Raw genomic sequence first — 288,358 nt, 5'->3', positions numbered from 1 at the left:
AGACTTTGAAGTGAGGATTCATGTGAATATGATTAATACTAAGTTTTCCCAGAAAACAAACAAGAAACAATAGAGGAGTAGGGAAATGGAATTAGTAAGGTTAGGAGAGTAAGCAGGGATGTGTTATCAAGCAGTCAGGAAGGGTGACCCTGGCTTTGTCCACAAAGCCTTTCTGAAGATGGGGTAGGTCATGCTTCCAGTTCATCCTGACCAAGACAAGGTAGTTGGAATGTACATATCCCTACACCTGTCAATTACTGGCTAAGAACTGTGCCTGGGGAGATGTAAAAGCCCAAAAACTTCTACCTAAATGGAGCAAAGTGAGGTCTCACAGTCTGAGGCAAGCCGTCCAACAAAGAGACTCAGTACTGACCATTTAAGAGTGAGTCAACATGCGTGAGAATGTAAAAAGATCCAAGGAGGTTTTGGTGGTGCACAACTGACTCTGCTCCAATCTCCACACTGACTGTCCAACATTACTTTCCTGATACCTATCTGTACTCTTTAATAATTTATTTATGCATGCATTGTCTTCCCTTTCTTTCTCTTCAGGGGTGGGAGGTCTCAGTTGCTGACAGTGGAGTGCTTTATACATGGGCCAAGGCTGCACTTCCTTCAGCTCTGTCCCACAGCTCAATGGAAGGTCTATGGCTGTGCATTAGTGATCGGCTCCATATCTTAAAAACTCAAATATGAGTATATCTTCAGACGAGATATGTTTTCTCTAGTTCTCCAGAATCTCTAACAACATTAGTGAACGATATGAGTCAGCTACACATAACAAAATATTCAAAGTGATAGTGGTTCTCAAAGGATGGTGCCCAGACCAGCTGCACTGGCACCGCCTGAGGGAACATACACTGTAATGTGGTTCTCCCCTATCATCAAGGACCCAGTCTCCTCCCACCTTCTGGGGTAAGGGGGCCGCTTTAGCAACACCCTTCACCTCTCCTTGCCAAGCAGCCAGATGGAGGAAGATGCAAGAAAAAACTTGCAAGGGGCTTCTGCAAGATGTTTTAAAGGAGAGTGATGCAGTTTATATCTCATTGTCCTCGAAACAGTACTGTGTTGGTAAATGTTTGATAAATATCTCTTCAATTTCTATGTGTAAATACTCTCTGGCTGTGGCTAACTCCAAGCTACCGACCTGACATCACTGAACAGAGATGAGGAAAAGTGTGTGCAGCTGACTCTCCCCGGCCTGGCCCACTCCTGCCTGCTACTGTCTGAAATGCTAATGCAGAGCCACTCCTGGCTATAAGGAAGGCTTTGAAATAAAGGCATTATTCCAAGGAGTCATGCACCCAGATTAACATTTGAGGTTTTATTGTTAAGGATAAAAAGAATAATGGATTTTGTGCAGACATTGGCTTTCTCTGCCCAACCTTACTTATTTTGACCCACACTTGACCTGTTGTATACATTTACCTTACTTGCTTGAATTCTATAGAGATAATTCTCTGCCTTAGATGGTGCCCAAATTCTAGGTAGATGGCTTTCAAATACAAATAAGTGCTCACATGAAAAGACTAGAAATAATTATGGGTGCCCAAATAACTCAGAATACATTGCATAGGATCTTACATGAAGAGCAGCATAAATATTAGATAGAGCTCATTCGGTAACCAAAAGGGAGGAAAATGGAATATTAAATTGTTCATTTGGTGATGCTTTGAAAAGCCCCGTGGTACCCCAGAGAAACACAGGCTCTGCTGACAGACAAACCTAACTTATTTATTTATTTATTTATTTATTTATTTATTTATTTATTTATTTATTTATTTTTAAGTGGGAGGAGGGGAGATAGAGAGACAGACTCCCACATGTGCCCCTACAGGGATCCACCTGGCAACCCTGTCTGGGGCCAATTTTTATCACCTGAGGCAGATGCTCAGACCAACCAAGCTATCCTCAATGCCCAGGGTCATGCTCAAACCAATTAATCTACTGGCTATGGGAAGGGAAAAGGGAGAGAAAAGGATAGGGGGGAAGAGAAGCAGGTGGTCACTTCTCCTGTGTGCCCTGACAGGGAATCAAACTCGGGACGTCCATATGCCAGACTGACACTCTATCCACTGAGCCACCAATCAGGGCTACATACCTGAATTTAAACCATGACTCTTCCACTTAGATTTTGCAAAAGTTTGTTCATATTCTTGAAAACTATATTCTCATATGTAAGTAAAGAACTAATTAAATAAGAAACATTATATTTGGTACATAATTGTTCATATATATGCAAAAATCCCTGACATGAAGGAGCAACATTAATAAGGCATACTAGATACAGTTGCATAGCAACCTTCCATAAGAAAGGGTACTCCTGTTCTGTATATTCATGAGGTCAGATGATATTAATGCAAAGAGCCTTTAGTAGCTTACTCTTTAATTTAAGAATTTTCTTGTAGAAAATAAAGCGATTAAACTCTTCTGCCTCCTCCTCCCCATAAAACTTCTATTAGTCCACACTTAGTACAATTGTAGTCCTCTTTGCAACCCACCAATCTGACCCTCCTGCATCCTTATAATTACATTGCATCTACCTGGTTAATCCAGTATAATCTCCCTATCAGAATACCTTTAATTTATTCACATTTGCAAACTCCTTTCTGCCATGTAAGCTAACATTAGTAAATTCCAGGGATTAGGATGCGCACATTTTTATGGGGACCATGATCCAGCCTACCACAATCTGCCATCTGGTCCCCAAAGATTCGTGTACATTCAAAATATATTCACTCCATTCCAATAATCCCAGAAAGGCTCAGCCTATTATATTACAGCATCAACTCAAAGTTCCATATATTATCTAAATACCACCTTCTCAGATGTCCCAAATGTCATCATCTAAATTATCTAAATCAGGTATGATTAAGACGTTGGGTATTTGGGGGGCAAAATTCCTCTCTATCTCTGGTCTTGTGAATCTAAAATACAGTTATCTGCTTCCATAATGCATGGTAGAGCAGGTATAGGATAAAAGTTATTGACATATCCATTCAAAAACAGAGAAAATAAAAAAAAAGAAAGGAGTAACCCATGATGGAAGAAAGAAGTCACTAGTTCTAAACAGTTGAGATTGGTTTTTCCTCTAAGAATGTGCAACCAGGATTATGTGCACTACCTTCCCGACTCCCCAGGTTGATGGGGATCCCAGGAAGGCTTTTCATGGCTGTCTCTTTTCCTGTTCTGTCTATTAAACCACTGACTACTCTGCAATTTTGCTTGTTTTAAAACTTCCAGCCCCCTCTTGATCAATCTCCACCAAGATCTCTTGTTCATGGCAATACTGTTAAGTACAGAGTTCTCCTCTCTCTGTTCCAGACACAGTCGATCCATTCAGTTACAGCAGCAGAGGTCCTTCTTGTGGCCTGCTTTATGCCCTGGAAGGGACCCCTGTGCCACTGCACCAGAGCTGGGGATGGGGAGCTGCTTTTCCAGAAGCGATATTTCCATTCTATAAGTGTCATGAGGACAAGTGGTTGCTGCCCCCAGTCTTCTTGGCTTAACCTTTTCAACATAAAATTTCAACTCTATGAATGAAATGGAAGAACAGGGTACAGGGTTATAGTCAGGGCCTCAATATTCTTGGTCTGTTTTAACTGGTACAGAGCTTCTATCTTACAAATGATGGATGAGTGGGTAAGGAAGCCCTCTCAGCCATGCCATGGATTTGGAGGGAATAAGAACTTCTAGCAGCCTACTCCTCACAAGCAGATACTGGAGCCCCACACAAAGAGCTGGAGAGCAAGAGTGCTCCCTCTCAGATGCACTCACTGGGATTAAGTTTATTTAACACCAAGTAAATAATGGAGTGAATCATGGTTCAAATGCTACAGACTCTCATTGTTCTTACTGAGGTATAGTAGATTTCGTGAATTAATGCTTCCCCATTGCTGTATGCCCTTACAACAATTCCCCAAGGCTCACATAAAAAGGGTTTTTTTAAAAATAATTTCCAGCAGTTAATTATTTTGGCAGAGCAATATTTCTTATTATTATGGAAGTTCTACTCTCATACCTCTTATGCCTACTTTTCCTCATCTGTAACATGGAGATGAGGATAATGATTGTATAAGGAGATGATGTGTTTTCAGGGATTGGGAGATACTAAATACTCAAAGGTTGCCTGTAACTAGAAAAATAAGCAATTATGTTCTACTTCTATTTTAAACACTTATATATTGATAAGTTTCCTTAGTTAACACCAAAGAAGTAGCAATGTATCATAGATTAGGAAAAATAAGGGATTTAATGTTTAATTTAAATGTATTTCATAGTGTAAGTACTCAAGTTCTAATTTCTGTTCTGTCATGAACTGCTAGTGAAATTTTTGTTAGTTTAACACTCACTATATATCAAAAATTGCTTCACACTTAGTCTTGTTCTTTACCTTCAGAGTTTGCAAAACGGTCAGATACGGAACCTGCCCTAATGAAGAAATCGCTTTCACAGGGGACAGTACTGTTTTCTTCATGTGAAATGTAAATAGAGAAGGTCATCTTGAAACATTCTTGCCAGGTAAAAGCAGTTAGTAGAATATATGCCTCAATATTTGTGACACGAAGACAAAATGTTCTACAACAAGGAGGTAGTTCCATTTTTCTTCTTGGAATGTTGAAACTCTATTTGACCCTGGAAGAAACCTGAATAAAAAAAATCAGCTATTTCAAAAGAAAAAGATCAGCATTGTAGCTTCTGGTGACTCATTTAGCAGCTGGACATGCTCAAACTGGTTCTGGCTGTTGCAGTCAAAAGATTATCCAAAGTAAGGTGGTTTTGATTTTTAACATGGATTAAACCTGTTACTTTTTATAGTTATATAAATAAAGTTGTACTCATTTGTCTATATAATTTCTTCCAAGGACAAATTCTATACATTTTTAAGTCATAAAACCTGAACTGGGGTGAGTTAGAAACACTACCTTAAGACTTCATGACATCAGTTTTGCAATGCCATCTTTAAGTGAAAACAACATTCATGATGTGTCTGAGTACTTAAGAACCCTATACATTTGAAAATATTTTGCACATTTTACTATGTTTGATGTCTATAATTGCATTAAAATATAATTTATCTGAGTTATAACCAACTTAGCTTATTGTTTTATTCCAACAGCACAATTCTATGAGATAAGGCTTTGGTCAATGGAGGAAGAGCTTAAAAACAACAACAAAATTCTCTGAGAATGGCTGTCAATGGACTAGTCTCTCAACATTAGAAAAATGGAATCATGAAAGATTTTATAGACCCCAAAAGGATAAGTAGATTCTCCTGCACACACTTAGAAAAATCAATCCTCTCACAATTGTCTCTAGGCCCTTACAGAATCCTACCCAACATCAAAGTTGTATTTGAAGGTATATCAGAGAACAGCACAAATGTGTGTGTCCAAAAAATCCTCTGTGATTATTTGTCAGGGGCTCTGATGCAGTTCTGTTTAAAGAGAATCCGACAGTTCTTCATAGCTTCAAAAAAGCGTGAATCAAATGAACAACATAGAAGAATCTAGTATAAGATATAAGATTATTCTTCAACTGTAGCTTCACATAGACCAACAAAAATACATCATTAATTTATTTTAGTTAATCATCATTTTCCTTCTTAATATGGGTTATTTGTACTTGCTCTTTCTGTTTTCAAAAGTTTTATCTGTCTTAAATAATTTTTTAATTTTATTGATCTTCCTTGTTTATATTTTATATGTTCATTTGCTTATATATCTGGAGTATACCTAAGAAACTGGTAATAGTAGTTGACGCTGGAGATAGGAAACAGACCCATGTGAAATGAGTGGGAAAAAAAATACTTTTCACTGAATATATCCTCTGTAAATTTTGAATTTTGTATAGCCATATATTACATTTTCAAAATAGAGTAATAATTTAAAATAAGTTAACCAACACTTCTTCTCCCAAACAATGCAAGGAACTTAGGATGTTTTAAATCCAATGTTCCTACCATTTACATCTAAGATGTCAGTTAGTAGCTAATATACCAGGTATTTCTACTTAACTGTTAACTACAAAATCCCAAGAACACTCATCAATAAAAATCATTTCTCAGTTGTGTGTCTGGCCACCCAAGTATGGATGAGCTAGGATGGACTGAACGCTGGGTCCACACTGTGCATTGGATTTGTATCTGTTCTGGGTTCTCCCATCTTCTTCAAACCAGTGGCTACCTGAAAGAATACTCTTCACATTGCAAACAAAACAGGAGAGCAAGAGCAATGGGAATGAACATTTCAAACCCTTCTTTTTCATTATAACTGTTAGCTCTTCCTTGACCAAAGAAAGTTTCAAGTCCAAGCCCAACATTGGTTTGGTGGAGAAGTACATTCTCCCTATGCACGTGAAAGGCTGAGAGCAGTAAGTCAATATTCATTGAATAAATCATCAAATCTGTCACATCTAGTAGTTTAGTTCATTCTTGCTTTGAAGTTTCTCAAATTAGTCCTCTTTTTTAACACTATTTAATTTGATTTGCTTAAGCCTTCACCAATTTCTTTGTCCAACATCCAACATAATCCTTTGTATTTCATTCTTTAGTTTGATTACTATCTTGGTACATAGTCCTCTCAGCAAGGTTCTTAAATAATAAACTTTCATTGTTTTTGTTGAATAATAAATTAACCAGTTATAGAGCAGAACTGGCTGGAATTTAGACTCAACAATTGAGTGTTTTACAGTATTAAAACATAACTTGAATTCGCAGCCCTGCCAAATTTTTTATATGAAAGTCAGAATTTAATTGAACCAAATGAACCTTAAAGCATGGACTAAGCACATCTGAGTGTATTCAGACAAATGTAAGACCCTAGAGCTGTCATATCTCCCTGAACTTCCCTTGCCAGCAGAAGACCTTATTTCTCTATTATCTCAGAAGACAACTCTTACCTCACATGAGGACCCTGAAACAAACAACTTTACTAACACAATTACCTTGGAAAGTAAAGCTTATTCTTCTAAACACCCTCCAAAAGTCTTCATCGATTCTAGACCTATCACCAGAGTCAAATGCAAGCATCTCTTCAGGGTAGTATACAAAGTTGGATTGTACCTAAAGAACTGTGAGATTTTGCTAATGTGTATTGACATATTTCAAATAATATGACTTCTAACAATGTTAGGTCAAGTGGATGGAATAGACTTTGGATCAGAACAAAATTATCAATGTGATGTACTCATCAAAATTTTTGAATTCTATCTATAAGCTCTAATAACTAAATCTAAGTTTGTCTGTCTGCTTAATTAAAATGGATTCACTGATACATTATGACTAATAAAGATAAGATTCCAGAATTTCTCTTGTATAATGTAGAGGAAATAATCCAAAAGCTTAGGAAGACAGAAATGTCAAATAGTGTGTATTATATATGCCTTTTTGATCATGTCTCACAAGAGGGGTCAGGTAGACTCCTTTCTTTAAAATATTGAGAAATGCATGAGAAGAGGTGACTAGCATCCTTGAATAGCACTGTAAAATCTGACTCATTTAGGCCAGGGAAGTGGATAAGAATTGCTATCACTGAAATGTACTTTCTGATTTCAAAAAAATATGATGATGGAATCTTGAAGTGCTAAAGTTAAGTAGGTAAAATTACCTAGAAGACAGCTTTAATTTTAACTGTATCCTCTCTTATTGATTATATAAACAGAAAACACAGGAGAAGTGAACTACTGTGATTTTTATTTACCCTACCTCCTGGCCTACCATGGGTGGAAGAAGACAGTGGGATGGGAGCGATACTTCCCTTACCAAAGACCAACAAGAGAGGAACTTCAAGAAAATTTCTCAGTTAAAAAGAGAAAATATAAGTGCTTGCTAGAAGTGGAGAGTGACATTATCCAGATCAGCCAATGGATTTTTTTGTAACTTGAGCCTACCAGAGTCAAGAAAAATATATACTTGGAAAATGACAACAGGACAAAGACCAAAAGGTAATGTATCAGCCAAGAACTCTACCATTTATCATTGCAAGACTGCCTATATTTCCTATGAGCCAAGAAACACAAATGAAAGGTTTAATCCATCTTGCCAGTACCTACGGAGAAAGCCTGCCAGGTGATGAGATGATCCACAGGGAAGGGTAACCACAGGCGATGAAGAGCTCTGGAAGAGGAGAAACCTGACCAGTGATGGCACAGGAGCTCTAGGAGCCTGGGATCTTCTCCAAATGTCATTAAGGGATGGTACAGTTTTGATTATTAATTGAAAGAAGTCATTCAAGAAAAATAAAAGTTTTCTGTGTGTGTGTTTGCATCCTACTGAGTTCAAAAGGTTCAATACATAGGTAATAAATCTGTAGGATAGTAAGAGTGGGATAAGACAAGATGAAATAGAGAAGACTGTGAGGTTTCAACTTTGGGCAGCTTGGAAAATAATGATTCTCCTGACTAAAGGGAAGAGAAGGAGAAAACTTCTAAGCTGGGAGAGAGAGAGAGAGAGAGAGAAATTGATGGGTTGAGTTTTAGACATCTAAGTTAAGTTTGGACTTTGGGGTGCTGGGATTTCTTAATGGAAACATCCATAAGTTAACTGGAAATACATGAAGGAAGGTAAAAATGAGGTCCAGAGCTACATATAGGGTAGTTGTCCAGAAAGAGATGATCACCATCTAGATGAAAGTGAATGAATATTCCATGGTAGAGTGCTCATTAAGGACATCTCTCTAAGTCACAATGAGGAGCTCTTTCTTGTCTACTTCAGGACACAAGCAGAGAAATTTAAATATTTAAACACTGCATTAAAGTAATGATGGAAAAATCAAAACTGAATGGCCTGTGCCTATTAACTATTCTTATTACTTTATTGATGAAACCTTAAGCTCTTACATTTGATCATATTGTATTTCTAATAAAGTCCCTTCTTTTTCTTTTTTTTTCCAAGGGCATACCTTTCTTTTAAAGAAAGCCAAGCTTTTTTGAAAGATCCTGTCACTTAACAACTCCAGCTTTGCTGTTTAAACAGCCTGGATTTGTCCTTAATGACCAGACAAGTGTCTTCCACTGTAAAATTAGGCAAGTCAAACTTTTAACTTTTGGAAAGTTAAAGTTAACTTTCTAGAACCACTCTTCACAGGAATCAGCAAACAAAGGTACTAAGGCCCTAGTTTCCTAGATAGATAATCATTCTTAACCAAAAATAAATGTTATAGTTATTTTCTTTTAGTATTTTGGCTTATAGCCCTTGAATTTCATTCATAAAAACTCAAGAAAAGATTAGGCTGTTTATTTCAAACAGCAGAAGTGTATGTATCTGGATGTTTGTGGTGTTTAATAAAGCATACTCTAAAAGGAATAAAGAAAAAAAACGCATCTTTAGTCTGAAAGCAAGGGTGTCCCCCAACCATGGCACTTTATGACACTTGGCAGCTCATTAGCACACTTCACAGAGTCTCGTGTCAGCATGTCAGATTTCTCTAAATTTTGACAGAATTAAAGTAGTGCCATTTGCTATAATTGATATAGTACAGTTAATCAGGCAGCAGGTCCATAACAGAGTAACATTCTCAAAAGGCTTAATTACTAACTGTGAAGATTTACTGCCATCTGGAAGTTCCTTCCCAAAGTTCTGTCCCTGAATTTTATGTAGGGTTCACAAAAATAACTTGGTCCATTTAGAAATCATGCCCTCGATTTGAAAATTAAAATTGTTATTTTTGGAATCTCATTTGGCCTAGAGATCATAGAAACCTTATAAAAAATAAAGGCGCAATGGTAAATGAGATGAAAGGAAATCAAAGTGGAAGCTCTGGAAATTATTCTCTTTACATAATGTTGAAGAGTGCAGACTCGGGAGCCAGATGGCTGGATTTCAAATCCCAGCTCCACCACTTACTAACTGTGTGACCTTGGACAAGTTATTTAAACTTTGTGTGCCTCAGTTTCCTCATCTGTAAGGTGAGGATACTAATAGCATTTATATTATCGAATTAGAGTGAGGATTAAATGTGTTAACATGTGAAAAGGGCTTTAAACTAAGCATGGCACACTATAAGAATAATATACCGGTAAACACTCAATATTATTTTTAGTGTTAAGATCTTAAATTTAATTTGTCCTCAGGATTGTTCTCATCCTGAGACAAATACACCATTTGAAAAGTATCTTCTGGGCTATCAAATCTTCTATACCTAATGGACTAGTCAAGTTAAGCCTAATGTACCCCATCGTTTACCAGAAATTTTATAGTCAGGATCTCTACTTTTGAGTAAAGGGTTGAATAAAATTCCTTTTAGATTTCACTCTTATAGTCTCAGAGTCTATAATTCTATAAAATCAGTTATAACAGCTGCTATAGACTGAACCGTGTCTCTCCAAAATTTATATGTTGATATGATGGTATTTGGAGGGAGGGCCTTTGAGAGGTCATTAGGTTCAGGATTAGTGTCCTTATAAGGAGACACCAGAGAGCTTGCTTCCTCGATGTCTCTCCACCATTGGAGGACACGGCAAGAAAGAGTCCATCTGCAAGCCAGGAAGACCTCCTTAGGAAAGCTAATGAAATGATACCTTAATCTTGAACTTCCCAACCTCCAAAATTATTAGAAATAAATTTTTATTGTTTAAACCACTCAGACTATGGTATTTTGTTATGGCAGCCCAAGCTGACTAGTATAGTGGGTAAAGTAACCAAAAAGAAATTTTAGAAAAATAAACTTTTGCATGAAAAACATATTAATTCATTATTTTTTATCCTACTATTACAATATCTGTGAAGAAAGACAAGAAGAATGAGGAGAAGCAGAGGGAAGAGGAGAATTATTTGATTATTATTATTATTATTATTACTACTACTGGAATTCTTTATTGGTAAAAAGTTAGAAATAATTTCTAGTAAGGAAGTAAAGTCTGTTGTAGCCTGAGTAGAGCCCTAGGGGTATATAGCAAGCTACACAGAAAAAAAAAAATGATAAACATACATAAAACTTAGCCATTCTCCACAATGGTGGAAATTAGACAAAACAGAATTGATTTTATTAAATCAGGCTATAGATGGCTAATAAAACCAGATTTTCTGATGTAAAATTTATTGTGACTATTTTCATATCATCACATATATTTCTGTTATTGTGTTTCCTGGTAGGGACTCAGAGTGTTTCATTAAATTAACATGCTGCCATTTATTTAAGAAAGCTTGTAATGATGGGAATTTACATTGGGTCCATTTCTCTCTTTTTTATTTTTTATTTTTTGTATTTTTCCGAAGCTGAAAACGGGGAGAGACAGACAGACTCCCGCATGCGCCCAACCGGGATCCACCCGGCACGCCCACCAGGGGGCGATGCTCTGCCCCTCCAGGGCGTCGCTCTGTCATGACCAGAGCCACTCTAGAGCCTGGGGCAGAGGCCAAGGAGCCATCCCCAGCACCCGGGCCATTCTTGCTCCAATGGAGCCTCACTGCGGGAGGGGAAGAGAGAGACAGAGAGGAAGGAGAGGGGGAGAGGTGGAGAAGCAGATGGGCGCTTCTCCTGTGTGCCCTGGCCAGGAATCGAACCTGGGACTTCTGCACGCCAGGCCGACGCTCTACCACTGAGCCAACCGGCCAGGGCTGGGTCCATTTATTTAACGAGCTGATGACTGTTCTTCTGACTGTAGCATTGGACTCCTCAGGCACTCCTACAGATCCTCTCATTCTTACTCGTCTTCATTCCAGATCTTCCTGTGGCAGCCAGCACTGCACAGGCTCTGCTCAGCTACACACAGATGTAACCAGAAAGCGTTTTGCCTCAGGTACCTGGGAGGAGTCTCGCTTTTTATCCCAGGAGTTCTTCACTGGCTCTGAGGCATGAGATTCCAGGGAACCCCTTGGTATCCACAGTTCATGAGATGAAATTTTGACCAATAGGAATGAATATTGGAGAATACATATATATCACCTTTTTCTCCCATGATGAACTGACCTAATAAATATTTTATGAGGTTCCTCTGATGGCCCTACAAGAATTAGCAAACATAATGATATCTTTTTTTTTTTTTTTTGCTTCCCTTGACCAAGATTCTCCAAATAGAGCACATATACATTAGCCTTTGTTTCAGGCTATGCTCTCTGGGGAACAAATCAAGAAAGATGAGATGAGGAATAACCTTAGGAATCATATTCTCCAAATAAGATCTTGGAGCCGGATTACTCAATGGTCAATCATTAATGAGCTCCCTTTCCCTCCCATCCCACCCCTCAACACACAAAGGGTAAAAAACTCTTTTATGCTATGGCTTCACAATTGCTTAGACTTCCTCCTTTGGTGGACTGAGATGAGGTAAAAATAGAAGAGGGTAATTATGAGGATTGTAGCATAAGCTACCTGTTGTTAACTGTGTTTGAAACTTTGAAAAAACAAATAGAAGCCTCTTAAGAGTCAGTCGTCAACACCAGCGACCTGTGAAATTCAGCCTCCACGACCGCTTTACCAAAGAATCTCCTTTCCTCCCTCCACAGGAGCCAACTGGCTAACAGCAGGCTCAAGATACAAGGGTGCGGGTGGCAGAGCTTAAATCAGAGCATGAGGCAGCATCCAGACAGAGCTTTCATATCAGAGTCAGAGTCCGCGTACGTGAAGAATTGGGCCTAAGAACTGAAATTAGAACATTTGGATGAAATAGTTTGAGAGGCACACACCTTCACCTTCTCTTGAACATGTTATTTTACTGAGGCAACCCCTTTGCCAGAGCGGAAGTCTCCTCCCTTGTATGAAGAAACTGCAAGGATCTCACCTGAGGCTGGTGTCTTGCAAGGTCATGTAAGTCCTGCCCTTGAAATGTGTCCTTGCCTGCAGGCCCATAATCAGAGTCAAACCTCTATGTAGCTACCATGTATAGTCCCTACATTTGAGAGAATTAGTTCAAACACCAAGAAATTGCAGGATACAGATTTATGTATATGCAGAATTCAAGAGAACATGGAGGAAGGGCTCGTAGGCATGAATAACCGAGGCGCTGGAATAAAAGTCTGGATCAGGGAGAATTTCTTGGCATGGAGATATTCATCCATAACTTAGAATCCATTATCTTGTCAGGGATATCTAGAGTTGGTTCTAATAGTCTCCTGGGATGTCTTCTTATAACTTGTCCTAAAGCAAATGAGATGACTGCAGATGCTAGAATTTCCTTGGAATGATATTAAGAAAGTGGTTAAAAGATTCATGGAAATGGGAATGGAAAAATGGATTATGTGAGTCCAGAGAATGCATTTGACAGGTTATATTTTCAAACAATGACCACAGTATTTCTTATCCCACATATTATTCTAGAAACTTACTAATCTCTTATCAAGAGGTGGGAGTTTGGATCTGGGCAGCATTGTGACTGCTTTTATGGACAGAATGCAACAGAGCTGACCTAACAAGATTTCCAAGATTAGGCTACTAGTTGCTCTACTATATAAATAATATCACACTATTGGATTTGGTTAGTAGCTGATTCCCTAGAAAGATCCATGGCTGTCAAAGTTTAGATGATAAAACACACAGAAAGTCAAGAGACTGTCACATATGTAAAGTTTGTAGGGACTCATTGATCTTGGACATGCTAGGGCAGGGGTCCCCAAACTACGACCCGCGGGCCGCATGCGGTCCCCTGAGGCCATTTATCTGGCCCCAGCCGCACTTCTGGAAGGGGCACCTCTTTCATTGGTGGTCAGTGAGAGGAGCATAGTTCCCATTGAAATACTGGTCAGTTTGTTGATTTAAATTTACTTGTTCTTTATTTTAAATATTGTATTTGTTCCCGTTTTGTTTTTTTACTTTAAAATAAGATATGTGCAGTGTGCATAGGGATTTGTTCATAGTTTTTTTAATAGTCCGGCCCTCCAACGGTCTGAGGGACAGTGAACTGGCCCCCTGTGTAAAAAGTTTGGGGACCCCTGTGCTAGGGTATCTTCCTTGAGTAAAGTAAAAACATGTGGCCAAGTGCTCCATGTCCACCACTCTGTGGCAACAGGACCTCCTTTCACTTTACACCTATGGCTTCAAGTTGGTGGAGGGTCTTCTCCACAGGCCTGTCAATGGAGGAAGAAAGTAATTGTGTCTGGTTCATAGATGGGTCAATACAATATTTGGTATGATGCTGCATTATAACACCTCTCAAAAATGACCCTAATGACACTGGTAAAGAGAAATTCTCCCATTGGAAAGGTGGTGAGCGGTACACTTGTTTGTTCAATTCATGTGGAAGGAAAAGTGACCTAGGGCCCTGGTCAGCAAACCATGGCTCACGAGCCACATGCAGCTCTTTGGCCCCTTGAGTGTGGCTCTTCCACAAAATAACACATGCGGGCGCTACCTTGATAAAGAATGTACCTACCTACATAGTTTAAGTTTAAAAAATTTGGCTCTTGAAAGACATTTCAATCATTGCACTGTTGATATTTGGCTCTGCTGACTAATGAGTTTGCCGACCACTGACCTAGGGTAAAGATATTTAGAGAGTTCTACACAGTGGCAAATAGTTAGGATGGTTTTTCAGTGATCTAAAAAGAATAAGTATAATAAGTGTAACAAGAACATAGATGCCAAGTGTAACAGAGGCATGTAACTGGACCTGTCTCACTGGCACAAAGCATGAGGACTTGTACCCAACTTCAGTGTCCACTAGAACACATCCACCACACATAATGGGATGACTTATCCTCAGCTAACAGCTTGACTCTCTCCTTCATCGGACCTGTGCTAGAAATACAGTGGCTATTGTGGCAGTGATGGAGATGATGCATGAACTCAATAATATTGCCTCTCTCTCATCAAGAATGACGTAACTTCTGTGCTGCTGAATGACCAAATTACTATGAGCAGAGAGCAATGGATGATACAGAACCACTCCTTAAGGAGATAAGTCAGCCAGGTTGAGGCAGATTGATTATATTGGACCCCTTTCCATTCTGAAGGCCAAGTGCTGGCTGCTGGTGAGGGAAAAGTTTTAATATCTTATAATGTAAGTCTCCTATATTTTAAATTAATTTTGAAAGCTTTCTTGGCTATTCTTACAAAGTGATTCTTTTTTAAAATTTTGTGGGTAATGTTGCACTTGACAAGCAACTCTGGACATCCAAACCAGGTATTTGCATGTCTTTTTTATTTGACTTTTACATTGTGAATTATAGAAATATATTCCTCAATTAAGCAATTGTTCAATGTGGCAAATTTTAACCTTTTTCATCTCATGGCACACATTAAAGCTAACATTATTAAAATTCTGTGACACACCAAAAAATATATTTTTTGCAAATTTGACAAAAAAATAAATATAATTTTGACTCATTTAGACTAGACAGTTTTTGTAGTGATGGTTATTGTCTTTTTTCTTTTCTTTTTTTTTTAATTTTGAATTTAATTTTTTTTTTTTTTGTATTTTTCTGAAGTTGGAAACAAGGAGGCAGTCAGACAGACTCCCGCATGTGCCCGACCGGGATCCACCCAGCATGCCCACCAGGGGGCGATGTTCTGCCCATCTAGGGCATTGCTCTGTTGCAACCAGAGCCATTCTAGTGTCTGAGGCAGAGGCCACAGAGCCATCCCCAGCGCCCGGGCCAACTTTGCTCCAATGGAGCCTTGGCTACAGGAGGGGAAGAGAGAGACAGAGAGGAAGGAGAGGGGGAGGGGTAGAGAAGCACATGGGCGCTTCTCATGTGTGCCCTGGCCGGGAATCGAATCTTGGACTCCTGCACACCAGGCCAACGCTCTACCACTGAGCCAACCGGCCAGGGCCTCTTTTTTTTTTTTTTTTTTTACAATCCAAGGGAATAGAGGTCAATGCCCCTGACTAAATAGTCAGGAATTGCATGTTTTAAAAATTCTCACAATACATTGGTTGAAAATCACAGGTTTAGTGCTTTAAATAAACTTAACATGGTCTATTTCTTTCTATCCCCATTATTGCTACCTTAATTTGGATCTTTATCATTTTTTATCTGGCTTTTACATTTGTCTTCCCCAAAGATTCACCATCCTGTCATCCGGCCCCTCCCCAAACTATCAGCTTTTCTTCAAAAAATCAAATCAGATGAGTTTAACTTGTTCTCCATACTCTTCAGTAAGAAGTCCATTTAACATCGTGTGCAAAGACCATCGTAATCTAACCTTGGCTGTCTCTCCTCTCCTCTCCTTCACTACTTGCTCTCCTCTCTCACCTAATTCAATTGCGTTCTCTCCCATTTCAACCTAAATGGGCCTCTGGGGTTTTCTAGTTATTCCCAGAATGGGCAATGTACTCTGTCCTTGGTACCTCTAACCAGGCTGCTGTTTTGGGGGGAAAACAAGGAGATGTATATGTATATGTATATATATATACATATACACATATATATATGTGTGTATATATATATATACACACACACTCACATATATCTCCTTTCACTGCACACTTTTGTCTTTCTAATAACTCATCTTCTCTAAGATACCTTTCTTGATCTAATCTTGAATTTATTTTCTTTCCTAAGCATTCCCAGCATAGCCCACATATGCTGCTTGCTATCTCTACAATGCTTATACTCTGTGGTCATGATTGCTAAGCCTTTGGAGTCAAGGATGATGTCTAGTTACTTTTACATCCCCAGAGTCTAGCACAGTGTCTGGCGTTTAAGAGTCAGTTAATATATGATGGTTGATAGAATAAATAACCCTTAGTTTCCATACCTCAATGGAAAAGATGGTATTTCAACTAAACAACATTATATAATAGTAAAATTATGTAAGTACAGGACAGGACTTTGAACATTGTTAATTAGTATACAAATACAATGTGAGAGTCAAAGATAAAAGTAATATTCTCAAAGGCTCAGAGTGAGAATATTGTTGTTTCCTAGATTAAAGGAGAAATGTAACTCTACATATTGAATTTTGTTTAAAACTTATTGCGTTCTCAGGAGTAATTTTGAGTTTATAAACATTTTATTAGGGTTCTTTTCATTTTTACTTAAAATGTGTTTATGATGCGTAATTTGTTCTCCATACTCTTCAGTAAGAAGTCCATTTAACCATATTACAGTTATTTCTATCTAATCTTTATATTTTGTGAGGGTATCATTTGGAAACTTTCCTTTCTAAAAATGTATTTTATGAAATTTTTTTACAAAGCAGTTTTATCAATTACCTCAAAAGAATAAATTTATATTTTTTACAATCTGGAAACCATGAATATCTATATTCATTTGGAAATGTTTTCAAATGGCAAGTATGCATTCTAAATAACAAGATTTGTATATTAAAGAAGCATAGTAAAAGTAAAAAAGACTGATCATAAATGTCTAAAGTTGCTGACATCTTTACCACATTAAAGTAGAGAGCATATAGTGGAAAGTTTTTAAAGATACATGTTAAAAAGCAGTTTATAAATGAATTGAAAAAATGTGATCTCCTAAAACTTACAGAAAAAAAATTAAAGACAAGTTTTCATATTAAAAACTTTACCAAACTCGTCGGCCTAGCGTGCGGAGGACCCGGGTTCGATTCCCGGCCAGGGCACATAGGAGAAGCGCCCATTTGCTTCTCCACCCCTCCGCCGCGCTTTCCTCTCTGTCTCTCTCTTCCCCTCCCGCAGCCAAGGCTCCACTGGAGCAAAGATGGCCCGGGCACTGGGGATGGCTCTGTGGCCTCTGCCCCAGGCGCTAGAGTGGCTCTGGTCGCAACATGGCGACGCCCAGGATGGGCAGAGCATCGCCCCCTGGTGGGCAGAGCGTCGCCCCATGGTGGGCGTGCCGGGTGGATCCCGGTCGGGCGCATGCGGGAGTCTGTCTGACTGTCTCTCCCTGTTTCCAGCTTCAGAAAAACGCAAAAAAAAAAAAAAAAAAAAAAAAAAAACTTTACCAAACTGATTTATATACATTAGTTAATTTTGCTGAATGCTTTTAAATATTTTTCATTAATAATATATGTAGATATGCTTATTTTAACATAAATTTTGTTTTGTAATTTTTTTTTTTTTTTTTTTTTTTACAGGGACAGAGAGAGAGTCAGAGAGAGGGATAGACAGGGACAGACAGACAGGAACGGAGAGAGATGAGAAGCATCAATCATCAGTTTTTCGTTGCCACACCTTAGTTGTTCATTGATTGCTTTCTCATATGTGCCTTGACCATGGCCTTCAGCAGACTGAGTAACCACTTGCTCAAGCCAGCGACCTTGGGTTCAAGCTGGTGAGCTTTTTGCTCAAGCCAGATGAGCCTGCACTCAAGCTGGCGACCTCAGGGTCTCGAACCTGGGTCCTCGGCATCCCAGTCCAACGCTCTATCCACTGTGCCACCGCCTGGTCAGGCCTGTTTTGTAATTCTTTACCAGTTATTTTATGCAACTTTTTTATGATAAGTTTGTCAAGGACAAGATTTCTTTTTCTTTTTTTTTTTTTAGTGATAGACAGGGAGAGTCATGAGAAGCATCAATTCTTCATTGCAGCACCTTAGTTGTTCATTGATTGCTTTCTCATATGTGCCTTGACCGGGGGACTCTAGCCAAGCCAGTGATGCTTTGCTCAAGCCAGTGACCTTGGGCTTCAAGCCAGTGACCTTTTGGCTCAAGCCAGCGACTACAGGGTCATGTCTATGATCCCACGCTCAAGCCAACAACTCTGCACTCAAACTGGTGAGCCTGTGCTCAAGTTAGTGATCTTGAGATTTTGAACCTGGGTCCTCTGTGTCCCAGACCAACACTCTATCCACTGCACCACCACCTGGTCAGGCAGAACAAGATAGATATATATATATATCTATCTATATATATATCTATCTATATATTATATATATATGTTGTATTTTTCCGAAGCCAGAAACTGGGAGGCAGTCAGACAGACTCCCGCATGCACCCGACCGGGATCCACCTGGCATGCCCATCAGGGGGCGATGCTCTGCCCATCTTGGGGCGTTGCTCTGCCACAACCAGAGCCATTCTAGTGCCTGAGGCAGAGGCCACAGAGCCATTCCCAGCGCCTGGGCAAACTTTGCTCCAATGGAGGGGAAGAGAGAGACAGAGAGGAAGGAGAGGAGGAGGGGTGGAGAAGTAGATGGGTGCTTCCCCTGTGTGCCCTGGCCGTGAATTGAACCCGGGACTTCTGCACGCCAGGCCGACACTCTACCACTGAGCCAACTGGCCAGGGCCAGGACAAGATATCTTTAACTACAATATATAACTTAAGAAACAAGAGGTGCAATCTGAATTTTGTACCCATTTAACACAATTTATTGACTAACTATCTAAGACATTCAGAAATTTTTCATAAGAGCTCACTCTGAGTTTCTTCAGTTATAGTATTCCAAACCCACATTAAATTTTACTTTTTGGATGTTTTAAATTACTCACATTTCTGCTTCTTTTTAAGTATCTTAATATCTTAAGAAAATGACATTACACTAATCTATCTTTTGCAACTCTTTGCTAATGTCAAAGGTATAGATAGTCTATTTGAAGGAACAATTTCTACCTTTCTGAAATGTGATACATATATAATGGAAATTTTCAGTGCAACACTTGGACTCAAAATTTCATGAGTTAAAACAATACATCCATTGGGAAAAAGCGATACATTTCTGTTGGATATGTGCTAAGGGGAAAGGAGAGACAGGATGATAGTTAAGAACTAAATAATCAACTTCCCTGGCACTTACCAAACCTTATCCTTCAACCTTCTCTATTTGTCTGTACTTCCCTTCCTGGCTTCCTTCCAGGATTTTAATTTCACCTTCCACAGGGCCAGATTTCCTGATACACTTCATTCCCTCTGGAGCGTTCCCTCTCTTACAAAGTTCTCAGCCCCTTGTTGCTGCTTCCTTACTGCCCCAACACTTCATCAAACATATATAAAAGCAATCTGGAAAAAGTGGCTGCAAATCTGTGTATATCTTTTTTTTTTTTAAAGTAAAAACAAAAATGAATTGTGGAGAGTTTGATGGGAAATTAAAACCTAGTAGTCATTGTTTCTTGTTGATTTTCTCATTGATACTAAATGCAAAAGTCTTACACATTGTTACTTAAATGGACACATGATAAATAAAAATATTGTTTTAGCATTTGGCACTGGGCTTGCTGTTTCACTCCCATTCGAAATACCAACATGGACATTTTAGCATCGTGGATATGTCAAAGGATAAATAATTACAACAGACTGAGTATTAAGTCTGTGAAAAGTAAATTTTGCATGTTTTAAAAAATACTTTTTATCTATTAAATGGAAAGAAAATGTTACAGTTGGCAAAAGTCATATAATTTAATATAGATTACCAACAAAGAACTTTTTATACCACATATAAATATGGACATGTCTGATCTTTTAAAATCAGATACACTCCTTGTAAAGAAAAAAATCCAAAAGCTTGCTTCATGAGCAATACTCCATGTAGCAGGTAAACAATACTTTATGTAGTAAGAAAGAAAAATGAAAAGTTTCTTTAATCTTAAGAACTGATGTTGACAATTCTAAAATCCTGTTGCACATCTCTCCGCATGGGGAATAAACCTTCACTCTAAGAGATACACGGTGGGGGCAAATGTGTTTGGTGGCAGCGTGTCTCTTTTCCACCATCCGACTGTATTTCTCAAACTCACTGTCATCAGCGTAGGGGCCCTTCTCAGTTACCACATTCCACCTATAGACAGCATAAAACTTTGACAGGAAAACTCTAAGTCATGTTCCCCAATTGTTTAGACCCATAAACCTGATTTTCTGAGCCTTTTCCTTTATCTGTTTTTAGCTCTGTCATTTAAACAATATGTCTTTATATATTTGAAATATATTTGCAGAATATTAAATATGCTTTTTATTTCTACAAATTTTCTTAAAAGTAAAAATAGCTTTCTTTTCTGATTAGCAAAATATTGTATGTTCAATGTAAACAATTCAGACTGTGTATACCACTTTCAACATTATGTTCTATTATTTCTATTTTTTAGAAAAATGCAAACATAATATATACTGATTTTTTACTTAGTGTTGCATCTTAGTCTAGATTCACATCCAGAGAACTGATCCGGTATATATTTCTTAACGATGGAAGAGAATTCCATTATATAACCGGCATCTTGATTGGTTCATCCGGTTCTCTATTTGCTAACATCAAATTTGTTTTCTATTTTCATTACCTGAGACAATCTTACCTTCCTGTACACACACTTTTGCTCACCAATTAGACTATTTCTTTTGGATTAAGTTCAAGGCATGGAGAAGCACGTACTTTATTTTCATGCTACAAGTCATCAAATTGCCCTGCACAGTATTTGTATCAGGTGATTCTCCCACCAACACTGTGTAAGTCTGATTCTACAGTAGTTATATCCCCATACTCTCACCAATGCTGGGACTTAGCAATTTTTTTTTTAATTTTTATTTATTTTTTTTTTATTTTTTATTTTTTACAGAGACAGAGAGAGAGAGTCAGATAGAGGGATAGATAGGGACAGACAGACAGGAACGAAGAGAGATGAGAAGCATCAATCATCAGTTTTTCGCCCGACACCGTAGTTGTTCACTGATTGCTTTCTCATATGTGCCATGACCGCGGGCCTTCAGCAGACTGAGTAACACGCTCTATCCTCTGTGCCACCGCCTGGGTCAGGCGGACTTTGCAATTTTTAAAAACAAATCATATCAATGAAAGGTGAGATTTTATTATTTTAATTCTAGTGAAATTAATGATTGTTTTCTGCCTTTGAAGTCATACTTAGAAAGTATTTTCTGATTCCTCAGATGGCTTTTCTCTGTGCACATGCATTTCCGGTGTCTCTTTCTCTTCTTATAAGGGCACCATATTGGATAAGAGTCCCACCTTCATGTCCTCAACTTAAATATCTCTGCAGATCTTGTCTTCAAATCTAGTCACATTGAGAGTTGGGGCTTCAACTTGTGAGTTTTGAGGATGCAGAGAAAAGGGGGCCATCTTCCAGCCAAGAAGCCTCAGAAGGAAGAAACCCTGAAGACACCTTGATCTTGGAGTTCCAGCCTCCAGAACTGTGAGAAATACATGTCTGTGGTTTAAGCCACACAGTCTGTGGTATTGTGTTATAGTAGCTGAAATGACTCACAAACTTTCCCACCTCAAAATTATAACATCAGTAATCCACATTTTCTTCTCATAAATTATCATCTTTTTTTTTTTTTTTAATTTAAATCCTTAACTTTAGATCTCAAAATAAAGAGGATTTATTTTGGTGTCCATGAGAGGTGGAGTTCCAACTTTATATTTTTGCAAAAGTTAAGCCATTTATTTGTTCCAAAATTTTTTTTGAAAACCCATTCAGTGCAGTGATTTGAAATGTCACCTAGAGTGCTTGTTAAATTCCCACTTGTGTCTACTCCTGATCCCGTTCATTAATCTGCCTGTTTATTCCTGTGCTGGTATCACACGGTATTACACTGTTTCAATTGTCATACCTTAACAATATGGTATAATATGTTTTTGGTAAATTCCCACTCTTACTTTTCTTTCTCAAAATTTTTATAAATATTCCTATATATGTAGCTTTCCAAATAAAAGAGTATTATATTGTAATGTCAAAAAAAAGGCGGACCTCTGTTTTATATTTACAAATACATATGTAAATAACCTCATAACTTCATACTACCTGTCCTCCCAACAAGAACAAACAACAGCTCTCCATTCATTCTGACGTCCTTTCACGTCCTCCATTTGGTTGATTGGTTTGTGTCTTTTCGTCATATAGGTTGTAAATATTTCTTGTTAAGTTTATTTATTCTTGGCGTTCTTTGTCCTGGGCCTGCACTTTGCATGGGAAGATAAGATGCCCAGCTGTGTCCGTTTGAGTCTGAAATGTATCCCTCCTCCTGGGAGGACTGGCTTATGTCTAAAAATACCATTATGAAAAACTTTGATAGGCTTTCAATCTATTTTGTTCTCGAGAACAAAATACAGAGCGAAATTTTGAAATGAGAGGCTTCTCCCTGCATTGCTACATCACCTTGTCACTGAATCTCAATAGCTGCGAACGTGACCCGAGAATGCGGCCTGTAAAGCTTTGGTTGCTTAGCAACAAATGGGACTAGCTCCTCCTCTCCCCATTCTTCTAGAAAGAAAGGCTTAAGCCTCAGGGCCCTGAAGGGAAACATCAGATCGATGTCATAGTGAAGGGGCTTTTTTCCTTAATCTGCCTTCTTTTACATCCAAAAACCCATCCTGCATTCCACGCTTTGGACACGAGAAAAATTTATAAAAGGAAGTCTCATCACACCTGGGAGGCGACCGAAACTAGAAAGTACGTGAGACAGGCCAGGGTGCCAGAAACTTCCAGCTTCCCCCCTTCTCCAGGATAACATTATTTCCTGTCACTGGCCCAATCTTAGCCAAAGAAACACAGTGTGATAGAGGATTCTGCCGCAGTCACTTACTGGTGACAGAGCCGGAAGCAGGGGCAGAAACCACTTCCTGCGACAGCGATGCACTATCCGTGTTTTTCCCTCTTTGTTCCCCACTGGACAAGCTACCTTCCCCATGCCCCTTTTCCTGCTGGGCTTCATCTAAGGCCACAAAGATTTACCAAGGGACTCCAACAGTACCCTTCCCCTCAGCGACTTTAATTCCCCCAATTTGGGGAAAGAATCTAATTCTCTCCATTGCCTTTTCAGCCTAGACACAAAGCACAGGCCACTAGCCAGACAGTGGCGTGGTCACCCTTCTTCATCCAAGATACTGTAGCCAGGTGTGGAGGCCCAGAGTCAAGGGATGGAAAGTATGGCCTCTATCCTGCGGCCCACAGAGCGAATGTGACTGGGTAACAGCAGTTAACTTTTCTGTCCTACTGTCTTTTTACTTTTCACTTTGAGTCACTTTGTTTCACTTGTCTCTCCTTTAAACACCCCAGAGACTGTTTTTAGCCTAATTTGAGGAATCATCTTTTAAATGAATGAGTTGTTTCAGCCCATTTTCATTTAGATTTACTAATAGCAATATTTAATTTAATAATTTAAACTAAATGTATTAAATAATTGCATTTGATACAAGCAATCAGCATTTATGGGCATTTAGTAAGTGCTAGGTGCTGTCCTAGACCCTGTATATGTAAGTGATGTATTACCACTTAATCCTTACACGTGGAGTGTTTATTCTTCTCATGTGCTAGATGAGGAAACTAAGACACAAACAGGCTAAGAAACTTGCTCAACAGCACACACCTAGTAGAAACAGTGATTCAGGATTGGAACACAGTAACTGACAACAGAGCAAGCTTTTCGTTTTGTCATCTTAGTTTCTGTTTTCTGTGGTTTATGCTGCTTCCTCTTTTCTAAAAAAAAAAACAAAACACATTTTTTTTTGTCCTGTGATTGATACTTTCTTCTCCACTTCCACTGATCCTATTCCTGTCCTTCCCCATCTCAAGAAGGACCTATCCCTTCACAAGAGCGATAATCCCCTCCTTCTTCTGAGGGAACTCAAGACCCTACCAATAAGCCAGATCAGAAAAACAACTGAGGAGGGGCTGGAGGCTCACTTTGCATTCCAGGGATGCCAACCTGGCCTAAGAATATTGTTGAGCTGTGGTGGGAAAGAGGCTCTAGGTCCCCAGCCTTCCGCAAAGTTGGCCTGGGTCTCCTAGATATTAGCAGGGCTTGACAGAACTGCCTCCACTTCCCATAAGCCACTCTCTAAAAAAATGGCTTCTTCCTTTCATTGGCTTCTCAACTGTACTCTATTTGGAAGAAAGTCTTTGACATCTGTGGTCTGTGTTTGGTATTTCCAAATTAAGTATCACTCCCATTCCACTCCACCTTACCCCTGTGGTTGCTTTACTTTGATCACAGAGGTATTTTGATTGGGGTAGAATGGATGTCCTTATGACGCCACTGTACTGAGATCATTAACTTCCTTTTGATTTATCCCACTTGATGTAATCTTTAATTCATTTCCATCTACATGAGGAACATTTTCAACTACCCAGTATTACCATTAAAATTATGCCTAAATATTTTAGGAATGAACAGTCAGCAAGAACTTATTGTTTCTGTACCCAGACTTAATTTACCTAGGGTGCCTAGAAACTAATGTTAAAAAATAACAATAATGATCTTAATAAATGCTAATGTTAATATTTTATATAATATAATCATTAAGTATATGCAGATATTATAAATTAATGCTTATCTACCAGGAATCTAGATGTCATTATAAATGCTATGTATTTATCAAAAATCCCATTGAGACCAGGAAAAACATTAAAGGAACATTAACCTGCTATATGGCACAAAGTTCACCCGTTTCTCGTTTGTAGTTCGTATTCTGGGATGTAGCAACGAATTAAATTCTGGATGTCTGACAGAATTTCACTGACTCCAGTAAAAGTCATTGTAAGTTTTGCATGAGTCAGATCATGTTCCTTAAGTTGTTTAAAAACTAAATATGAACTTGGACTAACAGACGGAAAAGAAATCAGTTGAGGTCAATCAGTTTATAATTAATGTATAGACAAATAAGCACATCAAAAACTCTAATTCCAAAGATTATTCTCAAGTAGAACAAAAATGATTTAAAAACTAACTGGGAGATCCATTATTAAATCTTACATTTTGTTGAAAACTGTAAACAGAATAGCGTAATAATGTCTTCTTTTAAAAGTATTGTAAAGTACTAACTGAAAAATTCTCGTGCGCCATGTCGACTCCTCTGCTACAAAAATACATTCCTGGTATTCTGCTAATAAAAATAGGAATTCACACACACACACACACACACACACACACACAAATATACGTGTGTTCCATTAGGGTTTCACACACGGGTAGAAGAAAATAAACGTCTTAAGTTGTTCTCCTATAAAAACACAGCAGTAAAAATCTCTAAATATAACACTGCTAAAACTCATAAAGCACAGAATTATTTCTTACCACTAAAGTCCTAAAAGGGGGACGCAACATGGTCAGAATTATTTCTGGTTTTGAAAACATCATTATGAAACCCATTAAGATTGTGTTTTTACCAGCAACTGCTTACCACATATCTGGGAATTGTATGATTTTCACAAATGAGGTAGCTAATGCAGTTTTATGGTATAACTTAGAATAAAATAGTACCTACCATACCACTCGAGGAGCATCCTAGGTCTCATAGATATTGAGTACCATACAGGAAATTATATCTGTGCTCTGCAGGACAAAGAAAAACATCACAATGCATGTAAACCCATGGAAGTAAGTGGACAGGTAAGTGGAGAAGAGAGAACAAAGAGACAGAAAGAGGGATAAAAATGTGAAAAGAGAAAATTATGGCCTCTATTTGACTATAAAGTAATGGATCTGGTTTTAATGTGAAATATTTTCTATTGCTTTTTAGTTATATTTCATGCATCTTCCAGACATGGAAAAATCACTTAAAAATGACAGCAGATGGCTGAAAGCTAACCTTATGCCCTGAGTGAGAGTGCAGTTAATTCGGGCAGGGTTTAGCATCCAACTGTAACCCTGTGATCCTTTCATTTGCCTACTGACAAATCCGGTTTATGACGATTTAGAATATAATTTTCTACCCTGAATCATTTCCATAATAAATTACCTTTGTGGCTCTTTTTATTATATGTGAAATGATTTCTTTACTTAAAAAATTGAGGCAAAATGAGTCTTCTCTACCATATTGTAAAAAAGAGTTTTAGATATCTTTTTCAACTTGTTGGTCTCAACTTTGAGAATTTATTAAAACTAATGTGTTAGTATTCTTTATAAACCAACATTGCCCTCCCAAAAACATAATTCAAAACATGTATATTATTATTCAAGGCATTCTGGTAATTTCTCTTGAAAACCCAACTCCTTAGCCACCCACACTCCAGCAGCTACATATAGTGAACCAACTTCAAGTTTAACATGAAGAAATTGAAGAATTTCAAGGCAATGAAAATTTATCTTTACATGCATTGAAAAACATATTAGAAAGAAGAATATTTCTAGCTTCTCTTTTGGCTACTACACCTGACACTGGTCTGGACCCGTGGTGGGATTCAAATAATTTAATACCCTCTGCCCTAATGACTGTTTTAAGTATAAAAAATGATGTATCAAAAAGTAGTTTATTATTTCATGCATTTAATACTTAAATAAAAGAGCTACACAAAACTAGATTATGTTATAGGAAAGAATTTTTAAATATTAATGAAAAAATGTTAAATAATATCTGACAAAAACAATAAAATTGTTATTTAAGATATTTCCATATTGCTTCTTGACTGGTGTCCTCACTTGCAATTTTCTTCACTTTTATTTGAGCGTCATTGGCTGTGTGACTTATCCTTAACCATCTTTTTACTGTAGGAATAAGATCCCATTCCTTTAGAGCAGGGGTCAGGAACCTATGTCTCTCGAGCCAGATGTGGCTCTTTTGATGGCTGCATCTGGCTCACAGACAAATTTTTAGTAAAAAAAAATAATAATATTAAAAATATAAAACATTCTCATGTATTATAATCCATTCATTTCCTACCATTCATGTTCATGGTTGCGGGTGGCTGGAGCCAATCACAGCTATCTTCTGGGACAACACCAAATTTTTATTGGATAATGTGTAATGTACACAGGTCGTATGGCTCTCATGGAATTACATTTTAAAATATGTGGCGTTCATTGTTCTCTCAGCCAAAAAGGTTCCCAACCCTGCTTTAGAGGTAGGCCGATTAGACTAATTAGTCATTGTGTTTGCTATATTAGAAACAGACGACTTCCCCTCTCTGAACATATTATGTTCATCTTTGAAAAACCCCTTTCTACTTCTGCTGAACTTATATCAATTGTTCTGACATTTTTAGCTCTTTGAATACTTTCAAGAATTGCATCATTCTGGGAATTTTTTAAATGTTTTCCACAAAATCTCAATAATCATTAATATCAATTTGGTAGTTAAAAATGTCATTAAACATGAGCAATTGTTCTTCAGCTACTTTCCATGGAACTAGTACTTCTTCAATACTCCAGTAATCTGACTCCCAAAAAAATAAGAAATTGTAATTTATTCTTATCTTGCAATTGGTTACAACTTGCTTTTAAATGTTCACAATCCATTAGTCTATGGGCGCTTACAATACACTGTTGTACAGATGAACATTAAAAAAGAGTAAGGAATGTAAATTTGTCATTTCCACATTGGGCGGCTGCCTAGGCACCCACCTTAGAGAGAATCCTGCTTACAAGTGCCATTTTAATGACTGGTTCTCTGAACCAAACAAAAAATTAAGTATTGGTTCTGCTGAACTGCTGCAAACCAGCTGAATCCCACCCCTGGTTTGGACCTAAGGAAACTGGGACCAACAACACGATTTCACAAGCAAAGTGACATTTAAAACAAATAGCATGTAATACAGCATGGAGCAAATAAACAAAATGAAAAAGACCCAGAAAGAAAGACTACTCATGTTTAGCAAACTCCAATGTCAAGAGACAGACAGATACAATACAAGAGACAGACAGATACAATACAAGAGACAGACAGACAGATACAGGAGTGAATAGGACCTAAATAGTACATATGCATAGCCAATTGGGTAGTGGGGATTGTGGCACATTAGAAAGAATACGTGCTGTCTAAAGGGGTAAACTAAACTGCAGGTATACATAGTTTTTTTTCATGCAGGGCCATTAATTATACATTTTTTTTTTAGCACAATCCTGATAAATACTCATTCCCCCATATCCTCATTCAGTTTCATGGCTTTAAACCCACATATGTAAGTGACAGCGAATTTTTTCTTCGAGTTCAAACTACCCGCCTGAACTCCACATTGTCATGTCCAGCTGCTTATTTAACATCTCCACTTGGACATGTAGCAGGCATGTGAAATTCTTGGTCCTTGATTTTCTCCTCTGAAATAAGATCTTTCTTATTCTTTTCCATCTCTATGAATGGCTCCACTACTTGTAGTTTCTCAAGTCAAAACCTTCAAGTAATCCTTGATGTTATTCTCACTTCCCCTTAAATCCAATCTATCAATTCCTGTGGGCTTTACCTTAGAAATATGCTTAGAATCAGACCACTCATTATGTCCATCATGGCGACTCTAACTTTCTGTGTCCTTAACCATTTCCCTGTTTCCACTCTCTTTTTCCTTCTTATAAATTATTCACAATGCAGCAGCTAGAGATTCATTTAGTTACTAAAATAAATAAAATTTTAATTGTCCTGGAAACATTTAGCCCCAAGACAAGTTTTTGTTGGGAAAAAAAAGTCTACAGTCATGTACTACATAATATTTTAGTCAATGACAAACTGCATATATGATGGTGATCACATAATATTATAAAGAAATGAAAAATCTCTGACACCTAGTGACATCATAAGTGTTGTAATGTCACATGTAATGACATAAAAAATGCATTACTCTGATGTACTGATGGGTTTGTACTGATGTTGATATAAAGAAACCTATTGCATGCCAGTCATATAAAAATATAGAACATACACTTATGTATAATATATAATACTTGATAATGATAATAAACAACGTTACTGCCGGATATATTTGCTACACTATATTTTAAATTTCTATTTGATAGTGTACTCTTGTTACTTATAAAAAATATTTGTGGGCCTGGCTGTTGGCTCAGTGGTACAGCGTCAACCTGGTGTGCGGGAGTCTCATGTTCGATTCCCAGCCAGAGCACACAGGAGAAATACCCATTCGCTTCTCCACTCCTCCCCCTCTCCTTCCTCTCTCTCTCTCTCTTCCCTCCCGCAGCCAAGGCTCCATTGGAGCAAAGTTGTCCCGGGCACTGAGGATGGCTCTGGTTGCAACAGAGCAATGCCCCAGATGGGCAGAACATTGCCCCCTGGTGGGCATGCCGGGTGGATCCCGGTCGGGTGCATGTGGGAGTCTGTCTGACTGCCTCCCCGTTTCCAACTTCAGAAAAAAAAAAAATATATATATATATTTGCTGTAAAATTATGTTGTTTATCATGATAGCAGCTCATGCTTGACTTAATTTTATGTTGTTTTGCACAGTAACATGTTATAAAAGCTTGTAACTCAGGAGCAGTGGGCTATACCCCATAACCATGGTGTGTGTAGGCTATACCATCTAGATTATCTAGGTTTCTGTAAGTGCACTCAATGATGTCCATAAAATGACAGAATCACCTAACAAAACATTTCTCAGAATGTATTGTTGTTAAGAGGCACGTGACTGCCTGACCAGGTGGTGGCACAGTGGATAGAGCATTGGACTGGGATGCAGAGGACCCAGGTTCAAGACCTCAAGGTTGCCAGCTTGAGCGTGGGCTCATCTGGTTTGAGCAAAGCTCACCAGCTTGGACCCAAAGTCGCTGGCTCAAGCAAGGGGTTACTCGATCTTCTGTTATCCCACGGTTAAGGCACATATGAGAAGGCAATCAATGAATAACTAAGTTGTTGCAATGAAAAACTAATGATTGATGCTTCTCATCTCTCTCACTTCCTGTCTGTCTGTCCCTATCTATCCCTCTCTCTGTCTCTCTCTGTCTCTGTTAAAAAAAAAAAAAGAGGCACATGACTGTCTATATTTACTATTCCTCTACCTTGGAGATTTACCTTCTTTTTTTTTTCTTTTTTAACCTCTGAAAGCCACTAAATATGTACATCAATTTTATTACAATCACTGCTCTTGTGTACTGGCACACTAGCATTTGTCGCTAGAATAAAAACTCAATAAGGGCAGGTATTTTCTGTTTTTTGTTTGTTTGTTTGTTTATTCATTTGTTTGTTTTTTACTGTATTATTCATAGAGGCAATAATTGTGGTAGGCACACTATGGTTAGGTTCCTCAATGATGGATGGATAGATGGATGGATGGGTGGATGGATAAGTGAATAGTTAAGATGCAAATCCAAGCATGTGATATCAAAGCTTATGCTTTTATCATTAAATATCTTGACTCTTGGGTGTGCCAGATCATGAAGAGCCTTAGGAGTCAAAAAAGAGTTTTAAATCTATTCTGAGAGCAAAAAGTTATTGAAGCATTTAAAATGGAGGAGTGACACCATTAGATTCACTCTCAAAACAGATTACTTTGACAGCATCTCTGGAGAATATTTTTAGTGGAGGGAAATCATCTGGGAAGATTTGCAATAATATCAACAAGGAATGCTGGTGACATGGAATAGGATGGTAGCAATAGAGATGGAGAGAAAAGGACTAATTAGACAGTTTTTATAAGATGAATTTATCAGGGTCTAGTGACTGGCTGTAGGAGTTCAGTGACGTGAGGACCTAAGGATAACTTACATGTTTGTGTCATTTTCTGTAATATGGTTTGGGGAATAATTGGTTCAGTGTGGTCATGCTAAATTTAAATGTCTGTAGGATATCCATATGGAGTTAACATAAGGCCAGAAATATCAATAAATGGTACTGGGAAATTGGAAAGTCACATGCAAAAGAATGAAACTTGACTACAACTTGTCTTCATGCACAAAAATTAAATTCAAAATCAATCAAAGAGCTAAATATAAGTTCTGAAACAATAAATTACATAAAAGAAAACATAGGTACTGAATTTATGGACCTTGGCCATAGAGAACACTTTATGAATTTGACCCTAAAGGGAAGGGAAGTAAAGGCAAAAATAAATTAATGGGATTATATCAAACTAAAAAGCTTTTGCACAGCAAAAGAAACTGACAACATAAAAAAAAAGACAGCCAACCAAATTAGAGATAATATTTACAAACAACAGCTCTTTTAGGGGGTTAATATTAAAAATATATAATGAGCTCACAAAGCTCAACAACAAACAAGCAAACAATTTAATTAAAAAATGGGGAGAATACCTGAACAGATACTTCTCCCATAAACATACAAACAACAAATAGATATATAAAAAGATCTTCATCTTCACTAACTTTTAGAGAAATGCAAATTAAAACTACAATGAGATACTACCTCACACCTGTTAGATTGGCTGTTATCAATAAGACAGGTAATAACAAGTATTGGAGACCCTGTGGAGGAAAAGGAACCCTCATTCACTGGTGTTGGGAATGTAGACTGGGACAGCCATTATGGAAGAAAATATGGTGGTTTCTCAAAAAATTAAGAATAGAACTACCACATGACCCACCAATCCCTCTCCTGGGCATCTACCCAAAGAACTTGAAAGCATTGGAACAGAAAGACATATGCACCCTCATTTTCATCACAGCATTGTTAACAGCGGCCAAGACATGACATGGAAATAACCAAAGTGTCCCTCAATAGAGAACTGGATATAGATATGGTACATATATATTTTGGAATAGTCCTCAGCCATAAGAAATGATGACGTTGCCATTCACAACAACATGGATGGACGTTGAGATCATTATATTAAGTGAAATAAGTAAAACAGAAAAAGCTAAAAACTATATTGTTTCAGACCCAGGTAGGATATAAAAATAAGAATCATAGACATAGATAAGAATGGAGTAGTTACCAGGGAGAGGGAGGTTGGGGAGAGGGAAGTAAAGAGGGACAAATATACGGTGACAAAAAATGATTTGACTTTGGATGACGGGCACACAACACAATCAACAGTTCAAATGCTATAAAAATGTTTACCTGAACCCTATATACTCTTATTGATTAATATCACCCCATTAAATTTAATTTCTAAATTTAAAAAATTGTAAAAATAAATAAGGCCAGTTATAGAGAGGACTAGCTTAATGGTTTTGATTTTGGAGTCATTTACCATGAAGATTATAATAGGAGCTGTTGAAGATGAGATCATCCAATTAGACCATAAATATTAGGATTTGAAGAGACTCTAGAATAAAACCACAAAAACATAGAAAATGCAGACAGAGATAGGATAGCTTGCAAAGGAGAATAAGTAGTGATTAACAGGTAAAAGGAAAACCTACTGTTGTTTGCTCAGAGAGAACTTACTGAGCAAGCAGCTTACTGACGTGCCTGATATATTCTCAAGAAGTCGTATACACCAAGAGACTTTGAATCAGATTTCATCATCATTCAAAAAAGCCAGTGTGTAAAACCATCAGAACAGAGTAGATGGACAGACTAGAAAGACATAATGGGTTGATCAATACAATGCCATGCTTAGTCTTAAATACGGTATATGATAAATAAGCAATAACAGTTAGCAAGGTGCTGGGAAATGTCTAGCAGAGAAATGGCAGAGGGAATAAAAGTAAGAGAAATGAAATACCGTACCAAGGCTGCCAGCCTACAGAGCCATCCGACCTCAGTGTGCACACCGCACTCGCTGTTTACTTGTAAAACTTTGCAGTACTATTAGATCTCCGGAGATTGCTCCCTCTCAACACACACGGGAGAGTTAGCAAACTGGGAGAGTTTCAGTGTAATTCTATGGTAGATAGACTTGTGTTGCTTATTGTTTATTCTGATAATAAAATAGTCATTCTAACAGCAAACTCAGTTAATGCTCCGTGATTCTTTCAGGGTATTACTGCAAGATCTCTGAGACTGCTCTCTGAACAATATTAAACACCATTTTTGCAGTATGATGTTGCATAATTAAGAAACTCAGTGGTGATGGGCACACAATGCAATGAACCCCTCAAAGGCTTATTAAGATGTTTACCTGAAAACTATGTGTTCCTATGGACCAATGTCACCCCATTAAATATACTTTTTAAATAAGTAAATTGAAAATAAAAAGAGACTCAGGATAAAATCTGGGAATACTTTTAAAAACATGCCTTGTTTAATCACAGTTCATTTGTTGAGTGAGTAATACATACTTGCGGATCTTTTAAGTGCTAAACATGTATCAACTAATTGAACCCACACAACTCTTAATGTCGATATCATTATTATTATTAATGCCATTTTACAAATGGAGACGTGGAGACTCTGAGAGTTTGAGCGCTTTGCTTGCTCTGCGGCGGTCGGTCAGGAGCCCTGACGGCCCGACGAGGCCTCGTGCTGGCTGGCTTCCCTGCCAGTTACTCTGCTTCCCGGATTTCGGATTTCATCGTGGCTACTGTTCCCTTACCAACAGTCATGTTCCGGTGAGAGCTCAATCTCAACCTCTGTCCCTCACAATATGGCACCGAGTGTAATCTCTGTAATTTTACATGAGTCAGTATTAATATTTTTTATGATGGTGGTAGAAGAAATTTCTTTTGTGTTGCTTTTTGAACCGAACAATCAGAAAGACACTGAACACAATAATGAAGCAATTACATATAGATTTTGATATGAAATAAATATAAAATTGTGATCAATATTTAATCTCTTACAAATAATAAACTTATTTCCATTTCCTGTTTTTAAAAAAAAAAAAAAAAAAAAAAAAACCTCAAGAGATTGCCTCCGCTGACAGAACTGATGACTGGGAAGGGACACGGGAGGCAGGCATTCTGCAAAGGAGTTCCTGAATGCTTAGTGTCTCCCCTGAAATCATTTCTAGGGCTCACACCACACCGTCTGCGTTCATCTTCCTGTATTTCCTTATTGCTGCCATAAATTTCAAGCATCCTATAATTTCTCACACCTGATCCATGTATTTATTGGCCTGTAGGTATTTCTGACTATAATTTTACTCTTAAAGGCTATTAGATCATCTAGTTATAACATCTTTTTAATATTTTATGTTAAAAATACATTCAATATCTTTTTTCTATTTAAAATACAAATCAAATATAGTATGAATTTGTATTTTGATATTTTCCTTAAATGGACTTTAATGTCATGTACACTTGATAAATATGGATAAAGTGCTGTGTATAAAAAGTAAAATAAGAGTTTGGGATGATTAAGCCAGTTAGCAAACTCAGTGGTTTGATTTCAATAATATTGAATAAATACCTGTGGTTCAAATAAAGGACAATTGAGTGTGGAGTAAATAAATGAATGAGTTCTTGTAATCTCAACTCTGTTTTAGACAAAGAAGTAAAAATGTACATTCACAAAAATAAAGAATCAAATATGTCTGTTTCTGAGTGTTATTCAGGGAAATTTCCATGAGAAGCACATGTCCATTTGCAAATATTTATACGTATAAATGTGGCCCCTTGTAATCCAGCAGTAGCATTTGGGGTACTTGACTCAAAAATTTAGTTGGCTTATTCATTCATTCATTTTTTAAAATGATTATTAACTTATTTTTAGTTAAAAAAGTAAGTATAGAAAAGACTGCAAGAATATGTGGTGTTGAAACTGTTCAGGATCTTGACTGTCACTGTGAATACAAGAAGGAACACAGGTGAGAAAGCTGCGAAGAATTCCACCAGTGCACTCACATATACATACACTCACAGATGAGGATAAGTGACACTGGGAACCTGACTAAGACTGCCGGATTGAGCCAATGTCAATATCTTGGCTGTGATATAATATAACAGTTTTTAAAAAGTTATCATTGGGAGAAATGGAACAAAGTGTGTAAGGGAGCTCTCTGTATTATTTCTTACAACCGCATGTGTGTATATAATTATCTCAGTGAAAACTTCAATGAAAGGTAATTGCATAATTTCAAATTAACTTTATTAAACAGGAAAGTAACAAATATCAAATTAAATTTTAAAAATTTACTTTTTATGAATTAAATATATTTTATTGTTAAATTCCTTTTTAAAGCTACTGTTACTGTATTGAAAAATTACCTTACATTTTTATAATTATTTGCTTTTTAACAACTTTGGTATTCTCTTCTAGGTCATATCTCATATATTAACTTTCTCACATGTAGACTTACTTGTTGTATTGGCATATGACTGAAAAAGAGTCCAGCTGGATTTTATCTACAGAGTACATGGAAAGATTATTTTTTTTACTATGAAGCAGCAAATATAATGTTTTATAACACCTGAAAATAGAAATACTGGTTTTTACATGGGAAAAAATGCAGTTATTTCCCAACTTGGATGGTAATAAAAATATTAGAACAATATTTTAGAACAGGCCCTGGACGGTTGCCTCAGTGGTAGAGCGTCGGCCTGGCGTCCAGAAGTCCCGGGTTCGATTCCCGGCCAGGGCACACAGAAGAAGTGCCCATCTGCTTCTCCACCCCTCCCCCTCTCGTTCTTCTCTGTCTCTCTCTTCCCCTCCCGCAGCCAAGGCTCCATTGGAGCAAAGATGGCCCGGGCGCTGGGGATGGCTCCTTGGCCTCTGCCCCAGGCGCTCGAGTGGCTCTGGTAGCGACAGAGCGACACCCCCCCCCCCCCGAGGGGCAGAGCATCGCCCCCTGGTGGGCAGAGCGTGGCCCCCTGGTGGGCGTGCCGGGTGGATCCCGGTCGGGCGCATGCGGGAGTCTGTCTGACTGTCTCTCCCCGTTTCCAGCTTCAGAAAAATACAAAAAAAAAAAAAAAAATTTAGAACAATAGAAGGAAGCAAGGGGAGATGGAGAAGAAAAAACATAGTACTTATTATTTATTATAACTGAAACTAATCTATGTGCTTTACTTTTATTATTTTATTTGACCATTATCACAATACTATAAGGTTGATAGCATAATAACCTCCATTTCATAGATGAGAAAACTGAGAACAGTAAAATGATTCTGCCAAGGTCAAATACCTAGTTAAGAGTCAAGGTTGAATTAAAAGCAAGGCAGATTTCTTCTGGCCTTAGGCTATCTTCAGTGTATCCAAATCCTAATGTAAATCTCCTCTTTATCCAAGATAAGGCTGCTTTAGCTAACTAGTATGTCAAGAATCTCAGCTTTTGGCTAGAATTGCATCAATAGAAAACTGATAACAATGATTATTTCTTGCTAATCTTTAGAACTTTAAATGAACTGTCATGACATTTGAGGAATTTTTTGTGGCCCATGGGGAAGAAAGTAAAAAACAATTCATTGTTAAGGGCATATACCATAGAAAGGAAGAGATACAAGCAAATAAAATATCAAACAATAAACAATGATGATTTCATAGTCAATTTATTCAACAGTTGTAAAATTATTAATACATTGTAACTACAGTATGATACTAATAAGATCAAAGGCACAAGTTTGATTTATCCATGTTACAATTATTTATTGAGCACTATGTATCGATATGTAAGCAGTATTCTGAAAGCTAGTCAGAAACAGGGTAAATAGGTAAATTGTAGTCCTTGCCCTCAAGGAGCTCAATATCTGTGCAGACAGATAAGAAATGTAGGTGAATTCAGTGGAAGACAGCATGTGCTGAGATTTGAATAATTGGAAAAAATAAAATATTTTAGTAGAGCAGTATAATTGTAATTCAAAAGGTATCTGTAAAGCCAGTAGTCACGGCCACCATCACAGTCGCCTGGCCCATGCAGGTTTGCATTTGATTCGGACAGACGGTAATGAAACAACAAAGCCAAGAACTGGTGGGCCAGGCCATCATTTTTATCCTAGCTTGCACCCGGTGGGCAAGAAATACACACAGTGGGAAAACACTTCCGTTTTCATTCAGTGCTCCCAAAGACACTGACTTATCCACGTTTCCTAGAATCAAAGTTTCTAGCTCACCAGCCTTATTCACCTCTGTTTCCCATCTCCTTCTCTCTGCACGAACTCTGCACTTTAATAAACAGGAAAGTAACAAATATCAAATTAAATTTTAAAAATTTACTTTTATCCCAAGCAATCACTTGGACGACGGGCTTCCATGTGGGCAGTGCCATCTTTATCAAAGTGAGCATAATATATTTTATCTGCCCCACAGTGTTGGGCACGTGGAAGCCCGTCACCCAGGTGATAATTGCCCTTCTTGCTTGGAATGGGCGTGATTATGTTAATGTGTGTTGGGGGAGGGCTTTCGTGCCAACAGGTTTTAAAAGGAAGAGAGATCACGTTGTTCTGGGAGAAGAGTGATTACGTTCTAGGAAGAGCCCATGCTAGGAAGAGAGCAGAGAAAGGCCACGTGGAGGAGAACCAGCCAAGATGGCAGAATGCTGAAGGAGAAGCCAGTTTGTGCAGAGTTTGTGCAAAGAGAAGGTGATGGGGAACAGAGGTGACTAAGTCTGATGAGCTAGAAACCTTTGATTCTAGGAAACTAGGATAGGTCAGTAGCTTTGTGAGCACTAAATGAGTGGGTTTTGGAGCCCAGTGTGTGTTTTACTTGCTCGCCAGGTGCAAGCTAGAATTAAAGGTAATGGCCCACCAGTTCTTGGCTCCATTGTTTCATTACCGTCTGTCCGAATCTAATGCAAAACTGCATGGGCCAGGCTGCTGTGATGGTGGCCACAGCTACTGTATTTACAGATACTTAGGTAGCCTTGATAATAAGGGTAATTTATTGATTGACTAACTCAAAATTTTACTAGTAATAAAGAAGTTGCAGGTAAAACTTGGACAGCAGCTCTGTGGCCAAGTAACAGTCTGGTTTTACTCCTCAGTTTTCTTCATGTGGCAAATGTTTTCCAAAGCTTGTTAACCTTATGGTTATAAAATGGATCAATAACCACAATAAGAGGGTGAGTGGGAGAAAGAGGGAAGGAGAGATGGATGAATTCATTTTTTACTTCAAACACCAACTAAAGTTTTGGACTTCCTTCTAATTGAACCAAGCACCTACATCCTTTCCTGATCCTTGGACAATCTTTCTGACTAGGAGAATTGTATGTATTTAGTAGACTTAGGTCTTGATTTGTTAGTGTAGGCTAGTAGCTAGGTATTAGTAGGGAAAAAAGAGCAAAGGGAGTCGGACATTATATTTATTAAAACTTGGAAAGCCTGCTTCATTAAGAAACTGCAACATCGCATTTAGCATAAATTGCTAGATGGCTAAAAGTATTCATTGACCCCATGGCACATCTCAGGAATGCATTTGTCCTCAGAGTTCATTGTGCCTCAGGACTCAAGTTTAGAAGGAGTCTCTCAGCTCCCAGGGCACAGCCAGTCCCAGTTCTGGGGAGGGTAGGTGGGGAGAGATGTTTCTAGGCTTGTACTTTGAGTCATATGCAGTAGAAGACAGAATGGTGACCACAGAGGCTTGTCAGTCTAGCTTAGAAAAAGGATCTGATGGAGTAGCAGGAGGAATTAATGCAAGCCCGTGGAATTGTAAAGAAACTGATTAGTTAACTTAATGAAAGCTAGTCCTTCCCAGCCCAAAAATAGAAACAGGGACTTAACAGAGATCCAGCCCCTTTTGCCTTTTTTGTCCTTCTTTCTGCCTTCCTGCAGAGGAAATGCACTATCTCCATTTGCAGCCATGCTGCTTGGACTGACAGCCAGATGATGTCCTGTTGGGCAGATAAAATATATTATGCTCACTTTGTTAAAGATGGCGCTGCCCACGTGGAGGCCATTGCCCAGGTGATATTAATGTGTGTCTCTGAGGGCTGTGGGCAAGCAGGATTCTTGTAGTCTGGGGCTTGGTTTTAGGACTAAGCCTCTCCCACCCTTTTTGATGTGGGGTGGTACAATCCCATCATGCCTCAGAGAAGTGACTTTGTATTGGAAACTTCCCTATTTTGTATATTGGATTACAGGTTTTGATTTCTACACTATAAAATGGGGGCAGAACTGGAGCTTGCGCTCTTGGTTCCTGAGATTAGCATTAGAGCAGAGAGCAGAGAAAGGCCACGTGGAAGAGGCCAGGAGAAGCAGCCAAGATGGCGGAGTGTTGAGTGAGAAGCCAGTTTGTGCAGAGTTTGTGCAGGGAGAAGGAAGGAGATGGGGAACAGAGGTGAATAAGTCTGGTGAACTAGAAACCTTTGATTCTAGGAAACTCGGATAAGTCAGTAGCTTTGTGAGCACTGAATGTGAGTGGGTTTTGGAGCCCAGTGTGTGTTTTTACTTGCCCGCCGGGTGCAAGCTAGGATTAAAAATGATGGCTCATCAGTTTTTGGCTCCATTGTTTCTTTACCGACTGTCTGAATCCAATGCGAACCTGCATGGGCCAGGCTGCTGTGATGGTGGCCCTGGCTACTGGGTTTACATGTCCCAAGTACAGGTCTTGAGTAGCACCTGGACTGGACTAAGCTTTGATATGGACTAAACCATGGTGCAGAGTATCTAGACTTTGATCCTTATACTGGGCTTATTGAAGGCTAGATTGAACCTTTTCCTTGGCTAGACAGAGAGAGATAAGATATTGGGAACCTGTGAACATCCTTCTATTTCAACCTCAAATACATCTTACTGCAAAAGCCTAAGTTTCTCCAAGTGCATTTTTATAAAATGCTTTTTATATGACACTATGCACAAACCCTACCAGAACTGATGTCAAATTCACATGACCCATTATTCATGAACCAGTCTCAACTCTGAAGGGATCATGGCATTAGAGTCCAATTTTAGAAGAGCTGAACTGGCTTAATTTCACTCAAAACATGTGGTTTCTAGATAAATAAGGGTAGTGTGGAAAAAAAATACGAGGCAGCGACCAAGTATGACCGCTACCATGAACTCCATGCTGTGATACAGAATCTCATTTTGATATAAGAAGTGGTGTTTGAGGTGACTACTGAAGAACAAGAAATAAATACACATCAATTCATTCTTTCCTTGATGATATCAGAGGGCACTTCAAAATCTTTTAGCAAGTTAATATCACCATTATACTTAATTTGATGTAGGGAAGACACAATGAAATGAAAGTTTTTCAAGTACCCCAGATAATCTTCAGTTTCAGGCAGAAAAAGCTGTTCCTAAAGGTAGAGAGTTGTTTTGATTCTTACATCTTTTCAAAATTTTCCTTTTCTCTCCCCACTTCCCCAAGTAAGATCCCAAAGTCAAGGTCTTCAAAACTGAAACCTGATCAGTTAAAGTGGGTGCTTAATGTACTACGAGGCATTTTATTCTGGATATGGAAACTGATCCATATGTGCCCATGTTTGTGAAGAGGCTTAACTCTCCAATGGAGAGTGCCTGAAAATGTATGTATTTTATGTTTCCCAGAGGCCTCTGAACTAACACTTTCTCCCAACTCCTGTTACTCATGCTGGCTATCTGAGGTTCAAAACTCCCCTCCAACCATTTCTCAGCACTCAAATTTGATTCTAACTTCTTTGTTTCCACTTCCCACATTGAGTCTATTTTTTTTTCCACTACGTGTTATAATACTGTCCTTCAGTGATATAAACTCTCCTTGTAAGGTTCTGTATTTATAATTGACTTCAGGGATGAGGGGGAGGCAGGCCCCATGTGCGTGGACTGATTCCTGGACTACGACCAGAGTGGGCATCAGCTCCTTTGTTGGATGGACTTACAGATTTTGGACAATGTGAAAAACCCTGATGAGGAGGGCAGGGCTGGTAGAGGCTCCCCTCTATGAGGAAACTTTTCATCCAGTTGGAGAGAAGCTCCGAGGACATTTTGCACTTTGGGCAAAGTGCTCAGAGGGACCCTGATGGGGGAGGGCAGCTCCGGTGAAGGGCATCTTTATAATTGTTGAAATTGTATGATTTGTGCTATTGCTGTAATTTGTGTAATCTGCCTCATTTGCTTGCAAAGGAATGCCTGTGGTGCAGATTGTGAATTGGAAAGTGAGAAAAAGGTGTGGAATGTTGGTCAATTAAGTTTGTAAAATCTGTCTTTTCTTGTTTTCTCACTTTTATTGTTAAAGATGGCTGCTGCCCACGTGGGGCAGCTGATTACCTTCCTGCTTGGGAAGGGGCTTGGTTATGCTAATGTGTGCTAGAGGAGGGCTTTATCACCAAAAAGTTTTAAAAGGAGGAACTAGGAGGCCATTTTGGCAGAGAGGAGACCATGTTGTTGCAGGAAAGAGAGGCCATGTGATGGTGGCCGTGATTACTGGCTTTACAACATCCTTAACCCATCATTATTATTTCATTATTTTCCTTCAATGTTTAGAACACCTAATACCACCTTTTAACCTTCCTACATTTCCTTTTTTCTTTTCAGTATCTACTTCTCTTCCACCCCAAGAAATACTGACACTTCTTTGTTAGTTTCAGGGTTTTAGAATCTGGCTTATATTTGTTCTAGCTATTTAAAACTAGAGTCATCATCAACAGTTCCAAACTCTGCTGAATGCTCACATTATATAAAGAATTTAAAATTCTTTGCTTTTTTTCAGATCCATTAAATTGTGTGTCTTCTCTATAATGGCTCTCCAATAACATGACCAATCTTTGTAGATGGCATTCTCACAGGGGTCAGATTCTCCAAGATTTCAGTCTTGATCCTATACCTCTTTGACCATAAATTACCTACCATCTGCTCCATTGTCACTGTACCTACTCTTTCCCTCCACCCAAAGCTTAGTCATTTGATTCCTTCCACTTTATCCAGTCCAGTTGACCCTTCTTGCTACAACCTTCTAAGCCCCAGCTCCCTTCTCCTGCCCTGCAACGGTAAAACTTTTGGCCGGTCCTTCAAGATTTTCCTTCCATGTTTTTAATTTTCAGTTTCCTTCACTGTTCTTCAGTCCAAATTATACATTCTAGTCAAACTGGTTTAATTACTACCCCATGGACACATCAGTGATCATTATTACCTTGTAATCTTTTTCACTCTCTTCCTGTTGGAAGAAGGATTATTCATTCTCTAAGCAGCAATTTTCATCCTTTTTTATCTCTGGCACACATAAGCTAAATTTCTAGAATTCTGCAGCACAACAAAAAGTGTATTTTATTTTTTGCTAATCTGACAAAAAATATAATTTTGATTCACTCACACTGGACAGCTATTGTTCTGTTGATTATTGTCATATTTTTTATTTGGTAATCTAAGAGAAAAGAGGTCAGTGCCCCTGACAAAGTAATCAGGTAGTGCATGTTTTAAAAATTCTTGCAGCACACCTGTTGAAAATCACTGCTCAAAGAAATCACTCAATTTCTGCCTCCAGAGGAGTTTCCCTCCCCATTCAACCAGAATGACTCTCTTTCTTCTGGACTGTACGGCACTTTTCTTGCCCACTATACTGATACTTTATCATAAATATTATGATTATTTAATTTGTCATATGTATGTATGGGCTCTTGTTCTTAAGTATATAAGATTCTTAAGGGAAGAATCTATGTTTTTTATATTTATTTGTATCCTCTACACATAAGAAGAACATAGTATAGAACTGTTGAATGAACTAAATGAAGAAAGACTTGGTTCTGTGGTCGGCAATCTGCGGCTCGCGAGCCATATGTGCTCTTTGGCCCCTTGAGTGTGGCTCTTTGGCTAGCTTAGGAGTACCCTAATTAAGTTAATAACAATGTACCTACCTATATAGTTTAAGTTTAAAAAATTAGGCTCTCAAAAGAAAAGAAATTTCAATTGTACTGTTGATATTTGGCTGTGTTGACTAATGAGTTTGCTGACCACGGTTTAAAAGGCAACAGACACCAACTGAGATCTCTTATTATATGGCTATACTACACTTTATTTAAACTACATTGTTTAGTGACAGCAGAATGACACAATGTAAAAAGAAAGCACCCAGGTTAATTTTAAGATTTTTATGAAGGTAACTTAGTGCTCAAGCTTGCAGGCTCTAGTGTCGTGGTCCAGCCTCGATGAGTCTATTACGGGGTCTTCAAATGGGAAAAGATATGGAATTAAAATAAATGATAGACAAGGACTTAAAGATATATACAGATACATAGATATCTATATATATATATCTATATATATATAGATATAGATATATATACACACAGAGATGGGTTCAGGAGGACACCACGGCAAACAGTCTCTACTGTTCCTCAGCCATTACGCCCCTTCTCCCAGAAACACATCCATTTTTATTCATAGAAAAAAATGTGGTCCATCAGCAATTCAATTAAGTTTCCAAGGCAACTCAAAGACAACCCCCACCATATCATCTAAATCTACTTTACACTAATAAGAAACTAGCTTCCAGCCTCCTCCGGAGAACATGGGTGAGACAAATGAGAATCAGGAGTAGCTCTTTGTTAACTAGGCAATGAGGTGGGGTTTGGGCCCAGCACCTCTGTCCAGGTTGCAAAAATACCCTGTTTATTTATTCAGTCCCCAACACTCTTGAATCAACAAAATCTGATTTCACTCCAGATTATTAGATTTGTAAAGATGGACAAATTTCTTAATTTTTCTCCATGACTTCATTCTGCATCTTTAAAATCGAGATTGTAATGCTATTAACCACAGGGAGTTGTTTTAAAAATTAGAGGAAAATGTTTAGCACTCTGCTGAGCACTTAGTAAGTGCTCAAGAAATATTAAATATTATTATTATCTAATCTCCATAACATAAAGAGAACCTACTAGTCTAAGGCATTATTATGTGACTAACTGGCTACCTAGAAACTGCAAAATACTGTACACTGACCCCAAAGCATGTCAACTATTATTACACTAAATATTAATATATATGTTTTGCAACAAGCAGCTTGCAAAGACCTAAAGTCTCATAATGTAAAAAAAAAAAAAAAAATGAGGATTCTCCAAATAGAACCAACATTTTTTATACCAAATTCCAGTCCTTAATAAAGGTAGCTTGAAAGCCATCCTAGGTAATGAGCATCCTCTGTGGGGGTGATCGCTCACTGCTATGTCCACATTCAATCAGTGCCATTGGGTTATACTGACAAGCCATTTTTATGTGGAATTCCCCCTTAGCCAGTGACCATCCTCAACTAATTATACAATTCACTCCATCATTTGGGTTGTCAACGGTTTCCCATATTCCATGCAGGGGCCGTTGACTTTTGTTTGCTTCTTGAGCCATTATGTATTTTTTTCCTGCAGAATACACAAATTTAAAAACAGGAAGCAAAATCATGAAGTTCCTTCTCCTAAGGCATCTCTTTCCTGTAGACAATCCAGCAGCCTCTTCCTACTCTTCAAGCAGAGTAGGATTCACTAAGGTTTTTTGTTTTGTTTTGTTTTCTGTTTTGTTTTTTGGTTTTGTGCGTGCCAATTGTGTGCCGGGCATAATTTCTACATGGGAATTAGAACTTCTGCCCCAAGGAGCTTATGTCCTAAAGGCACAAGGGTTGAATGGCAAAGGGCCAATTACACTCTCTCATTTTGAGATAATTCATTCTCATCTTTGGTTTATTGGCCATCAAGCTTTTAATCTGTAAACTTATCTAAAAACTGGTGACTTTTCTAACCTTTCAAAGATTGGTCTTTTCCTCAAGATGTATCTCCTTTCTTGTTCTGAGGCTGACAAGGAACTCTAGTAGACTCTAGGTTCACTTGCATTAAGCAATAAATAGAAATTATCAGTCTCTGGGGTATACTGATGACAACCTGTAATTTAAATGAAGCTGAATGCTCATCATCTTTAAAATATTTGCCCAGAGGGGCAGTTTTAAGCTGTCCTAAATGTGGTTAAGAAGGCCGGAGGCCATAGCTTTGATTAATAGCTTATTCAAATTAAGCAGAATTCATATTCTAACTAAATTCATAGAATATAGCCATGCTATTGTTTTATACAAATCTTAAAATTATTGTCCTGAGCTGTTAAAAGAACATTAAATGCACATTATTAAAAAAAAAAAACAGCAAACTAATCCAACCAAGTAAATAAACAAAATATTTTTAAAATGAGTTTGGAACTGAGTACAAATTCTGTATTCCTCTCATACTAGCTTTACAACTATTTATCATAAATCTAAAATTATTCTAAAATTTAAAAGTCTATTTTTAAAATGGTTTCTGGCAAAAAGAAAAAAGGTAGAAGAGTGTGTAGATGTCATTTGTTTTCCTTTCTGTTTTTCTGTTGTTTCAGATCCTCTTTTTGCTATGAAGCCATTGGCTACAAATATAAAATCCTATTCATCATATAAACTACATTATAAATTTTTTTATTTCTTTTTATATTCTCTTGCTTGACTTGTTGAGAGTTAAAAGATAAAAATAAATAAATAAAAGTCACTCTAATCTTCATACCACATAAAGTAAAGACCTTAAGTGCATTGACATAATGCGTTAGCCTTCATATATAATAACTATAAGGCTGACATACTGTCAATACCACTGAGCTTAGAGCTGAGCAGCGGTGACAGATAGATGCTGAACTATCCGCAAAGTCCCAGAGAATATGTTCAGGGGGAGATGGGCCTATGCTTGGTTGGGAGGTCTGGGTTAAGCAAATTCTGATGAACCTTGAAGACAGTCAAGGAAAACTAAGCACAAGCTATAAAATTCTCCCTGCCTTTGGCCAGTATGTGCACCAGGAACCAAGCTAGGACAGTCTTTGCCAGCTAGGTCCAGTAGTCTAATAGTGTTCCACTAGTGCACTTTTTATTCCACTGAAGTCACAAGTAATATACTTTATGTACCCTAATATGTCTACAGAAAACCTTCTTGGATTTAAAGTAAAAAAAATTAGAACTTGTGCTTACATGTATTTTTATCTAAAAAGAAATGCATTAAAATTGACTGCTATTTAATATATAGGTTAACCCTGGCATCCACACCAAAACTATTTGTTAAATATCTTTTTGGTAAAAGAGAACATTGTTTTCTCACACTTAGTTTTTTTGTTTGTTTGTTTGTTTGTTTGTTTTTTATATTTTTCTGAAGTGGAAACGGGGAGGCAGTCAGACAGACTCCCGTATACGCCCGACCAGGATCCACCAGGCACGCCCACCAGGGGGCGATGCTCTGCCCATCGGAGCATTGCTCTGTTGCAACCAGAGCCATCCTAGCGCCTGAGGCAGAGGCCACAGAGCCATCCTCAGCGCCCAGGCCAAGTTTGCTCCAATGGAGCCTCCTCTGCGAGAGGGGAAGAGAGAGACAGAGAGGAAGGAGAGGGGGAGGAGTGGTGAAGCAGATGGGTGCTTCTCCTGTGTGCCCTGGCCGGTAATCGAACCCAGGACTCCTGCACGCCAGGCCGACACTCTACCACTGAGCCAACTGGCCAGGGCTCACACTTAGTTTTTATTAGAAGGGATTGTTCTTGTCAAACCCTTGGTCTCTCTAACCCTCTATCTAACCCAATGTTGTCAGTCTAATCCAGTCTAGCAATGCATAGACTGGGTAAGTCTGCTAATTCTGGGACCTCATTCGCAGGTCCATTTTGCTCTTACATTAAACTGCATTCTCTAAACTATATTTTTGTAATAAATATAATAATTTGTCTTTACTTGTTACTTCATTTTATTTTTTAGTTTGTTTAGAGAAGAGGACCTACCAGAAACTCCAATAGTCTTTTATCACCTAGGAGAATATAAAGTTTTCCGAGGAAAGCATAGGAGTTCCACAACTAGAGGGCTTGATGATAGCGCTGCCATTCATTCATTCATTCACTTTCAATCTGTGTATGAATAAGTGGCCTTATGGGTATGTCAAATATCTTTCTCTTAGTCTTTTAGATCTATTTTCCAACTCTATTTACTCTCCTCTGTATCTTGGGTGACTGATCTCAGTGGTCTATACCCAAGGGCTCCCTTGACTGTCACTGTCTGGTAGTTACATTTTCTGTGATAACCAATTGCTATTCAGCCTAACAGACACTAGCAAAAATAAAAACAATCAATCCCTTCATGGTAGTGGTGATATTTTTTTGTCTTTTTTTATTTCTTTTATTTTTTAAATTAATTTTAATGGTGTGACATTAATCAATCAGGGTACATAGATTCAAAGAAAACATCTCCAGGTTATTTTACATTTGATTATGTTGCATACGCATCACCCAAAGTTATATAGTCTTCTGTCACCTTATATCTGGTTTTCTTTGTGCCCCTCCTCTCCCCCCATGCCCTCCCTTCCCTCCCCATCCCCAGTAACCACCACACTCTTGTCCTTGTCCCTGAGTCTCATTTTTATGTCCCACCTATGTATGGAATAATATAGTTCTTAGTTTTTTCTGATCTACTTATTTCACTCAGTATAATGTTATCAAGGTCCATCCATGTTGTTGTAAATGATCCAATGTCATCATTTCTTACGGCTGAGTAGTACTCCATAGTATATATGTACCACATTTTCTTTATCCAATCATCTATTGAAGGGCTTTTTCATTGTTTCCATGTCTTGGCCACTGTGAACAATGCTGCAATGAACATGGGGCTGCATGTGTCTTTACATACCAGTGTGTTTAAGTTTTGGGGCTATATTCCCAGTAGAGGGATTGCTGGGTCATATGGTAGTTCTATTTTTAATTTTTTGAGGAACCATCATACTTTCTTCCATAGTGGTTGTACTACTTTACATTCCCACCAACAGTGGATGAGGGTTCTTCTTTCTCCGCAGCCTCTCCAACATTTGTTATTACCTGTCTTCTTGATAATAGCTAATCTAACAGGTGTGAGGTGGTATCTCATTGTAGTTTTGGTTTGCATTTCTCTAATAGCTAATGAAGATGAGCATCATTTCATATGTCTGTTGGCCATTTGTACTTCTTCCTGGGAGAAGTGTCTGTTCATATCCTCTTCCCATTTTTTTTATAGGATTGTTTGCTTGTTTGTCGTTGAGTTTTAAGAGTTCTTTGTATAGTTTGGATATTAAGCCCTTATCTGAGCTATTGTTTGAAAATATCATCTCCCATTTAGTTGGCTGTTTGTTTTGTTGTCAGTTTCTTTTGCTGTGCAAAAGCTTCTTAGTCTTATGTAGTCCTATTCATTTATCTTTACCCTCACTTCTCTTGCCTTTGGAGTCAAATTCATAAAGTGCTCTTTGTAATCAAGGTCCATGAGTTTAGTACCTATGTTTTCTTCTATTAATTTATTGTTTCATTTATATTTAAGTAATAATATGTAATTTATTGTATTTATTTATATTTAAGTCTTTGATCCATTTTGAATTAATTTTAGTACAAGGGGACAAACTGTAGTCGAGTTTCATTCTTTTGCATGTGGTTTTCCAATTTTCCCAGCACCATTTGTTGAAAAGGCTTTCTTTTCTCTACTGTGTGTTGTTGGCCCCTTTATCAAAAATTATTTGACCATATGCATGTGGTTTTATTTCTGGGCTTTTTATTCTGTTCCATTGGTCTGAGTGTCTATTTTTCTGCCAATACCATGCTGTTTTGATTATCATGGCTCTATAATATAATTTGAAGTCAGGTATTGTAATGCCCCAGCTTTGTTCTTTTTCCTTAGGATTGCTCTGACTATTCGAGGCTTTTTATAGTTTTATATAAACCTGATGATTTTTTGTTCCATTTCTTTAAAAAATGACATTGCATTAAATTTGTATATCGCTTTGGGTTATATAGTCATTTTGACTATATTTATTCTTCCTATCCAAGAGCAAGGAATATTTTTTCATTTCATTATATCTTTTTCTATTTCCCTTAACAATGCTTTGTAGTTTTCATTATATAGGTCCTTTACATTCTTTGTTAAGTTTATCCCTAGGTATTTTTTTGTTGTTGTTGCAACCATGAAGGGGATTTTTTTGTTTGTTTGTTTTGTTGTTTTTTTTACTTTTTTTTAGATCGTTTTTTGATGTTTCATTGTTGGCATACAGGAAGGCAATGGACTTTTGCATATTAATTTTGTATCCTGTGACCTTTCTGTATTGGCTTATTGTTTCTAGTAGTCTTTTTGTGGAGTCTTTGGGGTTTTCAATGTATAGGATCATATCATCTGCAAAAAGTGAAACCTTTACTTCTTCTTTCCCAATATGAATGCCTTTTATTTCTTTCTCTTGTCTGATTGCTCTGGCTAGAACTTCCAGCATTATGTTGAATAAGAGTGGAGAGAGAGTGGACAACTTTATCTTCTTCCTGATTTTAGGGGAAAAGTACTCAGTTTTATACCATTTAATATGATGTTAGCTGATGGTTTATCATAGATGGCCTTTATTATGTTGAGATGTTTTTCTTCTATACCTATTTTGTTAAGTGTTTTAAACATAAAATGATGTTGTATTTTATCGAATACCTTTTCTGAATCTATTGATAAGATCATATGGTTTTTGTTCTTTGTTTTGTTGATATGGTGCATTATGTTAACCATTTTACGTATGTTGAACCATCCTTGTGATTCTGGGATGAATCTCACTTGATCATGATAAATTATTTTTTAATGTGTTGTTGTATTTGATTTGCTAGTATTTTGGTTAGTATTTTAGCATCTTTATTCACTAGAGATATTGGTCTGTAGTTTTCTTTTTTTGTGTTGTACTTGCCAGGTTTTGGTATGAAGGTTATGTTGGCCTCATAAAATGTGTTTGACAGTATTGCTTCTTCTTCAATTTTTTTGGCAGACTGAGTAGAATAGAAACCAAGTCTGCTTTGAATGTTTGATAGAATTCATTAGTATAGCTGTCTGGCTCTGGATTTATTTTGGGGGTGGTTTTTAATAGTTGTTTCTATTTCCTCCCTGCTTATGGGTCTGTTTAGGCTTTTTGCTTCTTCATGGCTCAGTCTAGGAAGACTGTATTGTTCTAGGAATTTATCCATTTCTTCTATATTGTTAAATTTGGTGGCATATAGTTTTTCATAGTATTCTACAATAATTCTTTGTATCTCTATGATAACTGTGGTGATTTCTCCTCTTTCATTTTAGATTTTGTTTATATGAGTCCTTTCTCTTTTTTCCTTGGTGAGTCTTGCCAAGGGTTTGTCAATTTTGTAGATCTTTTCAAAGAACCAGCTCCTTGTTTTATTAATTTTTTTTATAGTTTTCTATAGTTTTTCTGTTGTCTATTTTATTTGTTTCTGCTCTGATTTTTAGTATTTCCTCTCTTCTGCTGGTTTTGGGTTGTCTTTGTTCTTCTTTTTCTAGTTCCTTAAGATGTGAGGTTAAGTAGTTTACTTGGGCTTGCTTTTGTTTGTTCATATAGGCCTGAAGTGATATGAACTTCCCTCTTATTACTGCTTTTGCTGCATGCCAGAGATTCTGTTATGTTGTATTGGTATTTTTGTTTGCCTGTATGTATCTTTTGATCTCTGCACTTATTTCTTCTTTGACCAACTCATTTTTTAAAAGTATGTTGTTTAGTTTCAACATTTTTGTGGGTTTGTTTACCTCTTTTTTTGCAGTTGAATTCTAGTTTCAAGGCTTTATGATCAGAAAATATGCTTGGTATAATTTCAATCTTTCTGAATTTGTTGATGTTATTTTTGTGACCCTATATATGTTATTATGACCCTACATATGTTATATGTGACCCTACATTCTTGAGAATGTTCCATGTACACTAGAGAAAAATGTATACTCTGGCACTTTGGGATGAAATGTCCTGTAGATGTCTATCATGTCCAATTGTTCTAGTATTTCATTTAAGGCCAATATTTCTTCATTGATTTTCTGTTTGGATAAACAATCTAGAGCTGTCAGCAGTCTATTGAGGTCTCCAAGTATGATTGTATTTTTGTCAGTTTTTGTTTTCATGTCAGTCTGTAGCCATCTTATATATTTTGGTGCTCCTTGGTTTGTTGCATATATATTACAAAGTGTTATGACTTCTTGATTCAATGTCCCCTTTATCATTATGAAATGATCGTTTTTGTCTCTGATTACTCTTGCTGTCTTGTAGTCAGATTGTTAGATATGAGTATTGCTACACCTGCTTTTTTTTTTTTTTGGATGTTATTTGCTTGGAGTATTGTTTTCAAACCTTTCACTTTGAATTTGTTTTTATTCTTGTAGTTTAGATATGTTTCTTGTAGGTAGCTTACAGTTGGATTTTCTTTTTTAATCCATTCTGCTACTCTGTGTCTTTTTATTGGTGAGTTCAATCCATTTACGTTTAGTGTAATTATTGACATTTGAGGGTTTTCTATTGCCATTTTATTATTGCTTTCTGATAGCTCTGTATCTTGTTTGGTTCTTCTCTTTTATTTTTCTATCATTTGTTTTTGTTTGGTTGTAATCTATACTTCTTTTCTCTGTTATTTCTTTTTTCAAGCCATGTACTTCTGTGTTGGTTTTTTCAGGGGTGATTATCATTAAGTAATGGAAAGCATACATATCATGTTCATTGTAGTACATTATCTCATGAGTGCTTCTGCACTCCATCCTCCTTTGCTACTGTTAATCTTTGTCCTCTCCCCTTTTTTGTTTTTTTGTCACAGATTAATCTTGTTTTTATTGCAATAATTGATGAAGCTTTTACTTGTAGTTTTGTTTTGTTCTTTGTGTCTGGTAGAAAAACCCCCTTTAGTATTTCCTGAAGTGGGGGTTTTCTGGTGATAAATTCCGTCATCTTTTCTGTATCTGTGAGTGTTTTTATTTCTCCTTCATATTTGAAGGACAGTTTTGATGGGTATATAGTATTCTTGGCTGGAAGTTCCTCTCTTTCAGAACTTTAAATATTGGGGTCCACTCTCTTCTAGCTTGTAGAGTTTCTTTTGAGAAATTTGTTGATAATCTAATGGGCCTTCCTTTATATGTTGTATTCTTTCTTCCCTGACTGCCTTGAGCATTTTTTCTTTGTCATTGGTTTGTGCCAATTTCATTATGATGTGCCTTGGAGTAGGATTGTTAGGATTAAGATAACTCGGTATTCTGTTTGCTTCTTGAATTTGAGGCTTTAGTTCTTTCCACAGGCTTGGGAAGATCTCATCTATTATTTGTTTGAATATGTTCTCCATTCCATTTTCTCTCTCTTCTCCTTCTGATATCCCTATTATTCTTATGTTACTCTTTCTAATGGAGTCAGGCAATTCCCATAGGGCTATCTCATTTTTTTTTTTAATTCATGAGCCTCTCTCCTCTTCTCTCTGTAGTACCTCTAGTTGCCTGTCTTCTATGTCACTGATTCTCTCCTCTATCTTGCCTGTTCTATTGGCTAAGTTTTTTACCTCTTTTTTTAGTTCATGAATTGAGTTTCTCATCTCTTTTTGATTCGTTTTCATAGTTTCAATTTTCTTGGTGAAGTATTCTTTCTGTTCATTGAACTGTTTTTTGAGCTCCCTATATTGCCTTTCTGTGCTTTCTTGTATATCCCTGAGTATTTTTAGGACTTTAATTTTAAATTCTCTGTCATTTAACTCCAAGGTTTCTAAGCTATTGAAGTTTTTTTCTATAGATTTTTTCCTCATCTATCGAAGCTACATCACTGTCTTTTGTATCCATGATATTCTATTTCTTTTCCTCTAATGGCTTTTGAGAGTGGTATCATTAATAACACTAATAAGAGTTGATAAAAAAAATTTTAAGAAAATGCAGTGAAAAACTGAAAATTCTATTGTGCTAAGTGGAACAAAAATACATAGAATGGAGGGCCTGGGTTGGGGAGGAGTGACAAAGAGGCAAAAAATGAGGCAAGAACCCACAAAATGCCACAAGAAAAAAATTTGGATCAAGAATAAAATAATTTGTTTATAAGTAATGGTTGAATGGGAGAAATAGTGTAAGAAAAAAGAAATAAAAAGAAATAGAGAAAAAATAAAAAAGATAGAGTGAAAAATAAAAATTCTATTGTATTAAGTGGCACAAAAACTATAGAATGGAGAGCCAGAGTTGGGGGAATTGCTAAAGAGATAGAAAGCAAAGTAAAGAGTAGACAAAGTTCCACAAAGAATACTTTGATTCCAGAATAAAATAATTTGTCTTTTGGGTGATATTCAAAAGAGAGAAAAAGTGAAAGAGAAAAGAAGAAACAAAAAGAAAGAGAGAAAGAAAACAGTTGTTTTTTGGAATGTAACACTCATAGAAAAATAAAAGAATGGAAAATATAACATCTATGGGTAATAATGTTCAAAATGAAAAGAAAAGAATAAAATGGAAAGAGGATAAAATGACCAAGGTGAAAGGAAAAAAAAGATAAAAAATACAAAAAAATTGAAAAAGTTATAAAGACTGTGAAGTTTTCCTGGTTTTGAGAAGTTATCTTCTTCCTTTTTCTTTCTTCTCTTTTTGGCCAGTGGCACTGAACCCAAGGTTCTGCCCCTGTGGCACTCTTAGGCAGAGATTTGCTGTTGTGTAGCTATGGTGATAACATAAAGTAGGCCTCAGTCCCGTTGGGAAGTGGGGCTTGTTAGCGTTTGCAAGCTCTGACAATGGGAGAGTCTGTTTTCCCGGATCCTCTCCCAAATCTCTTCTTCCTGAACCAGCAGCCTGGGGAACAAGCTGTAAAGTTGCCCCAGCCACTGCCTGGAGAACAAGAGGCTCTAAGAGCTGCCAAATGCCCCCTTTATCCCCACTCAATGCAGGGTTCTGGTAAGGTTTTGCCAGCCAGAGCCACCAGTGTAATCAAGGCAGGGCTGGGAGCCGATTGCCTTTCAGGTGTCTTTCTATGAGCCTCCAGGCATGACTAGTATGCCTCAGCATTCTGCAGGTCTGCTCTCCAGGGGCTGTCTGCAAGCTGCCTGCACACCCTTACCTCCACCACTTCTTCAGTTCTCTTTCCCAGGAGTGTGTTTTGTTAGCCTGTATGGCTGGTGGAGGTGCTGTGCCCAGACAGGTCTGGGTGTAGGGAAGCCAGCTCTGGTGCACTTTCCACATGCCATTGTTTGGGAAGCCAGGATTATTCAGAAACTCTGGTCACAGCCCACACAGAGGGTCACTACTGACAGTCTCCGACCCAGCCCTTCCATCCGGGAATGCAGGCACCCACACCTGAAGCGCCAAGTGGATCTACTTGCATACTGCCTATGCTCACCTACTGGGATACTGGGAGTAAACAAGGCAACTGCTCGCCCACCTCTGCTGGGGTCTGCCACTGGTGTTAACTCTGCATGGGCTGAGCCATGGGCACACTCTCTCCTTGGCTTGAATGTCTCTGCCCTAGCCCAGCTTTTTCTGTGCCACCAGCTCTCGCTTTCTCTCAGTTCCAAGTGAAAGCAGCCCTTGCTCAGGTCAGTGAGGAAAGTGGAATACTCCGTTCTCTGTCTTATTTCCTTTAGAGTGGGCTATATATTCAGCCACCTTTTTTGCCCAATCATACCTTTGTTTGATGTATGTGTATTTCAGATGCTCCTGAGATTGTTTTTCTGTCTCTAGTTGTTGAATTTGTTGAAGCTTCAGAGAGGTATCGGCAACACTCCTTATAATGCCATTTCTCTGACGTCACCTGCCATAGTGGTAATATTTTAACAATGAGTGAAATAATCATTGCATTTTAAAAAACCTCAAAGAGACCCACACCAAGGCACATCACAATTAAAATGGCAAAGGTTAAAGACAAAAAGAAAAACTTAAAAGCAGCAAGGGAGAAACAGTTAGTTTCTTACAAGGCAGCATCCACAAGGCTCTCAACTGGTTTCTCAACAGAAATACTTCAGGCCAGAAGTGATTGGCATAATATATTCAAAGTGAGGAAAAAGCAAGACCTACTTCCAAGACTACTCTATCCAGTAAAACTATCATGTAAAATTGAAGACAAAATAAAGAACTTTCTATAAGAAAAAAGTTAAAGGGGTTAATTACAACCAAACCAATTTGTATAACATGTTAAAGGGCTTGTTTTAAGAAGAAGAAAAAGAAAAAGGAAATATATATAGAGAGGGAAATAGGCATAAAGAATATAATGGTAATAAATCAGTACCTATCAATAATAACCTTAAACGTAAATGGATTAAATGCTCCAATCAAAATCCATAAAGTAGCTGAATGGATAAGAAAACATGACCCATATATATACTGTCTTCAAGAGACCCACTTCAAAACAAAAGCTACACATAGAATGAAAATGAAGGGATGAAAAAAAATTTCATAAATAGATTTTAAACAAAGGCCATAATGAGAAACAAAAAGATCACTACATAATACTAAGGGGATCAATCCAATAAGAAGATATAAACCTTGTAAATATATATGCACCCAACACAAGAGCACCTATATAAATAAGGAAAATTTTGGTGGGCATTAAGGGAGAGATCAACAGCAATACAATAATTATAGGGGATTTTAACACCATATTGACTGAAATAATTAGATCTTCCAGACAAAAACTCAACATTGCAACAGTGACCTTAAATGATATTCCTGATTGGAGGAATTTAATTGATGTTTAAAGAATATTTTATCTCAAAGCATCAGATTATACATTTTTTTAAAATGCACATGGAACATTCTCAAAGATATACCACGTCAGGACACAAAATAAGTCTTAATAAATTCAAAGAGACTCAAATCATATCAAGCATCTTCTCCCACAATGATATGAAATAGATATCAATTCCAATAAAACAACTGAAAAAGCCCTAAATGATTGGCTCTGCAGTAGAGCATCAGCCCACGTGTGGAAGTCCCAGGTTCAATTGCCAGTCAAGGAACATAGGAGAAGCAACCATCTGCTTCACCACCCTTCCTCCTTCCCCATCGCTCTCTCTCTCTTCTCCTCTCACAGCCAAGGCTCGACTGGTTCGAACAAGTTCGCTCCAGCGCTAAGGTTGACTTCCATGGCCTAGCCTCAGGCACTAAAATAGCTCAGTTGCCCAAGCAACGGGTCCGTAGCCCCTGATAGGCAGAGCATCACCCCGTAGGGGGCTTGCCAAGTGGATCTTGGTCAGGGTGCATGTGGGAATCTGTATGCCTTGCTGCCTCTCATTTAATAAAACAAAACAAAACAAAAAACTGATAATGTTCAAACACATGGAGGCTAAATAACATATTAAATAATGAATGGGTTAACAATGAGATCAAAGGAGAAATAAAATATTACCTGCAATCAAGTGAAAATGAATACACAAATAATCCAAAATCTATGGGACACAGTAAGAGCAGTCCTGAGAGAGAAGTTCATAGCATTACAGATCTATTTCCCAGTAAACAAAATTCCTGGATTGAATGGCTTTACAGGAAAATTTTATCAAACATTCAAGAAGAACTAACACCTATCCTTCTCAAACTATTACAAAAATTTCAAGAGAAGAGAAGACTTCCAATCTTTTTTTACAAAGCCAGAATTATCTTAATCCAAAATCAGATAAAGACACTACAAAAAAATTAATTATAGACCTATATCCCTAATGAACATAGATACTAAAATCCTCAACAAAATATTAGCAAACTAGATCCAGCAATACATTTAAAAGATCATACACTATGGCCAAGTGTGATGTATTCCAGTGATGCAAAGTTGGTACAATATTCACAAATCAATAAATGTGATACATCACAGAAAAAAGGATAAAAATCATGTGACCATATCAACATCTGCAAAAAACATATTTGATAAAATCCAGCACCCATTTATTCTAAAAGTGTTCAGCAAAGTGGAAATACAGAGATCATACCTGAACTAAATAAAGGCCATATATGGTCCTGGCCAGTTGGCTCAGGTGTAGAGCATCAGCCCAGTGTTTGGAAATCCCAGGTTCGACTCCCAGTCAGGGCACACAAGAGAAGCGCCCAGTTACTTCTCCACCCCTCCCTTCTCGCTTCTCTCTCTCTCTATCTCTCTCTCTTCTCCCCCTTTCCTGAAGCCAGGGCTCAATTAGAGCAAGTTGGCCCTGGGCACTGAGGATGACTTCATAGCCTCCTCCTCAGATGTTAAAAAAATGGCTCCAGTTTGCAATGGAACAAGGGCCCCAGATGGGCAGAACATCACTCCTTAGTGGGCTTGCCAAGTAGATCCCGGTTGGGCCACATGCAGGAGTCTATCTCTGCATTCAAACCTCTCACTAAAATTTAAAAAAATAAATAAATAAAGGCCATATATGACAAACCCACAACCAACATCATGCAAATGTGCAAGAACTAAAAATATTTTCCTTAAGATCAGGAACAAAACAAGGCTGTTTGCTTTTACCACTCTTATTCAACATAGTGCTGGAAGTCTTAGCTACAGCAATCAGACAAGAAGAAGAAATAAAAAACATCCAAATTGGAAACAAAAATGCAAAACTGTCATTATTCACAGATGACAAGAGATTGTACATAGAAAACCCTAAAGGCTCCACCAAAAAACTGTAAATCTAATGAATGAATTCTATAAAGTAGCAGGATGCAAAAGTAATATTCAGATATCAGTGGCATTTTTATACACCAATAATGAATTATCAGAAAGATAAATTAAGAAAATAATACTATTTATTATTGCAACAAAAAATAAGGTATGTAGGAATAAATTGAACCAAGAATATAAAAAACCTATATACTTGGGAAATTATAAGATGTTGAAGAAATAAATTGAAGAAGATAAAAATATGTAGAAGTACAAATCGTCTTCCTGGACAGGAAAAATTAACATCATTGCCCATACTGTTACTATGGACAATCAGTTGAAGGGACAGCTGTGTGGGGGCTGTGCAGAGGACGCAGGCCTGCTGGGATCCAGGAGTGCCCTGCTGATGCCAACCAACTCCCCTGGATGTGAGGGCACCATGCCCAGCTTGAGGAGGTAGGCTGAGGCCTGTGGCATCTCCAGGTTTCCTGACAGCAAGTCCTGGATCCCTCCCTTCCCCACTAACCCTGATACCATAGATGGTCTAGCAGCAGCAGTCTACCCATTAGCCAAGATGGCACAGCGGAGGACTTAACACAGAACATGACAAAAGCTATAAAAATGAATGGATGGGGCCTGAGCATGCTGAAAGCTAGCAAGATTATTGGATAGGGAATAAAGACCTTTCCTCCCTATCCCTATAAGAACAGAAGGCTTGAGAAAAAAGGCAAATGGTTTTAGAGACAGGAGTCACCATTCTCTCAGATTGCAGAACCTGAATAAACATCTTTCCTTTTGCACCAGCACTTGTCTCGTGAAACTGACGTTTGCTGTGGCAGGCAGCTGGGCCCGCGGTTTGATTACAATCTACAGAGTCAATACAACTCCTATTAAAATACCAAAGTTATATCTCACAGATCTAGAACAAATATTTCAAAAATATATACAGGACCACGAAAGACCCCAAATAGCCTCAGCAATCTTGAGAAAGAAGAACGAAGTTGGAGGTATCACACTACCTGATATTAAACTTATATTACAAGGCCACTGTAATCAAAACAACCTAGCACTGGCATAAGAACAGGCATACAGATCAATGAAACAAAACAGCAGCCTAGAAATAAACGCACACCTTTATGGTTAACTAATATTTAGCAAAGGAGGCAAGAGTATACAATGGAGTAACAATGGACAGTCTCTTCAATAAGTGGCTTTGGGAAAACTGAACAAACACATGCAAAAAAACCTGACACCACACATAAGGATAAACTCAAAGTGGATGAAAGAGCTAAATGTAAGTCACAAAACCACAAAAACTCTAGAAGGAAACATAAGCAGTAAAATCTCAGACATGTCTCATAGCATTATTTTTTCCAATGTTTCTCTTCGGGCAAGGGAAACAAAAGAAAAATAAACAAATGGGACCACATAAAACTAAACATCTTTTACACAGCAAAATAAGCTATCAATAAAATGCAAAAAACAAAACCCAAAACAAACAAACCCCACTGAATGGGAGAACATATTTGCCAGAGATACATCTAATAAAGAGTTAATTTCCAAAATATAAAAAACTTATACCACTCAACATCACGAACGAACAACCCAATTAAAACATGAGCAAAGGACCTGAAGAGAACATACATATGGCCAACAAACATATGAAAAGAGACCCTTTCCAAAGAGAACATACATATGGCCAACAAACATATGAAAAATGTTTATCACTAATCACTGGAGAGATGCAAATTAAAACCACAATGAGATATCACCTCATTCCTATTGTTGACAATCCTTAATAAATTAACAGAGAAGTGCTGACAAGGATACGGAGAAAAGGGAACCCTCATGCATGGTTGGTGGGAATGCAGACTGGTGCAGCCACTGTGAAAACAGTATGGAGTTACCTCAAAAAATTAAAAAAGGAACTACTTAATGATCCAGCAATCCCACTTCTGGGAATATATTTGAAGAAACCTGAAACACTATTTCAAAAGAATATATGCAGCCTTATGTTCATTGCAACATTATTTACTATAGCCAAGATTTGGAAATAGCCCAAGTGCCCATCAGTAGATGAGTGGATAAAAAAAAGCTGTGGTATATTTACACAACACAATAATGTAAAAAAAAAAAAAAGAAAGAAAGGAAACCTTACCTTTTGTGATAGCATGGTTGGACCTGGATATTATTATCTCAGTAAAATAAGTCAGTCAGAGAAAGACAAATACCATATTACCTCACTTATACGTGGGATCTAATGACCAAAATAAACCGATGAGCAAACAGAAACAGAGACATGGATACAAAGAACCGATTGTCAGCTGTCAGAGCAGAAGAGGCTTTGGGACTGGATGAAAGAAGGCGAAGAAATTAAGCAAATGTATGTATATACATATAAATATATAACACAGAAGCAGTGAGATGATTGCCAAAAGGAGAGTTGAGGGCTAGGTGGAGGTGGGTAAAGTGAGGGAAATGGAGATGGAAAAACACCTTGTGTTTGGGTGATGGGTGAGTGATGCAGAGTACAGATGGTGTTTTATTGAGTTGTACACTTGAAGTCTGTATGGTTTGGTGAACCAATGTCATCCTAACAAATTTGATTATTAAAAAAATAAATAATAAATAAGCTCTCATTTTGTGGAAAGCACATTTTTGAAAAGAATTTTTGGAATGATTTTTATAAAATATTTTTGTAACTAAAATAGTTCAAATAGCTGTCATTTTAAAAAACACCTCTTATGCTAATATCTAGAAAATTTTAAAACAGAATTTTCTGATATGCTTAATAATAACAGTGAGTTTAAAGTGCATTTGTCAAAAATAAAATAGTCAATATTTTGATTACTTTGAAAGAACTACGAATTGACATCAGGGAAAATGAAACTTTAAATTTAAAAATAAAACTTCAACTACATTTTTGTGTAACTTTGTGAACAAGTTTGAAAATTGAATATCATTATTTAGTGCAGGCAAATAATATTTCTTCCATTTAATTCTACGTGTGGTTGTGAGGAGCCTTTTCCAACTGTGACAGCTACTAAATGCAAGTATTAGAATAAACCAAACTTCTAATCAGATTTTTTAATTGTTTAAATGAAAAAATTTAAACCTAAATTTTCACAAATATGTTTGGTTGTACAAATTAAAATAATTTAAAATGAAAGGAACCTGGTTGTTTCTCTTAATCACTGAGTGGTATGTCACTCATCATAAACCCACAGTAATATACTATGTAAATAAAAGTAAGCCTTAGTATATTAAAGCACTGAGGTTTTAGCTATCCTATCTTGATAAGTACAAAGATGGGTACTTTGACATGTGCTACTGTTGTAACAAAACCCAGAAGAAGTGGCATTGGGTTAGTGTCTGGCCAGCAGAAGGTGAAGTATAGGATATCCAAGGGATGACAGGTGACATTGTCAGCCAATCTCTACGTGGGAGTCAGGACATGCCCTGCAATTCTGAAGGGATCCCCTGGGGGGGGGGGGGGAGAAAGTACATTACGGCAGGCTGGACATCTGGAGAGTTCCGCCATACCTCAGCACATTTCCAGGAGCGTTGCCGTGGAGATCCTGGAAGGCAGGCCACACATCCACCGAGTCTGCAGGTCCGGGGGAAGCAGCTGGAACTGACAAGTGCAATCGTGGGTTGGCCACTACTTAAGCAAGAAAGGCACTTAGGTGAGTTTGGGCAGATTTTCAAGTAGAAACTGGCAACAGTAGAAAGTTCAGGGATCAAGGGCTTCCCACGGTTGAAAAGTTGATAGCTTTGGGACCTGAAATAAAAATAGCCCTGAATGACAAAAGGGGCAGTGAGATTTCTCAACTCAGCCCTTCAGTAAACTTCAGGTTAAGAGAGGTACTTTCCCACCTTAACCTGTTTCATATTGCCTCGAGGGAACTGCTATTAAATTGAAGGAAAAACGTGGGGACCAGGAAACAAAGAATAAGGCAAGTTTAATAACTATTTAAAAACCTTGGCACATGGAACTAACTGAAAGCAAACAGATAAGGAACTGACTGAAAAAAATTTTTTAAAGAAATAGCAGTGCCACAAAACCAGCGCTAAAATAACAAGGCTGTATAACTAACTACCCACAGGCAGGGAGATATGAATTCTGCACAATCCACAAGGAGAGGATACTCCTTAAAAGTCATTCTATATTTCCACGGAAGATAACGGTTAAGGAAGAAACTCGGAGAAAGGAGTCAAGAACCAGAATCAGCGACAGAGCTGGAAACTGTCTACATTTTGAATAGTCACCCTTCAGATTGTCCACCCAGAAGGACTTAATGGTTTGTGTGGGTCATTGACTGCTATGCGTATTTTACCCTTTCTTTCTCTGATAGGAAGCTTTTATTGCAGTGATACTTAGGGAAACGATAGAGAGTGCTGGACCTGGGGAAGGCTACATAATTTGTGGATACCAGTACAAAATGAAAACATAGGGCCCCTTGTTAAAAATGTAAAGAAAACTTGCCATTAAAGACACTAAAATATGAAACATTAGCCTTTCTTTTTCATTATGTTTGACTTATCTGATATTTTATATTTGCTACTTACTGTCATTCTAAATATATATTTAATTTTACTACTCATGTTTTTCATTGTACATTGCCAAATTTTAAAAGCGAATACAACAGCATTTAACTCAAATGTGGAACTACTAAAGTTACACAATTCTTATTCTGTCATTTGAACAATCATTTGTTCTCACCATAACAGTGGAAATGTAGCATACGACTAATTCAACTGCTCTTATTTTGCTTCTTGATGTGTGCACATTTTTTCAATACTCTGGTTTACAGTTGAGTAAGGAAGGAATAAGAGAAGAAACTGTGTTTGCTCTGTTTTTCCCTTTCCTTCTATGGCATTATTTCCCTGTAAGTGGTTGGCTGATCCAGGGAATGATACCACAAGAAAAAAGGGTATAATAGAGCAAGTGTTTGGTTCAAATAGGAAGCACAGGCTCTCCAGGGCTGTCAACACACTGCTCACTCAATCATAGATATAACATGCTTACCTTGTACTCACACTGAGTCTTGCTGAGCTCTCAAGCATCATAAGTCCACCGAATTCTATGCTCATAGGTTAACACAAACTCTGCTTGCAAACTGGGAAGCAAAGAATGGAGGACACACTTGTTGTACATACCTGCTCTGCGTGTGTGCGTGCTCCATGATCCCATTGGGTTTCACTTACAAATATAAGTTTAAAGATACAGTGATCAGTAATTTCATGACAGTGAGAAAACCAATAACAGGGGTCCATCTGAGTATGGGGACCTGAGAAGGCCACAATAGACATGAGCCTGGGAAGCCTGGACTTTTTTTTTTTTTGCAAGGGAGACAGACAGACAGACAGATAGGGACAGACAGACAGGAAGGGAGAGGGATGAGAAACATCAAGTCTTTGTTGCGGCACCTTAGCTGTTCATTGATTGCTTTCTCATATGTGCCTTGACCAGAGGGCTTCAGCAGAGTGAGTGACCTCTTGCTCAAGCCAGTGACCTTGGACTTAAACCAGTGACCTTTGGGCTCAAGCCAGCAACTATTAGGTTATGTCTATGATCCCACACTCAAGCTGCCAATCCCACGATCAAGCCAGTGAGCCTGTGCTCAAGCTGGTGACCTCGGGTTTCAAACCTGCATTCTCAGCATCCCAGGCTGATGCTCTATCTACTGCACCACTGTCTGGTCAAGTGAGACTGGACTTTGAGCTAGATTCTGTGATAGGTATGGGACCTTGGTTAATCTCACTTGAGGAGAGGATATGTTCTTTATGAGGGGAAAAGAGTGAAATGGAGTTATGAGTGAATAAAAAGATATATTACTATACTCACCAAAATCTATTATTTCTTTTTTCAGGGAAAAAATAAGTTAGACTATATTCCCCTAGTCTTCCTCATAGTTTGATATGTCATGTGACTGAGTTCTGTCCAATGGAATGTGGGCAGAGGGATCTAGAGCACTTCCACACCTAGCTAATAAGAACTTCCCCCATGATCCTCTGCTTCTTCCTTCCCTTGTCTGCCAGGCAGATGTAGAAAAGCCAGCAGAGGACTCCCGTCTCCCAAAAAGATGACTGAGCTAGTTCAGACAGATCCTGAATCTCACCAAAAGTTTGGAACAACAAACTTCTAACACGATGTTTGGGCTTGTTTATTACATGTGTTAGCCTCTTCTGAATAGAAGAAACTTCTACCCTCAGAATAAGTTACTTTTAACTCAAGGATTTATCATCATGGTGTGGACATGGCAACAAGACAAATCAAGTTAAGGGTGTCAGCTGACCTTGAGACTAGACAGACATGGATGGAAGGAGGTTTTGTTGGCGGGAATCATTGGGTGCAGGGAGACCACTGGCTGATTACAAAACCTGGGAATAAGGCTAACTGTGGTGTGTACGTTAAATAGCTGCAGTTTTAAAGTCGGTGGGCCACAGTGGTTGGCAGTGAAGGATGGAGTAAAAAAGATTACAAATAAATCAATGTTATATTTTCTGAGAGGCCTTAAGTAATACCCAAGGAGCACTCTTCCATCCCTACTCCTTTATTCCTTATCATCATCCCTTGTTCATTTCACTTATGACACATAATATGCACTTTAATTACACATTTATTTGCAGAAGTATTCTTCATTTGTTTACCCAGTGTAATGTGTTTCTGAAGGTCACATTAGTTTTATTAACCCTTCAGTTTCATTGAACCCTTGTGTTTAGCATTAAATGACTGAATACATGAATACACACATGAATATATGCATAAACTACACTCAATCATGGGACATTAAACCCTTTGGACTCTCACTGTGTGCTCCTGCCTTGTTCCCTGATACTGCATGAATGACCATCCTATATCAAGGTTCAGTCTTGTTTAACTGGGTCCCCGATTCATGTCGTTGGACCTCTATAACAGTGACCACCCCCCTGATTAGACATCTACCACTTGCCTGCCGTTCTGACCTTAACCCAACACCTTCCGCACCTCTACTTGGATAGATCCCCTAAGCGGTCTTCCCTTAATTTTGGTGCTTTGTCCTTAGTATTTTGCCTATCTTTTTATTTCTGATCTATCTTCAAACACAATTTTGTGTGTGTATTACCAGTATAACTCACACTTGCTTCACACCCAAGTTTAAGATCATGTATGTTATCACTGATTGTGAATGCAAGTGTGCCCAGACAACAGCTGGCCCTGAGCCTTCTTCCTCTAAATTTCCTTACTATTCAACATAGAAAAGCTTATTCAGGCTCAGCTCACCAACAATCCTGAACTAACATGGTCATATCAAACATGCACACATTTTTAAATAAAGTAAAACTGTTTAAATACAAAAGGAAATGATTTAAATAAAAATATTTTAGTGTCAAAGAAAAGGTGATACCAATTATTAAGCATTAATGTCAAAGAAGGGTGTGGGAAGTCAGGGATTGTGGGTGTACTACCTTAAATCACGCACAGTCCCTAGTACCATGCTCTGCATATCAAGTACTCAGTACATATTCCTTTATGGGATGACTTAAAATTCATAATTTTGAAAAATACTGATGTATTAGAACATGCCACATAGTTAGTCTGTTCTTAGTTCCCGTTCTCTTGAGCAGCCTTGGCTCCCTATCCCAATGATGATGTTCTGAGGTCTCTCATCGCCACATTTCATCACAGTTGTGGCAGCATTGAAGTGGTTGAGTAAATGGAGTGCCTGTTCATGAAATCATTTCAAGTGAAGGCGCTTCTGAGTTCTTTCCGCTGTCATTCAAATCTATATCATTATTTACTGTAACCCATAAAACAACAAGGTCTCATATTTCTTCCCTCATTGAACCTATCCTACTAGGCAAGCTCAAGCTATCTGAGAGGGCACTGAAGTACAGTAACGTTGGTCACTCAGAATTTGTTTCCTCAAGGATAATTGAAATTGGTGGTCTTATGGATTTTAAGGTAATTAAATGCATTAACCTAAAGATTTGGTGCTTTGAAATGAACAGATCCCATGCAGTGGGTGCAGAAAACTGGGAAGTCATTATGTATCTGTTTTGAGATGAACACTTTGCCACTGCTGACATTCTGTAACTTTTTATTATATTAAAAAAAAATAAGCCAGACTGGTTGCCGTGGAAATGATTATGATGTCACAGTGGATGATGACTTATCACCATCTAAGAAACAAAGATCTTGTTTTCATAAAAATGTTCTAAAAAAAATACAAAGAAAGAAAAATACCCAGAGCACATAATATAAAGAAAAAATTTCCTTCTAAATAGAATGTTTTACAAAGTTTTCCATAAAGACTCAGCTGCTCCTCAAAGCACACCCAGCCTGACCATGGATAGCAGACGTGAAATTATAGTACTGACAAAATTAGTATTCAGCTTGCACAATCTCGCCTTTCAAAGGCTCTCAGCATACTTGATACACAATTACAGAAGCAGGTAATGAGAGAGATTCTGATTTTCCTCCTATTGTTGTTATTGTACTTAGCTAGATAAGGCTTGATAAAATTGCTTTGTTAAAAATAAATCTAAGCAATAATTTATTAATTCTATTGAAAAGGTCTTTTGGCTTTTATTATAAGATGCGTTAGATAATTTTTCTAAAACACATTATTCTGTCCAAGAAGATGGGTAGCAACCTATCAACTTTTAGTAAAGAATCAAAGCTCTGTAACAATTAATTTTCTGCAAGTTATAGTATTTCTTTTTACAACTTTATTATTTCACATCACAATTAATTTTATTTGATTTTTAAAATGGATATTCAAAGTTTATGACTATGACCTCCTGAAATGCATAGATAGGATAAAAAAATATATCAAACAAATGGGTTGTGTCAAAATATATTATAATGCTTTCATTACATCACTTTAAGTTTAATCCTATAATTTGATGGTCATTTGATGATACCCTCCTAAATTAATTCTTGAGATTCTTAAATATCACCTACCCAAACATCTAATATTTCTTAGAATTTTTCAAAGTGTAAATAATAAAATCAGTGATAATAAAGTTCTCATTCCCTAAAGTAAAAACAAAAGCAAAAAAACCTCGATTCAACTTGCAGCATAAATTTGTCAATAAAAATTTAGAATTCTTAGATAGCTAAATGAAAGATATGAACTGAATAGAAATGAGATAAACTAACAATTCTGATAATTCTTAAAATATACTGCTTCTAAAGAAATCTACTATTGAACAATCTTTTAAATAAAAACATAAAAGATAAGACTAAAATACATTGGGTTAGAATTCTGCATTACTATTAAGTAGTTATATATATGTATATATATGTATATATATATATATATATACATATATATACACACACATTTAATTTTACCTTTAAATTAATATCCAAACTAATTATTCATTTTTATTTAAAATTGAATGTCAGTTTCATTGAGAAATGCAAAATACTAGAATTACATAAAAGAAAAACTAAAAATAAAAGAGTAAAAATTAAAAGTTCACTAAGTTTCTAGCTTAAGTTAAAAAGATATTAAAAATAAGTAACAAGTATTTCTGACACCTAGACTTTAATCCTAGTTTTAGTTCTGTGATCATACTGACATTATACACTATTTAAGATATAAACTCACTTTTTAAAGTATATAATATGAATAATGTGAATACAGTACTCTAAATGGACACCAATGTTTGCGGTGCATAATGAGAACTGGAATACTATGACAATAAAACTTCTAAAAGAGAGAACTACAAACATTTAAGAGACAGGCTTTTTATAAACACTACAAAGATTTAGGAGAAGTCAAGGAAATGTTTGTTTAATAAGTGCAAAAGACAGTAACAGCTTACTTGATTCAGACAAAGTGTGAAGGCTTAAATTTAAAAAATAGCAGAGGTATTTGAAAATAGAAAAAGAGAAAGGAAAATGCATTAAAGGGCTTTTTAATGAATGGATGACTACTCAGCATTGGGGTATTTTATGCTATGTTGATGAAGGATTCCATCTCTATGATAGCTTTTATTAACAAAGATAGTACTAAATCTATGTAAATCACCATGTTAAGAAATAAGAATGTTATAGAAAATGATGACCCAGTCTTTCTCTAAAATTGCTTTAAAATTGTAAGGGAGATAAGATACACATGCCTGGAAAACTATATTTTACTGTGAGCTAATTGAAAACCTTATTGATATATATATTAGGTACTAAGTAAGTTAACTGAAATGAAATTACAAAGCATATATTTATAATCTATGGTGGCAACATAGTTCAGGGGCACAAATATCATATCATGTGGCTTAATGATTCAACAGAACTAAAGCTGCTTATAACAGTGATAGAATATGTTATCTTTTCATATACAAAGTTTTTTTTGTATATAATTAGGTTTTATTTGTATCTTTGATTTCATTAAAAAGTGCATAAGTCAAAATTTTTCATTTTAAAGACTCCCAATGAGCGTGAACAAACACAAACTGGGTAATTTCTAGTCTATGGGAGAGATATCTTAGTTTGCAAATTACTGTAAACCTTCCACCCCTACAGGAGAGTGGGTTAATTTAGCTGTTGCTATGAGGGGTTTTCTTCCCAATAACACAGTTGGCTGAGAGCTGTATAAAAATATCTGAATCTGACATATTGTATTAGAAGGATTACATTTTGAAGAGCAAGCATGAGAAATGGTATTCCAATCCATGTGGGAGAGAATATTTTTCTTTTTTAAAAAATAGAAAACATATTTTTTAAAATTAGGAAGAAAACCAATAGAAAAATAAGGTATGAAGCAGTGATCAGCTTTTTTTTTGCTTTTTTTTTCTTCTTCTTCTTCTTCTTTCAGGGACAGAGAGAGAGAGTCAGAGAGAAGGATAGATAGGGATAGACAGGAATGGAGAGAGATGAGAAACATCAATCATCAGCCCTTTGCTGCAACACCCTAGCCGTTCATTGATTGCCCTCTCATATGTGCCTTGACCGCGGGCCTTCAGTGGACTGAGTAACCCCTTGCTCAAGCCAGCGACCTTGGGTCTAAGCTGGTGAGCTTTTTGCTTAAGCCAGATGAGCCCGCGTTCAAGCTGGCGACCCCGGGGTCCCGAACCTGGGTCCTCCACATCCCAGATTGATGCTCTATCCACTGCGCCACCGCCTGGTCAGGCTGATCAGCTTTTATGACACTACAATAATTAACTGTACCACTGCAATCACACTAATTTAGAATGTCCTTTGTGAACCTGCCATTTAGAATATTTGCTTGCTTAATTTATTAAAGAAACACGATATAACCCTAACCCCAGGGTACAAGGCTATTCTTGACCTTGATCCGCTACAAATCTTAACTCATTTAATCCTTATTTAATTTTAAAGAAAAACTTGTGAGGTGAATTCTATTTTTACCATACACTTTTAACCGATAAGGAACCTGAGGGTTCAAGAAATTTGCCTAACTGTGAAGTAACAATTAAGTTGTGCAGCTGGATTTGACCCTGAGACCCTCTGAATTAAAGGGTTTTAGTCAGTGTGGCACCAATGACACTTTTGTGGGTATCACCGGGATCAAATTCCTTTTGGAGCACTGAGCTGAGAAATACTGTATCTATGTTTGGGCTGATGGTTTCACAGGCTCCTCGACAATCAGTTTAATTGATGTATTTTGACTATTGCTTGGTTGTTCTGAGTTCAGAATCAAGCTTTGTGTTCAATTTTGGCTTTTTCATAACCAGAATTTCTTGATGCTTTTTCTTTTCCCTTTGCTTCTTAGAGTCTTTTGTTATGTATCGGTTTTTATCTTATTGTTCTCTTAATTTACTGAGAGTGCAAATTTTTTTAGGAAGTATTGGGGAATCAATCAATAACCAACTTGTAACAGTAACCACAAATCAGTTTTGAAGAGAACAAACACCAGCCTGTTTTCTAATTTATAAATAAAAGAATTACAGGAGACCAGACACAGCTGCTATCGGTCATTTAAGATAAAGCATAGCTAAACTCAGCTTCAAGAATTCTGGAAACCAGTGGTCTTAACTTCTTTTAATATTTAACAATAAAAACATGCACAGATGTAATTAAATGTAGCCTTTTCAAAGCATTCCTTCCTTCCTTCAGTGGTACTAAAAGAGCCGTTGCTCACCAGGCCCACTTTACATAGTGACTATGAGGATAATAGTGACCGCTTAACTTGATCATCCAGGTTAAAATGATGCTATGTCCTTTTATCTTTCATCAAAGGCAGAGCTAAATGGTAGAGAATGAAAGACTGCGATTCTAGATGACTTGTTGCGATCTAGTCTGACTTCTACCACTAACTAGCTGGTTTACATTGAAAAATTATTTAAATTCTGTGGGTTGAATATTATGTGATCAAAACACATCTTCACTACACCATTCCACCTCTCTTTCTAGCTGGATCACTCTCTGACACTATCCTTTTATTTTGTATATGAAGAAATAAAAACCAAATAAATGAATTTAATCAGAGTAAAACGGTACCACAGTTTCCTGACTTCTAGAATTTGATTATTAAGGAATCAAACATTGCAAGTACATCCCAGCCTTCTCCCTTTCAACCCAGTGGTTACAGCTGTTCTATAAGTAGTATCTTTCTTTTCCATTTTATTATACTTTTATTATGTATATGTAAATATATATACATATGTAAGTAAATAATACATAATATTGTTTTCAATGATTTTAACAATTAATGTAAGAATCCTTTTACAACTGGCTTATTTCACCCAACATGAATATTTCAGATTTTATTCATGTTGATATATAGAGCAATATATCACTTTTGAATAATATTTGATATAAAGTGAAATAACATTTCAATAAAGTGATTCACTTCAATTTGTTTATCTATTTTCTTTTTTAAACAGTGGCTCTCAACCTTTTATTTTTTGACTCTGCAATCCAGAGGGAATAAAAATACATTTTCTGTGATGACGCAGTATATATGTGTATCTATAAAACCAAGTTTGCATTTTTATTTATTCCTTCTATATGTGATGTACTTTAATTTCATTTTTAAAAATATACCGGCCATGGCCAGTTGTCTCAGTGGTAGAGCATCAGCCTGGTGTATGTTGGTCTCAGGTTCAATTCCCAATCAAGGCACACAGGAGAAGCAACCGTCTGCTTTCTCTCTCCCTTCTCTCTCTTTCCCCCTCCTGCAGCCATGGCTTGATTGGTTTGAACGTGTTAGCCCCAGGTGCTGAGGATGGCTTCAAGGAGCCTCTACCTCAGGCATTAAAAATAGCTCGGTTGCAAGCATGGCCCCAAATTGGCAGAGTATTGGCCCCAGATGGGGGTTGCTAGGTGGATCCCGGTGGGAGTGTATGCAGGAGTCTGTCTCTCTATCTCCCCTCCTCTCAATTGGAAAAGAAGGAAAAAAAATACTGGTTATGAAAAACTAAACACATAGCCCACTAATGCATTACAACCTGACATTTGAAAACATAATTCTAGGAAATAATTATCAAGCTGTATAACACTTTTAATACTCATATTCCTCTAGAATGGAGTAGGAATCTAGGGGTAGGGGAATCAGTCTTGCTTAGAATATTTTTTAGTCAATGAAATATGTAACTAGATAGGAATATATTAAAAATGTGGATAACTTAGGTACAGCAAGCAAATTTGCAAACCATGGGCTTAGGCAGGGAGGATGATTTATCATGAAGTAGTTCTGAAAAATTGTGTATAGATTTTTAAATAAATGATTCATGTATTTAATTGATGCTGCAAGCTTACTACTTTCAGGGTTCCTGTGAACAGTCTGTTTGTAAATAAGATGCAGGGCGGTGGGGGTGTGTGTAGAGGAAGGTAAAGGGGGAGGGGATAAATGGTGATGGATGAAGACTTGACTTGGGGGAGGTGAACACATACAGAGTACAGAGATGTAGAATTGGGCACCAGAAACCTGTATAATTATGTTATCCAGTGTCACATCTATAAATTCAATTAAAAAAGAAATAAACATTTTTAGAACATGAATGAAAACAACTAATTTTAACATATATTTGTCATCTGATTGATGAATGTTCATAATTCAGAAAAATGGTTTTATCTGTATTTCCATAAACTACATCAATAAACTTTATGCCTCAGTTTTATTGCAATATTTGCAGACTTAAATACAAACACTTTATTGACATAAATGTCTCCTATGAAGATGCTATAATGGGAATTTCTGTGGTGAGTGGAAGTGGGACTATTTTCTTTTCAAAAAATGAATCTTCTTGAAGGTACACTTTAGCCTATGGGTGTGACTGGAGACAAGACTATCTTGCGTTTAGAAGGTTGTTAATTTCCATTTGCTTTTTTGCCGTTGCCATCATCTAGCTTACCTATTCCTTTCATCATCAGCTCTCACTGTACAATGCTTGGCAATATCTAGAGACTTCGATGAACAAAACAGTCCTCACAGGATCGAGAGGCTTTCGGCTGCCTTGTCTTCCTTCCCTGACTTGGAAGGAAGTAGTGGAGTTGAGTTGGCAGAGACAAAGCCGGATCTGCCAAAGCTCAGAAGAAAGAGCACTCCAACTACGAGTGCAAGGGGGAGCAGGTGTTACGAGGCTATCGTCCCAATTAGGAGCTGTTTAATGGCAATGGATCTGCAGGAGCTGGACTCTGTGAAACATTTATGAAGGTCTCCTCCTTGAATCTTTCACCTTGTAAAAGAGTACCTGCTGCAATCTCTGGCCACAATGTAAAGATATAAATAATAATAGGCATATCTGACCCCTGAAGGTGTGACTGTCTGATTCCAGATTAAAGGAGGCAGCAGGCTGATAAGAAGATGGAATTGGTGGACAGGAGCTCCAGGTGAAGTCAACTCATTGCGTCCACACTCTGAATTCAAATGTGACTTGCTGTCTCTGCTCCTCTGATTCAGTATGCGCTGCTCCATCCTCTCCTACTTTTCTTGCTATAGTCCTTGAAACTCTTCCCTCAAGCAAAACAGATGAGCAAGCAAATCCATCCTATATCCTCTCGCTTACTTAGAAAAAAAAATATGTATTTCCTAAATGAAAGAGCTCTTCCTTGAGGCCACTATTCCCTTCTAAAGTGAGATGAACATGTAACTTAAACCAGGACACTTTTAAGAATAAAAGGGAGTACTAGTAATAATGTCAGGATTGTTATTACCAAACTAGATTATATGGTCACCCTTACTGATAGTCCTCTCAAGTGAAAGCCACGCATGTTCCTATGATTCACCTACCTCAGTGTTAGAAAATCGAATCAGCATCCCCCATACAATTCCAAACCAGTTTTCACAATATTTATACCTGTATGAAACTCCAGTTCCTCTGGTGCTCCCTGTTTTCTGCTACTTGTTACTACTCTTCCTCCCTGCTGAATTCATCAGTTCATTAGGGACTCATTCTTCAAAGACTTCAGCACCTAGTTCAGAATCTTTCTTGATTCTCCAAGACCCAAGACAATTCCCTGATTAATTTATCACTTTTCTGATAATACAACTCCTCGAAGACATGATTTCTCACCCTATTCTGGATCCAGGCATCATTCACTCCATCGAAAATATGTTTATTTATAGTCCTCTATGTTTTCATCTCTCATTCAGTATTTTTTCTTAGACAAGGTTTTTTGTTTGTTTGTTTGTTTGTTTGTTTGTTTTTATAGCATGCATGAGAAAGAGACAGAGAGGAGAGAGACAGAGAGAGGGACAGACAGGGACAGACAGACAGGAAAAGAGAGAGATGAGAAGCATCAACTCAGTTGCGGCACTTTAGTTGTTCATTGATTGCTTCCTCATATGTGCCTTGACCGGGGGACTGCAGCTGAGCCAGTGACCCCTTGCTCAAGCCAGTGACCTTGGGTTCAAGCCAGCAACCAGAGGGTCATGTCTATGACCCCACACTCAAGCCAGCAACCCCATGCTCAAGCTGGTGAGCCCGCGCTCAAGCCAGTGACCTCAGGGCTTTGACTCTGGGTCTACCTCATCCCAGGACAACGCTTTACCCACTGAGTTAATGCCTTATCAGGCATTAAACAAGTTCTTCAGCCTCACTGGAATCCAAGGTCTCTCTATCCCTTTAATTTTCTCCATTCATTGGCACCCTACCTGTTAGTATCCTTCTTTATGGTTCATTACTGCAATTTACTTCTTTGAATTAAACCAAACTTTTTTTATCCCATATTTTCCAGCTCCCTACCTGGTGAAATTTTTATACTGGATCAATCCTTTCATATTTTCCAAGCCTACAGCTAGATTGGGAGTTTAGTTATAGCATCGAGAATATTGAGGATTTATTTGTGATCACCAGTCTCAAACGGTACCACTATTCTGCCCATCAATTTTCAATATATATATTTTTTGGTTTCTTGCACAATTTTTCTGGCAACTGTTTCAAGCCTATTCATTCTTCTTAAATGTTCAATCCAGTCATTTCCCCCTTTAGTCTCAGTAAATATCATTAACACCATCTTCGAACCTCAACTTCCCATCATATCAACTGACTTATCCGTGTTCTTCCCTGCTTCTCTCTACACTGTTATCCTCTCCCCTATCTGAAGCTAGTTACTTCACTTCTGCTCTAGATCCCTTTTCACCTTGTCCCCTCAGCGACCTCATTTTACCAATATCCTTCTGTCCTCAGTATCTAAATGGCAATTGACCCCTTCTCAGCAGCATGGAGACATGCTGAAGTTTTTTTTTTGGGGGGGGGGGTTGTATTTTTTTTTTTTTTCCTGAAGCTGGAAATGGGGAGAGACAGTCAGACAGACTCCCGCATGCGCCCGACTGGGATCCACCAGGGGCGACGCTCTGCCCACCAGGGGGCGATGCTCTGCCCCTCCGGGGCGTCGCTCTGCCGAGACCAGAGCCACTCTAGAGCCACTCTAGGGGCAGAGGCCAAGGAGCCATCCCCAGCGCCCAGGCCATCTTTGCTCCAATGGAGCCTTGGCTGCGGGAGGGGAAGAGAGAGACAGAGAGGAAGGAGAGGGGGAGGGGTGGAGAAGCAGATGGGCGCTTCTCCTATGTGCCCTGGCCGGGAATCGAACCCAGGTCCCCCACACGCCAGGCCGACGCTCTACCGCTGAGCCAACCGGCCAGGGCTGAAGTTTTACTTAACAAAAATTTACTCGATCCCATATCCTCCTGCAGCTGCTAGCTTCCTCCCTTCCTCTTATAGCTAAATAACATTGAAATAGGGTCTGTACCTACAGCCTTCACTCCCTCACTTCTCATTGCCTCCTCGTCAACTCTGATCTGTTTTCTGCTGTTAGCATTAGGGGCAGTGTTTGTCGCTGTTAGTCTCTTCCTTTCCCCTTCTTAGACTACCTGGTTTTCCTCTCAGACCTCCGAACGGTCCCATTTAGACAGCCTATCTAAATAACGCTGCTGTACCTCGTGAATCTTCTGAAGCAGGCTGGCTTGATCGAGGGTCGATGGTTCACTGACGTTTGAAAGCAGGCAGAAGAGTGAGTCATGATATTCTCAAGGGTCATGAGAGAAGTGTGGCCAGACGACAAGGGTCATGCACGCTATAGCAGGACCTTAGTGAGCTTCACTCTCTAGGGCCTGGCTTTTATCCCTGGGGTTCAAGAAACTCAAGTTCATAGGTCCACTATTGCCCTTAAAAAAGACAACTAATAAAAGTCTAAACTCATAAGAAATGGCTATATAAAAATTCCCAAATATCTTTTATTTATAAATAAAAGCATAATTGTCAAGTACATTGTCTCCACATAGGAAAATGACATGGAATGTGAAAATATCGTACAGTTGCTACTGTTGGAGTTGTAATTGGTCAAGGATCAATTTGGATATGATATGCTGCGTATGGTACCAGACCGTACAGACTGCAGTGCCCACCTCCGTATCAGGAAGGCAACAGTTCTCAAGATGTGGGGAAGGGGTACCCTCTTTCACCTGTGATAGGGTAAGAACAAAGGTGACTACTGTTTAAATAGTTTACTAGTCTTCTGTTAAACATTTATTCTCTAACAAAATATGGAGAAACGTTCAATTATTTTTAAGACTATATTATAAGCATAGCAGAACCAATATTCGTTCTGTCGACTATTTCCTAATCTTTGAGGAAGCTCCTCTCTGTTAGGAAAGAATATTCAAAATGACCTACAGTAAAGCAAAGTTCCCCCAAAGCCATCGATCAACTTCCTTCATAAATAGCACTTCTGGTATCAAATATAGTATTAATTATATTTGCTTTTAAAAACAAAATCCTGTACAAGAGAACAAATATGTAACTTCCATATCTACGCAAACTGGGACAGAAAAACACAAATTAAAACAGTACAGTTTAGCCTGACCAGGCGGAGGCGCAGTGGATAATGCATCGGACTGGGACACAGAGGACCCAGTTTTGAAACCCTGGTTTGAAACCCCAAGGTCATTGGCTTGAGCGTGGGCTCATCTGGTTTGAGAAAGGTTCACCAGCTTGAGGCCACGGTTGCTGTCTTGAGCAAGGGATCACTCAGGTTGCCGTATCCCCCCCCCCCCCCATCAAGGCACAAATGAAAAAGCAATCAATGAACAACTAAGGTGCCGCAACAAAGAATTGATGCTTCTCGTCTCTCTCCCTTCCTGTCTGTTCCTATCTGTCCCTCTCTCTGTCTCTGCCACACACACATACACAGAGAGAGAGAGAGAGAGAGAGAGAGAGAGAGAGAGAGAGAAACAGGACAGTTTATTTCTCTATTCCAGTATTCACTGTATTTATAAATTAAAACTGAGAGAAAAGTCCTAATCTCACAGGCTTCACTTAATGGATCCCAGGAAAATGGACAAATTGACCTTTACCACAAACTGAGAGCTGCTCTCCACTAGAAAGTCTATTTCTTGAAATCCAAATTTTCATTTAAGAATACCATAACCATTTAACTTGCAATGTTTACTACAGAAAATCAGTAATATATTCATTGCACATGTAGATCAAGTGTTTACAAAAGGGAGAAATAGGATGCATATGTTTCTGAGAGCAATGAATCAGAAATGATCCCCTTTGAACAAAATGTGCAGATATGTTTGGGTATCTAGAAAAATTTTTTTATTCAGTGAAAGGAGGGGAGGCAGAGAGATAGGCTCCCGTGCATGTGCCCTGACTGGGATTCACCCAGCAAGCCCACTATGGGTGATGCACTGCCCACCTGCGTCATTGCTCCGTTGCTCAGCAACCGAGCCCTTCTCAAAGCCTGAGGCAGAGGCCATGGAGCTATCTTCAGTGCCCAGGATCAACTCTCTCCAATAAAGCCATGGCTTCAGGAGAAGGAGAGAGGGGGAGGGGAGGAGAAGCAGACAGGCACTTCTTCTGTGTGCCCTGACCCTAACCCTAACCCTATTTGAACCTAGGACCTCTACATGCTGGGGTGATGCTCTCACTAAGCCAACCAGCCAGGGTCCAGAATTTTAAATTAAGTTCTTGTCCATATCTTTTTGTCACCATTAATTACTCAATTCTTTATAGGTTGGTTATCATTTAATTCTCTCAGTATTGCTCTCAAGTCATTTACTTGATGGAAGAGGTCAAGGTAAGTACAGAAAATATCTGATGCTAAAGTATTAGATGTCAAATAGGTCATATTCCATACACAGGCAAGCACTAAATTTGGTAGAGTTCTGTGTTGATTAACACATTCCAATTTTCCTTCTAAGAAGAGTGTGGACATTCAGTTTTCTTTTCAACTAATTCAGTGTTGGTATGCTACCCAACAGTTTGCTGCCCAAAGAGCTGGATTTAACAACAGCAACAGGTGTGTAGGATTAACAAATCTCTTTGGCTGTTTTGGAGACAGTTTAACATGGTAGGCGTTACATGGGCTTTCTAGCACTTAAAACGTGCCTTTGAGTCCAGCTCTGACATTGCGACATCCTGGACAAGATAAAAGTATTTCCAAGCTTCAAATTCTTCATGTGAAAATGGAGCTAATATTACCGCTTTTCAAAATGACTGCAAGGGCTAAACGAGATAATGTATGTAATGTGCGAACCATGATGATGATATATACGCTTTCCCAGTCGCACTGATGCTCCTACTTCACTGAAATCAGTTATATCATCAATCTAAAGTGCTATAGATACTGCATAGGATTTATTTCCCAATAATGGTATATTTCAAAAATAGTCTTCCAATGAAGCAGTTTCAGGAGTATAGTTTATAGGACTTCTGATGATATCCTGAGTCTACCATGTGGGACTTTCCCAGGTGTCTAGTACCTCACCATGACGTCAAGTTTTAAGTACCCTTTTGAACAAAACTGCTACGGGGAGAAATACTGATGGTGTTATTCTCATATTCACATATCTTGTCTTAAGACAGTTCAGAATGCCACACTAACTTCTATATTAAGTTAACCTTTCTCTAAACCACAAGTCATGAGAATTGGGGGAGGTGACATTTGACTCTACTACCTGTAAATGACCTTTCTTTGATTCATTTCCCTCTGCCACACCACAGACCCTCTTTCAGAGTTATCAAGCAGGAAATGGCTCATGGCTCTCCATTGCTATCCCTGTGTAGCTGTTAATTCCGAGGGTGCGCTTTTTCTTTGTAATATGTTCTTCTGTTTTCTTCAGGCTACTTAGCATTGTTTAAACATGCCATTCGACTTTGCTGTACTGTGAAAGGATTTTGGTCTATAAAGAGTGGAGGCTTCTCACAGACACTGGACATGTAATTCCATGAGTTTTTCACAGGATTAAAAAAAAGGATCATACTCTTACTGGTACTGGTTACTTGCCAAATATTCCCCTAAGATGCAACCTGTCGTCACCCTGCTTCAGACTATGGCTATCTCCATCAGAATCTAACCATTGATATCACAGATCTTTAGTCTAGTCTGACCTAATTTTAACTCCCAATGCCAAAGTCGAATAGCCATTTCTGGTTTTCCTTTACCTCATGGGTGGTAATTAGCTTGTGTCTAAATCAATGTGCACTAGACAATGTGTTCCCCTTTACTGTTGACTTCTTCTATTCAGAGCTGTGTCTTCATAAAGTTTACTCATCTTCTTCTTTCCTAAACTAACCCTTTATTGGAGGTTCCAATAACTTCATTATTCTTTTTATATTTAATAACGTTAGGGTTTCTTAGAAGAATGTTCTTCCCAATGCCTTTTAGAGTTGCTGGTTTTTTGAGCACCAGCTATTTACACTTGACCCAGCTCAAAGTGTCTTCATTTTGGCACTAATAAAACTTAATTCTTGAAATGCTGAACACATTTTCATTTTAAAGCAACTATGACAGCTTTTAGTGACATCTTTAAAAGTGTGTGCTTTCATTTTTATTCAGAAACCTAGCTAGTATTCACCCCCTTGGCCTAAGTTTAACTCCCACAATTTATAGTTCTCATTTGAGGTAAGAGACAGCTTATCATCTGTTCTACATCAAAATGTGCTCTCTAGAAGTCTGATATTATTCTATCAAAGTGTGAATTTAAGTCATAATATTACCTCTTGTAGGTACAAGAGTCTTATCTCTAATTGCAAAGTGATACTCTTAAGAACTGCTAAAAGACACTATTGTTCAAGATGAAGAGAATGAGAAGACCCTTACCCACAGGACTCTCATGCTACCCAGACAGACTCCAGACTATATCAACCTGGTCAGGGAGGCAAAGTTGTGAGGTATTAATATGCCTTATTTACGAACTGGATTTGGTATCTTAGAGGGTTTTCTTTAAAACCATGGCTCCAATTCTGGCCTCTTTGCTTCTTCACGGTACCAATATAGGTTAGCAGGAAAAAGTAAGACCATTGCCCCACATCACACTTAAAAAGAGAACACCAGTTCAAAGAGGAGACCACCACAACCTGACAAAAATAAAACAAGTAATCAGTTTTATAACACTGTGCCTACACATGCTTGTTCATCTCAACCTTTTCAGGGATTCAAGTTATTTTAGGGCACCTACTCTGAATGATTCTGTTTGTTAGCTAGATAAATAAAGCCATCTAAATAAGAAATATAGAATTAATATTAGTAAAGTACTGTGATGTTTTGAATTGCCCTCTCCTACCCTCTGCTATACACAAAACCCAAACTTAAAACATAGAATTAACTTCTTAAACAACCAAGAATGCACTTTTAGCCAAATTCCTTTACTGGGGCTTTTAAATCTAAAATAGATAAAATAATCCAAAGGTAAAAAAAAAATTAATACTTCATAATATACTTTTTAGCTACACTATCTTTTAAATTTTTTCTTTTGCTAATTGCACTTAGTAGTTATAGAATTCATTTAAATCTTTTGCATTCCTTGACAGTCAACTTGGTTCATGAATTATCAGGTATTAACATGAAATAATGTATAGATGAAACAGGGCACACATGTGTATTTTACTCAAAATTGTATTTGGAATACAATTTTAGCCATTTTAACTACTAATACTTTTAAAATTTATATCACATTCTTCACATGAACCATAATCAGAGCTAAGTATATTTGTCACATGATATATGATCCACAATTTGACCAAACTGTTTATGGAATGAGAATGTATCTTTGAATTTCTACCCATTTGGTCCACTGAAAACAGTTTAGGAGTGCCTACCATGTGCCAGGTTCTGTTCAGGTACTAAGGACAGAGCAGTAATTAATAAATAAATTAATAAATAATACTAATCTCTGCCCTCAGCAAGTTTACATTCTGGAACATTGACAAAATATGCTGTTAAAGATAGACTGAGACAGTGATCCATGCCAGTGAATAAAGCAGGGAAGCAGATTAGGGTGTATGTGTGTTTGGGGGGGTACAGAACCAGAGCTGTCAGAGACAGTCTCACTGAGGAGGAGACGTGAGTAAAGGCTTACAGGAGATGAGCGAGCGAGAATCTAGTATGTGGTTACCTCCATAGAGGCATTTGGTAAATTCCTACTGAGTAACAACTCATGTCAAACATTTTGCTAGTTCTAAGAAAATCATTGTTAGTGGGACACACATAATTCCTCCTCTTCAAAACATGACATTCTAGTGGAAAAAAAAGTTTATCTTTTAAAAATTTAACAAGTGAATAAAATATTTACAAATTGTACAGTGAAGGAAATGTGCAATGTGCTAAGACAGGGGTTGGTGCCTGGAAGGCCTAGTTTCAGTGGGATGGGACAGAAAGGATAAGAAGGAACCAGATACGTGAAAAACGAGAGGGGCCAGGTATGTTCTCTCCCACTTCCTTACCTCCCACCCCAAAGTGAAGATTTAACTCCCAACTCAATACAGTGGGGAAAGAGGATGGTACTGTCTATCCCTGGTAGTACATTTTTATGTGTAGACTAAATGTGTGTGTGTGTGTGTGTGCGCGCACACACACACACACACATATATTGATATATGTACTTTTAAAATGTGTGCAGTGTAGTTGTGGTATAAGGTGGGAATATATTCTTTAACTACTATAAAATACTGTTGAAAAAAATTGTGAACAAGGTGAACTACTACAGTTTATACAAAGGTTCTTTCCCACAAGAGGAACTGTGAGTTTCAGAGCCAGAGCTATTCAATAGCAGAGGATAAAACAGATTTCTTAGTTTTAGTATATAAATATAATGACTTCTTTCAGGTAAGGTGGATGTACCATGAGCTGCAAATGAGCAACGAATATAGGATGTTAAAAAGAGGGACAAGTTTCCCCACTTGGTCTAATTCTTAAAGGTGGTCATTTGCTATTCTAAAATCTGGGAGCCACTGCCTCCTGCCCAAATCCCCCAGTTTTGGGGACTTGGACACCAAATGCAAAGTGTCTAAACACAGCCACTAGAGGGAGAGAGTGTGCCTCTGGTGATTAGGAAGCCAATGAAATAAACTCAAGGATAGTCTTTCAAGGAGCTAAATTAAGCTCTATCAGCTAGTGGCGAGGACTTTATCAACTGTGGTAGCTTTGAGAAACTTTAGGATGATTCCTTAAGGCTGCACAATGATTCCTTTTCTATTAAAGAATTAATCCAGACATTTCATGATAATTTTCAATGTTTTAACTCATCTTTTTGGAGGATCTCCATAACTTTGTAGATACTTAAAACACTTAGGCTTAGTTTATAGGAGGGATTTATGGCAATTTAGAGAAGTTATGTTTCCCTTTATATACTAGGAATCAATGATGCACTTTCTTCTAAGGTAATTTAAGATTAAAATGTTAGCTATCTATTGGGATAATTAAAGTGATTTGTGGAATTCTATGTTGTCTTCCCCAAATATGATTTTAAGAAAATTACTTAGATAATTGACAGGTTAAAAAACAAAACAAAACCGGTTCGACCAACACATAACTTACAGGAACTGCAATTTTTCTTAAAATTGTCACAAAGTCATTGCTAGCCTGAGCCCAAAAGATTTGCTCTCCAATGAATAATGGTTAATCTTGTTTGCAGTATGGCACCATCATTTTTTGTAATTTAATAACCAGACTACTGGTTACGATTGTCTAATAAATACGATGTATGAAATATACTTTGATAAAGTAATTCCTTATAAAATGCTAGTATAGTATTATACAAGTTATGCATTACTTAGTGTGTGTCAATGTGAACGAATTCCTTCTCCATTGCAAAATTTAAAGGAAAGACGTTATCCAAAATTTCCCAGACAAACGGTGTAAAGATAATAGTGGATGATTTTATCTCCAGTGTATCATTTTTCTATCCTCAGCGGGGGGGGGGGGGGGGGGGGGGGGGGGGGACGACAACTCAGCAACTATTTCTGGGATCTTGAATGGAGGAATTCTGTGCCTGCTCCTCCTCTTTCAGCATTGATTTTCTTCACAATCTGTGTGATACGGCTTCTCAGAAATGCTGTTTGGCAGTCCTGATAGTTTTATGTGTTTTCAAACTCAAAGCCACCCAGTCTACACAGTTCGGTATTTTCAGCTCCTTTCATTTTCCTTTTCCCTTTAATTACAGAAGTCTCTATTCCCTCTTTTTATAAATGTGGACAAGCAAAAATGCTAAACGCTACTATTTGTAGCCAAAGATATGTATTTAACATGACGACCTATTTACGTTCTTCCCAAATAAGAAAGCTATGCGATAACTCACTGATGACACAGATGGGCAATACGGTACCCCTAACAACGTTTTGGACCCTCACCCGTTCTTTGGCTTTGGTGGATGGGGCAGTTGCCTGGGGCAGAAACTGCCAGCACACACTCTAATTTTAAACTTGCACTGGAGAGCACTTCCAAAATAGTAAGAGTTGAGCTTCATCTCAGACCCGAATTTCCTTCTCAAGCTTTTCCCGAGGACCCCCGGCTTCTAGTTCGTGTCCTGGTCCACCCGGCGCCGTTCACTGGAATCGCTGGGCAGAGTTTATTGCGAAGCCTGAGTGGGTGGGTCCCCGCGCACACCGCTCGGCCCAGGACGCCCGCCCGCAGCTGGGTGTCGGGCGCCCGGCTCGCCGTCCGCTCGCGTCGCCCGGCCTCGCCACGAATCCCAGCGGGAGAGAAAACTTCTCGCGGCCGAAATGAGCCTGCCCTCGCCGCCGCAACCCTTCCTTCCCGGCCGGCAGAAAACGTGAGCTCCATTCGACTCGGGGGAGTGGGTTGTGGTCGCGCTGGAACCCTCGGAAGCGGGTTACCTGGTCCCCCCCCCAGGGGGCGGGTCCGCCGTCCGGGGACCGCGGGCGGGGGGCGACGCCGCCGAGCGCGCGGGTGGGCGCGAGGCGGGCGCGAGGCGGTGCGCGCGTCGCCGAGCCGCCGGGGCCCCACTTGTTCTGTAATCGATTGCCGAGCGCGCCGAGCGGCCCAGCGCGCAGACACGCGCACACGCGCCCTCGCCAGCCCGCGCGCGCACACTCACACCCACTCACACCCACACACACTCACACCCACACGCGCGCCCCGGCCCCTGCCCCGCACACACGCACGCACGCGCGCGCGCACGCACGGCCGGCCGCCCGCGCCCCGGGCCCCGCTGCCCGCGGCCGCCGCCGCCGCCGCCTCCAGCCCGCCCTCCGCCCGCGGGTGTCTGCGCGAGCCCGGCCGGCGGGGGAGATGTGCTCCGGCTGCGGCGGATCGGTTTCTCGGGGTTTGACCAGCTGTCCCGGGCTAACCCTGCTCCTCGCTGAAGATGGAGGAAGTAAAAACAGGATTACCCTTAGCTACAGATCCACTGCCTTAGTTTCCACCACCAACTGCAGTGCACAAACACACGTTAGGCACAGGAAAGAAAGAAAGAGAGAGGACACACTAACAGTAAACACAAACAAAAGGGTGATGGGATTATTTTACTGCATGCACTGCTGAGGTAAATCTCCGTTTGGCTTTTGCGTGGTGAAGAACAGCTCTTGTTGTATTTGTCTTCTTATTCATAGATGATATCTAAATATGTGTGTCTGATTTGCAAAAGGGGGGGGAGTGTTTTCAAAGTTAAGTGTAATTATATAGCATCTCGTTTTGCACTGTGATGTGATCAAATGACTTGTTGCTGTTAACCAGTAATAACAATAATGTAGATATATTTTTCTCCGGGAGGGATGGCTTGTGGTTATGATGAGAGTAATAATTTCTGTAAAGGACGCTCAGGGAACCGGGATGAAGACGCTGTCCTCTTGCCTTAATTTATCGTCCCCTCCTTGTAATCTGTTTCTGGGATGTTAATCGATTAATCAGTTCTCATCTCTATAGCTGTCATGGATTTGACTTGTTTCGCTTTGTTTTAATTTGAATTCTAAGAAAGATTGGTTAGCTTGGCATCAATTGCAGCTGTCCAGATAGAAGGTAATATTCAGATCCTGTTGGAATTTTTAAAAAAGCAGGTATGACACATGTAAAAAGGCAGCAGTTAAATCACTTTGACAGGTTCTAGTATGGGCGAAAGAGATGGAATTAAGGTCTATTTATTTATTTATTTATTTGCCAAGGGCGAAAAACAGTCCTGTGAAGTTGGCCTAGGTTCCTTTGCTGGGTTCTGCCTGACTGTCCCTCCCCTCTACCCCCCCCCCCCCCACCTTTTCTTTCAGTTTTCTCGTCTTAGCTTTTGGTCGATTCTTAAAGAACCGGTGGATCAAGTTTTTTCTCTTCTTGTTAATCGCATTGCTGTAGCACTGACTGACCTCTCTCTCTCTCTCTTTTTTTTTTTTTCCTCTTTCCTGAAAGTACGTGGTGCCATTCCTGAGTGACTTTTCCTACTAGACCATCCCAAAGGGACGAGGGGGAGGGGTGAAAGAAGGAGGAGGAGGTGGAGGAGGAGAAGGGGGGTGTTCCTTCTCTCTCATTTCTTGGTTTTGTTTATCAGCCGATCTGTTTGCTGGATTTGGGCTCGGAATGACCCACCTGTAAAGTGCTTTTTCCTTCCTCCTCGCCTTGAACTCTGCAGGGGGCTTGGCTTGGAGGGGGCAAGGGAGGGAAAGAGAGAAGGGGGGAACACAAAAAACTTCTTTCTTTCTCTCTCCGTTTATCTTCAGCCCGACATTGTCACCTCCTCTTTGAGGGGTTAGAAGAAGCTGAGATCTCCCGACAGAGCTGGAAATGGTGATGAATCTTTTTTAATCAAAGGACAATTTCTTTTGTATGTACATTTCGTTTCTCTTTCTCCTTTTCTTTTTCTTTCTTTCCTTCTCTGAGGGTTAATAACCATTTCATTGATGGGGCAGACTTCTTTCGCTTCTCCCTGACGTTTCTTTCTTCTTAATATGTGTGTTAAAGGTGTACATTTTTAAAGAGATAAACTCATTTGTAAAATATACGAAGAAACTGCGCCCCTTTTAAACTTTACGGATGCCTTTCTTTAAAGCCTTATGTAATCATAATTTGAAAGAATTTGATAACAGACCAGCAGGTTGAAATTTAAGTGCTATGTAGTGGCTGAGTTGGGAATTTGATCTGATTATTCCATAAAGAAAGAAAGAAAAGTTTTTTTGGGGTAGGGAGGGTGGTGGTGAAGAAGGGGAGGGGAGGGAGAAGGGAAGTGGTTTTGGAGACAAGAAGTGAAGCTGCCTGTTTTCCAGTAAGTAATGGAGAAATTCCAGGAGCCAGGGCTAAATATACTTGGCGATCAATACAGAAATGGCTCATTGTGAATAATTTAGCTGCTGGTGCAGTGAGAGTTTTGAAACTAAAGGCAAAAAGGACCAGGGCCAAAGGAAAAAAAAATAAGTAAAAATCTCCTCAGGACATGTCAATTCTTTAAACTTTTTCCTTCAGAGAATACAGTTAGCTTATCGATCTTTTCATTATGTGAAATCAAAGCTAGGGGGTGTCATCTCATACAATTTACTTTTGTTTCTGAGAATTCAGTTCTTGTTTTGCCTCACTGGTGCCTGAGAATAATTCCTCAAACTTTAGAAAAGTGATTCCCTTCCCAACAGCAAAAAAAAAGATTATGAAATTTTCAAAATCAGAGCGTATTAAGTAAGCTTGGCATTTATATCCAACCATGGTCTGGCAGGAAATTAAGGTTACATTGAACAGGTGCTCACGCAGAACTGGGGGTAGGCTAAAATGTCAATACAAGTTTGGGAGTTGGAGAACTGCTGCAGAAATCTTAAGAGACACTCTTGGGCACTGAGTTTTTTGGTTTTGTTTTGTTTTGTTATGTTTGTTTGTCCTCCCCCCTCCCTCTTAGAACATGATGAACCAACTTGCAACAATTGTGAATAGAGCTATCTGTATACGAGGGAAGTCCTCAAACGGCAGTGTGATTGTGGGGAGTAGTGAGTGGGATAAAATACTTAAATCCCATTTAAAGCTGGCACTTTTAAGATGTGACCCCCCCCCCATTTTTTTTTCCTTTGAACCAAGTAAATTCTGATGAAGAGAGTCATTCCTTTCTTGCTGCAGCCCATCTCACAGGGCACTTATCTTTCCTGTCCTATCTCCAGCAGGAATCAGATCATTTGCAGAAAGAGTTCAGTGACTTGCAAATGAGCACATACAGTACACTGTAGTATGTTTCTTGGGCACGGGTTGCAGCAGCAGCAACATGGGCTAACTGCTGGGAGCTTCAAATAAGTTAAACATTTAATGGCAGAACTGAAGGGAATCATTGTGTTAAGGGTATATAATCTTTTGTATTGCAGCACTGCACTTTGACTATGGAAACAGAGGCTATTGATGGCTATATAACGTGTAAGTATTCCTTTTCATTAATTTTTTATTGGTAATAAAGTTATGCTTTTGTGTTACCTGTATTTTAACCTCTCAGTTGTAACTTGTTCTCATGGATTCTGTACTCTTCTGTTCACAATTTCACCTTTAAATGAATTTGATAAAATAGCAGCATACAGTGAGATAGAAGCAAATATAGAAATATACTTTTTAAGGAAAACATGAAATTAGTATTAGTTTAGCAGATTTACACTTTCCTACTTGATTACCTAAGTTTAGATTAGGTCAGGTTACATATATGTCTACTAATATGGCATGTACTATATATTTACTATTCTGTAGTCTAATTTTCAGACACATACTATGAATTAGCTTCCTTAAGTTGACAGGTTTTCAGCCAACTCTCCTTTTAAACATCCAACTCTCTGATAGCCAGCATTTTGGAAAATGCTCGTTGTAAATACTGTATGCTCAATGATTAAACTAGATCTTTAAAGAAACTTATTTATTTTCAACTAAAGGATACGTTAGAAACCAACTACTTCCAATTCCTCTTATTTTACAGTAAGATTGTCGTGATAATGAAATTTTGTAACTTTTCTTGATTATGGGCTTGTTGTGGCTTTTCATCATTTCATTCATTTACTGTGTATTTCTAAATTATATTTCCTTATAGTTTCTTTGAAGGAAAAACATATTACATTAAAATTTCAAGGCTATTCATGCCACTGCATGTATGGAACAAAATTGGTAATTAGATTTTATGTGACCATGAACAGAAACCGAGAGATTTTATTTTGTGAAAGCAGGTGACAATGAGCTTTCACCTGAAAGGGAGCACTCCAATATGGCAATTGACCTCACCTCAAGCACACCCAATGGACAGCATGCCTCACCAAGTCACATGACAAGCAGTAAGTCTTCTTTTTATGATATTTTTTCTATTTCTCTAGTGACAGCCTTGAATTTGTTAGGTCTGTGGGGTCCTCGCACGTTGTGGTGTAGCTGCTGCTATATAGATTTTGCTCAAGAAAGAACCACAGAGATTTATTCCTGTTCCTTTTTGTACCATAAAACATGAGCCTGCTTACTAGTCTGAACTATCCCAAGGTGGCATTTGGGAGCTGGTGCTTACCTGTATCAGGTAAGAAATGTTAGGCTTTTCTGGTTATTGTTTTGACTTGCCAAGTTTATGACTAGATTTGTTGTTGTTGTTGGATTAGAAAGAGAGAGATGGAAACACGTCACTTCCAAAGGACTCTTCACAATTAAAAAAAAATTGAAATAGTTTTATATCGCCTTGGTACAAACCTAATCCATCAGTGGTAGAATTGCAGCGTTAGTAGCTTTTTTGTTTTTTTAAACATGTGAAAGTGTTTTCTCCAAAGTGTTGGAAGTGAAGTTTAATTGAAAATTTGTGGAACTCACTTACATCTATTTCTCTAACAAAGTGAAAGCATTTTGTTCAGGACTGTCCAGGGAAGGAATGAGAAAATTTGGAAGGATGTTTTGAACTTAGGGGTATAGACAGTTTTGGCTACTATTTTTGATGAAGAGTCATTCATTGATGTAGTAAATGTTTTTGTGTAATAAAAGATCAACTTACATGCTGTCAGGGACAGAAGACAAAATACTTTATGAATATGGTTTGTTTTCTCTTATAATGTTTTATCAGTATAGTTATCAAGTACAAATGCTTCATTATTCCTACTCGAACATAATTTGTAGTGCTAGTATATGTTATATTCTTGTATAGAAAAGACGTCTGGATTATATTTAACTTTATTTAATCTAAAAGTTTTCTGTTTGGGTGCTATGTGAAGGAAAGGCATTTTCTTTCTTTTAAAATGAAGATTTATTAACTAAAAAAACCCCTGAATCATCTACTGAATTGTGAGCATATGCCTAAGTTAATTCTCATTATCTGGAGAGAACAAAATTTCCTTTCCAATTCCCTCATACAATTCTCAAAACTTAAGGTCATTATAAAGCTACTAGCTTTATAAGTAGTCAAGACTACTGAATTATAAGCAAAAGTATATAGAGTGGTATTGAATACATTTTGCAATTCATTAACTTTAAGTGATTCTAGTTATTGACTTGAAATTTTGATTAAACTATGTGAATTTACTTATTTAATAGTTTTCTTTTTATTAATGGGAAACACTTTCTAGGAAGATTTTATTCTAGAAGCAGTTGAAATTCCTTTATCATGTAGAAAGAAAAATTAAGAGTAAGCGAATGTATATTATATTGTTAATCTCTTATAATGGATCTTGTAGCATTAACTTATTATTTGCTAGTTGGCTTTTGATTTGATAAAAGTTACCCTATTACTGTAATGTAGGCAGTACAATTTTTACATTTTAACAATGTTCTTAGTTCCTCAGTAAAATAGATTTTTATTTCTCATATAATATTTGTATAATTTCTTAAAAAGTAAAGATAGATGAATATGCAATTTCTGTTAGCCAAATACTTAACTGTTGTTTTTGGTAACATTGAATAGAGGGGTAGATATTAATGTTAATTGTACATTTTTTACTATTATCTTTTAGTCACTACTAGAATATCAGTAGAAAAATGCTTTTTAATTGGTTCATTGCCTCCTTTAGTTGTGAATTTAATTCTGGTTTAGCAAGTGCTGGCTTCAGAAAGGTAGTTCACCCATTTATTTTAAATATCTAGTGAAGAGTGTAGGCACAAAGAGTTGGAACAAATAATAGCTGTGCTTTTTGACATTTGGGCTTTTCACACCCAATAGCAGTAACATTATACTTGGTAAAGAGGTTTTATTTTGTTTGTTTGTTTTGTTTTGTTTTTAAAACTTACTAGTCTGTGGCAATTTCATGTGAGTATGGTTTTGGGCTAAGCTGCATGTGTTTTCGTGTTCTTTTCCAAAGAGTTGCAGGTTAAATATTTTGGCTCTCGCTTCAGAGCTGTCTTGCATCCTTTATGTAGCCTCTATTTACAGTATCTAGGTTACCCACTTAAGTGTTAGATGGAGAAGATACCCATTTTTCCTTTCTGTTAGATCTAGGAGAATATCAGCATTTGAGATTGCCAAGGCAAAAAGTGGTAGAGAGAGACTCTCGTCTATTAACTTGAATAACAGACAGAGAATCAGTCACTCATGTTTGTCTGTGTCTTGAAATAGTTTTTTTTTGGTGTGCATGCAACCTGTCAAATCCCTTGTGTCTGAGATCACTGGCTTTCGTAAACTCCTTTCCGTGTATTAACTATATGAAAAGCACTTAATTTATATATATTTTTTTCATTTTTAAAAATATCTTCATACATGCTTCCTGAAGGGTTGTGGCTTCCAAAAACAGAATTGCCATTTTGATTGAAAATACTGGAGCCTAAAGTAAATGTGGAAATCTTTCTGATAGATAGCCTCCACTAGCAGCCGGGAGAGGACAGGTGTATATGTGCAAGAGGGAAAAGTTATTTTACAACAGTTTAGGAAGAAAAAATAAAAGAATTAAAACCTCTTATTTTTGTAAAATAACTAACATTCTGTTCAGTAAAGTCCTGATAAGATGTGATAGCCCACTTATTTTGGGTTGAGGAAAGTGGTCACTGTACTGTAAGGTCCTAGTCATTTGTTTATGTTATTTGATGACTATTCTAAGATGAAGAGTTGCCTGTACAACTTGCTTCCAGCTATTGTATAAAAAATAATGACAGCAGCTATCATTATTTGACAGGGCTAGAGGAGAGCAGTGGCGACTTGGGAGAGAACGAAAAATGTTACAATGCCTGACAGTTTTTGGTTTTAAAATTCAGCATGTAAAATAATCTTAAAAAGAAGTAAGCGGTATTAGTGATCTTAACATTTTATAGTGCCTTCTTCTTCCTGTGTTTTAGAATGAATTTTCTTAGAGAACTTTAGACATTTTCTTCTGGAATAAGGATCTCTTTGATAAGAAGATGAGCATTGTTGCCCGAGATCATTAGTGTACATGTTGAGTCTACTGACAATCTTCGGTGTCAGGGATGACAGTATATGCCTTGATGGCTACTGGAAATACACAGTGTTAAGTTATTTTAAAAATAGACTGTGGAAGTTAAGAATCTGAGACAGCCAACTCAGACAGAACAATATAAAAATAATCCATATTGTATTTCGGCCCATCAGATGAGACTTGCTTTGTGATTCCTTCTGTTTCTGGTTTAGCTCATTTCTAATTAATTCTTCCAAAGTTGCTTCAGTATCGGTTTCCTGCTGCTGCTATTTTGAAAAAAAAAAACAATAATAAGGCTCAAAAAATTGTAATTAATTTAATTTTTCTTACCCTCGACTTTTATAATGCCAATGAGTACATTTTATTTGGAGATAGTTGAATGGCATGAAAATACATCCTGATACCAACTTTGTTTCTGTTACTTTAAAATCTTTACATGGATCAAGTTCGCAGTCAATACTATTTATCAGTCAGTTTGATGGCCAGATGGCATGTATGGAATTGGAAGAAGTAGTTATTCTAGTTTTACAAGACTCTGACCAATAATCAGGTCAGGGAATCTAGTTTATCCTTTTCCGAGTGCTTCGCATTTATTATTATTTTTTTTTCTTAGCTGGTTTCTAGTTCTAGAACCTAGTGAAGCAGAAGTATATTATGATTTCCATTTTTCATATGTGGAAATGGAAGCTTAAAGAAATGAGGCGGCCTTTTAGGTCCCTTAGCAGAAGGAAGAAGTTGTCGGGATTGGGACATAAAACTGTGATATTACCTTGTAGGTTAGTTGAATTACTTAACTGTTATTTCTCTGTAGTGTCATTATCTCAGGATGTCCACCGTGTCCAACACTGACCATGTGTTCGGGACGAAAGCAGTATTACAGAAGTAGAAGAGGGTTATGGTGAGGGTGGGGTAATATCAGATGATCTTGCTCTAGTGCACTTTTGAAAAATAACTTATCTTAGGGGACCCACCAGCTTTCTGAGTTGTCTTCTGTAGCTTAGTCTGGCAGTCACCATTGGCTGGATGTCCAGAGGATACACCCTAAAATAATATCAGGTGGGCTTGGTGTAAAAACAGTGTTTTGCATTGTAGTCCTAAAGTTTGTGTAGCTCTTTGGGTAATAGACCTTAGTTTTTACTTGTTAGGAAATTTTGTAAAAGTTTGATGTCTTTATACCTTATCAGAGGTACGTGGCATGGCTATCTACCAAAAGAAAAAAAAAAAAGAAACAGAAAAAGGAACCACAGGAAGTATGTATGTGTAGGGAATTAACAGCAAAAGTGCTGTATCTTTTCTTTGTATCTCATATCACCCTTACTCCCATTTTAGGTACTTCAGAAGAAAAATAAAGGTCTAAAGTAACTTAATATAGAAGTATTATTCTTATTGCCTCTATCTTTTCCCAAATCTGTCTTCCCCACTGGAAGTACAGTTTTTAAAAAATATAACCAGATGAATTAGATTCTGTTGGGCATCTTTCATCAAGCCCTAGTGAATTGACCTCTCTGGGTCTCATGTTCTTCTCCCCTAACTTTGAATATTGATATATTTTGATCTTATGATATTCTGAATGATCAATAAATAATAGGGTCATGGTCCTAAACAAGTAGAATATATCGTTTTTCTTTGCTCTTTTCCTTTTTATCTGTTTATATCAAATATACTTATTGATCTGGTGGTCTTTTCCTTTTGTGAATTAATCAATACTGAGAATATTTCTACTTTGAGATAGGTAAGGAGCATTTAGGAACTATTTCCCTTATTATAAATGTTTAATCACTACTGGAATGAGATGAGGGAAGGGGGGCATAATTTCTGACTGAACATAGGGTGCCCCTAGCTCTGTGCTCTATGCGTCCATATTTTTTTCACTTAGTTTCCACAATAGCTCTGTGAGGTTAATATACAATAATGACTCTATTTTATAATACAGAAAACTGAGACTCAGTAGCAGTAGATTGTAAGTGGTTAAAGTATGGGCTTTGGGGTTCTATGGGTCTGTGATAGAATTCTTACTTTGCCCGTAACTTACTGTGCGACCTAGACATGTTACTTCCATCTCTGAGCTCCGATTTGCTTATTTGTAGAATGGGGATAAGCAACCCCCTAGCTCTGGACTTTTGTGAGGTTGGTATATGAGGAAATATATTTTAAATGCTTAGCGCAGGTTCTGGCTCATCCAATAAGTAATCATTGCTGCTGTCAGAGCTCTCAAGTTACTTTTTCATTGTCCCATGACTAATAAGGAAGAGGGCTTGTTGTCAAATCCAGACCTGTGACATTCACGTCTTTTGTTCTTTCATTTTTACTACATAGATCCATAGAACAGAGGCATGCATTCCTAATAAAATAGGGTAAAAAAATGAAGGAAAAAAATCCTCTGTTATTTAAAGCATCTACAAAGATTTTGGTTAAGAAAGAAGTAGACTTTGTCTATATATTAGAAATTCTTCTTACTGGGTTTCAATGTTCTTGAGTTGTAAATTTTTGGCTACATGTAGAGAAAAACCATTACTTACTCTTGGTTTTCCAAAGGCACTGGTCACTAAGAGTGGGAAAAAAAAAGTCCTCATAATAGAGAAACCTTATCCATATTTATGATCAATATAGATAGGTTCTTCTTAGAAAGTCTGCATCTAAAATTTCATGTTATTGATGATGCTGGTAGTGTCACAGATTCTCAGTTTGATAATACTAATCAAGTTGTAGGCCTGATTGTTACTGAATGTACATTTTGGGGGTACTGGTTTAGGTGTTTTAAATTTTAAGTAAGTTCATTTTGTTCATTAGAGTCCACATATGAGTGAAATCATATGGTACTTGTCTGTCTGTGACTGGCTTATTTCACTCAGCATAATGCTTTCAGCGCCCCCTCCTTTCCAGACAGATAGAGACCAGGCGGATAGCTGTGTGTGTGGGGGGGAGCTGGGGTAAGGGGTAGATAGATTAAGCAAAAAAGAACAAAAAGAGAAAAAACTGATGGACAAGGACAACAGTGTGGTGATTGCCAAGGGGAAGATTGGAGGGTATGGGGGGATACGTGGTGAGGATGGAGGCTTGACTTGGGGTGGTGAACACACAATACAGTGTACAGATATTGTGTTATAGGATTGGGCAACTGAAACTTGTATAATTTTGTTAACCAGTGTCAACCCAATAAAGTCAATTAAAAATAAATAAAAAAGTGAAAAAATGGTCTATAAAAACAAACAAATAAATTTGAGGTAATCTTAAAATATAATTATTACTTACAGGCATTTGACATGTTACTGTATTGTTCTAGTTGATTAATTCAACAGATAACTTTTATGTATCAGGCACTATAAGGCGAATCCAAAGGTGGATAGTACACAATACTTGCCTCTAAGAGCCCACCCTCTAGTTTGAAAGACAGACATCTAAACAAGGCATTATACTTTGGTAAGCTAAGTGTTCTAATTAATATGGGAATGGGGTAGGGGAGGGTACTAGTTGTGAAGACTTCCTGGAAGGAGAGGCAGCTTGATCTGAGACTTATTAAGTGAATAGAATTTAGGAGAGAAGAAGGCTTTTTCAATAAGCGCACCCACAGTGGTAGCTGAGAAATAACAGATATGTTATGGGAAATACCAGCAGATTGGTATTTCTAGATTTGTAAAGTTGGAGTCTAGGAATCCGAGACCAGAGATGACTCTGGAGAATTAATCAGGGCAAGATGATGGCATATCTTGTATAAAAGGAAACTGGGATTTCATTTTCAAGGGAGCCAAAGCAGATAGATGACTTGTCATTTGATTGACATGTATCACACCGGCTGCAATGTGGGAAAAGATTTGGAGGGAACTGGTTTGGAGGCAGGAACTTCTTTAACAGGCTGTTGCAATGATTGAGAAGTCATGATTAATAAGATTATAATTTTATTGACCAGAGTTACCCCAATCAAGTCAATAAAACAATAAAAAATAGAGAAATCATGAGAGCTAGTGGTAATGGGGATAGTAAGGAAGAGAAGAATTTGAGAAATATTATATATAATAGCTAAAGTAGACAGGACTTGGCTAGTAGGATAAAAGAGAGGAGGAAGTTAATGTTGATCCCTAAATTATTGGGTAAATGGCAGTAAGTTTCATCAAGGCAGAGATACAAAGTACTGGGGGTACTTTCCTGCAAGTTTCCAGGAAAATATTTAGTTCAGTTTAATTCTGGATACGGAGAACTTGAAGTACCTGTAGAATTTGGGAGAGGATAACAATCGGACATGTGGATAGATTAGACTCAAGTGTGACTTTTCCCAATTAGGGAAATGTAATATGTATCTTGTGGTTTGGTTTTTTTCCCTCCTGCGTTACTTTTACAATCGTTGAGTATTTCTTAAAAATTCTTTCCTAAGTAATTCTCAGCATTTGATCAGTGACCTTGCTCCCCTAACTGCCCCATTAAATCAAAATTCTATATTGAAATGTATGAGCACAGGTGTTAATGAACTCTCTTTGCTTAATGGAGTCCTTTTATGCTAGTCTCAGAAGTTGGATTAGTTGACGTGACTGACTCACTAATTTTTAAACAAAATATGCCAGCCCTTCTCCCTAGAATTTTGTGATATATTTAATATTATAACTTTTATGGTTATACATTTAAAAAATCATAAGACTCATGTTTGCCACATGCTGTATTGCCTCTACTGTAATGATTTGTCTTTATTTTGTAACTAATTTCTTTATAAATAAATATATAATTTTAAATATATAAGGAATGGTTTGTTAAATAAATAATGACCAGTTCTACCACAGCAATAGTCAAGGAATTTAACAGTTTTATCCAGAGCCTTTTTGAAAACTTTCAGATATATAGATATATATTTGAAAATGGTTTGTTATATAATTAATTTTTTTAAAAAGTTTATAATATAGTGCCCCCTGGGTAAAACTACCTAGAGGGGAAAAATAATATAAAAAACATCTTCACTAACATATTTATTGCCTCAAAAATATCTGTTACGGAACTTCATCTTAAAAATGTAAACTCTGATTACCCGAGACACCGTAGAATTCCAAATGAATGCTAATGATGGAAATACTTCATGTGAGATTTCCTGTATGTGCAGATCCAGAACTCTCCAGGGAGATATTTTTCATCTTTCAAACATTGATCCAGCCAACATTTATTAAGCACTTACTTTGTGTGATGCCCTGCTCATGCTGGGACACAAGAAATACGTTCGTGTTTCTGGTGGAGACTGATGTTATCTTTCAGGATCCAAATGAATTCATGTCTTGAGATTTTTTTTTAAGGTTATTTCTGAGATATTTATTTGAGCTAATCTTGTTGCATTTAGAAGCAAATAAGTGTGATGTGCTCATCATGATTTATTTCCATTATAGATGAATAAATTGCTTCCCACCTTTTACCATAAAGAGTTCTTCAACAATGTATAAAGTTGAAAATACACAATGAAGTGGACAAAAATACAACCAGCTTTTAAGATAGGTTCCCCCAGGATAACATTTCCCCAAGAAATTCTTTTAAATTTAAGATTTGGCTCTCAGCCTTATAAGTTCCAAAATTTGATTGGCAGCACATTTAGAATAAACCTGCATCTCAGCATTGGCTCACAATAAACAACTCTGTAAGATTGATCTTTAAAATCAGAATGCCAATTTATGTCTGTACTTTGACTAAAAAGAAAACAAGTAGCCCTCTCCCGCCCCAACCAACTAACATAATAGGATCATTCCAATTGGCTTGACCAGATCATTTTGTTATTGTGAACTGACCTATATGGGTAATCAAGGAAGATCATTTTTGGTTAGCAAGGAACCAGTACAAAGGGAGTTAGTTATATAATGCAAAATATGTGATGGCATCCGAGTAAGAGAGCCTGATATGTTCCGCATCACATTAGAGATACATTGCTATTTGGATCATCATGATTGAAGTTCTTTATCCAATTCCTTCTTCCCTGGTTGGACATGGATTTAGATATCCTAGATATAGGCTCAGCCAAAATACTTCATTTTTTTCTCCCGTTCGCTTATTTGGCTAAATCCTCCAAATTCAGTCTTTAATTTGTCTTACTATATATATAATCAGATTACAGCCAATTCTTGCAGATTTAAGGTTCATGTATTTTCTTTAATATAATTTCACATGTTTGAATGTTGATATTATGGCTTACATGTAGGAAAGCAATCTGACATTCCTATAAAGAATACCCCAAGTATAACTTCAGACTCCCATTCACAGAAATGTTGAGGGGTGATGCGGTTTCAGAGGTATTAATATCTCTGATGGATGAAGAGGGAAAATAGCACTGCCCCCTGAGAGAGACACCTCTAGTTAACTGGGGATTTAGAAGAGCTTCTAGTTTGTAGGGCAGCAAGGAGCAAGCATCACACCAGTTCATGAGCTCATTGAAGGGATCAGTCTACAGCAAAGAGATTTTATCCAAAATCATAGTGTTTTAGATTAGTAAACAGGGAAGGCTATCTTAATTACTGAGTGTGGATTTAAGAACTTTTTTTCAAAGCACACAGCTTTCATTTGGGGCCACTCATTGATTATAAATAAGTTAATTGGAGATTTCACAAGTGTAGCTCTTTGAGGAAAACGGCCATGCCTCCACCCTTCTCTTCACTCCCAGTACCCAGTGTCATACTGGGGCATTATAGGAACCCAGCCAGTATTTATTGAATTAAGGAACTACTTATGATTCACCTGTCGCACATGTGTAGTTAAATAATGTACTTCTGACCTATTTGAGGAAATTTGGGAACTTGATTTCTTAGTTGTTGAAATAACTCTGAAATTCTTGTTATTTTCTCTGTTTTGGGTATGCATTTATTTTAACCATGTTTCACTCTCAAAAGGATTTTTGTATTCTTCAGATCAGTGCCCAAAGAGATGATCTCTAAAATTCTAAAGAGCCCTTAAATTCTCTGATTCTATACAATCATGGTCAGTAGAATCCCAGTTACTGTAAATGTTTCCGTGAATATTTTATAGTCATCATTATCTTCATTACCAATATCTTTATGTAGCAAATTTAGAATTTATAGTCCACATGCTTATAATTTTTAAATCAGTTCTCTTATCACTTACATTAAACTACTTTTAGAAGCACGTACAAAATGGAATGCTTCAATGAACTTTTCTTATGCACCGCATATATTTTTGAGGAACACATTATTAATCAGTGTGAAGTCACGTTCTAAAAATTAACATTCTGGGTGTCTGCACCTTTGACGTTTTTGTCATTGCTCTCATGTTATCATGGAAACTGGAACTCTCCTTACTTCTGACTATGTCAACTCTACCTACTTCTTACGAAGACATCAGTGTGCAGGGCTTGGTCATATTTTGAAGTGCTAGGATGTGGCATTGCTCCATTTTCCTTGAATTAACTTGAAGAATTTCTGGTTTAGTTTTAAAGAGGCATTAATTCTTTTACAACGATACAAAACATTTCCTATTATGGTTATTTTTCTTTTGTTGTTTAAAACAAACATTACCAAGTAATATTTACATGTGAAAATATTTCTTTTTTAAGACGTATCTTTTTTACTGTTTTGACTGAAAAAGGACCATTTTTATCTACATTTTAGGACTGAAGATATATGTTTTATTCCGATTAAAATAGGTTCATTTATTTCTACTAGAAGTGATTATTTGGATTATTAGGAATTGAACTGTTTAAGTATTTTTAGTTACTAAAAATGAGAAATAGTACACAATCATTTTAGCCACTGCTTTAAAATCACAAACACTTTAAATCACTGATTCTAATATAATATTTTGAATTCTAATATAAAATGAACTCTATTATGTTTGCAAAATATTTGAAAGGAGTCATAGATTTTGTTTGGATATAACTGAGAACTAGAAAAAGAAATATGAGATATTTTTGTGAGTCTGCTGTTTTTAAACTCTCAAAATATGAATTACACATCACCATCTGTCTGAACTATGACAGATTAATGACCTAATGACAGTTTTTGGATTCAGTTTCCTGAAGACAAAAAAAAAACAAAAAACACCCCCACCCCCGTTCCCCTACAAAACAATTTAAAATAATTATACATAAATTGTTATTACAGTAAGGCTGGTTGCATAAGACATTTTTGATGAATTTGAGTAGTTTTAGTTGGTCTCACAGTTCAAGTTCAATAGCTGGGTAGCAAATTTGAAGAGATTAATTTTTCAGCAAGTCAGAGAAGCTATAGTTAACTGAACAATTGGTTTTCTACAACTGGATATATAGAGAAAGTGCCATCAGTGTTTCAAAAGCATTTGTGTGTTGTGTGTGTGCATGTGCATATGTGTATAAATGCAAAGAATAAGTAGGTATAAAGAGGAAACATTGAACTATTAGTAGAGTTTACTTTGGGGTATGTGGGGGTAAACCAGGTGCTTAATTGTTTGTTCTAAATACTCTGCATTATTTGAATCTTTTCCAGAAGATCTTTTACTTGTGTAATTAAATAAGCAAAACAAAACTGAAACAGTCAATCATCTTCCCAATTAAATAAAGTATAAAGTTATTCTATAAGAGAGCCAGTGATATTTCTGATAATGTAGGTCTAACTTGGAAATTTCAGTGACATTATAGACTCATTCTAATGGGCTACTGTCATTGGTGATAAATACTGGTCAGGAGTATTGTCATGTACCTAGGCTACCCACAGACTTATAGAGTTAGTCTGAATATAAGGTATTTTCTTAATGGCTATAATACAATGGAATGTCTAAATAAAGTTATCTACTCTGTATATTTGGGGGAAATATTCATTCATAGCATGAGATGTTGTACAGTAAACAGTGTACATATAAGTATATTTCTGGTAAGGAAGCAGAGTAGCGTTATTATGCCAGAAGACATCTGAGTAGAATAAATTGAAACTCACACTTAGATACTCTGTATACATTGTATATGATACTCATGTTTACCTTTTAAAAAGAGATTTAGTGTCTTTTTCATGGTCATCAATTAAAAACTTAATTGAGCATTGCCAGTTTATTTTGTTGTTGGGTTTTTTTTTTACGTTAAAACTTAAATAGGGCCCCGGCAGGTTGGCTCAGCGGCAGAGTGTCTGCCCAGTGTGTGATAGTCCCGGGTTTGATTCCCAGCCAGGGCACGCAGGAGAAGCACCCATCTGCTTCTCTACCCTTCCCCCTCTCCCTTCTCTCTGTCTCTCTCTTCCCCTCCTGCAGCCAAGGCTCCATTGGAGCAAAGTTGACCCAGGCGCTGAGGATGGCTCCATGGCCTCCGCCTCAGGTGCTAGAATGGCTCTAGTTGCAGCAGAGCAACGCCCCAGAGGGGCCAAGCATCGCCCCCTGGTGGGCATGCCTGGTGGATCCCAGTTGGACGCATGCCAGAGTCTGTCTGTCTGCCTCATCCCCCCTTCGCTTCTCACTTCGGAAAAATACAAAAACAAAACAAAACAAAGACCTTAAACAGATGCATTGTTTTTGGCAAGACAACTGTGGTTTGCTGCTAGTGGAGTAGGACCTGTGACAGTAACATTTCATATGAGAGGAAAGAGTAAAGGTGTGAAGTACAGACAACATAGAAGAGACCTAGCTGGAAAAAAAAAGACAAGGGTGAATCCAGTGTGAGGGACAAGCCACAGGATCCACTAGAGTTAGTAACTGTGGAAAGAGGGGTAGGGCAAATGAAAAACTGGATCTTTCCCTCCTCCTTTTTCTTCTTTTTATAGTAGTAAGCATAAATAAAGAAAAAAATTTGAATATATAAGTTAATTAAAGAAGCTACCCGCTTGCGTGATGAGTATTGTGACAGTAAGATTAGAACGGTTTCTGGAAGAAGAGAAGTGGTAAATATTGAGATGCAATAGGAAGAAAGGAACTTCTTGAGATATTGGAAAGCCAGAGAGTGGAGGAGGGGGTAGACTGGTGAGAAAAGCTGGAGGCCTAAGGGTTCCAGACTAGAGGACTGGAAGACACAAGATGCAAAAAGTCGGTTGTACCAAGTCTAGACTGTTTGCTGTTGGAAACCAGTGGTATTACTGATGACCACCCTGGACGCATCGCTCTTCTATTTTGAGAAAGTGACTGTGTACTACAGGGGTCGGGAAACTTTTTGGCTGAGAGAGCCATGAACACCACATATTTTAAAATGTAATTCCATGAGAGCCATACAATGACCAGTGTACGTTATGCATTATTTAATAAAAATTTGGATTTATTTATTGGCTCCAGCCACCCGCAACCATGAACATAAGTGGTAGGAAATGAATGGATTGTAATACATGAGAATGTTTTATATTTTTAACGTTACTATTTTTTTTATTATTTTATTTTTATTTAATTTTTTTACAGGGATAGAGAGAGAGTCAGATAGAGGGATAGATAGGAACAGACAGACAGGAACGGAGAGAGATGAGAAGCATCAATCATCAGTTTTTCGTTGCGACACCTTAGTTGTTCATCGACCGCTCTCTCACATGTGCCATGACCGCGGGCCTTCAGCAGACTGAGTAACCCCCCGCTCGAGCCAGTGACCTTGGGTCCATGCTAGTGAGCTTTTTTGCTCAAGCCAGATGAACCCATGCTCAAGCTGGCTATCCTGGGGTCTCAAACCTGGGTCCTTCCGCATCCCAGTCCGATGCTCCATTCACTGCGCCACCGCCTGGTCAGGCTATTTTTTTTTTAATTAAAGATTTGTCTGTGAGCCAGATGCAGCCATCAAAAGAGCCACATCTGGCTCACAAGCCATAGGTTCCCGACCCCTGGTGTACTATGTACAGTGTGTGAGAGCTATTTTAACTGGTTGTGTTCCTAAGTTATCACGATGCAGTCAACTTTGATCTTGTTCTTCAACTGCCTTTTTACTTTATTTCAGTGGGAAAGGGTTTTGGAGAGTTAGGGAGACCATAGCCTGTCCAAATCTGTAAGAACCTTCTCTGCTTTCTTTTTTTCCAATTGGGAAGTGGCAATGAAGATTGAACTTGATACTGAGCAGATGACAGGGTTTTGCATCCAGTTTTTGTCCTCTGATCTGTTGTTTCCATTTTCCTTCTGAAATATCTAAGACACGAGCCCTGAGTGTTTCAAAAGACTTCCTTAAGATTCTGCTCTATCAGAGATTTAGAATTTCCAGGTTGGCTTTTACCTAGTAGAGCACTCTTCAAAATTAACCCTGTGGTAATACTGCAGTCTAAATTTATCAGGCATGAGATGAAGTTTACACATGTATTATTGTTAAAGAAAAGGTTTGCTAACCCCATAAATAATAAAAACAAGATCAGAGTATACATTTAACTTGCTTAAAAGAAAACTAATTTTTTTATAAGCCTATTAAAAGTAATGTTCTAGTTGTAAGATACTTTATATTATTCAAAATGCTGTCACATCTAACATACATGCTCATTAAAACTTAACCTTAATATTTATTTAACCAGTCTCAGAGGAATCTACCCTTCCTGGCATTACATAAACATTTTATTTGTTACTAAAAAATAATAAACATATCTATTTTTCAAATTTACATAGTTGAATGAATTTTTGTCTTTCTTTCCCTTTGTAGTATACAAAAGTTAGCCCTGATATATTTCAGATGTGTGAAAATAAGTCACATACTTCACCTCTTGGAGTCTCAGTTTGTAAATCAGAGACATTAATATCCACCTTGTCAGAAGAGTTTCAAGCATTAGAAATAATATGTGTAAAATTTCCAGAATGGGGACTGGCACGTGATGAGTTCAATAAATAACCCAGAATGGTAGCTGTTATTATTTTTGTTAGCTAGAAAGAGTATGAGAAAAAACTGAAACAACTAAGAAACAGATCCCACCAACATGTTATATTAAATAGTCTTCCTTCTCGGAAGGACATGCTTTTAGTCTGCTCTTTATGCACAAGAATAAAAAAAACCAAAACAGTCCAAAGCATTGCCGATAAAACACAAGATATCTACATCACTGACTGGATATTTTTGTTCTTCCTCTTGTCTGAGTGCTGTCAAATAATCCTTGTTTGGAAAGAAGTGTGTGTGCAGATAGGAGGCAATTATTAATTCTGTTGTGTTCGAATCAATTACTAAAGAAATGAAACTAAAATTACCTAATTAAAGCAAATCACAAATAAACCTGCCCTGCTTGTAAGGGATGTGATTGAAATGGTAATTATGCAGCAGTAACGCATTTCATTTGAGGATGGTTCAGAAGGTGTGTTTGGTGGTGTCTGTAAGGGGCGCCTCCCTCCTCTCCTGGCCCAAAGTGATCTTTCAGCAGGGACTTCTTACTTGTTTACTAGATGTGTTGGCGAGTGAATTCCCATTATGATTCTGAAAGTTCATGAGCTTCCATGCTCATGGTGCTGTGTGGCTTACATCGTAATGCAGCTCTCTGTTTAATATCTGGAATTCTGAGAACTATGTATCTGACCCCACTAATGTCCCATATTTTTCCTCTTACCCTGTGAACAATTAAGGAGAAAAGTGAGTATTCGTTTAAAAAGATTTCATAGCAGACTAGATATAAGCAGACTACCCATAGGTCATTTAGTTTAAATGGGCCGGAATCTTTGTAAATCTCAATGAGATAGATCATTTAAAGAGACACATTTTGCTTTACATGTCTGAAATTTAACTTTTCTGGGGGGTCAGGGTTACTATCAGCATATCAACAGTGCAATGAGCCTTTAAAACCAAATGATCCTTTTTTATCTATGTGTAGTTCCTTCTCTAAAAATTAGGAAACCTTTATCGCTTTCTGTCCTGTTTTCCCATTACTCCTCGAGTTATGTACCTCTTATCTCCCCTGCCTGCCTGGGCTCTCCGGAGGGCAGGAAAGTGACTGTAGTCTCTGCAGCCCGAGGGCAGCAGGCAGAGCAGGGCTTAGAGCTGAACAGACTTGGATTTATATCTTGGCTGTGCTGTGTATTAGCCTTTGTCTCCTCATTTGTACAATAGGGGAAATTAGTGCTTGTCTCTTAAGGTTGTTGTGAGGATTGATAAAATAACTTGAGTAAGTTTCAAGCAATATTGGTTTCTCCTTTCCATGGAAGCTAGCTAGTACAGTGTCTTAAAAATACTATTATCTCAATTAGGAAGGTTGCCTGTTGCTCTTATAAATATATCAGGAGTTATCATGCGTTGGTTATCCGACTGGACACATTAGACATATCTCAGCGTTCCAGTGTGTTATCCCTCAGATTAACCCCACAGGTTCGATCACTTGAGGCCTCTGCGTGCTGAGGACACCAGGGTCCACATCACCCAGTTCGTCTTTTACCCACAGAACCGTTACAGAGTAAGTGCTCTAAAGTTAGTTTCAGCTTAGATTCTTAACTGTTCTAAACACTCCTTCAAGCAAGGTACTTTGTTGGACTAAAAGCTTCAAGTACGTACTTAGAAACTTCATAGATCTTTTCAGACCAGTGTCACTCTAGACCAGGGGTCCCCAAACTACGGCCCGCGGGCCGCATGCGGCCCCCTGAGGCCATTTATCCGGCCCCCACCGCACTTCTGGAAGGGGCACCTCTTTCATTGGTGGTCAGTGAGAGGAGCATAGTTCCCATTGAAATACTGGTCAGTTTATTGATTTAAATTTACTTGTTCTTTATATTAAATATTGTATTTGTTCCTGTTTTGTTTTTTTACTTTAAAATAAGATATGTGCAGTGTGCATAGGGATTTGTTCATAGTTTTTTTTTATAGTCCGGCCCTCCAACGGTCTGAGGGACAGAGAACTGGCCCCCTGTGTAAAAAGTTTGGGGACCCCTGCTCTAGAGTAGAGAGATAGATTTTACAAAAAGATTGTAGAGAATCTTGACTACATGTATGTGTATGTGTGTGTATGTGTGTGTGTGTGTGTATATATATATTTGAAATTTACTTTGCTCATTTGATAAGTAATATGAGGTATTGTTGAGAAAGTTTATAGTTTTAAAGTTATTAGTATTATTTTGACTAAGGAAGATTTCTAATCTCCGTGATTCAAGAGCTCTCCAGTCTTAACCTGGCCGTTCAGTAGACACACATGAAAATGGAATGTGATACTGCTGTTGCTTTTAGTCACCTCTTGTCCAGTAGCTAAATCCCACAGATCATTTAAAAATCTATGAATCAAATGTCTCTTTCTTGAAACTGTACACAGTTCTCCTTGTGCTAGATTGTGAGATCAGACCTCAATTTTCTTAAAGCAGTTGTGATAATGACCACATTTGTCCATGATATAACTATTAGAACAGTACTTAGGATCAGATACATAACCTTTGTAGTTTTCCCCCCAGTTTATATCTGAATCATTTCTTGAAATAATGTTCAAATGTGCCCATGCGATTTTAAATCAGCAATCATTATCTAGTTTTACAAACATTTTTTTTGTAGTCATTCCCAGAGCTACAAGAAATAAGGCAATGAATTTAATAGCTTGGAGAATGCCAGATCTCATTATTTACATTGTGCAGATCATCTTAAGAAGTAATCTTTTTATTGCTTCTCTACATTGGTTTTCCTTTACTTTTTTTAAATGTTACAACAAAATTGTATGTTATTTGGAAGCATATGAAATGTAGTTTTTTTAGCATAAGGTTCTATAAATTAAGCTCATAATATTTAACTGGCTTATATAGGAAAAGGGTCTACTTTCATCCTAAATGAACTGAATGTGCTTGTATCTATCTGTATAGTAGCAATTTTGATGATAACAGGTCATCTGCATTTTTATTTTTTTACAGAGACAGAGAGAGTCAGAGAGAGGGATAGATAGGGACAGACAGACAGGAACAGAGAGATGAGAAGCATCAATCATCAGTTTTTTGTTGTGACACCTTAGTTGGTCATTGATTGCTTTCTCATATGTGCCTTGACTGCGGGCCTTCAGCAGACCGAGTAACCCCTTGCTCGAGCCAGTGACCTTAGGTCCAACCTGGTGAGCTTTTTGCTCAAGCCAGATGAGCCTGCGCTCAAGCTGGCAACCTTGGGGTCTCGAACTTGGGTCTTCCGCATCCCAGTCTGACGCTCTATCCACTGTGCCACCGCCTGGTCAGGCTCATCTGCATTTTTATGCAGAAAAGAACCCTTTGTGGTAATCTGTAATTTTCTCTTTGTCGTTTTTTTCTTTATTGTTTGAGTGGTGGAAGTTCAATTACTATAAAACACTTTTAGTTACTAATAAGGTATTTTTAAGCAATTAAAGTACTTTGTTACCTACTCTAGTGGTTCTTCAAGATGGTAGGGAACTTCCACACTCCCCGTAATGCTTACTTTTCAAGGGTAGAGTTCATGGATATTTTGGATCTGAATATATCTTCAGGATCATGTGTCTGGATGAATACAACTCTGGTGATTGATGCCTATCAAACATACTTATCACTTCATAATAAAGTATCTGATTGTTTGAAAATGCTCTCCTGCTTTGAATTCGGTGTGCTGTTGTTGCTGTTGCCTCTGACAGACCCTGGACTTGGTCGTTAGCATTTCTTTCCATGTGTCTCTTTGCACCACGTGCTTTGATCTTCTAGATTGCTGACTGTTGAGGTGAAGGAAATCACCTCATCTATTAGCAGCCCCTACGTCTCCATCTGTAGGTACTTTCCTCTTTTTCTCAATTTATTGATATTTCTTTAGATGCCGCCAATGCATTGACTTCTAAATCTGTTTAAAAAGTACTGTTTGGTACTGTCCTTCTCCTCAAACTGCACATCCAGTCCATAAACTACATTGACTCTGCTTCTAAAACACATCCAGAATTGGCATAATTCTCACCATGTTCACTCCTACAGCTTCAGTCTGAGCTGCCATCATTTTCCTGTTCCCTAAGCGTAAAGTACTGTAAAGGCTTACGCTGGTCTTCCTGCCTTCATTCCTGCTCCTCCATTCTCCAGAATCCATCCAGTAGGCAGAGCCGGACTTCCCAGAATCACATCAGACTTTAACAGTTCATCGCTTTAAACTCAAATGTTCTCTATTAGAACTAGAATAAAATTAAAACTCTAAAGTCTATACAATTCCAAACGATGTGGCTGCTGCCTCCGTCTCTGACCTTCTTTTCCAACATTCTTCTTGTGCACGAAACACTCAAACACCTTCCATCTCTTTTCTGCTGGGACATGGCAGGTTCATTTCCATTTGAAGGTCTTTGTACTTTTCATTCCTTCTGGTTGGGACACTCTTTCTTTATAAAACTGCAAGAAGGCCTTCTGTTTTATTGAATTTATTTGGGGTGACACTGGTTAACAAAATCGTATAGCTCTCAGGTGTCCAGTAATACCATCTGCATATTGTATTGTGTGTTCACCACTCTGAATCAAGTCTCCTTCCATCTCCATTTATTCTCCCATACCCTCTTCTACCCTCCCCCCATTCTTGCTAATCATCATGCTGTGTCTATGAGGTATTACTTTTTGCTTAGTATCTTTACCTTTTCCACCCAGCCCTGTAACCTCACTCCTCTCTGAAAGCTGTCAGCCTGTTCTCTGTCTGTGAGTTCATTTCTATATATTTTGTTTGTTAGTTTATTTTGTTCTTTAGCTTCCAAATATGAGTGAAATCATATGGTACTTATCTTTCTCTGACTGGCTTATTTCACTTAGCATAATGCTTTCCAGGTCCATCCATGCTGTTGCAAAGGGTAAGATTTCTCTTTTATTTAAATGGCCGAGTAGTATTCTATCACATAAATATGCTACAGTTCTTTTTTCCACTTGCCAAAAATTGAAATACCTAGGAATAAATTTAACCTAGGATATAAAATACCTGTACTCAGAAAATAAGTAGACATTGAAGAAAGAAACTGAAGAAGATAAAAACAAGTGGAAACATTTATCATGCTCATGGATAGGAAGAATTAACTTTATTAAACTGTCTATACTGCCCAAAGCAGTTTAAGATTCAGTGCAATTCCTATCAATGGCGTATTTCACAGAACTAGAACAAATATTCCAAAAATTTATAGGACCCACAGAGATCCTGAATGATAAAAACTTAGCAAAGTGGGATCAAAGGCTGTATATGAAAACCCATAGCCATCATTATACTCAGTGAGCAAAAACTACAAGCATTTCCTTTAAGATGGAAACAGAACAGGGATGTCCTCTTTTACCACTCTTATTCAATGTAGCACTGGAAGTCCTAGTCACAGCAGTCAATAAGAATAAAAAAATAAAAGGCATACAAATTGTAAAGAAAGAAATGAAACTGTCAATATTTGTCGATATCATGATACTACGTATAGAGAACCCTAAAGATTCCACCAAAAAATTATTAGTACTGATAAGTGAATTCAGTAAAGTAGAAAGGTACAAAATAAATCACCTTTTTCTTTTCTTAACTCAGTCGTAGCCCTTTGGATAGGCTTTTCCTAAGCACCCTATGTAAATAAGTCCCTCTTAGGCATTCTGTGAAATTTCACTGTTTTCTTTGTTATACTCAGTAGTATATGGAATAATATCATTTATTCATCGGTCTCTTTTTTTCAATGTGCACTTGAACAATATTGGTCGTGGTCACTGATGCAGCCCCAACACCCTGCATAAGGCCAGGAACATAGTAGATAATAAATGTGGGTTCAAGGTTCAACTTAATCCCTATCCTTTCTCTTCTGGCTGTACAATTCTGTGTGTAGGTGTGTACCTGTGTAGTGAACAGAGTAGTTTATGCTGTAATATCCATTCCAAAGACCGTATTTTAGAAATCTCTGTATTGAGGCTCCAGGACACATGGGGTGAGTCTAGTAGAATGATCATTTAAAACCTATCTTCTAGCTCTTTGCCTGGTGTTAACTTCCGTTGTGTCATATGCTCATTCCTTCTTTTCATTAGTTTATTTACTTTACTTCTAAAAATGGGGTATCTGTCTGCTCTTGAACATACCTGTGAGGGTAGCTATTTTCATATTTTGAGGTGAGGTCCAGTGCAAGTGGTTCAGAGTACTGACTTCCAAGTTACGTAGCAGCGGTCAAGTCCAGGCTCTGCTCCTTAACTTGAACGTTACATTTTAGGGAATTGTTTTTCAACTCTGTGACCTTGGGAATGTTCCTTGAACTTCTTAACATTCAGTTCCCTCAGCTCTAAATATAATACATATTATAATGTTTTAAGAATAAAATGCAATAACTTAGCAGAAAGTGCTGACTTAGGTAATTTTCTGGCACAATTAACTGTTATTGTTTGTAGATTATAAATATTTGCACGTGTTTTTTTTACTTATTAGTGATGGTTCCTACTTGAAATATAAGTAATAGCAACTCAGTCCAAAGTTATCTCTTGCCTTCTAGAGAATATTTATTTTTCTGATTTGCTTGTCATTCATTGATAATATTCTTTTCTATTAAAGAAACAAACAACAAAAAAAAGAAGCTTGCCATTTACAAATTTTGTTTTACAAAACCATTGTGGTCTTTCACAAATCTATTTTACTTTATAATGGTATCTTTATTTAGCTTTTCTATTTAATTTTATATTACATTTAATAGTATTTTAATTATTATGACTGATTATCACGATAATTTAATAACAGTCTCTTAAGAAAGAGAATGCTTTATAAAACTAATCAAATCTCATTTCCTTAGTTTCTAGGATGTTTTGAAAATACTATATATTTTTTTAAGTTAGTTAGTTGGGTGGGAAAATTACAAATGATAACTTTTTAGAAAAGAAAATTGATACATCTAACCAAAAATTCTAATACTAGAGTAGGATCTATAGACAGAAGGAAAACAAGTACTGTATTTCCCCATGTATAAGACACACCTTTCTCCCCAAAATCTGAGGTCTAAAAACTGGGTGAGTCTTATACAATGGTTGTAGATTTTTTACTTGCATTTCCCGCTTTTTTGTGCTTATTTTTGCACTCATCGTTGAAGACAGTGATTCATCATCAGACACAGATGAGGACAAACTAATGGATAGGAGTTTTGACAGTGATGAAGAGTTGTATGAATTTTATGATGAATAAAACTTGAGTTCAGTAAGTTTATGTAATCCTTTTTTTTTTCCAAATTTCGGACGTCTTATACATGGAAGCATCTTATACATGGAGAAATACGGTATACTATCGATTCCAAATTACCTTTATTTGGGTGGATTAACAATCTTCATTCCATAACTGTGTGGGCATACTATTAATTAATAAGGTGTTCAGAATGGGGTTAGCTGTCTGGAAGGAAATGATGTAATCTAAACCCTACAGTTGGAAAATATGAGAATTACAAACTAAATGGATTAATACTAGGTCACATTATTATCCAGTGATTAAAGACTGGTAGGTAGAACTGATGTAACGTGGTTTTCTTTTTGGAAAATAATATCTTAATAGTAATGGTGTTCCACTTGGTATTTAGTAAAAATGCAATTTAATGAGATCATATATGGGGTTTAGAAAGAGACCTAACCTCTGTAGCTTAGTAGTTTGGCACTTCTGATGCACATTTTGGGAGAGGTTTGAAATTAGAATGAAAAGTTAGAACAGCATGACTTCAGCAAATGTACTGTTTGCCCTTGACCCCTTCTCAACAACCTGCCAGTAATGATAGGTCTTTGACAAGTATAACTGCCTTATGCCCATTTTTATTTACAGTTTTTCTAGCTAATGAATAATAAGAAAAAAAGTCCACCAGGACCTGATTGTTTACCTCTCTAATAGCAATTTACAGATGGAGCATGCTGTGGCTGTTACAAACCATGTCCTATAATAGCATTTGATGTAAGTAGCTGCTCACCATTCTGTATTGTGGTTGGAGCTGGAGAAATAGAAAATTGGTCATTTCCCGGCAGATAGCAGTAAGTTTCAATTCAGTCAGAATGCTGTATGTACTGTGATAGGTTTATAATTATTACCCAAAGATGGATGGTTTCTTGGTGAGTGTAAATTTGTGCAGCAGTAATCCATTAAGAAATCAATAATCATTCCATTCTGATGTGTAGTTTCTATTCACTGTTATAAATGTGTACCCAGAGCTGAAACCAATGCCTTTAAAAAAAAAATTGTAGTTGACATTATTGGAAACGAAGGGATTTATAATATTCTTTTCTTCAATAAGATTCTTTTTTTCGTGGCCTCTGTTCTGCTGCCACATAGCATACCTAATAAAAGGCTGCATTTTCTTAAGTTTTAAAAATATGATTTAGGCCTTTTAAAATGTTTTCTTCTCCTTTTATCCATCTTTTAATTAGTGGTTTAATGACGAACAACTTATAAGTTTAAAGTACCTCAGTCGATTTTCCAGTAATATGGAGGCGATTTTTTTTTTTTTTTTTGGCTAAATCTACATGGTCAAGAGAGTGGTAGGTTTTGGGGTTTTTTAAATAAAATCTTAACCATAAAGCTATGATCTTCCAATAAAAAACAAATCTAACATTTATTTACTCCTGGTACCTACGAAGCACTGCGCTTGATGCCATTGGGGGAAGCCACGATTATGAGAACTTTGACGCTGCTCTCAGATGAGCTCATGTTTTAGAGACAGAGAGACAGAAAAGACAGAAATCAGCACAAATAACTTAAGGATGTGAAGAAAGAAGAAAAGTGGTGGGGGCAATGTCGGTCTGAAACCATCCATTACGTAAGTTCCGAACTGGAACTTTGGTGTTATGGGACGATAGATAGTGCTGGGTGGGGATGGTGGGGGTGGGGAACCAGCTTCATCCGCAGGGGATGTGGCCAGTGTTACAAAACCCGGCCATGGTTTGGGGCCGAGGAGCCGTCTAAGTGAAGATTAGAAATAAAAATGATAACAGGAACAGAGTATAACGTTAAAACAGGGAAGAAAGGTACACAATGAAAAATAAAAGCACCACTGCCTAGGTAATCGCAGCCCTCAATTTCTTCTGTTGCCAATTTCTCAATTAGCCTTCTCATACTTACTTAGTTTTTACTGGTAGGTTTAGTATAGTGCTAGTTCAGCTAGTATATAGATTCCCACATCTGTAAACATATATTTTCTTTTTATTTTAATGCCAATAGAATTGCACTGTGCATACTGAGTCATGGCTTGATTTTTCAATTGGGATTACTTTTTTTCGTATCAACACTTATAATTCCATTATATATTGGGGATATACTATGATTTTCTCAGCTAGTTCTTCAGTGATAAACATTTAGTTGCTAGGTTTTTGCTATTGCATACACAGTGTTTAGCATGAGTGTCCTTGTTCATCATTTACCTTAGCCTATATCCTCAGGACAACTTGGCTGTAGATTTTCTATGATAAGAAATCTGCACAGTGACCATTTTGGTGGATAAAGTAGGGTCAGATTGGGCTTTGAAAAACCTACTGATTTCCATACAAGTGGTGTGTGAGCCCCTGTCTGTTACTTTTGACAAACACTGAATGTTACCAGTTTTGGTTAATCTGAGAGGGGACAATAGTATTTAAGGGATATTTGTCATTTCTTAACTATGGTTTCTTAAACGTTATTCATATCTGTATTGGTAGAAACGTCTATGTTTGATTTCTGTTCCTGGAGAACATTTCTGTTTCAGCATTCAAGAGAAATTATAAAGAAAAACTCTACTAAGAACTAGGAAAAGGAAGAAAAATGTTTTATTTGGGGTCTATCTTTTGATGGAAATTAAATGGGAGGATGCTGATCATTTGATGTTAAAAACTTACAAATGTTAAATACACTATAGCTGAAGATGTCGCTTTTATGCCTGTATCTGTTTTATTTTTCTGGTTCATTCTGATAAATCCCCTAACAAACCCTTCCAAGGTATTTAGCATAGCACTTCAATACAGTTCAAAAGTTAACGAAATCTTAATTGTTAGTTATGAAACCTGCTATCCATGCAGCAGCAATTCCTTTAAGGGGAAAAGAATGTGTTTAAGAGTTGAAGTTGCAAGCAAAGCTTACAGAAAGAAAAACAGGCTTTGCTTTAAAAACTGAATTGATTGATTACATGTAAGTGCTAGGTGACGTTCAAGGGGATACCTTATATTAGGTAAAAGGGGATCAGGAGCTCTCTGTATTGGGCCCTATGTCTCCTTTTTTCTATTTCAAAGCTGGCGGAGATTTCAGCCTGTCAATTGATAAGTTGAACTGCCTGGAAACTCCCAGGCAAATCCTACCCCTGAGAGAAGCTGACGTCTAGCACTCTTTGTTTGTTTTCTTGTGTATTTTTTCAGGAAAGTACTAGGTTCGGACTTGCCCTGTATTTTACTCACGTGAGAAACCGAAATAGGCCTGAGAGCAGGGAAGGTCCTTTGCATGACGGACGTGTTTGTATGAGAAATGACACATCCGGGTATGTTCCGTGGTCGCAGCTCCCAGTCTGTCCCAGGACCTTGATTGTTGGGGCCTGTTAGAGCGTATACTTGAGGTCACCAAGGACCTGGGCTTGTTCTTTGACTCAAGGAGAATTCTGAGGTAGAACAAAATTGTATCTTTTTCCTTTTCTCTCCTCTCTGAAATGTCGGTTTGAGCATGTAAGCTGATTCATCCTTTGCTTTTTACCTATAAAATCACATTTAAAAAAGATCAGCTTCCAAGTTCTCTTCTGGAGCTACAAATTGTGTGTGTGTGTGTGTGTGTGTGTGTGTGTGTGTGTGTGTGTGCATGTACATACTCTGTCATTCATCTCACCACTGAGAATAACCCTGGTGAATCAAAACACTGACTTGGAAGTGACCCCAGAGGTCATTTAGAACAACTTCCTAAACAAAGCGAGCATATCCTTGACAGCATGCATGACAGGTGGTCTCTGGGATGTGGCTTGACTGCGCCAGTGCTGGAGGAAGAAGCTCTCTGGTGCATTGCTGAGCAGCTCCGATTCTCAGAAACTTCTTTACATTGAGCCCTCATCTGCTTACTGGAATGATACTGCTTTAATTAAGACACAGACTAAATATCCTAGGGGAGTTTTAAATTATTTTTTATTTATTTATTCATTTTAGAGAAGAGAGAGAAGGGGGAGGAGCAGGAAGCATCAACTCCCATACGTGCCTTGACCAGGCAAGCCCGGGGTTTCGAACCAGCAACCTCAGTGTTCCAGGTCCACGCTTGTTCCACTGCGCCACCACGGCTCAGGCTCTAAGGGGAGTTTTAGATGCTTTGTTTTATATTAGTATGTATAGATTAGGATTTCATGTAGGTTTCCCAAAATTTGTGTTGGCTTCTGTCTTTAGAAGATTATCATAATTTCTTTTCCAGAACAGTGATGCTTAACGACTATGTCCTGTCTCTTTACATCTTCACCCACACAGTGACAGGTAAAAATCATCGAAGTATGATTAAATAAACAAGCACAAAACCTAACAAAACACTCTGACTTTATTTTCAGTCATTTACATCATACTAATGTTACTTTTAGTTATTTTACCCTCAAATAACTTTGTCTTTTATTTAACAATTCAGATTAAATTAGAGTTAAAATGCTGATTTGCCTGGAAACTCTGCCTGTTTTGAAGACAGAAATTCATTGATTCATTACGTTTCCATTTCAAATGCAGTGTAAAGTTTTGGCTTTGTGCATAGAATTTTGAGCAGTTGCTGTATTACTCTGCAACTTCATGCTTTGAGACAACAGTGGGATTTAAAAGTGAAGAGGGATATAGAGGTGTTGAAAACTTATATGAAGGAAATGGAATCATCTTTCAGGGATTCGTTTAGCTTCGGGTGTGGAAGCTTACCAAAATTTTCCGGCCGAAATTTCTTACACAAGATTTCTAGGTGAAAAAGAGAATTCTGAGTCCCCTGACAAGGGTTCTAGGCATCCACATTTGTTCCTCTGAGAACATTTGAATCGGCTTATGACTCCATATTTCTCCCTTGCCTGAGTGGCAGTTTAACTGGTCCTTTATTGGATTTACTATTGTAATTGGATCTGGAATTGTGCTGGGAAGCATATATTTTCAATATGTGCACCTAAGCAATCTAAATCATCAGGATGGTGACTCACTCACATTGAAGAAAAAATGAGCTGGCTTTGTCTTTGTGTGAACACTTGGGGAGGAGCTGGCCCTCTCGCTGCTGAGATAGGTCAGTGTTCCAGATCGCCTGTGGCAAACCCAGCCTTGTGTAGGGTGGGATTTCTCCGGACTTACTCAGGCATAGCTTTGCTTTACGTTGGAGAGTTATCACTGGCTAGTAAATGGTTGGGTGTATGTGTGGAGAGTGTGCCAACCCATTCATTCAGGTCACTGCAGCTTTGATAAGGCTCCTTCAGCATATTCACATTGGACCATCATGGCAAGAACCGTTTCAAAATAGTTATCTCATGGAGTCTTGTTTTCCAAACTGGCTTGATTATAAGAATCATTCTGGGGTGCTTGTAAAAATAGGGTCCCAGACCTCACCCCAGGTGTACAGAATCAAATTCTTCAAGGAAGGAACCTGTGGTTTTGGTGATCAGGCAAGTTTAGGAAACACCGAAATACAGGCATACCTTGTTTTATTGGACTTCGCTTTAGTGCGCTTCACAAATGTGGCATTTTTACAAATTGAAGGGAGGGCACTTTGCCAGAGAAAAGATTAGGACTGTCGTTACTATGAGACTCCTTTGTTGCTGTGGTCTGGAACCGAACCTGCTGTATCTCCGTTGTATGCCTCTGGTGTTATGCAGGGGATCGGAAAGACCTGTGTTGGGACAGAAGGTAGTGGTTGCTCCAAGGAGCTCTGGAATTATCCTGTGCACCATCAGATACATGTAGAAGCATGTGACTGAATGTGTGTGTCTTAAAGGTTTGCAGAGGACAGAAGGAAGGTAGAGGTTGCTCTTTTCCAAAAAAAAAAAAAGAAAACCCCATCAAAAAACTAATATGTAAAAATATATAACAGTTTTTTTTATTGCCATAGGCAAAAAATCTTGACTCTTATTCTTTCTTGTTTCTTTACCTCTACCCATGTTTGGTCATTCTCCTTTTTCTTGGTCTTCCAGGGTATTTTGGTTGGGACTTTTTAATCAAACTATGTGCAACATTTGCACACTGAATTTTATGGGACTGGATATTTTCTCTGCCTCCGTCTTTTTCAGTGGTGTTCCTTTAGCCTGTTTACGAAAAGTAGACACATGTTTCTGTTTCGGCCAGGAGCCTGTGCATCTGTTGACACTTCAGAAATAATCAGTTTAGATTTCAGCAGCTGATTAGTGCTCAGTTCTAACCAAACTGAGAAGGAACTCTTAAGAGTGGTAACATATTATTCGACTTAGCTGTCTATACAAAAAAAAATAATAATAATGATTATATTAAGCAATGCATGTTTAAACATTATTGCCTTTTTGTATTAAGCAATGCTTAAATATGATTATAAAATGCTTTTGTTATACTGTGATGTGTTTTTTTTAATATGCCTCAAAGAAGCTATCAAAATATTTAGTGACCAGTCTTCCAAGAGCAGTTATTTCAAGAGTAGTCACAAAAGAATTAGGTTCCTTTCACTTATTATAACAACCCTGAATGTTAGAAAAAGTATTGGTGGAATTCCAGGACTTTTCTGTATGATCTGCTAACCCATTTTACAGGGACTCCAACTTCCACATTGAATTACTACTGAATGTAAGAAATATAGCTAATGGTATCAGCGTGGCACCCAAGTGCTGATTTGCCTGTAAGATAGGAAGCCGTATCCCCATGAGCTGAAACCAAAAGGAAAGAAGAGATGCACATTTTAAATTCACTTGTGCAAACACTTACCTGGTTGACCTTATATTTCTCCAATAGTCTGTGGAAATAGACTAGAACCAGAATCAGAGAACAGAGTGCAATCCATAGAGATAATAGAATATGTAGAAACAGAATCAGAAAACATAAAACTGATTTACAGAACAGACCCTATAGGATAATTATCCAAGTCAATTAGTGAAAATTTATTGAATACTTTATGAAAAATTTTGTATAGAGGATATAAAAGAATGTAGAATGTATTCTTCCTTTAAAGAGGATGAAATTTAATGTAAGAGAGATCAAATAAAGTATCAGTTGGATATTTCAGATGTGAGTTTGATATACTTGGGTAAACATAACAGAGTTTTCCAATTATATCCACAGGATTAAAGCAGAGACTACACAGATTTCTCAGGAAGAACCGGAGCTCATCCTAACCCCTAGTCATAGAATTAATCATTTCCTTTCTGTAGTCCTTGTCATCTAGTTCTATAATACAAATCTGTCATTCCCCTTATTGAAAATCTTCATGGCTCCCCTGACCCGTGGGCAGTTAAAAAGTTATATTACCTATAAAGAACTAATAAAATAAGCCCTTTAGCATTTTATGCTACTCCCTTTATTAAACAACACGATCTAGCTTTTCATTTTTAGTCTCCTAGGATTCCCTTTCACGTACACCATGTTTCAACCACGGACACTTGCCGTATCTTGAACGTATGTTCTTTGATGACCCTTTATCTTTGCATAACCCTTTTCCTTGTATTTGTGTCCCTTTTTGTTACCAGGCAAATTCTTAATTCTTCTTAAAACCAGACGTTACTGTTTTATTTTAAACTCTGGTCACTCCCCTGCCTGTTTTCTAGTAGCACTATGCACATATTTCTGTTATATTATTTACCCCATTCTGTGGTTAATTGTTGTATATCTGTCTCCCGTATTAGACTGTAAGATCCTCCAGGGCAGAAACTGTGTCCTGTTCGTCTCTGTACCGGTACTAATGCCACTGTACCTGCCACAAGTGGGTGCAGCCCTCCCCAGTGTTTCATGACCAAATGAGTAAGGGGTGAAGTGGCTGGTTGTGGGGCTGCCTTTGAAGACAGAAAGGTGGCAGTGTCTCCTTTAGCTGGGGGTGTAGATAAGCGGTAAAGTCCGGTTTTGATCTGATATCACCTGCCCTTATGTGAACAGGATGCAGCACAGATCTATATAGGATGACGACCTCCAAATAAATCCAGATCTGTAGAGAGAGAGTCGTATGTCCAGCACTTGAGCCTAGTGAGGTCTTGCTTCATGGTTATTTTTGTAATTTGGAGCCAGCCAAGATGGAACGTCTGTGGCTGGGCCTCATAGTAGGCTAGACTATTAATAAGCAAAATTCCTACGGACTTCCTTCTATGTGTCATCTGCAGCAGAATAATAACAGTGGTACACCCTTTCTTCTCGGTCCTTCTCATGTTTCTTCTCTCCCACACTTGCATCGGCCCTGTTTGCGCTGGCTCATGGTTTTAGACTTCTAATGAAACTTCCTCTGGCCAAACCTAGGGAAATTTGTTTCAGCTTGTCATTTGCCCTTTGTTAAGTTGACCTATTTCATTTAAAAAAATGAGATTGCGGTGGGAAGAGCACTTAGAACGCAGGAAGGGGCACGCCGCCAGTGCCCCTGCAAAGGTGATGGAGATAAGGCCGGCTTTAGTGAATTATCTTTGGGCCCCTTTTGCTATTTTTTCTTCTTTCTTCACACTCCCCTGTAGAAACCCACTTCCCTTGTGGTACTTTCTTGCTGCTCTGCTGTCCCACTCAGTCCTGGCTTCCTCTCAGGGTTGCATGAGTCTCTGATATATGTCTCCACAATCCCTCTTCATCCAAATCAGTATCTGTCTATGGCACTAGGAACTCCTTTTGCTTTCTGGCCCATTATAGAACAATTCAAGTACACTCAAAGCTGAGATTTCAGAATGACATAGTTTAATAGATGACTGTTGTCTATATAGTAGCATATATGCTTTAGTAGAGGTTTTTCTAGAAGTAGAAGTCTCAGGTTGATGTAATAAACTTCTAATAATGGGAATTTCAGGCAGCACATCACACTGGAGAGTATGGAGAAGTATAGGAGCATGAATATTATTCATTTGCCTCCTATCAAATAAATAACACTGAATTAACTTCTCACAGCCCACAGGTGGTACCAGACCCGAGTTGAGGTCCCCCCCCCCATGAATTTAGAATATGAACACTAACATTGTGGTTAGAAAAGAGCTAGAGAATGTTAGGATCTGAAAGTGACTCGCTGGCCAGTCTTTGACCCTGTGCCAAATAATTTGGGGGGTGGCAAGGGGAGAAAGGCTCAGGGAGCTTCTACCACCCATACAAAGCTTGAGCTAATAATGAGATTCGAGACTGCCTTTTTTAGTTTGTTGGAGTCGGCATTGTTTACTTTTGATTTATTTTAATATAAGAAACTTTGGTTCTAGTTTTATAAGTACAGAACACATGTCCCACTGTCTTGAGTGCTGGATAAACCTATACTTGATCATGTCAGCCCGGAGACGTCCCCCTAGCCCTTGTCTGTGGGTAAGCCGTGTCCAGGCATGTGTAGAGTGGGGACGGTGCTTCTTTCATAATTCCCACACTTGTCAAAACTCTGCCACAGAAAGAATTGCACCAGTTTTGATAGAGCCCCTATAAAACCTCAGCCTCTAAATATCTGTGAAGAATAAAATGCCACAGCTGTAAAAATATGTTTTGTAAAAATATAGCAAGCCTTTCTATTTTTGAACTCAATGCATTTGTCTTAGGAAGGAAGGAAAACCTTATGAGCTGGAAGACACAGAACAAGAACTACTTATACTATAACAGGGGTTGCTTTTAAGTTTGCTGATAAGCCTCTTTTATTAACAGTATATTTTTCTGTATCCTGAGTATGGTGGTGATTACATGAAGCTATATGTGTTGTAAAACTGGACTCTAAAAGGGGGAAAAGTTCAATTATTTTGTATTAAATATAAAATGGTGCCATAAAAGAATATACTGTTTATTTGAAACCATGGTAAAATGGTTCTCAAATTTCCAGAATAACCAATAAAAAGGCTTAGTTAATGTAACATTTATCTGATCAATAATATTGACAAGTATTATGCACACTAACCTTTTATGAGGAAATATACTTTAAATCACAAGTCAGAACCTGAAGAATACATTTCCCCCCATATAGCCAGGAGTGGGAACAAAGCTTTGGCAATTAGAGTTCTGATGGTAGTCGTGGTAAGTGCAGTTATAATAATGACTGTGGTTCTTGAGGTAGGGGCTCAGGTTGAAAGTTGGAAGAGGATTAACTGAGAGTAACTGTAAGAGATCCGGGCCTTAGCAGATCGGGGGTCTCGAGTGCCTGGGCGGTCATCAGTTCCATGATGTGCCTAGCATTTTGCACATAGTGATGTTCAATAACTAGTGTCTGGAAGCTGGGGCTGAGGATCTGCCTGCGTCCAAATGCTGGCTCCACTAATCAGCTGTGTGACCTTCGATAAATTACTTAACCTCTCTGTGCTGCATCTCCCTCTGCCTTCAAGTTTGGAAAGAACACCTCTCTCAGAAGGCTATTGGGGGATTAAATGAGATGAAGCATGAAGCTCTCAGCAGAGTTTGGGGCACCTAGTAAGTGATAGTATAAATGTGATATGCTGTTAGTAAATAACTGTTGTTTGAGTGGCAGTGGCTCCTGCTGCTTTCTTTGTTAGGGAGACAGTGTCATTTACATATGGGTTTTGTTATTGGGGTCAGGAATTTCTGTAAAACATTTTTTTTGTAGTACAGCACAGAAAACTCAGATGTCAAAACTTTTAATGTTTCTTTCCTATATACCTTTAATTCTGAGCTTTTTTTCATACTGAATTCTACCTTAAATGCCATTGAGTAAAAATTATTGGTTATACCATTATTTGAGGGATTTATGATATGGGTTCGTTTTCTTGGATTGGGATTACTGGATGTGAAAATGATTTTTAATAAGGTTGATCTTAATTATATATTCTATTGTAAATGTTCTTAATAAATGAATGCAGGTTAATTAAGGGGGAAAGTAAATATGCATAAGTAGATAACAAAGGAAAATGACTCATAATTTCACAATCAGAGCCAATTACTGTGCCAAATAGTAATAGCAGAGATTCTTATATAGCATTTACTATGTGTCGGGCATTGTTGTAAGTGCTTTGCAGATAATTTAACAACTCAAAGGATTTCTATCTAGGTCATTTTCTATTCCCATGTAAACACAGGAATGGCTGGGATCTTATAAAAATCGTTTATTACATGATTTCCCCCCAATAGTATACATTGTGAATACTATTTTATGTCATTAAGCACGTGTATACATTAGGATTTTTAACAACTACAGAGTATTATGTTCTATGCTCATGAGCCTCCTGATGCATCTTTTTTGTGCTCCTATAACCCAGGGAGAGTTTGTCACTTAAGATTTTGATGACATGACTTTGTTTTTCCTACAAATAATGTTATTTATTCAGAAAGTCAACAAAGGATCATCTGCTATTCTTATTAAGAGTTTGAGGCAGTGCTTTGGCATATCTAAGGATTTTATCCTGTTTCTGTGTACCTGCTCTGCAAAGTAAGAAAACTGATGTTCCACAGCTGTTGTTTTTCCATCATACACCCAAGCAGTGTGATTCTGAGATAGCTATTTCTGTTCAAAAATGTTTTCAAGTCAAGTAAGGTCTAAGTATTTAGTATACTGTATAAATGACTAGACTTTCTTAGTTTACGAAGAGTTGGCATGTAGTATAGAAATTATCTTTTAGTTTTGATAGGAAAAGCCTGGTCCAATGCCCCGTCTTCTGACTATTCCCTGATAGTAAATAGGACATAGTTTGTTGAGATCCACACTTGAGTCATGCAGTGCCTTCACCTATCCCTTTAATTTATTTTTAAGGCAGGAGATGAGAGTGATGGATTGGTTTCAGGGTGTGAACACAGTCTCTGATTGTAATTCGGGAGATATGTGGATCTGAAGTTGATGGGCAGGCTGCCTGCTTCGCCAGGTGAGCTGCCATTATCTCGAGAACCTGTACCGATTAGTCTGCTATCATATTGAGAGACCTCACTATGAACACAGGCGTTTTCCCAGGGTGGCTGGGAAATAAAAGGAAGTATTCCATTTGAGGTTTCATTCCTCCATTGTTTCAAGACTGTAGAATTTTACTAAACTGCTAGGACAGCATGTTTATTCAGGAGGGCACTAGAAGTCTCCTTTTCCTCCCCGGTCACTGTTTCCCTTCCTCCTACCTCAAATTAAGGCCGGTTCATATCTAAGGCATAAAAACATATAATTCTATTTTCCTAGGCTAGCATCTTGCAAAAATTAAAAGTTCAATACAGTCATTGAATGTCGGGTGAATAACATTAGATTTAGACCTATACAACAACATGAAATATGACATCATAATGTGTGAGATTGTGTATATTTATTACACAGCTTTTTCACAGCTACTGAGCGCACCATTGTCTAATTTGGCTGCGATGTTGCCTTCTTAGAGCAGGATTGAAACTGCTCTTTTTCAGGTTTTAAGAGTTAATATGCATTTGCTTTAATTCTAGAAAGCTTTCCTTGAATAGGTTTATGTTTCTGTTTCTTAAGAGGCTTATGCTTGGATCAAAGTCATTAAATTCGATGCCTTGGAGGGTCAGATTCACACTTGGGGGGGACTCTATGAGGAATTTCTTACTTGATCTTCACATACTTTTTCATATACTTTATGAGTGCATTCAGTTTGTATAATTATGTGTATCACATAGTCTAGTAATCTGATAATGAATAATTACATTTTAATTCCACTCAACAAGGAATCAATGGCTGAAACATGAAAGTAAAATAAACAAACCCAAACTTAGTCTTTCTCACCTAATTTTTTTAAATCAAAATACTCTTAGATTTATTTATAGTAATTCTATTTAGAATCTATCAAAGTAAAACTATCAGAGTACTTATCAGAGTTAAAAACACCTTTGTTGCTACAATGCGGACACACACACACCTTTTTATTTTAGAGAAAGGTTAGATTTTAGATTTCTCTGAAGAAGCTAAAGATACCGTATTTTTTCAAGAAACCTTATTGTAATCAGCAAATACAAACACTGAAAATATATTTAAAAATTTCAGTCAGCAGTTATTGAACCTAAACTTTGGAGTTGGTTATCAGTGTTGAAGGAATTCAGGAAGTCATTTAAGGGCAGAGAACACGGCTGCATTAAGCAGGACTGATTGCTATAGGTATATTAGGAGGAGGGTGGTGGTGTAGTTTCAGTGGGAGACAGGTGTTCTCTTAGCCTGCTAGCACTTGCCGTCCATGTGATAAGCATAAAATTATCCATTTAGCTTTATTTCTATCAAACTTGTGTTCCCTGCTCCTCCTTGCTGAGTATATGCCAAATTTAAGAATATAATCCTAGTCAGATTTAGGAATGTACTAAAACTAAACAAAACACACTTTTCTCCATCTCTCCACTACAATTAGAAAACAAAAATGTGCCAAATGGCAATAGGTACAATGGGATGGGGGGTCGAGCAAAACTTTTTACTTCAACAGTAAACGAACGTTCAGACATGACTCTGTTTGTTAGGGGCTTTAACTATGCAGACACTTGCATAGTTAGGGGCTTTCTTGATATTGTCCTTGAAATTAATGTAGCATGTTTAACTAGAGGGAGCCTCAATATTTATATCATTTGATAGATATAGTGGATAGATTCCAAAAGTTGACGAAACAGTGAAATGATGTCTAATACCTGTTTTCTGTTAGCGCCACAGTTCCTGTTGGAGAGGCCCTGGAATGCCGGGAGTTAAGCAGGGAATGAGATTTCTTTTGCCTCCGGGCTACATTTAAGATGTCTATACACCTAAATACTGTAAAGGGCAGGGTCTCTCTGCCTACCATAGACAGATTTAGAGTTGTGCATTTCCTAGATTGTCCCTTGCTACAGCTGGCCAAGAGCCAGCATAAGTATAGATTAGTCTTAGTGGGTAAAATAGAAAGACTCATTTTATTACTGTGTGAATGATCACTGGCTACATCTACCCTTTCATACAGATCTTTATCACATGACTGTATCCACTTCATTTTGAAACCCCTAAGAATTTGCATATAAAATAAAAGGAAAGGATAGAAGCAGACTCATACGGAGAAGAGACTGATGGTTTCCGGAGGGGAGTAAGTACTACAGATTTTATAGACACAAAATAGTCCCGGGATATAAAGTACAGCACAGGGAATATAATCAATAGTATTGTAATGCTTATATATGGTGCCAGGTGGGTACTGGAAATATCAGGGGGAAGGAACACTTTGTAAAGTTTATGATTTTCTAACCACATGCTATATATCTGAAAATAATACAAAATAATATTGAATGTAACCTATACTTGAAAAGAAATGGAAAGAAAAGAATTTGCACATAAATCTGAAAAAAGAAAGCTCTCTCTATTCCTTAGGTAGATATTTGTTCATCTTTATTCTCTTCTAACAGTTTCTCCAGTATGAGTTCTGAGTAAAAGACATTGAACCCATGGATTCCAGGACTTGGTCACTGAGTTCTTGATGACATACCTACGTTATGTGTTCTTAGCTAGTAGTTATGTTGAGTGTGCTGTTACCACTTATACTACTCAATCAGAAGCAATAGGAAAAAGGGGATAGGCAATAAGCCAGAAAGTATTTATAAATATCTTTAAGAAATGTGACATAAAAATGTTTCATATCCAATTTATGGATTTGAAAATATGGAGCACAAGACTACATCTACCAGAAATATTTATATGTTACTGTAGAATGCAAAAAAGTGTATAATTGAGAATCATACATATGGTGACTTCTTTGTAGTATACTGGTAAATCATAATTTTCAAGCAGGCTTATTGGTTACATAAAGCCCCCAAAAGAACTTATGTGCATCTGTATATAAAGGGAGGATAAAATGAAGACCTTAATGCATATTTATTGATTATCTCCAAGGCCTTGGAAGGGAAGACACAGTTCAGATTAGAAATTTAGATCAGATTGGAATGTTCATAATTATTTCTAATAGATTATAAAATGTCTATGTTGTTGATGATTTTTTTCTTAGCTTCTGTATTTTACAGATGCTCTTTATCTTTTGGCAACTGTGGGATCAAAAGAAATATTTTATTAAACCAGTCAAATATATTAATGAAATGTGCATTTGCAAGTATCGACTCATTTAATCTTCATAAAACATTATGAGATGGATACTGTTGCCCTAGCCTTATAGATGAGATACGGATATACAATTTAGGGCCATTAAGAGGTAGAGCTGTGATTCAAGCCAACGTATTGTGGCTCCAGAATTCTTGTTTTTAGCTATTATGACGATTTTCCCAAACTAAAAATTGTAATTTATTATGGGCTAGAAATCAGTATAGTGTGTTTCAACTAGCATTTTAATTAAAACGATATGGAATAAAAAAATAGATCAACGTGTGAATACATTATATTATATATAATGCGTATTATTTTTTGAAACCATTTTATAAACATGCACTATATTTAGATATAAACAGATATACATATATATTGAGTTGCAATAAAAAATGTATTTCTGATTGGTATGTAAGTCAAAAACATTTGTAAGCCACTGAACTACACTATAGAGTCATTCAGTGCCTTGAAAAGAGGTGTTCAGTAACTCTTTATTAAGTTGAGTGAATGTATTATTAAAATTAAAAATACCCTCACATAGACTAATAGCCTTCTGCTGAATATATAATTGCCCTGTGGAATAGGACTGAAAATGTTAGTCACATGGTTCTTAATCAGTGGAACTGTAGCTGTTTGATATAATCAGTTAGTTTATAAATTCCCAACCTAAATTCAAGTTGTCCTCCCCAAATTATCTGGTTGGTAATTTTTTATTGCTATAAGACTTGGCCTCCCATAATAACCATAGTCCAAAATAAGTGGCAATTCCTAAAATATAAGTTAGTAATTTGGATTCTATTCAAGAATAATACATTATCAACAAGTGGCATTTATTTCATCAATGCAAAGATGGTTCAATAGCAGGAAATTTACCAATGTTATCATATTAAACTAAATATAAAAATAATGGGATTATTTTATGGACACTGAAAAGACATATGATAAAAATGAACAACCATTCTTCACACTCAATAAAATAGGATTTCAAGGAGACTTCATCACTGGGATAAATACATATTTATATTTCCCCCAAACTCTTATGATTGATGAAAAACATGAGGCATACTCACTAACATTAGAAATCAGAACAAACTTGGCTCACTTCCTTTACTGTTACTACGATTGTGCTGGAGGAAATTGCCAGTTCCATCAGATAAAAGGAAGAAAATAGTATATAAAAGTTATAAAGGAAGCAGTAAGCGTGACCTGTGGTGACACAGAGGATAAAGTGTCACCCTGGAACACTGAGGTCTCTGGTTTGAAACTCCAGGCTTGACTGGTCAAGACACATATAGGAGTGATGCTTCCTGCTCCTCTCTCCCCTTCTCTCTCTAGCTTTCTCCCCTCTCTCTAAAAATGAATAAATAAAATCTAAAAAAAAAGGAAGCAGCAAAATAATTGCTATTTACAGATAAGATTTCATATCCACTATCCTCAGAGAATCACTTGAAAAATGATTACAGACAACAAATTATGTCAGAAATAGGGAAGTTCAAAATTAACACATGTTTTATGTAATTGCATAATATTCATATTAAAGAATACTCAGAACACTTAAGATGGGAAGAGATACTGTATTCTTTGACAAGTTGACTCATCATTCATATCTTATACTGAACATCAGGAGTTGGAACAAAGATTTAAATGTTAAAGATGAAACCATAAAAGTAGTAGGAGATAATATGAATTTCGTGTGGTTTGAGGAGAAGGCCTTTTTAATAAAATCCAAAGGCAATTTTAAAAGATTAATGTATTTAAATTCATAAAATGTTAAAGCTTCTACATGGCAAATAAATATGAGCAAAAGTGCAAGATAAATAGGTTGGAGGTAAAAATTGGAACTCATTATGAATAAGATCTAATCTTTCTAATATACATGAGCTCCTGGTAATTGACAAAGGGGAGGAGACCTAAGGTAATTCTGGTTATATGAACACATAGTTCACAGAAAAATACCACTGGCCTTTAAACATATAAAGCGATTCTCACCTTCTTTCAAAAGAAAACTAATTTAACACCATACTGGCAGTGTTAAAAAAATATGGTATATTAGCAAAAATCCAAATGTATAATAGCATACTTTGTTGGCAAGGCTACAAGGAAACTAGGATTTTTATACATTGTTGATGGCGGTATGAATTCGTATAGATGTAAATTGGAACAAATGCATATGAGCTTTGATTTAGTATTCCTATTTCTACGAATTTATCTTAACATTATATTTGTAAAATGTTAAGTGTTCACATTTATTCATGGCTGCATTGTTATAGCAAAAGATAGGGAATATTGTGCAGATAACGTCCATCAGTGGAGGACTATTAAATAGACACATCAGTAATGGAATTACTTACGAATTTCCAAACTCTTACGAATATGGAAAGAGTTTCCAAATACAGGGGTAGGCAAAAGTAGGTTACAGTTATAATACAACTAAATACAATAATTAATAAATAATTATATAAGAATAAAGTCTGTTTAACGTAGTCCCAACTGGAAACCTACTTTTGCCTACTCCTGTATATTTCTAAGTTAAAAAAAGAAGAAAGAGCAGAATAAAATAAGTGACATTTGTGCAAAAAATAGAAATTACTGGTAGTTATATTAAAAATAATGGGAAACATACAAGACAGCAATAAGCTGTTTATTTATTTTGGGGGTACCTGGGAAGGGTTCATAGCTAAGCCAATTGAGGGTTAGGATGGGGCAAGACTTTATTATAGACTCTTTTAAAGCAAGACTTTTCACAATATATTTTAATTTTGTAAGGATGCAAATACATGTCTATTCAACAACAATAAAAAAGAAAAGGTAAACACTAAAAAAACCCAAATGAAACACCCTGCTCACTGTGAATAACCAATTGAACAAAAATTAGGACTAGCAGCCATTTTAAAAATTACTAGGCATGATTATATAATATGCATCTCTGAAAATTATATTATTAAAACTCTCTGTATTGTGTTTTACTTTGCTTGTGAAATATAAGGTTGTATAATTGCCATGCTATAGCATGAGGGTAATAGTAGTAGTGTTAGGAGTTTGTTTCCAGCAGTGTTAAAGTTCAGTTAATAAATATAAATATATAGTACATAAACACAAATGAGAATATCAAACATTGGCTCAGTATGGGACTCAAGAGCTACTTTATATGTTTTGGTAGGATTTATTTATTAGTTCTGTGAATTATTTAACCTTTCAGAAAGTAGGTTTCTTAATTTGTAAAAGATAAGAATACTACATCATAGAGTTGTGGTCAAGATTAGAGTGAATTTCTTTACAAAACACTTAGCATAATAAATAGTGAATACAAGCATTTATTATGCCTGTGATTATATTATTTATGATATGCAGCCTTAAAATTCTAAGGTGAATGTTAAGGCAAAATGCAGTTTGCCCCTACTTAACAATATTTGATATTTTTGAATAAAATAAAAGGGGAGTTGATTACAAAATTTCCAATGGTATAAGTTTTTGTCTACTTTAATTTTTCATTTACTAAGAGCCTGAAAAATCACTTTTTCTCCGTTAATTTTTTTTCTCTCTTTTTTTTTCTTCTTCTTTCTCCATTAATTTGGGAGATAGATTTGGGAGAGAGAGAGAGAAGCATCAACTCACTGTTCCACTTAGTTTGGGAGAGAGAGAGAGAAGCATCAACTCACTGTTCCACTTAGTTATTCCATCTAGTTGTGCACTCATTGATTGCTTCTCATACATGCACTGACCAGAGATTGAACCCATGACCTTGGCATGCCTAGACAATGGTTTATCCACCAAGTCACCCAGCCAGGGCCTAAGATCACTTGGAAAATAATCTCCTCACATTGAATATTTAATATGGAAAATTAACTGTTATATTTAAATTCTTTGAAATAGTTTAGATAATGTATGGTTGTTTTTTAAAATATGGCATATCTGCTAAATGGTATAAGATGCAGTTATTAAAAATCGGGTGAAAAACGATTATGATGGTTTAGGAGTTTTTCAAAATAAAGAAATTTAAAAGGCTGCACAGTTTTTTTAGTTGGAACTCAAATTGATAAAATCCATTAATGTATGTGTATTTCATTGAGAAGAGATAGAAAAAATATACATCAGCTGTTATTAGTGGTCATCTTTGAGTCTTGGAATTGTAGTATTTGTTTGTTCTATATTCTTTTCTAGATTTCCAAATTTTCTACAATGAACATGTATTGCTCTCATAATTCTCTTTCTCCTCTCTCTCTCTCTCTCTCTCTCTCTCTCTCTCTCTCTCTATATATATATATATATATATACACACACACACACACACACACATACACATACACATATATGTATATATAACAGTGTGGTTATGCTTTGAAAATGGATTTTAGGATGAGTAGGATCTAAATATATGTACCTACTAAAGGAAAACAGTTCAAAGCTGTATTAACTTTGTGAGTGGAATCTTATTCCAGGAGAGTAGAAGTTGGCACCTGGAAGGACGCTTGGCACTCTTGCATATTGAGGAGGGGTTTATTTTGGTAAAGTAACACTACCACTATAGCCTGATGGCTACTGCAGTGGAATCAGATCTCAGGTCACATCAGTTCATTAGCTCAGCATGTAGCTCAGGTCTCTGAAATTGTGAGCCACACTAAGGGTTTGTTAAAAATTTTTATTGAATTCATTGGGGTGACATTGGTTAATAAAATTATATAGGTTTCAGGTGTGGCAATTCTGTACTACATCATCTGTATATTGTATTGTGTACTCACCACCCATATCAACACGGTAAGGGTTTTTAGAAGGTGGTCCCTATGTCTTTCATGCATGTGATTGTGCTTATAGGGGTTTATAGGGACCAAATACAGATCACAGGGCACAGGCGATGGTAAGGGGAGCACATTGGGATAGTGTAAGGAAGTTATTTTTTTGCTCTGTAAATGGAAGAGAAGTTTAAAAGAATTGTGTAAAGTTCTTTCATACTTCTGTTCACTTTAAAAGAATTCCCTAGTTCTCAATGACATAATCGTACATCTTACAGTCTTTATTATTCAATTTCTTAGCAGTTGATGTTGTTCTAGTTGACATCAGATATAACACTCATTTTGAATACTTTGTGGAATAGTCAGTGAACTCAATACTGAAAACTATGTCTTGTAGGTTTCTGTTTAGTAATTTCACTTATTTTCTCCTTAATTTATAGTCAGTGCATCCTCCTGAAAATTCAGTTTAGTGCCCCTGTTTTCTTTCTGTTCCCTTTTGTCTAACTTAGGATCATGCCCCTGATTCTTTTCATTCCGTTTAATCAGAGCTCTTGAGGGATATTTTAACCCCTTTCATTTTAGAAGGGTGAAACAGACAAAAGAAAAGTTAGGGAATTGTCCAAGGCTACACAGGTAGCAAACAAATGAACTTGAAGGTTTTTTTACTTCCAGTTCAGCATGCATTATGCCCTGCCATGCTCCAGTTATTTTTTGAAGTTCTCTAAAATATCGTCAAGAGAGGACTAGGCTATATCTGTTCTTTACCATGTGAAGACTTGACAGATGCAATTCTAGATACTTAAACAAAAATTACACTAAAATTTTAAAACATATTTTAGCTCTAAAGTATTTAAAAATCAGAGAGATATGTTTTAGTACCCTCATCCAAATATTTCATAGTAGTTACATCTTAAATACATGTATTATTTAATATCTTCATCTTAGTACCAAATATGAACAAGTCATATGAAAGTGAGGCTTGAGATGCTTTATTTTTAGATTTTCTAAGTGGCAAAGAGCTGTTATTTGGTATCTAAGAACAAATTTTATTTTCTTAAAAGTAGTTAGACCATCTTTTCATTTAGAAAAACAAGAATGTCTTAAGTTAAACAGGAAAAGAGTTTGGTTCCCTCTTTCTGCAACTTATTTATTTAGAAACTATAGAAGAAAATTTAAAAAATAGGATAAATGTCAATTATTTAAATACTAATTATTTGATTTATTATTTTCAGTCATTAAAATAATGCCTTTTTGTTCTCAAGGAGACAATTGTGAGATTTAACAATATAAATAAAGTTTAGAAACTTTGTATCTTAAAAAGAAAAAAATGGAATAATTCTCATAACTATATCCCTGTTTATAAAAATATATAGATTGAAGAAAATGTTATATTACAGCAAACTAGAGTTTTCTGAAATAGAGTTTGGTTAAATGGTGAGCATAGAGAGCATTCTCGGGAGAGAGGTGGACGTCGTGCCAATCTCTCAACAGTTTGGCTAACGCGTTTTCCCCCCAAGAATTTTGATTTCTAGTGTTTGATAGGCAGTAATAAGAAAGATCTTTGCACTTTAATCTTTTGACTTTGGTTACAGTTTTATAAGTTGCTAAGCTTTCTGTAAGTTGTTTTGTTTTAGATAAAATTATTTCATCAAGGCATTTGGGAAAATTTGAGTCTATGAGAGGTGATATGATGTAATGTATAAACAAAACTTTCAGATAAGAGAAAACCAGTACAGGAATTAAATACCATTCCTTCAGTCAGTGTGTGTGTGTGTGTGTGTGTGTGTGTGTGTGTGTGTGTGTGTGTGTGTGTGTGTCTTTGCTACAGTGGTCTTCCCTCCCCTCCTTCCCAAACCTCTTGTGTGTTTTCACTAGTAGTGATGTCAGGTGCTTCTGGGAGCAGCTGGAAAGGAAAACAGCAGGGAAGAAGAGGATTGGATCTTTGGGGAATGATTGGGAGGGAAGGCAGTGGGGGAATTGGTTTCTATGGGTAGCTCATGGGAGAGAGCTCAGTCATAGAAGAAGAGTCAAATCTTTTGGGAGGCCCTGGGACAAAGAGGGTCAAGAACTGGACATTTCAGGGAGTCATGGAATTGAAAGGAAAAGAGCAATGCAGGCATTCCTTCGTACACTCCTCCAAGGAGACGCGTGAGGGAAAGCAGGGAGCTCCGCGGAGAGAATTCTGGGGTGGAAGCAGGGGTGGGGGAGGGGACAGACTCTCTCCACTACTTTTGTTGTTGGATTCACGTAGGTCCCTAGAGTAAGGAAGGATCAGGACAGCTGTAGTTACAAATGGGTTGGCTGTGCCTGTGTGTGTGTGCGTGCGTGCGTGTGTGTGTGTGTGTGTGTGTGTGTGTAAGTGTTGCTCTGATTTCCTCTCCTTTCTAATGTCTTATCTGAGCACGCGAATGGCTGAAGGCTTTATTGCTATCTGTGCGCTGCGTGCTGTGTGGATCTTTCAAGGCGTGACCTTATCAAAGTTGGCATCTAAATGCAAAGGAAAATGCAGGGCAAGCTTGTTCTAGCTGGGGTTCCTGTCACCAGACCGTGGCAACGTGGAACAATGGATGCATCACCTGAATTCGCCGGGTGCAAGCAGAGCCCCTGCTTCCCTGCTGCCCTTATCAGTGTTTAAAATAGCGCCCAGGACTAGGACTACCAGTACTATCTGTAACGAGAACATCTCCTTCCCATTCTCTCCTTTTCCCCATCCTTGATGAATATTTTAGGGGGAAGGCTTTTGTTTGAGCAGTTAGAAATGTGGAAAAACAAGATTACAAGGTCGGGGTGAAAGTAGTACAAGATTGGAAGAATGAAACTCTTTTTCTTCACTCAGAGTAAAATGATACCCTTGGCTGGAGGCCAGAGAAACCTAGGAGTTAGGATGGTGCAGACAGGACTGGCAACAAGTTTGTGAAGGAATGGGCCGCGAGAGCCGTCTCTCCCCTGCGGTTTACTGCTGTATTTGAGTCTTCACTCTTTGTTGTTTCGTCCGTTGGAAGCAGTGGGAGAGAGATTACACTAAGCTGTAAAACCACAGCAAAACAACACTTTTAAAACATTTGTGTGGTAGCCTGAGAGACGAACAGGTCTGTTTTAACTGTACTACTAATAATTTTCTGACAGTTTGCAATAGCTGTGGAATAGCTAACTCTCTTTTTTTCATTCTATTTTATCTATGTTACATATAGAATCTGAGGTGTGGGAGCATTAAAATAAGGGTAAGCAACGCAATTTTTATGCAGAAAATATATGTCTTCTGAACATGCCTCTCATTCCTCATGTTCAGTACATTTCAAAACGCTGTGGAGTATTCTTTTTAGAAAATTTAAAATAATTTTAACTTCTTTCTTAAAAGCCTGATAACTATACCTGTTATTAATAAAGAATTTTACAGTGTTTGTTAATTTTAAAGTATTCCTATAACAATTACTGTAGTAATTTATATCACTTAACAAATATTTGCTAAATATCTTTAGCAAATCTATATATACCTTAAAACAGGTTATTCTTAAGCTCCTTTCAAATATTGTATACATTTTTATTTTACCTAACTATCCAAAGTTTATAAAACAAACATTTATTGAAGATCAAGATGTAATTTTATTATAAAATGACATTTCCTTTCACGTGATAGAGGCAGCAATAAGAAACAGATTTTTTATTCTTTCTTTTAAAAAAAGCCTTTTTGTTATCTTATATTCATTCATTCAGTCTTTAACTCAGTGTAGTACATATATTATTAAGTGCCCATTAAACTTACATTGTTTCCTTTTAGTCTGTTGATTTGATAAATCATAAGATTATCTTTTATAATCATTAATAAAATATTTTTATTAATCTTTTATCATTCTTTTAAATTAAGTTATTGGACCTGGCTTTGGAGACAGCTATAGGTTAAAATACAAGTGTTTGGTTAGCTGTAATGAACATGTATATATGGCTAGCTGTCATCATTTGTTACAATCTATTGTTATTTACCCAAAAGAATAACTAGATACTCCCTGACCTTATGTGAACAAATTAATATGTCTGAGCCTCAGTTGTCATACCTATGTAAAGAGAAGTGATGATACTTGGATTTGCTAAGACTGTTACAATTAGATGTCTATTTAAGCCCCCACTCTATTTGGAATGTATAGGTGCTTATAGGCATTCAGTTACTCACCCTTGTTATTCACTTTAGCATTGTTGTGACCACTGTATGGACTCGAGCCTCCTATTATCCCAGGCCATTTCCCTCTCTGTGTCCGTTGCTGCCTATCTTACAGCGCTGTAGAGCGAGGCACGTTTTCCGCTTCCCCACGTGTCTCTGTTGCTCCCATCCCGGTGTCTCCTGCATGCTCGTGCACGCGGCCGAGCGATGCTGAGGAGCACTGCCTCTTCCCTCCTTGGGCAGCTGGGACTGTGGCAGAAGGAGTGAAATATGGCACTATTAGTTAACAGACAGTACATTTTCTATCGGTTCAATGTAACCAAGACCCCTTCCTTTAAATATTGTGTATAGTCTTATTAAAGTCATTTTGCTGTATGCTGTGGGGTTTTATGCATTCTTTTCCTTAGCGTCTAATACTACATTGAGATCTTAAGAGATTGACATCTTATTTCTTTTTAAAATTCCATATTGTTTGTATGTTGGAAACAAAGCAAAGGTGTAAAGACAACTTCCAAACTTGTCTTGATGAGGTGTGAACTGCTCTGGTTTGTTTTGTTTGTACTACATTTAATGGCCAAGTACTGTATACTACACTGTACATTTTACTTCGCTGTTGAATGTTCAGTCGGAAATTCTTGTCCTTTTCCACTTTCTCTTTATGCTTCAAAAGCTTAGTACCTTTGCTCCAGCTGCGTAAAAGTTGGACAAACAGACCTGACAGCTGCTAACAGTACCACACCTTGGCTTTCTTGGGTACAGAAAGTAATCACTTTCTTCTGGGGTTAAACACCTGTCCCATCTTAAAGGTGCCAACTCACAAATTCCAATATAATGTATTGTGATTGGAAAAATGAAGCCGTTACAGTTGTTACAGCTTTAACAATCTGAATGTATTGTATATGCTTCTTTCCCAGTTACCAAAAAAAAAAGAAAAAAAAATCTATTTAGCAGATTCAGGTCTCCAGCCTGGAAATCACTTCCTGTTGGCTGGCATGGTGACACTGCTCTTTTCAGTGCCAGTTTGAATACAAGTAACTGGTCATGGATCAGTTCTATAAAACGTCGGGCTTATTTGTTAAAGGAGGAATGACATTATTTCCTGTCCTTCACACAAAGCTAAAGTGAGAATAAAGTGGTAAGGCTGTTCCTCTGCACTTTAGGTGTGAATGTACCATCGCTTGTGCTACTGGGTTGATTGCAACAGCTACTATCATTAGCGTCTTGGAGCAAACGTGGAACAAGCTGTACTGTATTGCATGTATGTTGGAATACAGAAACTGATTAAAAAATACTGTGGAAGGCACTGGATTATTCATCTGATAGCTGATTGTGACCTTATATATGCGGTCTTGAAATTGTTTTCATTTGTGGCCATTAACCATTTTCAATCATTGCTTTTTGAAATGAAATATCAATTTAGTTGGGGCCTAGGAAATACTTTTTTCCATTTGAAACTAGTTTGTTTTTGTAACCTCAGAATCATCACCATAGTTGGTAGTGTCAGTCACCAGGAAAACCTCAATGTGAAGCGAGCTCATATATGTGCTATTCATAATGCATTCTTATGACAGATAGATTGGAGTGAAGGTTTCCACTCCATTTCATCCCTGATGTCTTTTCTGGACTAGCTGGGGTAAGGATACTTTTAGTTTCACATCTGAAAGAAGAAAAACTCTTGTAGATTGGAGAAATGAGTAATGCTGGTTTAGAGAATGTCTCGTATCTTTCTCTCAGTCACTATATGGTGTTATAAATAACCAGTGAAAACACTTCATGGTTTTTGAGATTTCTTTAAAGACAGGCTTCAAAAGTATGAAATGACTTACTGATAACACAAAAGTTATCATTATGGACACAAGAATGTTTTTGCTCCTTCTCACTTTGTTTTATTGTATTCCTCTCTTCTTAGGGATAGGGATATAGGGGATTTTGTTTCACCAGCAAAGGATATAAATATATCCCTAATAAAGTTCAACTGTGTAGCTAGGGTCTCTATTTCTGTATTGTTATCTGCATTAATGCCAAAACTGATAAGAGGTTATATCAAAACCTCTTCAAAGAAAAGAAAATACATAATAAGCATTTTTAATCTATAATAAAACCAAACTTGTTAATATATTATTCACTTTGTTGGCTTTATACTGTTGGGATTTCTCTTTAATAACATTATACAGGCACATTTAAAAAAAATATATTATCTGAAGTAGCAAAAAGTTCTGTTAAAGTTTCCAAGCATTTCAAAATAAATTGTTTTATCAGTATAAGGAGCTTCATTAATTTAAATGTAAACTTTGAGGTTACTCTGTTTTTTTTTTGGTTTTCACAGTTTATTTAATGACTATTCTACAGTCTAGAAGTTACTCTGTACTGTTCTGTATTAGTTCATTATTCTGTTAAAACCCAGTTGCTTTATTCAGTAAGCTTCTAACGGGCCTGACCTATAGTGGCGCAGAGGAAAAAGCGTCGACCTGTTGATGCTTAGAGGTCGCCAGTTCAAAACCCCAGGCTTGCCTGGTCAAGACACATATGGGAGTTGATGCTTCCTGCTCCTCCCCCTGATCTCTTTCCTCTCTCTCCTCTCTCTCTTTCTCTCCTCTCTCTCTAAAAGTGAATGAATAAAATCTAAAAAAATAATAAAATAAAAATAAAAGTCTTTAAAAAAAAGATAGTGGATCGAATACGTCATTTTTATGAGGGCTCAGTATGGTATACTGCAGGGGTCCCCAAACTATGGCCCGTGGGCCACATGCGGCCCCCTGGGGCCATTTATCCGGCCCCCGTCGCACTTCCGCACTTCCGGAAGGAGCACCTCTTTCATTGGTGGTCAGTGAGAGGAGCACATTGACCATCTCATTAGCCAAAAGCAGGCCCATAGTTCCCATTGAAATACTGGTCAGTTTGTTGATTTAAATTTACTTGTTCTTTATTTTAAATATTGTATTTGTTCCTGTTTTGTTTTTTTAGTTTAAAATATGTGCAGTGTGCATAGGGATTTGTTCATAGTTTTTTTATAGTCTGGCCCTCCAATGGTCTGAGGGACAGTGAACTGGCCCCCTGTGTAAAAAGTTTGGGGACCCCTGGTATACTGGCTATTTTCCTGTGTGTTTTTAATTAATGTCTAGTTTGAGTTTGGATTAATGTATCTGCAACATCATTAGTAAGAGAAAGTTTCTTTAGTTTTTAACGTTTCTTTGTTTTATTACAAAACAGCCACTCTCCATTTCTTCCTAAAGTCAAGCATTCTTTGAAACACTGTTAAAGATGTCTGTGAGCTGGGCAGTGTTCTGTTACCTGTCTGCCTCGAGAGAAATGTAGAAATTGAGGATTTAAAGCTTTTATAAAAATTTGACAGCAGTGAATATTGGGAGCTTGTATTTTATATTTTTAAGTTTCACTTTTATTGTATTATACAAAAGGATTTGCAATAAATTGGAAATTAAATAAAAATGTGGATTTTTTTTTAGTTTGTTTGACAAGCACAGCTTTAGAAGACCCAAGGAGAATCGTCTATGTGCTCAGTGGCACTTTTATTAACTGCTGTGCATTATAATGTAAACATACCCAACCAAATCACATTGCTAGCCTAGTTATATAGATAACTGTATTATTCTTACAAAGGAAAGTGAAAATGAAGACCAACTTCTCATTGTCTCTAAAGCAGCAGAGCTTTTACTCGTATTCCTAGTAACTATCATTTACTGTGTGCTCACAGGGTACCAGGTACAGGGTTTGCTTTCTCTCATTTGTTGCCATAAAAGCACAAGAGGGTGGTTTCCGTATTAGTCTCCTGTTAAAGATGAGGGTGGTGGAGGGCTGTATGCATGTAAAGTTTTTATATTAGGATAGGAGATGGTGTTTTCTAATTTTCATTCTAGATTTTTAGGACTTTTTTTTTAGTAATAGAAGGAGGAAAAAGATGATGTTATATTTTAGTAGGTTTTAATAGTTTCATATGTATTGTGCTCTAAAATCAGGAGCTCGTCAGAGGTAAAAGAGGAAAGCTCAAGTGTTTGTAGATCTTCTGTGGTAAATTGAAACAAGATTAAGATGAGGCTTCATCTCTTATGTTGATTTTGACCTCAGTGTCTGTTACCACCAATTATTGATAAATGCAAACTTTTAGGGATAATGTGTCTATACCATAGTTGATACTGTTTATAAGGTGGAGTCCTTCCTTCTAAAAAGAAAATGAGAGGTGATTTTTGAATGGTACTCTTACTCTTTATGTGGTCAGAGTTACTCAAGACTCTCAGGAAATGTATATAATATTTGCATCTAATAAAGTAATATAATATTTTTCTCCTCAAACTTACTCAGTAATCTGTTTTCTCTTCACCTTTGCAAGTGAGAAAAGGGAAGGAAGGAAGGAAGGAAGGGAGGGGAGCAGGGATGGATGGGAGGGGAAGGAAGGATCGCTTTGCTCATATAGAGTCCCCAGCTAAGTAAGCCTTCAGATCTTTATTCTTTGGTAAACCCAGTTGGTTTACAAGATTGTTTTCTTCTCCAAAGTTGTATAATTCAACTAGCCTAATATCCAGTTGGATTTATATTTTGTTTGTCTTCATTTGGTCAGTACTACCACTGGTCATTGATGTGTCCATCTCCCTGATAGCCTTTGGACAGCATTTAAAGATTGAGGATAAAACTATCAAGGGCAACACTAGAAGAGGTGACTGGCTCTGATTCTCTGCTGCCCTTGAAGGCACTGGATAATGGAGGAACAAGTGCCTGCATGTGTTGGATTTTGTTAATTGGATACAGCTCCAGCAAAGAGACAACTGAGGTCATGTCAACACCTTGGAAGGCTGGGAAGCTGGAACTGGAGCAGCTGGGCCAATCCCCAGACAAACAGGTTTTAACCGGGACACAGAGAGAATGCTTTGCTTTGGAGACTCTTTGCACATCACCTGAGGCAGGGACCCCAGTCACATCTTCCCCTGCTTCTGTTCCTTTATGTATCAGATAGTTATGAGGACTGATTTCTCCTCCTGTAGTAAAAGCAAGTGCTCATTTCCCCCTTCCTATTGATTTTATTGAGGTGACTCTGGTTAACAAAGTTATACAGGTTTCAGTTTCACAACTCTACCACACATCACCTGCACACGGTATCGTGTGTGCACCACCCCAAGTCAAGTCTCTGTTCCTCACCATTTACCCCCCTGGACCCTCCTCTCGCTCCCCTCCCCCTCCTCCTCCCCCTCCCCCTCCTCCACATCTCCCTGCCAGTCACCACACTCTTGTCTGTGGCCCTGAGTTCTTTTTCCCTTTTTCCCCCCTTTTTTTCTCAATCCCTCCATTTTCCTCAGATACCCACCCCCCAACAGCTGTCAGTCTGCTTTGTATGAGTCTGTCTCTATTTTGCTTGTCGGTTCATTTTGTTCATTGGATTCCACACATGAGTGAAATCATGTGGTACCTGTCTCTCTCTGAATGGCTCATTTCACTCAGCATAATGCTCTCCTGGTCCATCCATGCCGCTGCAAAGGGTAAGATTCCCTTTTTTATTAATGGCTGAGTAGTATCCCATTATGTAAAAGTGCCACAGCTCTCTTATACACTCTCCTAATGATGGACACTTGGGCTGCTTTCAAATCTTAACTATTACAAAAGTTGCTGCAGTGAACACAGAGGTGCATAAAAATTTGCTTATTTTTATGTTAGATTTTGAGGTCTTTTTACTTTTATTTTCTTCAGAGTAAGAAGCAAAAGAGATCTGTAATCACATATTGTGATGGAAATCCTATTTGTAGTAATAGCAAGGGTGACCTTTTTGTTGACTGTCAGCATTTGGTGTAAGATTAAATGCAGATTAAATGTGCTGTCTGCCTCAATATTATGTTTAAATATTTCTAGGTTATGTAATATCACACACTCAAACCTCTTTTGACTCTAAAGTGAGATCTTCTTATAATTCCTAAAAATATAGACTTGGATTCTAGTTGCAGCTTTGTCACTGGCTTCTACCCCAGACCAATTTAATCAAAATCTTCAGGGGAGTGGCTCAGGCATCTATAATTATTCTTTAATTCCCTTAAATAATTTTTCTGCACAGTGAAGGTCTAGAACCACATATACAGAATAATATAGCTGATCTAGCTTTTGGGATTTTCTGAAGTTAATTAATACATATTAACTATACCCTTGGAAAAAATAATACTGTATATAATTTATAGTGCCTTTTGTTTTTCAATACTGAATCGGAAAGGGTCCTTTTGAATTTGAGATGGTCCTGTACTTGGGCAGATTACATTTAACTTTAAATATGGTGTAAAGATGTTTGGTGATGGATATCATAAATATATATATATATATATTATGTTTCATGACACACTTATGAGTAAATAATTGATATGTCAACAACTATATACTGGTAGAGAGAAGGCGGGAAGTAACAAGTGAAGGGAGAGGGAATACATTTACTGAGCATCTCTGTACGCTCTATAGTTCTATAACACAATAACCTCTAATGTGGGACTCACTGTTCCCCCTTATACACGAAGAAATCAAGACTTAAAGAGTTTGTTAATTAAATTTAATTATATTTCATTAAGTAGTAGAACCTCACGTATAAGATTGATCCTCAAATTTATTTAAGTAAGTAATCTATTGGGTAAATGCACATAATGGGTAAATGTGGAGATACTTGGGTACGTAAAAGTATTAAATTGGAAATGAAACTTAAGATTTAAAATATTGTCTGTTGGCAAAAATAAATATAGCCAAAAAAGAAAATTCCTGAAAAAGAGAATGGCTGTTATACAGATTATATGGTGCAACTATTTGCTTAAACTGTGTAGAGTTATTTTTTAAATCTATTTGGCAATTGCAGCTGAGATGGAATTTTACTCTAATTTTTTATATGATTATTTTATATTAAGATGTTTTAAAATATTGTGTATCAATTTATAACTGATTATTTCCAACTACTGCATATTTTTAGACCTATCGTAGTTAACTTGAATATCTAAAATAATTCCATAGTTGTATAGCAATTTCATTTAATAAGGATTTGTTGCTTTGATAATCAGAGAAAATATGTTAAAGTTTACATATAATTTTCAGCTGTGTTATTGGGGACCCAAGCTTGGTTTGCTGTTCTTGGGACTTTTTAGAGTCAATCTTTTTAGTTATTGTCTGTGAAATTCATGTCAAGTTTAGAGTATGATACTCTCTTGATTAAGCAGCTTATCCCCAGAGAGTAGGTTGTTTTGAGATTTCATCCATCCTCTTCTCCGGCACTCTTTCTAGGTTCTTCTGAGCCCACTTTCCTATCTCCTCATAGACTATCTTATACTAGGAGTCATTGTAACCCAGGGATGGGTTCCTTACAAAGATCAACTAATATTATTCAGAAAACTGCAAATGGGATTTTTTTAATCCAAGTCATAAGATTTACATTTTATTTTAAATATCTCTAATTCTCTCTTTAGTAAATGGAATCAATATCTTTAGATAACCTAGACATACTTAATTCGGAATTTTTCATGAGTCTTGCTTTGCTGAAATGCATGCAGTGAGTTATTTTTCTTTAGATTTAGTTGAATAGCAAAATATACTTCTTACTGTATCATATATTGAAATATCAGTTTGTTCTCCATCCTTTGAAAAATAGATATTTTTATCATAGGATATTTCAGTAAAACTAGATTAAAATAAACTAAGAGATTGTATTAATTTTTATAAAAATATGTATAAGGATTTAATATATGAATTGTATACCACTTAACAGTTAAAGAGTTTATTGTATAATGAAAATAGGTAGCATATGCGTGATTTAACATTTTTGGCTCTTCAGTATCTAAAATACTTTTATTGTCTAGATAAAACTTCACTGAAGAATATTTTAGTGCAGGGGTCGGGAACCTTTTTGGCTGAGAGAGCCATGAACACCACATATTTTAAAATGTAATTCCGTGAGAGCCATACAATGACCCATGTATGTTATGCATTATCCAATAAAAATTTGGTGTTGTCCCGAAGGACAGCTGTGATTGGCTCCAGCCACCCACAACCATGAACATGAGCGGTAGGAAATGAATGGATTGTAATACATGAGAATGTTTTATATTTTTAACATTTTATTTTTTTTATTAAAGATTTGTCTGAGAGCCAGATGCTGCAGCCATCAAAAGAGCCTCATCTGGCTTGCGAGCCATAGGTTCCCGACCCCTGTTTTAGTGCTTCTTTTTCTCAGTGTGTTACATATGTGTTTATGTGTTCTCCTGAAAGATTTTATTTAGTCAGGAATGCATCATTTCTAACTCATCCATATGTTTTTTCATGCAACACACATTTATATATAGGCGGTTCACTATGCGAGGGACACTTTTTTCCTAGGTCACACACATCTTCCTAGCAGAATTTCAGTTTAATTATTTGGGTCACTAAGTGGGATATACCGTATGTATACGGTAAGATGCACATATAAGATGCACCCTCTTTCAAAAAATTTGGGGTCTAAAAACTGGGTGCATCTTATACAGTGGTTGTAGTTGTTTTTTTACTTGTATCTCCCACTTTTTCGCATGGATGAGGAGTTGTATGAATTTTATGATGAATAAAACTTGAGTTCAATAACTTTATGTAATACATTTTTTTTTTTAATTTTGAACCTCAAAATTAAGATGAGTTTTATATATGGGGAAATACGGTATTTTTGTGATATTAGAATATGTATTATTTAGTCCACTGGTTCAACTGGTTCTCATTTAATTGGTCAAGACTCAGTGTATTAGTCTGCTTTGGCTGCCATAACAAAATACCTTAGTTCGGCTGGCTTTAGCAAGAGAAATTTATTTTCCAAAATTCTGGAGGTTGGAAGTATGAGATCGGGGGGCGAGCATGGTTGAATCTGTCCCCACAATAGCCACCTTCACTCTGTGTCCTCACAAAAGAGGGAAGAAGGGAGAACAAACCTAGACCCAAGCACAAGCTGGCTGTGCACGCAAGCCCTCTGGTGTCTCTTCCTAAAAGGGCGCTTAACCTCATAAGGAGGACTCCACCCTCATGACCTTGTCTAATGCTAATGACCTTCCACAGACTCCATCTCCAAATTCCATCACATTAGAGCGTTAAGGCTACAACAAAAGAATTGGGGGGACACAATTCAGTTCATAGTAATCCCTATATTGTTAAAAATTACCCAAGTGATTCTCTGCACCCTGAATTCACGATTATTTGTTTCTTCTTTTCCAAATAAGAGGAGGGGAGACAGAGAGACAGACTCCCGCATACACCCCAGCTGGGATCCACCCAGCAACCTCCATCTGGGGCAGATGCTCTGCAGACTACCTGGGGCCATGCTCACAACCAAGCTATTTTTAGCACCTGAGGTGGAGGCTCCAGGGAGCCATCCTTAGTGCCCAGGGTGATGCGTTTGAACCAATCTAGCCATGGCTGCAGGAGTAGGGAAGAGAGAGAAGAAGAGATAAAAGGGAGGGAAGAGTGGAGAAGCAGATAGTTGCCTCTTCTGTGTGCCCTGACCAGGAACCAAACCCAGGACATCCACATGCTGGGCCAATGCTCTGCCACTGAGCCAACCAGCCAGTGCCAGTATCAGTTTTTAAAAGTGAATCTTGGATTTATTGAATGATTTGTGTATTTCAATATGATATAATGCGGACAAGTCCTGCCGGGGGTGAGGACGACGGAGACGCAAAGACCCGACTCTGGGGACCAGGTTCAGTGACACAGATCTGCTTTATTCAGGAAGTAAGCTAGCTTATATACATAGGTTCAGCCAGAGGGAGTTACAGTGTGTCCTTCATAGCCAATGGCTGAAAAGATCAGGGAGCTGCATGGTTGGCACTAAGTCACTTCCTTATAGCAGGCGAGCTCCCTTCCTGGGTATGCCGAGGAGGATTCTGGGAGCTAGAGTATTCTCACTGCATTGCATCAACCACAGCTGCTAGGAATGCGCTCTGCACTCCACCCACAATATAACATCCTAATATTCTATTTAATTGTATATTTTGCTCAACTTGAATTTACTTTATCCTAAAAGCTAACTCTATCAATCATTTATTATAATATTCACATACTTAAAGAGCTTATTTACAGTAATCATATTTATACTGATTTTTCCCAAAGTCTGCAACTTTGAGCTCAGTTCTAAATTTAAGATTTATGTTTGTTATAAAGCGTCGGCCTGGAATGCTGAGGTCGCCGGTTCAAAACCCTGGACTTGCCTGGTCAAGGCACATATGGGAGTTGATGCTTCCTGCTCCTCCCCCTGTTCTCTCTCTATCTCTCCCTCTCTCTCTCTCTCCCCTCTCTCTCTAATAAAAATGAATAAATAAAATCTAAAACAGTAAATAAATAAAAAATTAAAAAAAAAAGATTTATGTTTGTAGCTGCCTTTAAAATGTTTAGAAATATACTGCTCACAAAAAATAGGGGATATGTATATATTTTAAACTCAACAGATTAAAAACTCAGAATTCTTACATGCTACCTCACTTAAACTTATTCTCTTTCTGAGATATCTTTGTTATTAATATGGTATAACTCTCTAATATGGCTTTTTAGGCTTGAAATTTTGACATCATTGATTACTTAATATCCCTTATTTCTCATATAGAGTCAGTTCTCTGGTGTTTTGGGTTTTTTCCTTTAAGATTTCTCTTGGTTGGATCCTGTCCTCTCTCATCGTATCCCCCCTCGTCTCATCTAGGCTTCCTTTACCTGGGACTGATATTCACCCAGTATGCACAGGTATGGTTGTACTGGTTGCTAAAATATTTAAAATGCTTTCTTTGTGCAGGTTTGAGAATTAGCCTTTTCTCCAAGTCCCTGAGTAACCCTTCTCCCCAGCAGATGCTGAGTACTCCCCTGGGCTCCGGAAGCTCTGGGCTCCCCTTGCCAGCTCTCTCCTGCTGTTGCTTGTGGGAACGTGGCCCTCTGCAGTGTTCCAATTTATGTAATTGTTAAATATGTTGAGTCTCTCTCCTGTCGGGGCTTCAAGCTTTATAACTGTTACGGTAGATTAATAAAGCAGCCTCTTCCTGACTGACCCTTCACCTCTAGCTACTTTTCCCTCTAACATATTCATCATATCTAGAGGACTCTTCCTAAGGTCTTGACTCCTCTGACCAAGACATGGAACTCAGTTCAGATCCTTTATCAACAGACCTCCCCATTGCTGCTAACCCTATTACTCCAGGTCTCTCTCAAATGGAGCCAGATTGATCTCACACAGGGTGTTCCCCCTTCCCTTTTCAAGTTTGCCTGTGTTCATGTCACACCCTTGAAGTTCTCTATCTTGTGCCATACCAAGTCAGACATTACCTTTAAGTTCTATGTCAGTTCTAGCTCAGACAATTTCTCATGAAACTTACTAACTGCCCAGCTTATAGTGACCTTTCCTCCTTCGAACCCATATAGAAGCCTATCTCTACTAAAGTATTAGTTCCAGAAGGAGAAAGTTGGAGTTTATGTAGTTGCTGTTTCTTTCTAACTCGGGAATCCTTTCTGCAAAACCTTTGATGTACAATGAAGATTTCCCCCCAAGCCTGTAAATCTGATGGTTCTGTTCTTGGGCACTTCTAGTTATTATGCAATTATTTAATGAAATATTTCTTGATGTTCACAGTGTGCCAGGCACTGAACTTGCTTTATAGTAACAATCAAAGCTCTGTCTTTATAGAGCTTACAGTCCAGTGTGAGGAAGACATTAAAAATATAAGTAGACACAGGAATGTATAATAATGAAGTATGGCAAGTTATGTGAAGGAGAATAACAGGGCAATGAAAAAGAGCATTAGGACCTTAGTTTATATTGAGTATTTAGAAGAGGTAACATTTCAGCTGAAGAATAATGAGGGGAAATGCACAGAGACCAGCGTGTGTGTGTTTGTGTGGTTGTGTGTGTATGTTAGTGTGTGCAAAGGCCCTAAGGTAGGAGGAAATAGTCTTTGTTCAACAAAGAAATGAAAGAAGGCAGGTGGGCCTCATTATGAGAAAAAACAAAGGTTGGGACATGTGGCTGGAAAGGTAGTAAGGAGCCATGTGATACATACTTCCTGGTAGATCATGGAAAGAGGTTTGAATGTCTATCCTAATGCATTGAGCAGCTATTGAAAATCTTTGGATACTAACTTGGCTGGATTTATTTGAGGGGGGGGGCAGGTTTTTTAATTCAGAAAGGCTGATTATCTGTATTTCTTAAATAACTTTCTTGGTTCAGGAAATGGAGAGCAAGTGTACAGCCATTGTCTTGCAGTAGAAAGTTTTCTGACTTGATTAATAAAAGGCTGCCACTCCCTGAGGATGAAGGTGTGCTCTGCACCATGAAGCTGGTTCCTGGGGAGGAGGAGGCCACTTTGCATAAGATGCTCAGGGCTTTCTGGGAGAGAAAGAAATAATATCTGGCCTTGGTTGGGATGGAGCTGTGTGGTCCTTCCTCACTAAGAACTAACAAACAAAACCAAAACCCGGTCTCAGTAAACGGCAATGAGAGCGATGAGAATGGAAATAAAATACCTTAAGGAAAGATCTACTTGAGGCACTCAGGGGGGAACCAACATTCAGGAGAGCTTTGGAGCTCATGGGGCTGACACTGGAACGTGTGTAGATGTCATCAGAGTAGACTGTACGCTGAGGAAGAGCAGCCGGTAATGGTAAGTGGGAACCGTAGAGTTAGAGCACCCATGACTGAGCTAGGCACCAACTGAAACCGGATCATCATGCCTGTGTGGCTTGCACAGGAAGCCCAATGGGACAGCATTGATGGGTGGTAAAGGAGCAGAAGCTTGGGAGCAGTGAACTAATTAGTGCTTCCCACTCCTCCTTCCAGCATGATATCTACAATGCACTTCTAGGGCAAATGAGAGCTCTAACCAGTTATATTTAAAGTAAAAATTTAAATATGACCATAATTACACCTTGAAATGACAAGCATGTCATTAGGGTTACAGTTTATAAAAAATGACTCAACTTTGTTTTTTTTTATTATACAGATTTGAAAATACAAGGAGAAAAATGGGGAAACTAGTGGACATGAAGTATCCAGGAATAGCTAGGTAGATCATATTGATTAGAACTGAAGTGATAGTGGTCGAGATAAGTGACATATTCTTTCTTTCACTAAGATCTCAGATCTCTCCTGCAAGAACTTCCTTGATCCTACATCTTCTGCAGATCTAGCCTGGAGCTTCCATATCTACCTTCCCTGTTCTTTTTCTCCTGTTTTGACATGTCTGTTTCCTCCATTGATTCCTCAGATGATTTCTGGAATCCAGACTCAGCCATTTAGAGGACCAGATTTCCTTATCAGCTGTGTGTCATCCACAGATTTGATAAACGTGCCTTGCATGTTTTTTATTCCCATCTTGTTAAAGTAGCCCTGTGGCATACAACTTGAGACCTCTCTTTAAGTTAACATCTTTTCATGAATCAACACTCTTTGGGCGTGGTTGTTCAACCTGTTATGAATATACCTAACTCATATTATTTCCTGCATATTTTGCCATTTTGACCTCAGGAATATCATAAAAGGTTTCTTTAAATGTGTAATTAAGTTCAAGATGAACAACGTCTACTCTTTTTTAAATCGGCCAATCTAATAGTTGAATCGACAATAAAAATATTCTCAGTGAACCCATATTGGAGTTGTTACACAAACATTTGCCTACTAATGGTAATGGGTTCATTGTAAGCTTACTTATCTGAGATTCACAGAATTCACATTCTTTGCCTTTAAAAAATGATAAAATTGCCCTGGCCGGTTGGCTCAGTGGTAGAGCATTGGCCTGGCATGCAGGAATCCCGGGTTCGATTCCCGGCCAGGGCACACAGGAGAACGCCCATCTACTTCTCCTCCCCTCCCCCTCTCCTTCCTCTCTGTCATTCTCTTCCCCTCCCGCAGCCAAGGCTCCATTGGAGTAAAGTTGGCCCGGGCACTGAGGATGGCTCTGTGGCCTCTGCCTCAGGCACTAGAATGGCTCTGATTGCAGCAGAGCGATGCCCCAGATGGGCAGAGCATCGCCCCCTGGTGGGCATGCCGGGTGGATCCCGGTTGGGTGCATGCGGGAGTCTGTCTGACTGCCTCCCTGTTTCCAACTTCAGAAAAATACAAAAAAAAAAAAAAAAGATAAAATTGGGTTACCTCTGATGCTCTGGCATCTCTCCTCTTTTCTGAAGTATTTTGAAAGGCTCTTGTAGGAGTTTCTTAATCCCTTGTGCATATCCTTTGTAGTCCATGGAATATATGTCATCTGAACTTGAGTACCGCAAACTTGGCTGCTTACACCGTAAAAGTTGACTGTTGCACAGTTCTGGAGGCTAGCGGTCTCAGGACAAGGTGTCAGCACTGTTGGTCCGTTCTAGGGCTGTGCAGGAGAGTCTTCCATGTTTTTTGCTAGCAGCTGGTGCTTTGCTGGCCATGTTTGGCATTCCTTGGTTTGTAGATGCATCACCCTGATCTTTGCCTGTATGTTCACATGCCTTTCTCCCTGTGTGTGTCTGCGTTCAAATATCTCCTGTTTATAAGGATATCAGTCATACGTTATCTTAACTAATTACATCTGTAATATTTTAAAATCTTTAATTTTCCAAATAGTTTTTTTCTTGGTGTAAATGAAGTATGATATGACTATTTCATTGTATGATTCTCTCTCTGTACGGCAAGCACATCACAAAAAAGTGTGAATGCCAAAGTAAATAAGCTTAGAGCTGGTGATACAAGCGACCATGTTTGTCTAGGCTCCATTAGAAAGCTGAGAATAAAAGAAAACAATGGACTTCACGTCTAAGTGGAACCTCCATGACTGTAAGTGAACCAACCCTGTGCTTCAGACCTCACCAGCCTGAGACTTCCACGTGAAGACACGCATATTCTACTGAGCAGATAGATTAAGGTAGTTTGTGCTCCCTGGTCGTAGCCCCATCGGCCTGATCCGTGGGAATTAGCTCTTTTCACAGTGTTGTTCCCAGTTCCTTGTTGCCTCTGGAAGTCTGGTATCTCTCCACACTGTCTGGAGCTCTTTCTCGCAGCTGTCACTACCACAGACTGCCTGCCATTCCTCCTCTGGCTCCCAAGCTCCCACATCGACAACTCAGGAAGTTCATTGACAAAGACCCTTTGTGGCCACTGCCTATCAGGAGGAAGCCAGTGCTCATCTCAAGGATTTCATACGAGGGTTCTGCGATTGTTTGGTAGAAGCCCTTGCCCCAGCTCTGTGCCATGCCACGTCACCTGGGTCTGAATCAAACCCTGATAGTGCCAGAGTCTCAGGAGGTGCCTCCTGATCAGTTTCTGGCCATAATCTCTCTCTCAGAATTGCATTGCTCGTGAAATGCAATTCCATCATATTTTGGTCCTCATTCCTCTACTATGAGCATTTAATCTCAGGTGAGGAGTTCCCTGGGGAAACAGATACTAGGTTGTCCTTTCACCTCTATGTTTACCTGTTACTTTAGTTCCATTTCCTACCTCTTCTCCCCTTTATAGAATAAAGGTTCTCATGCACATGAATAGTTACAAATAGTTTTGGGGCTAGAGAATGGAGATTACTTTTTTGGGCCTGAGATCTTTTAGCCGAAAATGTACTGTTATATAGTAGATTTACTAAGTGAAGATGAATTAGGATCATTCTTGAGAATTGTAAAACTTTGCATGTTTGTTATACATATTTGAGAAACAGCAAGACCAGTGTGGCTACAGTGGTGTAAATGAGAAGGAGAATAGTGGAGGCTGAGATGCACTTCGAAAAGGCCACTCTGAGTACTCTGAAGAGCCGACGAAGGGAGCTGTAGTGTAAGCAGAGTGGGCTTGAGGGGGCCTGGGTAGCAGTGATCTGCAAGAAAGATGGTGGTGGAGCCAACCAGGGCGGAACCTGTGGGCATGACGAGAAGCGATCAGATGCACTGTGTAAGTAGAACCTGTTGGGTTTGCTGCTGGATTGGAAGTGGCATGTGAGGGCAAAAAAGGTGTCAGGAATAATCGCTGGTTTTTGCTCTGAGCAACACGGGGAATAGTCTTGTCATTTTACTGATAGAGGGGGGCTTGTAGGAAGAGTGAATTTGGGGGTTGATGGAGAGCTCTGCTCTGTACTGAAGATTGAGATTCTTTTTTACGACATGCAGATAGAGATCTTGACTGTTAACCAAAAGGATTGGAGAGCTAGAGTGATCTTGCAGGGTAGTGCAATTATGAAACTCCTTACCATGTATTTGAGATCCAGAAGTGCCAGATGTTTGAACACCATGCTTGAACTTCCTTCCTGACATGTACGGCAGATCTCTTGTGTGTGATACACCTTTTGTTTTCTTCTCGATCTTTATGTTTTTGTTCTTCCAAATCTTTACTCTCTAAGATTTTGCTACTTACCTATTTTAAGATTTGGCTAAGTTACTTAATATTTTAAAACTCAGTGTCTTTATGTATAAATGGAGATAATGTTACTTATTACACTGGGTTGTTTGCTGATTACATTAGATGATGTTTGTGAAACTCTTAGAACACTGCCTGGCATGACATTAGAACCTATTCAATATCTTCAATTATTGTTATTATTCTTAAAACTGATTTTCAATATTTTGGAATGAGATACAGTATAAATGAACAAATAATAGATCATCATTTTACATATACACACACATACAATGATTTCTCCTTATTTGAATGAATTGCGTTTTTATACCTCAGAACTACAAAATATTAAAGTCAGTATCTTAAATTTTATAAGCATATGTAAGGGCTTTCTGAACTGTAGATATGATTACTGATGTGAGTCAGTTTTTGGTGCCTCAGAAGATCTGCCATAATTCTGTGCAAATCAAAATTCACACAGAAGTAATGAGTAAAATGCAGCAACAGGCGGTGTTTAGATCATGTTTTCTCTCTGTCCTGTTAGGGTTAATCTCACCATACGTTGTGTACCAAGACCTTTCATTTGCTCAGGTTTTCTGTTGAGTTCACTTTCCCTACTCTTTGTTTTAAAACTGAAGATGACTACTTTCAGTGTACAGGCATTATGAAGAATCTCTTTCAGAACGGAGTGAATATATACTAGAGACTATAATTTTGAGACTCTTCCTATTGCATCAATAGAGACATCTTTAAGGAGCAAAAGCTAGGTCACTTAATAAAACTACTCTCTTCTTTGGCTGTGGCGTTGAACCTGGAAGAAAGCCAGGCGTGGTCAGTATAAGGTTAGATTCCATTCCATCGGCATAATAGTTAATAATAGTTGACTGACAGGGATGTGAAGGGTGCCCTCTTTTCCCCTCCCTTCCACCCCCCTTCCAGCTTCACCTCTCCAGGGAATATGCCATTGCTTTCCCCATTCCTAAAATTCCTTGCTTGAGCACAGCCAGGGGCTGCTGGACTGGTGCCTCACTGTGTAAGGGGTGGGGGTGTCTGGCCGAAAGACTCGTTAGTCTCTGTGGTTTCTGCTGAGGAAGTCCAGAAATCTCTCGACATCTGTAGGGATATGGAAGAAAGGTGAGCTGCCCCTTCTGTGGCTAGTGTTTATGTGTGAAAAATAACTGGACTCCTGTCAGTCACCTGGACTGACTTTATACCACATCAAGATCATTTCTGCTTCCCTGCAGTCATAGGTGACGTTCTCTTCTATGGAAAATAAGAGCTATTTTTATCTGTTTTTTTGTGTGTGAATCATACCTCTCATGTATATATTATTTTGCATTGTTAAAACTGTGTGATCAAGGAGCTTAGTACTGGTAAGTTAGTAACATTTACAGCTTTCTTCCAGACCTTTTTCCTTTTTTTTTTTTTTCTTTTTTTTTTCTGGATGCAGGTATTTGCAGGATAGGAACTATTCAAACAGTTACAGCATTCCAGAGATTCCTTCCCTGGATTCAACATGCTTACGTTTCAGAGTTATATTTAAGCCCTGAGGAATATTGCTGAATACTGAAGAACATAGGATTCATTAGAATAGTGTTTAAGTAAAAATTCAAAAGTTTTCCTAAGACCAAATAATCCCTGTTCTTAGTGGGGTGATCGTTCCTATGCTAAGCAGTCTTGCGTTCTGTAATTCTGTGAGGTTAATATTTGGTGTTGCCTGCAGTTTGGGTTAGCAGTTCTTTACTTCACATCTCACCACTACAAAGCCACTTGCTAACTTTTAATCACCACCTTCTCAAGTTTAAGAACTTGGCCAGAGCGATCCCGGAAAGTCTCAACATTTTCCAGTGAGTGAAGTCCATCTCTTTTGGAGATCTTGACAGCTATCGTTAACAAGACGGCAACCATCCTTAAGGAAATCAGGCATCGAGGCCTGCTCTTCTGTATATGTAGCAAAACATCAAGTTATATGTCAGGATGACTCTTAAATAAAGTGCATTGTATTGACTGGCGGGCTGACCCAACACCATGTCACCTCCTTCATTCTACAGATTATGTTGTGGGTTTCAGATGTTTTTCTCAGGTCAGTTTCCCTATCATTAATGCTGCAACACCTTTGCCGAGTAGATATCCACTCTCTCATTCTTTTATTACACCACAGTGAAACCAGCACACTGTCTCCCATGGGTTGATGAATAAACTCCAGTTTTACTGGCTTTTTTTGTAAATAAGCTATAAAAAAGAGTTTCTGGAATCAGAGCATGATGAAAAAAATTTCTAAACCAGATTAAAAAAAGAAAATAAAGCCCCATTTAAATGAAATCACATGGAAATATGTTAATATTTCATGTTAATATGCTACTATCCATGCCATTCATCCTCTAAGATGTGAAGGTGTTACTATAACCTCACTGGCAAATTTGGCTGGGGATGTGGGCATGCGTCCGAAAGCCATTCTATCTGATAACACGTAATCTGGAAAATATTTAGTTGCTCTTTTGCACCTTTTAACAAAAGAAGGAGCTCATCTTTTTATTTTTAAATGCTTACTAAAAATTGTTCTTACCATTGCCTGTTTTAAGTGTTCTTATTAGAACATATCAGAAAGATATTGTTGCAAGGGATTCTTTACAATTCAGTGAACATTTTCTGAGTCCTACTGTGTGCCTCCAACTATGTTAAGAGCTTGGGGTACAGAAATGAATGGAATTGTTCTCGGGTCACACACACATTTTAATAGAAGAGAAGGAGTATATCAATAGATTCATTACTCTGAGAACAGCTGTTAATTTTGCCAAAATTGGTCCAGAAAGGGGTATTCTCTCAGGAAATCATGTTGAAGTTGGACATGGTGTGATGAACACAGAAACATGAGAACAAATGGGACTTCAATGGAAAGCACTACTCCATGAGCAAAGCGCGTTCTCTCGGGTGTGTTGGGGAGACTAGGAAGAGCTACAAAGATTGCAAAATACGACTCAACAAAGTTTAATGTTGTGACTACTTTTTAAAGACACATGCATATAGACAAGTCTTCATAATATTTTTTTTGTATAAATTGCCTTCTAATAATGCTCATCCCAACCAGATCTTGGGAGTTGTATTGTAGCATCTTAGAAAACACGTAACAAAGAGCTCACTGAGAGAACTTGTTTTACTTTAAAACATATAAACGGCAGAGGTTTCAAATGAGTAACAAAGGATTTCCTGAGATTGGAACCCCTTAATTTTTTTTTTTTTGACAGAGACAGAGAGAGAATCAGAGAGAGGGACAGATAGTGACAGACAGACAGGAAGGGAGAGAGATAAGAAGCATCAATTCTTCGTTGTGGCACCTTAGTTGTTCATTGATTGCTTTCTCATATGTGCCTTGACCGGGGGGGCTACAACAAACTGAGTGACCCCTTGCTCAAGCCAGCAACCTTGGGCTTCAAGCCAGTGACTTTTGATTGCAAGCCGGCAACCATGGAGTCATGTTTATGATCCCACACACAAGCCAGTGACCCTGAACTCAAGCTGGTGAGCCCACACTTGAGCCGGCGACATCAGGGTTTCGAACCTGGGTCCTCTGCATCCCAGTCTGACACTGTATCTTCTGAGCCACTGCCTGATCAGGCTGGAGCTCCTTAATTTTTGATGGAGAAGTAAATTGTAATGTCATTTGCACATTTACTTATTCATTTTTTTATACACACAACAATATTAATAGACCATCTTCTACAAAACTGGTACTTGTCCATAGTGTTAGGTAGACATCAGGTGACTGAGATAGGCCTGCCATACTAGAACTTTTTTTTAAATCTATTTATTGACTGTAAAGAGGATAGAGAGAGGGAGAAAGGCCCAGAGAGAGAAACAGTAAGCATCAACTCATAGTAGTTGCTTCTCATATGTGCCTTGACCAGGCAAGCCCAGGGCTTTGAACCGGTGACCTTAGCATTCCAGGTCGATGCTTTATCCACTGCGCCACCACAGGTCACGCCCATCCTAGAACTTTAAGGTTAGGGAAAAGTCATGATTTTTCTACACTCACGTATATTGCTGTTTTTGAGTGACCCAGATGATTATTTTTCCATTCATATATTTTATCACTTTATCATTATTTCAGAAAATACTTTCTATATACTATGTTCCTTCTCTCTAACATATCAAATATGTTAATCACCTTGGCCCAAGATATAATATAATGAATTACTAAGCACTTTTCTAACACTGAGTATAGGAACTAAACTAATGTTGTGTGAGCAAACTGTAGTTTAGGAGAAACTTTTGGAGAAAGAGGGAGGAACGGAATTAACATTTATTGAGCACCACTGTGTGCTGGATGCTATGCGAGAAAATTTCATGTAGTTTATACCATTTAATGCTTAAAGTACCTCCGGGAAACAGCTGTTGTTCTCTCAATTGTTTAAACCAAGAGGAGTTTCTAGACGAGGGAAACTGAGGCTATCTTATCCTATGATACAAAGCTGATGCGTGGCATTTGGATTTGAAATAAAGATGGTTGGGTTCTACAGCTTGGCCTTACTTTATTATGGCTTAACTGAAGTAGAAAATTCTTTGTCTTATATTAAAGGAATAAAACCACTATTATATAAGCAGACACATGAAGGAAAACATACAATGCTTTTCTGGGACTTAAATGAATTACTTAAACCTCATAAAATAAAACAAAATTTCTCCTTTCAAATTTTATTTTACAGACATATTTTAGGATGAGATGGAAAACTTGAATATTCAAAGGACAGCATTCCCAGCTGTTATGGCTATATTAACTTAATTTGTTGAAAATCCCATCCAAAACAATTGTCACTAAAATTTGAGTCTTTTTTTGTAGTTGTGCAGCATTTACAGCAGATATTTCTTACCTACATATTCAACTTTGAAGAAGAACATTTTTTTTTTTTTTTTTTTTTCATTTTTCTGAAGCTGGAAACGGGGAGAGACAGTCAGACAGACTCCCGCATGCGCCCGATCGGGATCCACCCGGCACGCCCACCAGGGGCGACGCTCTGCCCACCAGGGGGCGATGCTCTGCCCATCCTGGGCGTCGCCATATTGCGACCAGAGCCACTCTAGCGCCTGGGGCAGAGGCCAAGGAGCCATCCCCAGCGCCCGGGCCATCTTTGCTCCAATGGAGCCTTGGCTGCGGGAGGGGAAGAGAGAGACAGAGAGGAAAGCGCGGCGGAGGGGTGGAGAAGCAAATGGGCGCTTCTCCAGTGTGCCCTGGCCGGGAATCGAACCCGGGTCCTCCGCACGCTAGGCCGACGCTCTACCACTGAGCCAACCGGCCAGGGCGAAGAAGAACATTTTTTAAGTCTTGCTTCATAATAGGTAAATTCAAGTGCTCTGAATATTTCTTCACATCTCATACTCTGATGGCTTTGAGTAATCCGAATGACAGTGGGATATGGATCGAGTGTGTACAACCTATACACTTAAGAGTTTCAGCCTTGACTGGTCAGGGGATTTGCTCTAATACCATCATTAGCAGTGATTTTATAATGGGCTTTTACTCCTTTTCTCAGTATTATTCTTATAAACCTTGTCACTTGTGGCATGAATATATCTAAGGATAGCTACTAAAAAAGGACAGGGTAAATAAAGAGAGCACTTATCTCACACTTGCCTTGCCTTCTATATGTGTTCATGTATACTGCTCACAAGAATTAGGGCATATTTTATAACTTTATATTCATTTTGAGATATCCAATTATTTATTGATTTATTTTTATTTTTATTTTTTCGAAGTTAGAAGTAAGGAGGCAATCAGACATACTCCCGCATGTGCCCGACCAGGATCCACCCGGCATGCCCACCAGGGGGGCAATGCTCTGCCCATCTGGGTCGTCTCTCTGTTGCAGCTGGAACCATTCTAATACCTGAGGCAGAGGCCATGGACCCATCCTCAGTGCCCAGGCCAACTTTGATCCAATGGAGCCTTGTCTTTGGTAGGGTAAGAGAGAGACAGAGAGGAAGGAGAGGTGGAAGGGTGGAGAAGCAGATGGGCGCTTCTCCTGTGTGCCCCGACCAGGAATTGAACCAGAGATTTCCACACGACGGGCCGACGCTCTACCGCTGAGCCAACCTGCCAGGGCCAAAATATCCCTTAATTTTTGTGAGCAGTGTATTTAGGCAGCTGTTTTATTTCTTTAATTTGGCTGTAAAATTCTTGAGTATAAGGATCATTCTTTATCATTTTTTTTATTCTGCACACTTAGCACAGCAATTTCTATATAGCACGGCCTTCAGTCTCTAATTATTGTTGTGGAGTTTGTGTCAACTTGTTTAAATGTATAGGATGAGCAGAACAATGAGTAGGTTAAAACTAGAAAAATTAATTCCCACTTGTTGCCAAAAATTTTAGATTTCTGATCATTATAGGGTGATTTGTAGACAGCTTCATTTACCTTTCACCTGACCCGATGTTGCACTGGTTCATTACAGACCTTTATGATGTCTATAATTTAGTTTTACTTCAGTTCTCTTTAGAATATGTTTAATGACCTGCCTGTTCCAGTCTGTTGATTGTTAGGATAAGCACAGGACAGCTAGCTCCCTGGGCTGGGAGTCTTCCTGAACTGCCTCTTGTGCTCTTCTCTGGCCCGACAGACCTCCACTTGGGTGTCATGGGTAGTGGTTCTGCTCTATTCATTCTTTCTAGCCATGGGCTTAAGATTCCTCCTAACTTAATAACTGTTGGACAAATCAACAAAAATTCTAATTGATTTTTATCTGTTTTATTAGACTTAGACTTAAAATATCTCAGCCTAACACTAACAACATTCTTTGTAAAATAGATTTTTTTTTTTTGTATTTTTACGAAGCTGGAAATGGGGAGGCAGTCAAACAGACTCCCGCATGCGCCCGACCGGGATCCACCTGGCATGCCCACCAGGGGGCGATGCTCTGCCCATCTTGGGGCGTCACTCTGCCACAATCAGAGCCATTCTAGCACCTGAGGCAGAGGCCACAGAGCCATCCTCAGCACCCGGGCAAACTTTGCTCCAGTGGAGCATTGGCTGCGGGAGGGGAAGAGAGAGACAGAGAGGAAGAAGAGGGGGAGGGGCGGAGAAGCAAATGGGTGCTTCTCCTGTGTGTTCTGGCCGGGAATCGAACCCTGGACTCCCGCACGCCAGGCTGACGCTCTACCACTGAGCCAACCGGCCAGGGCGTAAAATAGATTTTTAATGATTAGCACTAATTGAAGACTTAAGTCAAGACTACGCCAGGCATTCAACCTCTTATTATAATGGATTCTGGAGAGAACTTTGTAAATGACCTTTTCCCCCATATGGGTTGCAATTCTTAAGGCTTTCAGACTTAGCTAGGATTTTTAGTCATTGATAGGTTTGCTATAATATTGTTTCAAACTATTTCTTTCCATGGCTGGTGCATATAATTTATCTTAAATTTGTCACTGTTTTGAAAATTAGTGCTGTTTCTTTAGAAAGTATTCATCAGATCTGGGAAAACTTACTAGATTTAAGAAATTTTTAGAAAAATTAAGAAATTTCCCAAACATTTAGTTCTCCCAGATTTTATGTATAGTGTTACTTGCTTGCATTTTGCCCCATGAGGGTTTTATTTCTTTTTGGTCACTTATTTCCTATTTCTGCAATTTTCAAGTTTCTTTGCTGCATCTTCATCACTTTGGCACCTGGTCTGATTGATAGATAAACTGATTGATTTTTTTTTCTTTCTTTTTTCTCTTTACTTTTAATACAAAAGAAATTGACTATATGGTGCAATGGATGTTTAAAGGACTCTCATATATAAAAAAAGAACTCTCATATCTATCAGTTAGATGGAATAGTTATTAATTCACTGTTAGTCTGTTAGCTATACCCCAAGCCACTTTTCCTCACAGATTACTTTAAAGCAGCTCTCCAAACTCTTTGGAAGTTCACTAATACAATGATTGAAAGTTACTGGGTGAACAACAGACTTTCTGTTCCACATCAGAACTGATACTATATATATATATTATATATATATACTATATATATACTATATATATACTATATATATACTATATATATATACTATATATATACTATATATATATACTATATATATATAGTTTGTGTATGTGTACATATATGTTCTTCGTGTGGAAAATAGTACAATAAATAATAATAGTATAAGAATGAATTCTGTGTTTTGCATACTCACAACTGTAAACAGTTTTGCTTCACACTATACACACATACATACATATGTACACATACATACATATGATATATATATACACACACTTGAAGGTATAGAGTAGCTCAAACGTGCTGCTTATTACTCTTTCCCTTAAGAATATTTTTATTTCCTTTTGTTTCTTTGAATCTTTTATTTGTAAGTTATAGGATGTGGAATTGAGGTATACTTGATTTTTAAGTGTTAATCAAGTTTTATGCTAGAAATAGCTCATCAGTTTGTCAGATTAGGTAATTGGTTTCTTAAGAGCTTTTGGGAAGGTTCCAAAGGGGGAAAATGATAGGTGATTTTGATTTTTGCAGGTGACAGGAACGCATGTACAGTGTTCTTTTAGGGTATGTTGCAGAAAAGACAAACCAGAGAGCAGAAAACCATAGGGGCACAAATTAGATGCCTTAAGGCTGTTAGCACTGTGGGGAAAACAGAAGTGGCTGCAAAAAATAAAAATGGAGGAAATGGCGGGCTTTACCTCTTTCATTCACACTTCACACAGTTTTACTTGGACTGGCAAATGCATCCTGCCCACACGGTGAGGCGGTAGGAGCCTCCTCTCTTGGCAATATGGATGGCGCCTACTGCTGACAGACACGTCAGCCCTCAAAATAAAGAGAATCGAAGAAAACAGAAAACAACAACAAATGTAGTCATTGCGACTTATCCAATAGAGCAGTGATTTTCAACCTTTTTTTTTTCATGGCACAAACACACACTAATTACTAAGGTCAATGCCCCTGACTAAATACAACCATTTTCATCTCATGGCACAAATAAATTAGTTACTAAGGATGAAGAGGTCAGGGCCCCTTTTTCTTTAGTAATTAGTTTATGAGTGCGTGAGAAACAAAGGTTGAAAATCACTGCAATAGAGTAACCTGATGACGGCTGGTCCTTCCATGTCGTCTTGATAATTCAAAGGTAGTACCTGTCATGTTGCTGTTGTACATCATGGATCTGGGGACAGAAGACCTCCGGAGAAGACTGGTTGTGAGGTTGACGTAAGAGAGAATGAACTTGGTGTCTCAGGAAATGACAACAGGTTTCCACTCTGTTTGGCGGGTTGCTCTTCTGTCTCATGCTTATGAGGCAGGCAATTGAGAATGTAATGTTTGCAATTACATAGCCGCTCACTTTATTTTACCAAAATGTAAAATTCCGTTGTTTCTGGCCTCACATTTCAAAGGGAAGAAAAAGTATACAGCATTTGGATTAAAAACCAAAACACCAAACCAACAAAATCAAAGCCCTGGCTCTTCAATTTACTAGTCCTGTGATGTTTTTCAAGTCAGTTGAGTATTTTGGAACTCAGTTTCCTTATATGTAGAGGAAATGCATATATACCGTCGTGTGAGAAGCTAATGAGATGGGAGATTTGACAATACTTGAGACTACATAGAACTGCCCAAGTATGAGTTCCATTGTAATATAAACTCAGACATAACGGTCTCATATGTTCTATAAGACAGAATTTGTTTCGGAAAAGAACATAAATGGAGGAGAGGAATCTTCTTTTTTTTTTTTTTTTTGTATTTTTCTGAAGCTGGAAACGGGGAGAGACAGTCAGACAGACTCCCGCATGCGCCCGACCGGGATCCACCCGGCACGCCCACCAGGGGCGACGCTCTGCCCACCAGGGGGCGATGCTCTGCCCCTCCGGGGCGTCGCTCTGTTGCGACCAGAGCCACTCTAGCGCCTGGGGCAGAGGCCAAGGAACCATCCCCAGTGCCTGGGCCATCTTTGCTCCAATGGAGCCTTGGCTGCGGGAGGGGAAGAGAGAGACAGAAAGGAAGGAGAGGGGGAGGGGTGGAGAAGCAGATGGGTGCCTCTCCTGTGTGCCCTGGCCGGGAATCGAACCCAGGACTTCTGCACGCCAGGCCAACGCTCTACCACTGAGCCAACCAGCCAGGGCTGAATCTTCTATTTTTTAAAAACATATTTTTTAAACATTTTAACAGTGCAAGGTATTGATTGCTATCCATGTGTTCAAATTTTCTTAACAATTTCAGCCAATTTTTCTACACTTCTAAAATTCACATAACTAAACATAACTTCGTGTATTCATAAATTGTTTTTTTTATGGGACACATGGGTAATCTATTTACAGTTAAAGATTTGAAGATGAAAAATATGTACATTATCAGTGGTATTCCTCATGGGATCATAAAGCTTTAAAACCTAAAAAAGAATATAAGATATCATCCAACACACCTATGTTATAGGTAAAAACAAAAACAAACTAGATTTCAACAGAAATAAGGAATAATTCGATCATTCAAAGTGGCTGTGAACATGATCTGCTTTTTTCTTTCTGTAAATACAAAGAGGAAATTACAGCTAGAATCCCACAGACAAGTTTGAAAAGAAAACCCGACAAACTGAAGGTGCTAGTTTTCCATTTTTGTCATTAATATTGTTTGCTGTTTTCATATATTTTGTGTTTGCTACATTCACTTTAGCTAAAAGGTACTTAATAGCAGGGGTTTAACTTAAATTCTTATAAAAACTTAAAATTGTCAAGTTCTAGAAATTGATTCTCTCTGATGGGAAAAGACCAGTAATATTTTGTTTAGCTATGAAATACTTCAACTTAGTAAGGGTGGAAACTTTGTGCTTTTGCAAAAAACATCATAAGAACCACTAATTATAAACAAATGATGAAGTAGTATACGTTATCTGTCCTCCATAATGATAGTCATTTGATGTTAGAATTCTGAAATCAGAAAACTAAGTCACTAGGAAATCATTAAACTAAGCCATTCTACCACCAGATTGGATGAATTTTACATATTTGAGGTGGACATTTCTGTCATTTTTATGCAGCCTACATTAAAGATGTTCCACAGACCTTTTGGTAAGTTTCTGCCGATGTGTCACAATATTTTATTTTAAGGTAACCAGATTTTCCTGAAAAAAAAAAATTTTTTTTAGACACATACTTTCTGATTTTCTAAGTTCATATGCTTTGATTTTTTTTTATAGTGAATTACAGAATTTGAATGTAGAAGTTGGAACATCTCTCAGGCTTCTTCTAATTTAAAATAACATAGAGAAATTTTCCTAAACAATATAAAATGAATTATTGTTCTGTAGTGATGAATATAAGGAAATATATATATCAGTTTTATTCCCATTTAGGTATTAAATATTTAATTCTAATACAATTATAATTAACACAAGCATTTGTTTTAGAGTTAAGAAGCACTGCACCTACTCTGTTTCATTTAATTTAAATAAAGGACAAAGTACAAGTGCTAGATACATACATAGATGCTATGATGGCATAATTACACTGCAAACCAGCATATTGAATTTACATATTAGTATTATATGCCTGATACACATTATTTGCCTCCATATAATAATTCTTTGTCCTTTTCATATCGTAGTTACATCTTTTATTTGGAATTATTATGTTTAGAAATAACATTTTAGGAACCCTATCCTGTTTCAGTATTTTAGAAGAACTGGAATATCTAGAAGTCAGTTTTTTCTGTATAAGTGATAAATTATGTAGTAGTCCATATGATACCTTCATCCTTGGGAATATTTTAAACTTGTAATGGGGTTTTATGAGGCTTAACTCATTTTATTCTGACTGTTTACAATGTCTAGTTTGAGTTGAAATTATTTCATGCTTAGAAAAACCTTGGGGGGAAAATCTATAATAACTTTTACAAATAGTGATTTTATTTAAAATATACTTTTTAGTGTGACTGTGTGTCTTAAAATTTGTATATGAATTAACTATTTCATATTAACTGTATTTGTAAGACAAACAGTTGAGAAACAATTTGTATGCTATTTTAGAATTGTTCCCCAGAGGCCCTGGCTGTTTGGCTCAGTGATAGAATGTCGGCCCAGCGTGTAGATGTCCCAAGTTCGATTCCTGGTGTCAGGGCACACAGGAGAAGCATCCATCTGCTTCTCCATTTCTCCCCCTCTCACTTCTTTCTCTCTCTCTCTCTTCTCTTCCCCTCTTGCAGCCATAGTTCAGTTAGAGCAAGTTGGTCCCCGGTTCTCAGGATGGCTCCATGCCTCTGCCTTAGATACTAAAAAATGGCTCCAGTTGCAACGGAGCCAGGGCCCCAGATGAGCAGAGCATCACCCACTAGTGGGTATGCCAGGATCGTGATTGGGGCACAGGCAGGAGCCTGTGTCTGCCTCCCCTCCTCTCACTCAATAAAAAAATAAAATAAAATAAAATAAAGAACTGTCCCCCAGAAAAGTATACATATAGTCACATCTGAAATCACTAGAAGTTAGTATTAAGAAAACAAACCGCTGTTTTATCTTTAGGACTCATGCTTATCTCTCTGGACTGAGTAAATTAGGCTTAAATTCAGTGAGACTTTAAATAAAATTGTAACAATAATTTTCCATATCACTGTATTAATAGGTTAAAACTTTTGATGAGTGAAATTTTTACAAACTATATATGGAATTTTTTCCTAATTGGAATATTTTCACAAAATTTGTTCTATTTCTCTAGTGAAACTTAGTTGATATTGAAGTATAGCACAGAATCCGGATTCCAAGTGAAATTTAATGTTGGCTTCCATGCAGTGATTAATGCTATGTCGTCTTTGAAAAACAAGTTTTGTTGTGCTTTTGTCAATTCTAACTAATGTTCTGTCTAAATTTTAATCTTTTACATAAATATTTGTTTATAATACTTACAAACATGTCAGGATAAATTTGTTTCTTTGTATTTAGCTTTATATTGGGTTACTAGTGAAGAAAGCATGAGAAACAAATAATATTGTGTTTCTTTTTATAATTAACAGATGGATCTGTGTAAAGTTCTTTTTTTCTTTTGATATTTTATTATATCATAATGGGTCTGATATTCAGATCAATGTTCTGGACATTTGTAACAAAATAAAACAAATTGTTATTTTATTGAGTTTGAATGTACATTCAAGGAACTAGACAATAGAAATTGGGTTAATTAGTTACTAATTTCATAACCCCAGGAATTAATAAGTGAAATTGAAATTCACTTTTTCTCAACCTCTAGATTTTGTATTTTTTAGAGATAGTTCATATCGTGATTTTTTTTTCTTTTTCTTCTTTTTTCTCTTTAAGAGGAGAGGGAAGATAGTGAGACAGACTCCTGCACGCACCCTGACTGGGATCCACCCAGAAGCCCCATCTGGGGTTGATGCTCGAATCAGCCAAGCTATCCTTAGTGCCTGAGGTTGACACACTCAGATGAACTGAGCTATCCTCAGTGCCCGGGGCCATGCTCTAACTAGTCAAACCACTGGCTTTGGGAGGGAAGAGGGAGATAAGTAGGAGGGAGAGAAGAGGTAGGGGAAAAGAAGCAGATGGTTGTTTCTCTTGTGTGCCCTAAGAATTGAACCTGGGATGCCCATATGCCAGGCCAATGCTCTCTCCACTGAACCAACCAGCCAGGGCCCTGACTTTTTTAAACTTACGTTATTTATAAATTTGGACAGACCTCTGGTTCTTTAGAGGCTAATGTGGTTTTCCCTTCCCTGATTTGAATTTTATATATTTAATATGAGCTTTGCATTTTGGAAAGATAAAAGTGTAAGTTGATTTTCTGCTGCTTCTCTGTGGTATAAGAGATACATCCCTCAGAGGTATAACATGCTATCAGTTGCCCATCACACATTGAATAATTCTGTGTGATAACTAAAAAGCATTTTTTTTCCCTTTTTTTCCAAGTGACAGGAGGAGAGATAGAGAAATAAACTCCCGCATACTCCCCGATGGGGATCCACCCAGCAACCCCATCTGGGGCCAATGTTCTGCTTATCTTGGATCATGCTCATAACCAAGCTATTTTTAGCACCTGAGGTGGAGGCTCCACAGAGCCATCCTCAGTGCCCAGGGCTGATGTGCTTGAACCAATTGAGCCATGGCCGTGGGAGAGGAAGAGAGATAAAGAAAAAAAGAGAGAACGGGAAAGAGGGGAGATGGAGAAGCAAATGGTTCTTTTTCCTGTGTGCCCTGACCAGGAATTGAACCTGGAACATCCACATGCCAGGCCGATGCTCTACCACTGAGCCAAATAGCCAAGACTCTAGAAAATATTTTTATGATTATGAGAAAACATTTGTATACTATTTCCCTGGAATTTCTTTATGCTTGACTTTTGTAAAAGTTCTTCTATGGTAAATAAGGAGTTAGTTTTTTTTCTTTACTTAGTGGGAAACTAAGATACATGTGTTTACCTTCATTTTTACTCATGGAAGTCCATTACTAACCAGCAGTGAAAATATAGGCATCTTCTGTTTCTGTGATTGGTTTATTTTATGTCATTTCTTAGTGTCACATAACTATATTACTTTTCTTTATAAGCTTTCATTGTGATGTTTCTCAAGGAATGGAAAAACAGTTTTCATTTTCTTCTCTTGAATCATGAAGAGTATGAACTTATGACATATTGTTAAACTAGATTATTAGATTTTTAAGGAAATTATTTATATCCAGCTCTTTAAACCCCGTCTTCTTGCGCTCAGGAGAACACTGTACATGTACTGGACAATAAGTGTTCTAATATTTGGTAAGGTCAAGCATTAGTAAATAATATGTATATAATACAACATAAATTCAGGTTGAAATGGATGTTTTAGTATGCTAGTTTTTATCAGGTTCATGTTTCATTTGAATCTTCATATCATTTAGGCCTTACTTAATATTTCTTGGTTTGCTGTATTTAATACTTTTCAGCAAATGCTTAAAATAAGAACACTAGAAAATATAAAGTGTAATGTGCCTAATATACTGGGCTTGAAAAGGGACCTGTTAAATGAGGATAAGAAAATAAAAAGTTATAACCCCTGCTTTCATTAGGCTCGCTTTCAAGAATGTTAAAATTCACTAAGGCTTATAGAAGTTTATAATTAAAGTCAAGATATGTAAACAGATACCTTTGTCTTCTTATCCAGAATGAATTGCTTGCTGACATATTCCACAATAGGTTTAATAACCAATGAATTATAATAAATTAAAACCTACATCTAGGGTAGAAATAAAGTTTAGACTATCTATTGCATCATTTATTACCTTTGTGTATGTAGTACTACATATTTCAGCCAGTTTTAGTCAATATATATGCTGGGGACAGAGTGCATTAAAAAAAAAAAAAAAAACCAGCAGCTCACTCGTAGTATTTGAATAGATCACCTGTGATAACAGAAAAAAAGAAACAAAGGAAAGAAATCTAAAACTAATCTTTTATGACCAATTAGTGACAGAAGGTTCTGAGTTACCCTTTCTTTTATTATTTTTCATCATTTGTTGATTTAATTAGGAAAAGAAAAGAGACCTTAATTTTACCCTAGTCGTGCAGAGCAAGAATTCACTGTTTCAAAATGGAACTGACAAGTGAATTTCATTAAGTCTAATAATATGGCAGCATAGTGAAAGCTTGCAACTATTATCAGCATGTAGAAATTTTAAACAAGCTATTACTTTTTGACCAAATGTTCTATTACTTGTCAGAGTGATCTTCTATGTAATGATGGTGAATAGAATAGATCGGAGAGGTTTCATTTTAGGTGTTCTTTCAAATTTTATGTATGTATATGTTTTATTTGAGTTTAGGGGAGTTTGCCCACATTGTGGGACTACCCTCCTGGTGAAAAAAAATAAAAAGCAAGTAGATAATTTGTATCTGTGGCGGAGACAGTTTTGGAATTATTAATGAAAAAATGCCAACTGATACTTACATGTATATTTTCAACAGTAAATATGGTTTTGTTAGTTTTTTTACATACCAAAACAAAAATTCACATCAATAAAACAGTAATGAAATAAAGTTATTTCTGATAAAGATATATATGGTAGGGCTACAAGTCTTTAGTTCTAGAAATTTTAGTGAATTCTCTGAGCCTTTCTTGTTCCAAATTCTTTGTGTTAATACTACCTTCTCCCTCTACAAAAACAGATTCTTTTACGAATGACATCTCCCCTTGTCTTCACCTGATAAGAACAGAATATGAAAGCAAAGACTAAGTCTGATTTGATTGTCACTGTATCTTTAGTGCTTAGCAGAGTCTGTGGTACAAAAAGATACTTAGATATATTTACAGTGTGAATGGACAGTCACAGTTTTGCCACCTTGAAAGCAGGCATAAAAGTTCAGTTCTTGGACCCATTCATTTAATTCAGTTACTTTTCTTTGCAAATTCTTTGCACTTTTGACTTTATGTTGCAATTCATTGGTTCACATATTAGTAAATGAATTTGTGTTTTGCTTAATCCAGTATATATTTATTCTATATTATTCTGAAGTCAGTTAGCAATAAATATTTGTTTGGTACCTAGTAAAAATGCCTTAAGATGGCATCAGATATAGAAAATAAATGTTGAATTCCCCTATTTCTGGAGATTGGTTCCCCAACCCCATTCGGTACTCTTTGTAACCAGTGATATATATACGTTAAGAGGATCTTCGGCTGGTTCAGAGGCACAGTATTATTCAGCATGATGATGAAGAAAAGATTTGTTGGGAAATTAAATGGCTAATGTTGATGGACACCTGACAACATGGGCCTTCATGAAATGTTAGTACCCCTACCATCTTTTCTTCTACTCCTCCCATTGCTAGCCATTTCAAACTGGCTGATGTAACGAATGGATTCCTACAGCCCCACTGGCATTGGATTTAACCTTTAAGGTCGCTAAAATTTTTCTTTTTCAGCGTTACAATTTTGAGTGACCTGGACACCATTATTGGCTGTCCTGTCTTTTTCTTTTCCCTCCTCTCAAACTCTCTGTCTTGTCGCTGAGACCTGTGTTCCTGTGCCCCTCTATTCCTGTCAGAGAACTACCCACATTACTGGGATCCTCTCTGTCTCCAGCCAGACGATAAGCCATGCTTGTCTTGTAACCCCTTATGTCACCAACTCCCAGTCATGTCTAGTGCATAGATTGTACCTGTAAATGCGTACTGAATGAACAAAGTTGCTGATTTATTTATTTTTATGGGAAAAGGAGAGTATGAAGGTGGCATGATGAAAGCTTGTGAATTCCTGAAGTCGCAGAATAACCCAGGGCGATCCCAACCACACACTATGGATTAGATATAAGCGGTAACAAGAATTTTAATATCTGAAGAAGGAGGCTGTTTTCTGTCTATAAAATTGGCTCATCAGAATCCTGTGCCTTAATTTATATTTGCATTATATGGTTGAAGGTATGCAATTCAAACCTTACTTGATCTATACATATCTCTTTCTTTTAATAATGTATTTCTTTTTGCCAGAATTGAGCATAGCTAAAATTATAAGTCATATGCTCTCTGTTATTTGAAAAATTATATCAAGATTTCACTGTATTCTTATTAGCCTTGTAAATCTGTGATTCTGGTATCAGCTAGGAGTGCAGCTTTATGAGGTTAAGGCAGTACAAATTTTGGAGAGGTGTTTTATTTTTGTCTCAGAATATAAAAGTTGAGCCAGACATTTGAAAGTAAATTTAATCCTGAAATGCCTGAAAATAATAGAATGTATTGGGCATATAATTTGTTTTTATACTTATTTACTGATTTTAGAGAGAAGAGAGGAGAGAAAGAGAAACATTGACTTGTTGAGCATATAATTTTTTAAAAAATTTATCGACTGGTTTTAGAGAGAGAGAAGGGAGAGAAAGAGAGAAAAAATCATTGATTTGTTACCCCACTCGTTTATGCATTCATTGGTTGATTCTTGTGTCTGCCCTGACCGGGAATTGAACCCGCAACCTTGGTGTACAGGGATGATGCTCTAACCAACTGAGCTACTGGGCCCCAGGCAGGCATATAATTTTAAAAATATTATTGCACAATTAAAGGAAGGCTTCCTGGTCATTAGTTAAGTTAGTCATGCAACAGGTTTAAACTACTTACAAATAGCACTATGAGGAAGAAAATAAAATTAATTCAAATGGTAGTTTCAGATAAAAAAAAAAGATATGCATATAGCTGACTCTGCCAGGCACATATTGTTAACTGTTTTCAGTGGGAGCTTTTGTGGTTTGTTTGAGTTTCAGCTTGTCCCAGAAGGTGTTGCTAACGGGGTGAAGGTGTTAGGCAGTGTAGTAATGGAAGAGGAGCTAAAATGGAAGGCTCGTAATGCGTCTTATCACCTGGTCCTTCCTGGAGAAACCTCACTAGAATTTCTGAGTGGTCAGCTTGACATTTTAAAGCAAGAGGAAGTTGTGTCATTATTTCTAGAAGACTACAGTAGTTAAAGAAAAAAGATTTGAAGTTCATTGCAGTAATTGCTGACAGCTTCCGCCGAGTGAGGTGCCTGCAGTGTGTGCTGCCTTGCGAGAAAGAATGTGGACGAAGACAGTGAGCTTTGTGAGATGAATGTGACAAACATGCACATTTGGGCAGGATGGTCATCCTAAAATAATTAATTTTGAAAGTGGAAAAGAAGTAAAACAACTTTTATTGGTTCGTCTGTTTATTGTCTTCAGAAAAGGAAGATTCTAGGCTTCTGACACTTACAACTTATATATTTTCAGTAACCTAAAGCAGTGGTCCCCAACCCCCGGGGCTGCAGACCGGTACCGGTCCGTGGACCATTTGGTACTGGTCCGCAGAGAAAGAATAAATAACTTACATTATTTCCGTTTTATTTATATTTAAGTCTGAACGATGTTTTATTTCTAAAAAATGACCAGATTCCCTGTTACATCCGTCTTAAGACTCACTTTTGACGCTTGTCTCGGTCACGTGATACATTTATCCATCCCACCCTAAAGGCCGGTCCGTGAAAATATTTTCTGACATTAAACCGGTCCGTGGCCCAAAAAAAGTTGGGGACCACTAACCTAAAGTATAAAACCTGGTGACCGGTTGTCACAGCAGCAAGGTAGCTGGTACCCCTGGGCTTGGGCTGATCCACTGAGGAGGTGAAGCAGTCCCAGCGAAACAGCCTCCTCTCTCCCTGGAAACCTGCAGTTTGCCTCTTGGTCCCAGATGGGGAGGGAACTTGCATGACGGCAGGGTTCACATCCTCACAGGGACAAAGAAAAAAAGAAAAATTCAGCAGTCTTCATAACAGTATTTGAGTTAAGGACTTGATGCTTTTTGTGAAGGATGTTGTAGCGCTGGGTTTTATTAGTTTATTTTGTTTTTGTTTTGAGGATTTTTGTGTTTGTTTAGCCTTTTCTCCCCTGGCTGCCAGCTAGTATTCACTGAATGAAACACATAGGAACGGCATACTAATCACATGGCACTATCTTCTGCATATAAAGGATTTCCTGCACACATACCAGCTAGGTTATGTGTTCACAGTTACCTGTACTGTGAACTTAAAAATCTCTTTACCTATGACCTGCAGAAATACATTAAGATGTAGATTTAGAAATGCTGTTTTTTTTTTATGCCAGAGGTTATAAATATGTGATATAAAAATAGATCATTATCCGAACCTTAAACCTAGAAACAGATTTCATGCAAAGAAAGTTATTCATTTTTTGCCTGACTAGGCAGTGGCGCAGTGGATAGAGCATTGAGCTGGGACACGGAGGACCCAGGTTCGAAGCCCTGAGGTCGTCAGCTTGAGCACAGGCTCATCTGGCTTGAGCGGGGGCTAATCAGCTTGAGCGTAGGGTCACTGGCTTGAGTGTGGGATCATAGACATGACCCCATGGTTGCTGGCGTGAGCAAGGGGTCACTCGGTCTGTTTAACACCGCCCCCCGTCAAGGCACATGTGAGAAAGCAATTAATGAACAACTAAGGAGACTACTAAGGAGCTGCAACAAAGAATTGATGCTTCTCATCTCTCTCCCTTCCTGTCTGTCTGTCCCTATCTGTCTCTCTCTCTGTCACACACAAAAAAGAAATGTATTCAATTTTAAATGCTTCCTGTGTTTTTTAGTTTAATTGAAATACAATCGACCAAGTTGCCATACATTTAAAATATATATTGTGGTGATTTGCTGTATGTGTACATCATGAAAGGATTCTTTCTACTTAGTTTAATGACCCATCACCTCACATATATATCTTTTTTTGGGGGTGAGAACATTTAAGTGCTACATTCTTAGCAAGTTTTAATTATACAATACACTGTACACTGTTATCAACTGTAGTTACCATATTATACATTAGATTCTCAGACTTTATGTATTATAGCCATAAGTTTGGAAACTTTCACTATACTCTCCCTATTTTTCCCATCCTCCAGCCCCTGACAACGTAACTGTTTTTTAGTTTAATTTTTTTTTGTATTTTTCTGAAGTTGGAAATGGGGAGGCAGTCAGACTCACTCCCACATGCGCCCAACTGGGATCCACCTGGCACGCCCACCAAGGGGCGATGCTCTGCTCATCTGGGGCATTGCTCTATTGCAACCAGGGCCATTCTAGTGCCTGAGGCAGAGGCCAAGGAGCCATCCTCAGCGCCCGGGCCAACTTTGCTCCAATGGAGCCTTGGCTGCAGGAGGGGAAGAGAGAGACAGAGAAAAAGAAGAGGGGGTGGGGTGGAGAAGCAGATGGGCGCTTCTCCTGTGTGCCCTGGCCGGGAATCGAACCTGGGACTCCTGCATGCCAGGCCGATGCTCTACCACTGAGCCAACCGGCCAGGGCTAGTTTAATTTTTTTTAAGATTCCACATACAAGAGATATCATGCAGAATTTGTCTTTCTTTCTGGCTTATTTCACTTAGCATAATTCTCTCAAGGTCCATCCATGTTGTAAACAACATGATTTTTTTTCCCTCATGGCTAAATAACATTCTGTGGAATATTATTATATATATATTCATATACACACATATACACAAACACATATACACACACTTATATATCATATCTTTATTCATTTGTTGAAGCACCTTTGGTTGATTTTATATCTTAGCTATTGTGCAAGAAAAATAAGCAGCTTCTGAATCAGAGAAGAAATAAAACTGTATTTGCTGATGGCTTGTATTATATAAAGAGAACCCTAAAGACTCCACCAAAACACTTAGAACTAATCAACAAATTCAGTCAAGTTTTAGGGTACAAAATGAATATGCAAAAAATCAGTTGCATTTCTATGCACTAATGATGAATTGTTGGAAGGAGTAATTGATAAAACAATCCTGTTTTGATTGCATCAAATGGAATAACATACTTAGGAATAAATTTAAAGAAGGAAGTGAAAGATCTGTATACCAAAAACTAGAAGACATTGGTAAATGAAATGGAAGAAAACACAAATTAATGAAAAGATATTCTGTGCTAATGGATTTGGAGAAATAATATTCTTAATATATTCAGCTACTCAAAGCATTTTGCAGATTCAATGCAATTGCTCTCAAAATTCTAATGGCATATTTCTCTAAAAGAAATAATGCTAAAATTTGTATAGAACCACAAAAGATTCTGTACAGCCAAAGCAATCTGAGAAAACAAACAAACAAGGCTGGAGGTATCATGCTTTCTGTTTTCAATCTATATTACAAAACTATGGTAATCAAAACAATATGGTATTGAGATAAAAATTAGACACATAGATGAGTATAATAGGATAGAGAGCCCAGAAATAAGCCCATTAATATACGGAAAAGGAGTCAAGAATACACATAGGGAAAGGGCTGTCTCTTTAATAAATGGTATAGGAAATCTTGACAGTCACATGCACAGGAATAAAACTGGAACCCTGTCTTGCACCATATATAAAAACACCTTGTCTCTGGCTGGTTAGATCAGTCAGTTAAGAGCGTTATCCCAAAACAACAAGGTTGCAGGTTCTATATCCCTGGTCAATGCACACATGGGAAGCACCCAATGAATGCATGGCTGAGTGTAACAACAAATAAATGCTTCCCTTCCCCATTCTCTCTCTTTCCCTTCTTCTCTCTGTCTCAATCAATAAATTAAAAAAAATAGCACTGGCTGGATAGCTCAGTTGGTTGGAGCGTCATGCCAGAGCGTGGAGGTTGCTGGTTTGATTTCCCAGTTAGGGCACATACAGGAGCAGCTTCCTGTTCTCTCGCTCCCTGCCTTTCTCAAATAAGAAATAAAGAAATCAACTTAAAATGGATTAAAGACTTAAATTTAAAACCCGAAATTGTAAAATTCCTAGAATAAAAACATAGGTGTATACGCTCCTTGAAATCAGTCTTGCTAATGATTTTTTGTATTAAGAAATTTATATTGAGACACTAAGGGAGCTAATAATTATTACCTATTAAAAATATTTTACATGTAATTTCAAGCATAGTCTGCTTGCATCCTGGAATCAGAAATCCACAGACTGAAGGAGCCTCAAGAACCTTGGCCTCAGGCAGGTAGGCTTTTACTTATTTTACCTGCAAAAATCAGTAGAATTATCTCCATTCCATAGATAAAGAAGCTAAGTCTCTTAGAAGGTAACTGGTCCGTTTATGTGACGAAGATGCAATATCAGCACTAAATCTTAAGTTAATAGAAGGAAAAATAAAACTCAGTTTGCGTACATCTAGTCTACTTGTGATTGGACCAGAAAATATCAAGTATTTTAAAAGAAGTATTTTTTGAATAAATAAGGAATTCTTTAACATCTCATAAATGTAATTTTACTTTTACAAGCTTTCTTTTTAAAGCTACATATTTGTGCGTTCTTTAGCTATATTGGACATGTCTGTTTAATTTGCTTTCTCTGATACTGAGAGCTATATCATCATTTAAGAATATTTTATATACTTTATAAGCTTCAGAAAGCTGTCTAAAAAAGTTATAGAAATAGAGACAGAATCCTCACTGAGTAATCGAAACTTCAGTTCACAGATAGATGACGTGCTTAACGTAACTACTTACAATTCAGAATAAGATAACTTTTTTGAAATAGTGATCTTATGAAAGTTTTTATGCTCTCAATTTTGCCATGAGATATTATAGTAGTAATATATTCTAGGGCGAGGGCTTATGAGTCACTGTGTTTCTCACCACAATATTTTACTTTGCATAGTTGCTCATTTATAAAAGCAAAATATAGGTATACAAATGCATATGTGCCTATATATATATACATATATATGTATATATATATGTGTATATATATATACACACATATATTCATACATTTTACAGCTGCCGTGGAAGCAGGCACCATATTGGTCTTCACTGCTGAATGGTGTTGTCTGGCACAGAGCAGCTGCTCAGGGAGTGATTTTGAGTGGATGAATGAAAAATTCTAAAAGGTTTCCTCCTTCATACTGGTTCTTGAAACACAAGTCAGCTAATAAGCTGACAGCATGCGTCTTTGAAATTACTGTCCTACAAGCATTAATTCTCTTATGTCTTATTCTATTTTATACTCTTTGGTTTTGGAGTATTTTCTTTTTATGTTACCTGTTGAGTGTTTGCCTTCCAGAGGAGATGATATCACACAAAACCAACATGGACGCGGGCCTTTTCCGCCCTTCGGGCTTGCCCCCAGTCTTGAGTTCCATCTAGCTTCTTTATTACGTACAGCATATCCAACCTGGAAGTGCTTTCTTAAATGCCACTTCCTTTGTGAAGCCTGCTGTATCATCCCAGTACATCTCTGTAATAAACATACCCCTACAGTGATATTTGTTTGATGATCTCCATTTCACGATATGCTTTCATATGGTAGATCTGTTAATAAGAAGTAAAATGCATCCAAGAGGGTTGCATATATAATTGTGGTAATATTAAGAATAGCCCTAGATGGGAGGTATTATCATTATCTTGATTTTATAGATGAGAAAAGTGAGACTTAGGTCTCACGGAGGTCATGTGGGGTTTTTTTTTTTTGTTTTTGTTTTTTGTATTTTTCTGAAGCTGCAAATGGGGAGAGACAGTCAGACAGACTCCCGCATGCGCCCGACTGGGATCCACCCGGCACGCCCACCAGGGGCGACGCTCTGCCCCTCCGGGGGGGTCGCTCTGCCGTGACCAGAGCCACTCTAGCGCCTGGGGCAGAGGCCAAGGAGCCATCCCCAGCGCCCGGGCCATCTTTGCTCCAATGGAGCCTTGGCTGCGGGAGGGGAAGAGAGAGACAGAGAGGAAGGGGGGGGGTGGAGAAGCAAATGGGCGCTTCTCCTATGTGCCCTGGCCGGGAATCGAACCCGGGTCCCCCGTATGCCAGACCGACACTCTACCACTGAGCCAACTGGCCAGGGCCATCATGTGGTTAATAAATGGAAGAAATATGCCTTAAACCTCAGGGCACTGAATTTTGGTCCCTTACTCTTAACTGCAAACTAAACAGCCTGCTCTAGTGACTGCATGCTTTCCCAGTCTTATGATGTTTCTGTGAAGAATATTATCCTCACTTTACATAGTAAGAAACAGGGAGATCTTAGTATTTACACATGCAAAGAGTTTAAAGCACAAGTATTGTAATCCATTGTTTCTATTATGTATTTGCATAGTTGCTTTATGATTATGTCTTAGCTTTTAACATGTATTATATATGGTTGTCTAAAGAGTTTATTCATTAGGGGTAGGAAACTAGATATGATCATTGGGGGAAAAAAACATATAACTGGTATGTTGTGGAAAATAAATATCTGGCACTGATCTGTTAAAATTTACCAGGTGATTGTCCCGGTTTATTCTCTGTAATTATTACTACACATTTTTTTTTCTTCTGTTACTACTTTATACGTTTTATTGGTTATCCTGGGGCCAGATATTTATTTCCCACAGTTAATGAAGTGTTTATGGGACAACACCAGAGAAAGGAAGTGTGTAGTCTTGATTGTCAGTAGGTATATTCCAGGTTTTGACAACCAGCATTGCCATACTTGAACCCAGAGCATGGAAAACTGTGGCGCTCCTGTGTCACTTTAGCTCTGAGACTCAGTGAAGCTGCCAAAATGCTTCTCAGGGCTTTGGTTCTTCCCTCCGTTGCCGTTGCCCGGTAATAGACACCCTGCTCCATTTCTTATCTCTTTCTCTTCAGCGTGCCGGGCAGCACTGCCTTCTGACCTGGTTTAAGCGTCCTTAGTGACCTCTGGCAATCCAATGTGTGGGTCCCTTCGGGAATACGCCCACTCCGCTGGATTGTATAGTAATGATTTTCCTTCTTACAAAAGTTTGGTTAAAAATGTTACGCTCCCCTTATTAAAGAGGTAATTTCACAATGTAATTTGCTTCATAAACCTCCCACAGTAATATTAAGATGATGGTTGCCAAACACCAGTTCAAAGTAGATTGCTCTTATATGAAATAAAATCCACGGTCAGAAATTCTGGCAGTGTAAGCTGGTCTTCTTCCAAAACAGGCTCTCAGACAAATTTCTCTTTACTCAAAGCTGGCAAACTACTATACCTGTATTAGACATGCAGTAAAAAAGCATGTCAGATGATACACATTGATTCCAAGTTAGTTTTCTTTAGCATACAGACATTGTTTTTTCTTTATTAGTAAACTAATAACTGCTTTGCTTTTGGTGACAAAGAAAGAGTAGCAAGAATTTGATCATCGGTTAAGTCTGTGTTCCAGTCTCAGATCTGGCTCGGGATAGATGTGTGACTTGGACCCATTACTGGTGTCACCCATTCTGAGCTTTACTTTTCTTGACTGTGAAATGAGGATAATATTTACCTCACAGGGTAGCTGTCATGACTGTGTCAGGTAATGCATGTGATGTGCCAGAGTCTTTCCTTACAGTAGTTTTTTACTTAATGTTATGCTGCTGATAACTTGTGTTTGATACCTAAATCTGTATTGTTATATTTATTTGTCACCTGTGGTTAATTTATTCATTTTCTCTGTAACATAAAAAAGAGAAGTATAATAGAAAATCAGCAACAACAGTTCAGTAGGCACAGAGTTGGGCAAAAATAGGTTTACAGTTGTTAGTATGCAAAACTCAGCGTTTATTCTTGTATTATTATTTATGAATTAATGTATCATATTCCATACGAACAACTATATATCTACTTTTGCCCCACCCTGTTTAGAGCACCTAGGGTATGTAAAATGAGGTGGTTTTATAACGGTGAATAAGGACATTTCCTTCAAGGATCTTACACTACAGGGAATAAGGATCTTCTGCTATAGGGAGTCTAGCGCTAAGACAAATACACTAATAAAATCACTGTAATGTGTCTGTGCTCAGGAAACACTTCATGAAAAAAGGTAGCAGATAAGTGAGCCTTGGATAGTATGCTAATGGTGATGGGTACGGAGGGAGGATTCCAGTAAATAATAACAGGAGGCAGGGAAAAAAGTAAGCAGAGATGTACAGGATGAGTTCCAGGAAGAATGACTAGAAAGTGACTGGAAAAGGTATGAATGACTCCGGGACTGATAGGACATATCGCCGGGGGATATGGTGGAGCTGGGCTACGGATGACCTTAAATTCCACACTGAGACCTTGCTTCATCTGTTGATAGTGAGCAGTTATTTAAGATGTTTAAAAAAGGTAATAGGAACTTTGCCTTAGGAAGATTAATCTAACAACTGAATATAGGATGATTTGGGTGAGTGTGGCAAAAGGCTGAAGAAAAGGAACAGTTAGAAAGCTGTTGAAATTGCTCTAGGTAAGAGGTCATGGGGAAGCCTAAAGAAAGTCTGTGTTGCCAGTGAAGGTGCAAAAAAGGAATTAGATATGCAGGAAATGCAGATGTTGACTCTTTAGGACTTAGCAAATAAAAGCATTCATTTAAAGGATGGAAAAGGGGATAGATTATTTTTTGCCTTTGACATTTCTATTTAAACTAGGCTTATTTTCTTCACGTTGTATTTCTCATGAAGTAGTTGTCTGCCAAAAATAATAGAAACTTCATCCTTGGTCCACAATGGTGCCACTGTGCTGATCAATAGATGTGCATGGTCTGTTAAGGTGCATGCTGTCTAAGGTTTCATATATTGTGGGAGACCATTAGGGAGTCAGATGTCTTGCCCTCCTTCGTTTTACTTTAATTCAAGGAGGTAGAAAGGACAGTTTCTGTTTGTATTTATTTTGTTGTGAAGATCTCTTTAAGTGTAAATGAGTGCTACATGAGCTGCTCCTAGATATGATTTATCTTTATATTAGTAATTGACACAAGACTATCAAACTTGACCACAAAGGAAGTCCTAAAATGCCATCTTCCATAAATTGTTGGTTTAGAGATTAAAATGGATACTATTGACTTATTCTTCAAATAGCTGTCTTTACAAAGGAATATCAAAACAGAGGGTGATGGAAGAGGATTGAATATTGACAGGTTTTTCAGGAGTTATTGTATTTTTCACTCCATATGATGCATCTGACCATAAGACACACCTAGGGTTTTAAGGAGGAAAATAAGAAAAAAAAATATTCTGAACCAAATGGTGTGTTAAAATATTTAATAAAATATACCACAATAATATTTCAACTATGTAAACTCAATGGCAGTATTAATAACCATTAGCACTGTTATTAACAAATGAGAAAAGACTTTAATGTTCAAATACTCTTCTAGTTGTCCGGGAACCCACAGTAACTAAAAAAAAATGAACATTCGCTCCATAAGACACACAGGCATTTTCCCCTCCACTTTTGGGGGGGGAAAAGTGCATTATGCAGCAAAAAATATGGTAGTTGGACTGCATGGATTTACCCCTTCCTTAAGACCAAAGCAATTTTTTAAATTAAGAGGTAGTTGTCTTGAGTGGGTATATGCATCACAGAATTAATAGAAAGCATTAATTCAGAAGGTCAGTTTATTCAGAAAATTCTGTCTGACCATTGTGGACTTGCATTCCTGTTATCCTCTTCAACTGATGGACATAGTTTTATCGCATCTGAGAGCTCTATTTGCACATGACTGATATTTGTCATAACTATAACACTAATTAGTTACTCGTACAATTGGAGAGCCAGTATCACATCATAGGAAGATGGCTGGGCTAAGAGGCATATATTGAGTTGATATGAGTCTCACAATTATGAACTTTTGTGTCCTTGGGAAAGTCACTTAACACACATGCCCCTACTCGTTTGTCTATGGCTGCCCTACCTCCAACTCACTGTTGGTTTAGTATCAAATGGGACATAGTAGGTATTTTTTACATTGTAAAAAAATTATAATACTATAAGTTACTATTTTTCTATTATTGCCATTATTGTTGTTATTAGGGTACTAAATCCTTAGTAGAAAGACACTATTTTATCTAATCTAATAATTTTAGGAACATCAGATATTATTTTCTAAATTTCAGATGATGCAGTTGACCCAACTGAAATAAAATTACCAAGGTCCCACAGTGAGTTTAGTGGTAGAAGGAGAGATAAAGACCCCGGTTTCCTGCCTTCAGGTGCAGAGTAACTTTGTACTGCGCTACTCCCAGAATAATAACAGTACATCAGAAATCAGCACTGTCTTAATCTAGTTCTTATAATGCGTTTTAAAAAAATATAATCTAACTATATTAGAGAGAGAGAAGAGTAGAGATAGGGGGAAATGAGGTGAGATGATGTGATGTGCACACGTAGAATACAACCTACAAATGGCTAAGCTGCAGGTCAGTGACAGCCAGTGTCTAGACTGGTCCAACCATTTAAAACAAATACTGTACTTTAAGGGTGTTGTGCAGGAGCCATTTTCCAAGACTTACACACTTATTTATTCACAGTGAAATAAAGGTTTTATATTGTGTGAAATTTTTTTGAGGAATTTTAAGAAAACTGCACATGCTTTGCAATAATTTTTGTTGTGATGATTCTACTTTAATTGTTTAATACTGTTGGTAAGTTCTTAGTAAATAATTGTGCTGTACAGAAGAGTTTTGAAAGGCAGTTTGTTTTTCTAACACTACTATTTAAACAGCTGCTGGGCTGTTAACATGAGATTTAATCATGTTTAGTGTTTCTGTTTTAAAAGTTTAAAGGAGAGAAAGATATATTAGCTCAGAAGTAACTTCAACAGATTATTAGAGACATATTGATTCAATTAGTGTGTATAACACCATTTCAAGTAGCTGGCAGAGACTAGGAGAAATTGATGCTTGTAAGTAATAACTGCCCTTAAGTGTCCTCTTGAATTCTCACACAACAGAAGCTGAGCATATACCACTTAAACATTATACCTGAAAGATCCCCCCCCCCCCCGCAGAAAGTAAAGAATGGTATTTTAGCTTTTATTTAGCACTGTGAAATAAGTATTTTATTAACTCCCATAGTATTTGCTTTTAAACATTCAAAGTTTTGAAAAATATATTTCAGAAACTGAACAGAAATAAATCACTAATTTGGTAATATTTAATCTAGATAGCCTTTATTACATTCCATGAGCTCAATCAATATTGCTTCCTTTCAAATAAAGCAAATAAATCATAATACCTTTGCATTAATTTCCTGGCTAGGAAGTATGAATAATCCGTTTGTCAGTTAATTCAATCCAGTCATACTAAAAATAAAGATTTCAGTTGTAAAAAAATTGAATTTAGATATTAAAAATATTTTAATAGTGACATTTGAGGATCTGGTTACTATCGTATTTCCAAAACGTGACGTTTAAAAATGATAGGGTTATCCATGAAAACCAAATGCTAAGGATGAGGCTAGAGTTTATTCCTTCCATTTGATGACTCTGAGTTCATTGACTATATTTCATCCTTCATAGAAAAATTATCTTTTTCTTTCAAATCTTAAAAATGAAGAGTCTCATTATTTGAAGACATTGTTTGCCAGACACTGTAAAATCTTTGCTGTATTTATCACAACGGGGTACAACTCGGTGAAGGTAGAGAGTGAAAGGAGTAAACGCCCATTTCTCGGGAAAACCCTCTACGTTCAGGTGTGGTGCAGGTCCATCCATTCATTATGTAACCAAATTGCGTATGTTAGGGAAGATCTCCTGCACTCTTTTTGTGCATGAACTCTGATCTTTATCTGACTGGACACTGCCCTGTTAATATGGGTTCCTTATGTAAGTTCATATTCTTCAGCTTTTGGTCTTAAAACTTCATAATCACTAGGGCAAGCAGCAGGTACTTGAAACATCATTGAGCCAGCCAGTATTTATTAAGCAACTTCAGTTTGGTGCTTGTTTCTTATTGGTTGTTTCTACAAGTGGGAGGTCTATGAGTGTATGTAATAATATTGTAAGTTTTATTTTTAAACGGTATACATTTGGTTTTTAATTTTCAAAACATAACAGTAGTAAAGAAATTTTCCATTATGGTATAAACTGAATTTAAATAATTTGTTTTTTTGGCCTGACCTGTGGTGGCACAGTGGATAAAGCGTCAACCTGGAAACGCTGAGGTCGCTGGTTCAAAACCCTGGGCTTGCCTGGTCAAGGCACATATGGGAGTTGATGCTTCCAGCTCCTCCCCCTTTCTCTCTCTCTCTCCCCTCTCTATAATGAATAAATAAAATCTTTAAAAAAATAAAATAAAATAATAATTTGTTTTTAACACCTTTACAAATTAATAATTTTTCCCCATTTAGTTTCTATACCTCTCTCTTTTTTTAAACAGTCACCTATCTACTTGCCTGAGTAAATACCCATATTTCATTATCCCTTTATTTAATACCATATTAGTGAATGAAGGCAAGTCTAGGGTAACTTTATCCATTTTATATTAAGTTTCTTGAAACTATGATCATTATGAAGCCTTGGATTGTGAGAGACCAGTCTGGTTATTGAAGGAACTTTGAAATTGAAAATAGTTTGTCCTGAGAGTCACTTATCGTAAGAGCCCCTAAGTCTCTTCTCAGCATTGGTATCATCATTTAGAAATGGAAATGTTGAAACAACTTCTCTTATAATATCTATAAGCTGTTTTCTAATGTGCAAGAATAGTATTTCAAAACCATAAAAAAGAGATGGAAAACGTTAATTCATAAATGTTTTCATTAAGAAGCAATTTTTTGCATCTATATATGTGCCAAACTTTTTATCATGAAATATAGTCAGCTTTTCCTATGTAACATTGATCACGAATATTTTTCCATTCATTTACTATTGTTTCCATTTGTTCACAAACCTGAGTCTACTAAAATATCATGTAACAATTAATTAAAACTTTCTTGATCATTAATGCCATAAAATTAACAAGCTTTTGTTTCAAACTGTAAACCACATCTAAAGAAAAAATATACCTATACTAAATATCTTTATTTTATTCATTAAAAACACTCAAATATCTATATATGATACTATAGATAAATTGTTCAATTGATTAAAATTGTATTTTGCATTCATTTCTATTTTAATAATTTGTTCTAACAAAATATTGTTTTTATTAAGCTGTATTGCTTGACAATAGATAGTAATAGTAAATTCCCTCTGATATGCCTAAATTGCATATTTTTAATTTCTTATCAATAAAACAAGTTGAAAAAAATTCTTAGGATTGAGATTTGTAATTTCACAAATTAAATTAAAATTATTTAATTTCACTCATACTAACAAGTTTTCATCTTTATAGATATTAATTTATGAAAATCTCTTCCTGTCACCAAATTGTAAAAAAATAACATAGCATAAAGAATGAGAAAATAATTTCAAAGATTTGATAACTAATATACTTATTATATAATGATTAATAATTATTATAGCTATAAGTAATCATAACTTTTATTAATATAGAAATAGAGTATACTTAAGTTTACCAAGTACTTGAATTTAATTATTTATGAGTTAAAATATAAGTGTTCTGCATTACTTAGGTACATCATCTTAAGTGGAGAAAATAAATTGGGGGGGAATTTCTTTAATATTCTATAAGTAGGGAATTTTTTTTCTTCACTGTTAAAATTTTTTAAAATTATATTTATATATTCATTTTAAAGAAGAGAAACAGAGAGAGAGAGAGAGAGAGAGAGAGAGAGAGAGAGAAGGGGGGAGGAGCAGGAATCATCAACTCCCATATGTGCCTTGACTGGGCAAGCCCAGGGTTTTGAACCGGCGACTTCAGCATTCCAGGTCGATGCTTGATCCACTGCACCACCACAGGTCAGGCCCACTGTTAAAATTTAAAGTCTACTTTATGCATGACCTGTGGTGGCACAGTGGATAAAGCATTGACGTGGAACGCTGCTCCCTTCTCTAAAATGAATAAATATTTTAAAAATCTAAAAATAAATAAATAAAGACTACTTTGTTTAATTGATTATTCTTTATTGTATAATTTCATCCTAATTTTAGTGAGATGGATTAAAAATTAATTAAGATGGGATTTTGTTTGTATATAGGCCACCATACACATGCAAAATTTAATATATGTATATATAAAAATATGGTATAGTTTATTCATTTACATCAGTACAGCAACAGTGTGAACATTCATTTTGATAAATGTATAGTTCCTTAGAGTGTAATATTATTAGAGAAAAAAATTACTGTAGTTTACCATTTCTTCTATTTCCAGTCTAACAAATTTATACATTTTGGAATATTAATTTCAAGTTTATTCTTATGTTGATAAAAAGTTCTAACTGTAATTGTAGTAGCCAATAGTTTTGAAATGATATTTTTACTTATGTTTGATACTATATTTTGATTTCCACGCTATAGCATTTTCTGTAGGACAAATCTGATAATTTAATGTAACATCAAATCACAGTCTTAATAGTCTTGCACTGTTTTGAAATTTGAGAGGGCCCTAGTTTCAAACTCACAAACTACTCTTTAAGATATATGTTTCTTCAGTTCCTGAAATGGAATGCCAGTAAACTTTACACTCAATAAATATATACATCTTACCAGATGCTCACCAGTTCAGGAATATAAATGATGGCAAGTTTGTGAAGTTTATAATCTTTACTACAGCACTTAAAATAAATGCATGGGACACTTTGCTCATAGGTTGGTATATGAAGCAATGCTACATAAAGTCATACTTCTTGTTCGTTTTCTTAAGTTTTTCTTTAAATGACAATTATGAGTGAAATATGGTATTGCATATGGTAACCAAATAATGTTATACACTGATTAGAAAAATCTTCCTTTCCAGAAAAAATATCCAAGAATAATTTCTTAGAATATGAAAAAAAACAACTGAAGTAAGAATCCAAATCCAGAAGTCATAATTGTAACCTAAAAATTCAAACTGTACAATTAGCATGGATACTAAAAAATACCCTTGAGTAAAGAAATAAACCAAATATTTTCAGAACATATCAAATGGAAAGCTATTTTTCCTTAGTATAGAAAGCATTTAAATGCAGTGAGATTAAGACTGACAACCTATGGAAATGGGCAAAGAATTTTGATAGTTCTCAAAAAAATAAAACCAACAAAATTTAAACGTAGAAAAAGATACACAACTTCACGCATAATAAAAAAAATGCAGACTAAATACTACGGTAAAATACCAATTATTATTTATCAGATTGACATTCTTTGTAGTATTATATAATAATGTCTATAATAGCAGTATATTAGAAATAATCTTAAATTTCTATTGCTAGGACATAGATGAATAAATTATATTATGTCTGTAAGCAGGAATATATGCAGGTATGAAAAGAGAACAATGTAGATTTCTGAGTACTAACATGGAAACATGAAACATATTGTTAAATGTAGAAAACAAGCTTTAAGTGAGGTGAATTATACAACCCTTTTTTGTAAAAAAGACTATATATACACACATGTGTACACACACAATACTGAATTAGAAAATGAAGATAATAATTGCATTTGAGACTGGAACTGAGGGACGGTGAACTTTGGGCAGAAAAGGACTTCATTTTTTATCCTTCATGTTGATTAACTTTTCTCTATGTTCATGGATTCTTTAAGCTTATAAAATTAGTTTAAAGAAAGAAATTTTTAAACAATTTAAGACACCTAACTGAATACTGCCTGAAATACAATACCTCCTATATGCTACAAATTTCTTGATTTTGTTGGGGATATTAAGATGGATAAAATATCGTCCCTATCTTTTGCAAAAATCAGTAGCATCATATTGATTTGTAAATGGGGTAAAACTCAACGTAGTAAATATTCTATTAGAGATGGGGCCAGAATGGCTATATATCCCATTCAGACATGAAACTAGTTTATATATTATAACTTAATTAATCTGCACAGAAACCTTATGGATTAGAGCACTGTCTAGAGAAGACCCTTTTTAAAATATTTACTCATCGAATGCTCCCATCAAGTCTAGGAAATGAGTACTGTTAACGACCTCATTTTGTAGAGGACAAATACAACTAAGTTGCAGAAGGTGACACTGCTTGTGCTAAGTGTCATTGCTGGTATTCAAGTCCAGCATACAGGGCCTTTGGTCTGACTAGCTAAACTATTCTGTTCAAACTTTACTCTGTCTAAATTCATCTCCACTTTGCAAATCAAACTCATAAGATTCAGAGGTGAAATAATAAGTTCACGATTTTACTGCTGGGAAATGTGAAAGAGAGCGGTAGATCCATGTTCTCTGGCCACATCCAGTGGTCTCCTCGTGGTCCCACACTGCCTCTAGTTGGTCAGGGAGCTCCAAGGAGGGACGGGGAGAGCCATGTTGGTAGCACTACACATCATAAGTACTAATGACAAATCACGGAATGTGCGGTTTCTCTGACAAAAAAACCGCAGTGGAAAGAACTCTCTTTTTATGAAAACATTTCCTCTATTCAAGTACTACCAAATAATTTGCCTGACCAGGTGGTGGTGCAGTGGATAGAGCATCGGACTGGGACGCAGAGGACCCAGGTTCAAGACCCTGAGGTTGCCAGTTTGAGCGCGGGCTCATCTGGTTTGAGCAGGGCTTACCAGCTTGAGCCCAAGGTCGCTGGCTCGAGCACGAGTTCAGTCGGTCTGCTGTAGCCCCACAGTCAAGGCACACATGAGAAATCAATCAATGAACAACTAGGGTGCTGCAAAGAAGAATTGATGCTTCTCATCTCTCTCCCTTCCTGTCTGTCTGTCCCTATCCATCCCTCTCTCTGACCCTCTCTGTGTCACACACACACACACACACACACACACACACACACACACACACACACAAGTACCAAATAATTTGTTTTGCTTAGGAACTTTGATATGACTTCTTAAGAAATTTTCGAGATCAGTGGATAAATAACTGGTGTTCGTTTAGAACTTGCTTCTGCTTTGTGCAAAGACTCTGTCAGCAATCCAGAAGGAGGGCTGTGCTAACAAAATTCCGCCTTTTCTGTGGGATGATCCAAAAACAGCAAACAGAAGGCATTAAGTTTCTTAAGTCACAGGTGCGTGCACGCATGCTATGCCATTCCTGTCATTCATTGCTTTTCGGCGTGCGCATTTTAAAGTTGCATACTTTGATTCACAGATTCATATGTTCCATGGAGAACCTTTTTTGTGTTGTAAAAAAAAGCATAGTAGCTTAAGAGCACGTGAGGTCTGTGTACTTTGCCCTACATTTATACAGCTCTTAACTGAATGTATGTGTTTAGTCTGGTTTTAGGACATTAGCCTTGATAGTGCACCTTCAGATGTCTAAGATACTTGCTGGATTAAGGTCTGGAGTTGTTTCACTCAGATCAGAAGCAGGTTTACACAAGTACTCTGATGTGAAATACAGACAATGAAGAGGAGAGAGAGAGAGTGAGAGTGTGTGTGTGTATAAAATGATTGTTAAATTAGGAAGAGGTGTGGCTCAGTGGATTAAGCGATATCTAATCTTGTCTCTTCATAATCCTACCTCATTCACAGCAGCCTGAATGACAAAATCAACAGCCAATACCAGAATTATTTTAGAGACTTGCTTTAAAAGTATATAATTGATTTCACTTACATGTGGGATATAAAAGTTTGTTCATTGCAACAAATGAACAAACGAGAAAAACAAACTAATGAAAAGTAATAGAGAGCAGTACGGTTGTTAGAAGAGGAAGAGAAGTGAGGAGTAGTAAAGCGTAAAGGGGGTCAAACATGGGGACGGAAGAAGATTTGACTTGGGTGGTAGGCACATAATGCAATATATAGATCATGTATCATAAAATTGTACAGTTGAAACCTATATCATCTTGTTAACCAATGACAGCCCATTCAATTTAATTTTAAAAAAAAGAAAAGAAATAAATATGTGCAGAAATGGTGTCACTCACTTAGAGCTTTCCTGAGCCATCTTCACTTTTATGCCTAAGCTTTTCTAAAATACAGAGTACATAGTACGTGTTAACATTGCATTGGTGATGGACTGTGTTCTACTTACGACAGCATTTCCAACCACCTTAGTTGAATGGTAGCAGGTGGAAGAGAGATGTAGGCGACGACACTTAGCATGCAGTTAAAATGTCTTCTTGCTTCTTTTTAAATTACAGCAAATTCAGTAAAGCTAGAAATGCAGAGTGATGAAGAGTGTGACAGGAAACCCCTGAGCCGCGAAGACGAGATCAGGGGCCATGATGAGGGTAGCAGCCTAGAAGAACCCCTAATTGAGAGCAGCGAGGTGGCTGACAACAGGAAAGTCCAGGAGCTTCAAGGCGAGGGAGGAATCCGGCTTCCGAATGGTAAACTGAAATGTGACGTCTGTGGCATGGTTTGCATTGGGCCCAATGTGCTTATGGTACATAAAAGGAGTCACACTGGTAAGCAGCTGAAAGAATAACCTGATGACTGCCTGTGACATCTGATGTTGATATTACCTGACATCTATTCTCTTTCCTTTTTATTCAGGGGTGGCAATGGTGAAGCTACCTTTTCAGAATTCTGCTAGTATTGGATTGCTGGAAAGCAGAGAGTAGCCTGGGTCTTGACTTCCAGCCTTCAAATCTGAATAGCATATCAGAAAAGAAGTTTGAGATTCAGTTTCCACAGTTCTTAATATAGCAATAATATGATAAGGGTTCAAAAGGTAGAGGAGAGTCTCATTGTGTAACTGAATCTTTTTGGATTTCTAGGCACATTTTACTATACCCATGCACAGGTGATATAGTTTGCTTGCTAAGAGTTTATACTCTAAAATGGTGCTCGTGCATTTATATAGGGGTAGATCATTTCACCTTATCTAGTTAATTTCTTGGAATACAATTTTCAATCCATCTTTGCCTATGTGGGTCTCTATAGTAGGCAGATAGATATTTTCCCTAGTTTGAATATTTTTTTACAAATTTCTTGTAGTTTTTTTATCATAAATCCTGCAAGGCGATATGTAGTGTGAGGTACAACAGAAGGTGGTGGGTGTGCAGGTAAGAATCAATCATGAAATAGGGAGAGGAAAACGATCTCAGATTAATTTAATGTATACTTTTAGACTTTTGAGTAATGTGGAAAACCAACCTTTAAAAAGGCCTTATTTAAATCTCTTCAAATTTTTTCACAAAATTTTTTTTAAATTAAAAAAACAAAAATGTGATTGTGGCAGATAGTTGGCTTTAAAAATAGTTTTAGGTTGATATGAACATTGTTTAAAGATAATGCTAGCTTTCACTATAATACAAAGTAGTATTATTTAGCAAAAGACTAATAACTAATATACTCAGAGCTTTATTAAAATGTGACTCTTGTGGAAGAGAGATCAAGGATAATAAATGGCCTTACAATTTTGATTTGTAAATAATCGATTTAATAAGTAAGTACCTAAAACAGAGAGATACAAGGTACATTGATGTATTTAGTCTAAATCTCTTATTTACAAAGGAAGAAACTGAAACCCAAAGCAGTCAAGTGATTTCTCCATTATCCTTTATGTAGTTAAGGGCACTGTGAGGCTAGAGCCATGGTTTCATGATGCCCAGAATGGTTTTGTTCAAGTATACTATGCTTAGTGTATCAATATAACTACATTTTATGATGGAATATTACTATAAGGCTGCTGTTTTAAAAATTATAGTGAGAAGTTTTGTCTTAAAATTATCAGTATTGGCCCTGGCCGGTTGGCTCAGCGGTAGAGCATCGGCCTGGCGTGCGGGGGACCCGGGTTCGATTCCCGGCCAGGGCACATAGGAGAAGTGCCCATTTGCTTCTCCACCCCCCCCCTCCCTCCTTCCTCTCTGTCTCTCTCTTCCCCTCCCACAGCCAAGGCTCCATTGGAGCAAAGATGGCCCGGGCGCTGGGGATGGCTCCTTGGCCTCTGCCCCAGGCACTAGAGTGGCTCTGGTCACGGCAGAGCGATGCCCCGGAGGGGCAGAGCATCGCCCCCTGGTGGGCAGAGTGTTGCCCCTGGTGGGCGTGCCGGGTGGATCCCGGTCAGGCTCATGCAGGAGTCTAACTGTTTCTCCCCGTTTCCAGCTTCAGAAAAATACAAAAAAAAAAAAAAATTATCAGTATTATTTTAATCAAAATCAATAACTTCATAAGGATTTAAAATTATTCTAACCGTATAGGCAGTCACAGTTTTGCTTTTGAATTTTCTTTTCAGTAACATTATATAGTTTTATAAATATTTATTTATTTATAGAGAAAGAGAAAGGGAGGGAGAGAGGAAGCTTCAATTTGTTGATCTACTTCAACATTCATTGGTTGATTCTTGTTTGTGCCCTGACTAGGAATAGAATCTGTAACCTTGGCAAATTGGAAGGATGCTCTAACTAACTGACCTACCAGGCCAGGACTTAAGTAGTATATTTTAATACATTTATATTTAAATTTTATAGTAATATTTATATACTGCAAGTGTATTTTTTCCCTTGAATTTTTAAAAAATGTCTCATGGAAAAATTAAAAGATCAAGCTTGGACACCACATTTGATAAAATAAAAAAGGAAAAGACTGTAAAATAATGAGTCTGCTTTCCTTCTGTGCTCATGAAATAATCCTAACTGCAGTTCTAAAACAAGAGTTGCACAAAGTTATAATGTATTTGTGATCTCAGAATGATTATATTGAGGAAGATGACACTTCTCCCATCTAGCAACATACAAACTAAATAGGATTAGCCTAATACCTTTTCAGTTGAATTGCCTACAGTGTTCATTTTAAGGCTGAAAATTATATTAAAAACAATTTTGTATAATTTTAGTGAACCTTTTATGGTTTGAGTTGAGAAAATTTAAAGAACCTGAGTGTGTTCTCTTGAAAATTTAGGCTAATCAGTTTCACTGTCTGCAGTGATTTTCATGAGGATTGTTGGTTTATAAACACTGATCACTACATCCTACTCCACTGTCCATTTGACATTTACTACATAAGTAGAGTTGAACTATTTTGATTCTGAATTCTTCTAATTGACATGGAAAATGTTTCTAAATAGTTAATACTGATTTCTACAAGTCATAGAAATATAAGATTCACTCAATTAGTAAAGGCAAGGAGAATGGACTGAATAAACCATTGAAAATATTCCCACAACTCTGTGAACTTTTACTGTTAATACATGTTTATTGGAGTATTGTAAAAATTCTTACGCTCCCTTCAGATATGGAAGGTTTTGTTAAAGTACTAGTCATTCTTAGAGGAGTTTGGTATACCTGCCACATTGTTGACCTTAAAATTCTGATATATTTTTAAATTAGCTACTTTTATATGCACTTCTGCTGATCCAGTTTATGCATGAGTGGGTCATGACATTTTCCACTCCATTTTAGTATCAGAATAGAATGTCTACTGGTATTTCTTTAAGTTGAACTAGATTGAAAAAACGCAGTCAGAATCCAGTCATTCACCAGATGTTTTCTCAATACTACGGACTACTGTTTCCATTTTAGAACTTCCACTTCTCACCAGTTCATTAGGGCTAGCATAAAATGCACTGTCTTGAATCTTTATAAAGCTTTTGGGAAACAGATGTTTTTATGTTTTTACCTCTTAAAAAGTCTAATATAAAATCAATAGTGAGAAAAGATACACAGCCACCCAATTCATCAAATGACATGGAGTATCATATCGAATTCACTTCTTCTCTCTCTTTCATACTTTACTAAAGTGACAATTCCAGTATCTTATTAATGGGTTGGTGTTATTTCTTTGGTGTTGTTACTTTAGTAGGCCATCAGGTAATATTGTCATCGGATACTCCAGGCACTCTTCACTGGGAATACAGGGAGAAGAAAAGAAGTAGGGGCAGTAAATCAATTCTTGCATATATATGAATTGATGTAAACAATATAAATACAGAATCTCCTTTATTTTGCCCCTCTTTGGGAAATAGTACTTCCATCTTTGTAACCTCACTTTTTCAGCACAATATTTTGTCCATTGCTCTAAGGCCCTCTCTGTCTAGGTGCCTGTGATTTTTACGTTCATGGGTTATCGTTACATCCAACACAGAAACACCCTCTGTCTTTGATTCACTGGATCAAACTGATGCACACACACTTGCATTTCAGTGGAATATTTACACACAGATATAGAACTATTGAGGAAAGTTCAGGAAATATTGATATATAATTTATTCCATAGTAAGAATAATAGATCATCACCCAGTAAATATCTAAAAATAGTCCTTGAGTAGATTAACAGATTGATTAAAAAGCAATGAGAATAGATGCAGAGTTGTCAATCCAGACTTTTGTATACCCACCTACTGGAGGATGAGTTATCACAGATACAGTAGTCTTCATGTTTTTTAATTGCATTATTCTATAATGTCACTATTGTATTTAGTAAATTTGTGGGGTTTCTCAGAAATTTGCTTTTATTTACACCTGAAAAAGAATGTATGGTTTTCTGACAAGGTCTAAACTGACTTGAAAAAGACCAATTGATTCATTCTGTTTCTTAAAGAAAAAACTATCAAAAAAGAAATAATTGAAATGTGTTATTTTGTTACATAGACAAAATAGGTAGTCAACTGAACATTTTATTTAATTATCAGATAATTTTACACATATTCTGTACTGTCTAGGCCAGGAAAATCCCCAAACCTTTAATAAGAGGATTCCTCACATTTTACTAGGAGGAATTTTTAGAAAAATATTAGTTAATCTGCTTATTTTATTATCTTTTTTTTTTTTGTATTTTTCTGAAGTTAGAAGTGGGGAGGCAGACAGACTCCTGCATGCACCCAAGTGGGATCCACCCGGCATGCCCACCAGGGGGCAATGCTCTGCCCATCTGGGGTGTTGCTCTGTTGCAACCAGAGCCATTCTAGCACCTGAGGCAGAGGCCATGGAGCCATCCTCAGTGCCCCCACCAACTTTGCTCCAATGGAGCCTTGGCTGCGGGAGGGGAAGGGAGATAGAGAGTAATTAGAGGGGAAGGGTGGAGAAGCAGATGGACGCTTCTCCTGTGTTCCCTGACCGGGAATCAAACCCGGGACTTCCACACACTGGGCCAACACTCTACCACTGAGCCAACTGGCCAGGGCCTAATCTGCTTATTTTTTATTTATCAGATTTGAATATAACTCGCCAAGACTATAACCATGTATAAAAAAAAAAGTCTCATAAGTTAAACTTTGCTTTCCTCCTTAACTCCAGCAGTAGTGTTATTAAGGGTTTTCACTATAATTCCGACTAGATTTAATGTGAAAAACATGGCAAGAAAATAAAGGATTGGAGACATAATTATCATTTACATAATCAAGACATTAAAAGTAGTTAAGCATATTTCATCCCCAAACGAGTAAAGCCATAGAATTAGTATCCAAGAATTAAGAAAAAAAAGTCAAGACAATTCATGTAAAGCAGATCTGTATTGCTGAAGGGTTCATCTAATGAAATCAAAGTATATTATTAGCATTGGAGCTAATGGGAGCCTGACTGCGCACCCTCAGCGTGCCTCTTTCTTTACCTCCCACGGCCATGGGAGCATAGCAAATGCTTCCACACGTAACACTTTCACACTCAGTGGTATACCTAGACCCTATTTATTAATCCTACCCCATTAAAGATGATGATAAAATCTCAAAAGCAATTTTCTTAAAATATTTGAAGATATCTGGAATAATTTCTACATGTAAAAACTAAATTACTCTGCAGTTAGTCCCATAACTCAATTAGATGAATTTAAATATTATTTTAAAAAATTTATCCGCATTATTTTTTATTTTTTAAATTAGCATTATATTGAATGATAAATTCAGTTTTCTAAATGAGGGATCTTAAAATATTTCAATGGCATGAGGCTTCAGGAAAATCTAATTAACATGCTAGTGGAGTATTTTCCAAAAGCAAACATGATCTCAGGTGTTTCTGTTTACCGCCCTTATTTAGTTCATTTTAAGGCTATTGCACACTGATCGGTTACTTGCCTGGGAAACCCTACATAGACAGATTTCAAAAATAAAATATTTGGAGTGAAAATTCAAATTCAAATTTTCTATTTTCCTACTGTCTAAAAAGTTAATTTCATGAAAAAAAGTGCCTCTTTCTTCTTTTTTATTACTATTTCCAAACAGGCATAGAGTAGAAAACCCTGATTTTCAAAAGTTGTAGAATGCTATTCCAATGAGAAAAAAATGTCGAAGAATGAAGTTAATTTTATATGTGTGTGCATGTGTGTACATGGGATGTGCATTCATGTGTATGTGCATATGTGTAAAATTTAAAAAGTTGACCAAATTAGATTTATTTTAAATCATTGACTATTTTGTAAGGCTGCATATGAGAGGTTTTAGGTTAAGTATTTCTCTTTTACACTATTTCATGTTGATTTAATTTGTCAGTTTTAGCAAATGAATCAAGAAAGTTAACTAAAATTCAGTAGAAGGCAACTTTAACATGATAGATTATTTTTTCAACCTGATATGTCAGTATAGGGCAGCAGTTCTCAACCTGTGGGTCGTGACCCCGGCGGGGTTGCCTAAAGCCATCGGAAAATACATAATGCATATCAGGTATTTACATTCCGAATCATAACTGTAGCAAAATTACAGTTATGAAGTAGCCACCAAAATTATTTTTTGGTTTGGGGTCACCGCAACATGGTACCACAGATTTCAAGATACTCCTATATCCATTTTTTAAATTTCTTAAGCATTTATATCAAATCTATATGATAGAATGTGCAGTAGCAGCTGCTAGGAAGGGACGAGTATATTTTTTTCATGCTTCTTAGATTTCTTTAATTAAAAGAATCACTGAGGTTTGCATGATATTAAAGGTACCCCCAAACTATTGAGGTTTTATTACTCACTGTTATGAATGTTCCAGGTAAAGATACTAAACATGACAACTCAGTTTTAAAAAGTTTTAACTATTAAAATTGTAATCCTCTAACTTGAAGTACAGAAGCGGTCCCGGTCAACCAAAAGGGAATTGTTTTTTAATTTGATTTTTATTCCAAACTTTGAGCTTTAGTGTGATATCTTTATGTTTCATGTCTATCTTTAGAAATAGACAAACCTAAAATAGTCTTATTTTCTTCATGGTTTCATTAATGTTATCAGTTGGATCCCCTTGCCCATTTGCTTCATCAACTACATGTTTTTATGTTTGATGACATTGGTGACAGCCAGTTGATTGCTACAGAGTGAACTGATGATAATTATGGCTTAAACAGTTTTAGAGCAATTTCACTAATAGGAGAAAAGATTCCTATTAAACAAATGATTTTCACAACAGAAAAAGAATATATAAGAAATGTCTGCTTGAGTAATTTTCTTGGATTTTCCCTGATTATATAAGGAAATTTTACTAAGGCTTTTACTGTTAGTGAGTAGGAGAATTGAGAGACCTGAGCTATATTTGGAAATTTTGTGGTAATGAGCTTTGTAACCTGGTTCATTCACTGAACCTCTTTTGTTCCCTGATAAGAAAATTATCTGCTAAATGAGAGAGCTAGACTAAAGGTCCCTTTCAACTCAATATTTATGTGATTTTTAAAGAGAGCATGGTACAAGAAAGAGAGCAAGGTGTAGTCAATCCGACAAAGATTCAATTACCAGCTCGAGTACTTATTAGTTCTGGGAATATAGTCAAATCCTTTGATCCTTGAACTTCAATTTCTTCATCTGTAAATTGAAACTATAGGTACCTGATTAGTTATGTCGTTATGAGGACTGAAATATGTAAAGCAACCAGTAATGTCAGTAAAGTGATGACAGCAAGTCAGTCAGCCAACCAGTTGTCAATCCTATTACTGTTATTCTTTTGTCAATGACGGGAATCCTGTAAAATTTATGTGGGTGGGGGGACGACATTTGATCTACAGTTTGTGACTTTGTATTTGCAAAGCAGATTCTGGGAAGGTACAGATTTAGAAGACTTAGAAGGGAGATGAGTATTCTCAGCACAGAGGACTGGCTCTAGTGAACATGTATGGCAGATTAATTACTTGCACCTAACCGACCTGACCTTTCATCTCTTTTGCCTTACGCAGGTGAACGTCCCTTCCACTGTAACCAGTGTGGGGCCTCCTTTACTCAGAAGGGCAATCTTCTGAGACACATAAAGTTACACTCTGGAGAGAAGCCGTTCAAATGTCCCTTCTGTAGCTATGCATGCAGAAGAAGGGACGCCCTCACAGGACACCTCAGGACCCACTCTGGTAAGTGCCAGCCACTCTTTGAGAGGAAAGCTAGAATTTGAGAATTCAGGAGGGTGCCGCAGATAATGCAGAGTAACTTGTAGCTTTGGTACATAGCCAGGAATGACTTGGACAATATTTTTATTTGTGTGGATTGATTAACAGATAAATCTTGCAGGATGCATGGGGCCCTTATAGACTTGGCAAAAAGGAGTGCTGTAAACTGAAGTCTCTTATTCTAAACCGCTGAACTAAGAAACTGCTGTTATATAAATCTTCCATGATTTTTACATTTCATAATTAGCACAGTAATTATGGTTAATCCAGGATAATGTAGAATATCATGTTACATGCTGATGTTACCACAGAGAAGATGACAGCTGTGATTTCTTTCTTTCTTTCTTTCTTTCTTTTTTTTTTTTTTTTTGACTGAGTACAGTTCCCAGGTTGAGACTACAGTGGGAAGTCAAACATTGCTGGAGGGGAGTTTGGTTGTTATTATTCTTGTTTGTTTGTTTGTTTGTTTGTGACAGAGACAGAGAGAAGGACAGATAGGGACAGACAGACAAGGGAGAGAGATGAGAAGCATCAACTCTTCATTTTGGCACCTTCATTGTTCATTGACTGCTTTCCCATATGTGCCTTGACTGGGGGTTACAGCAGACCAAGAGACCCCTTGCTCAAGCCAGCGACCTTGGGCTCAAGCTAATGGGCCTTGCTCAAACCAGATGAGCCTGTGCTCAACCTACAGGTTATCGAACCTGGGTCCTCTGTGTCCCAGTCCGATGCTGTATCCACTGCGCCACTGCCTGGTCAGGCAAATATTGCTGTTTTAAAACTTGCACTGCTGGTCAGAATCCAGACTCGTGCTGTCACTGTGGAGAACTATATGAGGTTTCCTCAAAAAATTAAAAATAGAACTGCCTTTTGACCCAGGAATTCCACTTTTAGGAATATATCCTAAAAATACCAAATCACTGATTCAAAAGAAAATATCACTCCCATGTTTATTGTTTACAATAGCCAAGATCTGGAAACAGCCCAAGTGTCCATCAGTGGACGAATGGATTAAATAGCTGTGGAGCATTTCCACAATGGAATACTACACTGCTATAATAAAGAAGGAAATCTTACCTTTTGTGACAGTATTAATGGACTTGGAGATTATTATGCTAAGTGAAATAAGCCAGGCAGAGAAAGAAAAAATATCATATGGTCTCACATATGGAATCTAATGAACAAAGTGAACTGAGGAATGGAATAGAGGCAGAGGCGGGGTCACAGAGACCAGAGGAACAGCTGTCAGGGGGGATAAGGGAATGGGATCAGAGAAGGTAAAGGGATTAGAGAAACTTTATATACATAACACAGAGATATAGATAACAGAATAGCAAACCCTAGGGTCTCCAAACTTTTTACACAGGGGGCCAGTTCACTGTCCCTCAGACCATTGGAGGGCTGCCAAATACAGTGGTCCTCTCACTGACCACCAATGAAAGAGGTGCCCCTTCCAGAAGTGCAGTGGGGGCTGGATAAATGGCCTCAGGGGGCCGCATTGCGGCCCACGGGCCGTAGTTTGGGGACGCCTGCGAGAGGGAAGTGTGGAGGGAGTTAGGGGAGAGGGGGGCAAAGGGGGAATAAAAAGGGATATGGGTGTGGGAGGTGAGGGAGTTGTATTCAGTGGGACACTTGAATCCAAGTAAACACAATAAATTAAAAATTAATAAAAATTTAAAAAAATACGCTCATTGGAAAATTGGCTATTAGAGTATATTATATTTGCTTATATCTCTTGTTACTTTCAACTGTCAAACCATAGTCATTTGATGCTTTCTGGGACTTTTCTCTGCTTCATAAATCATCAATGAAAAATCTAGAATAAGGTTGATTGTTTTTAAATGAGCAAATATGGTGCATAAAAGGATTAGAAATCTGAATGAATCTTATTTGACTTTTAGTATGAATTGTCATAACTAAGAAGTTAAAGGTGAAAAATTAATATCAAATAGTCTCAAGCTAGTTTTACATGCTCTTTCTATTCCTAGTGACTTTTAAATCCTATTGAATTTTAATCTAAAGATATGATGGAGGTGATGTTTTCATCTACATTGACAAGTTGCATTAAAGAGTGCTGTGGATTGTGAGGTGATGCTTGTATTATCTTCACATTTTTTCTGTTAAATCTTAAGGCTTTACCTAGTTTTTTAAGATGAGTGTGAAGTATGTAAAACTATTTGGATATTCAAATTTCGGTCAGTTACAGAAAAATGAAATTAAACATAAGCATTAAAACAAAATATTTTATATATTTTAGTTTCTTCCCTGAGTCAAAGTAATTCACTTATTTCCCACTATGACATTTTATATTTTATTTTATAATTAAGCTATGAAAACTATCTTAAAGTGGTATTTTTTATTATAAAAATTATTCTCTATTGAAAGATTTTTAAAACATGACATTTATTTTCTTTAGCTAGCCACATGTTCTGGCTTACTAAAGTGTTGTCAAGTTGATCAAGGATTATATAAAACAAACTTTTCGTGAACATATCTCTAGCATGAAGTTGAGGCAAAAATAACTTTAGACATCTGTTTCAGCCTTGATAAAATTGTGTTGCTTTTTATGTTACAGTTTCATGTAGACATGCTTCTTTACCTGGAATTGTCATGTCCTCAGAAGTTTCAGTGCCTGGAGACCCCTCAGAAAAGCATTCAATATTTATCTCAATTTCTCTTTCCTTGGTTTTCTTTTTGTTCTTTTAACAGATCCGTCCCTGTGAGTGGGGTCACACAAGTCAAAAAATCTTGGTTTTTATGTTAGATTGAGCTGGGCAGCTGCCTTTAGCTTCTTTATGCAAATCAAGAAGGTGCCCACCTGAGGCACCTGGTTGATGAGCGATCCAGAGGGGAGGGAAGATGTCACTCCAAAAGTAGGCCACTCCCATTAGCTTTGGCCAGGCCTGACCCTTAACATCATTTACATGATTCTGTGTAAGTGTAAAGTTTTTGTGTGTCAGTTGGAGCTGTTTCTGTAAAACTGCACTTTACAAATAAATATATTGCTAATTTGAGGTTCAAAAAAAAAAAAAAGAAAGAAAGCTATGGATCCTATAACTACAATCAAAATTATTTTGCAGCTTGGTATACTAAGGCATGATTTTTGCAGAGCTATAAACAGCATACTCAAACTGGCTCAGTAAAGGGAGTTGAATGAAGTGATGAGAAGTGGGTGTCATTCAGCTACTGCATCAGCAAAGGGTGACACTAATTCAGTCATCCTTCCAACTGGAACCTAAGGTGTTAGCGTCACCAGTGCCGTTCATAACAGATGAAACATGAAACAAAGTTGAGAAAGTCATGCTTCACTAATTGGTCACAAAACTCAAATTGATCATCATAGCATTCTTCTTCCACTACCGAGTGAGTCTGTCTTCCCCTACCCCCTTTCTAGCACCTGGGCTGGACAGGTTTCTTTATCTGGAGGATGGCTGACCCAAACATTGATTTCTAGAAGTTCTGAGAGCTGGTGGGCTGCCTGTCTTGGATTCCTGCAGTTTTACAATAACCAGGATTATTGAGCACATTTTTTTTAAAGCGGTTCCGCAGTGAGCCTCCTGAATTCCAAACACAGTTGTCCTTGCCCCTATCATACTACCACAACCCAAAAGCATTTAGTAATCTGAAAATATACCAACCAATGGCCCGCTTCTCTCCCCACAGTTCAGCAGTTTGAGATGCCCCAGATAGCCTGGGAGTTGTCTCAGCTTCCAGAATCACAGTGCCAGAACTCTGCTCCCTGGTGGAAACATTCTTCTCTTGGGCACCAGGACCTCCAAAACCACCAATCCCACGATTTCAGGACTGCAAGTAAACATCCGTTAAGTGCGTTATTGGATCTACTTGTACTGTGGCCACTCCCACCTTTAACCTCTTTGTTCTCAGACTCATGCATTGCTGCCGTGGAGGAGATGACATTAGGCCTATCTTATATCCTGTAGAATAGATCACACCCAAACGTGCCCCGGCTGCCAGCCCCACGTGGACCACTCCACTGCTTGGTCATTTCATCCCTCCATTTACCCAGGTGATTCTGGCTGATGGGACATGAGGTATGACCAGTGAAATGTACTGCTCCCAAAAATGAGGGGATATTTTATAGCTTCATATTCAGTTTGAAAAGATCCCCTTATTTTTGTGAGCAGTATAGATAGGTTGAGCCCATTGCTGTATTTCTGATGTCATAGAATGAGCTTCCTAGTTGAAGGCAATATTTTAAGAAAGACCATGATACTTGGTAAGGCGTTCTGCTAAATCCACATGTAGATGAGCTTGCAAAAAGCATTGAAGAAAGGGGATGTAAATCTATATTCCGAATGTCTGTGGACCCATATCAGGGCCTCAGCATTAGAAAGTTGTGAACTCGGCACTGGTGGGAGTAAATCAGTCATAGAGAGGGGGAAACCTGGGTTGAATCCATACATAGTTTTCATCCCTGTCCCCACGTTGTCACTCCGTACATGGGCCACTTCCTTGGACATGCACAAGAGGAGCTAGGTAACGAACCTGACTGACGTTCACAAGTCGGTTTGGGTCACCCATCAGATCCTCTTGTCCAGTTTCCTAAGAGCCTTCTCCACAGAGGCTGCCATCTGGAGGGAATTCACATAGGGCATGTCATCACACTTTGTACTGACTCTGAGAGGTTCATTCACATAACTCTCTCAGACCTTCCAGCACCAGTTTGCCAGCCTTGTTCTTCCAAGTCTTTGACCATATGGCCGTAGCCTGTATCGTTTCCTTAGATTGCTCTCTTTCCACGTTAAGTGTACGGTCTGATATTCTGCTAGGCTAGGGGATACTCATTCACTACTCTATTTTAGGGCCAGCCCCCTTCAGTGGGCCTGTGACACAGTGGTCACAGCTCATACCAAATGCCATGCAATCCACTTACAAACTAGGCTCACACAGCCTCATCCTTCAGTTATTGGTCACTGAGAACACACATGAGGCCGTACTTGCGCCTTAAGGACAGATTGTGCAGCAGTGGTAGGGAGCAACAGGGACATCTGAGCCACTTGCTCAAGAAGTCTACTTGGGCTTCCCAAACCCACATGGTCTCAGTTTCGTTTAACAACACAGTGCTCTTGTGTACATCCTATTGAGTCAGATAACAGCTAGTTCATTTTGTGTTGTTTGGGCCACACAGACATTTGGAGTCCCATGGCCCAATACTCTACCTCTTAAACAGAGTCTCATACCAAGTTAAGAGGAATTTTTAAAAAGGAGAACAGTTGTTGGTACCAGATTGCATGTCTTTACTTGAAAAAAAGGAAAAAAGGATCAGCACGACAGTGCTCCTATTGACAGAAATGTTTTACAGACATAGACATTTTTGAATATCAGGAATTGCTGATCGTAGCGCTGAGAGAGTAGGGCGCTTTCATCACAGCGGAGGTATCCTGCAGGCCCTTCCCTTGCCCCAGCCCCCGCGCCACACTCCCAGCCCCGTGGAATACCTGCTACGGTCCGTGCATTGGAGCAGCATACCCAGTGTGGAATGTCTTTTACCAAAACCCAGAGAGGGCATTGCATTTGCGCCTTCTTCTCCGCGGTGAAACAAGCAAGGTGCAGCAACCTGTCATTTGCTATAGAGGACCCATTTCAGCGTGCCCGGCCCACTGGGCCTGTGACATGTCTCCCGTGCTGCCAGCCCCTGAACTTCTCGTGGAGATCATCTGCCGTCCTCTCGCATGTATCTCACTGAGGTATCTGAGGTATTTACTACTTCCTGCTCATCAGGTCCAATCAGTGTAATACCATGAGTGTAGTGTTCCAGCTTGGTGTTCTGTGGGATGTCAAGATAAACAAGATTTCTTTGGACTATATTATGACAAAGAGAGGAGAGTTGACCTAACCTTAAGGTAAGATAGTGAAACTATGCTGTTCCTGTAATGTGAAGGCAGACTGCTTCTGATTATCTTTGTTGATAAGGAATTATTTTTCAGAGAAATTGTTAATGCCTTCATACCTGGTGTCAGGGGCTATTTTAATATGATCCAGTGAAGATAGTATGGCTGGACGTGCATCTGCGGGCGGCATGGTGAGGGGATCAGTCTGCATTCATCCATAGAACCTCCTAGGTCTTACATTAGCCTAAAAAAAAAAACAAAAAAAAAACAGTTTAAAGGGGTATGTGGTAGGAATCACCACCCCAACATCTTTCAGTTTCAGTTACTATCTTGGGAGAGGAGATAGTTCTGAGGCTGTGCTCTCCAATGTGCTAGCCACTAGCCACATCTGGCTATTAAGTACCTAAATATGCTAGTACCACATACTGAAATATTTTTGAGTAAGTAAAATACAGGGTAGACACAAGTAGATTTACAGCTGTGAGTGTGAGAAACAGTAAAGCTATTGTAATAATCATAACCTGCATGTCTTTGTATACGAACAGCTGTAAGCCTACTTTTCCCACCCCTGTACGTTTAAATCAGAGGGCCCAGGTCTGTTTGGACATCTGTCACTGTTCTCTCCAGCCTAGAGAAGACAGGTACCGTAAAGCCTTGCAAGCATGCTGGTTCTTTGCTCACCCGTGGCAGTATCTGGTGAAGGGTGTGTTTCACTGGCCCTTCCAGGAGTATGGTGAGGGATAGGCTAGGCAGGGTGACTCATACTAGTGCCTTTCCAGTGCTCTTGCTTCCTTGGGCGTTTGGACTTCTTTCACTTTGGTGCCAGGAAAATTTTGGCATTTCAACTTTTCTTTTGTAAGCCAAAATTGAGTTGAGGTAGTCACTTAGTCACTCCCACCTGCTCGAGGCAATGCGCTAAATCCCCAATCCCAGGTGAATGCACATATATCGATATGTTTTGCCTGATCTAGCATTTTAGTTCCTGTTCTAAAACCCCAAGAATCGATTCATTCCACTCCCTCACATGCTGGCTAGACTCCTGCTGATACAAACTGGCAAAGTGTTGGCACTCTCTCAGTGTGTATAAGCCTTGGTTTTTGGCTATATTAGGATCTAAGTTGTTATGAGCTTGGGGTCAATGAGAGGGAATAGGAGGAAGTCCTTTACTGCCATTCTCTGATTGGCTCTGCACCTCAACTGAAGTAATTGAAAGTCCTGTTCTTTGGGAATACTGATTTGTGGGAATGTTGGTGTCTTTAGACGGAAGGGTAGGGAATGAGGAGGATTGTGTTTTCGGTAAGGAGGGTTTGGGAGTATTTGGGGGGTTCCACATCCGGAGCCTCGTCAGTGTTTGGTCAGACAGTACCATCCCGTTGTCACCCTGCCCTGTCACTGAGCCCAGTGGCATGGGCACTGCACACTTTATTGAGCAGGGCAATTCCATAAGCCTTCAAACCAGATTCTAGAATCCGTCTTTAGCCTTATTTGCCCTGAAGCTTAAGTCAATAAGGGCTATTTTAAAGCTACTGAGAAACTTGCTGATATTTTACCTCTGCTCTGATTTGATCACTCAGGGCCTTGAACTTGTTCTTTGTCCTCTGTGTTTTTCTTAGGACCATCCGTAGTTAGCACTGCGGCAGCCTTCACCCTGCACACCGCCATCTTGGCTTTAGCTAGTGAAGGGCGCAGCGCCGGACGCCTTGCCTCACCTCTGCGTGTCGCCCCTCACTGCCACTAGTCATAATTGGAGTAGTCAGGTTGCCCACACATGCCTCCTACCAGCCAGGATCCTATTATCTCCCGGGTAAGGAGGCCATCCTGTTCTTTTCAAACAGGAGCAATCCCATGGCAGAATGTCATTTTGATGGACTTTGGCCTTAGGCCACTCCTGCGACCCATATCTATCAGTCAGGGTCCTGACACAGGAAAGCACCGAGACACTTAAATGGGGAAAATTTGGAGACATCCCTGAAAGGACCAATATTTACAAGAGAATGGTTAGGCATAAAGGAAACCACCGAAGGATGGTTGAAGGCTCTGAGGCTACTAGCCGTAGCAGGAAGTGATTAGCAGCCCCATGTCTGAAGGGGCAGGGGATGGAGAAGTCACTGGAATTCAGAGAGAGGTAGGAGGTGTCTTGAATGCTGACCTTTGGTGGAGGAATGCACACCTGTTAACCTGTGGCTGAGGAATAATAAACACTTTGACCTCACTCTTCACACCCTCCAGTCTCTTGCTGATGCTTCGCATTAACTGACCCTAAACAGAAGTCAGAGGACAAAGGAGTCTATTGATTAATCCAGTAGAAATCAGCTTTCTGCAGGAGCGGAGCAGGGCAAAGAAGGTTGACAACGCTGTGGAGGCAAAGCAGGGGCTACGCCTTAGACGGACTAAAATTTAACTGCTAGTGCTTAAAATAACTAGTACAGGTATTAGTGTAATGGAGGATTTTAATTTTTGCTTTTTATGAATAGTATTATCATTAGAAAGTATTTCCCCCCTTCACTTTGGGCAATGACTGTTCATAGTTCTGTTTTATTTAGTTATTTTCTATATTATTATTACTGCATCTCCGTTTCCTGTATTTTAGATTTGGAAATTTCCCATTTAGTAGGTTTGTAACAATGATCCCAGAGTTGAAGTGCACTTATGTTCCTGTCACATTTTATATTTATATATCACTTTAAAAATAAAAAGACACAGAAAAACATATGGCATACAGTATACATTCTTTGATTAGTGCTCCCCCCCCAATTTTTTAGTATCTGTTTTCATCCACTCATCTCTCTTTATTATTAATCTTTCTAAAGTGAGAAGATTAGTTTTCATAGAAAGAACTTTCTTTTTGAGCTTATTTTACTGGAAAGTGGGTATCTTAGTAATTTACATAATTACAGTACAGATACAGCTGGCATGATAGGTGTAACTAGAATCATAAGTGACTCTTAATGAGTACCCACTTCAACTGCCGGAAGTATTTCTGTGGGCCTAGCAAAGAGGGGCCTACGGTGCCGGGAATTCAGTGTTTCAGGTCACCCATCAGTGTGTTTCTCTAAAGCAGAGAGAGAGAGTCAAGAGAGAGTCTTGCTATTGCTATTTCTATTTTACAGGTGAGGATACTGAGGCATAGAGGGATGATGCAGGCAGAGCCTGGATTCAAACTCAAATTCTGTACTTTATAGAATGGGATAAATGCTAACAGCTCCGTACATTTATTCCATAAAACTTTTACATGATTAAATCAACTCAAATGATAAAAATGTATGCTACCTGGAAATCAAGAGGTTGACTTCTGAGTTTTAGAATGGGTTCACTGCAAATTAGCTATGTGACTTTGACTAGTCACTTAATTTGATCTTCAAATCTTCCTACACTGTTATAATATGCTAAATACACCATTATCTCTTTTCCCATTACTTTACTGCTAATCACTCTTTGTGAGTAAACTTTAAAGAGAATAGTCCCCACTCCCCACATTTTTTTTATTTTTTGGCTGTAGCTTGTTTTAACTTTTAAAATAGATTTGCATAACATGGGGGAGGCTTAAAGTTGACATTTTGAGATGATCTTCTCAATGTCAACCTAAATCTGAGTGATATTTTTGATATTATAGCTTCCGATTTTCCACTTATGGTTACAGACATAAAATACATTAATTCACTTGTAATAAGTATTTTTGAGAAAGCTCCTTTTGCCTTGCTGTAAAATCATGTTGAATTTTTCCCTCCCTCACACTAGAATCGAAAGTGGATATAAGTGTATAAATTCTGATTACTTAATTTGATTGCATGTTTTAAATTTTCATTGCAATCTTTGGTAACATTTTTTAAATTTTGAAAGGGTTCCCAGTTTTACAAATAATAAATCAGAGCCCTTTTAAAGAGCCAAAATACTTTGGTAGCATTTACCAGTGTTTGACATGGAAAAGTATGTTTTCTAGCAATCATTTTTTAAGAGTATAATTTTATTATTTCTGGAAATATATCACACCAATAGCAGATGATAATTTTCAGTAGCAGATGACTCCTGTCAACAACTCCTCTGCTTTCTTCCCCACTTCTTAAGATAGTAATGGCAGAAATCAGAGCCATGCCCACTTTGCTTATGGCAGTGCTGTATTTTCATTCTGGAGTATCTTTCGTTCAGCAAATAAAAAAATAAAATGATACCATCTCAGTTTTATTTGTACAGTGATCATCAGTGTTTAATCTTTTTAACGCTTTCATTTACGATGGGTTATTTAGAACTATTCTATTCGTCTTGATGCTGGGCTTTTATTAAATTTCTTTATTTTATTGAAATTACCTATGAAGGCTAAATGTAAGCATATCTACAAATTGCAACCTTCTTTCTACTTTTGCCTTTTTGCAACAGTCAGAACCAATGAATGGCTGGCAAAGGGGGAAGAAGATCTTTATACATGTGAAATTTAAATGACATTTTAAGAGGGAGATGGAGAAGAGGGAACAGAGAGAGAAATAAAGAGTTGGAATGCATCGTCAACATCAGATCATCTGAAGATTTTTAGCCCAGGGAGGAAAAAAACCCTACATTTTTAAACATGTCCTAACCTTGTACATTATATGAGGTGGTAAGAAAGTAAACGGTACTAGTTTCTAGTTTAAAGTCTCTATTCCTTAATCTTAAATTTTACTACACAAATTATCTAATTTGCCCTATACAGACTTATAACATAGCATAATATTTTTGAGGTTTTAATGATAAATCATTAAACCAGTGTGCCAGCTAAAAAAAAAAAAAAAGATTTTTTTAAATTAGTTTTCTTTCTTAGACTTTTTTAGTTTAATTAATGATTATGGTTATTTCATTTCTGGAAATTTGATTAGTTTGGTTCATACCTTATATGTATTGCTCCTTTTGTCTTTATTGTAACCTCATACACTAGGGGAATCTTATTTCAATTAAGCCCTGGACCTGTATTAATCAAAGTAATACTTAACGTACTTGTTATCTTTTAAACCTAGCAGAAACTAGAATTGCATATATTTTTCTAATTAGCATTTCAGGTATATTTCTCACATTCTCTAATTCTGTGCTCAAAGTAAATATTTAAAACAATATAAGATTATGTATTTGTAATATATGTAAACTTACATAATACAAGTTATAAATTCCTTTGTATAAATTACAAACAGAAATAGTAAGTAAGAAGTATGCTTCTCACACAGTTTTAAATGTTTTTGCCATATCTAAAATTCAGTTTTGGCCATTGGATTGTACTGGATTCAGATTATTATTTTAAAAAAAAATCTTTAAATAAGCAGATCAGTACAGGAATTTTTCAGATATTTTTGTTCATCTCATTTTCAGAAAATAAAATTTATTTTGTGTTTTATTTAAGACTTGCTATAAAATTCAAAGTAAAATCTTTTCTTTCAGTAACACCAATATTTAGTATATGGTGCAATTTTTTTATTTGAATATATCATCTAAAAATAAACACCCCTTGTAAAAATTGTTTAGCTTATATAGTCTTGTGCCGCTTAACAATGAGAGATGCATTCTGAGAAACGTGTCGTTAGGCGATTTCATTGTGCGAACATCACGAAGTGCCCTTTCACAAACCCGGAAGGTGTGGCCTCCTACTGTAATTCTAGGTGCTGTTCTTGCATACCACTGGCCTCACAGGTTCATTTACAACAACATCATCACAAACACCCGAGGAGTGCACTGCACTGCAAAGTTACGATGGCTACGACATCACCAGGTGATAGGAATTTTTCAACTCCATCATAACTGTATGGGACACCGTCATATATGCAGTCCATCATTGACTGAAATATCATTACGCTGTGTGTGACTGTGTATCTTTGTAGGATCACCCGGAGTAACAGCTGAGTGAGGAACTTCCCAGTGTCAGAATCGTCTTTTGTCTTTGGGTCCGTTCCTCTACCTTTCTGAACAAATACCTATTTATTTTCAGACACCTCAGGAATGTTGAAGTTTATAACACTACTTTATAACCTGTTCAATGTTGGACAGTTTTCAGCTTAGCAAGTGTGTTCTTTGTGTCTAATTGTTGGTTTAATGGTATTTTGTCCTATTAAAAGGAACTGGACTAGATGTACCATGTAAATATCCATCTGTTAAAATAATAACAACTTCCTCCTCATTGTACATTTTTAGTTCTTTTTTATAAGAACTAACTCTTTATTTTTCAAGACCCTGTAAATTTCAAGGACTAGCTTATTCATAAAAATTGCTCAAAAATATTAAATGTTTGTATTTGTTCCTAATATTGATTTTTAAAAACCATATCAGTTAAATAGTACACTACTGCAAACTCAAAAGTTTTCCTTTTATAGTAAACTCTAGTTTGTCTTGTTCAGTTATGCCCTAAACTATAAAATAAAATTTATGCATTATATGCTCTTGAATATATTTAAATATTCACCTTTAGTAGAATGTTCAACCAACCAACAGGCATTTTTTAGGGTATATATTACATGCTCTCAAGGAAACTGGTCAGAAGAGATTTAGCTTTTTCCTCATATTCCAATTTCGTGAAAATAAAGGTCAAAAGTGTAATCCCTCCTGGATTGAGATAGAGCTCACCTTCCACAGCATTGTTTTTTTGTTTTTTGGGTTTTTTGTATTTGTCCGAAGTGAGAAGCGGGAGGCAGTGAGACAGACTCCTGCATGCGCCCGACCGGGATCCACCCGGCATGCCCACCAAGGGGCCAAGCTCAGCCTCTATGGGGCATTGCTCTGCTGCAGTCGGAGTCATTCTAGCGCCTGAGGCAGAGGCCATGGAGCCATCCTCAGCACCCGGGCCAACTTTGCTTCAATGGAGCCTTGGATACGGGAGGGGAAGAGAGAGACAGAGAGGAAGGAGAGGGGGAAGGGTGGAGAAGCAGATAGGCGCTTCTCCTGTGTGCCCTGGCCGGGAATCGAACCGGGACTTACACTCACCTGGCCAATGCTCTACCACTGAGCCAACCAGCCAGGGCTGACCACATTGTTAAAGAAAAAACAATGTCAAATGTTCTAGTTTTAAGTCTCAATGGACAGTCTTTTTTTTATTTAATTAATTGTGTTTACATAGATTCTAGGGTCACCCCGAATGCATCCCCCCTTCCCCGTATTCCCCTCAACATCTCTCTTAACCCCCTCCATATAGCACCCTCCCCCCTTCCCTTCAGGTTTATCCCATCCTATCATCCCCTTTCCCTCTGTCCTCAATGGACAGTCTTAATTCATCATGAGAGTGATGCTCCCTCAAATATATTATCACTTACTTCTTCCTGAAGGATTCTCAAGTGCAGCCTCGTCATTTCCTTGCTCTGCTGACTGATACCGGTCAGGAATGCCATTACTAAAAGGCCTTCTAGAGTACCTGAAGCATTTGTAATCAGTCACTCTCTTTTGTCAATCTCGCCTTCTTTCCATCTTGCTTTATTTCAATGATCTTTCTCTCCTGTCTCTACTTTTGCCTTCTACTCTTTCTTTTGTTTTTCTCATAGATTATTTCCCTCCGTCCTTCAAGGTTCACTTCAATATTCACTTTCTATTTTGAGATTGCCAGAAAAAAGGACATAAATAAGTACCTTTAGTTTATAGTTCATGCAAAATGATTGGTATAATATGGAATTGCTACCGGTTATAGGTTATAGACCTTTGGATATTTTGTGAAAAGAGTGGAAGTGGAGAGTAAAAAATTTCAGAAAATTAGGCACCTGACCAAAAGATGATCAGCATCAGTTACATTCATATTGATATTGTTTTAAAACCTGACCACTATGACTTTTTCACCAGATTTGCCAAAGAGCTCCATTTAAAATATAGTAATTCGTGGGCCAGTATATAATGATAGACACACTGGATTCAATTTTTCAGGTTCAGAAATTAAATTGAATGCAACTCATTCATAATAGTGGTGGTACATTAAGTGTGATATGATTTGTCCTGCAGGCTTCCTGGAGAAGGAATTGTTCTCACCTGATTGTAGACCTGGCACCTGGCCCACTTTCTGGGTGATCTCCCAAGTGTGAACTTTCCCCACCCTCCACCCCCCTTTGCTTCCTGGAGGTGGTTGATAGAGGTGGATTACACTGCTAATTACACAACCTATGTCCATTGCACACATGATTTGCATAACTGTGCTAGGCTGATTTCACCTGTCAAGTCCCAACACTGATGCCTACTCTGTGTGCTTTGCAGTGAATACTGAAGACAGGTGATGGGATTAGTATTTTCATTCCCGACTCTTAAAATGTACACTTAAGGCCCTGCCCATTGAAATGTGATTAGAAGAGAGAAGCTGCTCTGCGTCAGATCAGCTGCTAAAACAACTCATGTGATTTCCACCCCGTAGACCACCTCCCCAAACAAAAACAGGTTATCAGTTTATAGTCTACCCTATGTTCCTTACTTTCAAATTAAAATTTTTAAATAACATTTGACAGCATGTTTTAATAGAATTATTTTTTCAAATAATAATAGCCAAGCTTCTTTAAATTTCAGATACTTATTTCTAGAAGGAGTTACGAAAGACGAGTCTTCCTTCTGTAACACATACCCACAGCTAGCTCTTCGCTGTGGCACAGGGGCGTTCATTAGAAGAGCTTCCGGCTGGAAACGCCTCCTTGCGTTATTCTGTTCTCAGGGGTTCTGAAAAACAGGCAAGACTCCTGGCCCTGTTTCTCACTCTTCTCGATCTTGTCTGGAGACCTGGGCCTCGTTCCCAAGTTTTCCAGCCCTGTCTTACATCCTACGTGGGTACTGGTGTGGACAGGCTGAACTTAGGGCCACTTCACATTCTCCCTCTCCCGTCACTGAGCCCACAGGCCTGGCATCTTTGGAACTCCAGGGCAGAAGTGGAAGGGCAGCATGCCAACATCATTACTCACTCAGTGAGTCCAAAAGGGCACTTCACACTGTTCTATTATATTTTTTTGGAGGGGGGGGTGTGGAGGTAAGCTAACCTCCACCCTCTCCTTTATTTTCCTACTTAATTCATGTATGTGAGTCAAGGAAACCTGTTCATACACAGCCTGTACTATCTTGCCAAATCTTGTAAGTAAACTCCCAAATGGTAGAAAATCATACAAATGAGGTAAGTAAAAACCAGTATCACTTATAAGAATATAGAATAGAGAAAATATTAAATTTTATTTAAGGTATCATATATCATCTATTTGAGTGGTATTCCTTCACATTGTACAGAAATAGGATGATGATAAGTGTAGAAGTAAGAATGAAGGATCCTGAAACAAAATCTTGAAACAAAATATCTTATTATAGTCTATTTTACTTCTGCATCTCTTATACAGTATCTACAGAAAGAATCAGTGAATTTATGGGTGCTTTCAGTTGAATATTCTTGCACTAAGTAGAAAGTTAGTTTTTTTGAATACTAGTGGAGGTCAGTGGTTATATGTATTTTCTAGTAGATGATAAATCTCAATTCATTATAAAAGTAAAAAGTTAATGACTAATATTTAATAGTCTCATATTTTGTGAAAAAACTATTTAAAGCCCTTAATTTACAGATAAGGAAAGTCAAATTTAAAGAGGGAGATGCTGCCTAATGTCTCCACAATTTGTGGTTTTGATTATTATATGTATTGGTCCCATATGTAAAGCTTTATCTTATTAAGGTTATTATTCTTTTACCTTATTTTTTTGTTTATAGTATTTTGCCAGCAATGTATTATTTTGCTTATACTTTAAACATACACATATACCCACATACACACACAAGGGTTCAGTGTTCAGTGTAATAAAACTAAAGAGCACATCATGCTCAAATAAACAAAAATTGTGCCATAATGGTTGACATATAGAAATTTAGAATAAAATTTTAAAAAGCTAAGAATAGTATAAACTATTCTTGTGAGAGACTTTTTAAATTATGCTCTGACATAGTAAAAGTCTATTATAATCATATTGTGTGAAACTTCCAATATACTCAGGAAAAGCCAGGATGTAAACTCTGCTCTGCCTGACTCCAGAGCTGTGCTTTCTGTCACCATACTCCTACTTTCTGGTCTATTCTCCATAGAGCAGCCAGAATGTTATTTTGAAAACCATTTTAAACCATGTCATTTCTCAGCTTAAAATATCTTAAAGACTTGCCATTGCTCTCATGATAAAATCAAACTGCTTAACATGGCCAATGGAAGTTCTACCCACTGTCCAATTATATAGCACTCTGCCCTCACTTCGCGTGCTTGTCCAGCCCACATTCCTTTATTCTTCGCTACCCTTAGGATCTTGCACTGATGATCCTAGAAGTTTTCACCTTTAGCTTTTCCCCCAGCTCTTGGCATGATTGTCTCATTATCCTTCAGATAGTCACTTTAAATGCCATCTTCTTAGAGATGGTGGCCCTCTTTAAGTACCCAACCTTAAAGCATCCTCTGAGTTACTATCTTCCTGCTCTATCATGAAGTCTTGTGAAGCTTCCATCAGAATGTAGGGTTATCTTGGCTTTTTATTCATGCATCCATTGCCTGTCTCTACCCCACCATCCCCAACCCCTACCCTTCTAATCTAAGCTCTGTGAGATTACCTCCTCTGCCTTATTAATGTATTCCCCAACTCCTTGAATGGTGCTTGGCACGTAATAGTAATAAAAAATATTTGTTGATTAATTGAATGAGGAAGGCCTTATGGTACAATATACTTGTTCTAAAAAAATATTCTGTAATAGAAAAGGGAAGAAAAACACTGAAAAGTTCTAATTTCTATAAGGTCAGCTAATGCATAGTTTTCAAGTTTGTGAATCACAAAATTAAATAATAGCCCTGGCTGGTTGGCTCAGTGGTAGAGCGTCAGCCTGGCATGCAGGAGTCCCAGGTTCGATTCCCGGCCAGGGCACACAGAAGAAGCGCCCATCTGCTTCTCCACCCCTCCCCCTCTCCTTCCTCTCTGTCTCTCTCTTCCCCTCCCCCAGCCAAGGCTCCATTGGAGCAAAGTTGGCCCGGTCACTGAGGACAGCTCCATGGCCTCTGCCTCAGGCACTAGAATGGCTCTGGTTGCAACAGAGTAATGCCCCAGATGGGCAGAGCATCGCCCCCTGGTGGGCATGCCGGGTGGATCCCGGTCACGCACATGCGGGAGTCTGACTACCTCCCCGTTTCCAACTTCAGAAAAATACAAAAAAAAAAAAATTAATTAATACACTTAGATATTATTTTCTTGTGAATATAGGTATAGCTCAAGAGTGCTCTTTTCACTCACTCCTGGAAAATAAACATAGTACACAGAGGCGATGGCCTCTTCCAGTTGAATATTCTCAGTACTGGATGAAGAAGGCTAAAAAAGCTCTAATAATGAAATGATATTTATTCATTCAACACATATTTCTTGAGTATCTTTGTATCAGGCTTTTTTCTAGCCACTTGAAGTAAAGCAGTGAAGAGAAAAAGATCTAGTTCTATAAAATTTATTCTTTTTTTCCCTTTATCCAAGTGAGAGGAGAGGAGACAGTGAGACAGACTCCCTACATGCACTCCTGCTAGGATCCACCTGGCAAACCCATCTTGGGTTGATGCTTAAGTCAACCAAGCTATTTTTAGTGCCTGCGGCTGACATGCTCAGACCAACCAAGCTATCCTCAGTACCTGGGACAATGCTCGAACCAGTTGAGCCACTGGCTGCGGGAGCAGAAGAGGAAAAGAAGTGGGAGAGAAAGAGAGAGAGAAACAGGTGGTTACTTCTCCTGTGTGCCCTGAGCAGGAATTTAACCTGGGACATCCATACACCTGGCCGACACTCTATCCACTGAGCCACCAGTGAGGGTCGGAACTTACATTCTAACGAAGGGAGATAGGCATTCAACAGTAAGCATAACAGATCAGTAAACATATAGAATGTTAGAAGGTGATGAATGCTAATGGAGAGGGGGAAGAGATGCCATTTTTCAAGTACTTACTGTATGTCAAGCACCTTAAGTTTTCCATATGCATATTTTTTTTTTACAAACATGCAATGAGTTAGGTAAAACTATTTACTTATTTAACTTAACCTAGGGTTCATACACAGCTGTTAAGTATCAAAGCTATAAATCAAAAGCCAAGTGTAAAACCATATTATGGATACACATACATACACATTATTTTCTCTATATGAATACTCCATAATTAGAACAAGTTGTCTGCTTCTAAATTCATTGCACCTATTGAATATCCAAATTTCTTGCTTACTAAGGTTAGTGTAATATTTGGAAGCCTTGCTTACTTACCTAATTTATATTTGGAGAGTCGGATAGGAAAAACTGCTTGAAGAAAGAACAGAAATCATATCTAAAATTATTATGATTGTGTTATTAATTTATTTTATATGCTTTAAAAGTTCTTACTTGGCTTTCTATTTACATTTTTATTCCCCATGATAAATGTTTTGTACCTTTGTAATAACTAAGCAGTTTCAAATATATCTATCTTGTCTCTTAGATTTGTTTCACCATCTCTTTGCTGCGTTATAACTCTGCATCTTTATAGTTTCTGTGGCTCCTTTTCTTAGGTTCCTCAATCATTCAAATTCACTTGAGAATTAATGTCATCACATTATAAAACAAACTGACATATTTAAACGGTTAAGTAATGTTGGTTCTTTGAACACAGGGGCAATGTCTGTCTTGTTCAGGGTTTTCGTAGCATCTGAAGGCGCAGGAGAAACGTGTTAAATGGCTTTATAAAGGAATTATATGTCCTTGGTCCATAATCAGCAAATTCTATAAAAGGGCAGTGAAGTGCATTGAAGCCAGCAGTGTGTGTCTATTTATTTTTCCATAGTCAATGCTTCTCAAAGTACATCTACATAAGAAATATCTATATGTACTTGGGAAGTAATAATTGTTTAAATATGTTACCTTTAAAATATTTTGGGGAGACACTGGTTTAAATAAATGTTTCTGTTTGTTTCTTTGTCTTGGTTTTCAACCTATACATCAAAAAAGAACCTTCAAAATGCTCATGTATGTTGTGCATCTGTATGAAATGCACCCTGGAATTGCCGGCTCACAGATTTTCTGAACATGTAACATTTGCACTCCCAAGCTGCCATTGGAAAAGTCTGTCTAGAAAGACAAAAGTTACTTTTCACTGTAATAATTTTTGACAGACACCTACTCATACTGTAATGGTTTAGTATAACAGAAGTTCTCTTTGCAAAATAGCTCTCTTTTCAGGTAGAGATGAGTTTCTAAAATATTCTCTTCTCACTTAAATTATTGTGGGTTTTATTTAAGAAAAACCTGGTGTTAAAACTTCTAACAATTTAGAAAACATAGATGTGGATATTCCTCAAACCTTTTGTATTGGGTAGAATTTTAAAGCAGTACAATAAAATCACAAAGGGAAAAACTACCAATATTTTTAACCACATGAAAAGTAAAAACATCTAAGTTTCAAGAAAGCATAAATTAAATATAAGAAAGTCATAGGGATATTGGCATTCAGAGGCGGGACAAATTAATGAGAAAGACATTAGCAATAAGAATATACCTGGTAAATAGGTAAAGGTATTGAATAGATAATTTGAAGAAATGGCTAATATATTTTTTTTTTGTTCAGAGTTCAGTTTCACATTAAAAGGAAATTAAAAATTCATACAAATTACACTGCATTGCAGCACATAGGTTCCCAGACTTTCTTGCTTCACAGAGCCCTCGTGTCTCAGTAATTTCTCCGCAGTGCCTTTAGGCCTGAAAGAAATTACCTAGCAGTTTCATTTATTAAGTTGTCAGGTCCAAATAACTCAAGTATTTCTGCGCTAACAAGTTCGTAGCCATTTGAAAAAATAATATATATATATATATTAGGTGAAAGGCAAACTAATATTTTTATTTCATTTTACACAGCCACGATTTCTTACTAATGGGTTTGTGCACCTTATTGGGCACTGTCAGCTTCCCCAGGCGTAGCATCAGAGCGGACACAACCACTCTCATTCTCGGCCACACGTTTACTGTCACACTGTTGCCCTGTGTTGCAGCAACAGCTGAACCCAGCTTCACAAAATGTGATGTCACCGAAAGTTAAGCTGTGGTACATTTCCACAGTGGAATACTACTCAGCTCTAAAGAAAGAAGGAAATAATATCTTTTGCGACAGCATGGATAGACCTGGAGAGCATTATGCTGAGTGAAATAAGCCAGTCAGAGAAAGACAGGTACCATATGATTTCACTTATATGTGGAATCTAGTGAACAAAATACACTAATAAACAAAACAAAAACAGATTTATCGGTACAGAGAGCAGGCTGACAGCTGTTAGAGGGGAGGGAGTTTGAGGGCTGAGTGGAAGAGGTAAAGGGATTTAGCAAAGAAAATATACTTAATAGACACAAACAACGGTGTGGGGACTGCAGGAGGGAGAGGGGGTCAGGGGAGATGAAGGGGGGGTGGGGTAGGCGATGATGGAGGGAGATTTGACTTGGGTTGGTGAATACACAATAGAGTATACAGATGATTGATGTACTATAGAATTGTACATCGGGAACCTATATCATTTTATTATTTATGTCACTCCAGTAAATTCGATAAATATTTTTTAAAAAGTAAAGTAATGTGATCCAAGGTTGACACTATGATCAAGGAGTTTGCATGGTGTCTGAGGAGTGTTGAAAATTATTATTTGCTTTAAACATTTGAAACATCCTGTGCTGTCTTACTGTAAAATATTTTTCCTAAGAGTCGGCTACATTGCCCAGAGCGCCTTGCTACAATGTGAGGATCACAGGCCTAGCATGTTAGTGGAGAATTTATTATTTCAATCAGAGCACTTGTTGACAGTACGGTGAAAGGGCTCACACTAGTAGTGTGAAAATGAATTGGCAATACCTTTCTTTAGGCAGCATTATAACAATAGTGAGCAAGGACATTGAAATGGTTTTTGTAGGTGGTTCATACAAAGAAAAAAAAAAGACAACTAATGCAAACCATGTATAAGTTAATGAGTAGTAAAATTAGGAAAAAAATTAAAGATGAGCATGTCAGTGCTCATCTTTCTTCAGATAAACATAATTCTGTAAGTAATAGCCAAGTAAACTCAGGTATCAAGTTCCTGTTTTTAGCATGATAAGTATGTAAAGGAAAGTGAGTGCCTTTCATTTTATTAAAGGAAAAGGAATGTGATATATGCATAATGCTCTATTGCTGGTGTAATGTGTTATGACAAATGGTAAATATATTTTCTGTATAAAGATGCGTTTGCATGTTTCTATATGTGTAAACACATATATCTATATAAAGAATAAAACATTTAGCTCATATAGTAGTGCTATTGTAATTTGTTTTATAGGTTGCACTAGGATAACTCTTGAAATGACATATTACAAGAAAATATAATCGAACAAGACTTGGTTGTGCTATTTATCTTCATAACTCCCTATGAATTTATGGTAAACATTCCTGCTTTAAAATTCTTTATAGCTATTTAATTTGTTCTTCCTTTTGGGTAGGTATATGGGGTTCTTAGGAGTATAGGATAGGGGCAGGTATTTCTCATTTTTAATTCCTTATAATAGCAGATAGAGATAATCCTAGTAAATGCTAGCAAATTGTTTTAATCAAATAGTTTTCAGAACTGTCAAATTTTTTTGATTGTATCTTGAAGGTACAATTCATTGCTTAGGTCAGTGATCAGTATCTAGATCTCTGACAGATTATACTGATACGTCTTCCTTTTTTGTGTGATGTACAAGTGTAGGATTTTTCTAAGGTACTATATGTCAAAGAAGAGAGTGTATGTTAACTTTTGAGAGAGTTGGGCACACTGACCCTGTTATCGTCTGTGTCTTAGAATCCTTAGTATTGTGTATTCTTAGAATTATATTTTTAAGAAACTGTATTTCAGTTACCTGAATTGTATTGGTAATTAAACTTAAAAAATTACTGTGACTTTCTTGGTATTAGAAGTGTAGAATTAGGCTACTGAAACCTCTATAATTATGTTAACGAGTGTCATCCCCAATAAATTCCACGTAAGAAAAAAGAATAATATCACTTTTGCTTCCAATCATGATGAAATATTTGGAATCATATTAACCCTCCTGCCTTGAACAACTGGAATACCAGACAAAGTCTATTAAATGACAAGTAGACATTGGACAATAGCCACTGCAGGACTGTGGTGCCCATGAGAAGAAAACAAAGGTAGTGAGTTCTGTGATTACCCCAGCTTACTTCCGGGAGGCAGTTTCTAGGACACAGTTCAGATACAGCAAACCCAGACAGAGCAGGCAGTCTTGTTGAATTGAGGAATCTGGGGAGACTTGTGTGCTTAATGTGTGGAAGGCAGAATATCAGACAGGAAGAAGCTGCGCAGAAGAAGCTCTAGGGTTTTGCAGAGTACCCCATAAGTGTTTCTCAAAATAGTTAAGTACTTATGTGTATGAGGAAACTACCTAGGAAAAGAAACACCAGAAAGCGTAAGCTCAAACAGTTCGAGGAGCTTATGCAGGATTGAGAATACCTAATTATCACCAGCCAGCGTGGAAAGATATTGTAACATGCAGGGCATTGAGTAGTCTTCAAAAGGTTATCGTCTTAGTACTGGGGTAAATTAGCCTTTCTATTAAAGCATGCTCTCTCTGTATCTCCCTTAAAGCATAAAAGCAAATATTAAAAGGATCAAATTGATTACAAGAAATGTACAGCATAGCAGAAAAAAAAATCAAATTTAGAAACCACTAATGTATAATTTACAATATACAGCTTCCCATTAAAAAATTAACATATGTGAAAAGAAGGTGGAAAATATTACGCATGATTAGTAGAAAATCAATCAATAGAAACAGACCCCTGTATGACCAAATGGTAGAAATAGCAGACAAGGTTGATAAAACAGCTATTGTAAATACACTCCATATGTTTAAGAATATAAAAGAAAACATGAAAATAAAAATAGAATGGTAATTGGAGAAAAATGTATAGCATTAAATGCTTATATTAGAAAAATAAAAAGGTCTCAAACTAGCTAAGCTCCCTTTTAATTGCAAAAAAAAAAAGCAAATTAAATCTAGAGTGTGTAAAGGAAGAAAATAATAATGATAAAGGCAGGGATAAATGATAGAGAAAGCAGAAAAATAATAGAGAATAACCTATGAAATCAAAGGCTGATTCTGTGAATAGGTCAATAAAATGTATAAACCTCTAGCCAAGATCAATCAATGCTAAGAAAGAACACTCAATTTACCAACATTGGAAATGAAAATAGGACATCATTTAAACTACTATAACCACTGGGAGTCTAATATAGGAATATTGTGGACAAGTTTATATTGATAATTTTAAGTGAATGAAATAATTAAGTTAATATTTAGAAACATAGAGATCATTGAAGCTCACTCAAAAAGAAATACTCTGAATAGCCTTAAAAGTATTCTAATAATTGAAATTACAGTAAAAAGATCTTCCCAAAAGGAAAACTGCAGATGATTTATTTCCCTTATAAATTCTATCAAACATTTAAGAAAAAATATTTTTAAATTATTTTTAAGACTTGATTCATTTTAGAGAGGAGAGAAAGAGAAGGGTTAGGGAGGAGCAGGAAGCATCAACTCCCGTATGTGCCTTGACCAGGCAAGCCAGGAGAGTCAAGCTGGCGACCTCAGTGTTCCAGGTTGGTGCTTTATCTACTGCGCCAGCCACCACAGGTCAGACAGTGCGAGATAATTTAAAGAAATATTTAAATAACAAGTTATTCTAGAGAATAGAAGTGGGAAAGAATTATATGAGTTCAGCATTACCCTCATACTGAAACCAAAGACATTACAAGAAAACTGTATAGCAATATCCCTCACGAATATAGATGTAAAGCATATAACTAATGAAAGACTTGCATATAGAATAAATAAAGAATTTTTGCAACTCATAACATAGTACAAAGAAATAGGCAAAAGGTTTGAACAAATAATTCACCAAAGAAAATATGTGAATGGCAAAAGATGAGTCTCATGGGACATCTGTTAAACAAAAAACACCACAAGATACCACTACATACTTACTAGATTGGGCAAAATTAAAAAAAAAGATTGACAATACCATGTTGGCTTGAATGTGGAACAATTGTTGACTCTAATACAGTACATGTATTGCTGGCGGAAATACACAGTGATATACCTATTTTGGAAAACAGGCAGTTTCCTATAAAGTTCATCAGATAGCTACCATATGACCCAGCAATCCACTTCTAGGTATTGACCTAAGAGAAATGAAAACAAAGGCTTGCCTGCAAATGTTTGTAGAAGCTTTAGTCCTAATGGCCATAAACTAGAAACAACCCAGACTAATGAATGGATAAACAAACTGTGGTATATTCATACAGTGAAATACTGCTCAGCAACAGAAACTCACCTACTGCCTACCAATACATGCAACAGTATGGATGAATCTAAGAATCATTACAAAAAGTCAACCACAAAGAACTGCATAGTACGTGATCCAGCTTATATGAAAACCTTAAAAAGGCAAAACTAGTGACAGAAGCAGATCAGTGGTTGCCATGGACCGAGTGTGGGAAGGGAGTTGGTGCAAAGGAGCAAGAGAGAATTTTTCAGATGATGGAAATGTTCTATATTTTAGTGGTGGTGGTGGTGGTTACACAACTAGACACTTCTAAACTCTTCGAAAATACACTTAAAGTGGGTAAAATTTATTCTATGTCAATTATACCTCAATAAAACCAATTTTAAAATGGACATGTTGAATTCTAAATTTCAGAGGAATATGCATGAGGCAATACTTAGAAGGTGTTTGGAATTATGAGTTTCTAGTGCAGCCACCCAGCAAATACTTGCTAGCTCCTCTATTTAATAACGACCCAAAGCTCAATCAGTTCAGAACTGGGTAAAACATGACCTCTCTCCGTATGACAGAGCTTGTTGTTTGGATGCGGGAAGTAAAGAGCTATCAGGTGGATAGTTACAATGCAGCTACCAGATGTATCCCTGGAGTGTGAACAGAGCATGTGAAAGCCCAGAGAAGGCGGTCACCAAGATCATTCTTAAAGTGACAAGGAGCAGCTCACACATACGGGAAATTATTCCAGGCATAATTTAGACATTTTGTTAAAACGAGAGCTTCATCTAGAGGGTAAGAGTCACAGTGCTGCACTAGGGACAGAATCCAGAGGTGCATGCACATTTCCTGGGGGGGGGGGGCACTAGAGGGGGGACATGGCGTCTGACCCCAGTCACCAAATAAAACAGGAAAGTCAAGGCACATCAAGGTTCGATATTGGGCAAGAAATTAGGAAGATTTGGGATTAAAGTCCATGGTATTTAGTGATTCAGAGGCTATTGATGACTTTTTGGAATGTTTCGGTAATATCCAAAAGAAGTTGTTTCAGATGGTGAGAATGTATAAGAATAGTTATAAAAATGAAACTAGCAAAATACCGGACCTCTTCAAGGAATATGCATATTATACATATTAACTTGTAAGTTTAAAAGTATTCAAACCCATCATATGGAGAGAGTAAATATAAACAATACCTCCATGTACGTGATTTTCAAGAAATATCAAAGAAATGACAGGAAACGGTCTTGGGGAGATAGTAGAGCCATTAGATTTGTCAGAGATTGTTAATGATGTTTGAAAATAATTTTCAAAAGGTCAGTAAGGGCATGAACTAGACTCTGAAGGAACTAAGTACCTGGGAACCAGGAGAGATGATGGCAGTTCCCAACAGTTCTGACACACCGCCTCCCCTCCACTCCACCCCCTGTCCCTCATTATCTGACTTCTACTTTTTCTCCAGTTATCAGCCTAAGGGGTCCTACCTCGGGAGGACCTTCCTGTTTGGCCTTCTCAAAGTAAATTAGGTTCCCGTATGATGCCGGCACGACATTCTCTGGCTCTGCAGAATCTATCACAACCTGGACTACATTGTGCATCGGTTAAATGTCTGTCTTCCTCAGCTCACTTTCAGTTGCATGAGGCTAGGCACCGTGAGGTTTGTTTTCCATTTTACAACCCAGACTTATCACAGTATTGACACATAGGAGGCTCTTAATATGGATTAAATGAGAGGGAGAAGGTGGAACATTTCCCAAGCAAATTTCTTGGAGGTAAAAATATTTTTGAGCTGTCAAAGCCCAACAGGTCACCCAGGATGTGGATTGCTGGAGTGAACTGCAGAGAAAGAACTGGGAAACGTGGGGGTTACTACTTTCAGATAATTTTACCCAAAGTGTCTTGAGCTCACTGAGATTAAGGGTGAAAGGGGAAAGCGGGATGGTTTAAAACAGATGACAACGTGGCGGAAGCTGAGGTAAAGCAAATGAATAGACTTCCATAATGAGAGGAGTGAAATAATGAGTCCGGAAAGCAGTAAAAGGTGTATTGTCTTTTCCCTTTGTCAGGTGAATTGGGAGTTCATCGAGGGTTGTGAGCCAAGGGGGTAAAAGGGAACTAGTTTTAATTAAGTTGAGAAGGTATCAAGTTTGCTTATGTAAATAAGGGGAAGAAAGGACTGGTGGTTCCGTGCACCATGAAACAGGTGTCATAGGATGCAATGTGACAGGAATTATGAAGAAGAAGATGCAGATAATGAACTGGTTTATAGAGGATGGTTCATTTTCCTGCGTTGCTTAATAAGTATTAATTGGTTAGTAGACTTGTTCCATTCAGACTCCTCTCATTTCTAGAGAAACAGAACTTAAGAACCCAAAATTGAGTAGTGGTAATAGTGAACAAAGGCTTTTTTTTTTTTATGTGTAGCCCCTTGTCTTAGAATGTAATTACATGTAATTTTATTATTGGCACTCAGTGTTTTGGACTAAAAGTATTTTCTTGTCTTTTTTTCATTTAATGCTTCTTATATTTTTAATTGAATTCTCTTTAGATGGTATATACATCTTTCACCTTTTTCTTGTATTTTGTAATGCTCTTACACAGGGATACCAATTCTTCACAATATGCACAGCTGGTTTTAACTTCTCAGAAATCCTTGGTTCTGAATAAGAGAAGTTACTTGGTAGTTTTAGAAATGAGTAATCGTGCCTTAGAAGCTTTTGTTTATTTGAGATCATTTATAAAAAAAGTGTAATGAAACAACTTACTTTAGTATATGTAGTTTATCTAAAAGATTTGTTTAAAACAAAAATCAGTATAGAGAAACTTTTATGTAGTTACGCATACCTTGCCTTGTTACAGTATTTCAGCCCCACTCATAGCCAGTGTCGTAGCACGAGTGTGTAAGATGACTGGAGTCAGGAATGCTATATTTGGCCGTGAAAAAGAGTTGTCCACTTGTTCTCTGGACAAAACAAAATGATTCCTCTGGGAGTCCAATGAGAGCCGCTGACCTGACTCACACTCTGCTTTATTGCTGAGGGCTTCAGGCCAGACCACCTGTCAATGTAAGTTTCTCTTGTGAATATTCAAAACCAAGAATCAGAATGCTCTGTGATACCTTTGTGAAAAGTCATACGTTAAAACATGCCTCTTTCTATAAGTGTGTTTTTTCTTCTTAATCAATTTTGTAAAAAAAAAAAAAAAAAAAAATTAATAGGATCATCACAGTGTTTAACCGAGTATACTGAGATATGGCTCCCTGGATATTAGGAAATTATTTATTTCCTGAATGTGAACTGTGTTGGAAAATATTAGTGTCATTGTATAACTGAATAGGTTAGGGCTTTAGTGGTTATTGTGATGATCCTGGCTTTGAGCCCCTAGCAGGTTAATTCTTGGTAATGTAAGAGCAGAGCTGATGTGGGAGAGTACACTTTATCTGTGGCAAAGTTTTGCATGTGTGAATAGTTATTACCAAGGTGGAAAGGAAAAAGAAACTCCGCTTTTATCTGTACTTTTTCTCATCACTTGAATTCCTTTTAGTCTTCTTGGTACCCATGAATAATTTTGTCATTAAACAATGACATTCTGAGCCGTTGCATTTTAGTTTTCTTCAGTAAGATTCTCTGTTTTGACCACCTCCCCCCCCCCCAAAAAAAAAAAGAAAGAAAAAATAATTCTCATCATGTAACTGGAGCACACCGCCTTGAATGATTCAAAGCTGAGAGAATTGTATAAGAGTCACTGTTAGTGTTAACAGTCAGATAATTTGAAGATTGATCATCTAGGATACAGTCAGAGCATGAATTTGATTCAGTATGTCCCCTGTCACCAAAGGTAGGATCTGCTTTCTTTTGTTTCTGTCTTTTAATCTTGGTGGAGCTTTATTATCTAAATCGAAGTGTGGAGGAGGAAGAGATTTAAGTCTGAAAAGCATATACTGCTTCCTCCAGACTCTCAAAAGTTAGCTGTTAATTTTGCTTTGGAGGAGGCTGACAGCACACTAATCTTGAACTGTCTTCACAGTGGGTAAACCTCACAAGTGCAACTACTGTGGACGAAGCTACAAGCAGCGCAGTTCGCTGGAGGAGCACAAGGAACGCTGCCACAACTATCTGCAGAATGTCAGCATGGAGGCCGCGGGGCAGGTCATGAGTCACCATGGTGGGTAGAAATAGCATGCACAAGTCTCATGCTCCTCTCTGCTGCTTTTAGTTCTTTACGGGTTAAACAGATCGGTCTGCCCTTCATCAGGAAGATACATTTTACTTTGTTTAAAACAATTTTAGATCACAGTAACTCTGTATGGAGTTATCTTACCCATTTGTAATGAGTTGAGCTTTGGGACACTTCGCAAACAAGCTATCTTGAGTTTTTGTGACAGTGCCAAATTATATCTCCTAAGGTGTTTGAATTAACATAATAATGGCAGGTGACCTTGAATGCACCAAAGGAAAGTACTCTTTGTTCTTCCAAATAGTTAGAGATGATTTCCACATAGGTCTACAGGTTTCCTAAAAGATTTAATTGGTTGTTTATGTATTTGCATTTCCCTTTGGTAAGTGTTCAGTGGTACAGTTGGAATTTTCTTGTGATTTATCACAAGTCTGTCTTGTGATTTATCTTAGAAATTACTGATTTTGCTTTTTATAAACGTGGGGCACAGACTAGATCAAAATTAGGCCCCACTTCCCTCCACAAAATTTAACATCCAAGCAAAACATCCTGATCCCCACAATACACAATGGCAGATAAGAAGGCAATCTCGAAGATTTATCTGTTGATCATTCTCTGTTACTGAAAAATTAATGTCAGTAAATCAGCCTTACACAGGAAAGTTATTAATTCAGTTTCAGAATAGGAGCCATCTTGTTTTGTCTTGTTCTTCTACTTACATTTTGTACTTTATTATTCATACAAGCATATTCAAAAATCTTAACTTATTGGTACTTTGGTACAGCCTTACACAGGAAAGCTATTAATTCAATTTCAGAATAGCCATCTTGTTTTGTCCTGTTCTGCTACTTATATTTTGTACTATATTATTCATAGAAGCATATTCAAAAATCTTAACTTATTGGTACTTTTGTATCTGTTATATAAAAAGATTTGGCCAATATTAAATAGTATAATTGGAGAATGCTATAGTCACTTTTAAAGTACAGATATCTGTTCAACGATTTATAGAGAACTCTAAGATTTTCTGTGAGTTTTTTGTTTTATATAGTGCATATTGTTGAACTGTATTTATTGAACAGCTAGTGATAATATGTTGTTGGGAATTCTTTTTAATTAGAATATTTTGTTATTATGAATAATTGAAGTATTTCTTTGTATTGAGGGTAGTTTATATAATATGAAAAATCAGGTTTAATTCTATTCAGTATTGTGACTATTTCTTTTTATATGGTTATCATTATTTTTTAAAAAATTTAAAGCCTCTCTGTTTTATATCTTAGTACACTTGATATTGCAAGCTTGCATTACCTGGACTTATGAGGGCAGCACAGGTTCCATAGCACAGAGGTTAAGGTACGGGCCTAGGAGGCCAGCAAACCTTGTCGGGCTATGTGGCATCTGGCTGCGTTACTCACTGGCTTGGCATGAGAATTAAATGTTACTGGGTGTGCAATAAACACCCAATAAATAGTTCTTTTTACTATTACATTTCTGGGTATTAAATATTAAGTAGTAAATGTTCCATCCCCTTTAAAGTTATGTTATTTACTGGCATAAGTTTAGGCACTGGAGATTTCATTTGCCTACTGAGCATACTATTTCTGTTTAAATTGTTAGTTTTAGAGGTGGCTTGAGGCAGGGTAGCAGGTAGAGGCTTGGGAGCAGGCCAGAGATTTCCAGAGACACCTATGGCACTGCTACTTGCTCCATAGAATGTTCTCTCACTGCAGCTTTGACATTGGATTGGATTTTTAATTCTATCCAGTCATGTTTCTATTCATAGTTATATATAAAACTCTGTGTTGCATACACATCTGAATGAAAGAGAAGCTCTCCTAAAAGGCTTTATATTATGATAGGGAAATAGGTATACATACATAATTATAGTCAGCATTTAATTATCTGTTGGCAGATTAACCAGTTATAGAGTAAGTGCTGACACGCAATTAAACAAGTATATTTTGGGAGGGGGGAAGACTATTTTTCTAAACTACCCCAACCAAATATCAATTTCCCATTTCCCAGCTTGCTTTGCTCTTCACATCAAAGTCCCTTTACAAGTGACTCGGGAGCTGGACTAGAGGAGGGAGCGTGTGGAAAGTGGGAGAAACCCTGTGGGGGGGGGGGAGCAGGGGCAAAGCCAAGGAGGAATGGGGGAGGAGGGGTTTCAGTATCATTTCTAGACCCAAATATCCGTTCTTCAATATTGGGTATAGATTTAACCACCTCAGGTTATATTAATGCCATTAAATGCTATACTTTTCCTAGATCTATTTTAATAATAATTTGAGATTATCCTTAATCTCCTTTTCCCTTTGTTAACATACTTAGTGGGGAATTGAATGTACAAAGTAGGAATTGATAAATGCCATAAGAGAGAAAAATACAGGTACATGCAGCTAGAGTTCATCATTAATCTTGCCTCAGATACATTGCTTGGCATGTGTCTCCTTTTACATAGAGCCACAGTGAAATCATTCTTATCCCCTGCCCTCTCTTACTGTCTTGTTACATCTGGTCCATTTTTTATTTGTTGTATTTTACTTTTTTACTTCTTGTATGTGTGGGGGTTGCTACCCTTGTGGTTGCCTTTAGCTCCTTGAAATTAATTACTGTATTTTTATTTTCATATCTGATGTAGTTATATTTCCTCAGCTCCGTTTCCCAAAACATGTTCTTCCCCATGTTGGCTCTTTTCGTGAGAAGTGCCTAAAGTCAAAGTGTCCTTCTTGACTTTCATTCAGGAAACATTTATCGAGGGCTATGTGCCAAATTCTATGGAACATTCTGGGGATATAAAGATAAATGGAACGGACCCAATTTCTTTCTTACATTTCTAGTCTGGTAAGAATCGCACACTTGAAAAATAAAATGAAATGAAGCCAATGCCCTAATGAAGGCATATATATGCTTCCTCAGGCACACAGATGCAGAACCGAGCTCACTCTGTCCGCAGAAGCCAGGTGAAGCTTCACACATGCGGTGTTCTGTCTGTGCAGGAGGGTGAGGAAAATCGCATAGACTGGTCAGATTCACAGAGAATGTGGTGTCCGGGCAGAGCTGGCACCACCTAAGACGTAGAGGTATAAAATAACATCAACAGCTTCCTGGAAGCTGAACGCTGTTGGAGCCAGAGGAGTGGTGGGAAACGAGATGAAACAGTAGGTTGCGAAGGAAAGGTAGAGCCTTTTATGCTAATCCAATGTTTGAATTCCCTTGGGGTAATCAAATTAGTGTTGTCTTCTAAAGAAAAATGTCACCAATGTAGAGTCCAGGATGGACGGTTGCCTGACTGGTGTGCTAGGAGACACAGGAAGTGAGGATGCCAAGGAGAAGAGAACGGGGCCATGCTGAAGATATATTCCGCAGGTAGAGCAGAATAGAAAGACCTTCAGTTTGATAGAAAGGGAAGAATAATGACTCCTCATTTTGCAAATAAAGATAATAATGAATGTGGTTTTATGGCAGATTATCTTATTTGAAATTTATTTTATGTTCATTTCTCTCAAGTCTGTTCACCTTGAAGAAGAAGCTTTCAAAATCAAAGTATATAATTAACTTTTCCCCTTTGCCTAAAGACTAAAATGAGAGTGTGGACTGGAAAGTTAGCTACATAAATCTATTTCTAGATTTATGGTTTGAATTATTTGGTAAAGGGAATTTCTTTATTGCAAGTATGGAGACATAATTGGGAACCTGTAAACTTTCTAGTTAGCTTTTTCAACCTGTTTCCACTGGGTGACGTTTCTTTCCTTAAGTCACTTAGGAAACATCCATTGAATAATATATTCACATTGTAAAAGGTACTAAGGTACAAAGTTAAATAAAATGCAGACTCTATTCTCGAGTCGTTTACTAACAATTGGAAGAAATTGACCAGTAAGCCAGTAGTTAAAACAGAACACCATGTGATAAGTATTTGGGGGGCAGAGAAGACAGATAACTAAATCACGCTGGATGTCTAAGAGAAATTTCTGAGGAACGTTATGTTTGAGTAGAGCTTTGAAAGGCAGCATAGCCAGATGAGTGAGTGGAGGAGCGTGTTTCATTCAGAGAGAACAGCATGTGTGAAGAAATAGAAGACTAAAAGAGCATGGTAGTTAAGGATCTAGAAGCAGCTATGTCTAATTAGAGCCCAGCTTGTAAGAGCAAGAAAAATTGGAAGGTGATAAGTCTAGAGATATAGGCTATGAACAGAAGGCATCAAAGGCCTATATTGTGCTAAGTGAAGAATTTGTAACTTATCCTACAAAATATTACATTTACATTTTACTGCTAGAAATGTGGGAGACAGATCAACAGAGCCGAGGTAGAGGCAAGTACACCGTTATAACACACGATTGATTGATTGAGTTGGGCTTAGTAGCCTGCAGTCTGCAGAAAAGTTAGGTAATTGGGAGCAGCTATAGATGCAGACTCTAAAACACTGGGTACTTCCATGTATATACTACATACAAGGAGAGGTGGAGGGAAGGATGGGGCAGGAGACTGGGTAAAGGGAGAAATCCAGGGTCTGCCACAACTATTTAGCATGAATGACTAAATGGGTAGTAGTGCCATTGAATGAGAGGGAAATCAGGGAAACAGGAGAAAGTATGGGGAGGGAATTGAAGGTTCCAGTTTTTGAGCACAGTATTCTTTAAGTACCTGTGAGAGATAGCCACGTGAAACTAAGAAGTTGAATATATATATACTATATATATTTCAAGCCCTCGACATAGGGGTGATTAGGAAATAAAGTTGTGTATGCCATCATTATGTAGATCAGGGGTCCCCAAACTACGGCCCACGGGCGGCATGCGGCCCCCTGAGGCCATTTATCCGGCCCCCACCACACTTCCGGAAGGGGCACCTCTTTCATTGGTGGTCAGTGAGAGGAGCATAGTCCCCATTGAATTACTGGTCAGTTTGTTGATTTAAATTTACTTGTTCTTTATTTTAAATATTGTATTTGTTCCCGTTTTGTTTTTTTATTTTAAAACAAGATATGTGCAGTGTGCATAGGGATTTGTTCATAGTTTTTTTTATAGTCCGGCCCTCCAATGGTCTGAGTGACAGTGAACTGACCCCTGTGTAAAAATTTTGGGGACCCCTGATGTAGATAGTTGCCTGAAGTAACAGCTTTTATAAGGTTATATGGGTAACTATAGCGTGAGACATCTAGAAGGCCAAGAACAACACCCCAGGAAGAAAAAAAAAAGAGCCATGAAGATGAGTAAGAGCAGAAGGCTTGAAAATGGAAAGAGTGATTTCACAGAAGCCAAAGCAAGTATCAATCAGCACTGTCCAACGTTCTCAAGAAAATAACTGAAAAGTTTCTTTTAGATTTAACAACATGGAGAAAATGTGTGAGTGACACTCTAGAAGACGTCTGTTGTTTCTGTCTGCCCTACATACCTTCCTTCTTCTTTTGATAACAAGACTTTCATTTCCTTTTAGAGAACTGCCTCCCATTGCATGGTGGGATTGTCAGTCTAGGTGCCCCAGCCTCTTCTGGCCACGGGATGGACGTATAACCTCCTGTGGGTCTCTCAGATTGTGTGTTCTTAGAATTTGAAATTTAAGTGGATTGTTCGGGACTATAGCTGTATGTTGGGAGCGCTATCGTTCTGTCTTCATGATATATGAATGAGATGAAATAATGCAAGTATAAGTCTACTTTTATCCTGGTTATAACATCCAAAACTAACTTCAAGGTGGATATTTGGTTATGAAGTTTGCTCCAACAGGTGAAGTTAACATACTGGTGTATTCTAAGCCTAGATGAATGTCTCACTATGGGAGTAACACATGGTTGAGTTAACTAGATAGTTTGTTTAATATTTCAAGAAATATGCAGCAGTGGGCAAAAGTAGGTTTACAGTTGTTCATTTGGAAAATAATACAATGATTAATAAATAATCATACAATAATAAACTCTGTGTTTCACAATTATAAATATACTCTTGCTAATGCCCTGTATATCCAGAAACGCTTTGATGAGTTGCACCCAGATTTATGAAAGCAAAAAACTCAGATTAGTTATGTAATTAAGAAAAAGTGTCAGATATTTTCCCAGCGCCAGACCGTACAAGTATGTCAGACTTGTTTATATACAGTCAAAATTCAAATTATGTCCACAAAGAATATTACAGCATAGTGGCTAAGAGCCCAGTCTCTGTATCCAGACTACCTAGTTTCAACTCATATATTCCTTACTAACTAAATGTAAAATGAGGAAATAACACATCTGGGTCTTTTTTTGTTGTTTGTTTTTGTTATTTTTCTGAGCTGAAAAGCAGGGAGGCAGAGAAACAGACTCCTACATGCACCCAACAGGGATCACCCGGCATGCCCACCAGGGGGCGATGCTCTGCCCATATAGGCCACTGCTCCATTGCAACCAGAGCCATTCTAGCACCTGAGGCAGAGGCTATGGAGCCATCCTCAGCGCCTGGGCCAACTTTGCTCCAATGCAGCTTTGGCTGAGGGAGGAGAAGAGAGAGACAGAGAGGAAGGAGAGGGGAAGGGGTGGAGAAGCAGATGGGCACTTCTCCTATGTGCACTGGCCAGGAATCGAACCTGAGACTTCCACACACTGGGCCGATGCTCTACCACTGAGCCAACTGGTCAGAGCCCATCTCTGGATCTTTGTTAGCCCATCTATAAAATGGAGACAGTAATTGAACCTATCTCAGGAGATTATTGAAAGCCCTGGATGAATTATTAAATGCACAACCTTAAAACAGTACTTAACACCTATGTCAGCTCCCACTATTGCTGTTGTTATTATCATCGTCGTCAATATGGTAGAAACAAGGTCAGTATTTGATGTGTAAAGGACTTTTGTAAAGTAGAATTTAGATCAGAGCTCTGCCAAAGTCATTGTTCTCAGTTCACATGAGCTTCATTGAACTTGGGACAGATCATCTGAATTGAGGTGGATGTGGTGTGGGACAGTTCCCACACCCAGGTTTCGTTTTGAATGTTAAATGTGTGCAAATATGAAAATTCAAGGTGAGACTTAGAGCAAAACTGCTAAATTTTAGACTACTCATTTCAAAACTAATTAGTATATTCAATTTTGGGGCAAACCCTGTTAACCAGTTTTGCTGTTTTTTAGCAAAATTTACAACAACAAACTTTTTTTTTTCTTCTTTCATTTTGGCTCTTGGTCCGTGACATATTTTCATCGTTGTCCATAGTTATTTGGTCTACTGGTACTTTTTAAATAACGTAGTAACTGCCTGTGAAGCCACCGCCCAAAAGAAAAGTTAAGATTTGACAATAATCTGCATCTAATTACATGGTCCCTGGCATATCACCACTGCCAATTCACCCTCCTGTCCCCTTCTGTTTGAATTCTACAGTCTTCCTTTCATTGCTTTACTTTTTTAAGTGTTTTTTTTCTTCTTTAACTTTAGTTGTTTCTAAACAATGTTTTAGACAACGTTTTGCGTTCTGTAGGGGGGCACACCTCTTCCACCCGATAATATAATGATATCAGTATAGTGAATGACCTCAAGTGTTTCCTTGTTTCTGAATCACATTCTTGGAATTTGTTTCCGAATTAACATTCAGTAATTACAGCATCCCTTGCCGTTCATAACCAGACGACCTCTTCTAAAACATGGATTTTAAGAGGACATTTTTCTGGCCTGTCTACCAGACTGTATTAGGTTAACCCAAAACATAGATTGAATGTCCATCTCTTTAAACATGTCCAATTTAGGAAAACAATTCCCTGATGCTATTTTTCATTTTTTCAAACTCTGCAACCTGTACTGCTTATGAACTAGGTCACCTGAATTGTACACTGGATGCTCTTAACTTTTCACCTCTTGCTTTCTCACTTTATTTTCATGTCCGCCCGTATACATAAGTCTGTATTTTATTTCACACAGTGGACCTGTCCTTTACAAGTGCAAGAAACAGAATAAAGCGTTTCACAGTGCATGCTGAACAAGTAAAGCTCTCCTAAGATATGAAACCTTTCCGTTTCCGAGCAGTATTGGCACCCGTACTATTGAGGAAAGCAACAATTTTCAAGAAGCATTAAATGAGGGTCTTTTCTGGGAACACTGGTTTTAATCTGCTGATCTCAACCTGTCTCAGATGTTACTCTGTCATTAGTTAAATGTCCTTCGATAGGATTTTTATTCAACAAACAACTTTTGTAAGTTCTTTGTCTACCCTGTGAATGTCAATATCTGACCCACGAGCTAGTATAATAACCCATAGCACCTTAAACCAATGGGAAGAAGCGGGAGCAGCGATGGAAAGTTTATGTCAAATGAATCAGAGCAGTTTAGTGAGCAGATATGCCAGTGTGGAAATGGACTCTTTTATCCTGCTTAAGAGCTCTCTTTCAAAATAAAATTCCCGCCATAAAGCGGCCACAGTTTACTGTGCAGGTTCAGAATGGGGTCTCCTTCCCGAGGGTATTTAGCCACTGCCAGCAGGACTACCAAGATCACGCAGCTCATCAACTAGAGAGTCTGTTAAAAGAAAATGCATGGGTGAAAAAACTGCTTAAACATTGTGCTGTTATGTCGTGCGTCTGTTGAAGCTTTCTCCCCAAACTAGTTGACTGACTTAAATCATTTTACAAATATAAACTCCCAAACCCTTGAGACTAGTGCAGCCTTAAAGTAGTATTGATTTTAATCAATGTAAAAAACACTTTCGGAGGAATAAGATGAGAAACGAGATGAACGTGTTTGCCACCAATGGTGGCAACAGTTTATGTCATTGATCTGAGAGAGACCCAGATAGAGACAAATCTTCTGTGTGAGAGTGAAATTACCGGGGACTTGAACACTGGAGGTTACCTTTCCACTGGCTTTTCTCTGAGCATGCTTAGCTTATGTTTGTTTAACACATTCTGAGATGGCAAGTCCAGCTTTGTAATCTCTAAAATGTTGAAGAAATTATCAGATTGCATTTTTTGTATGGTTTTATATAGTACCTCCTATAGAAGATTGTAAGGAACAAGAGCCTATTATGGACAACAATATTTCTCTGGTGCCTTTTGAGAGACCTGCTGTCATAGAGAAGCTCACGGGGAACATGGGAAAACGTAAAAGCTCCACTCCACAAAAGTTTGTGGGTAAGCATTACACATGCTTTTGTTTCTTTCCAAAGGTGATTTTAACGGGCAAAGACATGTCCCCACGTATTAGAAACAGAGATGGTGTATTTCAGTTCATGAAACCAACGTCAGTCTCTTCTCTCCATTATTCTTTTCTACTTCCTGTCACTCCACGTGCACCATACTTACGTGCACATGCGCACACACTAGTGTATTAGCTTAAGAAAGAAAAATAAGGACAGATGGATAGAAGTAAGTTGCTATCTCAAAATGAAATGATATATAAAGTGCAATAGCATGTTAAAATAACATGTTTATTTATCTTAATAATAACACTTAAGGGAAATAGTGTAATTAGCATATTTTAGATTGTGGTTTTAAATTTGCATTAGCCCCGGATTTTTAAACTGTTTTCTTTACATGATGTTAATGTTTTTAGTATTTGCTCTAGAATAAAGAGAAATATATATCTTTTAATTCTGAATTATAAAACTAATGCAGAAACCTGCATTCAAGGCATTTATTTATATCTGTATTTCATATTTTGATCTTTGTTTTGGACCTGAAAAGATTAAATATGATGCATTACCCTTTTTTTTATTTCCAAGCCCTTACATTCTTGGATACACTCAGAGTTAGCCTCATTCTGCATACGATAAGTCTAAAGTATCTTGGCAAATACAGAATGCATCTAATTTTTAAAAAGATTGTGTGGCCTGACCAGGCGGTCGCACAGTGGATAGAGCATTGGACTGGGATGCGGAGGACCCAGGTTCGAGACCCTGAGGTCGCCAGCCTGAGCGCGGGCTCATCTGGTTTGAGCAAAGCTCACCAGCTTGGACTCAAGGTCGCTGGCTTGAGCAAGGGGTCACTCAGTCTGCTGAAGGCCTGCGGTCAAGGCACATATGAGAAAGCAGTGTCAATGAATAACTAAGGTGTTGCAACGAAAAACTGATAATTGATGCTTCTCATCTCTCTCCGTTCCTGTCTGTCTGTCCCTATCTATCCCTCTCTCTGACTCTCTCTCTCTGTCTCTGTAAAAAATAATAATAATAAAAATAAAGATTTTGTGAATCACAGAGATTCAATATAAAGAATTGTTCTTGTTTATGTAATATCAATTTTTATAGACCTTATATAGGGTCCCCATTAGAAGAAATAAAAATACCCAATTGGGTTCTCACATTCTATTGTGAAAATCATGTGAAACATCTTACAGGAGTTGAATGGTGATTAGGAGAAAATTTTTTCTTTGGTTATTGCAGAGAAGAAAGGGCCATAAAATTCTGTACTTCAGTAAACACTTAGAGAAGATTTCCTTTCAACCTAAAATTAAAGAACTAACAAATCACCAAAATATCACATTAAGAGATTAATCTACAGAGCTTTTTGAAAGCAGGCTTACGGTAGCCCTGAGGAGCAGAGTTTTGCAGTAGATCCGTAAAGCCTCGAGAGCATACCCAAAGGCCTGCCGCGGGGCCTCGCTACCTTTTCTGTCTCTTCCTTTCTTTTTATAAATAACTTTTTTAAAATGCCAGTTCATTTATTTTTAAAACTGATTAATTTGATGGGTGTCCATTAAATGCCTTTGTCTCAGCTAGACACTAGTGTAGCTGGGAAAACAGGAAATTCATTACTATTTTTACTGTCTTCTGAACTTAGTTCTGCTTTTTTGAAACATTTCATATTTTTATGACTTAGAGATGCTACTGTCAATTTGATTTTATTACATTCCTTAGAAAAGAGGGACGGATTTTTAATTTACATTTTGATTCTAAAGTAATAACATTAGATTTTTATTAGGAATTTGATGGAGTTTTTTTTTTTCTTTATTTGGATCCAGCCCTAGTAGTAATACAATACATATAACAATTGCACAGTAACTGTCAGCATTCCACACTTGCTGTGCATTCCTTTTCAATATGTCCCTCAGTTAAGTACTGTCCCTTGACCTTAGCGAGCGCTTGGCCAATGATCCTGAGCTTTCCGCCTCTCTTTTTTGTCTCGTCTTTTTTCTCCCCCAGCTTCAGTTCCATGCGTCATCGTGTCTTTATACTAATATTCTCACCTCTCCTGATGTGTGGACTTTCCATCACCGTCTCCTGGTGAAACCGCACTCTCTCGTGAAGCCTCTGAGCCTCTTTTCCATGTCTACATTGCTGCTAGCACTTTTTTTGGAGAAAATGGTACAGCCTTACAAATTGGTATCACTATAAAGAAATGAATACCTGATCTCAAGTACCAATTGCCCCCCCCCATGCTCTGAAACAGCCATCCTTTGATCTATCCCTGAATAGTCTCCTACTCACCGCTATGACCATTTCAGCTTTCCTCTACTCTCTGCAAACATGGTATCTCACTCCTTGAGGATATTCTATCTAGAGCCACAAGGGATAAAATCAGTTCAAGTGACTTCAATATAAAATCACTAAACCTATAGGATTATGTATTAATATATCCACCAGAATACTTTCTTCTTTTCTCCTTGTTTAAAAAAAAAAAAGTGTCCCTCTTTCTGATTAAGGTTAATTCTTCTAATTGTGCTTTGGAATTCTCCTATCCCATTTCCAGGATACCTTACATTGTTATTTTCTTCTTCCTTACTTATATCTCAAACTCTCCTCTATTTGACATTTTTGTTTCAATGCGTAATGTGATAAACTCTCATCATTAAAAAAAAAAAACACAAAAAAAACCCCCCACCTTTTTTCCCTCAGACCAAAGTCTTCCACCAGGTACTATTACCTTCTTCTTTTCAAAGATGGAGGTCTTGAAAGAGTTCTCGATGCTTGTTTTCCACAGTTTCTCTCTACTCATACCTCAGTCTGTGCAACCTGGCTTTCTTCCCTCTGCTGCCCTGAAATTATTCTCATGACATCACCGCTCACTTCCATAGTGCCAGATCCAGGAGACCTTTTTCAGACTGTCTTACACAACTCAGCTCCTGGGAGTGTTTACCACTATTGTTTCCTTTTGAAATGCTCTCTTCCCTTGGTTTCTATGACATTGACCTCTCTGCCATTTCTTCCAGCTTTTCTGACTGCCCTTTCTCAGTATTCTTTATAGACTTATCCCTGTGCAAATGGGGGCAAAAGTACTCATGGAGGCCTCCATTCATATGCCTAAATATTTTAATATAAATCAAGGTGAAAAGCTGTTGTGATTTACCCTTCTTACTTAGAAGACTGAGTTCAAATAAATATACACTTCTCAAATTTTTTGGAGTTTCACACCAGACCTTGGCCTTGTGAGCAGAATCACCCTCTGACCTGGAGCCAGGCCCCTGTCTTAGGCACACTCCTGGTTCTCTACAGTTCTGAAAGGGGCCTCGTGCACACATGTGTTGACACCTGTACATCTGAGTTCTTTCCATACCGTACGGACATGCAGTGCATGAACGTGTGTTAGCCATTCCTCAAGGCTAAGAGGAAGCATTCCAGCAGCACCGTTGGTATTCTGGAGCATGGGCCCGATGAAGGGGATGACTAAGCCTGCATGCAAGCTCAGAGCGATCTGGGTGAGGAAGTCTGGGATCTAGGGCATGGTCTAGGGAGCAAAATGGAGGTAGATACATTTTCTTAACCTTCTCCGTTCCTCATTCCATGACGAGCAAGACCCAGGGCAGTCTCACTGTGGGGCTCAGGGCAGGAATCCCACTTGCTGTGTTCTATGGGAAGACAAAAGTCTTGGTGTTCTTTCAGGTTCTACTGTCAAATTTCTCTTCTTCACTTGACCTATTCATGGGTGATAATCCTGTATTTCCAAGATTCAGAAGTTGCTTTCCATCAGCTGATGACTCTTATCTCTACAGCTCATGACCAGATCTCTCTCCCCTGAGTGTGAGGCTGTACCTCAGTACCTACTAGACATAACTATTACTCAGTATTTCCCCAAACTCAATTCATCATCTTTTCTATCTCATGAACATCAACTGTTTCATAGCTCCGAAAACTGGGCTTCATGATTAACATCTCTTTCTCATGCTCTGTGTCTAAATAATCACCAAGCCCTAGCAACAATACCGTCTAAGTTTCTCTCCGTTCCATCGAATTTTCTCCAGTTCCACAGCTACTGTACTACTTCAGACCACCATGGTTTCTATAGAAACATTTTCCTAAGCCATCTTGCTAAATAACTATCTAGTCAATCATTTCCCTATTTACTCCTTTCAGTACTTGTTGCTCTCAGGATAAAGCTCAAATTCCTTCTCTGTTGAATGAGCCCTAAATCGTATGACTCCCTCTTTCTCGTCTATTTTCATTCCTGCTGCCTCTGAGACTTCCTGCCTTCTGCTCCATGCCCACATTCCTTTACTTGGCGAATATTTGCCATCACATTCATATCTCTGATGCCATTTCTTTCAAGAAGACTCTTTTACTCCCTAGTGTGAGATATGAATTCCTCTTAGTTGATCCCCTAGCACATATCATACTGTGTTATAAATGACCCTTAAATTACCATCACTCCCTCTAAGCTGTAAACTCTTTGAGAATATAGATTACATTTGTGTAGCTTAATTTTTAAACTTTTGACATTGCAGTATCTTAAACTGGATACCATGAGATAATTTCTCATTTTTTTCTTCCATTTTCATTACTCTAATCATTACCCTGATCTCACTTTGGGGACCTTTCTTCAAACCTGAGATAATACTAGCTACTTGTGTTTTTCCAGGAGGCTCTTCTGTGGATCGATATTTTCTATTAACATTATATTAGGTATCCATTGACAACAACATACTAAATATTTATAAGAGGTCCACAGATATTTTTAAGAAGTATTTATCTGTAAGATTTACCTATCAGAATAACTAGGTAATTAGTAGGAGACCACTTTTTTTTTTTTTGGTGGCACAAATTTTAAAAGATAAAAGTATTCTGTCCAAAGTTGGTAATATTTGACAAGAATAAAATAAAATTACTTCTTGTATACTATGCACCAAACTCTTTTATAGTTAATGTTTAGGTATCTTATTAAAGTAAAATTAAATTCAATGAAGCAAAGATTAAAGGGAAAATTACAAACATACTTCAATCAAGAATAAATATAGAAAATTGACACTGGATCATACCAGAACCATTTTATACATGTCTGAGTCAGAAAGGGGTAATGTAAAAATGAATAATTATCTTTTTAAAGATACAAAACAACAAAACATAATATTTTCCAAGTTTATAATTACTTTAGGAAATAACTTCTATTTTTAAATAGCCCCCGAGTTCATTCAATTTATCAGACAGTATAACTTTTCAATAGTATTTTAATTAGGAACTTTTTATTTTTAACTCTCCAGAATGACATATGTTGGCTCTGTAATTGTTTTTTAATATAGCAGCTAAATCAACCAAATTAATCCTACACAAGAGTGAGGTGGCAGGTTTTATGACCAGATTGCCCTAGCTTTTATGATCTTTGTGGCTTGGTCACTGGTATTTAACATATGCAAAAACAAGCATAGGCTCTGACTTATTTTCATCTGGTATTTTTTTTTCTTTCTCCTATAATTGCTGAACTCTAGATAAGCAGAAATTTTAACAGTGAATGAAAATAAGATAACACAATTATACTTCAGGGCAGATGCGTTTTCACTATGGCATTAGAACAAGTACAGGTGGCTTGTGAAATGTTTATTTCTAATTCCCTTTGCGGGTGCAGAGTGTTTGTGAGTCTTAGCAGAATGAAAGAACCTAAATACTTGATCTAAAGGATAAGATGTATCATATGGAAAATGTATTTGATTAGTTAGCTTTGCACTTGGATATTTTTAATTCTACCACTAATTTTGTTGTATCTTTTTTTTTTTTTTTCTTTTCCATTTTCTTCCCCTCTTTTTCAGGGGAAAAGCTCATGCGATTCAGTTACCCAGACATTCCCTTTGATATGAACTTAACATATGAGAAGGAGGCTGAGCTGATGCAGTCTCACATGATGGACCAAGCCATCAACAATGCAATCACCTACCTTGGAGCTGAGGCCCTTCACCCTCTGATGCAGCACCCGCCAAGCACAATCGCTGAGGTGGCCCCAGTTATAAGCTCAGCTTACTCTCAGGTCTATCATCCAAATAGGATAGAAAGACCCATCAGCAGGGAAACCTCCGATAGTCATGAAAACAACATGGATGGCCCTATCTCTCTCATCAGACCAAAGAGTCGACCCCAGGAAAGAGAGGCCTCTCCCAGCAATAGCTGCCTGGATTCAACTGACTCAGAAAGCAGCCATGATGACCACCAGTCCTACCAAGGAAACCCTGCCTTAAATCCCAAGAGGAAACAAAGCCCAGCTTACATGAAGGAGGATGTCAAGGCTTTGGATACCACCAAGGCTCCTAAGGGCTCTCTGAAGGACATCTACAAAGTCTTCAATGGAGAAGGAGAACAGATTAGGGCCTTTAAGTGTGAGCACTGCCGAGTCCTTTTCCTAGACCATGTCATGTACACCATTCACATGGGTTGCCATGGCTACCGGGACCCACTGGAATGCAACATCTGTGGCTATAGAAGCCAGGACCGTTACGAGTTTTCATCACACATTGTTCGAGGGGAGCACACATTCCACTAGGCCTTTTCATTCCAAAGGGGACCCCTATGAAGTAACAAACTGCACATGAAGAATACTGCACTTACAGTCCCACCTTCCCTAAGATGTTGACATACCTTTTTTTTTAAAAAAATATATATTATTACTGTCATTAATTCTTATTTTGTGGACGCAGTGTCCTTGCTCTGCCTAATTAAAATTAGGAAGAAACAGAAGAGAGAAGGGGACAGGGACAGGGGATATTGTTTCCTGGTAACTTGGGCTTGTTTATTTTGTGGGAATTTTAAGAGCAGTTCATTTCTGCCAGGCATAGATAGAGACATATCATGCTTTGGAAAAAAAAAATCACTGGATTCATATAGATTCACCTAAGAGATTCTGATTTGCCATTGATATTCAGGATAATAATTGAAGGCAGGAAAGTTAAGTTTTGTGGGTAGGACTTTTCACGGTTTAAAATGGTATAAAAGTAATTGAACACTTCAAAGAAGAATTTGTTTCAAAATGTAAACTGGTTTTTTTTCCTCTGAAGATCATGGAACAGAAACACATTGTTACTTTCAGTGATAACTCCTGGGATGGGTGGTGGTTGTGGGGTCTATGTTTACTTCCCCTATGGAATTTAAAATGCGGTATATTATACACTGTACCATATAGCAAAACTTTTCAACTACAGGTAGTTAAGGACACCTACAATACATCTGAGGTCCTGTGATCTTATTTTTCTAAACTCAAGCACTGTTTTTCCATAGTTTTGATGACTGGCATTTTATAGACACCCTTGCAGCCTTACTTTTAACACCTTTAATGAATAGTATTTTTATCTAGTTTTCAGAATAACATATGGTCTAAGAGTGGCTAAGAGGCAGGCGGTAGTTTCCAGAAGGGACCTCTACTTTTCATAAATTTATTTGGGAAGTTTTTTTTTTTTAACGTTGTAATGTGATGGCCGCATAGTATACATATTTGTTTCTAAAAGTATGCTTACGATTGTCACTTTATCAGCATTTAATCAGTGTTAACCAGTCAGCAGAAAAATATAATTAGGCTAACAGTAGGGGGAAAAACCCACTCAGAAATCCCTTTTCTGGTATATTTCTCTCTTCACGTGTGTTTTTCAAGCTGTGACCACCCAGTGTTCTGTCCATAGTCCGTTCATCTTCTACTCTTCAAGTGGAAGGTCTTACATACGTTACTATAGGCTGTTTCCTTTAAACCAGAGGTAGTCAACCTTTTCATACCTACCGCCCACTTTTGTATCTCTGTTAGTAGTAAAATTTTCTAACCACCCACCGGTACCACAGTAATGGTGATTTATAAAGTAGGGAAATAACTTTACTTTATAAAATTTATAAAGCAGAGTTACAGCAAGTTAAAGCATATAATAATAATTATCAAATACTTTATGTCGGATTTTTGCTAAATTTGGCAGAATAAATCTTTATAAAACAACTTGCTCTAGTTAAATCTATCTTTTTATTTATACTTTGGTTGCTTCGCTACTGCCCACCATGAAAGCTGGAACACCCACTAGTGGGCGGTAGGGACCAGGTTGACTACCACTGCAAACTCTCCTCGGAGCCACTGCTAATTTGATCTGAATGTATAACTTGAAGCCCATGAGATTATGGAACTAGGGCTATTTATTCTAGTATTTCTTCACTCATAACATCTACCACTTTTGATACAAGGAAAGGACATGTCTTTCTTACCTATAAATTGGACTAGATAAAACAAATGAAAAACAATGCTTATTTTTACCCTTCTTGGATTATAGAATGTGACTGAACCTCCAAACGAAAGTGACCTTTTTCTGTCTCAGAAACATTCAACTATTTATAAGTCCTTGTCAGAAATGAGTCTCAATTCCTTATTACAGAATTTTTCTTCTTTTAATCAGTACATGTTACCACAGTTCACATGCCGATTTTCATTTCATTTACAGGGTGCTCTGTTTGTCCTTTGCAGTCCGATAGTGTTAGCGGGAAACAACCCAGTGAAAGTGGTTCAGGTCATTTTGGGGGCACACTTTGGAGTAGAACTTACTTGCTGCTTATGTTCAGAGAGGGCAGCCTTGACCGTGACTGGATCATCTGTAACCCATTTATGAATACTGAAATCCTGTTAGCTGTAACTGAGAGCTACTCTTAAAAATATCATTAAATGGGATGCAGAAACTCTGTCTCTTACTGTAGAAGGATGTGAGAATTAGCAAGACTGGAGAGCTGTGGACACAGACTCACTCCGGCTTCCGTAGTGCTCTTCACTCTTTTTCTAGTTTCCCATCTGCTTATTTAAGCAACTTCTCAGCACTAACAGCCGAAGCCAAGTCAAAATGGTTACAACTCAGCTCTCATCCACTAGCCCCGCTGTAATATTTTTAGAGAAATGTCCAAACTGTTTCTTTAAATCTAAGAGCAGCACCAAAAACAGAGATGTGAGATGTTTTAAATAGAACATCAACTGTCTTTTTGTTGTTGTTGTTCTTGTTTTCTGCATACGTTGGTACGTTGGTACATTATGAGCATACAGTTCATTTAAAGGTAAAGCATGCCTTGGAGACATGCCTCCCTCCTAACCACTCATATATAATGGAATTTTTTTTTTCCATTTTGGTAGTAGGTAAATAATTTAAGTTAGTGACTTAGTGTTTTACTGTAATTTAGAGAAACATTTGGATGGCCATCAGTATGTTCAGAACTTTGGCTGGATGTGAATTTCTGCTGGCGTTATCTATGAATTTTCTTCCTGCTTACTATTCTTTTTTTAACGTGTAAACAATTATGTACCTACCCTGGGATGAAATTGAATTTAGGTGGGTCTAAAGAGTGGTGCAGTACCCCATGAGGACTAGTCATGCACTCTCCTTTTTTGATTTCCTCTTTTTAGGAATCTATTGTACTGAACGGGCTTAGTATCTATGAGAGTGCATTTGCTACAAGTGTATGCTCGTTGCTTTCTTAGCCACATGCTATGAGGCACAGAAAGAGGTTAAAGGTGGTTCAGGGCATGGCAGGGACAAATGAGGACAAGGTCAATTTAAGCATGTAGGTTAGAAAGAATTTCTGTGGACACAGCACTTTCTGGGAAAATCTAGATGCGATATTTGCATGACTCTTCCTCACAAAAGGAAATAAGCAATGTGGTAGCACCTAAAAATAACTATGAGGGTCAGACACCAAATAAATCAAGTTGTGTGTAACAGTTATATGCCCAGTTAATTCAGGTGAGACTTCACAACACAGAGTATTTGAGGGGCATGAAAATGGGTTAGTCTCTGTTTTCCATTTAGGCAAAATTCAGAAATTCATCATATTGCTTTGTCCTAATTTTGCCCAGAATTTTATCTCTAGCTCTGGTTGAAGTATAGGGCCTCTCTCTAACAATGGTCAATCATGTAAAAAGCCAGTCTAATCTGGCTTCTTAAAACAGTGAAAACGACCAATAAAAAGTTTGGAAGACATTTCGAGTTGTTGAAATATTCCGTTGAAGATTTTCTAGAAGGACAAAATGGGAGAATGAGAGACCAGAATTTAGATTTGGCTACAAAATAGGTAGTATCCTACATACCTACAAGCAATTGTGTATACACAAATACATTCTTTTAAAGAAAATTCAGGAAAATAAGCAATTAGAGCGATCAGACGTGTTTCAAAAGCATATACAGAGTTAACTACCATTAATACCTGAGCAGTTTAGCAGGCTAAGTTTTTACCAGATGTATTAAGAAATATTAAAGCAGTGTCTTTAGGACTATGTGTGACTATTGAAACTTTGGTCTTGACTCTCTACTTCAGAAGAAATCAAAACAATCAATCAAAAACATAGAGATGTTTAGGTGATTTGATAAAACCTCCGAAGTGAAAGAAACAAATTACTTTTGGATAGGCAGATAAGGAAAACAAATTATCAACTGTTATTTGTTGACAAGCAGAGAAAGACAAGAATATTTTAGTGAGCTTGAAACTGTCAATGGTGTTTGTGTCCCTGTTGTACGCCTCACAAAAAAACTATCATGAAGTCTTTATGAGAGTTTATAGAAATGTTTGACAAAGTTTCAAGGAAAATTGGTCTATTTATTTTTCCAATATTAATTCATTCTGTCTCCAAAATAATTTCTTAAGGTAGAAAAAGAAAGGCTGCAAAATTGTGAACATAATATTGTATGCCTTTGGTTTCAAGACAGATTATAAGAGGTACTGGCTATGTGATGTTTCAACTTGAAATTGTTCGCTTTACGAAAAAGGATGTTACATTTGTGATCATCTTTAGTTATTTTATATATTGTTTTTTGTAAGTACTATCTCATGAAGATGATTCTAAACCAGAAGTTCCCCAAATGCACAGGAAAAAAACTAGTGGCAGTGAAATTATAATTTGTGTAGATGAAAGTTATCTTAGAAATGTTTTTAAACTTCCAGTTTCTGCAAAATAATTAAAATGTCCAGTAACTGGTCTCTTAAGATCCTGAATTTAATGTATTAAATACTTAGAAAATTTCTTTATATTGGTGCCTTTTTAAAATGGATTGAGAGTGTTGATTAGCCATTGTAGCTCTACAGCACTTCTATTATGTATTTATAAAAACCACTTAAAACTTAGTACTATATAATTTATCTTCATGGTTTTAGGGCAGTACTGTTAGATGAATTTCCAGTATGGAGACTTTCAGCTCATCTGTGTAAAGTAAAATTTTGAAACCGGATTTTAATATCCTTTTAGTTAGATAGTATTTCTGAATACTGTTATAAGATTATGCAGATGAAACATGAGGTAAATGGAAATTTTAGCTGTGAATTGCATTAGGTGGTTTAGTTTTGTTTAGTTTTTAAGGAAAAATCAGTTCTAATGTCATGCAAGGCTTTATTAGTGGAATTTTTGCTCAACAAAACCCAGTATTGTTCTGGAATTTCATCTAATAATTAGTGTTGTGCTAGTCTTAGAACCACGGTCTTCTCATCTCTTCATTTTATGGCTAATATAAAGAATTAATTCTCCTTCAACTAAACAAAAACAGAACAGTCATATCACGTTGCCGTTCTCCAAAGTGTAATCTCAAATGCTCTCCTACCATGGTTGTCTATTACTTGCAGTGAACATGTTAGGATATGACAGCTTTTAAAAATAATAATAATAATAATAAGCTGCTTGTTATACAAAGCAGACGTCATATGACCAAGAAGCTGTGATATGCTAGTGTTTCTTTTCATCATAGCTTTTGCTAGGCCAAATAATGACACCCTTAAATATTTTTACATTTATTGCAAAAACCTAAAAATTTTAAAATTTCCATAAGATTTTTATGTACCATTCTATTTTTAGCTTTTTAAGTTTTCTCTTGCTGTACTGTAAGTTGGTGGAGATTTTTCACATGCACTCTTAGGAATAAGTTCTTAATTCTGTTTATGGGGTTTTTTCCTCCCATATTATTGCATTTGTATATTTTCTGTATAAATTTGTTGTGAATTAACCTTTCTCCTATAAAGAGAGTGGTATGTGAATGACTAGTTTTCTAAGACTTTCTTTTTATTTTGAATAACATATAAAATTTAGAGGCCCTCTGCTAAGCCACGTAAAGTATAGCGTATAACTCCATACAGGTACAGATAGGCCAGTTTGCAGTAAATCGGGCCCTTCAGATTACCTCAAGTGACACACAGTAAGAAAACCTTCTTGGATGGGTAGAGGTCACTGAATCCCCTACTTTGCACTTATCAAGATTCTACTTAATTTAATTTACTGGAAATGAATTTTAAACATTGAATACACTGTAACAAGGGAAGGACTCTGGGTTTTGTTTTTGTTGTTGTTTTATCCTTTTGTGTTGATTTTTTTTTAAGTAGTTCAATTTCTGAAACTGTGATTAAAAAAACAAAATGACTGTCAAGCACTCTCAGATTTCCCCTTCTGTGTAACAAGTTCTGTTTGTTATTTCTTCTTAAATTTTGTCTACTCTCCTTCACCTCTTTTTTCCTCTCTGTCTGTATCCCTTCCATCATTGTCTTTGGAATTCTCGGCCTTCTTTTCCCCCTACTAGTTTGAAGATTAGGTCAGCTCTAATTTCTAATTCATGTGTTTCTTAAGTCTTAATTTTTTGTGTGTGTGATTTTTATTGGCTGTATAATCTGCTGACATATTTTTATATGCAAGTGTAGTTTTATATTAAAAAGGAAATAGTTGGATTAAAAATGGTAAGGTATAAAGACCTTTGTGTTACTTTCAATTTCAAATATTGGTTTACTTAAAATATGACTTCAAAGATTATGTAATCATAAGTATGGTATGTTTGCCTTCAATTTTTGTTGAATTTTGTGTTCTGATTTGGTTTTTCTCCTAAAGGATATGAGAGAGTAAAAAATTTTTGCAAGTATTTAGGAAGATGTTAAAAATTTTTACAGCAAAAAGTCTTAATTCTTTCCCGGGTGGGAGAAAATGCTTTAACATTACTATATTATTCCAGGTTTAGAGGGGCTCTCCAGGCTCCATATTTGCTCTTAATGGGTGGACCTTTTAGACCATGTGTTATTTGCAATTCCAGAATGATTGCTTCTGCTATTTAGTTTAAAAGATTTTTTTTTCTTTCTGTACAAGTGCAATACTTTCCTTGAAGTCTTAAAAACTATGGTTATTTTTTTGTTTGTTTTCCTGACCTATATTTTACTTAATGAAAAAAGAAACCCTGGAAAATCATTGTGTGTTCATTAAAGGGCACAAAACAAGCAAAGTAAAACACTCCACAATCAAAAAATCCAAGAACGCGGAAACCGTTGATCTAATCTCATGGCACCTATATTGAGGCGAAATTTCCATTGAAATTAGTAATCTTTTGCCTGAGAAATGTATCCTAAAGTTGAAATTCTTGAAGACTGGATTTTCTTCTTAGACCCTTGTCCAATGTTTTAAATTAAGAACCTAATATTTTTTATTTCAATTTCCTCCTTTTGAAAATGAACTTTAAAATGAAAGCAAAGCACTTAGCTCAATTTTGAATACCTATCAACTTATTGGGGAAAATTTTTAAGAAATATTTGGAGCACTCCTGTTTTCATACAAATTTAAGTAAGAAGTATTTTTCGTATCATACATATTTATATGCAGTTTGTTGGTTTTCTTTTTTTATACCTGTGTCCCTGTAGTAAAACTGCTGTAATGTAAATACATATTTTGTTAAAAGATAACATTTCTTTGGCATTTCTCTTAAAGGCAGTTACTGCATTTGTACAGTATGTGTCTTGGCCATTTTAGATTTCTTTCCTTTAACAATACCAAAGGTAATTAGACTACTTTAAAAACTAATTGCTTGACAGTTTCTAGGATATTTTGAGTTTTAGAAGCAAAAAAATAAAATAAAATAGGTCAAACCAGTAAACCTCATTTTTTTTCAAACGAATAATTTGGGAAAATATAAAGCTATTGTTTAAAAAAGAAATATATATAAATATATATGTAAAGTTGAAATTCCAGACCTTGTATGTCAGGTTTGCTCAGTGTAATGTAGTTTTTTTTAAGGCTCAAATACCATACCTCAGAAAATGAGGTTTACTATGGAATACTGAAACAGTCTTTGCGGTTATGTGGCAAGTCACTCTGCTGTCTACCAATTTGGAGACCTCTGATGTCACTGCAGACTAAATTATGGGACTTGTATTTTCTTTGTTTTTAATGCACACGCATACATGTTCTGCGCATGTGTGTGGGTACTGTGTATATGTGTATGAGTGTTGTATATGCATGTGTGAGTGTGTGTCTGTATGTGTGTACAACTAAAAAGCTGCAGAAACTTTGTAATACTTTGTGAAAAGGATTATATTATAAAGGTTTGTACTGTCTGAGTGCACAGCTACTGGAATAAATTTAGGGAATCTCAGGAACAAGCATATAATTTGTCCAAGATTTATTTCTTCTCAGAAGTGTAAGTGCAGTTTTTAATTCTGTATATTATTTAATATTTTACCAATAAAATAAACTTCTGACATAAAAGTTTGCTATAAAAACTTTCTGGTGCAAATTCTGTACACAAGCATCTTCCAAATACAGAAGAACCAACTGTTGACTGTATCTGACTTATTTAAGTGACCGTTGTCATTGTGTGTATGTGCATACTTCTTGACCCAGAGATCTGGGTACATGTGATCTCAACCATCCCCATCATGACTATGTAGCCCACCAGAGCAGAGAGCCAAGTATTCCATGATTTGTTATGGATGACACACCTCTTTTATCTTCGGAAAGTTTATATCTTACTTTACCCTTAGGACAAATTTAAGAAGTGTATTCCAGAGCCTGTCTCCTATTTATAGAAGAAAAAGTGAGACCCAAGGGCAGATAGTTGTGACTTGCTCCAAAGTACACAGTGAATTACACAAGCAGTCCAAGAAATGTTCACTGACCATATTAGAAGCCAGCATTTTTCAGGAGTTAGACCAAGATTAAATGAAAGTTTCAGTCATAGAGATTGTTCAATTACTGGCAGAAACGTGGTTGTCCGTTCTGCTTTGTGTTATAATACAACTCTGTGAGACAATATTCTCTGATGATTTGACATACGAAATTTTTTTAACACGAGAAGTTTGTTCTTTTACAAATAACTTGATAACCAGAAGGGCACTAATGATTTGGAGACTCTTTAGCTTTAGCAATTAGCTTCTCTCTCATGCTACTTAATGTCCACCATCACATCTGAGAGGGCTATTAGAATTTTCCTTCAAAAGTCGTAGAATTTCATGGACCTTTAGCATGTTTCTCAAGAATTTCACTTCCACAAGCCAAACAGAATGAAAAATCCTATAAATTCAAATGAAACTATTTCTTTCACCATCTTCAATTCAAAACACTAACATATGGGGGGAAAGGGCAAACAAAGGAACTAGCAAGTAAAAAAAAAAAGGTGAGCTTAATAAGTTGCTCTTTAGTATTAAGTTTATGACAGATTCCTTCAAGATCAGCAAGAAATACGGTCACATTATTTTGATTTCTAGTATTGATTGACGAGAAAAATGAAAAAAAAAAAAAAACCATGCCTTATGTTCTCAATTTTTCTATTGCAACAAGGTCAGAAATAATAATTGAAAATATGATTGTTAGACTTTTTATCAATATGTTCAAGCCAAAGATTTGTCTTTTGGATGTATTAGCAACTCTACCTCTTCCTATAGGGGTTTCTAAGATGGACCCATTAAACTTTCAACAAAAGCTCATGGTTTGTTAATAGCCCTACCAACAGTTCCCAATGTGGTTATTTTAACTTCTCACTAGAGGTGCCAATGAGGATACAATTGGTGCCATTGAATTTTGCTGCTTTTCTCCGATTGGACACAAAAACTGGGGGCGGGGTTGGTTCTTCCATAAACCTCACAGGCAGATGGGAGGATTTAGCAAAGTAGATAAAGTGTCCGTAGTCCCACAAAAGTGTGTGTGGGGGTGGTGGTAATCCTGGAAAATAAAAATATGCCCAGTCTGAGAAAAAAAAAAATGCTAGCTTTTTTCTCGTCCTTACTACTGCTCTATAATCATAAAATATTCTTGGATCAGATCAACTGCCTCTAACTTGACATTTTTGTCAAGCATGGGACAAATCCCTCAAAACTAAAAACAGAAAACCTGCCCATGTTGATGTTGAGTTGTTTGTTCTAGAAACCTTTTTTCAAAGAGCTGCATGAACCTGAGAGCCTCTGACCGGTTGGAACATATGCAAAGAAGCAAGATTTTTAAGTGCTTCAAGAAGAGCCAAAGGGAAAATGAAGTAAGGTAAGGAGTGTGTGTTGGGCTTTACTGGGCTTAAGACGAAAGTGTCACTCAGTGTTGCCATTTTACTTCAACTGATGGAACCTGGGACCAGAATCAGCTGTCCCCACTGGGAATGCTTGCTGAAATACCTTGATGGGGAAGGAGGAAAGAACCTAAAGAGGGAATGGAATAAAGTCCATAGTACGCCAGGGCCCTGGGTCCACATGTTGGGTTTTGTTGGTGAATTTAAAAACTTAAAACAGCTATGGCTAACACAGCTTTTGTAAATAATGGAGTGTTTCCAACTCCAATATTCTCCAGTTATAAGGAGGGATGGGGCTATCAGAACAGTAAATGTGGATGCATATTTTGGAAGTGAAATAGCCCAGTCTAGGGAGTGTCTTTCTTTTCCATATTTTTTTCCTTCTTTCCTTGTCTTTTCTCATTACTTCATGTAAGTCATCTATATTTCAGCTCCTTTCTCACCCCCCCTTATCTGTGTCCACATCAACCTTTATGCTCACCCCCCTCTTCTCTACACAACCTGTTGAATCATTTGCTGTGTGTTCTTGTCACTCTATCACAGTTCTGAACAACTGATACTGTAGTACACTCTCTTTCAATATAAGTAATTTAATACAACCAGAATATATCAGTTTTAACTGCCCTTTTTTGACAATTACTTTACACATCAGCACAATTATTACTAGTTTTATCTAATTCATTTTCAGAATTTTCATGGAATATGTTGAGAATCTGATGCTTTATCTTATTGATAAGGAAACAGGTTCAGGCTAGTTATGATTTTGTTCATAAATACCATAAATAAGTGAAAAAGCTAAAACTAAAATCTAATTCTGGAAAACTTAGTCCAGTGCTTTATTTTCTAAAGACGTTTATTCAGCATTTGATTGATAAGCCCCATTAATATGGGAAAATAGCGAGTCTATTGTCTGAATCTTTGTATCAACCCCCCCCCCAATTCATGTGCTGAAATCTTAATGCCAATTTGATAATCTTAGGAGGGAGGTTTTGGGGGGGCAGTTAGATTATGAAATCCCATCCCTCCAGAATGGGATTAATGCCCTTATAAAACAAACCCCACAGGGCTCTCTCGTCCCTTCCACCTTGTGACAGCAAGAAAACACCAGCAACGAACCAGGAAGAGGCTGTTCACCAGAACATGACCCATGCTGGCATCTTGAGCTCGGACTTCCCGCCTCCAGAACGTGAGAAATAAATTTCTGTCATTTAAGCTACCTATTCTGTGGTGTTTTGTTAGAGTAGCCTGAACAGACTAAAACAGTTAATATTAAATAGTGGATAACAAAAAATATTTTTTTCAGATATATACCTTATAAGCAATGTTTTGCTTATTCTAATTTTTAAACAGAATGATCCCAAATGAACTAACTCATTTACACAATCAAGAAGGATGAGAAATACGACATTAAGAAGCAGGGCAAAATTAACCTGGAATTAAAGTTTCTCTACAAAAATTTTAAGGAATGGATAAAATATTCTAACTAAATCTTCCAAAGACTCCTTTTTATACTTGATTTTAATGTGTGGACTTTATTCATCAAATTTCCTTCATAATTGATGGAATACTCGGCCCATTTCTAAAACATTTTATCTGTATCCCCGTGCTCTTTTCTTATTGCAGAATGAAATTCTCAGTGTTTACACTTTGCTTTCTGATTTCTTTCTATTTAAAAACCTGAGCTGACTCATCCTGAGTAATATGAAGTTATCAGTTCTGGAAGCTCTGAACATGATATCCAAATGTTTACAATGATAAGTTATCATTTTATTATCTCTTCCAAATTCAGTGAGCAGCCTGGGCATTATGCTTATTCTTCTTAGATGCTTAAACCAGCATCAACTTACCTCTTTACTGTTCATTCTGTTGCATCACGGCATTTCCAGGTTTCACCCACAGTCCCAACTCTAGCCATTGTGAAGTGCTGTACTTAAAATATAATCCGAACTCATGTTGTCTACCCTTAGGAATGAGACATGTACAACTATTTGGAATTTCTTGGCTCTGACCTGACAAGTTCCCCAGGTCTGCAGGGATGGTTGCTGTAGTTACGCCTGCCACCATATTCTTCTTGTCTTACTTCAACAATGTAAGTAACCTGATATTTTGGCATTCGAACAGTCTATTCTTTGTCTCCCCGCCCCACCTCCCTTTGCTGTTATATTTATTTGTTTGTTTGTTTCTTTATTTGTAGCATATTATAACATGCATCCATATTACTACCATTTGATAACACTGAAGGGAAAAAAAAAGAAAGAAAGAAAACTGGGACAGCAAATGACTCATGTTTTTCCAAGCTCTTAGCCAAATTACTTTGTAGCCTTCTTAGCATAATGGTAGTCGGGCTATACCTTAACACTGATACATTTTCCAGGTGACCAGAGCTGTCTGCTTTCTTCTCCAGTGTTTTAACAAGTCCGATTAGAACTAAGAACTGTGATCCCTTGATCACATAATGCGCATAGGAATGACTCTGCGACAGGCATGGATAAAGGGACAGCATCCTCTTTGCCAAGAAGAAATCTAGTAGCTCTAGTGGGTCTTTGAGATATGAAATGGGTCATTACCTAATTCTTTTGAAAGAGAGATGAGCTCTATGAGATAAATATCACTTAATAGAAACTCTAAAGTGGACACAAAATATTATCTACTTAAATTATAGTGCATTTAAAAATATTTTCTGCCTTAATTATATAAATGTGTTTGGCTTTTAAAAGAATTATTATTAATTATCCTCTTGAGAGAGTAGTCACCATATTTACCTACTCAATATATCTCTCAGCCTTAATAAAATGCTCATTTGTGCTAACGTATTTTGAATTCTTAGAGTTTCAACCAGTGTGCCGTGAAAAATTTTAAATCATGCAATACAGAAATACGAAGGACACTGTCTTCTTTACCCTTAGATTCTCAAATAAAAAAATAACAATAGACAACACAACAACAGCCATTTAGTGTAAATGAATAAAAACTATACCTATTTTTTGTCAGATCAGCAAAAAATATATGTATTTTTGGTGTGCCACAGAATTTTACTAATTAGTTTCTGTGTGCTATGAGATGAAAAATGTTGAAAATCAGTCTTAAGAGTAATTTATCGTGATTCAGTTTATTTTCTTTTTTATTTTTAATTCAGTGAGAGGAGGGACAGCAGAGAGACAGACTCCTGAATGCACCCCAACTGGGATCCACCTGGCAAGCCTACTAGGGGGTGATGCTCTGCCCTTCTGGGAAAATGCTCCATTGCTCAGCAACTGAGCTCTTCCTAGCACCTGAAGGGAGGCCATGGAGCTACCCTCAGTGCCTGAGGCCAACTTGCTCCAATCGAGCCATGGCTGTAGGAGGAGAAAAGAGAAAGAGAGAGTAGGGGGAGGGAAAGGGGTGGAGAAGCAGATAGTGGCTTCTCCTGTGTGCCCTGACCAGGAGTCAAACCCAGGGCATCCACACACCAAGCCAATGCTTGCCACTGAGCCAACTGGCCAGGGCCCAGAGTTTCTAACCGAACTTGAGATGATGTCATGATTTGGGGCTATATAAAAATTCACTAACATATCATTTCATCAATATAAACTATCATAATGGTAATTGTTTTTTTTAAGATGAAATATGTTACAATATATTTATTTAGGTTCGTTGTTAAACTCTATATCAGACTAAGAAAACAGAGCACAATTAGCCCAGTTCAAAAAATATATACATAGCCTGCCAAAGTGACCAAGTTAATGAAGGGTAGGTGTTTTCCTTTCTGTGACCATGTGGCTCATTAATATTAGGAGGCCTGGCCAGCCACATTTCCAGTGTGTGTCTAACCCAACTGCAAGTATTAGTCACCACAGAGAGGCTTATACATAAGTAGCTTTGGACAGCGCTAGTGTCCCGTGGAACCCAGCATAGGAAAGTCATCACATATCATCAGCAATGGCTGTCTGTCAGCCTGCTGTTGGACAGTGAGGGTCCCCTACACCAGCACTGGGGGGGTGTTAAAGTACAACTAATCAAATGTATTGACTTGTTAACATTTTAAATCTGTAGACTCTGTCTGCTATTTGTTCTTTAGTTCTCTGGAGATTGTTATAAATAACCCTCGTATTTCTCAGAAGCAAAGACTTTTTCTATTATTATTTTTAAGAAAGACTTATATTCACTATTTTGAGACCACGTAAATTACAAATGCAATAGTCTGGATATGAGAAAACAGCTTCAGCTTCTAAATTTCCTTTGGTGCATGAGATCAGAATTCATCCCATTTGTCCAGCTATGGTGGCAGAACGCCATAATAAAACTAATTTGGAAAAACAAGGACAGCTACATCACTGGCCGTCTGAATGACAGTAAGAGTGAATGACTTATCCCACCCCATTTATCACAATGTTCAAAGCAGTCCTAATTTATAAGTACTAACACCTAATTTATGACACAGCTTCTGATATTTTACTAAAACTAAAGTAAACCAACATACGATTCTAAGCATGAAAAATATCCTTGATCGTTTTATTGAATAATATTAAACAGTATTTAGAAGATACAGTTATGAAAGAACATGTACATTTTTAAACCAAATTTACACCTGATTCTGTCAAGGTAAATAGAGTAAATTGTTATTTGAAAATAGAAAGTTTTGCTTTTTGTTGTTGTTTTTTTCTTTTAAGAACCCTGGAGAAATTACTTGGTAAATAATAACAGGAGAACAAAAAGCAAGTATGAAGCAACATACTCACATTTTTATTCTAGATTCTGGCCAGTGAACCTAATTTATTCTGGGATTCTGGGCAACGTCACCCTGGAGTCCTTGGAGAAGTTTAAGCAAACTTTAAGAATTAGCCTGTAGGGTAAGACTTTCAGCAGTTAGAACGTATGAGTTATTTAGTTTCCGAAATTAAAATTGAGCCTACTTGGAAAGCTTGAGAACATAAGCTCTGTCCCTTTCCTTTCTATACCTTCTCTTTCTGCAAGATTGGTTCCTGTGACAATATTCACTGATAAAATAATCTAAAATGTAAGGGATTACAATGCCTAGTACATGTAGCCATGTTGCTGAGTCCTATAAGGAGTTTATTTATTTATTCAGGACTTCTAGTGGGCTAGACTGGGTGCTTAGGACCTTTTATTGAATGGTACAGTCCCTGTCCTCAGGAAATTATCTACAGTGAAGAAGTAAACAAACCATTAGCAATAAAACACTATAGTTCTTATGAATATAAAAGTAAAATGCTATGGAAACAATGGAAGGTGAACCTCATTTAGCCTTGGAGGGGAGGAAATGCATCCTGATAGAAGTGACATGTAAGCTGGGTTCAAAGGGACAAGTGGAAATGAATTTGATAAAGATGGAAAAGTAAGAGAAGAAGATAGAAAATATGGTCTAAGCTGAGAGATGATATCTATAGATATCATGGAAGGGAGGGTGGAGAGAGAGAGAGAGAGACAGACAGACAGACAGACAGACAAACATGGGGGAGAGGATAAAGGCGAGTCAGAAGAGAAGAGAGGAAATAAATACGAATGGTTACCTTCAGGGGATGTCCAATACAGCTGGAGAATAGGGTAAGAAAATACAGCAACAGATAAAACTGGAGAGATAGGTAGAGTCAGGCATTAGGGCTTTGTTTTTCGAACTCAACGAATTAGAAATCACAGCACGGGAAACAAGGACCAATGAAAATTGTATCAGGAGTGGCATGATTAAGTTTGTAAAATTGCTTGGGCTCGAATATGAGATTAGTTTAGAGGGATGTCAGACTAGAAGTAGAAACTGCTTCAGTAAACCCTGAAAGAATATAACAGTGACATTAAAGATAATAGTGACTATTAAAGATAATAGTGCTGTGGCAGCGGATCTGGAAATGGAGAGATGTGGTTGGATTCCAAAGATATTTAAAAGGTAGAATATTGATTGGAGGTAGGTAGTGAGGAAGAGGTAGTGAGGATGACCCCCTAGTTTCTGAGTTGGAAAAGTCGGTGCAGGATATGCCATTTGCTGACCCCAGGGGGAGAAATAGATTTGAGAGCTATAGAGATAAGGAATATATTGAACATGTTAAGTGTGAAATACCAGTATGACATTCAAGTGGAGATATCTGCTAGGAAATTGGAGTTACAGGGTTAATATCAGGAGAAGGATCTGAGTTTAAATTTTTATTAAAAACACCATACATACATACACACTATTATGTATTCAAACAGTGGAATAAATTGTAAAGTATAATAAGATTTTCATCAAAATAAGTACAAACAGTAGAAGGGATAAGACTATAAAAATGACCATAAAGGCCCTGGCCGGTTGGCTCAGTGGTAGAGTGTCGGCCTGGTGTGCAGGGGTCCCGAGTTCGATTGCCGGCCAGGGTACACAGGGGAAGCGCCCATCTGCTTCCCCACCCCTCCCCCTCCTTCCTCTCTGTCTCTCTCTTCCCCTCCCGCAGCCAAGGCTCCATTGGAGCAAAGTTGGCCCGGGCGCTGAGGATGGCTCTGTGGCCTCTGCCTCAGGCTCTGGAATGGCTCTGGTTGCAAAAGAGCGACGCCCCAGATGGGCAGAGCATCGCCCCTTGGTGGGTGTGCTGAGTGGATCCCAGTCCGGCGCATGTGGGAGTCTGTCTGACTGCCTCCCTATTTCCAACTTCAGAAAAATACAAAAAAAAAAAAAAAAACTGACCATAAAGCAACGCTGTTACCAAGGTTCAACACAAAGGTACAAAACCACTTGGGGGCTCATAGTAGGAGTAGGTTTAGGGAATGGCTTCCTAGTAAAGGTGGTATTTACAAGAGTTTCTGGAAATTTTGTTGGGAAGTTTTCAAAAGGCAACTAAAAAAGTTAGGTTGAATTTGTGGGACAGGGATTTTTAAGGAAAATGCACTTCAGTTTTCAGTTCCTCTGAATTTGAATGTGTCCAACTGAAGAAATAGAAACAAAGAGCAGGACCAGAGAGCCTAACTCCATGCAAATATAGAGCACTGCTCATGCAGGGAGCAACGCCCATGTCCTCCGCGGACCTGGGGATAGTGGATTTAAGTCCTGTCTGTCTGTTGTCTCGTGAACATTTGAGCAATTTCTTGATTCTCTTTGGGGTCTATCTAGTAGACTAATATTTAAAGTTATTCTTTAAAACTTTGCGGCATATATAAATTTAAAAAACGGTGTCTGTTTACAGTCGTTTGAGTATGCCATGTAGTAGTATCACCTTATTTTGAGCTAGAGCTTATTGGAGATCTTCTCAATTTACAGAGACAGGAACTGAGACCCTTGTTACTAGTGTTTCTGCCTTTTTGCTTTACAACTAATTCATCATGTGACTGGGGACTGGGGATTCATCATGGTCAGACGATGCACTAGGTCACACTAAGAGGCAGGATGTACTATACTAGAACAACCCTATGCCACGACATGGCTTTTAGACAATCTCTTTTACTTACATGGCCTTCTCTGGGACCACATTTTAACCACAAATTATTACTGATCTTCTGGTAACCTGCGTGCCTTGTAGTAAAATTAACTAAGTGTTTCCATTTATTATCATGCAGGTCATCAATTACCCACAATTAATTGAGTACCAACATCTATGATGCCCAAGTAAATCTTAAATATTATTTCCATAGGCTATATAAAGAAAGCATTTGATAAATATGATATCAAAAGAATTTCAAAAAATATTTTAAAGGTCTATATATTATAAGAATAGTAAAAGTTTATTATGAGTGACATTTCACTTGGCAAAACTAAACCCACCATGAGTTTGTATCATTTTCTGTAGCACTGCTGTGTAATAGCAATATGTACCATAAATACAAGCTACATGTATAATTAAATTTCTTCTAAAAGCCACATTAAAAAAATTAAACAAGTGAAATTAATTGGAATGCTTTTTATTCAATCCAATATATCTAAAATATTATCATTTCAACTTGTAAACATGTAAAAGTTTATAAAATATTTTACCATTTTTGCTTTTCCAAATGTCTTTAAAATCCAGTTTGTATTTTTATATCGATAGTGCATCTCAGTGTGGACTAGTTAACATTTCAAGGGCTCAGTAGCAGATCTGTGATCCATCCTAGGTCCTTAGTAAAACATCTAGCAAATGCTCCTTTGTAGTAAGAACATTTTTTTCCATGTTTTTCTTATTTCATCCTCAAACAGTCATATGATGTAGACACCATTGTCAACCCCATTTACTAAAATGAGTAACAAGAGACCTGACAGCATGTGGTGTCTTGTCTCAATCTAAGAAGTTAACAAATGACAGAACAGGGAGATTAAACATGGAGATTAAAAATGTATATTCACATAATATTTATATTTTGTTTTTTATAAATATTTTTATAAAGATGTTTTTGTGTATTTGTTTTTAAGTGAAGATAGCCAGTTTGATTTAAGAAAAAATAAATTTGTGCTAAAGTGATTTAAGTAAATAGGTAGTTGGTAAAGTGAGAGACCACTAACCTATCTTGCTTGTGGTTAACAGAATTTGTAACAGTGAAGAAAAATAAAGAAATAGCAGAGAAGATATTGAATAAAGTGACCACAGGGACACATATCTTTGCCAAATAAAACTAAAAATGAGTAAAGGTACAAAGGAGAGTAGTATATCCTGGATACGTTTTTATCAGATGATATGGAAGAGAATTAATTTATGGTGAAACCAAAAAAACATTGAGACTCTACATTATTAACCATACAGAAGGAAAATCATGTATAGAAATGTTAAGAAAATTTATTTTAGGTCTAAATTTTTTAAAATATGAAGTCACTAGTTTGAGATCAAAGAGATTTACATGATATATGGTGTTTGAAAAACTAATACCAAGTACTAAACAAGTCTAATTTGGGCAAAATCAAAGATAAGTACAAAGGTCAGTGGTATGGAGTTGGAGGTCAAGGAAAAATCATTAATAAAAAGATGTTCTGGCCTGACCAGGTGGTGGCGCAGTGGATAGAGTGTTGGACTGTTACATGGAGGACCCAGGTTCGAGACCTGAGGTCACCAGCTTGAGCACAGGGTCATTGACTTGAGTGTGGGATTATAGACATGACCCCATACTCACTGGCTTGAGCCCAAGATCACTGACTTGAGCAAGCAGTCACTCACTCTACTATAGCCCCCTAGTCAAGGGACATAGAAGAAAGCAATCAATGAACAAAAACCAACAAACAACTAAGATGCCACAACAAAGAATTGATGCTTCTCATCTCTCTCCTTTCCTGTCTGTCCCTCTCTCTGATTCTGTCTCTATCCAAAAAAAAAAAAAAAAAAAAATTCTGTTTTTTGTCTCTTGACTCTATAGAAATTCTCCACTACTCAGTATAATATTTCAATGCCTCTTTCTTCCTGTCCATCATCACAACTTACCTATTTTTTATTTGTGTCATTTCCCTCAGCATCACTGTCCTTTCAGACTACAGATTAAATCTCTTTTTCCCTACCATTCAAGATACCACTTGGAATCAGTTGACTCCAGGAGACTTTCCCAAACCATATAGGGAAAATACTGTATCCTTCATGGAAGAAACAACCTCATGGATAATTTATACAGATGTTCTCATTCCACAAGTTAAGTATTGCCATAAGTTACATCTATATACTTGGGTCTTGTATGCTTTAATCTCGGTCCACCTCAACCTCCTCATTTCTCTAATTCAAACCACATACTCTTCCTATTGTTCAGGTTTATATCCTTTTTCCTTGGCATTCCTCATCTGCCCTTCCTCCTTGCTGTTTACCTATGAATCTGTAAGACATCAAGCAAAGAAAATATTAGCATTCATAAATGGATGGCAAGTAACAATTGATTGGGGCCAGGAAATGCTTTAGTTCCATTACTAAAAGAGGTTTTATCTTACTAGGTGATGGAAAGAGACATAATAGAGTTGAAAGACAACAGGAGCTTTGAGGTTCACAGACCAAGGAAACCCCAACACTTCTTGCTTTGTAATACTTTTTAAGATATTTAAACTTTCTGGCCTTGGTTTTTTCATCTATAATTGTGACAAGAATACCTACATGGCAGATCTATTTCATTCATTTATTCATTAATTAATTTCCTTAGACAAATAGCAGGTGCCATTCATTATAAAGCACAAGTTATAAAAATAAAAGCAATTTTCTAAATTTATAAATTCATATGTAGGCCCTGGCTAGTAGATAGAGCTTCAGCCAAACATATGGACTTCCTGAATTTGATTCTTGATCAAGGCACACAGGAGAAGCGACCATATACTTCTCTCTCTCTCCCGCTTCCCCTTCCCTCCCTTTTCCCCTCCTGCAGCCAGTGTCTCAGTTGGTTTGAGCATGGTCCCAGTGCTGAGGACAGGTCAAGTGGTCTGAACATGTCAGCCTCAGGCGCTAAAAATAGCTCAGTACTTGAGTATTGGCCCCAGACAGGGTTGCTGAGTGGATTTCCAGAGCACATGTGGGAATCTATCTCACTATCTCCCCTCCTCTCACTTAAAAATAATTCATATGCTATGAATTGAAGAGAAATAGTAACACATGTTAGTAGGAGTACTTTAAAGTAGTATGCTGGGGGCAGGAGTAGGGTACAATTGGGGAAGAAAAAAGAAGGTAAGCTTTTTACTTTGGAAGAAGGAGAGATAAATCAGGAAAGTCAGGCTGTTTAAAGTAGTTGGCATGAGATCATGGAGGGAGAACAGAATAGGGAGGTAGATAGTCTATATATTTAATAATATGTCCAATTATTCAGCAAATATTATTGTGTGCCTGTCATGTGGCAGAGAACATAGTGATGAACAAAAAGAGAGACGATCCTTTTCTAAGACATGCATGCTTCTCCAGTCCTCATAGTACTTACAGACAATGTAGAAGTGAGAGAACAATGTTACCAGCATACTCTTAACAGACCTCCAGTTACCTGACTTGGCAAATTAACCCATACTCCCAACTGCCCCTGTAAACCAGCTAATTAATATTCAGAGTTTAGTGAAACCTCACAGCCAGTGGGCTACACTCCAGTAAGCCTGCATACTTCTCCTCTCATTGGTTGAGTTGCATGCTTGTGTTTATGCCCAAACTATTTATGACAGTTGACATGTTACTGTAACCATGTGATAATTAAACAGTGCTTACATGATTCAATAAAACAGAGTGTAAAGTGAAAGAGTTGTTTCTTTGAAAATTAAGTTGAATAGTTTCAAAAGTGTAAGTGAAGGAGAATCTTTATAAAAAATGTTTCTATCAAAATTAGATATAGGCCCTGGCCGGTTGGCTCAGTGGTAGAGCGTCGGCCTGGCGTGCGGAAGTCCCTGGTTCGATTCCCGGCCAGAGCACACAGGAGAGGCGCCCATCTGCTTCTCCACCCCTCCCCCTCTCCTTCTTCTCTGTCTCTCTTTTCCCCTCCGGCAGCCAAGGCTCCATTGGAGCAAAAGATGGCTGGTGCACTGGGGATGGCTCCTTGGCCTCTGCCCCAGGCACTAGAGTGGCTCTGGTCGCGACAGAGCAACGCCCCGGATGGGCAGAACATCGCCCCCTGGTGGGCAGAGCGTCGCCCCCTGGTGGGCGTGCCGGGTGGATCCCGGTCGGGCGCATGCAGGAGGAGTCTGTCTGACTGCCTCCCCGTTTCCAGCTTCAGAAAAATGCAAAAAAACAAACAAAAAAAATAGATATAGGAGATACAACCAGTTAAGACTCAGGAAAAATTCTTAATAATCCAGAAAATTTTGTGTTCTGATTGGTTTTCAAATGTTTTTAGGTTGTCACCCCACTTCACATAAAGTGAAACTAGAACTTATACATGGTTCACTATGGTAAAGAAAGACTGAAATTGATCTTCAGTGGGCCCATCTCCAAATTCAAGGACATTGCCCTACATTAAAAAAAAAAAAGATGAATGATTGTGCTTTTAAATGTATTGGGTTAAAACAAATGCTTAAAGAATGTAGATAACATTTTTATAGTTCTCTGATTCGAATCTACTTCAATTATTTGTGATCATATGGGTAAGTTTCTAATAAAGGAATGTGATGTGATGATGGGAAAATACTGGGATCTTAAAAATCTTTAGTAGGGAGACATAATCAATCCCAGAGAACAGGAACTCTGAAGTAGGAGTAAGTCTGGAAAAGGAAAGGGGTAGGAAGAGGGAAGCATCCCATGCAGGCAAAATAGGAACAAATGGAGACAGGAGAACCTGGATAAAGTCAAGTGTAGCTGGACCACACGGTGGAGAGAGTGGACATGGCACTAGTCTGGATTGGTAGGCGGGGCCAGACCCAGGTATTAGAAACCTTATAAGTCTGAACTTTACCCTGAAGGGCTTTAAAGTAGGGGCTGCATTAACAGATTCGGATTGAGATAAAAATAACTAATCAAGTATGGAGAATGGATTAGTGAGGAGCAAAGTTAGAGGAAGGAGATAAATGATTCTAAGTAAAATAACGGCAACCTGGATTAAAGGTGGGAGCAATGGATTTGGAGATATGTTTAGAGATATTTGTGAGGCGTCATCGATACGATAGGCTAACTGGTTGAAATGTAGAGGTCGAAAAAGAATGGAAAAGGTCAAATATAGATTCTCCTAGATTTCTGGCTTAAGGAATTGAGTAAGTGGTGCCTTTTATAGAAATGTTGGGGAAGTTGGGGGTTGGTGGAGTCCCTTCTGGAAACAATGTGCTTATGTCACAAGACCATCAAGTGGGACAATCTTGTGAGCAATCAGATATACAAGGTTCAGGAAAGAGAGAAGGCTTAGAAGTAGACGATTTGTTGGTATATACACACATAAATATGGTAATTGGAACCATAAAGAGTAGATACAGTAATCTCATAAAGACAGTTTGTAGAATATAAAGAAAGAACAGAAAAACAGAGAAGAAAAGCAAATGCAAAGGGAAGAATCTGGTGGAAGAATATTGAAGTATGGGAAGGAAACAAGAAGCCCAAAATGTAGCTCCTAAGAAGAATTAGGAAGAAGGGGAGTGTTCAAAGTGGCCATTGCTGCTGAGTGAAAAGCAGGCCGTAGTCTTGGCAGTCTAGAGGTCATGTGTGTCCAGATGAAGGCATATTCCAGGGAGCACCTGGAGCCTAAGGCAGACTACAGTGGGATGGAGAGTGAGGGAGATGAAGAGGGAAATGAATATGCTATTATCATGGTGTTTTAACAGTCATGTGCTGTTTAAGGTGCATAGTGACATCTACATAACAGAAACTAGCTCTCTTTGCCAATAGTGCCCAGAATAGGATTAGTGTGGGGTGAGAGAACTGGTAAAGGAAGCAGGTTAGCACAAAACTTTTGCCCACAATGCAGTGGCACACGGGTGTGCTCCAAGCAGTTTGCTACTAAAAATAAGACCTCCAATTTTGCATAAGACTTAAAAACATAAATTAGAGCAGATTCAAGTTAACTTTAATAATGTCACTCTTGGCCCTGGCCGGTTGGCTCAGTGGTAGAGCGTCGGCCTGGCATGCAGGAGTCCCGGGTTCGATTCCCGGCCAGGGCACACAGGAGAAGCGCCCATCTGCTTCTCCACCCCTCCTCCTCTCCTTCCTCTCTGTCTCTCTCTTCCCCTCCCGCAGCCGAGGCTCCATTGGAGCAAAGATGGCCCGGGCGCTGAGGATGGCTCTGTGGCCTCTGCCTCAGGCGCTAGGATGGCTCTGGTTGAGACAGAGCGATGCCCCAGAGGGGTAGAGCATCGCCCCCTGGTGGGCATGCCGGGTGGATCCCGGTCGGGCGCATGTGGGAGTCTGTCTGACTGCCTCCCCGTTTCCAGCTTCGGAAAAAAAATAATAATAATAATGTCACTCTTTTATCCCACTATGTTTTCTAGCAGAATGGGAGAGAAAGGGGTAGCGTTAGAAAACTTCTAGACTTGTATGATACTTAATATTGATTGTGCCTGGCAGAGTGACTCACATATGAATGTCATTCATCCAGTGTATTGATGTCAGAAAAAAAAAAAGTTGAGGATCATTAAATTAGAGAAAATTGCAGTCATTGAATCAGAGAGGACTACTGTATTTCCCCATGTATAAGACACAACTCTTTTCAAAAAATTTAAGGTCTAAAAACTGGGTGCATCTTATACAATAGTTGTAATTTTTTTCACTTGCATTTCCTGCTTCTGCTTTTTCGCACTTATTTTTGTGCTCATTGTTGAAGACAGGGATTCATCACCAGACACAGAAGAGGACAAGCTAATGGATGGAGTTTTGACACCAATGAAGAGTTGTATAAATTTCATGATGACTAAAACTTGAGTTCAATAACTTTATGTAATACATTTTTTTTTCAAATTTCGGGCCCCAAAATTAAGGTGTGTCTTATACATGGAAGCGTCTTATATGTGGAGAAGTACAGTAGATCCTAATTAAGCATTATCAGTAAGGATGGTAAAGAGAGAAAGCATTGTTGGAGCGAAGTTGGAGTTAGAAGCAACAGGATTCAAAAACTGATTGGCTGTGAGAGGGGAGACATCCCCAAAACAGGAATACTCTTTATTAAATGCTTTTAGTATATCAGGAACTCCAATAAAAACAATATATCATCCCATTTCATCTCCTGAAGAACCTTGCAAAGCAAGTATTTTTATCCTCATTTTATAAACCAGAGTTTAGAGAATTTAAGCAACTTTCCAAAGTTCAAACAGATTTTAAGGCACATAGGTAAGGTTCAAACCCAGATTTACCTGATTCGAAATCATTACTATTCATCATCACCCTATACTGTGTCCCAAAGCTAAGACGCATCTCACATTAGTTGTTTGGTTATATTTAATGGTAATACCAAATTAAGATGGTAAATACAAGATGAGCAACTTTAAAGGGAAACTGGGTTCAATTTTAAACACATTCTATTTTTAAAAGTCTGGAGAATATCCCTGGTCAAGATGTCTAAGAGATAGTTACATATCTGTCTAGAATTTAGGGGCGATGTCTAGAAGGAGATAATTTTTGAGGCATTAGCATTTAAATTGTTAAAGTCATGGGAATAGATGAGACTGTAACATGAGAGGAGGATCAAGTGGAGAGCTAAGAAACACTAAAATTAAAAAGGAGGTCAGAGAGAAGTGTCAGTGAAGGAGACAGAGCAGGAAGATTAACACAAGTTAGAAGGGAGTAGCGACGTGTGGGTCAGACTGAGGCAGGAGAGAGTTGAGAAGCATGAAAACGAAGTGATCACATAGTATCAAATGCTCTGCAGTACTCAACTCAAGTCAGAGGACTGGAAAGGTCCACTAGACTAAGAGGATTATGAATGAGAAATACTGTATAAGTTAAAACAGCATGAGATTGCCCTGGCCGGTTGGCTCAGTGGTAGAGCGTCGGCCTGGCATGCAAGAGTCCTGGGATCGATTCCCGGCCAGGGCACACAGGAGAAGCGCCCATCTGCTTCTCCACCCTTCCCCCTCTCCTTCCTTTCTGTCTCTCTCTTTCCCTCCCGCAGCCAAGGCTCCATTGGAGCAAAGTTGGCCCAGGAGCTGAGGATGGCTCTGTGGCCTCTGCCTCAGGCATTAGAATGGCTCTGGTTGCAACAGAGCGATGCCCCAGATGGGCAGAGCATTGCCCCCTGGTGGGCATGCCATGTGGATCCCGGTTGGGCGTATGCGGGAGTCTGTCTGCCTCCCTGTTTCCAACTTCAGAAAAATACAAAACAAAACAAAACAAAAAAACCCCCCCAAAAACAGCATGAGATTGAGTTTTTTAACACCCAGTACCATTTCTGTCCTGGAAGTATACAGCTTGTGGGAAAGAAATAATCAACCCTTTGAAGGCTGATTGCCAATGCATTTGAAAAGCCTGCATTCTCATTCTAGGGTTTTTTCTACAGGAAAATAAGAGATGGGGACATTCATGGCAGCTTGTGACAGCAACCGTATCACGGTGGTTAAGAGCACTCACTACTGAGCCAGCCAATCCCCATTGCAGCCTTCCATTTACTAGCTCTGTGACCTGTGCAGCTACTTCAACTTTATCAATAACATAGTAAAAAGAGTATTGTTATCAATAAGGTTATTACAGCCTAATTATGTTTTCTAAGAATTAAATAAGCAAATACTTTAAAGCATTTATATCAAGTATTTGTTAAATAAATACAGACAAAATTAACCAATGCTCAATGATAAGATTAATTTTAAAATCCTACATATCCATGCAACCAAGACAAATTATGTAGTTAACTATTTAACATTGTGAAAGATATTAGATTATCATTAAAAAAAGTTATAAACCAACTAAAAGGAATGACTCCATTTGTGAATAAACAGTGTGTACCTATGTATTGTATATGCATAAGTATTTTTTAGAAAACTATATATCAATGTGCTCATGTCTGGATGGTTGGCTTATGAATTAATTTTATTTGCTTTCTAATTTTTATGCATTTCCAAATTTTTTATATAATTCATATATAAATTTATATACAGAGAGAGAAAAAAACATAACTTTTAAGAGAAGAAAAAAATTAAAAGCATCCTGGAGGTTGGAATATATGGCAAACTTGTCTGTGGAAAGGAGTAGGGTCTTAGCAGCCAGAGTCTATTCATACCCAGTGGAGAAATGGCATATATAAAATGCATAACAGGCCTGACCTGTGGTGGCGCAGTGGGTTAAAGCATCAACCTGGAAGTGCTGAGGTCGCCAGTTCAAAACCCTGGGCTTGCCTGGTCAAGGCACATATGGGAGTTGATGCTTCTAGTTCCTCCCCCCCTTCTCTCTCTCTGTCTCTCCTCTCTCTCTCTCTCTCTCCCTCTCCTCTCTAAAATGAATTTAAAAAAATTTAAAAATAAATAAATAAATAAAATGCATAACAGAGTCCTGCACCTGCAAGTCTTCCTGTAAGTAAGGGCTGTTACTCTTACTACTATTCTTATCATCATCTTCATCAACATTATTTCAGACCTCAGACTCTCACTACCAGCTCAAGTCGACTGAATAGCCAAGGGCAGAAATAAAAGAAGAAAAATTTAAAATAGGGAGCATTGTAGAAAAAATAAAATCTTTCAGTACAGCATTCTGGACACTCTTCCTGGTGGTCAGGATGGTGTCTGGAACTAATTATCCATGTAGGTACAGCCTCAGGACCAGGGAAGATAAGACTTAACATGGCCAATCTATAAAGTAGCTAAGATAAGAAAGACTAAATTGCTTTAAGATCTTGCTTCCCACCTGTCATTTATACAAACTTGTTCTGGTACCTAACCATTTGGGCTACAAATGTTCTGCTTTATCTTTTGGATAGTACAGATTATAAACCCCAACAGGTTTATGAATTGTATCCACCCTGTAATATATCCTCCTGTGCTAATCATTTTTACAGAGTCAGAAAACACATCTTAAGCAATAAACTTAACCATAATTAAAATAATTTCAATTAGTCACTAAGATCATTTAAAGGCCTATTTAAAAAAAATAAGTCATGTAATTTTGAATTTCTGATTTTTGGTCCTAGGATGGACTGAGATTCTAAAAGTGATAATAAAATCCCAGGAAAACAGACAGCCATGGCTCTCACCTAAGAACACCAAGAACAAAACTTTACCTTAGAACTTTGTCAGTTTTAATAATTATATTTAAAAAACCACAGCTGAGCCAGTTATATTGTCAAATTACAGCAGTATGAAAGTAGAAGCTCTTAGATTTGTACTCTGTTTAAAAAAGATACTTGTGAAATGAAAACAACTTTATAAAGAAACTCGGTTCAAGTCTTCATCCATCACCATATCCCCACATACCCTCCTCCCCCTCCCCCACTCCCAGCAATCCCCACACTTGTCAGTGTCCATGAGTCTGTCCCTCCACCTCCCTGTCCCAGCCCTCTCTACTCCCCTCACCCCCCCCCCCATTGTTGTCAGCCTGTTCTCACAGAGACGTGTTACAGAACTGGGACCTGAAGCCTGTATAATTATGTTAACTAGCGTCACATTAATATTTTCAATGAAAAAACAAAACTTGGAATATGCCATGTTTCTAAATGAAGATAAGCACACCATTTAAAGAGGAGTTAAGTTCAGATATATATTTTTCAAGTTTTGAGTCAGTGGTCCAACCAGTTAAACACTATCTTAAAATTTTAGACTAGGCTAATAAGCCTTTCCAGGTCACCTAAACTCTAGATAATTCAGTCTCCATCTTTGAAAGAAACAGAGCCATGTTATCTAAACAGACGAGTCTAACAATTTCGGAGTGCACGTAGCCATATAGCACAACCGGGGGACTTATCACTCCATTAGCGGTTTGCCACAACTCCATGACTAAGCCCCCGCTTCCCCGGCCCCTTCCTTCAGCTCGGCCACCCCATCCTAGTCTCTAGACAAACAAGCTCTCCAATCTAATTCTTATCAAGATAGAAACAAAGCCAGACCTGCTCTTCTAGATAAAGTGCTTTGGCTTCTAACTGCCTGGCTGCTTATCTTTCATCTCGCAGTGTTAACCATAACCCCTTTCCTGACCTGCTCTACTTCTTGTTTTCCGATGAGCTGTAAGGACTGGCGGAAAAACACGCTTAAATGGACAAGTTCACTCTCTTACATCCCTCTCCACTCTTTTTTTTTTTAAGTCTGTTTAGACCCCCCCTTTAGGTTCAAATTCTCCTAAAATTCTCAAATATCGCGTTGCATATATGACATAAAATTTGATTTATTGCTAAGTCTTTTTCAACATTTATTCTTTGATAAGTTTCCTGTTGATTTTTTTTTTTTGGGGGGGGGAGGATTGGTTGTCAGAGGAATAGCAGAGTTGTTTTGTTTTTTGTTTTTTCCCCCTACTTTCCTTTTTTTTTTCCCCTATTTGCCTGCCCAAGTCCTAATAAGCTGAATCATCTTAGCTAAGCTGTTTGGTTTGGCTTACCTGAATTCCTGTGTTTTCATCCAAACAAATCATTGCACTTTCCTGCTCTTTCCTGAGCAGGTGAAAGTTAATGCAATATAGATCTCAAGCACTCCGGCCATGTTTTGACTAGCTCGCTAGGTGAGGTTAACCGTGGCACTATCCTTCTCCGACGCTTTATTTCCTGTACCTGAAATGGGAAGAAAAAAAAATAAGCTAGTCTCCTTCATTCATGAGAAATCCAGGAAACTCAGTTCTGCTATAATCTGAAACAACTATGAAGTTGCACAGTGTGAGACTGTATAGGGCCCGGGTGTTGTAAACACCGTGTTCTTGTTATGACACCTTTACCCCACACAAACCCCTGTACCTGAACCTGCCTGTCCTTGAATATGGGAGTCTTTCCAGAAGGACTTTCTCTCCTTGAAAGAAACTCATTCTACAACTACCACGTGCTGGTGGGGCTTTTCCCCCTTAATATTAAATGTATAGCCCTTGTACATAAATCCACAGTACACATCAGAAAATGATCTCACAAGTGCCCTCCCCTGATTTAGATCTTTTATTTTCTTAGTCTTGAGAAGATTGAATCTGAAAATACACTGCCTCTTTTCATTTTCCATTTTCTTCAAGCAAATTAGGAATCTAATTGATCCTTTGAAGCTAGTTTTCTTTTTAAACTGTGTCAGTATTATTAATATTGGGAGAAAAGTATCATTGAATTCAATTTTTAAGTACACACATTATATGCTGACCATATATAAGGTCTTTTGTTAGGTGCTAGTAGGAAAAAAGAGAAATACTTCCTGTTAGAGAATTCATAATTTTGTATCATAATAACCCACTGTGATATTTTCCCCTAATAGGCATTTGATAACATTAATGATTTCATGGTCAGGATACCATAGTCCTGAAAACCAGGAGAAGATACATTTTTTAGTTCATGTCCCTCTGTATCCATAAACAAGGTTCTAATGTTTCCTTTATTCTCAAAATAATTGATAGTGGATATTACTTTTCTTAGAGGATCATACTTATTAGAAAATATCTTATTTCTCTTCTATATAATATCATACAGAAGTAAACATTTAAAATTTGTTTCAATTATGATAAATGTTATTTTCCCATGACTTACAATTAAAGCTCGGAAGTGAAAAGACATTTACCTAAGATGAGCTTAACTACATTTGTCAAACTTTGAATTGAAGAAAGGGGATCTTTAGTAACCTGTCACTTATGAAGTCTCTTTTAAGTACCTCTGGTCACAGGAATTTGTCCTCTTTTCTACAGAACGCTAGTTACCACAGCTCTACTTATTGTCTTAGAGACATTAGATAACTTTTCCTAAACCTTGTTTGTTAATTTTTTTTTTTTGAAGCTGGAAATGGGAAGAGACAGTCAGACAGACTCCCGCATGCGCCCGACCAGGATCCACCCGGCACGCCCACCAGGGGGCGACGCTCTGCCCACCAGGGGGCGACGCTCTGCCCACCAGGGGGCGATGCTCTGCCCCTCTGGGGCATCGCTCTGCTGCGACCAGAACCACTCTAGCGCCTGGGGCAGAGGCCAAGGAGCCATCCCCAGCGCCCGGGCCATCTTTGCTCCAATGGAGCCTTGGCTGCGGGAGGGGAAGAGAGAGACAGAGAGGAAGGGGGGGGGGGTGGAGAAGCAAATGGGCGCTTCTCCTATGTGCCCTGACTGGGAATCGAACCCGGGTCCCCCGCACGCCAGGCCGACGCTCTACTGCTGAGCCAACCGGCCAGGGCCAATTTTTTAACCTATAATAAGTAGGTTCTTGTATGACTATAGGGCAAGGGGCACATTTAAAAAAATAAAATTATCCATTGTCAAATGATCCAGTGTCTTTCATTCTAATGAAAACTCTAAAAGTACAGTTTAAATAGAGTAGTAGGACTAGGAACCAAATTCTGTGATAGTTCCTGGATTTCGCAGCATTTCTACAAAGTCTTCAAATGAATGCGATTTAAAGTCCTCTTCTACTTAGAAAATACTTTGTAAAAAACTAGCCAGTTTCACATGTACATGCGAGTTAAAAAAAATAAAAAACCCAGCTATGACAGGAACAAATGGGAAGAAGATATTTAAAGGGAAAGAAAGTCAGAAAGGAAAACTGCTGGGTGGGGGTTTGATTTAACAACAAATTTGCTTTAGAAAGATGAATTTGAGGAAATGGCTTTGGGCAGGATGAGTCTGGAAGTGGGATGGTCAGTGGGGCTTTAGATCATGCAGCCGTGAGAAAATGGGACTATGAGTTCACTGTGAGAATGGAGAGGAGAAACCATGCATGAAATATATACCGGTATATGTTTGAGTTCTTAACTATTCTATTTTTCAATTTACCATTGGCATTCAGTATTATTTTGTATTAGCTTCAGGTGTACAACACAGTGGTTAGACAATCATATATTTCACAATGTGGCCCCCTCAATATTTTAAGTGCCCACCTGGCACCATGCCGAGTTTCCATAGTCTACATATTATTGTCTGTATTCCCCATGCTGTTTCCCTTCACCATGACTGTTTTAACTACCACTTTGTACTTCTTAATCCCTTCACCTTAGTCCCCAGTCCCTCATCCCCTGTGGCAACCATCAGTCTGACCTCTGTGTCTATGATTCAATTTCTATTTTTTTTTTATAATTTAATTTGCTCTTTTGATTCCACATATAAGTAAAATCTTATGGTGTTTGTCTTTGTCTGATTTATTTCACTTAGTATATAATACCTTCACAAATGGTAAGATTTTATTCTTTTTTTTTAGATTTTGTTCTTTTTATGGCCCAGTAATATTCCATTGTATTTATGTACCACTACTTTTTTATCCACTCATCTATTGATGGGCACTTTGGTTGATTTTATAGGTTGCCTATTGTAAATAATGCATCAGTGAACATACGGGTGCTCTAGTCTTTTGATTTAGTGTTTTTGGTTTCTTCTCATATATACCCAGAAGTGGAATCACTGGGTCATAAGGCAGTTTCATTTTTAATTTTTTGAAGAACCTTTATACTGTTTTTCATAGTGACTGTACCAATCTGCATTCCCATCAACAGCGCACGAGGGTTCCCTTTCTTCCACATCCTTGCCAGCACTTGTTGTTTCTTGATTCATTGACATTCTGACAGATATGAAGTGATAGCTCACTTTTCATATCTCTAATGACTAGTGACATTGATTATCTTTTAATGTGTTTGGCCATCTGTATGTTCTCTTTGAAGAAGTGTCTATTCAGGTCCTCTGCCCATTTTTTAAATGTAGTTTTTGTTTTGTTTTGATTTTTGATTTTTTTGGTGTTGATTATATGAATTATTTATAAATTTTGGGTATGAACCCCTTATCAGATAGATGTACCATTCAGTAGGTTGTCTTTTCGTTTTATTGATGGTTTCCTTTGCTATGCAATAACTTTTTAGTTTGAGGTAGTCCCAATTATTTATTTTTACTTTTGTTTTCTTTGCCTGAGGAGATATATCAAGAAAAAATATTTCAAAGAGAAATGATAAGAGATTTTACTGCCTATCTTTTTCTTCTAGAAGTTTTATGGTTTTGAGTCTTACATTTAAGTCTTTAATCCATTTTGAGTTTAGTCTTGTGTATGGTATAAGATGATTTAGTTTTGTTTTTTTGAATGTATCTATCCAGTTATTCCCAACACTATTTATTGAATGGACCATCTTGACCCCATTGTATTTCCTTGCCTATTTTGTCATATATTAATTGGTAATATAAGCATGGTTTATTTCAAGACTCTCTATTTCATTGATATAGATAGATAGATGATAGATGGATAGATGGATAGATAGATAGATAGATAGATAGATAGATAGATAGATAGATAGATAGATATGTCTGTTTTTATGCCAGTGTCATGCTTTTTGTGTGTGTGACAGAGACAGAGAGAGAGACAGAGAGAGAAACAAATAGGGACAGACAGACAGAAAGGGAGAGAGATGAGAAGCGTCAGTTCTTAGTTCATTGATTGCTTTCTCATATGTGCCTTGATGGGGGGGCAGGGGGCTACAGCAGACTGAGTGACCCCTTGCTCAAGCCAGTGACCTTGGGTTCAAACTGGTGAACTGTGTTCAAACCAGATGAGGCTGTGCTCAAGCCGGTGATTTCGGGGTTTTGAACCTGGGTCCTCTGAGTCCCAGTCCAGTGCTCTATCCACTGCGCCACTGCCTGGTCAGGCAGTGCCATGCTTTTTTTGATTACTATGTGATTCCTCCAACTTTGTTCTTCTGTCTCCAGTTTTTCATGGTTATTCAGAATCATATGTGGTTTCATATAAATTTTTGGAATATTTGTTCAAGGTCTGTGAAATATGCTACTGGTATTTTGATAAGAATTGTGAATCTATAGATTGCTTTGAGTGTTATGGATATTTTAATGATGTTAATTATTTCTATTCATGAGCACAGTATATACTTTTACTTATTTGTATTTTCTTCAGTTTCCTTCTTCAGTCTAATTTTCCAAGTATAGGTTTTTTACCTTCTTGGCTAAATTTATCCCAAGGTGGGGTTTTGTTTTTTTGGGGGGGTTTTTTTTGGTGGTGGTTGTTACTGTTTTTTTTTTTTAAATCTTTTTTTTCTTTATTCATTTTTAGAGAGGAGAGAGAGAGGAGGGGGGGAGAGAGAGAGAGACAGAGAGAGAGAAGGGGAGAGGAGCTGGAAGCATCAACTCCCGTATGTGCCTTGACCAGGCAAGCCCAGGGTTTCAAACCGGCGACCTCAGCATTTCCAGGTCGACGCATTATCCACTGCGCCACCACAGGTCAGGCGGTTGTTGCTGTTTTTTAATTCAATTGTTTTCTTAGTTTCCTTTCTGAGAGTTCATTATTGGTGTATAAAAATGCAATTGATTTCTTATTCCTTTTGGTTTCCTGCTACTTTACTGAATTTATTTATTAGTCCTACCAGTTATTTTGGTGAAATCTTTAGAGTCTTATATATACGGTTCCATGTCATCTGCAAATAATGACAGTTTTACTTATACCTTTATAATTTAGAAGCCTTTTGCTTCTTCTTGTCGGATTGCTGTGGCAGAACTTTCAGTACTACATTGAATAAGAGCAGTAAAAGTGGACATCTCGGTCTTGTTTCTGACCTGATAGGAAATTTTTTTAGTTCTTTCCTGTTGAGTATGATGTTAGCTTTAGGCTTTTCATAGTTACCCTCTATTATGATAAGGTAGGTTCCCTCTATTACCACTTTGCTGGATTTTGTCAAATACTTTTCTTCATCTATTGCTATGATTACATAGTTTTTAACCTTCATTTTGTTTATGTAGTATATCACATTAATTGAGTATTGGATATTGTACCAATCTTGCAGCTCAGAAATAAATCCCATTTGAACATGGTATATGACCTTTTTCATGTATCACTACATTTGCTTTGCTAATATTTTGTTGAGCATTTTTGCATCTATGTTCATCAGGGATATTGGCCTACATATTTCTTTCTTTGCAGTGTCTTTATCTGGTTTTGGATATAGGATAATTCTGGCCTTGTAATATAAATGGGGGAGTCTTAACCTCCTCTAGAATTTTTTGGAATAGTTTGAGAAATATAGATGTTAGTTCTTTGAATATTTGGTAAAGTTTAACTGTAAAGGTGTCTGGTTCAGAACTTTTGTTTGTTGGGAGTCTTTTGATTACTGCTTTGATTTCATTAGTTGTAATTGGTTTATTCAGATTTTCTGTTTCTTCTTGATTCAGTTTTAAAAGATTATGTTTTTAGACATGTATCTGTTTTTTCCAGATCATCCAATCTGTTAGCATATAGTTTTTTTGTAATACTTTCTTAATATCCTTCATGTTACTCTGATGTTAGTTATTACTTCTCTTTCATTTCTGATTTTATTTATTTGGATCCTCTCTCTTTTTATTTTAATGAACCTAGTTAAAAGTTTATAAATCTTGTTTATGTTTTCTTTTTAAAAATATTTTTGTTTATGTTTTCAAAGAACCAGCTCTTGGTTTCACTGATCTTTTGTATTGATTTTAGGTTCTATTTCTTTAGACTCTGATCTTTATTATTTCCCTTCTTCTACTTACTCTACGCTATGTTTCTGTGCTTTTCTTTAGTTCTGTGAAGTGTAAGATTAGGTTGTTTGTTTAAATTTTTCTTGTTTTTGAGGTAGGTTATGGAATTCCCCTCTTAGGGTTGATTTCTCTGTATCCTATAGATTTTCTGTTGTTGAGTTCTCATTTTTATTTTTATCAAGTTATCTTTTGATTTTTTTCTTGATCCCATTGTTAACCCGTTCATTGTTTAGTAACACATTATTTAGCTTTCGTGTGTTTTTTGTATTTTTAGTTTTCTTCCTTATAATTGATTTCTAGTTTTGAAACATTGCGTCTGAGAAGGTGCTTGATACGATTCATGAAATATATTTTGAATGGAAAAAATGGCCAGTGTATTGATTTATTGAATTAAGGGAAGTAGAATAGAGCTAAGTCAATGATGAAGTTCTAAGTCTGAGTGACAGAAGGGAAAATCATGGCGGGGCTAACACAAGAAGCTTGAATGGAGAACTCACAGGGAGTGTCAGATGAGAAGTTCAGAAACGTTCAGAGCTTGAGGGGGAAGTCAGATTTCCATGATAGTTGTCTTGATATTGGAAAAGCTACAACCTAGAACTCAAAGGAGAAGCTAGGCCCAGTAGTTCTGCTATTTTTTTAATGCTTTAGCAAAAAATGTTTATGAAAATTATGAGAAAGTTTCCAGAATTCACGAAGGCCAGTCACGTTTACAGAGAAAAGTTCAAGTCAACAATAGTACCAACAGGAATAGCCACAGTTGGGGAATTTTAAAAGGAAGAGGAAGAAGAACAAAGTTGGAAGCTAATACTACCTGATTTCAAGATGTATTATAAAGCTACAGTAGTGAAGATATTGTAATATTGATGTAATAAGACAAGTAAACTGATGAAAATAAGTAGAAAGAAATTCATAGACATGCAAGTGACTGATTTTTTATCTAGTTGTTTAGGATAATTCAATAATGAAAAGATAGTCTTTTGACAAATGATGTTAGAAAAGTTGGATACCATAGGCCATAAAATAGCCATTGATTCATAACTCACACAGTATATATAAATATTAACTAATTTTTTTTAAATTTAGGGGTAAGCAAAGACTTCTTAAATACCACACCAAAACATGACCCATCAAAGAAAAAATGTTGATAAATTGAATTTCATCAAAATTAGAAACTTTTTGAAAGACACTGTTAAGAAGAATGTTACAAACAGGAAGAAAACTACTTGAAAATCATATATTTGATCAAGAACTTGTATTCAGAGTAATAAAGAATTCTCAAACTCAACATCAGAAAACAAAAAAACAATTAGAAAATAAACTGGCAAATGGTTAAAAAAGATACTTCACCAAAGAAGGTGTATAGATATATGAAATACATGAAAATGTATTCAGTATCACTAATGCAAATTAAAACTACAAGGGATACCTGTACATATGCATTAGAATAGTTAAATTTAAAATACTGACTTACCAAGTGCTAGGAAGGATTTGGAAGAGTTGAAACTAATACACTGCTGATGGGAACGTAAAATGTACAGCAGTTTGGCGATCAGTTTACCAGTTCTTTAGAACATAAATATGCTATCATGTGATTTGTTCATTACACTCTTAATTACATGTTTACTCGATAGAAATGAAAGCATGGGTGCAAAGGAAAACCTGCACACAAACACTCAAAAAAACTTTATACATAATAACTCCAAACTAGAAATAATCAAAAAGTCTGTCAATGAACGGATAAAACCCAAATGAGTAGACAGATTCTAGTATATTTATACAATAAATTCAAACGTAACAATAAAAAGGAACTGCCTATTGATACATACAACAGTAATTAAAACCATTATGCTGAGTGAAAAGAGCCAGACCAAACAAGGGTAGGAACACTCTGTCATTCTATTTGTAAAAACTCTAGAAAATGAACACTAATCTATGAGATGGAGTGGGCGACAGAGGACAAAGTGATCACAAAGAGTAACGAGAGATCCTTTGGGGGGAATGGCTATGTTCGCTGCCTTTATTAGGATGATTGTTTCATGGGTATATAAATATATAAAACATCAACTTTATTACTTTATATACGTTCAGTTGACTGTACATCCATTATATCTCAATAGACTGCTGAAAAGATTAATAAACTCACTAAGTCACTACTAAATAGAAGCTGTAAAATAGCAGGAAATAAATTTAAGAAGACAAAAGGCAAACTGGACACATAGCTACTGAAAGTTGTAGGAAGAGACAAAAGGAAAGCTGACAGAAGAGCTAGTGTGTCAAAGAGTGAGCAGTGCAAATAACACGACGTGGCTGTCACAGGAGTGAGGACCGTCCGACAGCCTTGGCAAAGAGAAAACCCTGACACGCACCGCGGGCAGCGGGGCGGGAGCCGGGGGCTGCAGGGAGGCTGCGTGAAATGAGGATGACAAGTAGCACGTTGAAACCACTCGTGTTAAAAGCCGGCAAATGAAAATGAGAGAATTAAGACGGTAGCTAGAGGGGACAGCAGAACACACTGAAAGTTTATTTTGGGTGAAGTTTGAAGGCAGAAAAAATAAATAAATAAAGGGGGAATGAAGAAGAAAACTAAAGATTCTAGAGATGAAGGTAAAACCTGTGGGAACAAGTTCCTGGAGGAATTTGGAAGGTGAGGGATCGAAGGCACAGGTGCCAGAGCGAGCCCTGGAAAGACGTCTGTAATTGTTAACTCCTGACAGTCCTCCGATGAGATCGGTCACAGGCAACTTAAGCAGATTGTTTAGAACTTTGAGAGAGAAAAAAAATTCTTTGCTGGCAGATTTCTTAGAAAACATGAAAGATAGGACATTCTGACCTTTCTTAAAACTGATCTCGATAAAAGAAGACATTATATTAATGATTAATTCTGACCCCCCCAAATGGGACTTTCTCAGGCTATAATCTACTGACCACAGCCTTAGGTCACTGTCCCAAGTGTCACAAGAGTACTTCCACTTCATGAATCTCAGTGTCCTGCTACTTCGGGAAGGTTACTCTGAGTCACATGTTTTAGAAGGAACAGAGGGGCAGGAAAACAGTCTGTGACAAACTGGGTTTATGTGGACGAGGTATTGAGGAAATCCCCATGAAGGAAAAACAAAAAAAACAAAAAACCATTACTGGATGTCCAAAAGGCATCGCTAAGGTTTACAGAACAGGGCAGAAAGGATATGAACTTTAGACCTCAATAACCTTGGTCTGGAATCCGGGCTCTGCCTCCTAGATATGCTATGACCATGGGAAAAAAAAATTTTTTTTTGCTTCCATTAATGTCATTTGTTCATCTATGCAGAAACTCTCCATGTCACCAATTTGCTTTCTTTCTTGAGCCATACCACGAATTAATACAACCATTACTGTGAGTGAGGGGTTCCATGATGCTGAAAGTCTAATCCCTAAAGAGGAGTGGAATCCCTCAAGTTCTTGATGTTTGGTGAGAGCATGAAATGTGGCTCATGTTCCAGTGTAGGCTCACACTTTTAAATTGGTTGAGTATAGATCTTTATCCAGGAGTGAGGGATAGGAACTCAACTGTTCTCTGGGATCAAAGGGAACCTCTCTTTTAAGTAAATTAATCCTTTAAACGCATACCGCATAGTGCCTTGAACCTACTTTAATTATAGTATTAGACCCACTGCTGAATTATGGCTTTTTGATATCATTGAACTGTGCCTTTTTAGAACAACTTGAAATATCTTTAGATATTTAGAATATCTTTCGGGCCTTCACCATCTGGTGATTTAAAGGATCTAAAATTCATGGACAATATCTATTCTCAATTTATCAGGGTAAAAGAAAAAGAAAATTATGACACATCTTTAGTGTGAATGCCCAGACTCAGTACTCAGCTCTCTGAATCATTACTGCAAATGCAAATATGTAGTTCTAACACATCATGATAACCTTAATCACTGGTGTTTAAGCATAGATCAACTTGTCTCCAGTTTTACGCTACCATTAGTTCAAGTGCAAAAGGGAATGTGTGGTCTTAGCGATCAGGATACACTTGCTAAAGATAGCACACCCCTTGCCCATCTGATCCTCCTGGTGGCACCTCACTGCATACTGAGTCCTATGACTTAAGAGCTATAATGGGTCTGGCCTGAGCTTCCCCCTGCTCTATATCATGGCTAGAATTAGTTGATAACCCAATCCTGGGCTTTTAGTTGGGCTCTAGGCACTACTAAATTAAGCCAGATTACTGCTAGAGGATCTGCCACACACACAAAAAAATGTTGTATTCATTTCATAGGATCCTAGAGACTATGTGATTGGGCAGAATATCATTGAAGGAAATATTTTCTTTGAGTTAAAAGAGAGGAAGATAATCCTGCATGAGTCAAAACCTATAAAAACTGTCCAAACTTGAACTGAGCTAATTGTATAATGTTCACATTGTGAAGTTAGTATTGTAAAGTTAATTTGACACATGTTTAATGATACATGTGATTGTGCTACATGGTAATTAGGCACAAATGGTGAACAATTAATATATATGGCTGAAATTAGAAGTTTTATACAGCCAAACCAAGTTCAATTGATCTTTTTTCTTCTTGCTTCATTAATTTTTCATATTCTGTAGCTAACATCAATGTGGACAGCTTCTCTGACACCTTGCCTTAGGAACCACAATAGAATATTATTGTGCTTTTTTTTCTCTTTCTCTCTCACTTTTTAAGTGAGAGGAGGGGAGACAGAGAGACAGAATCCCACACACGTCTTGACCGGGGTCCACTGGCAAGCTCCCTACTGGCAATGCTCTGCTCACCTAATTCCGTTTCTCAGCAACTGAGCCCTTTTGAGCACCGGAGATGGAGGCTCCTCTGAGCCAACCTTAGTGCCCAGGGCCAACTCGCTTGAATCAATCAAGCCATGGCTGCAGGAGGAGAAGAGAGAGAGAGAAGGGAGAGGCAGAAGGGGTGGAGAAAGAGATGGTCGCCTCTCCTAAGTGCCCTGACCAAAAATTAAATCCAGTACATCCATTCGCTGGGCCAATGCTCTATCACTGAGGCCACTGGCCAAGGCCTACTGTGCTATTTTTAAAATACACCCTAAGTCACTCATTCAAGGGTTTGGTTTGCTTACCAACCCAGACTGCCGGAATAGATACTTATGATGGAGTATTTTTTAATGTAAATTTTATTTTTCAATGACAGTTTTCATTCAATATTATTTTGTATTGGTTTCGGGCATTATACTGGTTAGGCAATCATATTCTTTACAAAGTGTTCACCCCCAATATTTCCAGTAGCCACCTCGCCCCACACATAGTTATTGCAATATTATTGATGCTATTCCGAATGTTGTACTGTACATCCCCGTGACTGTTCTATAACTACCAATTTGCACTCCTTAATCCTTTCACATTTTTATGATAAGGCTTTAAAGAAATGCTAAATAACGTCATCTCTGGATCTATGCTCCGTTCTCCCCGCTTGCCTGGGTGGCTGAAGTGAGAGAACCCCATCAGTGAGCTCCCCTCTCTCACTTCAAGACAGGTGGATGAGGGACTGCTGAGTGTGGGGGGGGACATGGGCGCCTCAGGCCCCAGCCCCACAAGGTTTGCAAGGGTTCAGCTCCATCCCAGTGCCTCGTCACAGCACCCTGTTTGTCTCCAGGTTCCAGAACTCCCCTCACCCATGGCCACTGTGAGCCTATGGGCTGCACAGAGAGCCGTGCTCTGCACCTCACTGGCCCTGTGTTTCCCTTCTTCCCAGCTCATAAATGGGACGTGATACTCTTCTCACAATTTTCTAATTTGAATATGCCATCTGTTTTGTGCTTGGACCCTGACTAATCCAAAAGGCATGGATTTTTACCTGTAAGCATTTAGTGGGTCATAGTTAACAAGAGGCAAGGTTCTCATAACATCCCGGTATTTGTTTTGCTTCTTTTGCATTTTATCAGCCTTGGTGTGTGAAATGTAATAGGCACTGAGTATCTACTTGTTGACTGGTGGACTGAAGCTATGTAATGTATAATAGTTTCCTATAATTCCATTTCCTATCATTCCAGTAAGACAATTAATGATCGAATTGTACATTGTATGCAGAGTAGGGTGGATAAAGAATTATTATTTTTTCACGATTGTTGAGGGAGGTGAATAAAAAGCACGCTCCGGTTTGCATTCAGTCTGATGAATTTAGCAGCACCTGCATACGTCATACTAAAACCTTGTTTTCCAAACTGAGTTTCTCACTCAACACTTTACCTTTTTTACTGATAGCATAACGTTGATACAGTTCTTTGAGTCACCAAGATATCTATCTCTCTTTGCACAAAATATGTGCTTAATCAATTCAGTAAGACCACTGGTGATTGAGCGCCTAACGTAGGTAAGATCACTTGATCAGCCGTGTGGAGAGTTAATCGGACAGGAGAGACCAGAGGTAAAGAGATTAGTTAGGAATCCATCGCAATATTCTCAGGCAAGCTAAATATTTACTGAGCTTTGTTATAGCTGCGCTTCGGCTGTCTCAGTCCCGCTTGGTCTTGGGGTGGGGCTTGTGGAGCAAAACTGGTATTTGAGTTGTTCTGGCAAATTCTTCTCAGTGGCGGTGTTTACTTTCTTTTTCTGCATTACCTTTGCTCTTCTTTCTTTGGTCAACCAATTAAACAAGAAAAACTTGAAGCTACTTACAGTCTTAGCTGGGAAACAAAAACAGAACACGGGACAAGTAAGAGCAAACTATGAAAGCAGCAGAAGAGTTATCAGAACGTGGCTTGGGGTTACCATCCGAATGAACGGAATGACAATAAATGCCAGCGTGTTATGAGACTAAGAACTCGCTGGGGGCTGGGGACCTTGGGAAACTTTCGTGAAGAGCTTGGCACTGAAAAGATGAGCAGAGAGCCAGAAAGAGCAAGGAAAACATTCATGGAAAGATGAATTCTAAGAAAGGCAGGATTGCAGGGGGAAAAAAAAAATTCTTATTTTTCTTATCTTTCTTTTTATCCCTTGGCCTCTTCTCTTGAAAGTGCAGAGCTGTCTGAGTTATGAGCAGGGTGAGGTGTTATCTCTGAATGGGGGAGGCTATTTCATTTCCTTTTTTCCCATTCCTCAAGGCTTAGCCAGATACGAAATGCTTGTCCAACATGCTGTGTTACTAGTATATGTTCAAGTCTGGCCTAAGTTCATCCTAAAGACCCACTTCAGTTTCAAGCAATAACAGATTACAGTTATTTTACATCTTAATTCTAAAATTCATAGGGATGCTCTTTGTTTCGGGAATGTTGTGTCAGTGGAAGATATCTCTCTTGTCTTTAAATTATTCCAAAAAGTCATGAGGAAAAATTAAAATGCCTTACAACAAAGGAAAGTTGCAGAAAGAAGTTTGTCATTTATTAAGTGCAGATCAGTTGCAAGTACTGATTTTAATGGTTTATGTATATGAGAAGATTCATTTAGTCCTTGCAGTGAATCATCCCAATTCTGTGGACAGATAACTATGGCAAACAGAGGTGAACATGCTGACTGCCCCACCAGTGGGAAAGGCAGGAGCCTGTAATCAAACCGAGGTTGTCTGACCCCCAGGATATTGCCGCTAACTGCCTTGCAAAGTTATGTAACTGATCTGGTTCCTTGCCTGTAAAATCGGGGAGGTTGAATGAGACCATCTTGACATCTACCCTCATGTTAAAAATTAAATGTTGGGTTCACATCCTCAATTGCTGCTTTTCTTACACGACTCAAGTTTGAAGCTCTCAGTCCAAACTTCCAAAGGAATTAGTTCTCCCTTCATAGAAATACTGGCATGAATTGTTCTGGGTCTTTGAATGACTTCAAGAGGATCAGATAGCAGGTCAGCAGTGAGTAACTCCTGACTCAGGTTTGCAACCTTCCTGACTTTTACTTGTGATAGAGGACCTGTTTTCAATATGCAATTGAAAAATCGCCCTGTATTGTGACAAATACTAACAGGTCAGTGATTAAAAGTGGCTCCAGTTTTTGTGACTGCATTAAATAAGTAATCTAAGTTGAATGGTCTACCTACTGCCACAATAGACCAAATGAAGCTGTTCTCAGATTGAATTTTTTTTAAGTGGCTTATACACAGTTTTTCCTGAATTGGTCTAAAGGAAAAAGACAATTTCTGTCCCTTGCACTAACTTATGACTTATGTATCACCAGCATTGTAGGACATATACATATTCCAGCTCTTTCCCAGTTGCCTTAGAATCTCATGGCCATGGGCACCAGGACAGGGAGCAAGAAAGGTGAGCCCTGGGGTGGGGGTGGGGGGGTGGAAGAGTGCAGAGGGCGGATACATGGTGACGGAAAGAGACTTGACTTCGGGTGATGAACACAGTGTACAGTATACAGATGATGTATTGTAGAATTGTACACCTCAAACTTATAGAATTTTTTTCACCAATGTCACCCTGATAAATTCAATAATTTTTTTTTAAAGAGAGAGAAGTAAGGCCTGGTTTAGAAGCAGAATAAAAGCCCTGCTTGTTCATCAGGCATCCCATGTCTCAGTATTGAGCAGAATTTCAAAGCCGCCCAAGTTCCATTATTATCTACACCTCCTGCAGTGGGTGAGCAGCAGGTGCCGAGAAGCAGCCTCTTGCCTGCCTCCCATGCAAAATAGGACGTGGGGATAAGAGCAAAAATCACCCTCCCTGCCACTTCCTCTTATCTTCAACTCAGTGAAGGAAGTTGACGTTCAGAGCCTGTCTCTTAAGTCCACCTGCTGCAAGAACTGAACTCTCCCAGGGCAAAGCTTTCCAATGCAGGATCAGATGCAAGGGTTCAAATGCCAGTCCCCCTGAAGAGAGCAGCACACTGCTAGGCGAGTGTGAACCAGAGAGGAAGGGGCAGAGGGTTTTCTAGCCGAGATCCCCCAAGAGGAGAAAAGACAGAATTGGAGTTGAGATCTAAAGACAGATTTGAGGTCCTTAATTCTTTATGTTTACAAAATTTAAAAAGATGCCATGCATCTCGTATGTTCTGTCTTAAATGACAACGAAGAGGCCTCCAGAAGAGCCAGTGACGGAATTGATAACAAGCCTGGAGATTATTCTCCACTTCTTTGTCCAAGTTCCCACAATAAATATGAAGCATCTAAATTTAGAGGGGAAAAAAAAAACACCACATTGTGTTCTCCCTTTTATGACACACAATAAATCATAGGAAAAGGGCACCGGAGATGGGGGTGGGCATTTGGGGATAGGAAGGGCTATTTTCAGGATTTCGCCCCTCATTTAGTTCAAGCAACAGTGCGGACAAGACCGGAATACTAGAGGAGGATTGTCAGAAACCTGGCGTCGGCATTCAGGGCTGTGCCCCTGAGCTGTGGGAGGCTGGACCGGGACAGCATGGCGTTCAGGCATGTGGGAGAATGGAGGGGTATGAAGTCCTGAACCTAGGAGCGTCACAGGTCTTGGTGTTTGGTGTTTTCTGTAATAGCCCTTGTCTTTCTTCCTTCCGATTTTCCTTTCCTTTCTTTTCCCTAACAACCTACACAAAGTCTAATCCATTTCAGGCACCCTTTACAATTTTGTTTTTCTTATGTATGTGTTAGCCTTTAGTATTTAAAGGTAGTTCCTCCCTTTCATTATATTAGCTCTGGAAAACATTTTTTTTTTTTTTCCCAGCAACAACAACAACAATCCCAACTTCTAGTTAAATATCATTCTGGACATAAGCCCTTTACCACTGGATGGTCCCTGCTAGGGGGAGAAACGCCGTGCAGCTGGGATTGTTGTTGTTGTTGCTGTTTCGCTTTGGTTTGAAAATTGCAAGGCACTTGTAGTTTGAAAAACTGATGGTTATTAAATTATATAGAGTTTGTCTGGGAGACTTCCGTGTCGTGGATGGACATACTACATTTTATAGCAGATTTTGACTTAGCCAAAAGGCTAAGAAACAAAGTGGAATATATTGGTAAAGTGGTAATTAATGCTAAATACTGCATATGGGGATAAGATAATGGTTATATGTATCTTTGATAATAAAGGGGAAAGGGAATAAAGACATGTTTAAATTGATTTTTTTTAAAGGTAACAGCTGGAAGAGAAACCAACTTCCAATATGAGTCCTTAACAATGACTGGATTTAGTTGTCGTACCTACATAGATCATCCTAAATATTGTAATTGCAGCTAGACTACTAAAGAATTTGGGGGAATTAAATTCAAAATAAAAATATTTTTTGAGCCCGCCTGCATATTTGATCATTTAGCTAATGTTACCTTCTGAGTCTCTTCCTGTTTACCTATTTACATACACGAAGATTCCACTGGGTCATTTCAGAAGTTTACCTTATAAGCAGAAAAGATATCAAATTTGCTTTGTTTAGCTTTTTGTCATCTTTTCAAAAAGAAGATATGTATTTCTAACTTCCTAAATTTCTAAGTTTCATCTTAGCTAAAAGTCTACATTTTAGTCCCTAAATACACTCAAACATATAATTGAATATGAATTTCTACTTCAGTGGTAACAATTTGTTTAGAGTTAATAGGTCACTGAAGAGTCTATCTTGTCCCCCCTGCATAAACATGGGAAAAATTCAGGGTCTCAATGTACCACTTTCCATGGGAAGAGAAAGGTATTCTCAGTGGTGAATGTAAACCACAAAGAAATTCAATCGTTAACTTGTGTTACACAGATTAGGACAAACACATGGCATCTAAGAGCAATCCCGGTTCTTCTATGGAGAAGAGATGTCTACCCTATATTTTCTTTTCTTTTCTTTTCTTTTTTATTCATTTTAGAGAGGAGAGAGAAAGGGAGAGAGACAGAGAGGGAGGGAGAGAGGAGAGAGAGAGAGAGAGAGAGAGAGAGAGAAGGTGGGGAGGAGCTGGAAGCATCAACTCCCACCCACATGTGCCTTGACCAGGCAAGCCCAGGGTTTCGAACCGGCGACCTCAGCATTTCCAGGTCGACGCTTTATCCACTGCACCACCACAGGTCAGGTCTACCCTGTCTTTTGAAGTTAGTTTTACTGAATCGGTGTGGTGCGGTACTGATGTGAACCAACTTTTTCTAAATCTTGAGTAGTGAGGAAAATTGAACAAGCTGGGTGGAGCTCAGAAATAAACAGAAAATACTTAGCATGTACAGGCCTGATTTAGACGGGTATCAGCTTTGAGGGAGGAGGGGACATGTTTATAAACAATTTGCACACTGCCTCTTGCAAGCAGTTTGCAAGCTGAGCAGAATGCAAGGTATCCTGGAAGTATACAAGTAAGCTGCGTGGCATGAACGTTTGGTTTGTTTGTTTTAGAAGGAAGAGAGAGCAGAATCGCTTGATTTCTCATGCCTTCGAAGTTACTTCTTGGCTCTGGAGTAGTTCAAGTTCTCTCTCCACCCTGGAATTCTGTATGTATGATACTAAGGGTGGAGTGTAGACTTTGCGCTTTGTAGAGTATTCTACTGGGCTGTCTTCTTGACATGATAGTTTGATTCGCTGTGCGGAATTCTGACTAATTGCTCAGTACCTCCAGGCCACTGGTTTCCCCCAGCAGCATAGGAAGTGCTTACTTGCAAAACTGTCCGTGTGTGAAAAATTGTGTGAAAGCCCCACTTAAAGATAATTCATAAACATGTTTTAGAATGATAAGTATTATGTACATTAAGGAATACATGTAAGTTTTCGTTTTCACGTGGACTGTTTAAGTGTCTCCAGACCCCTCCAGCCTTTGTTCCCCCTCTTCTTCCGAGGGCTTAAATTTATGATAATCATCCACGAGGTCGCGTTCAGAATTTGAATAGATTTCTGCAGACTCTCTAATAGTTCCTGCAGGGTAGGATAAACTTAGTCTCACATAGAACACTATGATGTTTTCACTGATCTGTTTGGTGATTCCAGGTTTATTACCCTAATTATGAGCTAATGAGCACACAGCTTTGCAAGGAAATTTGCATTACTTGCTTAAGTAGGACAAATTATCAGCTTAACCAAGATTAAAAAAAAAAAAAAAAAAAAAGTCTCTTATTGTGTGAGACCCTTTAAGTCACCAGAAGAGATATCTAGCATTTAGCGAAGTTCAATCAGCTTTCAGGAAAGGATGCTGACTGCTACCTCGAAAACCGTGCAGCTCTACTGAAATTTTAAGGTGTTTGCCGGGCAGGGTCTAAATGTCTTTAGCATCCCTTTCAAGTCCTGTTTTCTTTTAGCCCTCTACACCCATCTCCTCCTCCTAAGACAGAAGAATGTGACAAGTCTCTTTAAAGCCAAAAAACAGGAGTACAGAAATAATTTAACATACAGAAAATAGAGCCCAAGCACAGACTTCTCACATCGAATATTAAGCTTTCTTCCCTTCTTCGCAAAGTGCAAATTATTACATGTTAATGTTTTTTCCCTCTTGGAGCCAGAAAATATAGACCTGTACATTTTATCTTTATATCTCTTTTCTTCCTATTTTCACGGACAGAGAAACAACTTTGGGATTTGTGTCGGAGTTAGATAATCACCATTCTGATATAAAAGTTAAAGGCCTTCAGTTTAACATCCATTTCTCCTTTTCAAATGTATCCTTCTTCTATTAAGTATTATTTTGAGAATTCTCTGAGAAATGATACAAAGTCTAATACAAGGGGACCACCAGGATGTTCCCAAGAGATTAAGTAGAAAAGGTTAGTAGGCAAATCAGTCAGCTAAATTAACTAGTTGTTTTAGATAGAAGCCGAGAGATCTTTAGGGCCATCACATTATGCCTCGTTAGCTCCATTAGTTGCTTGACATTGTCATTATTCTACCTACTTCTTTCCCTGCAGTTTCACCATGTCAGCTTTGATTTCCCCTGTACTTATTTTTTTTTTCCAACTTAAAGCTATTATATCACCTTCCAGGGGCATTGATTTTTAGTCAGGTGTCACAGATTTCCCACTCATCATTTCTTTGCAAGCATAAAATTGACGATTGCTGCTAATGCTGCACCCTTTCATTATTTCAGAATTAATCACTTATTCCTACCAGCCGGTTCTAGCCTCCTCCTTCCCTATTAAGCTCAATGTTTAATTTTTAAATGTGTTAATTGACAAACATCGAAATAACTTCCCATCAGTGTGGTCTGGCAAAAAGAAATCATTAAGAGGGCAAGGAGGAGGTAGATGATAGAAGCATTTGTTTGAAACAATTAGACATTTGTAGAGCATCAATTATTTGTCCAGAATTGTAATAGATGATGTTGGAGGGGTGACAGAAATGTAAGATATCATCGCTCCTAACCCTAGAGTACCGAAAATCTTGCTGTGTGAAGCAATTTTGAAAGGTTTGAAAATCGACTATAAAGTTCACAGTTTTTACGCTTAGCTTAGTTTTAACTTGCCTGATTAATTAGTTAGAAAATGTCAGTAACCAGTGAAGGAGTTTTGTTTCTGTTTTATTTTATTTTTTAACAATGTAAGTAGCAACGACGTTTAGAACGTCAAACAATAAATTGTCATTTTACACACAGAAATAAAGTATTGTAAGTTGAAATTTTAGTACAGTTTTCACTAGAAGTGCTTATATACCCAAACCAAAAATGTAACATCTCTTAAAAAATTGGTATATACATCACTGCCTCACCAATTTTTTTTTTAATTGAAAAAAATTTTTTTTGAAAAAAAATTTTTAGCAAAGTATTTTATTTCTCTGGAGAAATATAAACTAAAATGACCATTAGTTCCTAGAAAAGAACTATTTCATAATAGTATCTGTTTTTATTTGCATAAAGACCTTTAATTTTTAAGATGATATAAATTGGCAGGACATAGTCACATAGATGGCAATGGTATGTATAGATAATATTTTCAAGAAGGGACTAGATATAAATATAGTCACTTCATTTTGTCAAATATTATACACCTTCAGGTTGAAAATGGTAACAATGGTGATGTTAGGAGAAAAGAATGAGGATAGTGGTCAGGAGGAATTTGTATCATGAGCCGCTGAAATTCAGATATGTTTAAGCTTCTTTTTGAGATATGTAGTAAAGAATTCTTTTTCAAAGCATGTAGCATTTATTAAAAAATACCATTCGAGGACCTTGCTGGGTGGTTCAGTAGGTAGAGCATTGTCCGGGCATGCTGAGGTTGCGGGTTCCGTTCCCAGTCAGCGTATGTACGAGAAGCAATCAATGAGTGCACAACTAAAATAGAGCAATTAAATAAAGCAATAAGTTGTGCTTCTTTCTCTCTTTCTCTCAAATCAATGAAAAAAAAATTTTAATAGCATAAGAGAAAATATTATTTCTCCAAAGCTTAAATGGTTGAATTACAAATGCTGACCAAACCAACCCAAAGGATCATGAAACTGTCTGATCTTCAAGCCTCCTCTCTCTCTCTCTCTCTCTCTCTCTCTCTCTCTCTCTTTCTCTCTCCTTTTTAAAATAATTTCTTCTTTTCAGGGTAATCTGCAACTTTTTGTTGAAGTGCACCCTGCTTTTACATTTAAAAGCCAGGCAGCAAGCTTTATTAAAAGAACATCATGGGGCCCTGGCCAGCTGGCTCAGTGGTAGAGTGTTGGCCTGGCATGCACAAGTCCCAAGTTCGATTCCTGACCAATGCACACAGGAGAAGCACCATTCTGCTTCTCCACCCTTCCCCCTTTCCTTTCTCTCTATCTCTCTCTTCTCCTCCCGCAGCCAAGGCTCCACTGGAACAAAGTTGGCCCGGGTGCTGAGATGACTCCATGGCCTCTGCCTCAGATGCTGGAATGACTCTGGTTGCAATGGCGCAATGCCCCAGATGGGCAGAGCATCACCCCCAAATGGGCATGCCGGGTGGATCCCGGTCAGGGGCACACGAGAGTCTTTCTCTCTGCCTCCCTGCTTCTCACTTCATAAAAATACAAAAAAAAAAAAAAAAAAAAAAAAAAAAGAGCATCATGGTAGTAGAGTTATTGTCTAAATGCAAATTCTATATTTCTCTCCTTGGGCAGGTAGCAAGCTCATTTTTTATAGTGAAATGTGCATAATTCTAAAGGCCAAATTCACCCATATCATAGGAATGTTGTTAAAATAAAACAAGGTAATGGGTTTATAAATACACTGAGGGCAAGCACTTGTGTGTGTGTGTGTGAGAGAGAGAGACAGAGAGAGAGAGAGAGAGAGAGAGAGAGAGAGAGCGACACACAGAGAGAGGGATAGATAGGGACAGAGAGTTAGGAAGGGAGGAGATGAGAAGCATCAATTCTTTGTTGCAGCTCCTTGGTTGTTCACTGATTACTTTCTCGTATGTGCCTTGACCAGGGGTGGGGGTCTACAGCAGAGCAAGTGACCTGTTGCTCAAGCCAGTGACCTTGGGCTCAAGCCAGCGACCATGGAGTCATGTCTATGATCCCATGATCAAGCAGCAACCCCATGCTCAAGCTGGATGAGCCCATGTTCAAGTCAGTGACCTCAGGGTTTCAAACCTGGGTCCTCTGTGTCCCAGTCCGACACTTTTATCTGCTGTGCCACCATCTGGTCAGGGGGGAAAGCACTTTGATCCAAATGTCAGGTGATAGTCTACTCTCTCTGCAATTCATGAACTTCTTTCTGCTTCTCCGCATTTCCAAATCATGAATTCTATGCTTACCCATAGTATAGTTAAACTTAATTAAACTTGAAAGCACCATAGGAAACATCACTGAAATGGTAGTGGGGTACATGGAGGTAAAAAAACCAAAACTTGAAGACAGGACTTTTCAGCTGACTTCTAAGCATTAATAATGCTTGGTCAGATTTTCTAAAGTTTTCTAGATGGTCATCCCTGTTTCAGATGCCATGTACAGTTTTGAGTGTCCTGAGTTCAAGGTTAGACAGAATTATATGGGTTTTTATATTTTTATTTTACCTGAATTATATTGATTGTTATAAATATGCCCTAGGGGTACCTATCCACACAATATGTCATTTCCTGTTACCAGAAATAAAGACAAAGTTCCCTTGTATTTTGTAACATTGGTTCTAATACACCATGCAGAATACATTGGTAACCACCTGTTCCTGTGCTGCCTTCTCTTAGGGGATTTCCTGCTTACATACCTATTACTGTATTATATAT

The 288,358-nt window shown here is 37.7% G+C and overlaps 1 protein-coding gene across 10 annotated transcripts; it reads left to right on the top strand.

Annotated features, from left to right (window-relative positions):
- The first annotated feature begins 82,173 nt into the window (after positions 1-82,173).
- On the top strand, positions 82,174-244,417 carry IKZF2 (IKAROS family zinc finger 2). 10 transcript variants are annotated; one of them, XM_066346682.1, is made up of 9 exons: positions 82,825-82,949; positions 84,841-84,907; positions 86,455-86,503; positions 87,292-87,396; positions 185,768-186,034; positions 193,647-193,814; positions 221,998-222,135; positions 231,095-231,238; positions 237,057-244,417. In XM_066346682.1, exons 2-9 carry the CDS (start codon positions 84,905-84,907, stop codon positions 237,779-237,781), a joined length of 1,599 nt encoding a protein of 532 aa, XP_066202779.1. In that variant the 5' UTR covers positions 82,825-82,949; positions 84,841-84,904; the 3' UTR covers positions 237,782-244,417. The 10 variants fall into 10 exon arrangements, with proteins under 10 accessions (XP_066202775.1, XP_066202774.1, XP_066202777.1 ...); XM_066346684.1 differs by having other exon boundaries at positions 84,841-84,944; XM_066346683.1 differs by lacking the exon at positions 82,825-82,949 and adding an exon at positions 83,424-83,681 and having other exon boundaries at positions 84,841-84,944.
- The last annotated feature ends 43,941 nt before the right edge of the window (positions 244,418-288,358 follow it).

The sequence above is a fragment of the Saccopteryx leptura genome, chromosome 7 (genome assembly GCF_036850995.1).
Source record: "Saccopteryx leptura isolate mSacLep1 chromosome 7, mSacLep1_pri_phased_curated, whole genome shotgun sequence".
Taxonomy (NCBI): domain Eukaryota; kingdom Metazoa; phylum Chordata; class Mammalia; order Chiroptera; family Emballonuridae; genus Saccopteryx; species Saccopteryx leptura.
Note: the sequence above shows the minus strand (reverse complement) of the source record. Positions and strands in the feature narration are given on the sequence as shown.

Bases quoted from the DNA above. Each gene is read 5' to 3' on its own strand.
- IKZF2 (XM_066346677.1), top strand. From the start codon at position 82,548: ATGGGGCAGTTGCCTGGGGCAGAAACTGCCAGCACACACTCTAATTTT. The intron at 86,504-87,291 runs GTAAGTATTCCT...TTGTGAAAGCAG, and splicing joins TATTGATGGCTATATAACGT to GTGACAATGAGCTTTCACCT. The intron at 222,136-231,094 runs GTGGGTAGAAAT...GGTTTTATATAG, and splicing joins GCAGGTCATGAGTCACCATG to TACCTCCTATAGAAGATTGT.